This window comes from Spermophilus citellus, assembly GCF_964194105.1.
Source record: "Spermophilus citellus genome assembly, chromosome: 1".
Classification (NCBI taxonomy): Eukaryota; Metazoa; Chordata; class Mammalia; order Rodentia; family Sciuridae; genus Spermophilus; species Spermophilus citellus.
This window is the reverse complement of record NC_138182.1, coordinates 182,531,051-182,819,408: the sequence shown is the minus strand read 5'-3', so window position 1 is coordinate 182,819,408 and position 288,358 is coordinate 182,531,051. Positions and strand designations below refer to the sequence as shown.

The following is a 288,358-nucleotide window of genomic DNA, read 5'->3' as shown; positions in this document are numbered from 1 at the left end:
AATATTTAATTTAAAAAAACTCAAACTTATGTACAGAGTGCCGAGTATTTTTGTGATTTTTCTTGTTTATTATTATTATTTTTTTTTTTTTGTATATGTGCTTTAGGGGTGAATGTTCCTGAAATTCCTTGTATCCCAATGTTAAGGCATCTTTATATGAAGTGGGTAAGACTCACTAAACCACAGCCATTTAAAGACTTTCTTTGCATCAGCTTAAGAACTTTTGTCATGAGGAACTGTGCAGGTAATGATACACAGTTATGGTAGAAGTAAACATATGCTATTCTAAAAACATTCTATAGCAATTCATAGCTACATTTGTTATAAAATTATATGATGCTGTTACTGTTTGTTTTATTATTCATCTTCTGGAGATAAATGTATTTCTTATTTTAACTACATTAGAGACAAGATTTGTGTTTGATTTTAGCAAAAACCAAGAGAGAAAACAGCAGCAAAAAAGGCAGACTATCTCTGTGTATACCTTATAAGCACTTTTTACATTTGCTGTTTTATTTTAATAATTTCAATCTGCTCGCTTCGTCTCTCTCTTTCTCTGGTTCCCAATCATCTGCATGTACTTTAAGCCTTGTTTTTATATTACCTGAAGAGAATCCTGTAGTGTCCCTAGTGCCCTAGAATATCAAGTGGTAATTACTGTGCTTCAAAGTTCATAAAAATCAGGGCCCCTTTTGATATCTTTATTTCTAACTGCTTTTACATAACTTCCTTTCTGGTCATATCTGCCTATTCACTGTCCAACACAACTGTACAGCTTTCAATGCCTGTTCGTTATCTGACCCAACTGTATAACTTTCACCTCAGTGTCTTTCTTTATACTATATTATTATTTTTTTTAAATCCTGAAGCATATACTACTTCTTTACTCAAATATATCCTTCAGGGTTTGTCTTTTCCAGCCTAATTTTCTCCCCATTCTTTTTTTTTTTTTTTTTTTTTTTTTTTTAATGAAATGTAGCGGATCTTATTCTGGGACTTGATATTTTCTGCTTTTTGTACTTTTGTAGTTTTCATGTTCTATTTCTCTGTCAATTTCAGGCCCTTTGATGGACAGGACCATGTCTTTTGTGGTCTTCCATAGTACCTAATATAAAACTAGTCACATGAAGAAATATTTAAATGGTTGAGCTCTTTACTTGAGGGAAGGATCAAATTTTCATCTTGGTTTCTTCCTCTTTGTTATTTTGAGCTCAAAATTATTCAGAATTTGGGGTATTCACAAGAACTACTGCATATATCTCCATTGTTACTGAAAATCTCAATGCTTAATAAATATTTTTAACAGATTGACTTTGTAATAAGAACTACAGATTGCAGAACTACAGTTTGGCTTTCGTTTTAAGACATAGAATTTATAAGTTCATTTGTTTGTTTCTAGGGCCCACAAATTCCTTGAAATACGTCCCTTTAGTAACAGGCTTAGCATCTGCCCGAAACTTGGAACACTTAGAAATGGTTCGAGTTCCTTTCCTTGGAGGTCTTATCCAACATGTAGTTGAAGACAGTTGGAGATCAGGTATTCGTTTTCTTTAGTTACTCAATATTTTAAAAATGAATTTTGCTTTTTTTTTTTTTTTAAGCTTCTCTTACAAGTCTTTTGGAAAGAAAATACTTGTCACTAATTGCACTTTCTGGTGTATTTGATGGAGAATACATGTCTACGAGCATTGGCTAATGTTCATTTCTTTTTAATGCATGTTCAGCTTTCTCAAACATTAGAGTGAAAGGGCATGTTTTTTTTGACTTGTTATTACTTATTATTTAGTTAATATATCTCCAGTTATATTTTCTTAGAATATTGAAAATATGGAATATTTTCTTAGAAATGTTGACAGGGGTTCTTGTGCTCTTTGGTTATGAGAGATATTTTATGAGTTGGACACCCTAGGCCTACAAAAGTACTTGGGGATTACTGATGTTGATGTCCAATTTTTTTTTAGTACTTTATGAAATGTAAAATGCTTCCATGCCTATCATTGGATATTATCAGATCCATCCATTATATGATTTTTTTTTTATTGTTAGAAGAAACTATACAGCATTTATATGTTTATTTTTCAGTGTAGGGAAGATCGCCTCAAACAAGATGCACATTCAGAAAGCATACTACTGAGACACTTGGTTTTATGGTAAACATTGTACAGAACATTAGAACACAAATAAAAACCTGACTCTAGTATATGATGGCTTTTAAAAGAAAAAAATTCACTCTTTAGATCCCTTAACTGCAGCTAAATAATGATAAGTAACAGAAATGCTTTATGCTAATCTTATCATTGCAAGAGAAAGAGATTTTTCTGGATAGATATATAATTAGAAACTAAAACTTCAAATATCTAAAATAAAATGGTAACAAATACACATTGTAATTAATACCTCTAAAAATATAATGAAGAGTACCATATTACATGCATAGACATTCAGTCACTTAATAAAGTCCAGTATAAGTATACTTAGTTTCATTGAGTTAAAGGAATGCAATAGGTTCCCTTCAGACCAACAGCATTATTTTATTCATGGTTAAAATTATTAGCGTAAAATTCAGAAGGGAAAAGAAGTCCATAGTCCATTCACTAGAGAAAAGTCCCGGAGAGAGATGTCAAAAGCTGAGCTTATATATAAAGCTTCTGAAAGAGAAGTAGACTTCTAGTTAGTATTTGAGGATGACCCTCCCTCTTATTTGCCCAGGAATTTGGTACTTCTGTAATTCCATATGGATCATAGAACTGAATGTGAAAAGCCAAAACTTATATTTTTTAGAGTGTCATACTTAACTTCAGAAGGCAAAGATTTCTTAAACAGGATACCACAAAGCACATACCATTAAAAAAAAGTTGATCTGGACCAAATTTAGATTAAAATTTTTTTGTATCAAAGGCATGATTAAGAGTAAAAAGCTAAGCTATAGATTGGGAAAAGCTTATCACAATACAGAGCACAGATAATGGATTTGTATTGAGAATAAATAAGGAAGTCCTGAAATTAATAAGAAAAAGGTGAGTAGCTCAATAGGAAAGAAATGAGAAAAGACTTGAGTAGAAAATCCTTTACACTGAAACTATCTGTAAACATGAAAAAGTGGTAAATTACACTGAAAGTTAGAGAAATGCAAATTAAAACCACAATGTAGCTCACACTAAAAAAAAAAAAAAAGAGTAGTATTGTTACTGTAACAGGGCCTTTCATATATAGCTGATGAAAGTGTAAATTGATACAGCTACTTTATAACATATACTGTTTGGCAATTTCTAGTAACATTGATCATACACATAACAACAGTTGTATTCCTGGCTTTAAACCCAACAGCAATGTATTCACTTGTTCATCAGAAGATATTTACAAGATTGTTCTTAGAACCACTGTTCCTAACAACTCTATGGCCATAGAATACTATGCAGCGATACTAGTGAACAAACCCATAGCTACTGGCAAGAGATAACTTTCATGAACAAAATATTTAGTTAAAGAAACCAGACCAAAAAGTGTACATACTTGCTGATTTTATAAGAGTTCAAAATAGATAAATCATTGAGCTACACAATAATTTGTATTCCCCCCCCCCTTTTTTTTTGGTATGTTGATACATTTTAAAAACATGAAAAACAGTTGAAGGGGTCTTATTCCTTGATATATTAGATATTGAAAATTCAAACAGAAAATGTCAAAGTTACTTCTTACCTCATGAGCTTGTAGGTTTCTTAAAATTCTTACTCAGTTTAAATCTTTTGGAGTTTTCAGATGCCATCAGTTTTCAGATGTATCTTCTCTAAGATATGAATATGTTTTCATTTCTTTTTAGGGAACAACTAGTAGTTGTAATTGATGTTGAGATACTAATTTGAATATAAAAACAAATGATTAATTATTGTGTAATATTTGTACAAAAGCTTTACTGAAAGTACTGTGTCAAAAGAATGCTTATTTTGTTCTTTTTCTCCTTTAACTAGGTGGTTTTAGAAATTTGCACACTATTGTTTTGGGAGCTTGCAAAAATGCTCTTGAAGTCGATCTCGGTTACCTCATTATCACTGCTGCCCGTAGGTGTGTTTCCTCTTTCCTTTGTGTTTTTTGTCTTAGAATTATGTTTTTTTCTGTTTTTGGTGGTAGTGGGATATGAATGTATGCGTTGTGTATGAAGTGTAATAATGCCTTGTCTAGATTTAAAATATAAGAAGTTATTAATATAACAGATGATTATCCCTTAATTTTAGCTTAAATTATCCCTTAGTTTAGCCTTAATTTTAGAACTGTTGACTGGTTAATCCAGACCCAGCCAGCTCTGGGAGGGTGTGGTGTAATGGTCTCATATCGGAGTAGAGCAGTTAACTTATCTTGAAGTACCTGAGTCCAACAGAAGTTGGCACTGAAACTCTGGTGTCTGAAGCCCTCTCAGAACCATCAACTCAATCTGAGGATGGTTTTCTGAATTATTTATTTGGTAATAATATCTGCTATTCAGAAATCAATGTTGAAATTGGCTTTTGAAATAAAATCTTCATGTTTTAAGCCACATCTTATATCACTTTATACCACATTTACTGTTTTCTATTTTTCAGGTATCTACTTTGCTTTTAATTTTATATTTCCTTTAACTTGAATTAACTACTACTCATTTTATAACATGTTCACTTTTTATCAATAGAATATTGATTAAAATATTAGTATAATGTTTCTAAATTTAAGTAGGTATTGTTGTCTGCTAGAGTACTATATATTAATGAAACAGTAACAGCTAGCAGCATAAGGAAAAAAAAAACTGTTAAAGAAATACCAGCACTATGTGCAAACTGTTACTTTAATTAGGCTTAAGAAATCACATAGAAAGTATATAGTTCATTGTTGTGTAATGTATAGTGTAATATACTGCCTCAGATGCCCTTAAACTTTGCAAATACTCTTATAATAGAAAATCTCTTGATCTTTTCTTTCTAGGTTACATGAAGTTCGGATCCAGCCCTCTCTAACCAAAGATGGTGTCTTTTCTGCCTTAAAGATGGCAGAATTGGAATTTCCCCAGTTTGAAACCCTTCATCTTGGATATGTAGATGAGTTTTTGCTGCAGAGTAAGACTTCTCTCACTTTATCCCTAGGATTCCTGTAGGAAACTTACTGGAAAATCTGAATAGGGATGTGCCAAGTTTTTTTGATATAACTTAAAATCTTAGGCACTTTAATTCTTAGAAAAGAAACTTTTAACTCAAAATATCAGTGATTTTTCTTCCATATTGTCTCAGATGTTAGCATATTATTGAAAATGTGGTGATTAACAGTACACCAAAATGATCTTTATCTAGATTATATATTGTCTCCACTTTACTGCCCAAGTTTCTTTTCCATTCTGCTTCATTTTTTTCACAGAATGTCATCCTTGGTTCCATTTGTTGAATTCGATCTGCCACGACTCTTAAAGCTTTTGATGGTCCTCTCAGACGAGGTCCCATTCCCTGCCCATACTCTTCATTTCCATAATAAGCCTTCTGTGGTTCTGGATTTTCCAGATAGTGTGAACACATAATGGTCAGTATTCATTTAATGATAATTGCTGTTTGCTTGTTCACAGCATTTTTTAGTATGCTACAGTTGGGAAATCATTCCTTTGAGTTCAAATGTGTGTCAGTCAATCCATTATTCAAACTTTTTTCCATATGATATTAATAAGACATGTAAAAAAATTTCCACCACCCAACATGTTTTTAGTTTTACAGGATTAGTTTCTTCTCCATGTAATTAGCAACAATTCTTGGACTCTCAGTCATACCAGATGGTATTTTTTTTCTTTTAATCTAATTGCATTATAGAAGAACATAAGAAGGCTTAATTTCTCTGATCAGGACAGTGCAGATCAAAAACATGACTTCTCATTTTTTACTTGTAATATATATCAAAGTAGTAGTTCGAGGATTTTTTTCCTTTCTTTTTCTGTTTTGGTTTGGCTTTTTTATCATTTGGTTGTTTCAGTGTGGCAGTTCTCATTAGTTTATTTGCAGATTATTTAAAAACATCTTGTTATCCTTTTGTAGCCAATGTAATACAGGAATCACATTAAATCTGTATAGCTTTGAAAGTAGTCAGCCTTTTTCAAAACAGCTTTAAAATGCTAAGAGCGGTTTCATAAAAAATTTATGTATTTGATATGAAGTATTTTTGTTTATGAACAATGAAGGTAGTATTCCCTATATTTTCACAGTATCTGTGAAGTAACTTACAAATTAACTTAGGCATTAATAATTCTGTAAAATTTGTTTTCTGTTTTTTCAAAAGCTCAAAACTTGAAAAATTTTGTACCCTCAGGGTGGCCACCTGTAGGTCTCCTGAAGGGTTATCTTTGAGTGGTATGTGTGTGGGCTTCAGGAGATAGGTACATATTTAATATCCAGATAATCAGTTGTTTCCCTGTAGTGTTTCTTTCCCCCAATCACAAATTTTTAATAGCATGAAAACACTTTGCCTGCTTGTCGTCTACCATTATCTAATGTTTTTCAATATGACTTATTTCATAATCTCTTTCATATTTAACAGTCTCTTAGTGTTAACCTTTTTATAAGCCATTTTCTTCTTCCTCACTACAGTTCAGCTCTTTCTTCCATGTACCTGCTGACTTCTGTTCTACCAAAGAATGCCTAGGGTTCTCTGTTTCAGTTAGTAACTGGAGAAGAGGTCAGAGCTCACCCATTCTCATTTACTTCATCTTCCCCTTCTCAATAATTTTTTGAAACATCTCTTCAAGGGGTGCAGGGCATTGTAGCCTCTGTAAACCCTGAACCACTGTCTCTGACAAAAATCTAAAAATCTCACCTTTCTCTCCTAACATGTATGAATGACAAGAAAAGGGAATGCTGTGTATCAGTAATAAAGAGAAATGGCTGGGATAGGTGACTTGCTGACATGGGTTGAGATCCTGATGATAGTGTGGGAGAAAAATCATTGACCCAAAGATGAATAGTAGAGAAGGTTCTTTGTTTACATGGGTTTATTAACTCAGAGCTCCATATGAAGATGTTAAGGATGTAAAACTCAGTAAATACTTAAGAAGGAACATTTTCTTGAGTCCTAGGGCTAGAAGACAGATGGAATTAGGACCTTCCAGTTATTAATCATGGGACCTCATCAAGTTACTTAAATCCATGTTTTTTTTTTTTTTCATTTTTAAAATGGGAGATAAGAGTAGCTCTGAGAAATTAATGAAAAAAAATGGTATATACGTTTACAACAATCTGCCCCCTAGGCCATATTTAGTAAGTGTAGCTTTTACTTTTAGCTGTCCTTTTGAGCTGGAGAGAGAGAGAGGAAAAAACATAAATGAATTGCAGATGGTATTATTAGGGTTTGGAGGAATTGTGGTAAGCAGGAAACCTCATGAGTAGGAGAGGGTGGTAATGGTAAAGGACTGAAGGCGTGACATGGATTTGTCTTGTTAGGCTGTAGCATTTATGTACATACTACTTGGGAACAGTGTCTGTTTAAGATTTATGCCATCTTAAGGAAAAAGGTAAATTTTATTTCAAGTCTAAAGGGCAGGAGTAAGATCCTTATGAGGAGGTTAATGTTTGACTAAATTACAAAGAATGGATTAAGGTGAAATCTTTAAGAAATGCCAGCAGATACCAAAGTTGGCCACTAGTAGGAGAGAATATCAACTGTATGAAAGCAAAATAGGAAGAATTTGGAGTAAAGCATATTCCAAGCAAAAGGTATACACCGTTTTTTAATACTCGAAGTGGCTTCACCACTGCAAGAGTTTTCTTTGGACTGAGAGTCAGTTGACCATAAGGACTGGGGGAAGCATTTATTCAGCTCTTAGATCCCCAGCACAGTGTTGAACACTGAAGATATAACTGAACTAACTAAACAGTCCCATTTGTCCTTCAAGGAGCTCTCAAGTCATGTGAACCATCTTAGAGAGTGAAAGGAAGGCAGATGGAAGAAATGGTGATAAAAAGGCAAGGCATGAGGTGTGATTACAAGTGGTATGATCTAGGATGGAGAATCCTTTTTTATTTACACCCATCCCTGCTTGTTTGTGACTCAGACCATAGTAACTAGAGCCCAGCAATGTGTTCCTGAGTTAGAAGTCCACTTTAGGGAATATGTAGATATTTACTAACAGTGCTGTGGGCTCTTAAATGGAAACCAAATTCTCAAGAGTTTTTCCTTCTCAACACATGTATTCACCACACTCCACAAACATAATTCTTATAATTTGAGGGAATTTCAGTTTTAGGACTTTATTTCCCTTGTTACAATAAAACCAAAACTTCACAATGGTATGAACCAATACAGTTGTACTTTAAGAATTTTTGCTCTGTTTGTCTTCTAAACAATTTAAGATTTTTTTTAACTACCTACCCTTGAATTGTAAAATCTAAATTCTTGTTTCGTATAAGAAAGGCTACCATATGCTCAGAATAGCTAATTTAAAGTTATACCTGAATCCAAACCTGATGATGAAAGTATGAAACAGAATGATGGAGACCAGTCACACTGAAGGCTAGATACAAAACTAGCAGCAATCCATGACATTTTCAAGAATTTTAACTTTCTCTGAAATTTCTCTCTCTCTAGGCAGAATGGCTAATGCAGATTTGGTGAAATATGGTTTGGCTGATGTGGTAGAAAATCCTGGCATCATCACTGATATAGGGATGAAGGCAGTCAATGAAGTGTTTTCCTGTATCAAGTATCTGGCAATTTACAATTGCCCTCATCTACATAACCCATTCAATTGGATCTCAGGTACTGTAGGCTTAGAAATGCTATATTGATAAGTGAAATATGTGACTTTGTTCTCTTTATGATTATATTCCTAATGTAAAAAATTTATATGAATTGTATATTCAAGATCTGGGAACCTTTGATAATTGAGTTGGAAATATATTCAATGCTTCTTTAAACTTTCTAAGTTCTTTTCCTTGAAATTTGCACTGTTCAGGTTATAAATTCAAGTTACCTAATCTTTAAATGCACTTCTTTGGTTGACACACATAAAAGTAAAGTTACAAATGATAACCTAGGATGTTAAAAGTTTTTTTCTCTAAATTACTTTCAAAATGGCACATCATTTGAAAGGACAAAGTAGGTGTGGTGTGTATAGCTAAAAACTATAATTAGGTGACATCATCAACCTGAGGTCAAATTTTTTGTTGAGTAGAAATCCTATTCTTATTTCAGACCTCTGCTCCCCTGTCTGCAGAAGAGTGACTTTTCCATATATTTATTTCTGATGGCAGGAATTCATTTTCCTTTCTGAAAGTATGCTACTACTTGTTATTTTAGATGCCCTTCTTAAATACCTAAATTCACAAACCTTTAAATAAATTTAGAGCTAGAGAAAGTTTTTCTTGTGAAATCAACTTTAAGCAAACAAAGTACCTCACTGACACTTAGAAAAAAGACTCCTCCTCTTCTGTGGAGTCAGTCACCTTGCAGGGATCTGTGTCTTCTCACAAAGCTACTGTCAAGCCTGTTTTGGGGTGGCCTCTTTGGAGAGTGTTCACTAGAACAACCTGTATGCACCTGCCAGAAGTTAAATTCTGTCAATGGCCCAGCTGGACCAAGAAGTTATTGGGAATATGAACTTTAGGATATAGCAAGTATAGATCACTTTAAAAAAATAACATTTATTGGGTTTTTGGTTTGTTTGTTTTCTTAAATACAGAAGAGTATAAAGAAGAAAACAAAACAAAAAAAAATGGCCTATAATCCCATCACTCAGAACTTCTGTTAACACTTAAAAAATAAAAGTAATATATGCACTTGATAAATTTCAAACAGTACAGAAAGGTACAAAATGAAAAGTCACCTCTTCTCAAGGTAACCATCATCAACAGTTTCTTATATATGCTTCTGGGCAAGTTAGTTTGTACATATTACAGCCTATATGTGTAAAATTTTAGAAAATGACTTATGTATACAAAAGGATCTTACTATGTATACATTGTCCTCTACCTTATTTTTTGCATTAAGTATAATTCAGAGAGCTATCCATATGAACAAGCATATTCAGCTCTTTTTCAGTCTTTAGAAATAGCTGCATGATATTCTGTTAAACAAATGTGCCATGATTTCCTTATTTAGTGTCCTTTAGTGTCCTATCGTTGAAATGCATGTAGATTGTTAAGTGGGTCACAATTAAATTGCGATTGACTTGGCTTCAAGTTAATACTTACCAGGCCATCAAGTTCTCAAAACAGAATTAGGTGCAGGAACATCGTGATAATAGAGTTCTCGTATTTTAGGGATCATGAAATAAGGGAAAAGTTGGAAAAGAATTTGAAAGTCTTTGTGACCTCTCACAAAATTCATCAATAATGGGAAAAGTTACTTAAATTCTCTCTTGTCCTGTCATTTCTTCAACAGACCACTCAAGATGGACTCGACTGGTTGATATCAACCTTGTCCGGTGCCATGCTTTGAAGCTGGACTCTTTTGGCCAATTTATTGAATTGTTGCCTAGCCTGGAATTTATTTCACTAGACCAAATGTTTCGTGAACCACCCAAAGTAAGCACCTTTTTTAAAATTTTTTTTCTTTTGATTGTTAATCGAGCCCTGTGCCTCACACATACTAGGCAAGTGCTCTACCACTGAGCCATAACCTCAGCCCCCAAATAAGCATCTTTTAAATTAAGGGTTTTTATGTATTTATTTTTAATAGAATAACTTGTGAATTTTTCTTTTAAACCTTTTTAATAAAATGCCCTTCTGTTGTTACTTTTCACTGTCAGCCTCAAAGAAGGCATAAAATTTATAATAATGTATGGCCTATTACTGTTCTTCTCATTGAATATTAAGTGTGTCTGGAGAAAGGAAAGAAAAAAATCAGTGTAAGCTATTTCTATCAGTTGTATGAACTAAAGGTAAAGAGAGGCTAGAAATTTAGGCTAAGATAGGTTTTACTACTTAGAGGTATTTGTTGGGAGATTAAATCAAGAATGCAAAGTCTAAAGGATTAAGAACTTATTTTGGAAATGTTTTACTTTGCTGCTATCTCTTCTATTAAGTTTCATATCCTGGGAAATCTGAAGTTGCTCAGTTGTTATTTTAAAACTGCTTAACAGAACTCTATACTTTTCACAGTAATACAAACATAATCCTCCAACAAATTCTGTTCTCCCCTGTCAGTTACTAATGGTTACAGTTCTGCTATTGAAACAGTGCAGTACAGTGGGGGAAACTCAAGATTTGAAGTCAGAATGCTCTACCACTTAACTGCTCCGCTCCTAGGCTATAGTACAAATGTCCCATTGTGTACCTTGTCCTTTCATTCAGTCTAGGAATGCTTTATCTTGTTTGAAGTGTTGTGAGCCTTAAATGCATATGTGAAAGCATTTCATAAATGAATGCTACCTAAATGCTAGTACTTACATAAAGATGAAATGAAGGCATATTAGAAGTGAAGTGTTGTATATTAGCCCAAATTGATAAACATGTGGTTTGGTTTTGCCTTAGGGCTGTGCTCGAGTTGGTCTGAGTGCAGGCACAGGAATTGGGGTTTCCTCAGCCCTTGTTAGCAACCAGAACTCCAATAATGACAATGATAATAATGCCCAAAACAACAATGCCAACATCCATGACAATAATCACCATCACCCAGATGACTCCGATGAGGAGAATGATTTTCGGCAAGACCTGCAGCCGGGGGAGCAGCAGTTTGCAGCCGACGGTAACCCAGATCTTTTGTGAGCTTCAGATAGAAATGATTTTTCCTTTGACTCCATCCCTTTCCCTTTTATCCCCTGTTTCAATTTGTCACTTTCCACATTGAGGGGAGCTAGCTAATAAGGAAGATGGGTGGTGGAAGTTGAATTTTTTCTATTTATCTGTTTTCAAATCTGGCCCTATCTGCAGAATCTAAGAGAATACTAACAGAATGGGAATGACTGGTTGGTGCCATAGGGGTTAGGGTATACTGATAGCATTTTATGCTTGGTTTAACTAAGATAAAACTTTCAATATTTAGGCAAAGGAACCTCTCTTTAATATCTCCCTGACCAATGGATAAGTACATTTAGCATAAATGTAGAAGATATTTTTGGATATTCTGAGAACTCAAAAAAATAAATAACTATGTGTGCTAGATAAATTGGCATCTTTCACATACCTTTAATCAATAAGTAGTCACTACCACCTAGCAAATTAAGTACTTTAGCTAATAAAGACTTATTGGGTTTCAATTATGTAATACTCTGTCCACTTTTTAAATATTTACTGAACATCTGTTGCATTCCAACCCATGTGTTAACAGGGTCCATCTTGCCCCTCTATTGGTGAGTGAGCATGGAGTGAGATTATTTCCTTAACAGCTATTTCTGTTTCCCAGTTGACCCATAAGAATTCAAAAAGGAATTTTTTCTAGACATCTTTTTTGTTGTTACTCCTTTGTAAACTGTGGTAGACCCAATAATTAATGAGATACAGGATTCCCTAATGTTAGGTAAGTGCTTATGTAATGAAGGCAAACTGTGAATATACTGGTCCTGACCAAAGACTCACCGATAGGCATTGTCTTAAACCATTTATTTCTCTTTACATTTTCTCTATAGAACTGTTTTGGCTCTTATCAGAGTCACCACTACTGTTTTATCAAATCTGGTGGTCATTTCTCTACTTTTATTTTGTTTGGCATCTGAGCAGTATTGCACATTGTTGCCTACTTCTACCTTGAGATGCTTTTGTCTCTTGGCAGCTTTGGAACTGTTTTTATGATTTTACCCTACTTGATTTGACATGTCTTTCCTTTGTTTGCAGCACCTTCTCTATTACACTCTTGACCTTGATCTTTTTTTTTTAATATTTATTTTTCAGTTTTAGGTGGACACAATGTATTTAGTTTATTTTTATGTGGTGCTGAGCATCTAACCCAGTGCCTCATGCATGCTAGGTGAGCACTCTACTACTGAGCCACATCCCCAGCCCTTTGATCTCTTTTTTTTTTCCTTTACATGTTTTCTCTTAGATTCATGGCATTTGTGCCAACTTTTTGCTGTTACATTTTACATGTTCATTTCCAGGCTTGACCTTTCTATATTAACTAAATGCAGCTGTGTCTACTTTCATATCTTCTTTTTTTCCACATGAGTTCTCTTAGACATTTCAAACTTGGGGTTAAATCTCTCCCCTGGCACTCACCCCAAAAGATAACAAAAGTGCAGAGCCAGCAGGTACTAGTGATGAGAGAAGAGGATGTGAAGTCAGATATTGTCTTTTTGTTCCAAATGTCATTAGACAAGGTACACATAAACATCTGAACTTTTGACAGCATAGCCCATTCTTGGAAGCTATTACATCAGATAAAATGCAGAACTACCCAATCCTGTAAACCCAGTTGTGTTTAGAGGGTATGTATTGGGCATTTACACTGGGAAGTTACAAGGCCATAGGTTGTTTTTTTTTTTTTTTTTTTTTTTTTTTTTTTCAGTACAGAGTTCAGGGTACCTTTTATTTTGAAATCACATATTAAATATGAAGGATTAGCACTGGTATTATCCTGACTCAAATTGAGATCAGTCAGGTGCTTGGGAAGAAGGGACTAGATAGAGTGTCTGGAATATTGACTGAAATGGTTAGGATTTAATTTTGTAAAAAGCTGATGAGGCCAAGTGTCATTTTATTTACTGTCCTTTGGAAAGTGATCATTTTTACCTTAAGAAGGTATAATAAATGATGTCTGAAATTTTCATGAAATTTACACTGTAGAATAAGGAGAATAAAATCACATGTTCTTATTTGTTGATTGCCAGTGAGAATAATATTGAAGACTTTGAAGCACATCAACCATTTAAATGATGTTAAAATGTTTAAAAAGGTACTTAGTATATTAATAATCCTCATTACATATTAGTCAATAAATGATAACTTAACCTCTAAAAAGAAGGAAGAGAAAGGCACAATTTGAGCTTTCCTGCACAGTATATCCTGATATAGCTGGCAGATACCATGAGACTCGTTGCTTATAAGGTGATCATAGGTCTTCTAATAGCTGGCTGGCTTCCACCATCTTCAAGCAAATGGCTTAGAAGGGACAGATCAAACAGCTATACTTGGTAACATCTTCTGGGAGCAACATTGGTACTTTCTTTTTAACTGTGCCACTTTCTCTCTACTTTCAATTTCCAGTGGTGTACTTCCTTCACCAAGTGATCTTTTCTCGTCTATGATTTCCTCTTCTATAAGTTATCGGAACTTTTTGTTAATATGTCTATATTAAAGCATAGTTATAGGCTCTTTTTCTAGAGTGGACTAATGATCAATGACGCTGTTGAGTCCTCACAGCTGCCACAGTTTTGCCTACCATTGTGCTTTTTTTATGTTCCTTTTGGCATTTATTTTGACTCTCTTTATTTTTATTTAAGCATTGAATGAGATGGAAGACATGGTGCAAGAAGATGGAGAGGTGGTGGCTGAGAGTGGAAATGATACACCTGCTCACAATCAGGCAGTCATCCCTGTAGATGTTGATGAGGAGCAAGCAGGTAATCAATCATATGACTCTTCACCTGTCATCCTGAAACCTGGAGCCTAGATTGTAATGAAGAACAAGAAACTCCAAGAATGGTTGTTTTCTGCCCTTACAGCTTCTAGTGTATTGTTGTTTTGTGATGGAGGCCTATAACTTTGGCATCCTCCTCACTGCATGTATGTATCTCTTACCAAATATTTTTTTTTATTATCTTTAATTACAGCAACAAATATGTGTAGTTGCACTCATTATGTGTGTACATGTGTATTAAAAAAGAAATCACTTGGATAGTTAATGGGAAAACAAACAACCTGGTTAAATTTTTTGCTTATACTCTCCTCATTTCAGTGGGGAGGAAGAGCAGACGTGAGTTTGACCTGGCTTAGTAAATAGATCAAAATCTTCTCTCTGTTAGTGGGTGACTGATGGCAGCCTTAGATTCATAGCCCTTTAAAGATTACCTAATACCAACCTTCATATTATAATTGGAGAATCTGATGGTGTTTCAAAAGTTTGAGTGATATGCTCAACACTACTGAGTCAGTGTGACAAATGAGATTAGAACTCATGTTCTTACTACTAATCTATTGGAAAGTTACTTTGTCTTTGAATTGGAAATACTTTTACCCTTGTTTTAAGTGTCTTACAGATGCAGTCATTTATTCAACAAATACTCATTGAGTGCTGATTTTGTGCCAGGCATTGTACATTATAACAGGAAGAAGATAAAATTTCTTGAAGCTTACTTAATAATATTAATCACTTGTCAGAGAAAATTGGGTCAGAAGAGCTAAAGATTTAATGGCTGTACTATCAAACAAGGCATTTTTTACATGAATACACGGACTCATAACCAAAATGTAATATTCATCTAGCCTTTAAGACAGACCTGTAGTCAATTAAAGAATGCAGAGAATTGCTCACTGGTCCCATATATGTTTGAGATTTATCTTTACTTGCTTTGCCTTGACTTATACATTTACAAACCTGGGAAAATATGTAGCCTATTTTTTAAATGATTATGACTTGTTTTGATTATTTTTATGATAATTTATTCTACTTTTTGGAATAGTTAGGATCCTAGGATAAGGGCCATATTATCTTCTATTTTAATTTTCCATTAGGAATGTGTAAGGTTTATTGACATACTAGTCGTATTTAATACATACATAGTGCTTTAGAGTTAAAACACTCCTCATGGTACCTCATCTAGGGGTATAGGTAAGGTCCACTAAAGTGAGTGACAAGTGAGGCTCCACAGAGCAAAAATGACATCTGTGACAATGATCCCTAGAAACAATACTTTGTGTGAATTCTTTTTTTAGGCAAAGAGTAACTGTTAGTCCTGTGATTTTTGTTTTAGGACCCAGTGGTCTTCAGCGTGTAGTTAAACCAACCCCAATTACTGTTCATGATTCAGAGAGTGATGATGAGGAGGACAGTCTGGAACTCCAAGAAGTTTGGATTCCTAAGAGCGGACCTCGTCGTTACTCTGATCGCGAAGAAAAAACTGGAGAGCAGTTGCAGTCCAGGGAATTGTCAGGTGAGAGGTGATGTCTTACTCTGACCTGTCAGTGAGAGTCATCATCATAACTGACCAATTGGTCTTTGAATTTGTCCGTACCACAGCTTGTGGTGTATTTAACATAGTTTTTATGAATTGTGGTAGGAAGCAAGAAAGGCAGTAGGCCAACTAAGAGGTGAATCTGGGCAGTGCTATTGTGAGCAAGTGCAGCACAGCAGAAATTGATGATGAGGGCTCAAGGAAGAGAAGAAGTAAGAATCCTGTGGAGGTTTTAGGTAGTTTATGGCATCAAAGTTATCAGGAATTGCCAGGAGGCCTGTGTCCCATTTAAGGGTTAGCTCCTGAATCATCCAAAGCTCCCCAGCTAATACTCTATCCACTTGTACTTGGTGAATGTTGGTGGCTAGTTTGGTGCTTCAAGGAGCTCTAAAGTTTGTTTTAATAATCCCTTGCCTCCCTTTAAATAACTTTTAGTTTTATTATTTCTTTGTCTTGCCTTCCTTTTCATTTCTCAGAACTATATGCTCACCACTTTTAGCAGAGGGTGGTTTGTTTTTTATTTTTAATACTGAGAATTGAATCCAGGAGCACTCAGTCACTGAGCCACATCCCCAGCCCTTTTCATTTTTAATTTTGAGACAGGGTCTCATTAAATTTCTTAGAGTTTTGCTAAGTAGTTGAGGCTCGTCTCAAACTTGCAATCCTCCTATCTCAGCCTTCCACGTTGCTGGGATTATAGGCATATGCCACATGCCCGTCACAAAGGGTATTTATTATTATTGTTGTTGTTCTAATTGTCCACTTTTCATAAGGTGCCCTCCTCACTCCTTAATATGTTTAAATGTTATACATTTAACTCTGCACCTAAAATATGTGTACACATCTGTGTATGGAAAGCTTAGTTATTTTGGATTTTAAATAATTTACTAACTATTCACTGACTGTTCAATTTTTAGTTTATGCCTTTTATAAAGAAATTCAGGTAACAATATTGTGGTTGAAAAGAGCCTTTATGGAAATTAAAATTTAGGCAAAATAATGTGACCAGCTTACTAACCTAATGTTTCCTAGAGTTTGTTTTCTAAAAGTAGCAACTATAGTTTCCATTGATCAAACAAAACCTTATTTGTTAATTCCTTTCTGTATTTATTGAGCCTTACTATACCCCAGCTATAGCATTAGGCACCATTCGGGGTACAGAGATGAATAACTCATGGTCTCTTTGTCTTTATGGAACCTCTAATCTAGTCAAAGATCAGGTCAAAAACATAGATAACAGTATTGCCAGGCATATGCTACAGTAGCTTTGTGGGGAGCAGATGCAGAAGAGATTGTATAGAGGTACCAGTCGGATGAATTGGGAAAAAGAAAAGCCCTGAGGTATACTAAGTGAAGCAGAGGTATACTGAGAGAAAAGGTTGGGGCTGGAGTGTAAAATACAGATAGAGGAGACTAAATGAAAAAACAATTTGGAATCATATCATGGCAAGTCTTGAAGGCTGAGCTAAAGAATATACAAGGTAGGCATGAGGAAGTCATAGAGATTTTATAGTAGTTCAATGATGTGATCACAGTTATACTTTAGGAAAACTAGTGTACATTGTTTCCTGTTCCAAATGTACTCTTGCCTTTTGTCCAGAATTTGTACTGAAATCTTTTCTTTTCCTCGGGCCATTCTTCTTTTTCTGTAAGCAGTAAGTGGAAAAGGCAAGACTCCACTTCGAAAGAGGTACAACTCCCATCAGATGGGCCAGTCGAAGCAGTTTCCCCTCGAGGAAAGCAGCTGTGAGAAAGGCTGTCAGGTCACCAGTGAGCAGATCAAAGCCGATATGAAAGCAGCTAGGGATATTCCTGAAAAGAAAAAAAACAAGGATGTTTATCCCAGCTGCAGCAGCACCACCGCCAGCACAGTGGGAAACTCCAGCTCTCACAACACTGCTTCTCAAAGCCCCGACTTTGTAAGGACGGTGAACAGCGGCGGCTCTTCCGAGCCTAGCCCTACAGAAGTGGATGTGTCCAGGCAGTGTGTCTGCTCCCCCGGTGGGTCAGAGGACTCTGAGGCCATGGAGGAGGGAGATGCAGAGAGTTCTGTCTGCCCCAGATGCTGCTGTCACAGGCCCCAGGAATCCCAAAGGAGAACTAGCAGGTGTTCTGATGAGGAACGTCCTTCAACCAGCCGAGCCTGTGTTGTGAATGGCCCGGATGGTACGAGATCCGCCTTTTCCTTTAGGACTCTGCCACAAGGGGGGTCTTCAGGCCCAGCACATGATGAGAGGACTAATGTGAGTGGCTCTGGGGCTACAGGTGAGGACAGGAGGGGGAGCTCCCAGCCTGAGAGCTGTGACGTGCAGTCTAATGAAGACTACCCTCGGAGGCCCCTAACCAGGGCCAGGAGCAGACTGTCCCATGTACCGCTGGTATCTGAGTCAGGTATGACAATGCTCCCAGGATTAGCAACTGCAGGGTAGGGCTGGAGAAAGGCATACTCTTGTTCATAAGTATCCTTACAAAAAGCCAATTTGGCAAATTAAATTCTGTTTGAGGGTTCTGTTAATCATACAGATTTTAAACTAATTTTCAGTAATGTTTTAGAGGGTGGGGGTATAAAACATTTTGTAAAATATTCAGCCCAGAAATCTCAAAATAGTTTAGCTTTAAAAAATATATGTAACTTTGTATTTGCCCTAAATCCAATATTGCTTCTGATGTCTAAGCCCGAGTAGATAAAACTCTGCTCCCACACTTAGGGAGGTCTTAGAAATATACCTTGGCCAAAAGTTGCCAGGGTTGTGGAAATACTGATCTCAGGGCAGCTTCCTGGGTAGACCCCTTAAAAGGACCTACCTCTGCAGTATTTGGTCTTTTTTTTCTGAAATCTAGTTTTGTTTCCAGTTATATTTGCCAGGAGTTAAGCAGGTAAGTAAGTAGTTTTGCTGGAAATTACTTGGGTGAAGGTATACTCAAAGCACGTATATGTTTAATTTCATTAATAGTTATATTATATATACCAAGACATTGGATTGAGCAAAAGTAAGCATGTTTCTTAATCACAATTCTGTTTTACTAAGTATCCTCCTTTACTATGTTATTAATACCTATCAGAATTATTTTATCCAAGTGTCCCTCTGTTTTAAAATCAGCCCTCCAGCATAGGCAGGGTCAGTGCTTTTTACAAACTAATTGTGTGGAGTTAAACTAAGAAAAATAAGCTTTCAGTAAGATAGATATGAGACCTTAATTATTTGTAAATCATCCTAGATTGTAACATAAACTTATATTAAAATACATGAGTTCTGAGTTCTCATTATGCTTTGCAAACACTAGCTCTGTCATGTGGTGAAAATAATTCTCCCTGCTTGAATTTTAAATGTCTTATGATACCTTTGTTTAAATTGTGGTAAAGTATACATAACAAAAATAATTTACCATTTTGAAGTGTGCAGTTCAATAGCATTAATGTTGTACAGCTGTCACCACCATCCAGCTGAACTTTTGCATCATCCCAAACTGATATTCTTAAACAAGTAACTCTTCATTATGAGACCTTTTGTTACTTTTGTTTTTCATATTTGAAAGTCAAATCTACCTGTTTTCCTTTTTTTTACCTTTATGCCATAAAAGAGCTTCCATACTTTTTTCAGACAAATGTTCACATCTTCTCATTCTTTTATTCATTTATTTTATTTTACTTCTTTAGTTTAGTCAGTTCAGAATTGCATTAAATTGACAACTGAAAAGAAAATTTATCATTTTTATAGCACTGAATCCTCCCTTTTAGGAAATAATGCTAAAGTTCTATAGGGTTTTTTGTTGTTGTTTTTATTTATTTATTGTAGTTGTAGATGGATAGCATATCTTTATTTTATTTGTTTCTTTTAATGCTGTGCTAAGGATTGAACCCAATGCCTCACATGTGCTAGGCAAGTGCTCTGCCACAGAGCCACCACTCCAGCCCTCTACAGACGGCTTTTTTGATGGTTATTTTATTAACTATTGGGATTTTCATGTTTTAACTTTTTGCTTTGTGTTTTGCTTATACCCTTTACCATTTTGTTCTGACTTGTTTCATGACTAAAGTTTTTTTTGTTTTGTTTTGTTTTGTTTTGTTTTTTTTAGGTTAAATAACTGCCTGGATTAAGAAAGAAAATTTCATTTGTGTTATGCTTTTTACTGTTGACATTCTTTGCTTTGTTTTTGTTTTGTTTTTCAATTTGAGTAGACTCTTTATGTCTATGTGTTTTACTAGGTAAATTATTTCTTAATAATTTTTATTTATTTTTTATTTATTTTTTCTTTTTTTTTTAATTGTTGGTTGTTCAAAACATTACATAGTTCTTGATATATCATATTTCACATTCTGATTCAAGTGGGTTATGAACTCCCATTTTTACCCCGTATACAGATTGCAGAATCACATCAGTTACACTTCCATTGATTTACATATTGCCATACTAGTGTCTGTTGTATTCTGCTGCCTTTCCTATCCTCTACTATCCCCCCTCCCCTCCCCTCCCCTCCCCTCCCCTCTTCTCTCTCTACCCCCTCTACTGTAATTCATTTCTCCCCCTTGTATTATTTTTCCCTTTCCCCTCACTTCCTCTTGTATGTAATTTTGTATAACCCTGAGGGTCTCCTTCCATTTCCATGCAATTTCCCTTCTCTCTCCCTTTCCCTCCCACCTCTCATCCTTGTTTAATGTTAATCTTCTTCTCATGCTCTTCGTCCCTACTCTGTCCTTAGTTACTCTCCTTATATCAAAGAAGACATTTGGCATTTGTTTTTTAGGGATTAGGTAGCTTCACTTAGCATAATCTGCTCTAATGCCATCCATTTCCCTCCAAATTCTATGATTTTGTCATTTCTTATTGCAGAGTAATACTCCATTGTGTATAAATGCCACATTTTTTTTATCCATTCGTCTATTGAAGGGCATCTAGGTTGGTTCCACAGTCTTGCTATTGTGAATTGTGCTGCTATGAACATCAATGTAGCAGTGTCCCTGTAGTATGCTCTTTTTAGGTCTTTAGGGAATAGACCGAGAAGGGCAATAGCTGGGTCAAATGGTGGTTCCATTCCCACCTTTCCAAGAAATCTCCATACTGCTTTCCAAATTGGCTGCACCAATTTGCGGTCCCACCAACAATGTAAAAGTGTACCCTTTTCCCCACATCCTCGCCAGCACTTGTTGTTGTTTGACTTCCTAATGGCTGCCAATCTTACTGGAGTGAGATGGTATCTTAGGGTGGTTTTGATTTGCATTTCTCTGACTGCTAGAGATGGAGAGCATTTTTTCATGTACTTGTTGATTGATTGTATGTCCTCCTCTGAGAAGTGTCTGTTCAGGTCCTTGGCCCATTTGTTGATTGGGTTATTTGTTATCTTATTGTCTAATTTTTTGAGTTCTTCGTATACTCTGGATATTAGGGCTCTATCTGAAGTGTGAGGAGTAAAGATTTGTTCCCAGGATGTAGGCTCCCTATTTACCTCTCTTATTGTTTCTTTTGCTGAGAAAAAACTTTTTAGTTTGAGTAAGTCCCATTCGTTGATTCTAGTTATTAACTCTTGTGCTATGGGTGTCCTATTGAGGAATTTGGAGCCCGACCCCACGGTATGTAGCTCGTAGCCAACTTTTTCTTCTATCAGATGCTGTGTCTCTGATTTGATATCAAGCTCCTTGATCCATTTTGAGTTAACTTTTGTGCATGGCGAGAGAACAGGATTCAGTTTCATTTTGTTGCATATGGATTTCCAGTTTTCCCAGCACCATTTGTTGAAGATGCTATCCTTCCTCCATTGCATGCTTTTAGCCCCTTTATCAAATATAAGATAGTTGTAGTTTTGTGGATTGGTTTCTGTATCCTCTATTCTGTACCATTGGTCCACCCGCCTGTTTTGGTACCAGTACCATGCTGTTTTTGTTACTATTGCTCTGCAGTATAGTTTGAAGTCTGGTATCGCTATACCGCCTGATTCACACTTCCTGCTTAACATTGTTTTTGCTATTCTGGGTCTTTTATTTTTCCATATGAATTTCATGATTGCTTTCTCTATTTCTACAAGAAATGCCATTGGGATTTTGATTGGCATTGCATTAAACCTATAGAGAACTTTTGGTAATATCGCCATTTTGATGATGTTAGTTCTGCCTATCCATGAACAGGGTATATTTTTCCATCTTCTAAGATCTTCTTCTATATCTCTCTTTAGGGTTCTGTAGTTTTCATTGTATAAGTCTTTCACCTCTTTTGTTAGGTTGATTCCCAAGTATTTTATTTTTTTTGAGGATATTGTGAATGGAGTGGTTGTCCTCATTTCCATTTCAGAGGATTTGTCGCTGATATACAGGAATGCCTTTGATTTATGCGTGTTGATTTTATATCCTGCCACTTTGCTGAATTCATTTATTAGCTCTAATAGTTTCTTTGTAGACCCTTTTGGGTCTGCTAGGTATAGAATCATGTCATCTCAAATAGTGATAATTTAAGTTCTTCTTTTCCTATTTTTATGCCTTTAATTTCTTTCGTCTAATTGCTCTGGCCAGTGTTTCGAGAACTATGTTGAACAGAAGTGGTGAGAGAGGGCATCCCTGTCTTGTTCCAGATTTTAGAGGGAATGCCTTCAATTTTTCTCCATTCAGAATGATGCTAGCCTGAGGCTTAGCATAGATTGCTTTTACAATGTTGAGGTATGTTCCTGTTATCCCTAGTTTTTCTAGAGTTTTGAACATAAAGGGATGCTCTACTTTGTCGAATGCTTTTTCTGCATCTATCGAGATGATCATATGATTCTTATTTTTAAGTCTATTGATGTGGTGAATAACATTTATTGATTTCCGTATATTGAACCATCCTTGCATCCCAGGGATGAATCCTACTTGATCATGGTGCACAATTTTTTTGATGTTTTTGAATCCGATTCGCCAGAATTTTATTGAGGATTTTTGCATCTAGGTTCATTAGAGATATTGGTCTGTAGTTTTCTTTCTTTGAAGTGTCTTTGTCTGGTTTAGGAGTCAGGGTGATGTTGGCCTCGTAGAATGAATTTGGAAGTTCTCCCTCTTTTTCTATTTCCTGAAATGGCTTGAAAAGTATTGGTATTAGTTCCTCTTTAAAGGTTTTGTAAAACTCCGCTGTATACCCATCCGGTCCTGGGCTTTTCTTAGTTGGTAGTCTTTTGATGGTTTCTTCTATTTCCTCAATTGATATTGGTCTGTTTAGGTTGTCTATTTCCTCCTGACTCAATCTGGGCAGATCATATGACTTAAGAAATTTATCGATGCCTTCACTATGTTCTATTTTATTGGAGTATAAGGATTCAAAATAATTTCTGATTATCTTCTGTATTTCTGAAGTGTCTGTTGTGATATTGCCTTTTTCATCCCGTATGCTAGTAATTTGGGTTCTCTCTTCTTCTCTTCGTTAGCATGGCTAAGGGTCTGTCGATTTTATTTATTTTTTCAAAGAACCAACTTTTAGTTTTGTCAATTTTTTCAATTGTTTCTTTTGTTTCGATTTCATTAATTTCAGCTCTAATTTTAATTATTTCTTGCCTTGTACTTCTTTTGATGTTGTTTTGCTCTTGTTTTTCTAGGATTTTGAGATGAAGTATGAGATCATTTATTTGTTGGTTTTTTCTTTTTTTAAGGAATGAACTCCAAGCAATGAATTTTCCTCTTAGAACTGCTTTCAGTGTGTCCCATAGATTCCGATATGTTGTGTCTGTGTTTTCATTTATCTCTAAGAATTTTTTAATTTCCTCCTTGGTGTCTTCTATAACCCATTGATCATTCAGTAACCTATTGTTCATTCTCCAAGTGATGCATGATTTTTCCTTCCTTCTTTTATCGTTGATTTTCAGTTTCATTCCATTATGATCAGATAAGATGCATGGTATTATGTCTACTCCTTTGTATCGTCTAAGAGTTGCCTTGTGACATAATATATGATCTATTTTTTTAAATACCATACACATGTATGTTTACTTTCAATAATACATTTTCTGGAGAAATGTCAAAGCACTGATATTAATATTATTACTCAGGTTTCTTTTGGAAGGAGCAAGTTTCCTGAATGGTTTATAAATTATTTTTAATCTAGTATATTTTTGATATCTATTAAAGCCATTCTTCTTTAACAGTTTTAAGGATAGAACTCTAATACAGGAAGATATTTGATTCTTGGGAATTGTTTAATCAGTTCAAAAATAACATTTGAGTTCTTTGATTTTTGATTTGTGACCTTGTAGAGTGTTGAAGTCATGTTAGAAGCGTGATTTCCAATTTGTGTGATTTCTAATTTGGGGAATAGAGACTTGTGTGAAGTTCAGTGGCATTCATGTTGTACAGCTGTCACCACCATCCAGCTGAACTTTTTCATCATCCCAAACTGATATTCTTAAACAAGTCTTTTTATCTGCATATAATAATTTATAAAATAAGTATCACCAAAATATTTAGTTTGGTATTCAGAGAATAGCACTTAGGATTAATATAGTTCTCATAAATACTAAACTCTTTCCTGACACCCCAAGATCAGTTTCTGTAGCATCTTTGACACTAATATGAACCACACTATATTTAATTCTGTGTTTTATTACCTGTCTTTGCAGTTGCCTGACCTTTTGAGTGCAGGGACAGTGTCTACTTGTCTACTATATTCCTAGCTTCTAGCACCACGTGTTTCACATGATATGGGGCTCAGTGAATAGTTGTGAACTTAATAAGGGTAGAAATCATATTTTTTCAGTGTCCTTGAGAAAAGTGTGATTGGTAGAACTCCTTTTTGCCTTCAACCAAAGCAGCTCCTGCCAATTGTTTTTGCATAGAAGAATTTTACAAAAACTCCAGAAGATGTAGAAAAGGGTTCTAGTTTGTAAAATACCACCTGGACTAGATCTAGATTTTTGTCTAATCCCAAACCTTTGGGAATTGTCAGTATTTGCCTCTCACTTTCCTATCTTTCTTTGTAATCTTTGGTTTGAGTTTACAGGGGAGTGTTCATCACCTAACCATTGTATCTAAGTGGGATGTATGATGGGGGTTTGCTTATAAAAGTCAACCATATTTCATTCAGTATACACTTTGCAACAGTATGATTTAAAAATGAATACAATCATATCTTTTCCTTAAATAGAATATAAGTGGTTTTAAGTTTGAGAACAAATTTTAATAAGACTGGAATATTTTCATTTATAATTGTAATGTTTTAGTACATACTGGAAAATGAAAAAAGATTGCAAGTTTTCTAGCATGGCGACTGATGGCAGATTGCCCAAGTTTGCCTCCTGGTTCTCACTTCGTATATTGACAAGCCATTTTACCTTTCCATGTCTAGCTTCCTCATATATTAAATGAGGAGAATAATAAATCTAATTCAGGGGACTGCTTTAAGGATTAAATGAGTTAATACAAGTAAAACTTTTAGAACAGTGCCTGACACATAGTAAGTGGTTAGTAAATATTTACTGTTATGTACTTGTGATGTGTTCATTCATTCAAGTGCCATGTCATTCAGGAAATGTTCACGTTAGCTAATTGCTGGTGGCTGACATTAAAGCAAAGATGAAATAAGTTAGTGCTTCAAGGATCTTTTACTTGAAATTTGGAAACAAAACAAGTATGTGGGGAACTACAGAATAGTATACCATGTTTGGGGGTCCAGGATAATTTTTAGCAAGTGGCAGTTGAGCTGAACCTTTCAGAGATGGGTAGTATTTCAAAAGGTAAATTCAGAAAAGATGTTCTGGGCAAAGGGAGCTAGAGTGATTAATGGCTTCAGAGACATTGGCAATGACAGAGAACAAGGATATGGAGATAACTAGCATATCCCCACCCCCACAACCTGCCAATGTCAGGCATTAAAACATATTCACTAAACAGCAGTCAGTAACTTGAAGTTTTTTTTCAAATGTTATTTTATTTTTGATACTGGGGATTGAACCCAGGGGCACTTTCCACTGAGCTATATCACCAGCTCTTTTTATTTTTTATTTTAAGAAAGAGTCTCTCTAAGTTGCTTAGGCCTCACTAAATTGCTGAGGCTGTCCTCAAAACTTGTGATCCTCCTACCTCAGCCTCCCAAGTCACTGGGTTACAGGTATGTGCCACCATTACTGAGCAGTAATTTGAATTTCTTTAGAAGGAAAGTCATAAGTTGTAAGTTAATCCATCGAAGTACTTAGGATGGGGTGAGTCAGAGAGACCATAGATTGGGGATGTTGATTATATTGTTGGAGTGGCCCAAGTATGGAAAACTCTTTTTAAGTTTGATGTAGATATGTTTGAGATACTGGAGGGTGCTACTAATATACAGCAGTCCCTTAGACATACTAATCTAATTGTATTCCATTGGGAAACAAATTGAGATTTGGGAGTTGCCTTGATGGAGTTTGTACATATGCATTTGAATGTTCTCTGTTGAAGGAAAAAAAAAGCAAAGTTAATATTTGGGTGTTTTTTTTTTTTTTTTTTGCCTTTTCTAGAGGTTTCCAAAACAAAGCCACGTCAGGCCATGAAACGGAAGCGGACAGCAGATAAGTCCACCAGTACCAGTGATCCTGTGATTGAGGATGACCATGTGCAGGTAAACAAAAAGCCTTCACTTACCTTTCATAATCCAGCCCAGTTCTTGAGTAGTGCAAAGAAACTGAAATCCTTAGTTTCTTTACCTCAAAGAAAAAAATTAGTAACAGCTACTTCTCGGTTATACCCATGAAACATTTAAGCTCTAAAAATAAAAAGAACAGAAAAATCCACTTAAATGTAACTTATGTTTTTTTTATCATTGTAGGTTCTTGTTTTGAAATCCAAAAATCTTGTTGGAGTCACTATGACCAATTGTGGAATCACAGATCTAGTACTGAAAGACTGTCCCAAGATGATGTTCATCCATGGTATGTATTTGATTATATAGTATAAGACCATCATGAATGACTTTAAAGAATTAAGAATTCATAAATACTACAATAACATTAGTACATTATTTGTTCTTTTAATGTCGGATTACCTTTAATTTTGTCCTTTTTTTTTTCCTTTGGTTCTCAAATAATTTGTTCATAATAAGGATCCATGTGCCAAAACTTGGTTCATTTGGTAAATAGCATCTCCTCTGAAAGATAATTGCTTCCTGATCTCAAAGAGTGGATTGAAAGCATGGGTGGGTGCTAGAGTCAGATCCACGTTAGTTTGAATCCTAACTCAGCCATCTGTTTGCTGTGTTCTTTTATATGTCTTATGTGTAAATGTTTTTGAAGAGAGCTTACCAGTTCTGCATTGACTGAGATCATCAGTCTTGTCCTCAGTCATAATTCATGACACAGTGTATTTAATCCAAGCCACTTTTCCTATCAGCCACATTTGTGTCTTGTTGCAATTACCTCTATTCCGTCCTCTATGCTCAGGTATTTTATGTGTTCTTCCTGTATACTTTTCATGTCTTTACTTATTTATAATGTCTGTCTCAAATATAAGATGTTGCTTTTTTGTGAGCTTTTAAAATTTTAGGTACATAGTCTGTTTATTTTTTCCTTTTCACTCAAAATTATATTTTTGATATCCATACATGTAAAATTAAGCATATCTGACTTGTTCCTCACCTTGCCTTGGGCGAGTTATATATTCTGTGTCCATTTTGCTTAGTCTATAAAATGTGCACAGTTATGCTTAACTCGTGAAGCATTCATGAAAGTTAAATGTAGTAACTGATGTATCCGGCATATGTGTGTGTGTGCGGTTACGTATCTATACATATCATGGTACGGGATCTGACCCCTAGTAAATGCCGCAGTCTGGCTGGGCACAATTCAGGAGCCACTTGTCAAAAGAAACTAACTTTATTTTTAGAACTACAAACGCCAAACAAAACAGCTCCTCAGGAAAAAACCCTCAGAGCCCAACTGCCACCACCCGCTTCCCCAAGCCTCTCACCCCCACACAAACCTCACCACCTCCCACAATCCTCCTGCTCTTGAGGCTGATTGGCTGGGTCATGTGGGCGGAGCCAAAGAAGTCCCCTAATGAGCAGCTCCGTGGAGGAGCCAATCAGCTAGATGTTGCTGGGGCCGCTGTGAGCCAATCATCAGCTGGCAGTCTGAAGGGCAGGGAAACAGCCCAATGAACATCACCGCAGAGGAGCCAATCAGCTAGATGTTGCTGGGGCCGCTGTGAACCAATCATCAGCTGGCAGTCTGAAGGGCGGGGAAACAGCCCAATGAACATCACCGCAGAGGAGCCAATCAGCTAGATGTTGCTGGGGCCGCTGTGAGCCAATCATCAGCCGGCAGCTGGAAGTTTGCTGGGGCCCCTTTGGCTGTGGCTCTCAACAGTAAACACATAGTAAATATTAATCTCTATTAATCTCTGTTATATAAGTATTACAAAACACATTGGCTTTTCTCTGTATGTCTCTGACAATATTGATAGTAAACAAATTCCATGAAAAGATGCTTAGTAAACATTTTGTCAGAAATGAGGTGAATCCCAGAAAGGAGATTCATACACTACCTCTCCCTTGCATTCTATAAGACTCCAGACCCTGGGGACCCTAGGCTCTGTGTTCACTCTGAAGAGGTAGTACTTTTCTCTAACCCAACCAAAGAGTTTGTTGGTCCTAAAACATCTAATAAATCACTATCTCCTATTGGAATTTCTTATTAAAATAGAAAACGTGAGCTCTTCAAAAATCTCAGCTATCATACAATAAGATTCTTTTGAGCCATTCTGTCAGCATTTCACCCTCCAACTCTGAGCTTATCTAAGCATTCCTCTAAAAGGAATAAGAAGGTTTCTGAGAATCTGGTTGATTTCTACTTCTGCACTTGACTCTTGAGTCTTCTCTAACCTGTTAATGAGTCACATGGCCTCATCCCCAGCCTTTTGCCCCTTTAAGCAAGTTGTTTAGTTCACCTTATCATGGGACAGAAGATGTTAGATAAATAGCTCAGTCTTTAGTTACTTGCTAAATTAGTGACAGGTGAGATTAACCTTAACCATGTTTGGTTTTATTACAGAACCATTTGATCTTTATCACCATCTAGTCCTCTTTCTCTCTCCTCCCAGTCTTCAACACCAGTTTCCATTCTTTGCACCACATCACAGAGGAGAAAATGAACCTAAAAGGCAGGGCACTGGCTCCGTGTTTAAATAGCAAAGTTAGTTACAGGGAAGACTTACAGGGGAATATGGTATTTGTGTCAGGTATCTTACACCTGTATTTATGGAATGTTAAAAACATCAGGCAAATCAATCTTCTGGTTTCATAATCTGTTTCATTTAATACTGTCTCTTGAGTTGGATTAGGCTGAAATTTGTGATTTAATAAAGGATATATGACTGGGGATATATCTACAAGGGTAGAGTGCTTGCTTAGCATGTGCAAGCCCAGGAGTTTGATTCCTGCACCATACACACACACAAACACAAAAAAGAAAGATGATACTTTCTTAAGTTGATGTACTAGTATAGTTGAGTGCATTTATTATCTCACAGTTATTTTTTTCTATTACCTCATGTTCCATATTACAAACAGGAACACTGCTTAATCATGTTTTAGACCAGCATTTTCAATAGTACTTTTTGTAATGTGTATATGTTCTGTGTCCAAACTGTTTAATGTGATAAACACTAGCACATGTGGCTGTTGAACACTTAAGCTCATGCTTGAAGAATTGTAGTTTAATTTTCTCATATTTTAGCTTATTTAAATTTAAATAGTTCCTGATAGCTGATGGTTACCGTATTGTACTATACAGCCGTAGACTAAACTACTCAGGTATTTCTGGGCCTTTTCTTCCCTTGACCCAAGGTTCTGTTTCTGTACTTGTGATGGAATTAAAACCAATTTTGCTCTTACCTGTGAGTGAATGTAAGATAAGATGTGCTAATTTCAGATTTATTTGACCATTTACCACAAGATTGTATAAATTAATAGTTATAATTCATTCTATTCAATAAATATTTTCTTAACAATTCCTGTGTGGGCAAGTCATTTTTTAGTACTTGGTTTATTTGACAGTAAATTCGTAGAAGAAAAAGGCACTTTAACATTGCCTCTAGTAGCATGAGGGCAACCAGCTTCTTTTGAACTGAACACAGTGAACTTTCAAATCCTTTTGTTAACTGTTATTTGTACTCTATCATAATACTTGACTCATGTTAAAGATGTTTAGAACTGCAGCATCATCTGCTAATAATATCTAGGCCAGTCCTCCAAAGATGCTATATGTTTGTACAAATTACTTATAGAACTTGCCATTGTTTTCATTTTGTAGCTACCAGGTGCAGGGTACTGAAACATTTAAAAGTTGAAAATGCACCAATTGTAAACCGGTTTGACTATGCACAATGCAAGAAACTGAATATGGATCAGGTATTAGACCAGATACTAAGGATGCCTCCTGAGAGAAACCGTATCATATACCTCCGCCCAATGCAGCAGGTAACAAGCTATGCTCCTTTCTAATGATACATGCATTGGGGTTGACATTTATTTATTTTATCTTAAACCTTTTGGACTCAGCATTTATTCATTTGCTCAACCCACAGTAATGGTTCTTGAGATTCTGCAGAGTTCTTTTAACCAATCTAGACTGTCTTTGCTAATCCTTTATTAATGCTTCTCTACTAGATTTTTATAAAGTTTTTAGCAAGTTATATAGGGACATTGTCATTCAACAAGTTTGTATACTTATTAATAGTTACCCACGACTAAGAGCATAGACTCAGAGTTCAAACTGCCCGATTTATATTCTGGCTTTCTGACCTATAGCAGATTTCTTAACTTCTGTGTCTTAATTTCTTAATTTGTAAAATTAAAATACAAGAATATACCTAGAGTTATTGTTATATTTCAGCTAATATATGTGATATATTGTAACAGTTGCTTGTATATGGTAAGCAATAATGTGATAGCTACATTTATTATTTTTATTGTTATTAAAAGCAAATTTTTGTATGAGATTGTGCTTGATGCCAAAAGAGAGTTTAAAAAAAAAAACAGTTGAGAACCCTTGGGATCAGTGTGAGAGCTAGAGCCCAGAACAATCAATTCAACAAATAAATTTTTGAGTGACTCAGTATTAAAAATTTGTTGTATGCTGTAAAATCCAGAGAACACTTCCTTCCCAAAAAGGAAATAAACCTGTGTACCACTGAGATGGCCAGATGGGATTTCATATTAGAGATTGGTAAGAGGGTGTTCCATGAGAAGTAAACAATGTAAACAGAGGCTACAAGGTGGAGAAGTGTGTTCTATCCTTAAGAAGACTCGTGATTTAGGTCAAATGGGTGTGTGGTTCTATGCATTCAGATATAGTCAGTACTAAAACCTGTAAAAGCCTTTCTCAGTAGTGACTTCTGGGTTGATTGAGATCAGTTACCCAAATCAGGATTCTCTGGCTTTCCGGGTACTTACATAACAGTGAGAGATAAATCCATGAGTCTGCTGATCAGAGACTTGCCCCCCATTGTAGCAGGCTGTGTTCAGATTCACATATGACTATTTGATTTTCAAATCAGCCAAAGATTTTGATACTGAGAAGGACCCAAGGAAACTCATTCAAGCACTGGGACATAGATCCCTAAGACCTTCTTTCTTGGTCCAAGACTTCTTTATGATATCTCCCACAGGTGGACACACTAACTTTGGAGCAGAAGCTGTTTAGTGGTCCCTATCCCTATCACATTTGTATTATTCATGAATTCAGTAACCCTCCCAATGTACGGAACAAAGTGCGCATTCGCAGCTGGATGGACACTATAGCAAACATCAATCAGTAAGTAACTCTGACTCTGAAAAGCCTTTTCAGTCATTTCTCATAGTGGAGGGTCCCTGAAGCAAATCTCAATTATTCCTCCTTTTAAATCATTCCATCTGAGCTTTATAGGCAAGCATGTCATGAAATTAACATTTGTGAAAAACTGAGGGAAATGAGAACTTAAAACTAAAGAGCGTGCATGTATATATGTAGCTTTTTATTTTCAAACTTAAAGTTATACAAGAACAGACTAATTGTATGTTTGACTATTTCATTGGTTATGGGACATGCAAAAGAGATCAAGTTGAAGAAAATAATAAGACTGCTATTTTACATTATCAGAAAATTAGACTTTCTATGTATTTGCTATATAAATGTATTAAGCATTCTCTATACTCAAAATATTTGCTTAGAGAATGGTTTTCTTTCCCCAGTAAGGCTTTGAAAATAGTAAAAAAGTAACTTTGACCTGATTAGACTTAACATTCTCTAGTTTGAGTGCTATTAGCATCAATATTTTGTCTGAGATGTTTGTAGAATCTGGCCTAGAACATTTTGATGGCTCCTTTCTACTCAACACCCTAACATTTTCAGTTTTCCAATTTTTGTTTAATTTTACCTGTTTCCTCTAGGGAGCTCATTAAGTATGAATTCTTCCCTGAAGCCACTCGAAGTGAAGAAGACTTAAAGAAATACCCCAAATACCCTTGGGGGAGAGAAATCTATACTTTAGAGGGTAATGTATTTACCAATGATTAGAAAGCTAAATAACTGTGAGCTGGATGGAAGGACATGACTTAGGGAAAATATGAATGGGAATCTCTGAATACCTGCAAGAAGCAGGAACCAAATAAATATTGCTCTGCCTGTATAAGTCTTTGCTATCTAGAACAAACAGAGTAATGATGAAAGACAGAAAGTGGTGAAAATTTAATGTGATTTGAGAGTTAGAAGTGACTTGAAGACACCTGGCTCAATCTCTGTTTTGCATTAATATGCTACTTAAGGAAAGTACAGAGTTTAACCTTATCAGCACTTCCATACCAATAACACTTTTGCCTCTGTCTTCTAATTTTAGGTGTTGTGGACGGAGCTCCATATTCCATGATTTCTGACTTCCCTTGGCTAAGATCACTGAGGGCAGCAGAGCCCAACAGCTTTGCCCGATATGATTTTGAAGATGATGAAGAAAGTAATTATGACCTGACTTGATTTGCATTGTGTAGTTTGGGTATATCCTACTAAATAGTTAATATTTTGTTTGAAAAAGAACAGGGAAACTTTTAAATGGTTTTCCATATAAATATTTTATCCCTCATCTCCAAAAAATAACTCTGAATTTGTACATTGTAGATGCTCAACAGACTCACTATGTATATGTGACAGGGAAGATTCCTTCAGATAGATTTTCCTATTAGATTTCTTTGTATTATATAAATTTTTAATTTTGTTGTTGTTCTGGTTGAACCCAGGACCTTGTACATACATATGGTGCATACACTATAGCACTGAGCTCCATCCCCAGCAAATTACCTAAATATTTATAATCTTGTTACTCTTTATTGAAGTATTTATCAACAATACTGTTACAGAATTGTTCTCCTACAACTTATGAGCTCCTTGTTGCATGGCACATGGGAACTATGATAATTTAGGTACAGAAATTTAGGGAGAAGCTTTTAATAGAGTCCCCAGGTATTAAGGCACTTGTATATTCATTTGTAGCTACATTTTTTTAAAGAACTATTTTATAGGGGAATTAAGTTTTATGAACTACACATACATGTATATGACCTACCTGTCCGGTGTGTCATTAGTTGACCAGGGGGTTTCAAGCATATCTTCTCAGGCATCAAACATGGTATAAAACTAAAGCGATAAGGACTCATTCCATGAACTCTTCATACATCATTATGTTATATTGTCATGTCTAGGAATATTTTCTGGACCAGCATATCAAATTGACTTTCTAAATGATTCTGATTCTGTTTATTGTATGTGTCTTCCCTTCTCTCTCTCTCTCTTTCTCTCATTTCCAGGTACTATCTATGCTCCTCGACGGAAAGGACAGCTATCTGCAGACATCTGTATGGAAACAATAGGGGAAGAAATCTCAGAGATGCGGCAGATGAAGAAGGGTGTGTTTCAGCGAGTAGTGGCAATTTTTATCCACTATTGTGATGTTAATGGAGAACCAGTTGAAGATGACTACATTTGATTGGTTCTTCCTCCTTTCCAACTATTCTGACAGAAAGCAGCTAGGGTCATCCAGTTGCCAGAATGCTTCACGGGGCCATGGGGCATGGAGATCGGAGGCCCTGGCTCAGTTTGGTTTATAGGAAATGTATAACGAACATTGAAATTGTATACAAAGATTTGTAAATAGCAGAAATATACAGACACTTCCTGAAGTACCAACTTTATATCATATGTTTATACAATTTAATTTAAAAATTTACTTTAATGAAGGCAGATAATTTGAGAGTTCATTTTGTTCTTTTGTTTCCTGACTTAGTTCATTAAAGTGTCATTTTTTGACTGAGCCCCCATTTACTATATTCTTAATAATCACCGTCATCCCCTTAAATCTGTGCCTTTTTCTTCTCGAGCAAAGCTGTTTGAGTAAATCTGTTGAAGAGTGTGTCTTGTGTGCTTTTTTTGTTATTAAAATACAACTAAACTGTATAGTCAAAAAGGCTATATGTTTCTGTACAAAAATGTGGTTTCTTTTTTTTCCTTGATATTATAGTTGCCATGTTTCTTTAAATAAAGACTCATGTGCTTAAAAAAAAATGAATTTGAGGGAGAAATGGAAAAGTTTCCAAAGCATTTCTAGTTATTTATTTCCACATTCAATTGTGTATATGCTTTATCTTGAATATAAAATAAAAGTTTATTAAAAACTTTTTTTTTTTTTTTTTTTGCCTTGGACCTGAGTCCCTTTTTTTAAGGAAGAGTAGCAAATACTGCACAAAATAGTGATATATAGAGTTTCCACAGTTTTCCAGTTTGAATAGTGTTTGTGCCACCATGCCTGGCTGCAGTTCTTAATTCGTTTAAAGTTTCATGACTGCAAGAGCTTCAACTCAGAACTCTGTATGATACAATCTTGGCATCAGCAAAATTTCCCAGAATTCCTGGTCATCAGAAGATGGCCTTTGTCCTTTCCAAAGAACAGAAATTATCCTGATATGGCATGATGTATACTGTAATATAGTGTCAGGAGTCAGAGCAAGAACTTTAGAGCAACACCTACCTGTCTTCTAGGCATGGCTTTGCCACTTGGGAGCTGAGTAAAGTTAGCAAGGTACATCAACTGAAGTTTTTCAGAAAAAATTTCAAAACCCTCCCCTGATGGAATCACAGTGAAACAAATTGTTTGCCATGAGTGACTGTCTTGTGGGAAGTAGCATACTGAAAAAAGGGTTATATTAGATCAAAGGAAGTTATGATTAAAAACATAATAACATGCTGCACATAGCAAAAACTTAGATCTGAGTTCTGCAAACAGAATATTCCAGAAAATTAGAACATACCGTGGGGGAGAAGTTATTAGTTACAGAATAAAAACTGTACTGATAAAATAGAATTCCTGCTTACTGGCATGTTAAGCTACTTGCTGATGAAAAAAGTATGAGGAGCCAAACTCAAGCAGCTCAGCTTGAGTATCTGTTTCAGATACTGACAGTTGAGAAACAAACAGGAGCACACAGTGTCTCAGGATGTCTGTAGGACAGGTTACATTAAAACATTTGTATGGAATCAATGCCTATTAAATATCCAACCAATCCAAAATGGAGACATCAACTCTTACTCTCCTGTCTCCTGATAAACCACTTCCTTAAGCTTCTGAGTATGAGGAACCTAGATTGAATGAGGACATCCCCCTAACACCTTTGGGAGATTTCCCACTACCACCACCCTTTTTCTAATAACTTCTAAAAAGAGTGATTTTAAGTGGGAACCTGCACTACAATGTTGTATAGAGGAGGCCAAACAATCGGGTGAAATGCTGAAAGTTTTTCCAGTGCTAAGACAAAATAACCATAATCTACCACATGATGGCTTACCTTTTGCAGCTTTTAAGGAGATGCAAAAGTCTGTAATGGAAAATGGGGTACAGTGCCATTTCTATCAGAGGCTTAACTGAAGGCATTGCCAAAGCATATGAAATGATTACACGGGATTGGAGACGCTAATGAGAACAATACTTACAACTGCCCGATAGAACCTCTGGTTCCAAGAATGGCGAGACGACCTTAATATTTTTGCAGTTAATAATCTCAATAATGGGGTCCCCATAATTTTTGGTCAACTTACAGGCCAAAGGAACTCTAGTATTGTAGGCCAACCAGTAATGACTTGGGCGCAGTCTTCTCGGGCTGCAGTTAGAACCTGGCATAGATGCCTGATATGAAAACTCCCACTGGCTCTTTTTCACAAATCTTCCAGGGAGCCACAGAGCCATATGTGGGTTTTGTCAACAAGATGCAAAATGGAGATTAAACAATGGAGAATGGAGGGAAGGAGATAGGAAAAGGAAAGGCAGTGGAATGAATCATATAATTTTCCCATGTATATATGTGAAAACAACAGTGAATTCCACCATCATAAATATCCATAAGAATGGGACCCTAACTAGAAAAAATATACATATTCCATACTTGCATAATTATATCAAAATGGATTCTGCTGTCATGTATAACCAAAAAGAACCAATTAAAAAAAAATTGAAAGCACTGAAGCTGCTAATGTGTTGGCCCTTACTGTGGCTTATGAGAATGCTAATCAAGATTGTAAGAAAGTTCTAGTTCCTCTTGCCTTTTGGAGAACTAGAATACATTCATGTACATTCTCTAATATCTAGGTGCATGCAACAGCTCAATCCAGAGAAATTTTGCACTGTTAGACAACACTTTCTGTCAGTATTTGCTACTATAGATGCCCTACTACTATTAGAACTAATAATGGCCCAGCCTACATTTCCACTGCTTTTCAATCCTTTTGTACTCAAGGGAACATCAATCTCAAACATGGTATTCCTTATAACCCTCAAGAACAAGCTATCATTGAAAGAACACAACAATCCTTAATAAATATGTCATTTAAGCTTAAGAAGGGGGGAATATACATCTACCATGTATACCTCAAGAGCAACTAATGCAAGCTTCATTAACTAAATTTTTTAAATCAAATGAACGGGCTAACTGCCACACAGTGACACTTCTTTTACACGTCCCCGTCTCTTGGGACAAATGCATCTTCAAGTACTATATAGGTTACCCAAACAGGGTCTGAAATAATAGGACCCTGCTTTACTAATAACCTGGGGATGAGGCTATGTGCTATTTCACTACCATCTGGTACTGTCTGGATTTCTTATCAAACCCTATTATGAGTTGACTCAATCAGAAGGATCCTTTTTCCATCTTCAAGGTCATAATCAGCCTTCCTCCGTGTATGACTCCTCCCCTGAGACCCTGTCCACTACCCTTTCCAGCCTTTTACGAATCATCCAACTTGGGGAGACTTTAAAGGCCACTAAGACACCAAAAATCTTATTTTTGATTATAATCTCTGTGATTACTATCAATTCATCTAAACAGGTAGTAATAATCAGGGAAGTTGGATACTTATAATTTTGCTCATTCTTTCCATTCCCATGGGGAAAGCCTATATATATTGGGCACGTGTTCTGAATTCACTTTATTTTACTGCTGTAGATTGGATTCATCCTGAGCTTCCCATTAACGCCAATGATTACTGTTGGGCTAAATTTAAATCCAACTCAACTCTTTCAGGAACTCTCTACATCTATGGATAATTCTTTGATTTGGCATAAAATGTCTAGAGATTGGGGTGTACGTAGTCCTAGTCTTCCCATCTACTATCAATAGTATACCATGTGCTCAAATAACAGAACAATGGTACATAAATCATACTTAACAAAATAAATCTCACATGAGTGACATGAAATATCAGAGGTTAATAAAAAAAGATAGGGTTTAGAGGGATGACCTAATTCCCAACACCATTACCACTCAAAATGCTCTATTCCTATTTGCCATGACCTAGATCTCCCAGACTTATCCAGGAGCATTTGCAGTTTCCCCCATTTTACTAAACAAAATTTGACTTCAGATTTAACTCTAGAAAACTGGAAAGCAGCAGATTTGGATTTACTGCCACTTAATGCTACCACATGGGCATTTTCATTGTCCTTTCATTATAATGGAAGTCACATTCAAGTTGTTGAGTCACATTTAAGTTGTTGTCTAGTCCATAAGTCTTCTTGATATTCCCCAAGCCATAAAACTGATGCTTTGAGAGCATATAGCCTTTGTAATATCTGTTGATCAATATGAGTCTTTTTTTTTTGTAATTGTGATGTAACGTTTGCATACAACTATTCAATTGATGAGCTGTTTGCAAGGAAGTGGCTAGCACCGTGGCTGGAACAACTAGAATCCAGGATTGGCAAGTGCCATGGGAGCATTATGTATAAATTCCACTAATTCATGTTCCCAGCCTCATACTATTATATGGTGGTTGGGACTAGCCTTTGTTCCCTGAGATCTCAGGCACAGGCATTGGGAACATTTTTCTATGCAATGGTTATGGAAATGGAATGAAATGGAAGCTTATATAATTGTGTGTACAACTAAACCTTATATTCTGGCATTAATTCAACTTAAAAACATTTGCAATACTAGTTATGAATCATAGCCCTATAAAGTAAATGAAATAAGATGTGGTTAACCCTTTGTTATTCTGCCCATAATGTCACCACTTTAAATATTACTGAAATTGTAATTTTAAAACAATGAGCTCATGGATGGATGCCAGTTAATCCTACCCAACTGTGGCATAATGGATTATCTATATAAAATTAATATTATATAGACCTAAATTTTTTTGCTACTCTCATAGTCATTATTATTGCTATTATGGTCACAGCAGCAACTGCTGCTACAGTAGCCACATGCTAGCCCCTTCCTTGCAAACAGCTCATCAATTGAATACTTATCTGCAAATTGTTACATCACAATTATAAAAAACAGACTCATATTGACTGACAGATATTACAAAGGTAGACACTCTCAAAGCATCAGTTTTATGGCTTGGGGAACATCAAGAAGACTTATGGACTAGACAATAACTTGAATGAGACTCAGGGTTTCGTCGATTTTGTGTCACATCTTTACCTTACAATGATACCTCTGGAAATTCATCAAATATTGAGCAATTGCTGTTATCTCCTTTTGCATTTCTTCTTGATAAAGATTTTAATGCACTTCAGAATGAACTAGTGGAACAATTCTCTCTTCTTACACCACAAGAACATCATAACACTATACAACGGTTAACACAATTTATCCATTCTCTTTCCCCTTCATCTTGGTTTGCAGTAATAAATCTTCAATAGTGGATTCTTCCCTTCCTAATTGGTCTGCTAGCTCTGATTCCAATTTACAACATACCCACTATATCACCATGCCATAAGAAGAACCATCCTACGACACACACCACTACCATGATTACCATAGCACCTTCAACAAAACCAGCACCAGATTAAGATTTGATGGAACTATCTTTGTTTACAAAAAGGGGACTTTCCAGATAGACTCAAGGAACTGTGGTCTGTACAAGTTATAAAGTCCTTCAGAATTAGTCCAACCCCTTCATTTATAGGGGATATTGAAGCCCAGGGGACAATGGCTCACCCATGGTCAGGGCCTGGTATGGGCTGGGTAGGACAAGCAGCCAAGTGTCTATTCCCACTACACTGCCTTCACTATGACTAACAGGAAGGCTGGTTGCCAGTAAGTTTTCCTAATACTAAAGTATTTGAGTGATTATCAGTTTCTTTTTTCAAAGGTCTCTTTTTGTTTTCTCAAGGCTTTTAAAATTCTACCTATCACCTTAGAAAGTATAAGTATTTCATTCCTTCATCTATTTATCACATTGTTTTAAACTCAGCTAGCTTTCCTTTTAATTAGAAAGGTGTAATTCAACTAGTCAAGTTATAACTAATAATCAGTAATAATCTGAATATCCCAGATATTTCAGAACAATATGGAATCCCCGGTTCCTTGGCAAAAATCCAATCTAATCCTGTTTTGTTTTGGGTAGCAGAGCTTGAACCTAGGGGCACTCAACCACTGAGCCACAACCCCAGCACATTTTATTTTTTATTTTGAGACATGGTCTTGCTATGGACCTTACTAGGTTGCTGAGGCTGGCCTTGAACTTGCTAATTTCCTGCCTCAGCCTCCTCATTTGCTGGGATTGCAGGCGTGTACCACTTCACCTGGCCTATTTTTGTTGCTGTTGTTGTTAACTGTCACAGGAACAATTAAATCCTCTAAATAATGCATACATTAGCCACAAGAGGCCGCTGCTTTTCAACTTTTCTTGGTGTATCCTTCTCATCTTTTTATCTTCTAACCCTGTTTGGTAAGGAAGTACAACAAGCACAGAAATGATTGTGAATATAACAAGACCAGACAACTGAACAACACAAACCTTGGAAGATGCCCACTTTTGTGGCATTTGGTAAATGTGTACAGACTAATTGTTTGGATAAAAATTGCCTTACAGCAGGTGTCAGCAAACTTCCTGTACAGGGCCAGAGGGTAAGTATTAGGCTCAATGGACCACATTCTCTAGGAGATCTACTAAAGTCTTGAGTATATATGAATGGACATGGCTGTTTCAATAAAACTTTATTTGGGAATACAAATTTGAATTCCACATAATTTTAAACCAAATATTATGCTTGAGTTTTTTTTTTCCTCAGGCATTTAAAAAAAAAGTAAAAGCCATCCTAAAGGCTTACCGACCAAATATGGCCTCACACCACAGTTTGCACAGACTTGCCGTCAGGAACTGAGTTATCCTATTTTTCCAGTTATGTTACCAGCTTGTATAGTATCTGGTATGCTTTTTTTTTTCAAAGGCCTTAAGAAATATTTCATGGATGATAAATGACTGAATTAGTATCAATATTGATGATCTATGACTGAATTAATGTTGATTTTGATGGTATGTAATTAAATATCAGTATCAGAAAGAGACTCTTGTATCTCATGCTGCCAGGTGTATGAGTCTAAAACTTTCTCTAAATAACAACTTGCACCACAATTCCTCATAACTGTGACTTCATATATGGAATCAGAAGAACTGGATGCAGATTCTGACTTCCTCAAACAACTGCTTGATGGCCAAGAGAATAGTCACCACCTTAGCCCTTTAGCCTCATTTGTAAAATGGTAATAAGTAATATTACTCACCTGCTGGGCAGTGGTGAGGGTCCAATGAGAACTGGAAGTGAAATGGACAACATGATGCAAATGGAGGTAGTATTGCTTCTACTTTCATAATTCCCCTTACGAAAGGTAGGGGAGATTTGGACTAATCTTTCTATAACCCATTCTTTAGACCAGACCCCGGGATGGATGGTAGGATACAAAACAACTGAGGCTGTCAAGAGGAGATAACAAAAGCATGAAATGAAAGCTCACATTTTTTAAAGTGATTACCAAGGGCTTTTTGTCTCCTTGTACTAACATTTTAGAATATGTATGATCATACTTTAGAGGAAGGTGGGGTTTAACAGGTTGAGAAAACACACATCTACGAATTGGTGGAAGTGTCATATGTCTGACTCGAAAGCCTGTACAGCTGGGGCAATTTCTCAGTCCCTCAAAGTGGGAGGAGGTTTGGTAAGGTCCATTGCAGGACCTTCCCCAACAGCAAAGCTGCCAAACCAGAGCTGCTGTTGCTGCTGCTTAAATTTGAAACCACTCCAGCTACCCTTCATATGGTTAGCACAGTCCCAGCAAAAGGAGGCTGCTGATTCTCTGATGCAGGACTTGGATCCCTGGCTCACACATAGATGTAACTAGAACTAAAAGAAACAACACTGCAAAGTATACAATGTTTGAAACAGAAAATTCATACACAACAGTAGCAATAAAAAAGAATAACTTGTGTAAAGTGAAGTTTGGGGTTAAAAATGAAAGTTGCAAATTATATACAGATTCATTAATTTACATATAAGAACAAAAAAACCTCATATTTTTATTTGTACATTATAATAACTAGAAAAAATCTTAAATTATTATTAACCAAATGATAAGAACAATTATTTCTGGGGAGGCAAGTGGGATTGAGTGGGGGTCAAAGGGTATTTTGCTGCATCCATGTAATTAGAACTTTTTATAGTGGGAATGACTTGCATAAATGCATCATTTGTGTAAACCATAATTTATATAATCTAAAATGTTTCATTTTATATTTAGAAATAAATTTAAAGAAGATGAAAAAACAAAAGCACTTTGTTAGAATGAAGGGACCTAAAGTGTTTTCCATCCTGACTTCTGCCCCGTATAATAAGCTCTGTGTCCTCAGGAAGACACTTGCACCAAGAAGGTCCTTTTCCTCTTCAATAAAATGAAATCAACCATGCCTCCCCACAAGCTCCTGTAAGAGACTCAGAGACAGGATGTCAAGTACCTGCAACGGAGAGTTGATATTTACTGGGACAAGTGTGATCATAGCCAAAGAATGTTCCAGGTTCCAACCAAGAAATGCAAAGAAGTCAAACAGCCTTCTGTAGGGGCCACTCCTGCTATGAGCAGTCCCTGTGAGAATCTGGAATATAAAGGACCCATGATTTCTTTGCCTCACAGTCTCTTGTTGGTTGTTCAATAACACCGGGCTACTATGTCTGTACTAGAAAGACTATGAAAGATCAGTGCAGAGATCCTTTCCTGCTGATTAGTCATCGACCTGAATTCCTCCACCATTCAAGTAGGTAAATTGAGGTCCAGAGAAGAGAGCAATTGAGTGGCAGAATTCAGACTGGAATAGGCACATCTGGAGATGCTCTTCAGGTCTGCAGGTGATGAAGAAGAAAAATACCCAGGCCACAGGTGAGAGCTGGTTTACAGTTCTCTCCTAGCCCAGGGTCTCACGCATGAATATGAGTTGAATTAATCCAACCAAATAAGAACAGTTGGGCATGTTTAGTACTGTGGACTTTATGATCAGACTTCCCGAATTTGCATTCAAAAATCCATACTCCCCAGGGTTATTAACAGGTGTCTCAGTTGAGGTTGCTCACCTGTAAAGTGGGGGTAATTTTGACACTTATCTAAGAATTTTATGAGGCTTAAATGACATAATTCATGTAAAGCATTTATCCACAGTGCCTAGCACCACGGAGCTCATTAATAACTTCTTTGCTTGGTACAATATCATACACCTGTAACCCCAGGGACTCCAGAGGCAGAAGGAGGAGGATGGCAAATTCAAGACTAGTAACAGGAAGTTAGTGAGACCCTGTCTCAAAATTATAAAATAAAACTGGGTACAGTGGTGCACACCAGTAATCCCAGCAACTTGGGAGGCTGAGGCAGGAGGATCAGAAGTTCAAAGCCAGCCTCAGTAACTTAGTGAGGCCCTGTCTCAAAATAAAATTAAATAAATAAATAAGAAGGGCTTTGAATGTGGTTCAGTGGTAAAGTTCCCCTAGGTTCAATACCCAGTACCAAAAATTTTTTCAAAGTAATTAATAAATAAAAAATATGAAATAAAAACAAAAAAGGCTGTGATGTAAATCAGTAGTGCAGCACATCTGGGTTCAAAATAAAAAAATAGATAAATAAAACGTTAGTTTTTCTCACTTTTGCTGTTGTTGTTATTATTATTATTTTTTTTTAAAGAGAGAGTGAGAGAGGAGAGAGAGAGAGAGAGAGAGAGAGAGAGAGAGAGAATTTTTAATATTTATTTATTTATTTATTTATTTTAGTTCTTGGCAGACACAACATCTTTGTTGGTATGTGGTGCTGAGGATCGAACCCGGGCCGCACGCATGCGAGGCGAGCGCGCTACCGCTTGAGCCACATCCCCAGCCCGTTGTTATTATTATTAAGATATTTTCTGGGGTGAGTAAAAAAAAAAGGTAAAGGGAAGGAGAAACTTAAACTGAATGAAATTGAACAGTAGTTAAAAATTTTACATAGTTTCCATTTATGTTCCCCAAAGTATGGAATGCAGCATGAACTTAAATCACACGAACTCCTAAAGTCTATAAGTTCATTCCCTTGTAAAATATCATCCTACCTTTCCAATTAGCAGGCAGAGTCCCACAGGGGAGGTGGGGTACCTCTAACAGCTCCTGGACAGGACACTGGACACTTGTCAACATAGAAGTTGAGGACAAGGTGGAAGTGCTGGCATGTGGCTCCAACCTAATAGCCTTGTGTTGTTTTCATTTGTTTATCTCTATGGCTGCTCTCTATTTATGGCAAGAAAACCTGCTTGTCTAGTTTGGATACCCATATAATGTTTCCTTCTAAAATCAATTTGTGCAAAGGAAAACTTAAACGTACTTAAATAATGATATTAAGTAACTAATAGTACAGGAAGAGCATATATTTGGTAAAATTCCTAACAGAGGCCTTCAGTGACCCGAATGAGACACCTGTGATGACCCTCCCAGCTTAGAGAATCTGAAGGCCACACCAAGGAGGCAAGTGCCCAGTAAAGACCAAAGCGGCAAGACGCACCTCAGTTGTTTAAATCCAAACCAAATACGGAGCCTGAGTTTTCAAGGCTGGGTAGAAAAGAGATTGCAAATTTGGGCCCAAGGAAGTAAATGTATTAATTTTTTTTCCTTCCTAGATCAGGTGTTTCAGGAAAGATTTTGACGCAGAGTAATAGAAAGAGCAAAGCAACTCTGATCTTTCACCAGAGAGCTCCAATACCAAGGAGATAAATGAGTAGACAACACAGCACCAAGAAGACATTATTATTTTGTTCTTACTTGAAGACAATATTAAAAGCAATTAAGTTACTCCACTCCCTTGCCCCTCCCTCCTCCACCCCATGCCCACCCCACAGGCCCCAGATAGATAGCAGTTGGCTTCCCAATGGAGCAGGTTAGCAGCATGAAGTGAAAATGGTGAGGCGAGGTGAATTTCAGAAAGAAAACGTTTTTCTACAAACACACAGTTGAAGGAGTGGGTTTTATTTCATTTGCTTCCTAGCTGCTAGTGGAGAGGGCTGGAATGAGAGTCTGAGGGTGGACAATCCTCTGGACTGGAATCAAGGGGAGAGGAAGCACACCCCTTTATCTCAGGCATGGAGATGGTCTGGCTGCAGCATCCATTGCCTTGGTGACTGTCAAGACAATATGGCAGACTCCTTGGGGCTGTATCACCCTCAGTCCCAGGAGTATCTCTTCTTGACATTGCAAGCTTCCTGGAGAAGGAGGAGGAGGAGGACCTTCCTAGAGAAGAGCACAAGTTATAGGTCCCCACGCCCCCATCCTTGGACAGCTGGAAGTCCTCTCCTTTTGAGTCTTCCATACAAGATATATTATCTGAATTCCAGGAAGCCATAGTTTTAACTAATGCCAGGCTGGCAGTTGTCCAGGCAGAACAAATTTAATCCTATCCTTTGACTGTGGGCATTTGGCTTATCAGCTTATCACCATGTCATCTCAACCCTAGTCCAAAGAGATAGCAAAGCTTACTTTTGAAGCTCTCTTCTGCAAGGGAGACCACTTTCTTGATAATGACAAGTGCTACTATTTTTGCCATTGCTGTCCTTCCCTAGTGTGGGGCTGTGTGTGACCTCCATAGACACCAATCATGAGCCAGCTCCCAGAAGCATGGCCAGAGAGAGTCAGGGAGAGGGAGAGGGCCTCCACACAGGGACATCTCATTTTCTTTCCTATGTTGTCATCTTTGGAATCTTACTGAATCCAAGTCACTACTTAATATGGAAGACCTGCCACTGAGAAATAATATTTTCCTTGAGCAGATAGATGTGCTTGCTAAGCTGCGGGGAAGAGAAGTATTTCACAGGAAAGAAATCCTACTGTGTTTAAGTATGTGTAAATGCACACCTGTATTAAAAAGTAGAGCCCATCAATGTGCAGGGCATCAAAGTTTACCAGCTCCTTGAAATTCTAAGTGTATTTCTACTCACTGGAATATGATTCTTCTCATTTCTGTTTTATTCTTTCCCTAAGGAGTGCTTTATGCTTCAAGAACGGGGCTGTGTTCAAATAGCATGTGGAGAACTCTATACCTCCAGAGTCACCATTTTCTAACTTTTGCATGAAAAAGTGAAGAAACAAAATCCACTTGAGGAGAGGGATTAGTTCTTTACACAGGGAAGATTCTATAAATGTGGTGATAGACCATTTTCAGTCTGCTCAGGACTCTGAATGTAAAACCAGATCATTGGTTGCCCTAGTTCTCCATGGGCTCTGATTGTCCCTTTTCAAGATATCTGAGGACAGAGGGAAGATGGATGGCTAAGAAGTTCTGCCCTCATGAGTTAAGGTGGTTCAGATTAAGGAGGCAATGGTGGCTTCTGAGATTCCTGATGTTACGGCTTAGACATCAGGTGTCCCCCAAAAGCTCATGTGTGAGACAATGCAAGAAGGTTTAGAGGTGAAACAATTGAGTTATGAGGGTCTTAACCTAAGCAGTGTGCTAATCCCCGACAGGAATTAACAGGTAGGTTGTGGCTGGAAGAGGTGGGTCTATGGGACATGCCCTTGGGATTTATATTTTGTTTGTGAGAGGATTCTCTCTCTCTCTCTCTCTCTCTCTCTCTCTCTCTCTCTCTCTCTCTCTCTCTCTCTCTCTCTCTCTCTCTCTCTCTCTCTCTCCTGGGTGCCATGTTCCCAGCTGCTTTCCTCTCACTGGAATATGATTCTTCTCATTTCTGTTTTATTCTTTCCCTAAGGAGTGCTTTATGCTTCAAGAACAGGGTCATGTTCAAACAGCATGTGGAGAACTTTATAACTCCAGAGTCACCTCTGCTACACACTTCCGCCTTGATGCTCTGCTTCACCTCTTGCCCCAAGGAATGGACTAAGACCTCCAAGACCATGAGCCCCAAGTAATCTTTTCCTCCTTAAAATTATTCTTATCAGACCATTTAGTCACAGCAGCAAAAAAGCTAACTAAAACACCTGAGGAAGAGAAAGGATCAACAGACCAAGTGGGAGGACAAGGAGAACTTGTGAAGTTTAAATTTCAGGCAGAAACTTACCTTGCAGTATGTGTTATGTATGTACCCCACCATCCATCTTCCCACCACCACCTACCTTCCAACCACCCACCTTCCCACCACCCCCCACCTTCCCTGTCCTCCCTGTGTCACCATAAGGACCAGCAATTAAATCTTTTCAATAGTTCCCACCCCCACCCTCCTGCAACCAAAGGAAAGGCAGCTAGAAAAAAATGGCTCAGAGAGTCTCAATGTGGGGCATATTTAACTAAGATTAAGCCAGATGGTGACGGCTTCAACACTGAATGGGAAGTAGCTTAGAAGTTTGGCGGGAACATGATGCTACTACAATGTGTAGAAAATGGAACCCTGGGAACTTGACATTTCCCCTGTGGTTTTATCTCTTCCTAAAGGAGAAAACCTTCCTGACTGGACCGGGTGCTACTCAGCACAGGGCCCTGAATGTCCCTAAAAGTTGTCCCATGGGACACATCATTTCCCCCATTCTCAATCAACATTCTTGGAAAAGGATAGTTTTCCCATGGTCATGGTCATGGAAGGGAAGGGAATGAGGATTTATTTCAAATGACCCCATCACCAGTTTTCCAGTAAGAAAATGCCAACTTCAAACACACACACACACACACACACACACACACACACACACCCCAGATCAATGGTGAAGATGCCTTTTGGTAATGGATCTAAAACCTAAGCAGCATCTCCAAAGTCTATCCCCAAAGGGTGGGAGACAAAAGAAGGAAGAAAATCTAAGTGTTCATGACTATAAACAAAAGCTCTTGATGCTTCACTGTCAGTCCTTCAGTGCTTCTGGACGACGTCCTGGCACGGATGTCATCTGAACTTCATCCAGAGAGCTGGTTCACCCACCAGAGCACACCCAAAAGAAAATGGCCAGAATGGGAAAGAAATGGGAGATGTTCAGTATAGAGGGCAGATTGAAAGAGGTGGTGGATGGCAGGCCATTGTCTTCCAGTATGGAAGGGCTTTCAGGGGTAGAGGGGACAATTGAATGGCCCCTGATGGACAGAACTTCTTTATAATTAAAACTTTCACAGCACAGAAGTGACTGTGTTGGGAGGCAGTGAGCTCCTGTCCCTGGAGACACACAAACTGAAATTGACCAACTTCCAGAGAAGCAATGAAAAGTGCTACTTCTGCTTTGGGTGGGAGGCTGGATCTGAAGATGCCTGGAATATCCCTTCACAACCCTGAGATCCTCGATGCTCTGGCCTTGGGTCCTGCCCAACACTCTCCTCTGTGAACCTTCAGAGGGCCCTCGGACCCAATGCCTTGTGCCTTACTGGTGACAATGAGGATCAGGCATGATGTCAAGGTGTCCTGTTTGTACAAACATGAATGGGAATGAATGACCAAATGGTGAGCCACATCCTCTATCAGAAGCATGATTCCAGGGACTCTGGGTCGATGTGTATGGGCAGTTTCTCGAGTTCCTGGTGGTGTCCACTATGCAGAACTGTATACCTAAGGAGAAAGGAAAGAAGGCACAAGAGTTTAACAGGCATCCTTCATAGGCACCAAAGAGAGTACCACCTCTGCTCTTGACTTCCTTTCTTTGCATGTTTCTGAGGGTGAGGTGAGATGGGAGTGGGATGGAATAGAACTTCACAGAAGGCCAAAGAACTCGGCTGGATTGCTCATGTTAAAGGTGAGGAAACTGTTCTGGAGGGGTGAGTGGGTAGCAGGCTGGTCGGGGACCCAGATTTCTTTCCTTCCTCCAAAGCCTGGGACTTCTGTGCTATTCACCAGAATGGATTTTTATCGGAGTAGGTCAAGCTTCCTCTACCAGCAACAGCTTCATATTCAGCACTGTCAAATACTGAGATGAATAAACCACTCAGGGGCCTGAAATTCAATGTATTTGTTACTTTGATTCTTTCAACTATAAATTGATTTTCAAGCAAACAGCAAGTTAACTCTAAGCATTGCAGTGAAATTTACTGCTTAACAAGTGTTTATTATTTTTCTTCAGTGTCATACAGTTGCACTCAAAATGTTAATTGCTTTTAAATCCATCTCAATGTCAGGAGTGTAGCAGTCACCCAGAATCTAGCATCTGACAGTCACTCATATGAAATCTGTGCAGTTTAGTATCATGATCACCACTCACTTCCCTGAAACCAGCATCAAGCCCAAGCAGTGAGATAAACACCTACTAGATATTCAGCATCATTTGTTGGCAAAACAATGTGGCTTCTCATGCTGTGCCTTGATGCTTTGCTTTGAATTACAATAACTTAGTACTGACTTGTATTGGTCGGTTTGTGCTAATCACTCTTTATGGATTTCTTTTTTTAATCTTTACAAAAGCCCCATGAGATAGTATTATTTTCATTTTATAATTGGACAAAATGATGCCTAGTCAGGGTTGGTTAGTGACTTGCCCAAGGTAAGATATGACATCATATGAAATCAAACCCACTCAATCCGATGACAACATAACATTTGCTTAACTGGGCCTCGCACAACCATGGACCACATACAACTCTACGTCTAGAACAGAAGTTCTCAACAAGGAGCACCTTGCCTCCAGGGCCATATGGGAAGCATTTGTGATTGTCATCAAGGGGTGATGCTACTGGCATCTAATGGGTAGACCAGGAGTGTTACTGAACATTGTACAACACACAGCATAGTTTCCCACAATGAAGAAATACTGCTCCAAATGTGGTGAGATCAAGAAGCCCTGATGTAGAATAAGCAGTCCTCTTAGTTGGCTAGAAGCAGATGTTAACTGAGGGACACAGACACAGGGAAGGGCAAGAGTTGGTGTCCACTGCAGCTGTTGCCAGGGCAGAGGTGGGCTGGGGGATGTGGCATACAGAACAAGAAGCATTTGCTGCTGCTAGTCAGCTAGATGAGTGTTAGGGAAAAGTCAAAACAGGAAAGAAGAAAGGCTCAGATCATGTATCGTTAGCTGGGGTGTTCAGGAAAGGTCCCCATGAGATACACAGACCTCAGTGAAGTTAGTGCTGCTGCTGTTGAGCCATACATTCTCCATCTCAAAACCCTCCTCTATTCCGGACACTGTCATTCTGTAAATCCAATGAATTGCTCTGTTAGCTTTTTGTCAAACTCCTCAAATAGGAGATGTTAGAGGGAGACTAGAACTGGGAGAAGGAAAAGGACTTTCTCCCCCTGTCATTCCATCTGTGGTGGCTGCTATGAGCATCAGCCCTGCCACACTTCTTCACCTGCAGTAGGAGAGCCCTCCGGGAGGGGCTGCTGAGTCTCGTAACAGATCATGAGATATTTTTTTTTTCCATTTCCTTAGATAACAACTATATGTTTAGTTAACACCTTCTTATGGTACAATGTTGTTTTAATAGCTGGTGTGGTTTGTCTCCAGTCAGAACTCTGTTACATTACTGAGAGAGGGATCATGTGCATACCCGGAAGAAAAATATTCCAGGTGGGGAACAGCAGTGCAAAAGTCCTGAGTCTAGATCTTGGTCTGGTATGTGGAAAAACAGCAGGGGTAGGAGGTACTGAGGGGGAAGGATCAACAGGAGCAATGGAAGGTAGCCAGGGCCAGGTGGTTGGGTGGGCTTGCAGATCCCTGTAAGGCTTTGGCTTTTGTACATGTGAGGAGTTTCAGTAATGGTCCCAAACACCTTCCAGTAGGTTCCCTCTAGCTGCTCTATTGAGAATACGTCATGCATTGCTTAACAATACCTTTGGTGAAATGTGCCAATAGGTGATGTCATCATTGTGTGACCATCCCAGAGTATCTCTCACAAATCCAAATGGTAGACCTACTACACACCTTGGCTCTGTGATATAGCCATTGTTCTTAGACGACAAACCTATATTGCAAGTACTGAATATGTAGACAACTGTAACACAATGGTAAGCACAATGTACTAGGTAATAGGGATTTTTCAGTTCCATTATAAGTGAATGAGACCCTATCATCATTTATATAGCCAACCATTAACTGAAATGTAGTATACATGGCACATGGCTATAGAGGGGATGGAGGTGAGACAGCAAGACCAATTGGGATTACAGCAATAATCCAAATGAGAGAAGGCAGTGCCTTGGCCCAAATGGTAGCTGCAAAGGTGGTGAGAAGTGATCAGCCTCTGGATATAAAAGTATGACACTCAGTAGAGTTGTAATTGATTTAACCAGAAGGTTAAGCCTGGCGTGTGTGTGTGTGTATGTGTGTGTGTGTGTGTGTGTCTGTGTCTGTGTGTGTTTCCCTTGCCTTATCTCATTCACTAAAGGACTCCATTATGCAGCATGGTGACCAATACCACAACGTGAATCCAATGGACCTAGCTCCCGATCCTGGCCCTACAAGTTAGCAGCTTGTGATATCTGGCAAGTTATTTCATTTCTCTTTTCCTTTCTTTCCTCCTCGGTGACTGAGGGTAATGATCCCCAGAGACAGTACTGTTGTAAGCTTCAATAGCACAATGTAGCACAGGGTCTGGCACACAGTTGAAGCTGAATACCATAAAGCTAAACTCATTCTGTCCACATCTTTTGCTCAATACCTGCTTTAGCCAAGAGTAAGCAGTAATAACGATGATGATATATGCATGGCTCTTAATTACTTAATGTGTTCTTCTTTTGTTTCCTTTGTAGGGAAAACTCAAAAGGCCTCAAGATGTAGAAGGCTCCCTGGTTTGGCCTTTCCTTCCTCCTTTATCAGAATTGCAAGCATTCTTTATCTTCATGCTAGAGCAGCAGCAACTGTTGTCTCCATCCATGGACTTCTTTCGTAGTCACATTGTCTTCAGGTTAAGCCAGGCAGGCAAAACGACCAGTCTTATAAAGAAAAAACAAGTGGCTCCAAGCAATTGCGTGATGATCCTGGGCATCATGGTGAGAGGCAGGGCCTGGCCAGGCCTCAGGTCAGACTCCCACCCTTGGCTTGTCTTGAGCAGCATTGCTTAATGACTTAAATATGGATCTTCAAAAGGGGACTCCAATCCAAAACCCCTGAAAAGTGTGGCTATACTCTGGTATCTGAGGGGGAGTGATATGCCAAAAACAGATGCCTATGCATAAAAAACCTTAATGTTCATAGTAAGAAATCATGAACAGCTCATTATATTCAGGAATTAGGATGCTTGCCAGGTAAAATTTGTAATAATTACATACATGACTTAGTTTATTTCTTTTGCTTTTTGTAACTGTAAGTGGTAGGCACCCCACTAAGATCTATTTTACAGATGAGAAAACTGAGGATCAGAGCAGTTAAGCAGTCACAGTGTGCATGATAATCATACTCTTCATCTCAAAGCATATTCCCCAACTTTGTCCTGTTCTACAGCTAAGAGATCACTTTCCATGACAGTAAATGACACCATTACTGAATATCTAGCTCAGAGGTAGAGTGATTGCCTAGAATGTGTGAGGCCCTGGATTCCACCCCTAGCACCGCTCCCACAAACAGGGTTCCCTGGTTGAGAAGGCAACCCCATAGCTGTGATCATGTACGAAGATGCACTGTCACAGAATGCAGGGAAACTTTACAGCCCTGTGTACTCCACAGCAGCCTCCCACACATCTTTCCTGAGTGTCTGCTTCCCATGTGCTAATGAGTCACTTGCCAGGAAGACTAGAAAACAGGGGTAGGACTCAGGTGGACACTCAGTGCAGGCTCCTTTATTCAGAGACCAGCTGAGAGGCAGCAGCTCTCTGCAGATGTAGGGGGAGAAGATGGATAGATTTTCCACTCACAACATCTGGGTGGACCTCTTGCCTGATTATGGTGGGTGACATGCACAGAAAGGAGGGACTAGTCTTAGCCTTTTGGCAGAACTCACCACGTCAAGGCAGCATCTCAAATGCATCCCATTCTTGAGGTACTGTCAAGGTGGGGACATTCCCAAGTCTCCATGTGGTACATATTTTTAATTTTGGTGCTTTTATTTTGATAGTATATAACATGAGCAGATTTGGAAATCATCTGGATGGCTGCCCATAAATGCATACTGTCTGAATTCAGGTAGACTGCCCCAATGTTGCAGTAACAGTGGAAAATTTCCTGCAATGTTTTTCTAAGAAGGGGACTGGAATCCCTAGTAGTCTATGGACATGTTCATGGGCTTCTACACATCCTGAATGTGGGGAATATCAAGAGAAAAGAAAGCACATAGCACAGCAGGCAAACAGAACAGAGTTCAAATCCCAAATCTCTAGTTATGTGACCTAAACATGGAAGTTAGTCCCACTCACCTAACACCTAAAATTAACATCTACAAATGCCTTAGCAGAAGAGGACCCACAGCGAGTGGAGAAATCTTCACTGGAAAGACAAACAAGGTTAAGAAAACATGATTTTCTTAGAATCAAAAAAAAGTAGGTAACTGTGAAATGTTACGAATATGAGCTCCTGAGGAGGAATGCCAAATTCAAATCCTTGCTTGGCCACTTACTAACTCTGGATTATTCTGGTTGATCTGGGCACTGATTCATTGCAAAAATCTATTCCTTAGGAATTGATCAAGTGTGTTTGCTCACTGTTAACTGGTCACATAGCTGAAAGAGACTTTTTAGATGGCTTTACAAATAATCATCCCCAAAGAGAAATCATCATCTGTCAGGGTGGCCAAACTCTCACAACTCTGTTTGATGAGTAATCTGACTGGGTGTCCGGCAGCTCCCTTGGTGGAAAGCTGCCCCCAGGTGAATCTCTGTACCTGGTGGCTTTAGGTCCTTACGAAGAAGCACTGTGGTTTCCCAAGCAACGGCAGTCCACCAAGCAGTTCCCTTCAAGATGGGTTGCTTTTTCCCTTTACAATAATTTACTCAAACATGACAGGGAGCCACATCAGGTTTGGTAATTACCTGAGTCTACCATCCATTCACTGAGCAATTAGCATCACACTTACAGCAGTCTGGACACGGTAATTAGTAACATGGTAATAGTCTGCCCAGCCTGGCGTTATCAGGAAATGATTAGACTGCATCACACATCACCACAGCCCTCCCCTGCACCACAGTGCTGGCTCACACAAGATGTTTTAGTTATTAAAATATAAGTTGCCTCAATTTAAAGAGATTCAATCCTCAGGTAGGTTCAGTCCCCAGCTGGGGCTGTAGCTCAGGGGTAAACAATTTACCTAGCCTGTGTAAGGTCCTGGGTCCATCCCTAGCATCGCCCCTAGACCATCACCTCTACGCCAAACTCCTCTCCCCTGTAAAAGCTGGAGTCTTAAAGACCTAGATATTAAGATTTTACAGTGGCTATTTTTTCAATGTTCAGGAAGGAATGAGGCTTTCAAGTCCTAGGACTTTTTTCATTCAGCCATTTAATTTTAAAATGTATTTTGAACTGGGCATAGTGTCACATGTTTATAAATCTCAGCTACTTGGGAGGCTGAGGCAGGAGGATCATTAGTCTGAGGCCAGTCTGGGCAACTTAGTGAAACTCTGCTTTAAAAATAAAAAGGGGCTGAATATCTAGCTCAGAGGTAAAGTGATTTCCTAGCATGTGTGAGGCCCTGGATTCCATCCCTAGCACTGCAAAGAAAAAAAAAAGTATTTTGTGTATCCCATTGTGATTCAGACACTACAGTGTCCTCATGGAGCTCCCAGTGTAGAGTAAGAGACCCACAGTCAGGTGTAAAATTATAGTCCTGAGAAATGTTAGGAGTGAAAGATATTTGGTGGCATTAAGAGAGTGTGTCAGGGGAATGTGGCCTTGTTAGGGTAGGGTCACCAAGGAAATGACAGGAAAAGAGAACTGAAAGATGACTTGTTAACCAGACCAAGGGGAAGAGCATGCAGGCAAAGGACCAGCAAGTGCCAAGATCCACAGTAGTGGGACAGAACAGGGTGGGCAATGGTCTGAGATGAGGTGCAGAGTTCCCAGAGGCCACCAAGCTAAGGACTGTTGTCCTCATCCTGAGAGCAGTGGGAAGCTGGCCAAGGCTGTAAGCAGAGGGAGCTCAGGAGGACTTTATGTTTTACAGAATCACTTGGCTGTGGTATGGAGACTGGACTGGAATGGGGGTGAAGTGTGAGCCCAGAGGCAAATTACAGGGAGTCTTAGTCTCGTGTTCCTGCTGTAGCAAAGTACCATAAACTTAGTGGCTTCTATGATGCAAAGTAATTATCTTATAGTTCTGGAGCTTAGGAGTCCAAAATGGGCCTTACAGGGCTAAAACCAAGGTATAGGCAGAGTTGTGCTCTTCTCGAGGTCTCTGCGGAAGAATACATTCCTTCCTTTTCCAGTTGATAGCGGACTCCCACATTCCTCGACTTCTGGTCCCACTGCTCCGACTTCTGCTTCCATCATCAGACCTCCCTCTGGGACGCTGATCCTCCTGCTTCCTGCTTCTGAGGGTACTTGTGATTACAGCGAGCACACCCAGAACATCCCAGACGATCTCCCCGTCTCCAGAGGCCTAATCATATCAACAGAGTCCCTTTTGCCACGTAAAATAACATGTTCACAGGTGCTGAAGATTAGGATGTGGACCTCTTTGGGTGGTCATTATTTTACTGACCACAGGTGATTTGTTTTTCTTTTAAATACTGAGGATTGAACTCAGGTGTACTCTATCACTGAATTACCTTCCCAGGCCTTTTGATGTTTTATTTTGTGATAGAGTCTCACTAAGTTGTCCAGGTTGGTCTTGAACTTCTGATCCTCCTATGTGAGTCTCCTAAATTGCTGGGATTATAGGTGTGTGCCACTAGGCTGGGTACCCACAGGTGATTTCTGAGGTGTCCGGAGACGTCTGTGGCTCAGAGTGGTAGTAGTGGAGGTAGTGAGATGTAGCGGGCTTCAGGATACACCTTGAAGGTACAGCTGAAAGGACCTGATGATGCACTGGAAGCAGGGCCAGTGAGGGCTTTCCCCGGCGCAGGCATGGGCTGGCAAAGGCACCAGGCAGGAAATGGTGTGGAGTGGTGAGCCGTACTTGAGCAGTGGTGAGGAGAGCTCACACAGCAGGGCAGAGAATTCCGAGAGATGAGGCCCAGAAGGAGGTGGGGCCACCACTGTTGAGGGTCTTAGCAGACAGAAGAGGCTGAAGGCTTAGGTGATGGAGAGTGAAATGAACACGGCTGCCCTGGGGAGAGTGGCCTCAAACTAATGATCCTCCTGCCTCAGCCTCCCAAGTAGGTGAGATTGATAAACCCGTGACACTATGCCCAATCTCTAGACCAATCTCTAGAAGAGGAAAGATGAGGTCCTGAGCAAGAGAAGCAGTAAAGGTGGCAGGAGAGACGAAGACCTTGCTCAGGGCGATGGGCCTGCTGCCATCACTGACTCCAGGTGGGACTGGCTGAGAAGCAGTGTCCAAAGCAAATGTGGGTTTTCAGGTGGGCCAGAAAGTGAGTACAGATGCCATTGACAACAGGATCCCCTCCCCCACTGCACTGCCCCGGTCAGGAGCTAGACCTGGAGTGAGCAGCACTCTCACAGAACAGGGTTTCTGTTCTTCCTCAGCGTGTTGGTTGCTCCACTCTCAAATCAGTTTATCTTGAAAACGGATGATCTGAGTTAGAACGTTAGACCCTGAAGAAACTCATGCTCCTTATTTTAATACCAGTGAAGGCCAGTATACTTCTTGTTCTGGCAATCCATAGACATCCCTGTATCTTTCCAGAAATGTGTCTTTGGTCTTTCGTCAGTATGTATGAATGAACTTACAACCTGTGCTTGACACTATGAGTTACACTCTTGAAAGCATGCACCCACACTTTCTTCTTTCTTCCTGGCAGAGACTACCTGTTGCAAGAGCAAAAGTGCCACATGCATGACAGTTAAGGAACTGGCTCGTGATCTATTCTCCAAACCTAAGTGTCTGCTAGGGGAGTCCTCTGGAGAATGTTTTAAATAATAGTGCAAGGATTTCATGTGACTGGGGTTATGTTAGGAGGCTACAATATCTGAAGCTGTGGCAGCCCTTTTTTGACCCTGAGGGGGTCATCCTAAGATAAAAAAGAACAGACTGAGAAGCAGGGTGGAAATATGCAAAATGAAAACTGCAAAACAAAAAAAAATGCAAAAAACCTGATAAATGACCTCATTGTTTATGTTAATTTCAAGTAGGTATTCTAATCCTTGAGGGTCAAAGTGTTCTCAATGATGTACCACCCATGATGCCTGACTTGCATGTCTATGCCATCTTCTCACATTCTACCACATCTAAAATCTACCTACACTTTTTTTTAATTGGTTGTTCACAACATTACAAAGCTCTTGACATATCATATTTCATACATTAGAATCAAGTGGGTTATGAACTCCCATTTTTACCCCAAATACAGATTGCACAATCACATCGGTTACACATCACATTTTTACATACTGCCATATTAGTGACTGTTGTATTCTGCTACCTTTCCTATCCTCTACTATCCCCCCTCCCCTCCCCTCCCATCGTCTCTCTCTACCCCATCTACTGTAATTCATTTCCCTCCATGTTTGTTATCCCATTCCCCTCATAACCTCTTATATGTAATTTTGTATAACAATGAGGGTCTCCCTCCATTTCCATGTGATTTCCCTTTTTTTCTCCCTTTCCCTCCCACCTCATGTCTCTGTTTAATGTTAATCTTTTCTTTCTGCTCTTCCTCCCTGTTCTGTTCTTAGTTGCTCTCATTATATCAAAGAAGACATTTGGTATTTGTTTTTTAGGGATTGGCTAGCTTCACTAAGCATAATCTGCTCTAGTGCCATCCATTTCCCTGCAAATTCCGTGATTTTGTCATTTTTTAGTGCTGCATAATACTCCATGGTGTATAAATGCCACATTTTTTTATCCATTCATCTATTGAAGGGCATCTGGGTTGATTCCACAGTCTAGCAATTGTGAATTGTGCTGCTATGAACATCAATGTGGCAGTATCCCTGTAGTGTGCTCTTTTAAGGTCTTCAGGAAATAGTCCGAGAAGGGCAATAGCTAGGTCAAATGGTGGTTCCATTCCCAGCTTTCCCAGGAATCTCCATACTGCTTTCCAAATTGGCCGGACCCGTTTGCAGTCCCACCAGCAGTGTACAAGAGTACCCTTTTCCCCACATCCTCGCCAGCACTCATTGTTGTTTGACTTCATAGTGGCTGCCAATCTTACTGGGGTGAGGTGGTATCTTAGGGTGGTTTTGATTTGCATTTCTCTGACTGCTAGAGATGGAGAGCATTTTTTCATGTACTTGTTGATTGATTGTATGTCCTCCTCTGTGAAGTGTTTGTTCATGTCCTTGGCCCATTTGTTGATTGGGTTATTTGTTTTCTTATTGTCTAATTTTTTGAGTTCTTTGTATACTCTGGATATTAGGGCTCTATCTGAAGTGTGAGGAGTAAAAATTTGTTCCCAGGATGTAGGCTCCCTATTTACCTCTCTTATTGTTTCTCTTGCTGAGAAAAAACTTTTCAGTTTAAGAAAGTCCCATTTGTTGATTCTTGTTATTAACTCTTGTGCTATGGGTGTCCTATTAAGGAATTTTGAGCCTGACCCCACAATATGTAGATCGGAGCCAACTTTTTCTTCTATCAGACGGAGAGTCTCTGATTTGATATCTAGCTCCTTGATCCACTTTGAGTTGACTTTTGTGCATGGCGAGAGGAGGGGATTCAGTTTCATTTTGTTGCATATGGATTTCCAGTTTTCCCAACACCATTTGTTGAAGATGCTATCCTTTCTCCATTGCATGTTTTTAGATCCTTTATCAAATATAAGATAGTTGTAGCTTTGTGGATTAGTCTCTGTGTCCTCTATTCTGTACCATTGGTCCACCCGCCTGTTCTGGTACCAGTACCATGCTGTTTTTATTACTATTGCTCTGTAATATAGTTTGAAATCTGGTATCGCTATACCACCTGATTCACACTTCCTGCTTAGAATTGTTTTTGCTATTCTGGGTCTTTTATTTTTCCATATGAATTTCACGATTGCTTTCTCTATTTCTACAAGAAATGCCATTGGGATTTTGATTGGCATTGCATTAAACCTATAGAGAACTTTTGGTAATATCGCCATTTTGATGATGTTAGTTCTGCCTGTCCATGAACAGGGTATATTTTTCCATCTTCTAAGATCCTCTTCTATTTCTCTCTTTAGGGTTCTGTAGTTTTCATTGTATAGGTCTTTCACTTCTTTTGTTAGGTTGATTCCCAAGTATTTTATTTTTTTTTGAGGATATTGTGAATGGAGTGTTTTTCCTCATTTCCGTTTCAGAAGTTTTGTCGCTGATATACAGAAATGCCTTTGATTTATGTGTGTTGATCTTATATACTGCCACTTTGCTGAATTCATTTATTAGTTCTAGTAGTTTTTTTGTAGACCCTTTTGGGTCTTCTAGGTATAGAATCATATCATCTGCAAATAGTGATAATTTTAAGTTCTTCTTTTCCTATTTTTATGCCTTTAATTTCTTTCGTCTGTCTAATTGCTCTGGCCAGTGTTTCGAGAGCTATATTGAATAGAAGTGGTGATAGGGGGCATCCCTGTCTTGTTCCAGATTTTAGAGGGAATGCCTTCAATTTTTCTCCATTCAGAATGATGCTAGCCTGAGGCTTAGCATAGATTGCTTTTACAATGTCGAGGTAAGTTCCTGTTATCCCTAGTTTTTCTAATGTTTTGAACATAAAGGGATGCTGTACTTTGTCAAATGCTTTTTTTGCGTCTATCGAGATGATCATATGGTTCTTATCTTTAAGTTTATTGATGTGGTGAATAACATTTATTGATTTCCGTATATTGAACCAGCCTTGCATCCCAGGGATGAATCCTACTTGATCATGGTGCACAACTTTTTTGATGTGCCTTTGTATCCGATTCACCAGAATTTTATTGAGGATTTTTGCATCTAGGTTCATCAGAGATATTGGTCTGTAGTTTTCTTTCTTTGAGGTGTCTTTGTCTGGTTTCGGAATCAGGGTGATGTTGGCCTCATAGAATGAATTTGGAAGAGCTCCCTCTTTTTCTATTTCCTGAAATAACTTGAAAAGTATTGGTATTAATTCTTCTTTAAAGGTTTTGTAAAACTCCGCTGTATACCCATCCGGTCCTGGGCTTTTCTTGGTTGGAAGTCTTTTCATTGCTTCTTCTATTTCATCTATTGATATTGGTCTGTTTAAGTTGTGAGTATCCTCCTGACTCAGTCTGGGCAAATCATATGACTTAAGGAATTTATCGATGTCTTCACTATCTTCTATTTTATTGGAATATAGGTTTTCAAAATAATCTCTAATTGTCTTCTGTATTTCTGAAGTGTATGTTGTAATATTGCCTTTTTCATCCCATATGTTAGTAATTTGAGTTCTCTCTCTCTTCTCTTCGTTAGTATGGCTAGGGGTCTGTCGATCTTATTTATTTTTTCAAAGAACCAACTTTTTGTTTTGTTAATTTTTGCAATAGTTTCTTTTGTTTCAATTTCATTGATTTCTGCTCTGATTTTAATGAATTCTTGCCTTCTGCTACATTTGCTGTTGTTTTGCTCTTCCTTTTCTAGGGCTTTAAGATGAAGTGTGAGCTCATTTATTTGTTGGTTTTTCCTTTTTTTGAGGAATGACCTCCAGGCGATGAATTTCCCTCTTAAAACTGCTTTCATTGTGTCCCATAGATTCCGATATGTTGTGTCTGTATTTTCATTTATCTCTAAGAATTTTTTTATTTCCTCCTTTATGTCTTCTGTAACCCATTGATCATTCAGTAACATATTGTTCATTGTCCATGTGATGTAGGATATTTCCTTCCTTCTTTTATCATTGATTTCCAGTTTCATTCCATTATGATCTGATAAAGTGCATGGTATTATCTCTACCCCTTTATATTTACTGAGGGTTGCCCTATGGCATAATATATGATCTATTTTTGAGAAGGATCCATGTGCTGCTGAGAAAAAAGTATATCCACTTGATGATGGTTGATATATTCTATATATGTCAGTTAAGTTTAGGTTATTGATTGTGATATTGAGGTCAATAGTTTCTTTATTCAACTTTTGTTTGGAGGATCTGTCCAATGGTGAGAGAGGTGTGTTGAAGTCACCCATGATTATTGTGTTGTGGTCTATTTGATTCTTGAACTTGAGGAGAGTTTGTTTTATGAACGTCGCAGCGCCATTATTTGGTGCATAAATATTGATAATTGTTATGTCTTATTGGTGAATGGTTCCTTTTAACAGTATATAATGTCCTTCCTTATCCCTTTTGATTAACTTAGTCTTGAAGTCAATTTTATTCGATATGAGAATGGCCACCCCTGCTTGCTTACGAGGACCGGGTGCGTGGTATATTTTTTCCCAACCTTTTACCTTGAGCCTGTGTATGTCTTTTCCAATCAGATGTGTCTCCTGGAGACAGCATATTGTTGGATTTGTTTTTTAATCCATGTTACCAGCCTATGTTGCTTTATTGGAGAGTTTAAGCCAATAATGTTTAGAGTTACTATTGATATATGGTTTGTACTTCCTGCCATGTTTGATTATTTATCTCTTTTTTTTTTTCTAATTTAGTTTGTTTTTCCATGTCCTTTCCCCCTGTCCTCTGTCTTTACCGAGGCACTTCCCGCTGATGGTTTTGGTTATTGTTTTTCATTTCTTCCTCGTGTAGAGTTTTGCTCAAGATGCTTTGCAGTGCTGGTTTTCTGGCTACAAATTCTTTTAGCTTTTGTTTATCATGAAAGATTTTTATTTCGTTGTCGTATCTGAAGGTTAATTTTGCTGGATACAGAATTCTTGGTTGGCATCCATTGTCTTTCAGTGTTTGAAATACGTTGTTCCAGGATCTTCTCGCTTTCAGCGTCTGTGATGAAAAATCCGTTGTTAACCTTATTGGTTTACCCCTAAATGTAATCTGCCTCTTTTCTCTTGTAGCTTTTAATATTTTCTCTTTGTTCTGTATATTGGATATCTTCATAACAATGTGTCTTGGCGTTGGTGTACTGTGATTTTGTGTGCTCGGTGTCCTGTATGCATCTACAATTTGTATATCTGTTTCCTTTTTTATTTCTGGAAAGTTTTCTGTAATTATTTCATTCAGCAAGTTACTCATTCCCTTGGCATGAATCTCTGTGCCTTCCTCTATCCCAATGACTCGTAAGTTTGTTTTTTTAAGTTATCCCAAATCTCTTGGATATTTTTCTCATGATTTTTTACCAGCCTATCTGAGTTGGCTAGACTCTTTTCAAGATGATATATTTTGTCTTCATTATCTGATGTTCTGGCTTCTACTTGCTCCACTCTGTTAGTGATACTCTCGATTGAGTTTTTAATTTGGTTCATCGTTTCCTTCATTTCTAGAATTATTGTTTGATTTTTTTATAATCTCTATCTCCTAATAAAGATGCTTAACTTCTTCTTTTATCTGTTTATGTAATTCATTTTCAATGTGATCTTTAAGGTTCCTTTCCATCTGTCTAAGGTGTTCCTTGAGTTCTTTATATGGCCATTTTTCTGATGTCTCCAGGTCCTCCTGAATATTTAGGCTGTCCTTCATTGTTCGTACTCCTTTTCTTCCTTGCTTTTTTATGCTCATGATACTTCTTGTTCTGTTTGACTGCTGAGTTATTGTTTACTCTTATAAATTTATTTGATGCTTGGGACGAGAGGTATTAGAAGGGAAGGGAAGAAGTCACTAAAGAGAGTGAGTGTAGGCAGGTAGAATTCAAGAAAGGGGGAATAAGAAAATTGAAAAGAAATGAAAAGACAAAAGAAAAAAAGTGAAAAGAAAGAAAGAAAAAACGAAAAAATAAAAATTTAAAACCAAAAAAAAATTATAATGATAATAAACAAATGGAAATTAAAGTTTAAAAAATAATAGTAATAATAATAGAACAAAAAGAATTAAAAAAATTGAAACCATTAATAAGAAAGTTGAAGAGCAACAACAACATCAACAACAAAAAGTGAAAATAAAATTAAAAAAAATACCAATAATAATCATTAAAAAAAATAATAAATGCAGTCATAGAGCTCAATTAACTTCTCTTCCAGTAGGTGGGAACTGGGCCAGGCTTCTCTTCTTGATGGGTGGGAACCAATCACTGTTCCTCAGCTCTTCTTCCCAGACTGTGCAGGTCTCCAATCCTGAGTGCCTAGGGCCTTCTCTTGTGGTTCCTTAAGCCAGGCCCCGCTCACCTGTGAAGCTCGCCACAATACTGGCTACACGCTGGGTCTGCTGCTCCTGGGAGCCCTGGTTCCATGGATGCCTGGGCACACCCTTTCTGTTTGCCTCCCTCAGACCCTAAGTTTTTAGGGCTTGGGGCTGAGGACCCCCAGCGAATTTGTTTGCCCTCAGGTAGCATCTCCCCTGGTAGCTGGTGCAAGGGACCTCTGTTGTCAGCACTGGAGGGAGCGATAGCTGGGAGTTCTGCGCTGCTAGTCCCATGTCACTCCTGATTCCCTGGGTCTGGCTATCGTGCTCAGTTGGCTTTTACCTCTGTGAGTTCAGGTGGGCCGACTAGTTATTTCAGCGGGATCATTAGTGCTCAGTCACGAGAAGCAGGCAAACCAGAACTAGAATGCAGCCCAATCCGGGCTCGGTGTGTTCTGAGAGGGGCAGACTGTTCGCCCGGGATCCCCTTCAGCTCAACAGTGCCTAGTGGTCCTGAGCGAACAGTATTTTGACAGTTTACTTCTCCCTATGCTCGCGCAGCTGAAGGGGTTAGAGACTTGATCTCTCCGCGTCCGCTGCCATGTTGGATCACTTAGATTTTAAATTGTCACTCATCTTATCAGCTGTTCCATTTAACTCAGCAGCTCACTCGCATGGTGAAGAGTCTGCTCTATGGTGCTCCGTGGGAAGTGGTGGCGGCGCGGTGGTGGCCCAGCTGTGGCCTTCGGGACCCCCGGGGAGGGGGTGCGGGCTGGGGAGGGGAGGCAGCACCTCGGGGCCGCGCAGGCCGGGTACTGGACACGCGGGAGAGTGGGCGGGGTGAGGGAAAGAAATTGAGATCTAGATTTAGGGACTGAGCGTGGGAGGAGAGACGGTGGGGGAGAAGCAAAGCGGAAAGGTGGAGAGGAGAAGGAGAAGGGGCCGAGGGAGCCAGGCAGCTTGGGGGCTGGGGCAGCTGGGGGGTGCAGCCTTACTGCTTGCGCTGAAGTCGTTATGGACTCACTCCACCTTGGCTGGAGTCATGGCGGATTCACTCCACCTAGGCCCCTTTCTTGACACGGTGCTGAGTCTTTGTCGACAGATCTACTTTAATGATCTTTACTTCATCTTTAAGACGCGGCAACATACGCTGCAGGTGCGGCGGTGCGGAGCATGGAGCGGCTTACTCACTTCCCGCCGCCATCTTCTCCCTATTATGACCTCTCTACCTACACTTTTTGACCCAGATCAACATCCCTCTCCTTCTAGAAGCCACCTACACATCTATCAGAATTTATTTTCTGTAGGAACACAAATTTTATCTGCTAATGTCAGGGGTCAGATAAGGCACATGTCTGACCTTCTGATGTTTCTGAAAGTCACAGTTTACATCTTAGGAGACATCTTTTCTTAAGACAATCATTCAGCTCTATAGCTGACTCTGCACTGTGTGCTTTTAAATTTACTGTATTTAATAATTTTATTGTCTGTGCTGTCAGTACCCTTAGTTTATAAGTTTGTATCCCACAGCTGTGGAAACTGAAACTCAAGAGTTTAAGATTTGCCAGAGGCCCCTCAGGGGTGATTGGTGGAGCCAGGCCTGGAACCTCGGCAGGTTAGAATCCAGAGCCCCTTATGCTATTAGTGCTTCTCAGTCTTTTTTATTTTTAAGATTTTTAAATACAGCCCTTGATACCTCACAGAAGGTGAAGAATATCATAGAATCTATGGAAATATTTGTTGGATAGATAACAGAAGGATATGATCTTCTAACATTGCTGGGCACTTGAATTAGTTACAAAAGATGTGGGCAAATATTCTCCTGTTGATCTTCACTGAGCCCTTATGTGTTACACATGCAGAAAATCTCTGCATCTGTAATGTCTCTTTCCATTTCTCTATGTTCTATGCTGTGTCTTCTCTGTGGGTGTAGGGGGAGGTACAATCCCCTCCACACAGTCCTTTTTTCAGTCATAGCCCTGAAGTAGACTTGTTTTGGGGTTTTGGTTTCCCTCTGTGAAGGACACTAGAAAAATCTTGCTCACAAATCCTGAGTGGGGACATTACCATGGAAACCCTGTGGTTGAAAAGCCAGGGACTGTGCCATGCGTGTTTGTATGAGCCTCCTCCAGCAGCACTTCAGTGATGCAGCATCTCCACTATCTAGACACCTGCACTGGTTGCTTTTAAAAGACCCTGAGTCATAGCACTGTTGTCACAAAAGGTTTGGACATGTCTTGTTGTATTTCCCAGTTTTTCTGTCAGAAAATATTTAAGCTTAGTTTCCTGCAACACACAGAAGAATAGAGACTGGAAACTAGAAAGAGAAGGGAGATATATAATGTTAGTACTCAATGAACTGTTGGAAGGAAATGGTAGCTGACATTTAGCAAAGAGAAATGAAACCATGAAAGTCAACAAAAATCAACACAGAAAGACTATGGGGGCCATTAACTGTATTTTAGAAAAATATTTCCATATCTCCCAAGGCCATTACTTTACTGCAGGATAATTTAATGGAAATTTGAAAAGATTACCTCAACAAAGTCATTTCAAAACTGATTTGATGCTATTTGACACTGGGTAAATCCAAATAAAGTCTACAGTTCAGTTAATAGTACTGGGCCAACTCTCGTTTTCTATTTTTGATAAGTGTACCATGGTTATGTGAAATATTAGTATTAGGAAAAGCTGAGTGGAAAGTATACAGGGTTTCTGTACTATTTCTATTCTCTACAGAAGTAAAATTATTTCAAAATAAAATGCTTTTGTACAACTGAAATATAAAAGCATTTTCTAGGCTAAAAGTTGAACGAACTGAAAAGATCAAAGGCTCTTCTTAGACATGTTAGAGAGGTGAGGTTGCTGGGCAAACTATTGACTCCAGACAGACAGACAGATACAGAAAAGAAAATTGACTGGGGCAGAAAATTCCCTGGGAATCAGTGCCAGAGTAGAAATATCTAAACTGCAATTAGCCAATTGCTAGAGGCTCAGAGTGGGCAAGTCTGAGAGAGAAAAACTCCAGGGGACCCTGGTAATAGGGGACTCCCCCACATTTGTGTGAGTTTTGCTTCCAGGAGCTCAACGAATTTTCATAGTCAATAGAGAAAAATCCCCTTGTGCATCTGGCAGGGAGAGGGAACAGTAATTATTTCCAAATACCCTAGAGCATTCTGTTCTTTTTAACGAGGTCTGCCTAGCACCACATCTCTAAAGGCAGTCCCAGCACATCATATCCAGCTATCAAAAAAAAAAATTTTCAAGGCATACCAAGAGGTAAAAAATACAGTTTAAAGGGTGAATCAAGCATCAGAAACAGATGTGGAAGGCATATTAGAATTACTAGAGAGAGAATTTAAAACACCTATGATTACTATGCTAAGAACTCTCATGAATAGACAGCATGCAAGACAGGTAATATAACCAAAGAGATGGAAATTCTAAGAAAGAACCAAATAAAAATTCTATGGATCAAAAACCCTGTGACAAAATTGAGTACTGCCCTTGGTAGACTTTACTAGACTGGACTCAACTGAGGAAAGAGTCTCTGGACTTGAGAATATCTTAACAGAAAACACAAAAACTGAACAGCAAAGAGAAAAAAAATACTGAGAAACTAACAGAGTATCCAAGAACTATTCAATAACTACAACAGATAAAAATATGCACAATGGGAATACCAGAAGAAGAGGAAGGGAAAAAAAGAGAAATATTTGAAGCAATAATGACTGAGAATTTTCCCCAAATTAAAATTAGACACCAAACCACAGATCCAGGAACCTGAGAGAATACCAAGCAGGACAAATGCCAATAAAATTATACCTGGAATATAATATTTGACTAAAGAAAATCAAAGATAAAGAAAAATATCTCAAAGGAGCCAGAGAAAAGAAAACTTTATCTATAGAGGAACAAAGATAAGGATTACAGTCAACTTCTCAAAACCATTCAAGCAAAACAATAGTGTAACAAAATATTTAAAGTGTTGAGAGAAATAAAAAAAATCTACACTTATCTGGAATTCTGACCCTGTAAAATTGTTCTTCAAAAGTGAAGAAGAAATAAAGTCTTTCCCAGACAAAAATTAAGGGAATTTCTTTCTTGCCACTATACTTGCAATATCTTGCAAGAAATGTTAACAGAAATTTTTTAGAAAAAGTGAAAATAATAGAGACCAGAATTTAATATTTACACAAAGAAAGGAGAGCATCTAAGAAAAAGTTAAGATAAAATAAAACCTGTTGTTTTTTTCTTAATTCATCTGACAGATAAGAGTTTGTTCAAATAATTGCAACAATGTATTCCATTATGTATGTTTGTATGTGAATATGTGTCTATGTGTACCTATAGGATAAAGAAGGACATTACATAATAATGGGAAAATATTACAAGACGACATAATAATCCTTAACACGTAGGTATCTAACAACAGAATGTCTAAATTCAGGAAGCAAAACTTGGTAGACGTTCAAGAAGAAACAGATGAATCAACTATTATAACTGGAGACTTCAATACTCCTCTATAAGAAATGTACAGAGGCAGAAGCCAGAGATTTAGGACATAGTTGAATTCAACAGAACTACCAATCAATAAAATTGATATCTATATATTATTTAACTTAACAACAGAGTAGACATTCTTCTCAAGCTCATATGGAGCATCCGTCATTGTAGACCGCATGCTTTATAAAACACACCTCAACAAATTAAAAAAAATAGAAATCATATAATGTCTGCTCTAAAACCACAGTGGAATTAAAGTAGAAATCAATTAAAAAAAGATAGTTGAAAACTTCCCTTGTACCTCCCTCACCAAAAAAAAAAAAAAAAAACCCTTGGAAATTGACATATTTCTAAATAACTCATGGGTCAAAGAAGAAATCTCAAAAGAAGTTAAAAAATATTTTTCACTAAAGGAAAATTATAACATAACCTAAAATTTCTAAAGATGCAATGAAAGCAGTACTTGGGGGGAGGGAATTTAAGACACTGAGCACATATTTAGAAGAGAGAAAAGATCTAAAATCAAATCTAACTTTCTATTTTAGAAAACTAGTGGGTAAAAGAAAACTAAATACAAACTAAGTACAACAAAAGATATATTAGAGCAGAATTCAATGTAATTAAAAGTAGATCAATAAAAAGATCAATGAAACTATAATGGGGGTCGAGGGAGCATGGGAGGAAGAGATGAACTTTAGACAGGGCAAAGGGGAGGGAGGGGAAGGGGAGCGATGAGGGTAGGAAGGATGGTGGAATGAGATGGACATCATTACCCTAAGTGCATATATGAAGCTATAAATGGTGTGACTCTACTTTTTTAAAAAAATATTTATTTTTTAGGTATAGATGGACACAACACAATGCCTTTATTTTTATGTGGTGCTGAGGATCTAACCTGGGTCCCGCCCATGCTAGGCGAGTGCTGTACTGCTGAGCCACAATCCCAGCCCAAGTGTGACTCTACTTTGTGTACAACCAGAGACATGAAAAATTGTGTTCTATATGTGGAATATGAATTGAATCACATTCTGCTGTCATGTATAACAAATTAGAATAAATAAAATTAAAAAAGAAAGATAAATGAAACCAAAATCTAGTTCTTTGAAAAGGTCAATAAAATTGATAAGCTTACAGTCAACCTAGCTGAGAAAAATGACAGGAATTACTATTATCCAAAATTAAAGCAGGGACATCATTACAAATCCCTTGAGCATTAAAAAGGGTAATTCAAGGAGACAACTCTATACTAACAAATTTGATAACCTAAATTTAAGTGGACCAATTCTTTGAAAGATATAACCTATCAAAATTCATTAAGAAGAAATAGAATTGGCTTATATCTGCTTAACTTAATAGAATAGGGATATGTTCATTAAATCAATGGAATCCCTAATTAATAGCCTACTGAAACACAACAAAGCAGCTCAGATGTGTTCAATGGTGAATTTTACCAAACTTTTAAGGAAGAAGTTATACAAATTTTCTACAATATCTTTCAGAAGATAGGAGCAAAAGGAATATTTTCAAACTCATTGGTCAGTGTTACCCTAATACTAAAACCAGACAAAGACCTTACAAAAAGAAAATGATTGATCAATATTCTTGTTAGTCCATTTTGTGTTGCCATAACAAAATACTCGAGGCTGGGTAACTTGTAAAAAAAAGGGGGGTGTTTATTTGGCTCATGATTCTTGTGGCTGGAAAGTCCAACAACATTGCACTGGCATCTGGTGAGAGCCTTTTGGCTGCATTACAACATGGTAAGTGGCACATGTGGAAGAGCTACCATGGTGAAAGAAGAACCAAGAGGTTGAGCCAGGAGAGTGGAAATTGAACAATTTAATCTCACAGGGATGAAACTGGTCCCATGAGACCTGACCTACTAATTTCTGAAGGTACCCTCACCTAATGGCTTTCCACTAGCACCACCTCTGTTCATCATCTCACAATATCATTATAATGGGAATTAACCTTCCAACACACGAATCTTTAGGCAACCATATCCAAGCCATAGCAATCACTCATAAACAAAGAACCCATAAAACTCAACAACATATTAGTAAAATAAATCTTACAGTGTAACAAAGGGTTGTACAACACCAGATACGGTTTATCCCAGGGATGCATGGCAAATTTAACATTAGAAAACCAATTAATATAATCTATTCATCACATCAACAGACTAAAAAATAAAAAACACATGATCATATATATAGATCTGACAAAACCTAAAACCCATTAGTGAGTAAAAACTCTGAGCAACATGTATTGCTGGTGGGGATGCAAATCTGTATAACCACTTTGAAAAGCAGTATGGAGATTCTTCAGAAAACTAGGAATGGAACCACCATATTACCCAGCTATCTCACTCCTTAGTATTTATCCAAAATAATTAAAATCAGCATGCTATAATGATACAACACTGAAATGTTTACAACAGCACAACTCAAAATAGGCAAATTATGGAATCAATGCAGATGCCTATCTATAGATGAATGGATTAAGAAAATGTGTCATGTATACACAATGGAGTTTTACTTTTACTCAGCCACAAAAAAGAATGAAATAATGACATTTGTCAGTAAACAGATGGAAATGGAGAAAGATACGCCACATGAAATAAACCAGATTCAGAAAATCAGCCAAATGCTTTCTCCTAGGTGTTTTCTCTCATAGAGCAAAATAAGGGAAAAAAGGTAGGGAGGGGATTGGTTATCATAAAGATAAAGGGAAGATCGGTGGAGTAAAATGAAAGGGAGGGAGGGAGGAAGGGAAAGAAGAAGAAATATGGGGTAAATTAAACAAAATCACATTACATACCCACACAAAAGCACCAAAGGGATTTTTATCATTATGTATATGTAGAAAGTATCCATCAAAAACAAATAAATGAAGGAGTGAAAGAAGTTCAGTGTAGAGGAAGAATGGGGGAGAGAGGAGGGGAGGAAAAGTGGAAAGGAATAGATATTGAGAAAAAATAAATCTTCTGTGTTTCGTCCACTATTGCTGTGTGGAGAGAAAAAAAAATATTCCTTCTTTAAAAAACTCTAAGTAAGAAGGAAGATGGCGGGCTGCAGAGAGGCAGCATTCTGTGTTGCTCTGTGATCCAGATCTCACCTAATCAGAATACTGCATCTCTGAGAGTGTTAGAAGACCCCTATATAGCTGCTCTCTGCAGAAATCACCAGCGCTGTGACCCCGCGCAGGGCTCCAGGCCTTAGCATTCAAGCACGATGCCCAGCATTTGAGTAGGACTCCTGGCTCCCAACATGCAAAGTCCGAAGTTCTAGCCAATGCAGGGCTTGTGAGTGCCTTAGAAGAATCACCTTTCAACACATCTGCAGATCTCTAAGACTTTACTCCACTCCCATGCAGGTCACTCAGCTGCTACCTACCCACAATACAAGCCATCACTCGGCTCCCCCCTACCCCACCAGACACCCTGGTGCTGAAAGCAGACTGCCTCCATCTTGGTCCAACATTTTCGCCATATTAGGTAGGGGCAGCTCCCAGATCAGATCTTCAGTGGCCAGGAGAGGTCTTGGAACCCTACAAGAGCACTACAAACCTATAGGGTAAAAAAAATAACACCCCAGACCCATGGAGCTGGAAAGGAAGACACAAGTAACATGAAAAAGACAAGGGAAGACAGTGCCTCAAACAAATCAAGACACCACATCATTAGAATCATTGGCAGCCACAGCAGAAGAAATTATAGAGAAGGAGTTCAGGATATACATGGTTAAAATGTTCTGTGAATTCAAGGAAGATGTAACAGAACAAACACAGGCAGTGAAAGATCACTTCGACAAGAAGTTACATAAAAAAATACAGGAAGCAAAAGATCACCTCAACAGGGAGATAAAGGTTAAAAAAACCACAGAAATCCTTGAAATTAAAGAAACAATAAACCAAATTAAAAGCTCAAATGAAAGCATCACCAACAGAGTAGACGAGTAGTCCACTTGGAAGATGGGACATCATAAAATAAAAACAGAATATATAATCTTGAAAAGAACATAGACCATACAGTGATAATGGTAAGAAACCATGAGCAGAACATTAAGAAATATAGGATAGCAAAAAATGATCAAATTTAAGTGTTATTGGGATAGAGGAAAGCTTAAAGGTCCAAACCAAAGGAATGAACAATCTATTCAATGAAATAATATCAGAAAACTTTACAAACATGAAGAATGAAGTGGAAATCCAAATTCCAGAAGCCTACAGATGCCAAATATACAAAATTACAACAGATCCACACCAAGGCACATTATAATAAAAATGCCCAACATACAAAATAAGGAGAGAATTTTAAAAGTCTCAAGAGAAAGGAATCTGATTACATATAAAGAAAAACCAATTAGGATAACAGCAGATTTTTCAACACAGACCCTAGAAGCTGGAAGATTTTGGAACAACATATATCAAGCACTGAAAGAAAATGGATGCCATCCAAGAATCTTGTATCCAGCAAAATTAAGCTTTATATTTGAAGATGAAATAAAAATCTTCCATGATAAACAAAAGTTGAAAGAATTTATAGCTAGAAAACCGACACTAAAAACATCCTTGGAAAAATATTCCATGAAGAGGAAATGAAAACCAACAATAAAAATCAGCAGAGGGAGGTAGTATCCTAAAGGAAAAACTAATCAAAGAAGAAAATTAAGTCAAGTTAAATAATAAAACTGAACAAATATGGCTGGGAATATAAACCATGTCTCAATAATAACCCTGAATGTTAATGGCTTAAACTCACCAATCAAAAAAACATAAGCTAGCAGATTGGATTTAAAAAATACCCAACAATATGCTGCATAAAAGAGAAGGAGACTCATTTGATAGGAAAAGACATATACAGATCTGAAGGTGAAAGGTTGGGAAAAATCATACCACTCACATGGACTGTGGAAGAAAGCAGGGTTTCCATCCTCATATCAAATAAAGTAGACTTGAAGCCAAAGTTAATCAAAAGGGATAAAGATGGACATTACATACTGCACAAGGGAACTACACACCAACAAAACATAACAATCATAAATATATATGCCCCCAAATAATGTTGCAGCTATGTTCATCAAACAAATTCTTCTCAAGATCAAGAGTCAAATTGACCACAACACAATAATCTTGGGTGATTTTAACACACCTCTCTCACCACTGGATTGTTCTTCCAAACAAAAGTTGAATAAAGAAACTATATAGAATTCAATAATACAATCAATAACTTAGACTTAACTGATATACATAGAATATTTCAACCTGCATCAAGTGAATAGGATATACTTTCTTCTCAGCAGCACATGGATCCTTGTCTAAAATAGATCATATTCTATGCCACAAAGCAACTCTTAGCAAATACAAAAAAGTACAGATATTACCATGCATTTTATCAGATCATAATGAAATGAAATTGGAAATCAATGACAAAATAAAAAATAAAAATTACTCCAACACCTGGAGACTAAATAATATGCTACTGAATGAACAATGGGTTGCAGAAGACATCAAGGAGGAGATTAAAAAATTCTTAGAGGTAAATGAGAACATAGACACAACATATCAAAATCTCTGGGACACTATGAAAGCAGTACTAAGAGGAAAGTTCATTATATGGAGTTAATTCCTTAAAAGAAGAAAAAGTCAACAAATAAATGAACTCACATTACATCTCAAAGCCCTAGAAAAAGAAGAACAAATTAGCAGCAAAAGCAATAGAAGGCAAGAAATAATTAAAAATAGAGCTGAAATCAATGAAATCAAATGTGGGGAGCCATTCTGACACGTGATTGGGTGACTCCCGTTAAGGGCCTGAGGCACTCTGGCTGTGTCGGAGTTATCCCGACCCTTTCCTGATGAGAGAGCCCATCCGTGTGGGGGTGTGCGTAACCACTGACCCTGGAGACCCAATCACTGACCCTGACCTTGGAGTACAGCCCCCCCCTCAACCTTCATTGGATGGAATTCTCCCCTGAATCTCTTGTCCCCCCAAATAAAAGGCTGATCCCCGGCGTGTTCGCTCTCTCTCTCTCCTGCTAGCCCAGAGTAATCCTCGCTGCCCTGCTGAGCGGCTTGAGGAGGGAAACAAAGAGGCGAGCCGTCTTGGACCTAGCATTAAAATAAGGTACTGTCTGTGTGTTTTATTTTGATCTCTTCTAACTAACTGAATGCCAGAACCTCATTAATGAAACCACTGCGCAGGTCGCGTGGTAGAATTGGCGCCCAAGAGGGGGGCATTCTGAATTAGTTAGATTGAGTGGGAGCGCGCGCTAAAAAGATTAAGGGAAAGAGAAAATAAAGGAAAGTAAGGAATAAAGAATAAAGAAAAGGAAGAGGTGACATTTGGGTCACAAAAGTAATAAAGAGGATAAGGAAAATAAGAAATAAGATAAGAGAAAGGAAGAAGTGACATTTGGGTCACAAAAGTACCGGGAGATATTGAAGGAAAGAGACGTTAATTTACTTAAAATGGGAAATTCTACTTCTTCGGATAAGGAAATGTATCTAACTATTTTAGACAGTATAATTAATCAGAAAGAAAAACAGATAAAGAAAACTCAGTTATTGCAATTCTTAAAGATTGTAGGTGAATATTGTCCTTGGTTTTGTGACCAAGAGTCTCCAAATTTACTTACTTGGGAGAAATTAGGAAGAAAGTTACAGAGAGTTTGTCTTTCTACTGAAATACCTGGAGGTATAGAAAATATACAGAAAACTTGGACGGCCCTAGAAGTTTGTCTCTTTGAATACATGGACCAGAGTCCATGGCCACCAGAAGACCTTCTGAGAGGTATTCAAAGAGCCATTAGGTCTATTCAAATGGAAAATCAGCCTGAAGCTAAATTAATTTCCTTTCCTTTGAGCCATTTTAAAACAAAAGCGCTAGGAGCTAAAACAAAGGTTAGAATTGTGCAAGCTAGCCCGCAGACAGATTGTACAGAACAGCATGATAAAGAAGAAGCATCTCTAATCTTGGAGAGCCCTCCAGAAGTGGTAAACAATCTTCCTGGAGAGGAAAATACAAAGGAAACTCCTAGTGGGGCTCAGGTTTCTTCTCAACCACGTGAGTTAGAAACCCAAATTCCAAATGGCGATAGTACAGAGTCTGATAGCAGCTCACAGTCTGAGGAAGAAGAATTAGACATAGAAACTCAGGACTTAGAGAGAAATTTTAATAGACTGCATTTAGCACCACCTGCCCAAGCTTTTAAAATTCGGCCGGTACCTGCTAGAAGGACCAAATTTAACAGGTGTGCTGAATTAAAGATGACTTTTCTTACCCCAGTTCAGCAAGGTATTAGGAAGGCTCAAGAAATGGGAGAGGATACTACTGGTTTTCACCTCTTTCCAGTTTTTGAGCAAACTAATGAACAAGATCAGAGAGTTAGAGTTCATGCTGTAATCCCTTTTAAAACTATCAAGGAATTGAAAAATGCATGTGAAACGTACGGCCCAAATTCGCCTTTTGTTCAGAGTCTGATATAAAATATTTGCTCACAACCCCTTCCTCCTAGTGATTGGATTTTTTTAGCCAGATCTTGTCTGAGCGGGGGAGATTACTTGCTCTGGAAAACTTACTGGACTGATTTTTGTAATGAACAAGCAGAAAGGAACAGGAGACAGGGCATAGAAACGCCAGTAACGATGTTTTTAGGGACTGAAGATTTCGCTGATTTAGAAAGACAGCTAAATTATGATTTTGTAGTGTACAATCAAATAACTGATTGTGCAAAACGTGCCTGGAGACAAATTGTCCCCAAGGACCAGTCCAATTTAGTTCTTACCAAGATCAGACAAGGTGCCAATGAGACTTATTCAGATTTCGTAGCCCGACTATATCAGGCTGCGAACAGGTCCATCGGGGACCCAGGAGCTAGCGAATTTATCGTTAGGCAATTGGCTTTTGAGAACGCAAATAAAATCTGTCAAGATGTTCTCCAACCCATTGCGGAGAGTTCAGATGGCGCGGATCAGCCCGCTTTCTCACCGCCGCCGGCATTTCCTTCTGGCGGGAGCCCGGGAATTCCAAGAACGGTCGCACAGTGTGACGTCATCGCGCCGGCCATGGGGGCCGCCATCTTTAATTTTACCGGAGCGGAACCACAGTTTCCGTACAAACCCCTAATGATTTTCAAGGCTTTTAAGAGAGATAATTCAGCCTATGGGATCATTACAGCCAGGACTTCCCTCCCCCACAGCCATTCCTTTAGATTATAGCTTGATGGTAATAGATTTAAAAGACTGTTTTTTTCTCTATAAGGTTACATCCTGAAGATTGTGAAAAATTTGCTTTCACTGTCCCAGCAGTTAATTTTAAGGAACCTGTTAAAAGATACTGCTGGAAAGTTCTTCCTCAGGGAATGCGTAATAGCCCTACACTGTGTCAAAAATATGTTGATCAGGCAATAGATCCCATTAGAAATAGCTTCCCTGATGCATACATTATTCATTTTATGGATGATATATTATTGGCCCATGCTAATCCAGAAATACTTTCAGAAATTTTTACTCAGTTAGAGGCTTCCCTTACAGCAATGGGTTTATGTCTAGCTCCTCAAAAAATTCAAAATGTATCTCCTTTTCAATATCTAGGTCAGATAATTCAAGGGAGTACAATCCGTCCTCAAAATCTTCAGATAAGAGTTAAGGAGTTACATACCCTTAATGATTTTCAAAAACTATTAGGAGATATTAACTGGCTAAGACCATCCTTAAAGTTAACTACTTCTGAGTTAAGTCCTTTATTTCAGATATTACAAGGAAATCCTTCTCCAACCTCTCCACGTCAACTAACTTTGGAGGCCAAAGCAGCCTTAAGGAAAGTGGAAATTGCAATTAAAAATGCACAGCTTACTAGAATAGATCCTAAAGAAATACTGTATTTATTAATATTTCCAACTGAGCATACCCCAACAGGAGCCATATGGCAAAGATTAGGAGTTATTGAATGGATTTACTTATCTCATTCCCCTCAAAAAACATTAATTCCTTTTCATGATTCTATAGCTCAATTAGTAATTAAGGGTAGGACTAGGATTTTACAATTAATTGGATCTGAGCCTGATATCATAATTATTCCATTTTCTGTTCAACAGACTAATTGGCTTTTTCAAACTTCTACCTCATGGCAGATAGCTTTTGCAGATTTTCCTGGGCAGATAGATAGCCATTATCCTCGTGATAAGATTGTACAATTTGCATCATTAACATCACTTATTTTTCCAAAGATTGTACTTTCCCATCCAATAGAGGGAGCTTTATCGGTGTTCACAGATGGTTCCAGCTCTGGTAAGGCAGGTTTCTTCAGCCGTGTTCACACAGAGGTAATACAAACTTCTTATACTTCAGCTCAAAGGGCAGAACTTCAAGCCCTGATTTTGGCCTTAGATTATTTTTCAAATGAGCCTATTAATATCTATTCTGACAGCTTATATGCAGTCAGAGTTACCAAAAATATTGAAACCTCAGTTATTGGGTTTACTTCATCACAGGAGTTATTTGAATTATTTCATAATTTACAAAAGACAGTGCTAATGAGGAAGTACCCATGTTTTATTACACACATCCGTGCACATGCTGACCTCCCTGGACCTTTGGTTGCAGGTAATGATAATATTGATAAATTAGTAGCTTTTTGTCAACAGATGTCTTCATATGACTGTGCCCTAGCTTCCCATTCCTTGCATCATCAAAATGCTTCTAGCTTACGTAAAAAATTCAGTATTACCAGAGAACAGGCTCGTCAGATTGTAAGCCAATGCCCTAAGTGTGTTATTTACAATCCATCTCTGCCATCAGGGGTAAATCCCCGTGGATTAAAACCAAATCAGATATGGCAAATGGATGTAACTCATATTCCTCAATTTGGTAAGCAATGTTATGTGCATGTCATAGTGGACACTTATTCTAGATTTATTTTTGCCACAGCACGTACTAAGGAAAATACTCAACATGTAATTTCTCATTGCTTAGCAGCTTTTTCCGTTTTAGGGTGTCCTATGCAGATTAAAACAGATAATGCTCCAGCTTATGTAAGCTCTGCTTTTCAACAATTTTGCCAAGAGTTTCAAATTAATCATAAAACAGGAATTCCTTATAACCCCCAAGGTCAAGCCATTGTAGAACGAGCTCATTTATCTATTAAACTTCAATTACAAAAATTAAAAAGGGGGAATAAGATAGTGACTCCCCAAAATAGTCTTAATCATGCCTTATTTGTTTTAAATTTTTTAAACTGTGACACAGAAGGTCACACTGCTGCTGAAAGGCAAATGTCTCCCTCAGTGACAGGCCCTTTAGGCAGAGTTCTGTGGAAAGATTTACAGACTGGTCAGTGGAAGGGCCCAGATCCGGTAATATCATGGGGCCGAGGGCATGCTTGTATTTTTCCAGAAGGTGCTTTCCGTCCTATTTGGGTGCCTGAACGTGCCATCAGACATGGAGGAGATAGAACCCAGACTCAAGCGACTGAGGATTGACCCGGAGGAGCCACAACCCAGAAGGAGGAGATATCGGAAAAAGATGAAGAAAGACCAGATTGAACCAGCCGAGAAGCTGATTTCATGGAAAGATGTGAAGAAACTGACAACCCAGGCTTCCCAAATACTTCGACGCCTAGGAAAGAACAGGACCCCAGTCTTGATGGTAGCGACAGTAATTGCCCTACTGGGCTGTCAGGTAAAAGGGAATCAAGTAGACACTTATTGGACATATTTCCCAGATCCACCCCTGGTACACCCAGCTGTGTGGACTGGAGAATCTATTCCAGTATTTACTAATGACTCATTCATGATGGGAGGATTTACAGATACTCATATTACTCCCAGTCATGTGACTAGATTTAATTATTCTGGCTACAGTGCCCAATTGCCTTTATGTTGGTCACATGATAAACATGCTGGCTGTCTAAAAGTATCATTTGAAGAAAAGACAGCGATTGGTAAACCTAGACTGACAAATAATTCTATTTATGGAGACTTAAAACCTAATACTAGATCAGTAATTAAGATGGGACTTTCCCATAACAAGCCAGTCATTTCTGAAAAACCTCCACCGGTACCCCACTGTCCAAATAGTTCTATAATTGAAATTGGCACCTTTCCTAAATGGATGGATTGTGTAAATACCTTTCCTGTACAACATAAGGTGTCTAAAGCTAGTGGGTATATTTTAGACTGGTCTCCAAAAATTGATAAGAGACAATTACGAAGAAATTCTGCTATGACACCTGCAGGATTTGTTAGTAATATTTTGACTTATAGTGAAGGAGGCATTCAAAGAGATATTTGGCGTTTAATTGCTGCCTCAGAATATTTACATTTTACAGATAAACCTTTACCAAAATTTGTCGGCAAGAACTGTAAAGAGGGATCTTGCTATGGCCTAAGAGCCTGTGTCCAATCTCCTTATGTTTTAATTATTGGAAATGTAAAAGTTAGATGGATAGATGATAGATATTTTGTTACTTGTAATAAGTGCAACCTAACCAATTGTATTTCTAGGTATAATGGAGGAAAAGGAGTGCTGATACTTCATCAGCCCTCTTTTGTTTTATTACCTGCTAATATTTCAGAGCCATGGTATGCTGATGCTGGTTTACAAGTCCTGCAGCAAATTCATGCCCAGCTAACAAGACCTAAACGTGCTATTGGAGTCATAATTGTTGGTGTCTTAGCACTGGTCTCATTTATTGCCTCAACCGTCTCTGCATCTCTGACATTGTCTCAGAATATTCAGCATGCAAAATTTCTTAATAATTTAGCTCAAAATACTTCCAAGGCTCTGCGTAATCAAGTAAATATTGATGAAAGGATTGAAACTAAATTAAACGCCTTAGAGGCGACTGTTATTAACATTGGTAATGAACTTTCAGCCTTAAAATTTAAAGAAAGGCTTAAATGCCATGCTAATTATAAGTATGTATGTGTTACAGCTGCCAAGTACAATGCTTCTCTCTGGGATTGGGAGAAAGTTAAAAACCATTTATTAGGTATTTGGCAAAATAGTAATAATAGCTTGGATATTCTGGAACTTCATCACCATATCCAAGACATTCAGAATAATAGAGCTGATTTTTCAGATCCTTCTTCTTTGGCTAACCAAATATTGAAGGAGTTAAATGGATTCAACCCTGGAAATATTCTTAAACACTCCGCTTGGTACATTATTGGATTATTCTCTTTGCTGTTAATTCTCTTTTGTATTGTAACTATAGGATGGCGAGTCCTCCAATCAAGAATCCGGGGACTCCAGAGAGTGAACCGCCGCCTCATTGTTAAGAATAGAAAGGGGGAATATGTGGGGAGCCATTCTGACACGTGATTGGGTGACTCCCGTTAAGGGCCTGAGGCACTCTGGCTGTGTCGGAGTTATCCCGACCCTTTCCTGATGAGAGAGCCCATCCGTGTGGGGGTGTGCGTAACCACTGACCCTGGAGACCCAATCACTGACCCTGACCTTGGAGTACAGCCCCCCCCTCAACCTTCATTGGATGGAATTCTCCCCTGAATCTCTTGTCCCCCCAAATAAAAGGCTGATCCCCGGCGTGTTCGCTCTCTCTCTCTCCTGCTAGCCCAGAGTAATCCTCGCTGCCCTGCTGAGCGGCTTGAGGAGGGAAACAAAGAGGCGAGCCGTCTTGGACCTAGCATTAAAATAAGGTACTGTCTGTGTGTTTTATTTTGATCTCTTCTAACTAACTGAATGCCAGAACCTCATTAATGAAACCACTGCGCAGGTCGCGTGGTAGAATCAAAACACAAGAAACAATTTAAAAAATTGACAAAACAACAAGTTGGTTCTTTGAAAAAATAAATAAAATTGACAGACCCTTAGCTACACTAATGAAGAGAAGGAGAAAGAAAACTTAAATTACCAGCATACGTGATGAAAAGGTAATATAACAACACACACAACAGAAATACAGAGGATAATTAGAAATTATTTTGAAAACTTATACTCCAATAAATAGTAGATATTGAAGGCATCAACAGATTTCTTAAGTTATATGATTTTCTCAGATTGAATCAGGAAGATACACACAATTTCAACAGACCAATATCAAGTGATAAAATAGAAGATGCCATCAGAAGCCTATCAACCAAGAAAAGTCCAGGACCGTATGGATACACAGCTGAGTTCTACAAGACCTTTAAAGAGGAACTATTACCAATATTCTTCAATTTATTTCAGGAAATAGAAAAAGAGGCAGCACTTCCAAACTCATTCTATGAGGCCAATATTACCCTGATTCCAAAACCAGGCAAAGACACATCAAAGAAAACTTTAGACCACTATCTCTAATGAACATAGATGCAAAAATTCTCAATAAAATTCTGGCAAATTGAATAAAAAACATACCAAAAAGATTGTGCACCATTATCAAGTGGGATTCATCACAGGGATGCAAGTTTGGTTCAACATAAGGAAATCAATAAATGTAATTCATCGTATCAACAGACTCAAAGATAAGAATCATATGATCATCTCAATAGATATAGAAAACGTATTTGACAAAATACAGAACCCCTTCATGTTTAAAACACTAGAAAAACTAGGAATAACAGGAACATATCTCAACATCATAAAAGCTATCTACATTAAGACATAGGCTAGCAGATTGAATTAAAAACAAGAGACCCAGGCCAACATCATTCTAAATGGAAAAAAATTGAAGGTATTCCCTCTAAAAACTGGAACAAGATAGGGATGCCCTCTTTCACCACTTCTATTTAACATAGTTCTTGAAACACTGGCCAGAGCAATTAAACAGATGAAAGAAATTAAATTATATGTATATTATTATATATATATATAAAACTTAAATTAGCACTATTTGCTAACAACATGATTCTATACCTAGAATACCCAAAAAGCTCCATCAGAAAACTTCTAGAACTAGTAAATGAATTCAGCAAATAGTAGGATATAAAATCAACACCCATAAATCAAAGGCATTTCCGTATATCAGGTACAAATCTTTGTAGAGGGAAATGAGAAGAACTACCCCATTTAAAATAGCCTCAAAAAATACTTGGGAATCATCTTGAGGGGAGGGGAGGGGAGGGGGGATAGTAGGGGATAGGAAAGGTAGCAGAATACAACAGTCACTAATATGGCATTATGTAAAAATGTGAATATGTAACAGATGTGATTCTGCAATCTGTATTTGGGGTGAAAATGGGAGTTCAAAACACAATTTGAGTCAAATGTATGAAAGATGATATATCATGAACTATGTAATGCTTTAAATAATCAATAAAAAAATAAAAAAATATCTATACAATGAAAACTACAGAACCCTAAAAAAAGAAATCAAAGAAGACCTTAGAAGACGGAAAGATCTACCTTGCTCTTGGATGGGCAGAATTAATATTATCAAAATGACCATGCTACCAAAAAGCACTATACAGTTTTAATGCAATTCTGATCAAAATCCCAATGGCATTCCTCATAGAAATAGAAAAAACAATCAGGAAATTCATCTGGAAAAATAAGAGATCCAGAATAGCTAAAGCAATCCTTAGCAGGAAGAGTGAAGCAGGTGGCATCACTATACCAGACCTTAAACTATACTACAGAGCCATAGTAACAAAAACAACATGCAACATGGTATTGGCACCAAAACAGACTGGTAGACCAATGGTACAGAATAGAGGACACAGAGATTAACCCACATAATTACAGTTATCTTATGCTAGACAAAGGTATATGGATTGGAGAAAAGATAGCCTTTTCAACAAATGGTGCTGGGAAAACTGGAAATCCATATGCAACAAAATGAAATTAAACCTCTGTCTCTCACCATTCACAAAACTCAAGTCAAAGGGGATCAAGGACATAGGAATTAAACCAGAGACTCTGCATCGAAAAAAGAAAAAGTAGGCTCTATTCTTCATCATGTTGGATTGGGCCTCAACTTCCTTAATAAGACTCCTATAGTGCAAGAATTAAAACCAAGAATCAAAAATGGGATGGACTCAAGCTAAAAAGTTTCTTCTCAGAAAAAGAAACAATCTGTGAGGTGAACAGACAGCCTACATCTTGGGAGCAAGTTTTTACCCCTCACACATAAGTTTTTATCTCTAGGGTATATAAAGAACTCAAAAAGCTAAACACCAAAAAACCAAATAACCCAATCAATAAATGGACCGAGGACCTGAACAGATACTTCTCAGAAGAGGATATATACAATCACTCAACAAATACATGACAAAATGTTCATCATCTCTAGCAATTAGAGAAATGCAAATCAAAACTACTCTAAGATTTCATCTCTCTCCAGTCAGAATGGCAGCTATTATGCATAAAAACAGCAATAAGTGTTGGCAAGGATGTGGGGGGAAAAGTACACTCATACATTGCTGGTGGGACTGCAAATTGGTGCAACCAATATGGAAAGCAGTATGGAGATTTCTTGAAAAATTGGAAATGGAACCACCATTTGACCCAGCTGTCCCTCTCCTCGGTCTATACTCAAAGGACTTAAAATCAGCATACTACAGGGACACAGCCACATCAATGTTTATAGCAGCACAATTCACAATAGCTAAACTGTGGAACCAACCTAGATGCCCTTCAGTGGATGAATGGATTAAAAAAATGTGGCACAATGGAATATTACTCAGTGATAAAAGAGAATAAAATCATGGCATTTGCAGGTAAATGGATGGAGTTGGAGAAGATAATGCTAAGTGAAGTTAGTCAATCCCAAAAATCCAAATGCCAAATGTTTTCTCTGATATAAGATAACTGACTCATAGTGGGATAGGGAGGGGGTGCATGGGAGGAACAGATGAACTCTAGATAGAGCAGAGGGGTGGGAGGGGGAGGGAGGGGGCATGGGGTAAGAAATAATGGTTGAATGTGATTGGACATCATTATCCAAAGTACATTTATGAAGACATGAATTGGTGTGAATATACTTTATATACAAACAGAGATATGAAAAATTGTGCTCTATATGTGTAATAAGTATTATAATGCATTCTGCTGTCATGTATTTAAAAATAAAATCAATTAGGAAGTAAATAAAAAATAAATTATTCTGGCTAGGCCCTCCAAAAAAAAAATTTTAAGTAAACTAAGAATAGATAGGAACTTTTTCAATTTGATAAAGAACATCTATTAAAAATCTTCAACTAACATCATATTGACTGGTGAGAAATGAAAGCTTTCCCACTGAGATCAGGAACAATGAAAATTAAAGCAACAATGAGGTAATACAGTGGGAAAGTGATAGTTACCACTTCTTTTCAACATCATATTGGAAGTCATAGTGATTGCAATAACACAAGAGGAAACATAAATTATATAGATTAAGAAAGAATAAATAAAACTTTCTTTACAGATGATATAATAATTATTTATATCAAAAATGAAAAATGAATCTACAAAAAAACTGCTAAGCTAGTAAGCAATTATATCAAGTCAGCAGAATATGAGGTTAATATATAAAAGTTAGGGATTTTTCTATGTGCTAGCAATTAACAAGTAGAATTTGAAACTACAAATATATTGCTACTTACATTATAAGTAAGCACCCTTCAAAAAATGTGGCACAATGGGATATTATATACCAAAATGCAGTGCTTTGGTATAAACCTAACAAAACTTGTAAGATCTATATGAGGAAACTATAAAACTATGAGGAAATACATTAAGGAAGAACTATATAAATGGAGGTATATTCCATACCAATAGGTCCAATATTGCCAAGATATCAGCATGTCCCAACTTTATGTACAGATTGATCAAAATCACAATTAAAATCTCAGCAAGTTATTCTGTTGGTAGGTAGAAACTGATTCTAAAAATTATAGGGAGAGGCAAAAACCCAGAGTAGCCAACTCAGTATTGAAGAAGAACAAAAAGAGAGAACTAACACCACCTAAACCCTACTAGCAACCCACAGTAAACAAGACAGTGTGTGGTAATGGACAAAAACAGCCCACAGACCAATGGAATAGAATATGGAGCCCAGGAAACAGACCCACATAAATGCAGTCAGCTGCTTTTTGCCAAAAGAAGAAAGGCAATACAGTGGGAATGTGATAGTCCTGTCCACAAAGAATGTTCAAACAACTAGACATTCCCATGCAGAAGGATCTAGAAACACATTACATCCTTATCAAAAATTAACTCAAAGTAGATCACAGGCCTAAATGTAAAATTCAAAACTGAAAAGCATTAGGAGATATTATAGGAGAAAATATAGATTTTGGAGTTGACTTTTTAGATACCAAAGGCACAGTCTATGAAAAAAATAATTGATAAGCTGGATCTACTAAATGTAAACATTCATGCTTTGCAAATGATACTGCCAAGAGAATGAAAATATAAGACAGAGACTAGGAGAAAACATTTGCAAAAGACATATCTAATAAAGGCTGTTGTCCCAAGAATACAAAAAGCTCTTAAAGCTCAATAATCAGAAATTTAAAAATCAACGTGATTTTAAAATAGACCAAAGGTCTTAACAGATACTTCATTAAATAAGATATACAGAAGACAAATAAGCATTTGAAAAGATGTTCCACATGTCATTAAGGAAATGCAAATTAAAGCAACAATGAGATAATACCATTATACACTTATTAGAATGGCCAAAATTCATAATACTGACATCATCAATTGCTGACGAGGATGGAAAGCATCAGCAAGTCAGGCATTGCTGGTTGGGGTGCAAAATGGAACAGTCACTTTGGAACACAGTGTAGAAGTTTCTTATAAAAGTAAACATACCCTTACCATATAGCACAGCAATTGAACTCCTTGATATTTATCCAAAGGATTGAAAACTCAATGTCAACACAAAAATCTCCACATGGATATTTATAGCAGATTTATTCATAATTGCCCAAGCTTGGAAGCAACCAAGATGTCCTTCAGCAGGAGAATGGATAAATAAACTGTAGTGCACCTCACCACACAATATTATTGAGTGCCCAAAAGAAGTGTGCTATTGATTCATGAAAAAATACGGAGAAAATTATGCAAAGTACGTGTATGAAGACTTGAATTGGGTGTCAACATAACCTTATATACAAACAGAGATATGAAAAATTGTGGTTTATATGTGATTAAGAATTGTAATGCAAAAAAGTACATGTATAAAGGCATAAATTGGCGTGAACATACTTTATATACAGATACAAAAAATTGTGCTCTATATGGGTAATAAGAATTGTAATGCATTCCACTGCTGTTGTATATTTTAAAAAGTAATAAAATCAATAAGAGATTAAAAATGGGTAATGCAATGCAGACACACTAAAAAAACATAAATGCATATTGCTAAGTGAAAGTAGCCAATTTGTAAAATAAAAAGCTATATATTGTATTATTCCAACTATAAGAAATTCTGGATAAAGAAAAACTACAGGGACAATAAAAATATCAGTAGTTGAAAGGAGTTAGGGGGGAAAGAAGAAGCAAATATATTGGCAGAGCACAGAAGATTTTTAGGGCAATGTAATTATTCTATAAAATACTAAAATGATAGAAAATATTCTGTTTGAGACTATAATGGTAGACATATGTCACTATGAATTTGTCAAGTGCATAGAATGTCCAACACCAAAAGCCCCTAATGAGCACTATGGATTTTGGGTGATACTGAGGTGTCCATATGAGTTCATCAGTTATAATAAATTTACACTCTGGTGGGGGATATTAATAATGAGGGAGGCTACGCATGTTGCAGGCAGGGAGTATACGGGAAATCTCTGTACCTTCCTCTGCATTTTTCTTGGACTCTAAAACTGCTTTAAAAACCAAAGTCTAATCCAATGAAGGGAGCAGGGATGGGAATAGGAAAGAAAGTAGAATGAATTAGATATAACTTTCCCATGTTCATATATGAATACATGACCAGTGTAACTTTACATCATGTACAACCACAAGAATGGGAAATTATACTCCATGTATGTATGATATGTCAAAATATAATCTATTGACAAGTATATCGGAAAATAACAAATAAAAAAATAAAATAAAAATTTCAGTCATCCTAGTTGAAGTGAGCTATATTCCATTATGGTTTTTACAAAATACAAACTAAAGTCTATTTTTCAAAAACATGTTTTAAAGTACTTTGGTTTAGTTACAATCATTTGCTTAGGAAATGGGAAGGGAATAAAAGGCAAATTGGGACATGAATGATAGTCTAGATAAGGGACCACGATTACACTGGATAAATTAAGTGCATCCCAGTGCTCATCTTCCATCACACTCAAGAAGGCTCTGCTCCCAGATAAGGGGAGAAGCCAAAAACATCATTATGAAATTGAGAGATAAAGCAAATCTCCCAGACCATATGAATCTTTGGCTGTCAAGTCAACAGCAATTAAGGTCCAGAAAAAACATGGTCTCTGCCAATGACCATGAGGCTTCTGTTTCCAGGTGCACACTCAGCCTCACCCAGTGAAGACAGGAGAATGAACATGAAGGATGGTTATTTTGCATGAAGAAATGAATGGATAGAGATGGACAGACTCACAGTACAGACAGGGACAGACTTACAGAGCACGTTCAGAGTTAAACAGGAACTGGTCTATTGCAGAAGAGCAGGAAGAAGCTGGAGACAGAGGAACAGCCACTTTGACTTGAAACAGAAAACAGCCACAGATGAGGGAGAGCCAAGCAGGATTTGAGAAAAAAAAAAGAGAAAAAGAAAAAAAAAAGACAGAAACAAGGAGGTTAGTAGACATGTGACCTCAGTTTAAGTGAGCATTCCAATATTCTTAAAGTACTTTTAAGGGGTAGGAAAGGGTCGTAAGTATGGCATAATAGTTATGCCACACTGTATGTATAAAAAGAAATTTTTCAGACAATATCTCATATTAGTCTTGTAACAACTTGGGGCATTCATAGGTTACTACCTTAGTTGACCAAATATAGAATCTTAGCCTCCTGTTTTCATCCTCTTTACCCAATCTTCTGTGATATGTCTATGCTGAAAAATCTTTGAAAATACAGTTGAAACCTGCATGTAGTCATAAATTTATTTAAAATTTTTTTTATTTGTAAATGGATACAATAGTTTTATTAATTTATATGTGGTGCTAAGGATAGAACTCAGTGCCCTACACACACAAGGCAAGTGCTCTATCACCGAGCGACAACCCCAGGCCCATGTGTGGTCATTTCTGATCGTCTAATATGATATTCCCTTTTCCTCTCTTGAATAAACATAATATTTTCTGCTTTTGTGATTCATTTGACAATATAAACTGCCTTGTAACAGCCCTTGCTGTAGCTTGTTAAATGCCACTGTACATTCATTTAAATAGTGTGTTTCCAGATAAATTACACACCTCTAGGAGAAAGAAGCCATGACTTATTCATCCAGCACAGTGAAGGATTTCACTGACCATTAGCTGAGGAATGGTGTTTTAGAGTCAAATGTCCAGAATTCTAATCTCAGTTCCATTCCTTAGTACCTATGCCTTAGATCATGCCTTAGACCTCCCATGGCTCAATTTCCACATCCACCACCCAGAGGTGATAATGGGACTTCCCTCAGGGAGTTACGGTGACTAGTAGGTAAAGCAAGATGTGTTCATCGTGGACATGCTGTGTTGTGCCAAGAGTGCTCATAAAAATCAGCTCATGTTATTTCAGTCAGACTTTAAGTGAATTTCATGCCTGATGAATTGGTGGTTTGAACTCCGCTTGTTTTCTTCCTTTGACTGGTTCTCTCTGGTCTTTAAATAGGCTGTCTTTAGCTTAGCTTTGGTAGCCTTAACTAACAAAGATGCCTAAGGGTGCCATCTGAACACTCTTTTATGGATTTTTTCAATTTAATAATTATATGTAATCATTAGAAAATTGGAGAAATTCAGAAACTTCCAATGACTATAAATAATCAGCTAAGGATTTTACCTTCTGAGTGACTGTTTGTTCAACATGCTTTTCTGAAAATCAACTTCTAGGCAATAAGAACCCAGTCACTTACATATCAGGAGCCTTGAGTTTTGGGGCACAATGCTGAAACCCTGCTCTGGACTTCCTACAACTGGGGATTGGAGTATTCATATGGGGCTCAGGTTACACATGGGATGATATTACTAGAAACCATTATAAATCACTAATATTTGGCATATGTTATATTTTATATGTTATTGTTTTATTAGAGCTTAATAATAATTTAAAAATTCAGCAAATTTTATAATTTAATTCATTCCTATATTTTCTTTTCAATTTAAGTAACAATATTATTTTTCTCGGATATAACCTTAAAAGCCAAATGACTAAACTTTCCAGAGTAATATATATGAAAGTCTTGAGCAAATTCCGGCAAAAAAGAAAATTTTCTTATGAAACCACAGAAGGGGATATGATGCTGATAAATGCTTGTTTGTTTTTTACATAAAGATGAAATTTAAATATTACTATAATATAAAATTTTTGATTTGGGGAAGCAGTACAATTTTTGTAACACCCCTTACAGTCTACGACAATCTTCCTGAATTTGCAGAGTTTTACTGCAGTCTCTGGCTGCTTACATTTTCACTGGCTCGAGTGAGTATGTAAAAGTGCTAAAAAAGAGATTGTCACTTAACATCTGTGTGAAAAATGTGATCTTACAAAAGCCTTTATCATCATTAATTTATTCTCTCCTCAACACAATACCATGAGGTTGATATTTTCAAAGTTTGAACACAAATGAAGTTTCAGCCTCCCCTCTTCCTACCCACACAATCAAAAATACTTCAAATGACCGTGCTAGCCTGTGTGAGCTAGCTAATCTTACCTTTCTTTTTTTTCCCCCCTGGGGATTGAACCCAGGGGCCCTTTACCACTGAGCCACATCCCATTTTGTTTTTAAATTGTAGATTGATACAATATTTTTATTTTATTTATTTTTATATGATGCTGATTATTGTGGGATGGCCAGCACCCTTCCAAAGTAGTTCCCTGCTCAGAAGGTTGTGAGCCACCCGAGAAAACGAAATTCTGAAATATTTAGTAAATAAATAAGAGACAGGGCCAGAAATTAGGTTTAAAGGAAGTGGAGCACCTGATAGATCCAGTCCACATAGGAGCTGATACTGAATGACTAGAAAATGGCTGCAGTCCTTTATTTAAGGGAGAGTACATCAAAGGCAGGGATGAGATTTCAGCAAATAGATGCTTGGTCTTGCAGTCAACAGGTTGATTGGCATCTTGGCAAGCCACACCCATCTCTGAGAGGCTGTGTGGCTATGTGGCTCTGGCAGATCACCCTAACTCTAGTGCAGTGCTGAACCTGGCAGAGTTAGGTAGAATATCACATTTTATGGGCATCTCAAACCAGCAGGAGTACCTTGGAGTGCCCAGATACCAGACTTTCCTACCCAATGGCTTCCATGTTGATTTGGTTCATGCACAGTTCATGGATGACTTCTGGCAGCTGAGGATCGAATCCAGTGCCTCACTAGGTAGGCAAGTACTTCACCACTGAGCTACAACCCCAGCCCTTTCTTGAGGCTTGTTTGGTATAGGCGGAGTCTTAGCCTGTCAGCCTGGCACAGAGCTGAGATAGGAAGAAGCAGGAAGAAGCATCAGAAGCAGCAGCTTGGCTGCCATTTGGCTGGTGATGTGATATGGCCAGGGATTGGTTGGTGCTTAGCCAACTGCCTGGTGGTGGGTGCTAAAAAACTCAAAGCCAAGGCTTACATGGCAGACAGAGGGAAGGGCCATGCAGAGAGCGAGAGCCCTGAAGTAATAGCTCAGGGTGCTCCAGTTGCTCCACTCCTGGACCTGCTTTGACATTCTAAGGACCCCGACCTTCCCTCTTTACTCCATGCCCTTTACCCTTGAGGATAGCTTTGCTACTTAAAAGTATCTTATCCACAATTGTGAAGCTGATTTCCCATCACCTGAGAAGAAAGGACTATATCTGGCTACCATAGGGACCTGTAGGTGTGTCTCCCTGGGCAAGGAGGTCATCTCATCTTCTTCTTCAGACTGAGAGCTCTATCTCCTGGACAACAGTTGGAGAGTAAGTCCCAGAGCTATTTCTGATCAAAACTTATTGCACCATCACAGGCAGATGTTATTTGCTTACCTGAGCATGATGAGTCCCTATCTCCAGAATGTGTTTCATTTAGTCCACTCAATGTGTCAGAAACAATAATAAAGCTTCTTAAGGGTAATTTTTATTATTTTTGCAGCACCTTTACCATAAAACACAAATTTACATACTGCTTAGAAATGGAGCATATTCGAGTCCACTGCCTTAAAGAAAACCAAAAAAAAAAAAAAAACAAAACAAAACAAAAAAAAAACAGATGAGCTAAAGCTGGCGAAAGTACTACGTGAAATGACAGGGTGACACATAGGTATAATGACACCTTTTATGAGCTAACTTTGAAATGTTACCTACTGTTATAGTCATCAGCTCACTCTGATGCTTAACCACTGTGCTGTTAACACTCTCTACAAATACCACTCTGAGGGCACCCTGCTTAAATGAGCCTTGCCATTGTCTTTGGCCCAAACCAAATAAAAATTAGTTCTGATCTAATCACATCCGTTCTGTTGTCCGAAATGTCCTGGCTCTTCAACCAAACACTCCTTAACTCCAGGTGCCTCTGTTTGTCCCCAGTGGCAGATGGAGATTTGGCACATTCGGATGTCAGCTCTGCCCTGGACAGGGTCCATTGGAAAGCACTGGCTGCCTTTGGTTAATCCCTCATTGCAGCATAAACAGAGAGTTCCTCCTGGGGGGTTGTGTTTGTTTGGTCAGGGCTTTTTCCATTAAGTTTGGTCATCAGCAGTTGGCTGGTTACAAATGCAATCCTGAGACCAAATGGCTGGAATTCAATTATCCCAGCTTCCTGTCTGCCAAGCACAACTAGGGAGGAATGAACGTGGTCATGTTTGCCTCCTCCTCAGGCTCCCATGACTCAAAGCGTATCATTTGGAGAAAACTAACAAACAACAGATCCTCAGATATTTTGGTGGAAACTCAGGGTGGTGGGGGAAGAGAACTCACTGGTCTGGGATGCAAAATCTCTGGTGTAGGTCCACATGCGCTCTTTGTGTTGCCACGTCTATCTCTATTTCTCCAAGCTTCACAGTTTTTCATTTATTAGAGAGAGATCATAACACCAACCACTAGGCTGTTGGGAGCTTCTAGCAAGATGATGTATATGAAGAGCTTTGAAAACTAGGATGAAGATGATGGTGATGGTGATGACAATACTGACAGCTGACAATTATTGAATGCCTGTGATCATACAGGTGTTCCATGTGTACTGTCTCACTACTCAATGAACTTTTGAGGATTTGATGATGATGTAGAGATGATATTAATCAGAACAGCCAACGTTTCTTACATGTTTGCCCATATACTAGCTTCCAGTCTATGCATTAAAGCTTATCAACATTTGCAACCTTACATCATGTGAAATGAGTACCATTATCATTTCCAAATTACAGATGGGGAAAAGTAGATATGGAAGTTAAATAATTTGTCCACAATCAGGCTGCTGAAAGGCCACATGCAGGACTCACACACAGGCATTCTGAATCTAGAACAGGATTTGCCCAACTTTTGCTATGGGGAAATAGATATCGGGCCACAAACACTCCTGAACTCCCTTTTTTTTTTTTTTTTTCCTGTTGTCTGTTTTGTTGTTGTCATCATTGTTGTTACTTGTTTTTACACTTCTTTACAAATGTAAAAGCCATTTTTAGCTTGGAGTTCACCCCCAATGATGGCTGATGGCTGACTTGGCCCACAGTTCTGCAGTTTACCAATGGTTGCTCTAGAAATAATTTCAGTTTTACAGACGAAGAAACTAAAGATCAAGAGCTTCAGTAACTTGCCTTAGCTTATTCAGGAAGTGCTGAGATCAAGATTCTAATTCCAGTGTGTGTGCTCTCAGGAATTGTGTCAGTGCACACTACACTGTCTCCAGGTATGCTGTTAACATATAAGATATGATCACGCGGTTAGGGACTACTCACCTCAGACAATTTACAAACAGAATATGCTTTTCCCTCTTGGAATAGACCTTAGGACAAAACAACAGGCTGAAATTCAGCAATCCCAAATCCTAGCATAGTGCTTGACAGGAAGCAGGCATACAATAGATACATCCCTATTGAGTGAAATAATTCTGATTTCTGATTGGACTAAGTCATTCTTCAAGATCTCAATCATTTACTCAGCACTTCTGGACTTAGTGTTTGAGGATATAAATGAAGATAATGATTCATTCCTTAATCTAGTTTAAAGGGAACCTTTTTTTAAAAAGCAACTTATGAGGTAGTTTGTGTAGAAGTATTGGAAAAATATTAATGTGAAGAAATATCATCTTTATAAATAATAATTCAGTTAATGAAAGTGGCACTAAAGACTCTACTTATGACTTTGAAATAGATATATCACTAACCAGAGGCAGAACAATAGAAAGAACTTTGTGATTTCATCATAAATTAACATTGTTGTACTCACCAATAAAGTCTCACATTTTTATATAACCTTGAGATAAGTGAAAACTTGGAAATGTGTTTAAACTTTTTTTATGCACATGTGAAGAATTTTAGAGAAATGCCAATCATTTCATAAGCATTCCAAAGGTTTTATGAAGGCCTTAGATATTATTATTGCTATAGCAATCTTGTTTCTATGTAGTTTACACCTGACAAGAAAAGGGGAAAGATGTAAGTTGTTGGTGTATAGTGATTGGCACTAGGTTTTCTATATGTTTCTGTCAGTGTGGAGCTCTGTTTTATCCTCAGGATATCTGCCTGGTGTCCCACAGTAGCTCAACAGTTCTACTCCTGGCATGGCTTTCTGGGTCTGATATCCATCTAGCTAATTACATCAGATTAGGCTGGATGTGGCAACCCACACTCAGGAAACCCAGTCATAAAGGCAACCAAAGAAAACAGAAGTGGAAAATTTCTTACATCTTATCTTTAGCTCCAAAATCAGTCCCACAGCAACAGCCATAATAAGCAATGCCTACTGAACAGTAGGCATTTAACAAAAATTTATTTAAATGAAGATAAACATAACAATGAAATTGGTAACAATTATTCCTTACATTCCCACCTGAAATATTAGAAAAACAAGAATAAAAAATAGTCATATTTTAGATTTGTTGTCCAGTCTCATACCTGTTAGAATATAATGTCTCAACCTCACTGGACTCAATACTTCTTGCTTGGCTTTTGGTTTTTGTGACTATAGCTCTTCTCTCACTCCCATTAACTTGGAAGTCATCAAAGGTCATTGGACAAAACTGATTTATGTATCTCTCCTTTAACAGCACAAAACATTCATCAGGGGAACAAATAAAATTTGGTGAAATAAATGAATACAATTTGGTAATCTAGGGCACTTATTTCACGAGAAGTTCAAGATCAGAAAGATAAGTGGCTTGCCAGCATCCACCCAACTGGTGAGTGCAAAATGCAAGGTGGAATCAGAATCCATATTTTTTTTCCATTAGTCAGGCAACCACAGTAAAACAATCAGCTGAAACAGGAAGATGAGAATAGCAATGAAATGCCAGGAAATTAGTGCATAAACAGACTGCTTTCTATTGAGAGGGCTACTATTAGATGAGGCAGAATTCTAGAATGATTTTGCCCTTTTAGCTTTACAAGCTCAGTGTTTCCAGAGGCTTTGTGTTCAGGAAAGGAGAGGTAGTAATCAGGGTGTCCTTGATAAGACTGCTCATTCCTGGTCCCTTCCGCTGACTCATACCCCCCCAAACTGCCCATGCTCTATCTGGCTGTGACAAGGGGTCCCACTAGCTCGGCCGTCTATAAGCTTTCCACTCAAAATTATGAAACCCTGATTGAGCTCCCTTTTATAAAACTTACTGATGACTCACAGTGTACCCTGTGGTAAGTTCCTGAAGATGATTAAGAGAGACTGCTGTAAGGCTCTGGAGAAAGAATGTGGTGTGGAGGATGGGTGTGTGTTCTGGCTAAGAATTCCATTATTAAGCAATGGCACATGGGCCCTGATTGGACACTGTTGACAAGGAGATCATATACTGATGACTATCATGCTAATTCAGGGGACCAAGGCTAAATGATATAAGTGACATAAGTGACACTTGTACTAAGAAAGATTCAATTAGAATGAAATTATCCAATCTCAACAGAGTTTCTAAACAATATAGACAATTCTTTCCTTTCATTCAAGGCTCTGGATCAATTTAAATGGCTATTCGTCTAAGAAGCTGCTAAACAGTTATTCATATTACAAAATGGTAAGCTTGGGAAAGGTAATATGTCTTTAAGGTTGATTCTATTGCTTCTGTCTCTCACCTTCTAGACATATGGGAAAATAAGTGTGGATTCTAAGGACAGGCAAAACTAGGTTTGTGTCCTGGCTCTGCTTATTATTATTTGTATGATCTCTGGTCAGAAACTTTGTCTCATTAAACCTCATTTAACTTTTCCATAAATGGGAGTTATGTAAAATTACTAATAAAAAGCATAATAGAAACTATCGATTTTTGACTGGCAACATTCTTGCGATTATATATATATATATATATATATATATATATACACACACACACACACACACATACATACATACATATGGGTATATATATATATACACACACATATAATACACACACATACACATATATGTAAATTTATTTTACAACCTCATGAGTTAGGTACTATTAACTATCTCTGTTTTTATCAATTTTTACGAAGGAACTAAAGCTCAGAGAAATTAATTAAGTTGCCCAAAGAAATACAACTAACAAGTTGGAAAGCTGGAATTCAATCCAGTTGATACTTTTTTGAAAAATTAAATATTATTATATTTGTAAAGTGTCTATGCAGTACTGACATTTCTGTGATGCTCAATAAAGTCTCATTCTTTTACCTTCCTAGAACATGAGGCATGACTGTTACCTATAAGAAAAAGGCATGTGAATTGGAGAAGATCATGAGACATTTTCTTAGACTCCCTGTAACAAGGCACTGAATGACAGCTAGACTTCATTTTCCATCCAGGGTATCCTTCTGTGTATCCTTCTCAGACTCCATAACTGCATCCCTTAATATCTCCGTCTTCTTTATTGTCTTCTCGGCCTGTACTCTGTCAGCTTAGATACCTGGCATAGAAACAGTCACTGTCTGCAATTTCTACCACTTCCCTGCTCCTGGTTTCTCAATACCCTCACCATATGACTCGACATGCTGTTTATGAATTTTGAATGTCACAGAATCCAGAGTAACAATAGCAACCGCTACACTTCAGTGAAAGCTTACTGTGTGCCAGAGACTGTGTGCCCTTCTTTATCTGCTTTAAACCACTGTGTTTCTTCTGAAAAAAAAAGAAAGAAAGAAAAAGAAAAAAAGAAATTGAAGTTCAAAGATTTATGAAAATTGGCTGCAGTCACACAACCAGTAACTAGTAAAGCCTGGATGTCAATCTATGTCTAGCTAATGCTAAAAGTTGCCAAAGTCCAAGTTCTTAACTAGAGAAAATATCTCAATTTATAGATGGCAAAACTGAAGTTAGAATGGGCAAGGTTGTGCCCTGACATAAGGAAATTTAGTAAGGATGCTGGGGGGAGGTAGACATTTCTGACATCTTTTGAAGATTCTCTAGTATATCCTAGCCTGAGTAACCCACCCATGGATGGCCACATTCATGACCTAATTCACCTTTTGTTCACTCTATGTCATTTAACAAATGCCATCGGTGGTAAAATGGTGGCCAGTGTCCTCTAGGATTATATAATGTCAAGTAACCTACACAATTTCAGTCTGATTCATCACTGCATTCTAAAAATACAAACCTCTAAGCTTAAGTTCGTTTTCAATAGACAGACATGGACCAGAAAAGAAACTTGCAATAAAGCAGGGAAGTAATGGTATTTTAAAACTCTAATCCTTTTTCTACTTGCAAGAACTATGATAAACATCTTGATTTTATTCAAAATTTGTCACAGAAAGATTTTCCTCTTATCAGAAGACTGCAGCTTTTGCAGTGGGTGGAGTATTAAATAGCAGGCCGAAGTGAAGTTTGGGGCTGAGAGAATAAAGTGGGATGATGCAGGGAAGATGTCGTTAACAATTTAAAGCTTTGAATTCTTCTAGACAAATAAATTCAGTGAATTTACTGGGTAGCTTCAGTGTATAAAATTCTAGTGTTGGGCAATAAGGAGGAAAAAAAAATAAAGGTAAGCAATAAGAAGTGGCCATTCCTCAAGGATCTCAAAATTTGGTAGGGGAGCTCAGAAAAGGCATCATGAAGAAGAGGCACTGAAAAGCATACCAAAATGTCAGAGAAGAATAAAGCATTTGGGGATTAGAATAGGTCAAAACCTTCCTGCTGTCCTGGAGCCTAGAAAAGGCTTCAAGGATAAATGGCATTTGAGACGCACCATGTAAGAGATGCCAAGGGACATGTGCCCAGTGGAAAGAACAGCTGGACCCGCAGCCTGAATGTAAAAATAAAGGCCAGAGAAAGCTTGTGGAACATGGAGCAGACTGCTTGCTTTGCGGAGGTGAGGAGAAATAAGTGGAGGCAAAACTGTCATCACTAAACTTAGAAAAATGGAGAGCTTAGAATCTGGTAGGTGATGAGGAGTCCGTGAGGGGTTTTGATGGGGTCATGGAACACTCTAAAAAGTTTTATTTTAGAGCCTAAAGCCCAAGTTAAGATAAAAGATCATGTCAATCATGAAAGGATGATGTCAGTAAGAATGGAGATAAGGACCCGCTAGAGAAGACCTGATTATATAACCAAGCTGAATTTCCCTTGTTTCTGATAAGATCAATAGTTTTAATAGGAAACCACTTTCTGGCTGGCTGAGAGTTTGTTTTTTTTTTTTTTTCCTTTCAATCAGATACTATTTGGAATTAGTTAACTGAAAACCAATGAAGAACCTATTTATAAATGAAGAACTTCTTTATAAATTTATCTGTATTTGTTGACAGACAGCCAACACTCCATGGAGAGGGAAAGGGAGGCAAGGGGGAAGTGCACAAGGAGAGAGTCCATACATTTTCAACGTAGTTCATGCTGCTGAGAGAACAGGTGGACCATGACGTTTCAGTAAGCGATGGAGGGGATGAAGGCTTGACCTGGCAGGATCTGCTTTCCATTTCCAGCTCCAGGGAGTGTCTGCATCCTTGGGCAAATGCCCGTTAACATCTTTGTTCAGCTTGGTTTCTTTATCCATGTGATAGGAAAAGGATACTTACCTTTTAGGGCTAAACCATGTAATGTGTAACCATTTCCCTCCTGGACAAGCTGGACACACATAAATAACTGGTGAACTAGGATCAGGCTTTGCTTACTTCTCTCATCCTACCTCTTGCCATTTTCCTGCTTTCACTGAGCACCAAACACCCCTCAAGCTCATTCCTGCCCCCAGAGCATTTGCATTTGCTGTCTCTCTGCCCAGTATGATATTCCTCCAGATCAAATATATAACAGATGCCTTCTTGTCCCCAGTCACTGGGCTTACTTCTTCCTTCAGTTCTTCCCTAATTATTCCACATGAAAGTACATCACTATTCCCTTGCTGATCCCTACTTTTTATTTATGTTCTTTTTTTTTAAAGAGAGAGAATTTTTTAATATTAATTTTTAGTTTTTGGCAGACACAACATCTTCATTTGTATGTGGTGCTGAGGATCGAACCCAGCGCACGCATGCCAGGCGAGCGCACTACTGCTTGAGCCACATCCCCAGCCCTTTATTTTTGTTCTTTAAAGCATATGTCAGTATCTAAACTTGCTTTATTCAGATGTACGTGTTTCCTTGTTTATTTTCTAGCTTTCAGAGGAGACTTTGTCAGACTTCTGGCAATAGACCCTGGCAACTCTGTTCAAAAAAAAAAAAAAAAAAAACTGTTGAATGAAAACCATAGCGCAAATAGAAATGTCAATGCTAGTTTCTCTCCCTTGGATGTCTCTTCCAAAGTGAAGACAATGTGAGAGAAAAGTGAGAAAGACAGTTGTTGTGAGAAAGTGAGAAAGACAGTCTCTCAAGGTAGGTTGGTCTGGAGACAGCTTGTGCAGGACATTTTAGGGTCTTGTAATCTGCTTGGATGCAGCAGGTGCTTTTTGTCCATGGTGAAGGCTCCGGTTTCATTCTAGGGAGGAAGGTTCAGGAGGTAGGGTGATCTCTATGTAGAGAAAAAGGTTTCTTAACTAAGTGAGAAGAATGATTCTGAAGTAAAGGTTGTCATCTGGTAAAAATAGTTCACAGCAATGTTATGAACACTGTTTCAGAAAAACTAAGAATGGGTGGGGGAGGGGACATGTGCTCTCACAGACTTTTAGAGGAAATTTCCTGGTCTAGCTGTTCCAGGCTTTAGGATCCCAAGAAGGCTCCTTCAAGGGCATGGTTTGAACCAGCAGAGATGAAGATCCAGACCTAAGTCTTCTCCATCCTGCTTGAACTGCTTATGCAATGGGATTTAAGAAAGGATTCTGACTTGAAAACTTAATTGTTGCTTATTTCCTGCATTTTAAGTGGAAGACGACAGAGGCCCCCAAAGCTCTCTGCTCCCTACTATTGGTGGGATCTCTCTATAGCCCCACAATCGGAAGAGATGGGATCTGGATTTCATTGACACATAATCTGATCATATGAGAGCTGGACTCTAGGCTCCTGGGGAGTTCATAACATGAAATTAAAGGGGGGGGGCACTTTCAGTACAGAGGCAAATGTTTAATAAACCTCTCATGCCAAGACCTCTAGGTATACAACTGTTTCACTGCAGTGAAGGGCTCCTTGTGATTTGTGTCCTGAGTGACTGGGTGAAATCGCTATCATCTGCTCATGGGGTGACCTTGTCAGAGAGGTCAGATGAAGTGCTTGCAGACTTGATGAAAGTGACACAGAGTTAGCTGCGCAGGTAGGATCATATCAAATGGAGGCCCCGAGGTTCTGGCTTTGTTTTGAAGGGAACTGATGTTGGAGACAAAATACTTCTGCTTCAAATGAAGCTTTTGGGCAATGCACTGAGCTCCTAGGACAACAGAGAAGCTCCAGAGTTCTGAGACATGGGAATCGACTTTGGAATTTTATTGCATTTTCAAAATTCAGTTATTAGCTTTAGGACTTATACTTTCCTTTAATATATAAGTTATAGAAACATGTACAGAATGCATTCAAATAAATACATGTCATTTATCAACTTAATAAATAGAATTTATCTATTTAAAAAAAACTGTGTAGGTTCCTGTTTTTCCAAGAACACATTCATGGGAACTGCATCAAAAAATAGGCAATCATAAAGCCAAGGGAGCTTTCCATGGGAATGAAATTAGAATTGATCCCGGTATCTTCAAAGCATTTGCTACAAATAATCACAGACAGAAGTAGCAATCTCATAAAACCAAAGATACAACCATTATCAAAGTTTGTAATCCTTTGAAATTGTAAAATGAAGTTCCATGTTCTGCATCATGGCCCACATGTATTTTGTATAGTGATTATACAAGGGGACTCAGTGCATTATAAACTGTACAAAGTTGTCCCATTTGTTACTCTGCTTTATTAAAAATGTAAACAAAATTAAGGTGTTTGCTAAAATAGCATTAAACCATAATTAGCACTCATTTACACAGACAGGAACAATGTCAAAAGTTATCTGATTCAGTATCTTAGTAGACATTTATGCAACCTTCTTTTCAGCTGGTCATTTATAGTGTAGTCCATGTTTGCTTTTTCTTTTTTAATAAAATCCATATATATATGTATATATATATTCAATTTACAAAGTGAAATGATTTCAATGGCCCAGGTAGTTTTTCCTTGAAATACATATATTTTTTCATGACAAGCAGGCATGTGAAATAAGTTGATATGACTTTGAAATGACATGAAAAATTAGGCTCATTCTTACCCAAATTAGCCTATAATCTTCCATTTTCTCCATCTACCCCTTTACTTTGGAGAACCACAAAATCCCTTTAAATGAATGTGGTTGTGGTTTAAGAATTTGTTTCTTGGGAAACCTGGAGTGACCAAATGAGGAGGGGCAGACTTGGAAGAATTGGTACTTAAAAAGCATCCTCCTACCCCCCATATCATTTTTGACATAAAAAGTTCATTCTCTAAACTAAATAAACTCAGCCCTTGAGAGCTCAGGCACAATCACAGTAACTCAAAACATCCAGAACACAGTGGGTTGCCATTTTATGATTCATAGAATGCATTCACAAAGATTTTTTTTTGAATCTCCACATCAACTTTATGAAATACGCAGAAGACATTCCCCCTGAAGCCAGAGGTGTTCAGCAATTAGTTTGATTCACTCAGTTATTCGTTGATTCAGTGCACCTGCCACTTCTATGCTACAGCCCTCCTCAGCAGCGTGCTCACGGAGACAGCAGATAGGTAGGGTGCATGGGCAGCCATGGCAGATTGTTTGAGTCTCTTCATTGGGCCCGGAGCTGCGATCTCAAAAACTTGATGCTCCCTTCTTTGTATTACAGAAGAACTCTCCTCAAAATGGTGGTTGCTTCTGAGTGAGCGGGGATTGCTGAGCCTGGTGATGACCCCAGAGCAGGGACTTGGAAAATCAAAGGGGACTGGTCCCACCACAGTGTCAGGGTGCAAGTTAGAACTTCAGTAAGCTGTCTTCACATTTGACAAGAATAGATCCCCTGCTACGCTGATGACGGAGAGTCCCAGGCTCCACAAGGAGTGGCTCGGCAGGGAGCACAGTTTCCCAGCAGCAGTCGGGGGCTGTCAATGAGGGTGCATGCTCCCAGGCGGCTTCCCTTCCTAAGGCGTGGCTTTCTCCCCAACAAAACTAAGCCTTCACAAGACACAGAATCTTCTCTTCTTCATTCCAAGTCTCTTTCCTGTCAAGTTCAATTCTAGAACTTGAGTAAACGTCAACGGAAATGATAAGTGATGCTTCATGAGCAGCATGAGAGAAGACAGTATGAAAGAGTATGATAAATAATCCTGAGATGCTATCAGACCATGGGCACAATGAATGTTCAAGCTCTACAGCAGCTCTGGGAAGTGGCCCTCCCTCCTTGGGACCTTTGCTCTAGGCCAGTGGCAAGAGCCACGGACTCATCAATGCATGAACAACAACCAGGTTGATTGGACAAGGTCAGGGGTTGAGGAGGCCCAAATGGATAGTAGTTCCTTTGGAACAAAGCCAAAAGGCAGGCAGGCCATGGCTTTTCGAGGTAGCAGATGGCTGTAACAGTTTCCTGTTATCCTAGAAATGGAAGGAAATCTTACTACCCTAGTCCAAGCTTCGGGGTGCAGCTGTGGAAAGTGAGGTTCAGAGATGGAAGGACATTATTTAAGATCTCACAGCCTATCAGGAGCAGAGCCAGAGCTGGCATCAGATCCTCTGGCTTCAAGTCAAACATTGTTTTTGTGTGTGTGTGTGTTCCCAGCATTGCTGAGCTCTGTGCCCCCCCACCTGAGGAACTATGAGGGTGACCAGGTCACATAGTGAGAACTTCCGAAAGTTTCCTCCTGTGGGAGGAATAAGCCCAGTTCAAGGGTTGTCAGTTGGTACTGTGGCCTTCACCACAAGCTCACAGAAAAGATCTCAAAGTCTCTTAGTAAACATGTACAATGTTGACACCCTGCCCTAGCCTCGCTAAGAGATGTCCGGTTCTAACCCAACAGAAGGATAAGCATCTCAGAGCAAATGGGCCCATGGCCCCCGCACTAGGACAAACCGTCTGTCTTCAGCTCACTCCAGGCTTGCTGCAGAGACCACGTTCCACTGACAGTCTCTACTCCTGTGTCTTCTGTGGTAAATAAATGGAGCATGTCCTGAAGAGACAGACTGACAGTGGACAAAGGAAAGAGCAGGCAGAAGTCTGTGACCAAGACAGGGGCTGGCCAAGAGGATGCTTGTTTGTACCCAGACACAGGGAGGAAAGAGTGTGAACATCTGGGACAGAACAGGATGAAGAAGGAACTGTAGGTAGTTTGGACATGACTCTGACGGATGTGACCAAGCCAGAAATGTGAGCACTTGGAACACAACTATGGCCAAGACAGGCACAGGGAAGATGTGTTTTCCGTGAGCAGACACAGCAAAGAAGGCATATTTGGAAACATCTATGATTGAGATAGGACACAGTGAGCAAGAGTGCTTGGAACAAGACTGAGACACAGTCACAGCGAGAGGAACATATCAGGAATACTAGAGACTGTCAAGCAAGAGTGGAGACTCCAGGAAGATGGAATGTTGGAGAATGAAAAGTGCACCAAGGCCTTTCTGGCCCCTGACTCCCTCAAATCGCCAACTGCTAGAATCTCGGAGGAAAAGCCTGGTGTGCGAGGGGCGCCTGCACCAGCCAAGGAGGAAGGCCTCTGGTGACGTGAATGCCAGGTGCAGTCAGGCACACGCAGCAGCTTAGGACCTGGCCCTCTCTTGGAGCCACAGCTGTCTTCTGGGTCACTGTCCCCGGGGTCTAAGTGTCACTGGGCTGAACAGCCATCAGAGGAGAAGTTGCTGGGGGGTGGCACTGACCACCACACTGGCCACCACACTCCACTGCATCCCTGGAGAGGAGAAGATTAGAGAACCTCAGTGTTGGATTGGATGTCAAGGAACAGGTTGTGAAAGAGCCCACCCATTGCAGGAAGCTTTTGTGCCATGCTCAGCTTCCACCTAGTACTCTCCAATGGCAGAGCAGCCTGCAGTTAGTTTTGAACGACCTTAGCTGCTACAAATAGTCTACTGAGGTTTCAAGATCTGCCTTCGCTACCCAGTGAAACTACCATGCCCATCAGACTCACTCAAAATTCTGCCCTCTGCCGATTATATCCTCCAATTTTTCTCTTCTCCAGCCTACATATACACTTCCAATTTATTTAATAATCCATTATATATTACAGGTTTCCAGATTATATCCCATAATGAACGCCGTCTTCTGATCACAGTTCATATTATGATGATTTTTCTTAACATACAATAACAGAAGAAACACAAATTTTCACAGTGAGCCTGGCATATCATGTACATTTCATTATGAGTTTAGTTCACTTAAATGAATGCATCAATTTCAGTTCATTTATAACAAGGGTGATATACAATTGGCTGATCCTGAGTTTGCTGCCAACTTTTATCTTTTGGACACAACAGTTGTCAATTCCTTTTCTATGGTTCTTTCCTCTGTCATTATAGTGGGCTTTATTTATTTATTTGAGCCAAAATAAAGGATATCACATTTGTCTCAGTTAAACTTCATTTTACAGGCTTGGTCAATTGAGAGTGTTCTAAATTTTAGAAGTTTCAACTTTTAAGATGATTATTATTTTGCACCTACTAAATCTAGACTTCAAGGATTCTGCCAAGCACATAGGAAGATCAAAAAGTCTATTGTGCTACCTAGGTCTTAGAGTGTATTGTCATCTGCCTTTTAGGTTTTCAGTTAAGGTGAAATATTGAGCAGGACAGGGATAAAATAGAGAATCATGGTACACCACCACAGACTTTCTTCCCGCCCCTGAACATAATCCCCGACATGCCTGAAAATGGACCAACCTATGGCAGATGTTGCCCAGTGCCTTGTTGAAATATTTTGCTAAACATCAAGTCTGTCCTAATTGATGGGAAACTTATTTGGAATGAACTTTTTAAATGAAATAACACTGATTCTTCTTCATGAATCATTTGTGCAATAGATTTCTTAGAATTTTAGTAAAAACTTATTTGAGTCTAGTTTCTGGAATCTAGTTTTCATCTTTCTTGAGAAGGCTGGGGCAATATTTACTGGTCTCTGGGCTTCAACTATTTCCCCAGTCCTAGCACAGTACCATTCAGAGGTGTTATCTACTAGCCTTTAAGATCCTGAATTACATGATATGTCTTGGCTCAGAGATAGTTAAATGCTTTCCACCAATTCTGGACAGCAACTTTCTTCCTATAAGGCTCTTATTTACAGTTGGAAGTCTATTCTTATTGCAGCAGAATATGCAATATTTCTTCCCTAAGTAATGAGATCTAACTATTTCTGGGTTTGCTACTTGCTCTGAACATAGCTTTTGATTCATTCTTGAATCAAAATAGTCCACATATTCCATGTGCCATTTGAAAATGGAAGTTATCTGGATGACTCAAGATGTGCCCTCATGTCTTTATGTGTCCCTTATATTTTTATCTTTTTCATTTGTTGAACATGATTATTAATAGTAAAAAATGAATGGAAGAGAGGAAGGAAGGAAAAGAAGAAAGAGAGGATTGCTCATCTCTTTTCCAAATTCTATTTGTAACATATTTGTTATTGTTATCACAATTAGCAATAATAAAGAAAGCCACCCCTTAGAGCAGCACCCTTGGTCAGGCACTAAACCAGGTGTATTATATGCATTGATTCATGTATTTTGTGCCCATTTACCAGATTGAGTTTTCAGAGAGTTTAAATAATTTGTTCAAATGTGGACAGTTAATAAATGACAAGGTCAGAACTTACGTTTGGGCCTATTTTGACTAGACTTTAAGGATTTTGCAAGCACATGGGAAGATCATAATTTCTAGGTAGCAGTAATTATAGGTAGCATAATTTCTAGGTACCTAGAAATTATGGTGCATTATTGTGTTTTTAGTTGTTCTGCTATATTGTTATTATCTTGAGAACTATCCCATTAAATCCAGTGTTCAGTTCTGCTGTCTCTTGAATTTCCTTGTCCCCCTACAAGCAAACTCCAGGGTAAGATGAATATGTAGGGGGTGATGTTATATCTGTCCCACTTGTGGGAAGCCTGTAGCGTGACATGCCTTCCCCTTTCATTGCAACACAGTATGCCTGAGAGGTTAAGATGGGACTCTTCCTCATAACCTCTCTTGCACGACAGAGAGCCACTGCCAATGGGGCTCATGTTTTTTCTGTGACATACAACTGAAGACACCACGTGGAAAAGGAAAATCAAAACAAAAACCCTGCAAAGATGGGAAGAAATTAGGGGGCACATACTCAAACAGAGGTGCAGGGTGAGTAAACATGGTAAAGAAGATCCTTGAGAAGAAAGGATGGAAGACTAGGCACAAAGACAGAGGCCCAGGAAAGGCACAGCTGGGGGCGTGGAATGGGTGTGTGGAGCCTGGAAAGAGGGCAACAGGGTCTTGGAGAAGTATCCCCAAAGCTTATATTGGCTCTCTTGAAAAATTCTTCTAGGGAGTCAAATAAAGATTGAAAAGAATCTCTGTTATTGTTTGAATATGAGATGTTCCTGCAAAAGCTCATGTGTGCAGAAAATACAAGAAGGTTTAGAAGTGAAATGATTGGGTTAAAAAAGCCTTAACCTAATCAGTGTGCTAATCGCCTGACAAGGATTACCTGGGTGGTAACTGTAGGCAGGTAGGGTGTGGCTAGAGGATGGGGGTGGAGGGGGCTTGCCTGGTCCCTGGTGAGGAACTCTCTTTGCTTCCTGGTGCCAGGTCCTGAGCCACTTTTCTCCACCACACTCTACAGCCATGATGTTCTGCCAAATCTTGGGCCCACAGCAATGAAGCCAGCTGTCCACAGACTGAGACCTCTGAAACTTGGAGCTCCAGATAAATGTTTCCTCCTCTAAAATTGTTCTTGTCAAGTCGTTTGGTCACAGCAAGGAAAAACCTGTATAAAACATTCTACAGTTGCTATTTGATGGCTGGTGCCACTCCTTTGTATTCAGAATACAGTGATATAGCCAAATAGAGGCACCGTGGAAAGGACAGCAGCCCAGCCTCTAACTCCATGGAAGACTCACAGCATCTCTCTGTCAGTGGGGCAACAGGGACTTGGGAAGAGAGAAAAAGTGACTTATTGTCCTCGTTGACCCATAACAGTCAATGTTCACCTTATGATACTGATGTAATTATTAACAATTAACAGTTTAGTGTCATCTACCTCTTAGGGCTTCATACAAGATTAAAAAATTCAGGATGTGTTGTACCACACCAGTAGAGATTGCCTTCCAGTGCAGCAGATCACACTCCATGCTCAGGGCTTTAACACCCAGGGGGCACCTTTCACTCTCAGCTCAAGGTCACTCAACTAAACCAGCACATGAAGGGGCAGAGTACAGCACAATGAGCAGTAAAGCAATACATCAGAAGACAGGGACAAGGCTTCTAAAGCCTTTTAGCCTCCACCTGAGTGACTCTGATGACACAGTCCCTTTCCTGTGCCTCACTTTCCCCATTTGTTAAGTGAGGGGGAGGAGAATCTCCAAGATCCTTTTCAGCTCTGACATTCTGATTCTGTGAGTAGCAGGGATGGTGGGTGACAGACACAGGCCTTCTGATTGGGTGGCAGCTGTGTGTGGGACTGTTCTCCAAAGCTGTGGATAATTGCTTCAAATTTGGCTTTTAATATTCTATTGTTAGTATCTGATACTTTATATTCCATGTGGAGGGAAGAGGGTTTGCTGGAAACCCAGAGAGGGTAATTTTTTTTTTTTTTTGCATTTGTATTAAAGAAGATGAAAGACCTCAATTTTTGAATCTGTAAAATTACATTGCAATGCTGTTAAACATATCTGAGTAGAATAGGACATGGTAGGGCTGAGATGCCACAATTTAAAATGCAGTGAGATCACAACTGTCTCTCCTCAAACATATGCTTGATCAAAAACATTGGCAGAGCTACTCAAAGTCCCTGATGCAAAACATCATTTAAAAAGACTCCTTCTCCAATATTCTAACAGATGAGCTTTTTAAATGCAGTTTCTTGTTTTATTAGTTTTGATGAAATCCTTTGCAATTTATAACACATTTTCATACATTTTTCTACATTAAATCTTTAACACAAGTCTGTAAGGGAGGAACATACAGAGTATTATTTCCATTTCGGAGCAGGAGCAAAGTGCAATGTAGAGGCATGGAATAACTTATAGCTAGCTAATGGTGGATCTTATGCTGTAAATTGGGACTTTTGCTCAATTCTGTCCCCCAAATTGGGGTTCTCTATCCATTGGGAAAAACAGTAATCATTTGTGAGGTGGGAAGAGTTTTGTAATGAGGTTTAATTAATTGTCAATTAAACAGGCACAATTACCTTGTTGCATAAGAAGAAGGAGAAAGAGGAGGAAGAGGAGAAAGAGGAGGAGGAGGAGGAGGAGGAGGAGGAGGAGGAGGAGGAGGAGAGAAGGAGGAGGGGGAGAAGGATCCCTAGCTGAGTCATTTTTTTTCCAAAGATCCAAAAACTATCTACATAAGGATCGTATCAGTTACCTTCAATAAATACAGATTCCCAGGTTCACAGCAGCCCTGGGAAGATAGGGAGAGAAGTCTGCATTTTAGAAAATTTCTCTCAACTGACTCTGATACATACAGGAGTAGGAATTTCCTAAGCATGTGGATAGACAGTCATTCTACTCATACCTGAGGGAGAGCTGAGGTAGGGGGAGGGGGGAAGAAGAGAGAAAGAACAGATTAATCCAAAGGGCCAGAGACAGAAGTACAAGTGATTCAGTGGTTCTTCAGAACAGACTGGAATGGAAGCAATGAAACAAACTATAAAGTGTTGAGGGCCACAGACAAGTCAAGATGGCGCCTGGCACTTTACCAGGAGGAGTGGTTTGAGAAGTAATGCCAGCGAGCCATTAAGATGATGGAGATTCCTTAATGACTGACTGCTGTATCTAGATGATGTTAATTAAGTTAAGCTGTGTGTAATTATTAAGATGATGAGGATTCCTTAATGACTAATTGATGTATCTAGATGGTGTTAATTGAAACAATGAGTTAGGTATAAATACCTCTGCTGTCCTACAATAAAGGGGCTCTGGCTGTTTCAACCTTCACAAGTTGCTTGTTACCCCCTGGTTATTTTGCCCAGCCAGACTGCAGCAATAAAGCATCCATGTCAGCAAAGTGGACAAGGGGTTATCTATTGGTTTTTATGACACTGAAGATGAAAAGGTAAGAAGGCACTTGTAACAAATCATAATAATGAGAAAGCAAAATATGTAACGAGACATATGCAAAACAATATTTTCTAGGTGCTTTTTGTGTGATGATAAATACAATACTTAGGTACCATGAGCTGATTAAAAGCTGAGTTGTACAAAAATAGTGAGTACACTGATTATTTAACAAACTTCTTGGAAGTCTGCATATTCAAAAGCAATGCCTCAGGTCAATTTTTGCATTTAACTTAGATTTACCATTAATCAGAACAGAATATTGCTGCTGGAAGACAAGGTTTTCCAACATGGTTGTGCTCCATGGGGGTGCCTGAGAATGGGACAGTATTAAACAGCTTGAATCACCACAAGGGAATTCAAATTATTTCTTGCACTCCTCTGCCTACTTTAAAGAGAAAAACTCCTGGTCCCACTCTACCTTTAACAAGTCTCAAATTCCTAACAAGTGGAGAGTAGCTCTCAGGCTCAGAGTCCTTGGCAAGCAAAAGGATCATGTTAAGTTTTGATAACTATCTTTTGTTTTCATTGCATCTATTTTTAATATCATCTTGTGTATATGTTTTTGTATTTAAGGTTATGATGCAGTTTCCTTTTTAAATACACTTATTTAGATTTAAAATGCATTTAAAGAAAAATAACAAATAAATATTATCATGGGTAGAAGGTCAGTATGTTTTAAAAAATTGTGAAAGTAGTATGAAAACAATAAGAGCCCCTATCAGACAGATGAGAGAACCAAATTGCAGAGGGCAATTCATTCCAGAAAGCAACACATCTTTAAGGCAGACACCAGGGCTTATTAGGTCACTGTTCTTTCTACTATTTTGCGTGACTTGCAGAAGGGATTCCAGATAGCTTAGTTTGCACAGTTTGGGATACCAATCCTTGTGGCCTCTGGAGAAAACTATATTTCTAGGTTCTCTTTTAATCACTAGCCTCAGATATGTCTTTGTCCCAACATGCCAAAGTGCAAGACCAAGGGTGACCTATTCTAATCTCAATATATCTTGTCCCTATTTCCCAATGTGCATATATAACTGAATAGTCAAGGCAATCTCCTTGTGAGTTTTTTCACCATTGTCTATCACAGTTCCTAACAAATAAAGAGATTAGAACTTTGTCTTTGTGTGGGTCAAACTGTGTGTGTCTCTTTTTTTTCCTGAATCATTTCAACATGAGAGATTATAAAAATATTCGAAAGAAAATGTCTTTAAGCCATAGATTTACAGTAAAACAGCCAACATTTACTGAGTGATGCAGACTACTGTATAAGATCTATAGATTCCCTCATAAAATCGTTATGACATTCCTGTCACGTAAGTTTTATTATTTGCAGCTCTTGTTGAGTAGATTGAGGCCCAGGTAGAACTCTAGGGGGCAGTGGAGCTGGGATCTGAATTCAGCATCACTGAACCAGCACCACAGGCACCCTCAACCACCCGACGCTGGTCGAGAGCTGCTTTCCAGGTAAATGAGGTGCATAAAAATATTTAAAGTCTCATGGGATGAACTCAGCTTTTTAAAGAAGAAGAAGCAAATTGCAAAAGTCCAGAGGAAGAAGTGATAAATTCTTGCTCAGAGATGGAGGGTCTGGGATGAGGAAAGTTCAGAGAGATCATACTGGAACTGTGCCCGGAAGAAATATTAGTTGGGCTTGTGCAAAGCAGGAAAGGGAGACAGCATTTGAGGCAGCCAAATGGTCAGCAGCAGGAGAACTCACTATTTATCTGGGGGAAAGCTGAACAATCTTGTATGTTTATTGCATAAAGAGTTAGGTGAAGGCAGCAGGGCTACAGGGGGAGGTGGGGAGAACAGAGAACAGAAGGAAATGAGCTGGAAACAGAGATTGGGTAAGGCCAAAAGGGTTTCATATGCCTTTCATTACTAGCTCACTGTAAGCCACACTATCACAGCTCAAGGTTACTCTAATACAACCCAATCCAGCTGGCATTTGCCATCTAAATCCCACATGTGTAAATGGCCTTTCCATCTTCTTGAGTGGTAGCATGCAAAACAGCTTCTCTCTCCATGTTCATATCAGACACAGTCCCCAAAGGAAAACAGATTCAGAAAAAAATAAAATAAGTTATAATCTGCAACCCTGTCAAGGAAAGAGCTCCCCAAATTCCCAAAATACTTGGATGGGCTTGTGCTCAATGTAGCATACACTTTCCAATAGTCATAGAAGAACTGAATTGAATAAGGAAGTTGCCCAGAATGGTCTGACTAATGTGCATGTGGTGTGTGTATGTGTGTGTCTGTTCTAAGGGGAAGGCTTGGACCATAAAAAAAGTGGGAAAGTAAAAGCTTGGCCATGCTTCTTAACTGCAGGGATAGTGCCTACATACATCTCTACTATATTCCAACCACCTAGATCAATGTCTCTGAACCCTATTTAGGCATGTAATAATAAGGCAATGTATGAATTGATGAATGAATGAGTAGGTGAGAAGTTGGACAAGGAGTTGGACAAAGGAGTTCTTCTGCTATATCATCTTAAGCAAACTTACATCCTCTGAACCTCAAGTTTTTTTTCTATAAAATATTGGGTTCAGCAATTTATTTCAGGTTTTTTTTTTTAATTTTTACAAGACTTAGTCAAATAAGCTCCTGAAATTTCCATTGTAGACACTGCATGGATTGGGACCTCGTCATAATTATGTGTATACACAACTTCATACCAATACCGTTTTGATTAAAACAGTTCCTTTTTATTGTTCATACTTACCAATAAGATTCCATTTAAAAAGAAGGTTACTACACCTGAAAGAAAAGTTTAAAAACCACTGCATTACTTGAACTCTGTTATCACTTCTACCAATAAGATTTTAATCATTCATGATACTAAGATACAGGAAAGTAAGATTTGACCAAATTTTGCAACAACTATAACTGGTGGAACAATAGAATTCCTTGGATAATAACAAACTATCCCTTATTGGGAGTAGAAATACACAATTACCTAGCAAAAGAGTTGTAGAAGAGATCACTTTATTGGTTGGTGCTAGAGTTTGGGCATTGAATGTTCCCCCAAAGTTCACGTGTTAAAGGCTTCTCCCCCAGATTGGCGCTATTAAAAGGTGGTGGAATGTTTAGGAAGCAGGGCCTCCTAGGAGAGTCTTAGGTTATTGGGGGAGTGTCCTCGAAGGGGACTGTGGGACCTTGCTCTGTTTCTCTTTCCCTCTTATTTCCTGGCTAATGAAGTCATCAGTTTTGCTCTGCTACTTGCTCTGACCGTAATGTACTACCTTGCCACAGACCCAAAGGGATGGGAATACTCAATCATAGACTGGAAAGTCCAAAACTATACCGAAACAAAACTTTTCTCTTTGTAAATTAATGAAGTCGGTATTCATGATGAGGAGCTGACTAACACAGCTGGGTTATTTGGCCAGATCACTTCTGATGCTGTTTCCATAACCGAGAATCAACAGCTCTGCCTTCTTGCAAGAGTTTTGAGTTAACTATCAAGGAACATAATGACTATTAATAAGGACTTTGAAATCAGAAGGACATGTGTTAGAATCCTACTCCTACCACTCACCAATTATGAGACCTTGGCCAAGTTATTTCATCTCTCTGAATCTCAGTTTCCCCATAAGTGAAATGGGGATAATAGTACCTAAGTAACTACTTATTACACATGACAATCCATATATATATATGTGCGTATATGAGTGTGTAGGTATGTGTTCATGTGTGCTTACACATACATGTCTGTGTGTGTATGTATTTATACATACACACACAAAGACCCACATACTTCTTTCCTCAAATTCAGATATTCAAAGATAAGGGCTGGGAATGTGAATCAGCAGAAGAGTGCTTGTGAGGCCCTGGATTCGATTCTCAGCACCTCATAAAAATAAATATATAAAATAAAGGTATTGTGTCCAATTACAACTAAAGCATAAATATTTAAAAAATAAAAAAGAAACTCAAAGATAGACATGCCATTTTACAAACAGAGGGAAAAATAAAATTGTACCAGCCAGCAAAGAAGAGGAGAGTCTGCTCATAAAAGAACATGAGCAGACACCAAATATATTTGTCAGGTTTATCAAAATAAGGATTCACTCATTTCTTAGAGAATAAAAAAACTCTCCAAGAGCAATTCTAACTGTGAAATGTTTCTAAGAATCTTGTTAAAAATAACCTGAAATAGGCATGGAAAAGAGAAACAGCAATTCAGAAGTAATTTTGTGAAAAGTCGATTCCTGGCACTTTGGTTGAATATAACGCAGAGTGTGCTCAGTCTGTTTCTATAAGGAGAGGCCATCTGATGAGGCTCCCTGCTCCAGGATTAAAGACTTTGCAGCATTCCCAGAAGGACAGAAGTATGAACTTTCTGCATGCCCCCTTACCGCTCAATTTGCCTCCTTGCAATTGAAGCATGCTTCCCCCTCTTCACCAGCCCACTACCTAGGAATTACCCTGTTCTTTTTCAGGAAGACTTAATGGTTATTTTTGACAACACGCCATTTCTTTCATACCCTATTCTGAGAGTGAACCAGTGTTTTAGAAATAGAAGGCTTGTTCCTTCCTGCCTTTTTGTCTTATAAGAGGATGATGATTACGATTAAGAGAATACAACTTATCAATAATTTGATGTGCCCCAGGCTCTGTGTGCACAGTATCCATACAAGCCTCACAACTGTCTTATTAGGTCAGAACCAGCTTTGCCCTTATTTTGCTCAGAAAGATATTAGTTAGCATACCCAGAATCACTTAGCTTCAAGGAAGAAGGACCAGAAGCAAATGGATTTATCAAATACTAACTCCTGTGCTTTTATCCCTAACACTAAACTTCTTCAATGGTAAACAGGTTCCTCCCAGGCTAGGATGCTGCCTGTGCTTTTCAGAGGCTGAAGACCTTGTCCTAACTGTCTCTATATGAAGAAAAGAAGGAGAGGTCTTCTTAATACCAACTCCATTTCGTTGCAAATCTTTAAGCAGTAATTCCATTAATATTCAAGGTCCAAACAACAAAAAATTATCTTGACCTATGGGTAGGACTAATATCTTCCCCAAGTGCAATTTCAGGTATTAAATCACTTCTATACTACTGAGCATCTATAGAACTTTGGATGACTGTCTCCTTTAGAAGTGTCTAAATTTCCCACCTGCCACAGATTGCTAGAAGAATCATCAAAAGAAGACAGAATGTCCCCTGAAATGTCCATTATCACTTACAACATCTCTACTCACAGGTCTTCTTTCCAGATGTTCTCCAGCTTCAACCAAATGAGAAGACTGAAGTAGATTTTGTTCTTTCCTGTATTTTAGCTGAATTGTGAGAAGATGCCTGTGATTCTGGAACTCATAGAATTTTAAGGCAGATCTAAGAACATCTCATTCAATATCTTACCCCTTCCTCAGAAATTCTGACTGGTGGCTGACAGGCAGTCAGCACTTTTAACTGGTCATCTGTCATCCAATTTTCTCTTTCCACTCTAGTAAGGCCATCTATTCTACTTTGGACTAAAATGTGAATTCTTATAACCTTAATTCTTTGTATCCTATTTCTATCATTTCACTCCATGAAGAACAAATCAGATGTCATTTTCCCACAGCAGTCCTTTAAATATATAAAAAAAAAACAATGCTTATGATCTGAGTTTTCTTTTCTCTAAGCCCAGCATCCCTTGTTTCTTCCACTGTTCTTCATATATCATGAACCCTGCAGGAAAAAAGTCATGGTATTTACCTTCTTCCAAGAATACTCCCATTTGTCATTTCCTTTTAAGATAGGCTCCTACCACTTCATAGGCCTGGGACCTACATCATTTCACTATGGAGCAAACACGCATTTCCATGGGGTATGGTTTTCCAGTGGGTCTCTTAGTGTGCTTTGGAGGCGAGGCGATTCCTTCCTGAACAGCTGCTCTGACTAAATTGGGAGGGCTGTGTCCTTGCCAAGTACATGCTGTAAGAGAACAAGAGCATAGAGCCTGCCTTGTGGAAAGGCTTATCTGCAAGGTTACTGCCAACACTCCAGCCATGGAAGTTCAGTACCCTTTCTCCCAGGGAGAGCTCTGATCATCTTCTATGGGGCTCATCTTGTCTTGAGAATGGTAAGGGTTTAAAAAGACCCAAATGGTACAGAGGCTGTGCCTCCTAGCATTGTTGAAGACTCTCCTACTGTCCCCTGGCAATGACAGGAAATTCTCTGTTGTAAAACCCAGGTGACTAGTTTAAATTAGGGTTTTTATTTTAACCTTGGCAGAGTCTTGAAAATTGGAGTCAGGAAATTACTTATTGTGGAGAGCTGTCCCGTGTACTATCAGATTTTTACCAACAACCCTGGCCTCCTACCACTGAATGCCAGTGACTTGCCAGTTGTGACAACCAAAAATGCCTCCAGATATTGCCAAATGTTCCTTGATAAACAAAATCACATCAGTTGAGAACTATGGCTTTAAACTCACATGATCTCCGTAGTCTAAGATATGAATCTAGGCCTACTGAGAGCATCATCTAATTCAATTTCCTCATTTTATTACTGCTAAGGATGAGGTCTGATTAGTGATCAATAAGGGATTAGAAGACAGGAATCCTGCTCTTTCCAGTATACTGGTGATTCTCAACCCTGCTGTTCAACAGAGCTTTTAAAATATATGGATTTCTGGTCTCCAACCAGATCAAATAAAATAGCATCTCTGCACATGGAGCCCAGGTATTATTTAAGAGCTCCCAAGTAGCTCTAACATGCAGGCAGGATGGAGGACCAGTACCTCCTACCATACTGCCTCCATTCTTGACCTCAGATATACCACTCTGAGCATTTCAAGATTTTAACATTATTTGGGGCTTGGCCTGCATAAGACAAGCATGCATAATCCTTCTTCACTGTGGGTGCCAACCTCAGAGGGCTGATACATAGAACTCTAGCACCCTGAGCGGAGGTACACCTACAGAGCAAAAGAGGGAAAACAAATACACACACAGTGTACTCAGCTTGTGTGGTATGGTTAGCATCTTTTATGTTGGTCAAAGAAATGCCTACAGGTAATCTGAAAGCCAGAAGCCTTATTCAAAATAACAGTCCAACTGTTCAGCACAGGGCACGATGTACCCAGGAAACAAGTCTTGCCTCATGTTGCTTAAATAATTATTTATAAACAGTGTGATTAATTTAACTAATTTCTGGCTTTTCTTTTAGCAGAGGGAGCTCTGCATTCCTTATTTAAAGAGCAGCATTTAGAAATAGGGATTTTTTACTGACTCATTTCTTAGGAGATACTTAAAAAGAAGTTGAGAAAACAACTGTAAAACTGGAGAAGGCTGTTTTTATTCAGATGTGAAGGATGTCATATATATACAATGACAATATTTATAACGTTTTTGATTCATTGAGTGCTTTCTATGTAACAGAGGCCAGGCTTAGCCCTGCCCATATGTCATCCTAACTAACCTTAACAAAAGCCCTGTAAGATGAGTTCTAATACTATCTCCATTTTCACATGAGGAAACAAACCCATAATATTTGGTCACATGCTCGAAGTCATATTGATACTAATCTGTAGATAACAGGCAGGACTGACCCCAGGTCTGCCAAATGCCAGCATCTGCAGCCACTGTATCAAAGACAGGAACTTATCCTCCACCAATATCTCAATGGGAGAGAAATGTTTCAGCCTAAAACCATTTATCCTGGAGGTGACTTTAGGCCATCTGATTAACAGGTACATTCCAAAAACAGTACTAACTTTTCTAATCCTGAGTATTCAGTGAGGCAAGTGGAGCTCGTTGGAAGTTGTCATTCTCCCTGTTTTCCTTGTGGGATTTCAAGATTATGTTTTCTGAGAAGTTATTTCATGTTAGAATTGGAGCAGGTTTGGGAATAGGGCCAATTTGTGGGTGCAGTCAGGTAGGGATCCAGGGCTGGCTTTAATGCTATGCTGTTATCATCTTGAAATTCTCAATAACTTTTATATTTGAACTTGTGAAAATCAATGGAATATGTATATATGAAGAAGTGAAATAAAAACAGTTGAGTTAGCTTTGTACTCTGTTCTGGTAAAACACACACACACACACACACAAAATACATCAGAAAATATGACTTGTGTAATTTTGATAATTCTATGTATACATTAAATGATTCTATATTTCCATTTAAAACTAGTATTGTATGATATAGAGAAGAATTGTAATTGTTATGGGAATAACTATTTTTTTTTCTTCTAAACAAGGGTAAATAGATATAAAAACCAACAAAGAGATAGAGAGGCACAGTGGATAAATGGACGTTTTATACTTTTAGTACTTCAGGGCAATTTTCTCTGGTATTTTGAACTAGCAGTACATGTTTTCATTTTTTTTGGGGCCTGAAAATCATGTAGCTGATCCAAGGGGGTTAAGGGAGGTAAGACAATGTCATCTTTTTTTTTTTTTAATTAATTTATTTATTCTAATTTGTTATACATGACAGAAGAATGCATTTCGATTTAGAGTACACAAATGAAGCACAATATTTCATGTCTCTGGTTGTACACAAAGTAGAGTCACACCGTTTGTGTCTTCATACATGTACCTAGGGTAATAATGTCCATCTCATTCCACCATCTCTCCTATCCTCAGACGACAATGTCATCTTCATCTATCTTTGATTCACCTGGATTAAGTCTGCTTTGACTCAAAACAATGAGGTAAATGTTGAATCCAATTGTAACCTCCAAAGTTCAAGTTAAAGGGCATAAGAAATGTCTTTTAAATGTCAAGAACCTTTCCAACATTAGTAGAAACCTCTAAGGCTCAAAAGTGAATCAAACGTAAATTATTTCTTTATCTAGGGGTAAAAATCTTCCAATTCAGTGTGAAAAACCTTTATTTAAAAAAAAAATCTGGTGTGATGATTTGAAAAGTTGACAAGTATTTTCACCATGGAAAACTACCATTTTAGCCACTAAATTGATAGATATTTATTTAGGCACAGTGGCACATCCCTGTAATCCCAGTGACTCTGGGGGCTTAGGCAGGAGGATCACAAATTTATGGTCAGTCTCAGCAACTTAGCAAAATCCTGTTTCAAAACAAAGAGTGGGTAGCTGGAGATGTAGCTCTGTGGTAAAATGACCCTGGGTTCCACCTGCAATACTGAAATAATAGTAATAATAATAATGAAAACAATAATACTTTTTTGTGGTGCCGGGGATGGCTTTGCACATGCTAAGCAAGTGATCTACCACTGAGCTACATTGTGATCCGAATAATGGATATTTTAAGTGATTAAAACTTATTCCAGCATACAGTTCAGATAAACAATAGGCTATTCATCCATCCATTCAACAAATTTATTAATTAAGCAATGTCTGCACCCTGGTAAACTAGGGAGTGAAAGAGACATGTTACTGCCCTCATGTACAGACGTCTGGAGAGACAGACAATCATTTAATAAAAATGCAATTATAAATGCTGATAATTGTTACTTACAAAGGAAACAATAAAGGGCAATAACCTAGAAAAATATTTTTTATTTATTTGGGGGAGGAGCTCATTTTCTTTGACTCTTCTCATTTTTACTTTTTATCTATCTGATAATTTCCTTTTCTGTTGACTCTATATAAATCTATATAAATCTGAATGTACTGACCTTCTGCATGGAAATGTCAAAGATCTATATAGTACATCCACTAGAATTGATTTATTTATTATTGGGCTTTGATTGATAAGAAGAGTTAGAAAATCTGAAGAAAAGTCACATTGCTTCCTTCCAGAGAAAATGTTCATAAAGTTCTAGAGCTCTTTTTGTACTCTTAGAACTTTTTGTAATCTTAGAAATGTTCTACATTTCCACTGTCTAATCCAGAAGCCAACTTACTACTTACAGGTAGAGGCTAATTAGCACTTGGAATGTGACTGGGATGACCCAGTAGTTTAACTTGTAGTTTTATTTCTTTTTACTTATGATAAAATGCAAACAGGCACATGTGGCTAGTGGTTACCCTAGCCTACACAGCTGTTTTAAAAAGTTTTGTTTGGTTTTGATATTCATTGCTGCAACCAAAACACTTGACAAGAACGATTAAAGGAGGAAAAGTTTATTTTTTTTTATTATTTTTTTTTTCTCTTTAGCCCTTGGGTATGGTAAGATCTTTTTTTTTATTATTTTATTGTTGGTTGTTCAAAACATTACATAGTTCTTAATATACCATATTTCACAGATTGATTCAGAGGAAAAGTTTATTTGGGGGCTTGTGGTTTCAGCATTCGCAGCCCATAGATGGCCAACTCCATTCCTCAGGGCCTGAGGTGAGACAGGACATCATAGCAGAAGGGTTTGGTGGAGGAAAATGGCTCAGGACATGGAGCCCAGGAAGGAGAGAGAGAGAGCTCTACTCAAAAAGAACAAAATATATAACCCAAAGGCACACCCCCAGGAACCCACTTCCTCCAGCAACACTCTACCAGCCCATAAGTACCATCCAGTTAATCCATATCAGGGGTTAAATTGCTGATTAGGTTAAGGTTCTTATAACAATCATTTCTCTTCTAATCCTCCTTGCACTGTCTCACATATGAGCTTTTGGGGGACACCTCACATCCAAACCATAACAGCTCTAAAGATCTTTAAGTCAATGGAAAACTTGCCTATCTTGGGGCTTATGGGAGGATAAAGAAGGATGATCACCAAGAAATAAAGTAGGTGAACAATGAGTTCTCTGGAAAGTACTTCCAGAGGTTCTCACCTTCTTAAAAATTGGCCACGTCTTAAGTTTGAGTAAGATTTGAACTTGGGAAATAGAAAAGATATCTAAGTCCTATAGGAGAGAAGAAAAACCCATCTCCATAGCCCAACTCTGTATGCAATCTCTGTGTTGCCTAATTTATCAGAAGTCTGTTCTTATAATTATCTTTCCCATATGGACAGAACTATGTAGTTAGCAAAATGATTTCACATCCACTATTTTGTTTGATTTTCACAATGAGATAGTGAGATAGGAAGTCAGGGATTATTTATCCACAAAACCAAAACTGAAATCTTTAGCAGATTTCACAGAGAGAATCTCTTTCTAAAGTAACAGCACCTTGAGTCCCTGCTCTGCCTTGCATTATCTGAGCTAAGCATCATAGAGATGGTTAAACAGAGAAGCAAGGCCAGGAAAGAAGCCTTCCTTCAACTCCTTGCCAAGTACTGCAGTGTTGCAGGCACATTTAACTAGGCCCTCAGGAAAGAGCAGTGAACAAGAATAGCAAGGTCCTCAGCATTAATTCAGTATTAAAAGAACTCCAAAATCAAATCCCCAAAGAATCCCAAATCAAATTAGAATAACCTGTTCATACCACCTGTCACCTAGTCGTGGCCACAAGGCATGTCTATGTAGTCATACTGTCTCCCAATTAAGGAGAACCATTTGTCTTAAACTGGGCATGGCTGAATTGAGGCAAGCTTTCAAAAGGAACTTTCTATTGCACTTTTCTAGTTAACCTCAGATCAAACTATTACCCTTTAAGAGATAAGAACCCAACAAGCTACAATATGTGCCATAACCTGAATACCTAACTCATCATTCTGATCCATGAAAATCTGGGACTGTTGTTTTTATAAGTACCACACACTAACCGATTATGCCACTGGAGCTCCAGGAGACTGTCATTCTTGAAGCTTAATATTCATAAGCTTAATATTCATCTTCATTAAAATTATTTTACTAGCCTGACCATGATTGAGTGAACGGGTTCCAGGAATCTGTTCTTTTTCCAAGCTACTAGGTGACATTAGCACAATTAGCCTCCTGATCACACTTTGGTTATTTTTTCTTTTTAAATATTTCAGTCATCCTTCTAAAGAAATGACTTAGAAATGTAAGTAACATGGTAGAAGCTGAATCTACTTGGATAGGGAAGACTCAGGAATCTTGTGGCTAGATGAAGGAGGAATATAGAACCAAGAGTTCTGTTTGGTTGTGTTATAGTTGAGATTCCTAACAGACATCTACATAGTGCATATGTTCAGGAAGCAAATTGGATCTTCTGATCTGGAGCCCAGAGGAGAACTGCAAACTTGAGATTATAATCAAAGGGAAAGCTGAGAGCATGAAGATGGCACTGCACTGGGTGGTGCAGTCAGTCATACAGAGGAAGAGCATGGTGGAGAAGAGTAGCAAGAACCAGGCACTGAACAGTTCCAACAGTGAGAGGCCAGACAGAGAAGGAAGAGCTCCTCAGAGGGATGGAGAAAGGGTTGCTAGGACTTAGGAGGAAAACCAGAGAACTGCAAGGTTTAGGAAATATGATGTAGGAGGAGTTTTAAGAAACAAGCTGGGGGCTGGGGATGTGCCTCAAGCGGTAGCACGCTCGCCTAGCGTGCGTGCGGCCCGGGTTCGATCCTCAGCATCACATACCAACAAAGATGTTGTGTCCGCTGAGAACTAAGAAAAAATAAATAAATGTTAAAATTCTCTGTCCCCCTCTCTCTCACTCTCTCTTAAAAAAAAAAAAAAAAAAGAAGCTGGGCTGACTACGGGAGGTCAAAGAAAAAGACTGTTTTCAAAATTGGAAATATCTAGAAGATAAAAGTTATCTAAAGTTAAAAACCAAGCAGAAGAAGAGGAGATGTATTGCAAATCAGATACTAAGGGATTAATATCCAGAGTATTATATTGAACACCAGAAATTAATAAGAAAAATACAACAAAATTGTCACCAAAAGGATAAAGCATAGAAAGATATAGTTCATGAAGGTCAAATATGAAGAGTTAAGAATTAATTTAAAATAGTTTCAACCTGACAAGAAATCTGAGAATTGTGAATTAAATGAGAGTGTCTTTTTAGTTAACAAAATGAGAAAAGATGGATAATAATCAATATTGGTGAGGGAAAAGACTAAAGAACACTCTCATATCCTGTTAATGAGAACATAAAATTGCCGCAGTGTTCTTGGAGGTCAATCCTAAATGTGGTCACATGCTAATTAACAATTTCTCCTTTTGTAGCTCTCAGAAAGAAATACTGGCACATGCACAAAAAAAAATGTGTTCAGAGCTCTATATAGTACAGTTAGTAATAGCAAAAAAATGGAAATACCTACGTGCCCACTAATGGAAAATAATTACATAATTAAAAATACATTTAATATGTATTTTTAGTAAAGAAGAGTATGGAACGGTTAAAAAAGAATAAGTTATATCTGTACGCTCTCCAATAGAATTATCTTTAAACTGTGCTGTTAAAGAATAAAAGGCAAGATATAGAGAAGTACATATCCAGCGGTACCATTTATATAAAATAATGGGAGAAAAAGCTATGATTTTATGCTTTTATGAATGTTTGTAAATACATTGAAAAGATCTCTAGATTAATGTTAATTGTTGTCTCTGGGGATAGGCATTAGCAGGATAAAAACTGATTTTACTTTTTTTTTTTTTTGGCTTTATATTTCTTGAATTCACCTGAATTTGTTGATGATGTACTTGTGGAATTTTTAAGAAAACTGCAAAATCATCTTAAGATGCATTATGTTAGAACAATTGGTTTGGAGAGCTCATTTGTGATTTATTCATCAAGAGTTTAAGTTCCTATATGTATATCAGGTAACATGTTGACAATTTTGTTTATTTCTGTGAATCAAATAGGCACAACTCCTGTCCCTGTAAGAGTTACCCTGTAGTGGATTCAGGTTGGAAATAGTTTTTTCTTCTCTAAATAGGCTACATTCCCTTTACTAAGACTCCTCACCCCCACAGAAAAATACCTCCATCCGGTTTCCTGTACTTTCATGATCTCATGAAGAGGTGTAAGAAATAAATACGGAGGACACATCTGTAAGCTATCGCTAAACCTCCATCTCTTTGCTTGATGACATACTACACATTACGAAAAAATCAGAGGAAAAAAATTGTACCATGTTAGTAAAACAGGCTTTCTTGAGCTGCGAGCTGCCCTAGAAACTTCCAAGTTCTTTCTGTGTTGCTGTCTGTGGGAAAAAGCCACTAACTTGTAAAAAAACATCTTAGGACATGTATTGCTGAAACATATGATGTTTGTAACTCACTGACAGCCTGTACTTAGGTAACTGCGAGCTTAAATAGCTAAAAAACTCTCCAGCACCCACACAGAAATTCTTACACGCACTTTGTGGTTGGATTCCTTCTCTGACACTCAGTAAGGCATAATAATTAGGAGAGACTATCAAACTCTTAGAGGATCCTTTGGGCCCCTTCCACCAGCTGGGACCTCCACACCACACTAAGGCTTTAGCTCCAAGACTGCCCACACTGGTAGCTAAAAATTGGATTCATGCTTCTGAGGAGTCTCTGTGACACTGTGTTTATATTTCACAGTAGTTCTGTTTTCTCTTCTTCTTTTCTAACACAAGTAAATGAAAATTTCCTAATTTTCAGCTGCCAGCACAGCTGAATACTGACATCATCAGAATAACTAAATGCTGGTGTCAAAAAGGAGCTGCTCTTTAGGAATTCCCATGTCTCTCAGGGCAAAAAAGAAAACATCACTGATAACTCACTTTGCTACAGAACGAACATCCGTATTACACATGAGTTTTAGTAGTCGAGAAAAATTCTATCACAGGGTGACCACAAAGTTCTCAGGGACTAGCTACTGAACATTCAACTCCAATGTCACTTCAACCTCCACCAACCTGTGTGACCTTGGGTAGGTCACTTGACCTCTCCATGCTTTCATATTCTATTTCCTTCTTCCTGTTCTTCTGTCTGCTTCCTGATATGCTCTCCATGTCTCAAATTCTTATAAAAATGCCTTTCTGTGAAGACGTTTTTGAATTCCTTCAGCCAAAATCAGCTTTCTTCCTACTCATACCCTTCTTTGAGGTAGTACAGTCCTCTATTACATCATTTATCATATGGCATTACTATTGTATATTATTCTATTTATTTTTGTTGTTTATATTACTTTAGGGCTATCTTAGACTATCAGGCACCATGAGATTACTAACAGTTCTATTTATATTAATCAGATTATTAGTAATAGTATGAGTACTTATTCTGTGTCAGGCCCTATAAATATATTATTTCTAATTGCCATGAAAATCCAGTGAGAATGACACTATCCTTATTGTTGTTTCTATATTTAAGGAAAGCAAATGCAAGAATGATTATACAGAAGGTGAGTAGGGGCACTGAGAATCAGGATAAGGACCAGTCTGCTTTAAGACCATGCTTTTGACTACTCCTCTGAGATACTACCTTTAGAGAGTAGCAGATCCCCTTTCCTTAGTGCTTACCAGGTGTCAGGATCTATGCTATGTGCACCACATGGTAGCTAATTTGATCCTCACAAAAATCCTGTGATGTAGATAAAGCAATTATAATCTGAAAAAAAAATCAGGCTCAGAATTGTTAAATGACCTCCCTAAGGTCAGAGAACTAGGAGACTGGGTCAGAATGTGGGTTAGTTCTTCCTCCACAGCCAGAGTCCTATCCCACTACTTTATTTCATGATCAAATGGTACAATCTTCCAGAAGCTCTGCAAACCCTATGCAGGTTTTCAGAAATAAACCTCCTGGAAACAGAAGGCTGGAGCATTACCCCTTATAAATAAAGCAAATGAACCAAATGGGCCCTAAACACTCACCTCAGTACATGCGTGGATCCGTTAATGGTTGTGGTTGAACAGGGGACAGTCTGGCCTAGAATGGAAGGTCTTCTGTAACGTTCATCGTCACAACAGAGGATGATGAGGAAGGCACGTCTGAAAGACTTGTTCAAGAAGGCGTAGAGGAAGGGGTTCAGCCCAGAATTGATATAGCCGAGCCAGAGGAAAGCAGTCCACACCTGCCCGGGCACAGTGTAGTCTATGAAAGGATCCACAATATTGGTGACAAAGAATGGAGCCCAGCAGAGGCAGAAGCAACCCATTATGATGCACAGGGTCTTGGCCGCTTTGGTCTCTGTCCTCATGCGATGAGTGCTGTGCTGGTCAGCTGGCTGGGGCCTGCCCTCTGAGGGGGCTCCTGCCCGCTGCAACATCTGGATCTGGTGGGCATGCTCCTTGGCGGTGACGTAGATGCGATAATAGGCCAGCACCATGAGGAGAAATGGGATGTAGAAGGCCACCACGGAGCAGGTGATGGCGTAGGGCTTGTTGACCATGAAGATGCAATAGGTCGAGTTTGAGTTCTGGTTGAATTTCCTTTTTTCTATCTGAGAGTTGGAGGGAGACAGGAAATGAGGAAGGGAGGGAGAAAGGGAAGGAAAAGTGAAGAAAAGGGAGGACAAAATGAGGAAAATATAAGAAAAGAGAGAAAAGAAGAAGAGAAAGAGGGGAGTAGGAAAACAGAAAGAAAGGAAGGGGATTGGGAAAAGAAGAATTAGAGAAAAAGAGAAAGGGAAAGAAAGAAGATATATGAGCCACTTTGTTTTTCTTCTAAAGACAAGGATAAGATGCTTTATTTAAAATGATTGGGATGAATACCTGCATTTAGTGGGTTCAGGGGAGAATGGGAAACAGTGAGTATTACCTAGGTCTCAACATTGGTTGAGTTCCCAGTTCCCTTTGGTCTTGCCCCGCTCAATCTATGTAGAGAAGTCTCCTGTTATCCACAGGGGATACATTCTGACCTCCCTGGTGGATGTCTGAAACCACAGATAATCTCTTCTTTTTCATGGCATTTGAGAAGTGAACCTCAATCATCATCTATTTCACTACTGACAGACATTTAGACAGTTTTCAGGTTTGAGCTACTTTGAATAAGATTGTTATGAATATTCTTGTACAAGTTTGTATATGTAAGCCTTCATTTCTCTTAGGTATATACCTAGGGCTGATGTCACTGCGTCATAGGTAAATGTATGTTCACCTTTGTATGTACAGCCAAAAGGCTCCCAAAGGGACTGTCAGTTGACATTCCTCCCACCAGGCTAGGAGAGCCCCACTTACAGTGCCTCCTCACCGACACTTGGTATCGTCAGTGTGGGGTCTTATCTCATTGTGGGTTTGCTTGATCCATTAATGGTTGTAAAGTGGATTTGATGACACTAGTAAAACACTCCACATGTCTGTGACTCTGCTGATATGTTTAGATTAGGATTTGTCTTATTTTTATAACTTTGGTACCAAAATCATCCCAGGCATCCCTGCCCGTGTGATTACAGTGCACCGACATCGCTTTCTTTAGAAACTATGTAAGACTAAATTTCTGCTTCTGTTTCATGATCATCACTGATTCCCTCATGGGACCAGAGTATTGTCTTTATAAGATGAAACACTGCCTAGCTCTTGTAGGCACATTCTTCTTGGGGTCCTATCCTCAGTCTCAGTCCAAGTAAGTCATCTCAAGTTCCATGTGCTCTGCTCTCTGTACCTCTGTTCCTTGTTTGCCATCCCCCACCAGCCTGATTAAAATTTGGATCAAATAAAGTAATCTGAATCCAATCTAAACTCATCAGGACCCTTCAGAATCTTATTGTGATTTTTCTATGTATTTTCCAATGATTAGTGATATCAATTACCATTTTGCCATTTAGATATCCTCTCTTATGAGGTGATTATTCAGGTATTTTCCCATTTAAAAAACTGGGTTGTCCTTCTTTTTCTTATTTATTCTTTATAGTTCACCTATATTCTGGATATGACTTATCAAATTTATGTGTTAAAGTCTAAACAGTTTTCTCTCTTTAGAATCTGGTGATAGAAGTTCTTAAAAGAACCTATACTTTTAGTTACACTCATTGTGGCCTGTTTTAGAAATCTTTGTTTACTCCTCAGTATAAAGATATTCTCATATCTGTTTAAAGACGTTCTCCTATATTATATCTTAGCATATTATTGTGCTAGTTTTTGCATTAACTTCTTTAGCCCACCTGGGATTAGTTTTTCAATATGGTATGATATAGGAGATAAGATTTAAATTTTACTTTATGGATAGCTAATTAACACAGTATCATGGATTAGAAGACCACCCTTCCCCAGCTACCACAGTATGTCTTTGGTCATAAATCAGGGAATCAAACATCCATGGCTCTATGCTTGAATCTTCTATTTTGTTCTCTTGATTTGTCTCTTTGTGCACTATACCATTTTAATTTGTAACTTTATTAATTTTGGATACCCCATATTAAAATCTTTGAACCGTGGGTCATCATCTTAAAGACTGCGTTGGTTATTTTTATATCTCAGTATTTTCATATAAAATCTAGTCATAGTTTATCAATTTCCATGTAAATCTTCGAAGATTTTGGTTTCTGGAATTATAATAACATGATTCAGAACATCTTTGCAATAATCCCTCCCTTTATGTAAGTCTTTTAAAATCTATTTCAGTAATATTTTATATTTTCTGTATAAACATCTTGTACATTTTTATTCATTTGCTCTTAAGCGTTTTAAGTTTTTATTCAATTATAAATGATACCATATTAAAATTCTTATCCTAAGTTGCTGCTTGTATATGGAATTCTGTGAAGATCTTCTGGTGTATTGATTATGCATTCAGCAACTTGATTAAATGAGTTATTAACTAATAATTCATCTCTAGATTCTTGTCAATTTTCTCCATGAATATGCACATGAGTATTAATTTTTCATTTCATTTTTCATGCCTTATTGAACTTCAAAATATCTCTATTATAATTTTGAAAAAAAGTTGTAATTGTAGACATTCTTGTTTTATTTCCAGGTTTAGGGAGCAAACCTTCAGTATTTTACTACTGGGTATGACATTTTCTATATGAATTTTGTCAGTTTAATTGAAGAAGTTCCCTTGTATTATTTTGTTTAACGAGGTTTTAATTTTTTTTTAATCCTGGATGAATATTGTATTTTATCAATTCAATGTTAGCAGTAGTGAGATGTGTCATGGGGATTTTCCTCCACTTCCTTTTAGTAGTCTAGTAAATTACATTAATTATTGTAATTGCATTACATTCCTTTATACTTGTCCTGGACCCTGTAAGACACTAGATTTCTAAGACTGCAACTGTGAACACAGATTGCTGACAGCTCTACCTCAGTCACCTTCTCTACTAATAGACCTTTACTAAAAGGAGCCTCTTTCAGTGTCCCTTCCCCTGCTTGGGGTCAGCCCACACCATTGTGATTATATACATGATAAAGACATGGAAAAAAAGCATGTGTACATACATCTAATATGTGTATATATAAAACACATATGCATATATATGTATACATGATACACAAATACAAAATTTTATTAGTTTTGTACATATTTAGTACCTTGTTTTATAATGTATTATGTGATAGTATGTCTGCCTATTCGATGGATGACTTTAACATTAGGTAATATCTCTATCTCAAGTAATGCTACTTACTTTAAATTTTATCACAAACAGTAGGGCTATACCACATCTTTCATTAGTATTTGTATGGCATGCATCTTCCCAATATTTTATTTCAACCTTTCTGTCACTTTACATGTAATGGACATCTCTTCATGTAGCATATATATGTATTCTGCTTTGATTCAGTCTAAAAATTTTTATCTTTTAGCAGCTTTTCTTTGAAGAGTCTTTTCATTAATATTTACTGTAACCACAGATTGACTTAGATCAAGTGTACTCTCTTACTGTTTTGTATTTATCTCTTGTGTTATTTTTGGAATAATCAATTTTTAAGATATCACCATGATATTCCTCCCTCTATTAGGTTATGGTTATATATTCTTTCACTGTCTTTGTTTTAGATGTTACAATTTAATTCATTCTACATAATACACTTACCATGTCCTTGCCCATGCAAAGATTGTAAGCTCCTTACTTCCACTTTTCTACCCAGATCCTGCCTTTTATAGTATTGTTTTCATGTATTTTAATTCTATGTATGCTTTTAAAAGTCACAAAACATTAATATTAGTGTTGCCTGAACTTTCAATATTCTTTTATTCTACCTACTTCTGCATTTTTCCTGTTATGTGACATATTTGTCTAGGGTTCTTTTATTGTTGTTTTATTTTTTGACTAAAAAATATTTTGCTGCTGAAAATTTCCCTGTTTTTTCTTGCTTGCAAATGTCTTTAGTTCATCTTAAGTTTTGAAGAGTACTCTCATTGGATATAGAATTCTATATTGCAGATTTTTTTCATCATTTTTAGATGTCATTCCATTGCCATCAATTCATTGCAGGGTCAGTTGTAAGTTTTCACTTCCCTTTAAAATTAATTTGTAGTTTTTATTTAATTGCTTTGAGGTTCATTCTTTCATCTTCAATTTTCAGAATTTGAAAATATGTATCTTCTAGATAGTTTTCTCCTTTTTAACTTAACCTACTGAGGTTCATGAAAATTCTTGAATCTGTGACTGATGCTTTTTGTCTGTTTTGAAAAAGTCTTAACCACTATTTTTTGAATATTATTTCTGTTCTCTGTTCTTCTGGAGAATCTCTCTCTCTCTCTCTCTCTCTCTCTCTCTCTGTGTGTGTGTGTGTGTGTGTGTGTGTGTGTGTGTGACATAATTGTTCCTAAATCTGGAGGTTTCTACACACCTACACTCCAGTTTAGATTAGGTACATTCATCTGTGTTTTATCTACTATTAAATTCATCACTCTTGGTGGATGGCTACCTTCTGATGGATTTGGGTTTGTAGCTGAGCAAATAGTGAGAATGTACAATAATTAAATGAGAATTAAAATATTCTTTGTCATATCAAAGACATAATTTGGGGGCCAAACATAATAACAAGTAACCTCTTGGACCTTGAAGCACATATTTTCCTTCATGTATGCATTTTCTCACAAACTTTTGTAGTGTGATGCTTATGTGAAACAAACTGAGATAAACATGGAGAGGTTTATTTAATGGTACAGTGTACTAGAAGTTTTAAAGACTTGCAGCAGGCTTAGATTCCACTATTGTTAAAATTTTATGAAAGACTCTGAAATTCTCAAAATTCTTGAGAATCCCCAGGTGCTGTGGCATACACCTGAAATACCAATGGCTCAAGATTCTGAGGCAGGGCTGGGGATGTGGCTCAAGCACTAGCGCGCTCGCCTGGCATGCGTGCGGTCCAGGTTCGATCCTCAGCACCACATACCAACAAAGATGTTGTGTCCACCGAGAACTAAAAAATAAATATTAAAAAAATTTTCTCTCTCTCTCTCTCTCTCTCACTCTGTCTCCTCTCTCTCTCTCTCTTAAAAAAAAAGATTCTGAGGCAGGAGGATTGTGATTTTTTTCACTTTTTTTAAAGAGAGAAAGAATTTTTTAATATTTATTTGTTTTTTGGTTTTCAGTGGACACAACATCTTTATTTTATTTTTAATGTGGTGCGGAGGATTAAACCCAGCACCCCATGCATGCCAGGTGAGTGCGCTACTATTTGAGTCACATCCCCAGCCCATCTTTTCATTTTTCTTAAAAATTTATATATATATATATATATATATATATATATAATTTTTTTTTCTAAGAATCAAACCCAGTGCCTCACACATGCTAGGCACATTGTCAACCACTGAACCACAACCTTAGCCCAAGGGTTGTGATTTGTAAGGTGGCCTCCCTGGATAACAAGGAGTAAAGAACTCAGTGATATTGTCTCTAAGAAGTAACTCAAATAGTAAATAAAAAAAGAAGGCTGGGAGGTGGCTGAGTGGTTGAGTGCCACTGAGTTCAATTCCCAGTACCCCCAAGAAAAATGCATTAGGAACCAAGTTTTAATAAACCGTATGATGGGTGGAAAAAAAAATTCATCACTCTTCATTCACTGTATTTCTTAGTTCCAAAATTAATTTATATTTTCCTTTCTTCCTTCCTTCTGTCCTTTATTTTTGCCTCTTTCTGTCTTTATTGTAAATTCTAGTCTTCCAGTAAAGTTCTCCATATTTCTCCTTTTCTGTTTTTTTAACTGCAGTTACTGAAAGTTCTTATGTAATAACTCCATTATCCAGATTGCCTATGAAAATGTAATGTTGCTTTTTTCTGCTCTTTGTTTTTGGTTCTTACTTTAGTAGTATCAGATGATTCAAGAAAAAAATGTGTATTAAAATTTCACATTTGTATCTCTGAAGTTTTCACCTCTCTAGAACTTCAATCACTCAAATCTCAGGTAAATTGGCACCTTTAATCTCCAAAATATTCTCCCAGTTTAGAGAGAGAACTATAAGCCCAAGTCTCTTGCTTTCCATTCAGCTTCTATCCCTCTATCTCTCTATTCATGAATCAATAAAGACTTTTTTGATAAAATTTTCTTTTTCTATTTGGAATAATAGCTACTCAAGTCTTATTTGCCTTGGTTACTTTCCAATGCCTTCAAACAGTGTTTCATTTTATTGTCATATTTTAAAATTTGTTTTAATTAGTTACACATGACTGTAGAATACATTTAGGCATTTTGAAATATCATACATAGATGGGGTATAATTTCCCATTTTTCTGACAGTACATGTTGTAGAATCACATTGGTATGAAGTCATATATGTACATAAGGTAGTAATGTCTGTTTCATTCTAGTATCCTTCTTATTTCCATATCCTCCCCTCCCTTCAACTCTCCTGTACTTAATCTAAGGTAATAATGTAGTGTCTTTTATTCAGTTTTCTAGTTATGATAGTTTCCATTGTATGCAGGAACCTAATTCTCCTTTCTTAATTTTAATGTGTTATTAATTTGGCTTCCAAGAAATTTGTCTCTGTTTTCTTCCTTACTGTTTGTTCCTTTGAGTACTCTTGTAAGGGTCTTTGTTTCTTTTTTTTTCTTTTTTTTTTGAAGGAGGAAGAAGCTTTATTTGCTTTTCCTCGAGGTGACAAATGAACACAAAATGCAATTTATAGATTTCAAATACGTCACTCCTCTCTTTCTTGGTAGTATTCCTTCTGACAGCTCAGTGTCGTCAAAAATTAAATGTGTCCTCACTCTCCAATTTGCTCTAGATTCAACATATGGCTGCATGATGTAATTCTACAAAGTGTTGGCAAGCAACTTTCTGATCCTTCCAGGTGCCTACTGTGGAACTTCTTCCCAGAGGGAATCATTTAGCTTTCCAGATTCCTTTTCTAGGAGTGGCATTCCCAGAATGCCACCATTTACCTGTTTAGATAAGGTGGAGTTAATATGGATCACTTCATCACCTCTGTGCCTATAAGCTTTCCACCATTTGTTTGGTCCTAATACAAACAGTATTTATTTTTTGCATTGTTCTTTTTTTTTATTGGTTGTTCACAACATTACAAAGCTCTTGACATATCATATTTCATACATTAGATTGAAGTGGGTTATGAACTCCCAGTTTTACCCCAAATGCAGATTGCATAATCACGTCGGTTACACATCCACAATTTTACATAATGCCCTATTAGTAATTGTTGTATTCTGCTACCTTTCCTATCCCCTACTATCCCCCCTCCCCTCCCCTCCCATCTTCTCTCTCTATCCCATCTACTGTAATTCATTTATCTCCTTGTTTATTTTCCCATTCCCCTCACAACCTCTTATATGTAATTTTGTATAGCAATGAGGGTCTCCCTTCATTTCCATGCAATTTCCCTTTTCTCTCCCTTTCCCTCCCATCTCATGTCTCTGTTTAATGTTAATCTTTTCTTCCTGCTCTTCCTCCCTGCTCTGTTCATAGATGCTCTCATTATATCAAAGAAGACATTTGGTATTTGTTTTTTAGGGATTGGCTAGCTTCACTAAGCATAATCTGCTCTAGTGCCATCCATTTCCCTGCAAATTCTATGATTTTGTCATTTTTTATTGCTGCATAGTACTCCATTGTGTATAGATGCCACATTTTTTTATCCATTCATCTATTGAAGGGCATCTGGGTTGGTTCCACAGTCTAGCTATTGTGAATTGTGCTGCTATGAACATCGATGTGGCAGTATCCCTGTAGCATGCTCTTTGAAGGTCTTCAGGGAATAGTCCGAGAAGGGCAATAGCAGGGTCAAATGGTGGTTCCATTCCCAGCTTTCCCAGGAATCTCCAAACTGCTTTCCAAATTGGCCGCACCAATTTGCAGTCCCACCAGCAATGTACAAGTGTACCCTTTTCTCCACATCCTCGCCGCCAGCACTTGTTGTTGTTTGACTTCATAGTGGCTGCCAATCTTACTGGAGTGAGATGGTATCTTAGGGTGGTTTTGATATGCATTTCTCTGACTGCTAGAGATGGTGAGCATTTTTTCATGTACTTGTTGATTGATTGTATATCCTCCTCTGAGAAGTGTCTGTTCAGGTCCTTGGCCCATTTGTTGATTGGGTTATTTGTTATCTTATTGTCTAATTTTTTGAGTTCTTTGCATACTCTGGATATTAGGGCTCTATCTGAAGTGTGAGGAGTAAAAATTTGTTCCCAGGATATAGGCTCCCTATTTACCCCTCTTATTGTTTCTCTTGCTGAGAAAAAACTTTTTAGTTTAAGTAAGTCCCATTTGTTGATTCTTGTTATTAACTCTTGTGCTATGGGTGTCCTATTAAGGAATTTGGAGCCCGACCCCACAATATGTAGATCGGAGCCAACTTTTTCTTCTATCAAACGCAGAGTCTCTGATTTGATATCAAGCTCCTTGATCCATTTTGAGTTAACTTTTGTGCATGGTGAGAGAAAGGAATTCAGTTTCATTTTGTTGCATATGGATTTCCAGTTTTCCCAACACCATTTGTTGAAGATGCTATCCTTCCTCCATTGCATGCTTTTAGCCCCTTTATCAAATATAAGATAGTTGTAACTTTGTGGATTAGTCTCTGTGTCCTCTATTCTGTGCCATTGGTCCACCTGCCTGTTTTGGTACCAGTACCATGCTGTTTTTGTCACTATTGTTCTGTAATATAGTTTGAAATCTGGTATCACTATACCGCCTGATTCACACTTCCTGCTTAGAATTGCTTTTGCTATTCTGGGTCTTTTATTTTTCCATATGAATTTCATGATTGCTTTATCTATTTCTACAAGAAATGCCGTTGGGATTTTGATTGGCATTGCATTAAACCTATAGAGAACTTTTGGTAATATCGCCATTTTGATGATGTTAGTTCTGCCTATCCATGAACAGAGTATATTTTTCCATCTTCTAAGATCTTCTTCTACTTCTCTCTTTAGGGTTCTGTAGTTTTCATTGTATAAATCTTTCACCTCTTTTGTTAGGTTGATTCCCAAGTATTTTATTTTTTTTGAGGATATTGTGAATGGAGTGTTTTTCCTCATTTCCATTTCAGAAGTTTTGTTGCTGATATACAGAAATGCCTTTGATTTATGCGTGTTGATTTTATATCTTGCCACTTTGCTGAATTCATTTATTAGTTCTAGTAGTTTCTTTGTAGACCCTTTTGGGTCTTCTAGGTATAGAATCATGTCATCTCAAATAGTGATAATTTAAGTTCTTCTTTTCCTATTTTTATGCCTTTAATTTCTTTCGTCTGTCTAATTGCTCTGGCCAGTGTTTCGAGAACTATATTGAATAGAAGTGGTGATAGAGGGCATCCCTGTCTTGTTCCAGACTTTAGAGGGAATGCCTTTAACTTTTATCCATTCAGAATGATGCTAGCCTGAGGCTTAGAATAGATAGCTTTTACAATGTCAAGGTAAGTTCCTGTTATCCCTAGTTTTTCTAATGTTTTGAACATAAAGGGATGCTGTACTTTGTCGAATGCTTTCTCTGTGTCTATCGAGATTATCATATGGTTCTTATCTTTAAGTTTATTGATGTGGTGAATAACATTTATTGATTTCCGTATATTGAACCATCCTTGCATCCCAGGGATGAATCCTACTTGATCATGGTGCACAATTTTTTTGATGTGTTTTTGTATTCGATTCGCCAGAATTTTATTGAGGATTTTTGCATCTAGGTTCATTAGAGATATTGGTCTGTAGTTTTCTTTCTTTGAGGTGTCTTTGTCTGGTTTCGGAATCAGGGTGATGTTGGCCTCATAGAATGAATTTGGAAGAGCTCCCTCTTTTTCTATTTCCTGAAATAACTTGAAAAGTATTAGTATTAATTCTTCTTTAAAGGTTTTGTAAAACTCCGCTGTATACCCATCTGGTCCTGGGCAAGGGTCTTTGTTTCTTAGAGGTCAATCTCACGTGCAAAATAATAGCATCTTCCTATCACTCATCATTTTTTACTTAATTTTGTTTTAAATAAAATTTAACCCCTGATATAGATATTAGTTTCTCCTCACTAGATGTTAAGTGCCATAAGAGTTTAAATGTTTTTCACCACTGACTTTGCAGTTTTCTATAGAATATAGTCAGCATTCAATTACTATTGCCTGAATAGAAAAATGAGCAAATAGGGTATATATTGTGAACTTGGGTTTCAAAGTCATGAGGTTTCCTTTTAAAAATGAATATTAACATGTGTTGATTAGATAAAATTAACGTAAAAAAATTAGTATATTGCCTAAAATACTTAATAAATGTTAGTGATGAAAAATCAAATAATATTACTAAGTAGGGTCTAGGTTTAGGAGCATAATGGAGAAACAGCCTAAGTTATTAATATGTGAATTTTTAGGGACTTTAAATTTAATTTAGGGAGCTTCTTTTACATTACGTAAATAACTGCATTGAGTTGGTGTGGTTGCTGACTTGTACAATTTGGGGATAAAGTAGAGATTTTATGACAAGTCTACCTTTAAAAGAACAGGTGAGTCAACTGAGCAAAGTAAGTCTTTGGAGTACGTTCCTGCCCTGGGCATTCTCTCTATGTATGTGTGTGTAGATTTAAACATGTGAGTATACTTGTTCATTATTTTTTTTTGATTTTTAATTTTACAAGTTTAATAAACTATGGGTTTAATACATTCACTTTACACTATCAGGGAATGCAGAGTGACTTTTTGTTATGTATTTTGTCAAAAGTACAATCACAGGCAGCAAGGGAATTCATAACATTTTTAATTAAAAAGAGATTTTCATGCTTATAAAGATTAAGCATAATTACTCTGTGGTCATCTTCTGAGTGTGAATACCAGAGATAGCAATAGTTTTACTAAAAATTTCATTAAAAGTCATCAGTACGATTGTCTCAGTATGAGTTGGGAAATTTATCTTCCCTTAAAATACTTAATTGAAGAGTATAAAATGAAAAATAAGTTTACCAATCTAAGAGGTACTTACTTCTGTTTGCATTGAGAAGTCAAAGATAAATAAAACATGTCAGTTTCCCAAGATAACTATAAGCTAATTAATAAATGATACATATGTATATATTATTAAGATTTTTATAAGAAGTGTGATAGAAAGGGAAGAAAAAGGAGCTAGGGAACTTCAAGAAGATGATGGGACTTAAGTTGAACATTGAAGGGTAGAGCTTATGCAGGTAACAAGCAGGATTGAAAATCTTCTATTGGGAGAACAAGGTAAGCAAACCTACAGAGAAGGTATCCAGAGAACATTGTATGTGGAATAGATAATAGAGTTGATGTCAGATGGTGGACTATCCTTGCTAGTTTCTAAAGATTGTCCCCCCAATCAGTCCCAGCAGCCAGTACCCATGCCCTTATATAGTACCTCCCTTTGAGTCTTGACTATCACTGTGACTCACTTTGCTACTTGAGCAATGGCTTGTCTCTCCCACTTGTTCATTATTAATGGATTACATATTTGTAAATTTACCTGCTCACTAAAATTTATTTGTAGTCTCCAAAGATCAATTCTTATGGTGTTTAATTTTCAGACACACTTGTGCAGAGAACAGTGTAGAATCTGAGTGCCTGATAGCCATGTTCCCAGTTGAAGTCAAACAGCAATGTTCTATCTTCTCATTCCACTTCTCAAGTGTTCTTTTTGCTCTTTACTGCCACATATTTTGCATTTTCATATGGGGTATTTTTGGTGATTTCTGTATTTATAATGGCCCTAAAGCTAAATTGCTGTCTAGTGTTCCCAAGTACATGAACACTGTGATGCGAATTATCGAAAAACATGCATGTATTAGGTCAACTTCATTCAGGCATGAATTATAGTGCCTTAGCCATCAGTTCAATGTTAATAAATCAACTATATGAATTAAATTGGTGTCTTTAAATAAATATAAAGGGAAGATAAGGCTGAGTATTGATTGGATGATGAAAATGTGACTTGCTGAAATCTAACCCTCTATTTCCTCTGGGAACAAAGATTTAGTACTTCCTAATTCAGTGTATGTAGTGACTTTATAAAATGTAATTACTATAAATAACAATGAGTTGTATATGTATTGGGATCTTTCAGCAGGTTCAATGTGCAAATGAGTGGAGAGATAAATATTAAGCATATTAATAGAAAATAGATGCCCCCTTAACTGTTTATTAGGTAAAGTAAATAGGGGGTGCCTCTATCTCACTCCCAAGAATGAAAAAACACTTCCCAAATTATTTCCCTCGGAACTTCCTCATCAGATAGTAAAAATGCTGATCCCTCACAAAAATTCCCCATGAACAAAAAGCATATGCTCCAAAGGTCTTCTCCACTAGGGAATAAATGTTGCAGAAAAATTAATAGCATAGACTCTGGAATGCAGTAAGCCTGGGCTCAGATATAGTCACCAGCAATTCTTACCAGTGACTTTGGTTAATAACTTAACCTCACTGAGCCTCAATTTCCTGATCTATAAAACGAGGACAGTAATACTGTCTTCTTCATAGTGTTGTTGTGAGGCACAAGTGAGATTCCCAAGAATGGTGATTAACATGGGCTTTGATACACAGCACATATTCAGCTTTTGTTGGCTGCTATTGTTTTTATTATTGGAATAACAATATTTTTTGGAAAGTTGGATTTCATTTCTCCAAGAATGATAAAACTCACAGTTTGACAGAACTGGATTGGGATAATAGAAAATACTCTTATGCTCTTCCTGTTTGAATCCTCTTTCTACTTCTCCCCTTTCCTGCCTCTAGTATTTCTTTCAGAAGCCCAAGCACTTTGATTCTGACACACCACATGAAAATCCTGGTCCAGGCCTTGATATGGGTGTATTTTCATGGACAAAGAAAAAGGCAGGACTAGGAGCTAAGAATGGGGTAGAGGGAGGAAGGGGCAGTTCCCTCTCCCACGGGTCCTGTGGAGCTGGAGCTCACCCTCAATCTGTCCTCTCTATTCCCCATCCTTCATTAAAAGGAATCCCCAAACTGATTTTAAATTGATTGCCTGAAAACTTCCTGAAGAAATAGATATCCCTGCTGATGAATACTATGGATTTTGATTTTCTTTTTTTTTTATTGTTGGTCATTCAAAACATTACATAGTTCTTAATATATCATATTTCACAGTTTGATTCAAGTGGGTTATGAACTCCCATTTTTACCCCGTATACCGATTGCTGTATCACATCAGTTACACTTCCACTGATTTACATATTGCCATTCTAGTGACTGATTTTCATTAGGATTTTGGTGCATCAGAGACGCTGGTCTCTTAAAGAGCATCTAGGCACAGTGAGATGATTCATTTTGTGTGTCAACTTGACTGGTCACAGAGTACCTAGACATTTGGTAAAATATTATTCTGGCTATGAGGATATTTTTGGCTTCAGATTTCCATTGGAAACGGTTGACTGAATAAAGCAGATAGTCCTCCCCAACGTGAAGCCTCATACAATCCGATGCAATTTGTTGAAGGCCTGAATACAACAGAAAGGCCGAATAAGAGGAACCTCCTGCTATCTTATTGCTTTCACGCTGGGACATAATTTTTTTTCCTGTCTTAGATCTTGAACTGAAGCATTGGCTTTCCTGGATCACCAACTTGCTAATTATGGATCTTGAGACTTGTCAACCTCCATAACCACATGAGCAAATTCTTTATCATAAATCTCTTTCTGTATTTCTCTCTACTGTTTCTATCTATTTACACACACACACACACACACACACACACACACACACACACAATTGATTCTGTTTCTATGGGAAATCCATAAACAAGGGCTGGGAAATGCGTGGCACACAGGTCGCATTGTCCTCCTATACCTGGCAAACACTATTTCCCACTGAGAACAGTGACGGAGCTGGGCTCAGGGTTTAGTGCTCTCAACTTCTGCCCCAAGGCTCTTTTCATTTCCTGGAAGCCTCCATCCAGATGAAATATCCTCTTCAGGTCAGTGGAGGCCATATAGACTCTCAATGTGAAGTGGGACAAAGACTTTTCTGAACATATGACAAACCCAGGGATCTGACTGCTAAGCCTTGAATTTCTGTTCCACTAGTTGCAATTTGTGCAGCATCGAGAGGGCTACTTAACCTTGTAAGCCTAGGTTTTGTTATCTGTAAGAGGAGGAAAAAATTATACTATTTCCAAAACAATGTTGTTAGGATTATATGTAAAGTAGTGTGCTGTTTAGCATATAGTAAGGTTAAAAGATTATTCATGATATTGTTACAGTGCTAAGGCATTTGGCATGGTGGCACATGCCTATAATCCCAGCTACTTGGGAGGCTGAGGCAGGAGGATTGCACATCTGATGGCAGCCTTGACAATTTAGTGAGATTTTGTCTCAAAAATTGGGACAAGAATGGGATTCTAATTAGAATAAGTTACACTCCATGTATGTATAATATGTCAAAATACACCCTATTGTAATGTATTTCTAAAAAGAACAAATTAAAAAAAAAGGCAGGGAGGATGTAGCTTAATGGTAGAGTACTTGGGAGTCAATCCTCAGTACCAAAAATAAATAAATAAATAAATCGCCTGAATGAAGTTTACCTAACACTCGCATATTTTCCTATAATTCACATCACAGTGCTCATGCACTTGGGAACACTAGACAGCACTTTAACACTATGATTTAGGGCTGTTATAAATACAGGTATCACCAAAAATATCCCCTATGAAAGTGCAACAGTAACCACCATGATCAAGTTGTGCGGTAGAAGAGAGAGATTGGGCTCCACCAACATATCAAGGAAAAGTTGGATTTCATAGCCAAGAAGCATGGTGGGTGAGAATCATTGGATGGAAAAATCTCTAAGAGGAAATATCAGTGGTAGAGGAGATCCTAACTAAACCAACATGACAGGATTCTTCCTGAAGCCAGGCCAGGCTGATCACATGTCACTTATGGATGATGGAGGATGAAGGACCTGACCAGTATTGAGGGCAGAGGATTCTGGCTAAATCAACTTAACAAGATTCTTGCTAAAACAGCAATGTGAAGATGGATATGAAGACTAAAATTGGAGGACTAGTTGTGAAGAAAATTCAGAAGACCATGACTAAAGTTGAGTCGAGGAGACTCTGTCAGTAAGCATTCAAAAATGTTAGCTTTTAAACAAACTGTCCCTGAGGCTACTGTCAGATTCACCCAGCTTAGTATTATTTATTGAAAATTCCAAGCAAACTTGATCAGATGGTAAACCTGTGGGGTTTGTGTGGATACTCACCAAATCAACTATGCCAATGTTATTCCAGCCTTGCATTATAGGGAGGAAAGAGATAAACATGGGGATGACCCAGCAGCCTCCCAGCATTAATGCGATGCGCAGAGGGGTCATCTTGTTCCTGTAAACCAAAGGCTGGCAGCAGATGGCATAATACCTGGGGAGACAATGGAGGGGATGGGGCCATGGGCAAGGGAAGGAGTAGGGAGAAGAATAGATGAGAGAAGAGGGGACAGAGGGAGGGGAAGAGAGGGGTGTAGAGAAGGGGAAATAGTAGATGAGAAGAATTGGAGACAGAAGCAAAGAATAAAAATAAGAAAGAAAGAAAGAAAGAAGAATAATGGGAGATAAAGGAAAGAGCAGACAATACAGGAAGGGGAAAAGGGAGGAGAAAAGAACAGAGAAAATAAAATAAGCAATTATGTGATAATATATGTTAACATATGGCCAGTGTTCATAAAAGTATACTTTAGATCTCATCTGAAAACGGTCACCTGGAGTGGCTCCACATCCCTCTTGATAACCCATTATCTGGAGATGTCTGACACATCTGAGGGTCTTCTCAGTTTCAGGCACAGTTTCAAAGATACCTTCATGCCTGGGCATTTAGGAGCTTCTGCCCAGCCATCTGGGCTGCAAGTCCAGGCATCGTAGCTTCTCTGGTTACAATTTGAGGGACCCACCCAGGCTTTGTCCTATGTCAAATTTGTTCCCTTCCTTGTTTTTTTAAATTTTTTTTTTGTATTCTAATTAGTTGTACATGACAGCATAATGCATTTCTAGTCTTTGTACACAAATGGAGCACAACTTTTCATTTCTCTGGTTGTGCATGACGTAGAGTCGCACCATATGTGCAGTCATACATGTACCTAGGATAATGATGTTCACTCATTCCACCATCTTTCCCGTACCCATGCCCTTCCCCTCCTCTCCCTTTCCTTTGCCCATTTTATCCACACACCCTCCCCTATTATGGATCAGCATCCACTTATCAGAGAAAATATTCAACCTTTGGGTTTTTTGTTTTGTTTTGTTGAGTACTGGGAATTAAACTCAGGGGCAGTAGACCACTGAGCCACATCCCCAGCCCTATTTTGTATTTTATTTGGAGATAGTGTCTTACTGAGTTGCTTAGCATCTTGCTGTTGCTGAGGCTGGCTTTGAACTCACTATCCTCCTGCCTTGGCCTCCCAAGCCACTGGGATTACAGGCATGTGTTACCATGCCTGACATGGCCTTTGTGGTTTTAGGGATTGGCTTACTTTGCTTAGCATGATATTCTCCAACTCCATCCATTTACCTGCCATAATTTTATTCTCTTTTTAAAATTTTTTTTAGTTGTACACAAACCTTTATTTTGTTTATTTATTTTTATGTGGTGTTTAGGATCAAACCCAGGGCCTAGTGCATGCCAGGCGAGTGCTCTACCACTGAATAATATTCCATTGTGTATATATACCATGGTTTCTTTATCCATTCATCTATTGAAGGGCATCTAGGTTGCTTCCACAGTTTAGTTATTGTTGCCTTCTTCTTATCACCTGCCTGCACTGAGGAGGTATTCTATGTCTGCATTCTTTAAACTGTGGTCCAGGGATTCCTCTCTATTCTCCCTTCCTCAACCTGCATCAGAATTCACCTGAGGAGGCCTTTTTTAAATGCAGAGCTCAAGAGTCTTCTGAATCAGAGCCTGTTGGAGCCACCTGGAGTCTGCATTTGACCACAGGAGTCATTGCTGTTGTTTGCTAAGTATGTTCTATGTCTTTCCTAGGGGCACATGCACTTCCTGGCCTTAAGTTGGGGGAACCAAGTGACTGGTTTGGGCCCATGAGTCATGAACAGAATTCACATGCATTACTTCTGGGACAGCCAATTTAATTGTTTCTCTGATGCCAAGAATGTAAAATTCCAAATATTTTCTCCTCCATCATTTTCTACATATTGATTGAGAACCCCTATCCTCCTGGGACTCACTGCTCACCCTTTATTGAATCCACGTCGTCTCTACAGCACTTTCTTCCTATTTCCAGGTACAGGTATAATCTGCTTCACGAAGAGCCCTCATCTTTATCTCCCAGATATTATGCCCCTACATGATATTTCACCCTGAGAGACCACCCCTTCTATGCCCAGGCATGGCAAGGAATTTGCCAACATGCACAAGACTATGGGAGATCAACTACTTCTCTTTGGAAGAGTCATAAAATAAGTACAAAAAGACAGGCTAGAGACGAAGTCTTTTCTGTAAGATTTTTGTACTATTTAATAATAAGCCACCCCTACATGCCCCTAATCTTATGCAGTTCACTTTGTTAATTTTTCCCACCTCTTCTTTTTTTTTAATTCAAAGCATAACTAATATAACAATGGCTATATTCTTTGAAGAGGTGGTGGTAGGATGGGTGGGGAGAGAGGGTGGATTAGAAAGAGCCCAGAGTTTGAGCAGGAGAATTGGGTCTTTCTGGAGCTGGGAGGGACAAAGTCTATCCTTCCCTCTAAGGTCTCAAGGAACTGCTGACTAAAGGAACTGCTGACTACATCCTGCAGGAAGTGTTGCCTGGCCAGCAAGTCATGTGGGGTGTGCTGATTGAGACCAGAGAACCTGAACAACGGAGAAAAGAATGGGAGAGGGGCTTGTTCAGGAGCTCAGGTTTTCCATTGCAAAACTGACATGGTCACAAAATAGAATTAAAGACCATTCGGTAATGGAAAGAATCATGATGAGCTAGAATTCCCTTTATATTCTTATTATAAGAAAGGCAAATGTAGCTGGATAGCTGACTTTTCTAGATGGTGACATTAACAGTCATTAGAGGTTTATTATTAACATAGAATTAATGACAGATTTAGAATAGATAAAAAAAGATGCCTTTTTTTTTTCTTTGTAAATTTGTCCCTTGCCTCATTTCCTGCTTGGGGTGTGGGGGGTGGTCTACTTAATATTCTTTCTCTTTGCTCTTGGTAATAGTATCTCAAATCCTTTAGGAATTAACTCTTTTTCCTTTGCAGTATTACTGGGAATAGTAATGGGATTCTGACTTTTCTACCTAAGGAGCAACCCAATCAGACCATCTTCTAGGACTCAGTGTCACGGAGATGACAAAGATGGGAAGCCAGTGGTGTGGCCACATTCCACAGTAGCCTCTGGGCAGGGCTGGGGATTAGCTCCTGCCCATTGGATCTTTGGGCAGCTATGGTCCTGCATCTTCTCAGCTCTCATTCTTTTCTCCTTTCATCGATTAAATAAACAATTTCATATCTTATCCATAAATTCCATTTTGCTTAAACTGGTGTTATGGATTGAATTGTGTTCTCCCTGCCTCAAAAAAAACATGTTGAAGTCCCAACCCTCAGTACCTTGCAATGTGACCTTATTTGGAGATAGAATCCCTACAGAGGATGTCAAAAGATGGTTCATTCGGGTAAGCCCTGATCAAATTCCACTGACACTGTCCTTGAAAGAAAAATTTGGACATGAACACTGTTATACACAGAAGGAAGATAGCCCTGTGAAGGAAGAAGACCAGAGTGATGCAGAATGATACATCAACAACCCACGAGACACCAAATGTGGATGCTAGAAGTTAGGGAGAAATAAGGAAGAGTCCTCCCCTAAAGTTTTCAGAGGGAACATGGCCTTGGTACAACTTCACTGCAGACTTCAAGGCCCTAGAACTGTGAGAGATAATGGATTTCTGTTATTTTAAACCATCTGTTTTGTGGACCTGTGTTATGACAACTTTCACAAGCACCATTGTTGAAAGACAGTCTGTTGCTTACAACCCCAGGCCCTGCCTCATACAGAGGAGTGCGGATGGCTTTGGATGCCAGATATGTCCTTCATATCTTCAAACAAGTTCTTGTTTCATTCAAGACACTTCCAGATGATAGCTTAGGTTATCCTTCAACCACCACCCCAAAGAAGCAACAGAGGAATAAATGAAGAACAGGTGCCTTTTTTGTTGTTGTGTTATTTATGACCTTTGAGGTTTGAAACCAGGTACCAAGATACTGAGAAAAGAGCAGACTTGAGAAATCATGGATGGACCTCCAATGTCACAAAGACCCAAAACTTCAAGAAAAAGACTAAATTAAATATCTTGCAAGAAAGTAAGTGGGTTTGGGGAAGATATCTTACTTGAGGAGATTATTTTGATTTCAAAGGATGTTCACATTTACATGGAATTTACAGAAGAGAACTTTAGAAGATATGATTATTCTGGTGGTCATAACATTTTTATGAAACCCTTTTCTTTTTAAAAAAGAAAATTTTATAGTTGTAGATGGACAGCATGCCTTTGTTTTGTGTGTTTATTTTTATGTGGTGCTGAGGACCGAACCCAGTGCCTTACATGTGCAAAGCAAGCACTCCGTCACTGAGCTACAGCCTCAGCCCATGAAAGACATTTCTTTTTTTTTTAATTTTATTTTTTTATTGGTTGTTCACAACATTACAAAGCTCTTGACATATCATATTTCATACATTAGATTGAAGTGGGTTATGAACTCCCAATTTTACCCCAAATGCAGATTGCAGAATCACGTCGGTTACATATCCACAATTTTACATAATGCCCTATTAGTAATTGTTGTATTCTGCTACCTTTCCTATCCCCTACTATCCCCCCTCCCCTCCCCTCCCATCTTCTGTCTCTACCCCATCTACTGTAATTCATTTCTCTCCTTGTTTATTTTCCCATTCCCCTCACAACCTCTTATATGTAATTTTGTATAGCAATGAGGGTCTCCCTTCATTTCCATGCAATTTCCCTTTTCTCTCCCTTTCCCTCCCATCTCATGTCTCTGTTTAATGTTAATCTTTTCTTTCTGCTCTTCCTCCCTGCTCTGTTCATAGTTGCTCTCATTATATCAAAGAAGACATTTGGTATTTGTTTTTTTAGGGATTGGCTAGCTTCACTAAGCATAATCTGCTCTAGTTCCATCCATTTCCCTGCAAATTCTATGATTTTGTCATTTTTTATTGCTGCATAGTACTCCATTGTGTATAGATGCCACATTTTTTTAATCCATTCATCTATTGAAGGGCATCTGGGTTGGTTCCACAGTCTAGCTATTGTGAATTGTGCTGCTATGAACATCGATGTGGCAGTATCCCTGTAGCATGCTCTTTGAAGGTCTTCAGGGAATAGTCCGAGAAGGGCAATAGCAGGGTCAAATGGTGGTTCCATTCCCAGCTTTCCCAGGAATCTCCAAACTGCTTTCCAAAGCAGCCAATTTGGAAAGACGTTTCTAAGTCTAGCTTGGCCAAGGTTATTGCCGATTCCTGTGGCATGATAAACATTCCATGAACAATGAGATCTCTCAGTATTCTGCTAAGTTGTTCTGTTTCAATTTGCATTATCTACATTACTAGGAGCTCTTGCTACAGAGAAATAAGAAGTGGTGATGTTTTCTTTTCAATTCAACTTTGAAGGGCATGCTATGGATATAGAGTTCAGTTTACCAATCCCCTATACATTTATACATGCAATCAGTTCTCTGGACAATGAATGCCTGCAATAAAGTTGCCTAGAGAGTTCCCTTCATAGGGAACTCAGGTGAGATACAGAACAGAAGTGTCCATTCACCCAGACAGTTTAGAAAATTATTCTTGCATGATCTGGGGTAGGTTGACAAAAAAAGGGGGAGAAATCCTTTATCTCTGTCTTTAAAAATCAGCAATGATTAAAAGGGAGACAAGAATCTTATTTAAATTTAAATTAGGTTGGCCAAATTATGATTGCTATAAAAGGATATACACAGAGAAAAATATGCAATCATGTCTAGATACATTTTACTTGAATTTTTCTCTACATCTTCACCCTATTTCTCTTACAATAAATATGATTTTTAGGGCATGGAATATAAAATATTAGGCTTTTATCTGAAGCTCAAATTATACATCCACTTAAGTGTTCAAGATTTTTACTAAAGCTTTGACACCTTTGAGACAGCAATGTTAAATAAGCCCCTTCATATCCTCTCAATATTTTTCCTCATATCTTTCCTATCTTTGCTCTAAAGCAAAGGATCTAGAAAAGGTTCACTTGAGAACTGGAATTAAGTATGCAAACACGAACACCACTGGATAAAATAATTTATAAAAACCGAGTCTTAGTATTAGCTGACTAAGGGAGCTTCCTTAAAGTACTAATATTTACTGACAGAACAAGGTCTAGATAGAAATTGAATAATATTTTTTATTCATTGTGTTTGCTTTTTAATTTCTATATTTGGCTTGCATTGACCTTGTTATTAACAATACAAACAAAAATGTCCCATCATGAACTTCCCCTGAAACACCCACACCACAACTAGACAGAAGTTGCTAGTCAAATTTGCAAGGTTTGGGAGGCCAGCCAAAGCACACTGGCTGAGTTAATAAATCATAGCTACTACTGATTTCTTTACCAAAGGCTCTCCTGTTGTCTTATTCAATCCTCATAATTCCTTTTGAGGGAGGTACTGTAATTGCATCCATTTCACAGATGAGGAAATGGAAATAGAAGGGTCAGGAAAGTTTCCAAGATCTCAGAAGTAAAAAGAGTCAATCTGGCTCTGGGCCCAGGCAGTCCGTCTCAAGGACCAGAACAAAACCTCTGTCACTTCATTCCTCTGTCTCTCCCAAATCCTCAAGAGATTTAATTATTGAAAAAGTTACTCTAAAAATAACACAAACAAAAAAATCAGGACTTAAAGGATGCTCAGAATTATGAAATACCAAATTCTACAAATATGAAGGGTATATCCAAGCTTGCGTAAATTTGCTAGAGACTGGGAATTCACCAAGTCCTATCGCGGTATACTCTAAACTTTAGGTGTCCTGAAGTTAAGAAAATTACCTCTAATATTGACTTTATGTAACTTCCAATTTACCCTCTGGTTTAATTTAAAATGTATCTAATTGTTTTTCTACATGTTTGTCTTAAAGCCATCTGAAGAGAACACTTACATTCCTCTAAAGTCTTCCTCTCTGCTGGTAAAAATATTCCTAGTTGCTTTCAACTAAAGTATTTTGCTTATCAGGAGATATTTGGCAATCTATGGAAACAGTTTTCTGTTATCCCAACTGGGAAGTAGATACCACTGGTACCCAGTGGGTAGAGCTCAGGGATATATTACTAAATAGTCCATACTGCACAAGGAAGTTCCCCATCACAAAGAATTATCGGGTCAATAGGGCTGGGACTGAGAATTGAGAATCACGGTTTAGATGAGGTGATTTTCACATTAGTAAACATTCCATATCCTTTCTGTTCTATAAAATATCATCTCTTAAGAGTGGGGGACACAGCCACATCATGTTTATAGCAGCACAATTCACAACAGCTAAATTGTGGAGCCAACCTAGATGCCCTTCAGTGGATGAATGAATAAAAAATGTGGCATATATACACAATGGAATTTTACTCAGCATTAAAAAAGAACAAAATCATGGCATTTGCAGGTAAATGTTTTTTTTGTTTGTTTTTTTTTTTTTTTTTTTTTTTTTTTGCAGGTGTTGGAGAAGATAATGCTAAGTGAAGTTAGCCAATCCAAAAAAAAAAAAAAAAAAAAAAACCAAACCAAATGCCAAATGTTTTCTCTGATATAAGGAGGCTGACTCATAGTAGGGTAGGGAGGGGGAGCATGGGAGGAATAGATGAACTCTAGATAGGGAAGAGGGGTGGGAGGGAAAGGGAGGGGCAGGGGATTAGCAAGGATGATGGAATGTGATGGACATCATTATCCAAAGTACATGTATGAAGACTTGAATTGGGTGTCATATAAACAGAGATATGAAAAATTGTGGTTGTAAGTTTTCTGTCGAAGGAACCGCTGAGCTAGAGCCAGCCCAAATTGGGAGTTCATAACCCACTTCAATCTAATGTATGAAATATGATATGTCAAGAGCTTTGTAATGTTGTGAACAACCAATAAAAAAAAATAAAATTTAAAAAAAAAGAAAAAAATTGTGGGGATGTGGCTCAAGCAGTAGCGCGCTCGCCTGGCATGCGTGCGGCCCGGGTTCAATCCTCAGCACCACATACCAACAAAGATGTTGTGTCCGCCGAGAACTGAAAAATAAATATTAAAAATTTTCTCTCTCTCTCTCTCTCTCTCTCTCTTTAAAAAAAATTATAATGCAAAAAAACCCAAAATACATGTATAAAGGCATGAATTGGCATGAACATACTTTATATATAGATATGAAAAATTGTGCTCTATATGTGTAATAAGAATTGTAATGCATTCCACTGTTGTGTATTTAAAAAAATAAAATCAATAAAAGATTTTTAAAAATTAAAAAAATAAAGGAAGAACAACAACAAAAAAGAGTGGGGTGCCATAAGAGGAGCACAATACTCTGGGGAATCCTACAGGGAAGATTACAAGATCGCCTTCCACCATACACCATACCATCACAACTTTTTTTTGGGGGGGGCGGTCTGGGTACTGGGGATTGAACTGAGAGGCACTTAACCACTGAGCCATATCCCCAGCCTTTATTTTTTTTTCTTTTTGAGACAGGGTCTCACTAAGTTGCTGAAGTTGTCTTCAAACTCATGATCTAGAGATAGAACAGGTCAAGTCTACATAGCTACCTGTCTTTTAAATTGCATTTTTAGAGACTTGAAAACAATGGTAGAGGAGAAAGTGAAATCCAGGTGCTATAGGCAGCAGAAAGGCCTGGATAATGAAATTATATGTATGATATAATTTACATATGATATATATATGATGTAATATGCACATAAAAATATAACAAATATAAGCTGTGTGTGTATCTATATAGTGTATATATCTATATATGTATGTATCTCTCTCTCTCTCTCTATATATATATATATATACACATACACACACATACTCATATGTCCACATACTATATAAACAGAGTATAAGTGAGCTGGATCATAGGGGTTTTAAGGCATTAAACATAAACAGGCTGGGCAGGTCTTGGAGCAGAGGCTCTCAAAGCTTCTTGTGTATTAGAATCATCTGGAGGGTTTGTTGAAATACACATTGCTCATAAGTCTGCAGCAAGGTTCAAGAATTTGCACTTCTGATATGCTCCCAGGTAAGGCTTCTGCTGGTGGATTGGGGACAATACTCCAAAGCCCACTATCTTAGTAGTTTTGAATGCTAGGTTAGAAGGAGTTAAAAATATTATTTGAACTAGACAATGTCCATCTCAATCAACACTACTGTCTGTCAAAATTAGCTGAATTACGACAAATTCTCAAGAAAATATTGATTTGCAGGCTAGATGGACAGTGTTGAGCAGGTAAAGCAATTGTCTCATCTCAGAACATATTAATCCATAAGGTCTATTCACCATGGGACATTTTCCATTCTTCTTTAGCTAAAAAACTTTTATAAAGTAGTAAAATGAATATTCAAATGACAGGTAAGTTTCCAGATGGCCAGGATTTACTAAACTGTAGCAAGGTTATTTGCAAAGTAATTTCTTATGCAAAACATTTCAAAGTATTGCTTGTAAAACTTCATTAAAGCTATTCCCCTTCTCGGTCTATTCCCTAAAGACCTAACAAGAGCATGCTACAGGGACACTGCTATATTGATGTTCATAGCAGCACAATTCACGATAGCAAGATTGTGGAACCAACCTAGAAGCCCTTCAATAGATGAATGGATTAAAAAAATGTGGCATTTATACACAATGGAGTATTAATCTGCAATAAGAAATGACAAAATCATAGAATTTGGAGGGAAATGGATGGCATTAGAGCAGATTATGCTAAGTGAAGCTAGCCAATCCTTAAAAAACAAATGTCAAATGTCTTCTTTGATATAAGGGGAATAACCAAGGACAGGGTAGAGACGAAGAGCTGGAGAAGAAGATTAACATTAAACAGGGATGATAGGCGGGAGGGAAAGTGAGAGTTAAGGGAAATTGCATGGAATTGGAAGGTGAGCCTCAGGGTTATACACAATTACATATAAGAGGAAAGGAGGAGTAGGAGAAAAATTATATAAGTGGAAGAAACGATTTATAGTAGAGGGGATGGAGAGAGAGAAGGGGAGGGGAGGGGAGGGGAGGGGGGACAGTGGAGAATGGGATAGACAGCAGAATACATCAGTCACTAGAAAGGCAATTTGTAAATCAATGGAAATGTAACTGATGTGACACAGCAATCTGTATACGGGGTAAAAATGGGAGTTCATAACCCACTTGAATCAATCTGTGAAATATGGTATATTAAGAACTATGTAATGTTTTGAACAACCAACAATAAAATAATTAAAAAATCCCTGTTGTACATCAGCTACCAGCTTCCCCAACTATAGCCATGTGCAAATGTGTGATCAAATTGCTTTTAAATGTCTCTGGGGACACAATTTACTTTGACAACTCTTAGAAGACAGCTGAGTATTTTAAGCTCTATACTAATCCATTCCCTGCTACTCCTGCAATTAAAGAAAATTCTACCTCCTCACTTCCTGCCCTCCCAACTACAGGAAAAGACAGAAGAAGCAAGGAGAACAACTTGGAATCCTATACTTTCAGAACTGTCAGCGATCTCAGCAGTCAACTTTGTGTCTTTGCAATTGGGAACTAACTATATCTTTACTTAACTACTTATTAACTCTGTGGTCAGACACTTAACCTCTCGAAGATACATTATCTATAAGTGGGGAGAACGATTCCTACCTTGTTGATTCACTTAGCGAGCGAATTGATCAAATTATAGTTGAAAACACAGGAAGCGCTTAGCACATAGGGCTTGCTCACTCTCCCTCCACACATATATTTGCACATACACATTCAACAAATACATATTTATTTTATAAATATTATAAATTGTATTTTATAATTATATTCCAAAATACATTTTGGAACTAGGGTCTCCACACTAACAAATACAATTGATGTTACTTGGTTTAACACCTCTCCCAATAGTGGATTCTAAGGAAGAAAAGGTGAAATGAGTTGAAGGTGAAGTGGTATGAGCAGAGGAGTTGCTTGTGTAGGATATGAAAGGCATACACGGTTGTTAAGTCTCTAAGTTTGGAGGTTGATGTTACATAATGAGGGATCACCCAGCAGGGGTTGGCAGGTCAGATATCACCTGGGTAATGGTGGGATTCACTGGCTGGACATCAGTTCTCCCTCCAGGCAATAGCCCAGCATATTTTATGGCAGATCTGACTCCGGATGAAGAAACTGGCCTTTCTGCTCTTGGTATTTGCTTTTAGTATATTTTCGTTTTTTTCATTTCCCGCTGAGGAGGTAGAAAATAGAGAAAAGCAGCAGTAGGTTTAAGAGAGAACTAAAGGCCTCTTCCTATGGTCCCCAGGCTTGGCAAGCTGTCAGCAGGGGCACTCACCAGGAGCCAGGGACAGGAAGGGGGCTGAGAATGTATCCAAGGGCAGAGGCAGAACCTTGGGTTCTAGGATGGAAAAAACATAGGGTTGGGGAGACAGGAGGAGAGTCACTTTGTTAGAGATCTAGAGGATATGGAGATGGGGTATTTGCAGGAATCTCAATCCCCTGTGCAATCTGCAGATTTAATGTTGACTGTGTCCTGTTAAATATTCTTCTGGACATTCATGATAAGAGAACTTGCAAGAGGATTATCAGCTGCTACGAAAGGTGTCTTCTTGAACTACTAAAGGAAAAGGGATAATCTGCCACAAATATCTGAAAACACCTTGGCAGGGGTTTACCTGGGTTAATGAGGTATATTTTGTAGCCTATGAACTGATTATCTGCCAGCAAATACGGACTGATTATCCCAATAATTCTCCCAGACTGAGTTCAGTGGTATCATGCCCTGGAAAACCCTTTCTGGCCCTGAAAGCAGTGACTGGTTCCCAATCTCTGCCCTGTTTAAGTGGAGGACCTTGTCTGTGACACTGCATTTCTTTAATTGTATTGCGATTGCTCATTTTATTCTCTGTTGCTACAACTACTACTACTACTCCTGCACACATACCACCAACTTATTGAGGGCACACTATGAGGCAGGAAATGTCTTCTACCACATAGTGTGCCCTACAATTTCACAGATTAGGAAATTCCTGCAATGACTCTGCAACGAAGTTCTCAACACGCTCATTTCAAACATGTGGAAACAGAGGATCAGAGAGTTTCATACATTTGTTCAAGTTCATACAACCAGGATATGGTAGAAATGGGCCTTAAAACACAACTTCCAAAGTCCCTGTACTTCTAATACTGAGAAGTGGGACAAGGCCAGAGGATAACAATTCCATCTAGGAATAGGAGAGATGTTATGCAATGCTTAAGGATTTTTTTTTTTTTCTGAAGACACAGGAAAAAGGCGTATTTAAGAATAAACCTGGCAGATCAGATAATATTCAGAAATAATAATGAAAAAGCTTTTTGCAGTAATTCAGAAATAGGGAAAAGGAATAAAAAGAAGGAAGATGTATCTAAAAGTTATTTATGGAAATATAGCAGCTATTTAGCATCGGTGTGATCATGGTGGACAAGTAAAAGATGACCTCAAAGAATTGCATTTAAATGACAAAACAATGACTAATAGATGCAATTTGATGCACAAAGTGGAAGAGGATATTAATTTACAGTGGAAATTTTCACTTTGAGCATTGGATTTGAGAGAACAGGAAGATGCTTAAGGCAAGATGTTTAACAGGCAGGTAGAGATAAGACCTTGGAGACCAATGTAAGGCAAAATTGAAGGAGAGAACAAGAGCAAAGTACAGTTGAAAAATAAGATGGGTGAGCTCTCTAACGGAAAGAGAGGAGATTCCCAGGGCTGGAAGACTTAACACTCAGCTGTGAGGCAAGAGCCATCATAGCAGTCTCTAAGAATCTGCATTTGGAAAGGAAAGCAATAATGTAGCAATATTTGTGGCTAATGTTAGTTGAAGGGCTACTAGATGCTATGCACTGGTCTATTTGCTCTTCATACCCTCATTTATTTATTCCTCACAAAGGTGTGTGTTGGTGGGATACTACAAATGAATACAATTTTACAGATTAAGTGGAACCCTGAAAATTTAAGTACATTCCCAAGATTATACCTCTGGTCAAACTAGGATGGAATCTAGGCAGTCTAGCACCCCAAGCTTTCTCATCAACCACTTTCCTTATTAAAAATATAGAAAAACTAACATTAAAGTCATATCAAACAAGTACAAGACATACCTCAGAGCCTTCTACACACTCAGACAAACATTCTGGGAACATCCACTGTGTGCCTGTAATAGAACACAGCAGTGGATGAGATGGGCCAACTCCCAAGGAGCTCATACTCTGGGGTGAGACAGGCAAAGGAACCAATAACAAAACTGAGATGCTCTGCTTATATTCAATGCTCCGAGGGTGCTCAGTAGGAGAAAAGAGAGTGAAGGTCCTTGAGAGTGAAGCCGTTCAGTCATTGCAGAAGGTGACACATCTTATCTGAGTAACTGATTTAGGGTGATGTTCACCGGGAAAAGAAAAGGGACTCAAGGCACAGAGTTATGAAGAGACACAACTTAGGGGAAGATAATAGCTCATTCATGGGTGGGAGGTGAGGTAGGAAAAGCAAACTGAGAACATATTGGGAAAAACACTGAAAACCAAGCTAAGAATTTAGCCTTTAGTTCATAAGGTATCACTGAAAAACCTTCTGGATCTTTTCACATGCTGCTTCCTCTAACAATCCCTCTCCTGCCCCTTCCCTTACAGGTACCTACATCATCCACAGATCTCGGCTTCAGTATCACGTCCTCAGAAGCCTTCCCTGCTGTGGAGACAGCATACTCCAGCTTTTTTGACTTATTCTATTTCAATGATCAGTAATTTTACTGTAATTACCTATTTCCTATTTTTGCATTCTTCACTAGACTAAAAGCTCTGCAGCTCAGAGCTTTTTTTTTAATCATTCACCACTATATTTGCAGTGCCCAGAAGTGCTCCTAGCAATTAGTAAGCATTCCATAAATATTTGATGAAATGAATATAAAAATACCAGTTCAGATCCTCTGGCCCGAAATTCAATCCAATAAATACTACTATTACATACAAAGCATGAACCTGCCTGCAAAGAATGTGTGAGAAAAAGAAAACTTTAATATGCTTTCCTTGCAGAAATATACTCAATTATATTGGGAAAACAAATGTCATTGTGTGATATGAGTTCACCATGACTGACACTTTTCATTTATACATTACAAAATTGAGCTATACTCCAGGGAGAACATTAAGAAATGTAGACACACTTACATCTAGCACAGGATAAAATATGCAACCTTGGAGTCAGAATCAGACATTTTATAAGTAAAGCTGTTTTTAAAGAAAATCTGTGACTGAAGAACCTGGTGGAGGATTTTGCAGATAAAGCACATCAAGTTTCTGGACTGCCCAGAGAGTGATGATTCAGTTGAACAAATCACAAAGAAAATCTTGCAATGCTTACACAGAACAGCATCCTCAATGAAGAAAAGTATTTTTTAAAGGCAATTTCATTTGATTCTAAATATAGAACAAAGTGCAGCATGTTCAAAGAGAGGGAATCAGAATGGTTAAGTCTGAAAAACATAGCACATGAGGCCAGCGGAAAGATCGAGGGCTATTTGGTCTAATGTAGAGCAAACCTGGGGATGGCACATCTCTGTCTTGTTGTGGAGACTCCAGAAAAATATCTCTTGAACTTCACTCACCTAACAGAAGCTGGCATCTGCTCTTCCTGTCTGCCCAACAGCCCTCTTTCTGGTGGGAACTGTCAATCTTCTAAGTCATGTGCTTCTGTACAGCTGAAAGTCATGGTGCCTCACCTCTGCCCAGTAATCAGAATGTGTCATCCCAACACCATGGTGACTGGCTAAAAATGGCAGGTGTGACTCAAGCAAAGCCAACCAAAGTTCTTCCCTAAGAAACAGCACTTAGGTTTCTTGTCCTACACATTTATGTGTCGAGAGTGGTTTTGCATATGTTCCCTATGCTATTTGCTTTCCTGATGGAAGAATCCAGCTTGAAAATGAATCCAACAGAAATCAGAGCTGAGAAACAGAATGGGGACAAAGAGGACAGATAAAAAGAAGATACAGATATAAGGAAGTAGAGAGGAAGACAGAGAAGGCAAGATGGAGACACAGAGTAGGAGGAGACAGAGTGAAATCTGTTGACATTGCTTCCTTCTTTGTAGACAGCCATGTCTGCCAGATTTTTCAGTTGAGTGAACCAAACAATTTAGTTCCGGTCACTTGTTGCTGAAAGAGGCCTTACTGATAGGCCATCCGATAAGCACGTTGGTAAGGACACTCTCTTCACTCAATTCATTGGCACATATCCAAGAGAAAGTCCTTTTTAAAATCTGCATTTGGGGTAAAATTGGGAGTTCATAACCCACTTCAATCTAATGTATGAAATATGATATGTCAAGAGCTTTGTAATGTTGTGAACAACCAATAAAAAAAATACTGATAAAAAAAAACTTACTTAAAACACAAACTTGAAATATACTCACATAACAAGTCCAATTACTGCACATGAAGTGCTACAATTTACAGTGGTCACCTCAGGGCATGCAGCTGCGAAGGTGAGGGGGGAGAACTGGGGACATTTTATGTTGTTCTTGTAAACCTAAGATATCTTTACACATGTTATGCTCAGGTGTAATTTTGAGTTAAGATTTTTTTTAAAAAAAATTTGTGACTATTAGAAAAGAGATGAAATAGATCAAATGTGAGTTGTGGGATGGGTGAACAAAAATGAATGTGAAGGAAATCTGTCCAGAGGAGATAATAAGGGTTCCCTCAGAGGGAGTATTTTGGGGGTATTTTGTGAGAAAACATTAGCCAGGAAGATCCTGTGCTCTTTGCCTTGCTCTGACTTCACAGGGGACTCCCAGCACTGAAGTCAGAATGTTCTCAAAGAATTGAGGAATGTGACGCCCCAGGAACATTTGTAGCTAAAGTCCAGTCTGGGTGCACTTTTATGTGAGAAGGTTAAGGTCAACCAAAGGGAAAATTGAAGTTTAAAGGTGTATTTCAAAAATTAGTAAAAATAATGAGTCAGCCCTAATGCCATTGACCATCCAATGTAGCCAACACCATGCCCTCCTCTCACCCCCTCATAACTTTATCTTTTAATGCTCTGGTGGAAATTCATTCCCCTTCCTCTCCCCACCCCCTCAATCTCTCTTTCTCTCCCCTCCCTCACTCCCTTTCCCCACCACTACTCCTAAATGTTCATCTATATATTTATTTTATAAAAGTGGAATTATGTTAAACATTTAGATCTGAAAGTTGCTTTTTCTCACGTGACACACTTATTATCTCTTTCCATACACACTATTTCTCATGATTTTTAATGTCTTCACTATATTCCACTTTTATTTTTTATTTTTTTTAAAATAAGCTCCTGTTTTTTAAAAATGTTTTATTTATTTTTTAGTTGTAATTGGATACAATATCTTTAATTTATTTATTTACTTTATATGGTGCTGAGGATCAAACCCAGGGTCTTGCTTGTGCTAGGCAAGCACTCTACTGCTGAGCCACAACCCCAGCCCCAGTATTCCACTTTTAAAACAATGTTCTAGTACAGCTACTTGGCTGTTTTTCATTAACCACAGAACTTCAGATTTCAAAACGTCAGCTACACTATAAAGTTTTTAATGTCATTTTTGACCTCTCATGATCCATACTGTTGAAGCATTTATTTTAGTTTTGGTTTGAAAATAATTTTTAAGAAGGTGATAAGCTTTAATTAACAGGATTCAATTCTCTGGTGCCAAGGAAGAACAATGGACTGAGAACAGTAGTTGGAGAAAGGCATTGTGTCATATTGAAAGAGTTCTGCATTCTGCTTTGATCCAGGAGACTCATTTGGAGGGAATTAGGAACCCAGAGTGAGTGTTCCTTCCAAAGGTACTAGCCTGCATCAGTCACCCTAGAAGACAGGACGTCTTGCCAAGAATCTCATGGCTAGCGAGGACATCGCACCTCAATGAGACACTTGCTTTGTGTGCTTTGCCACAGCCAGGCCCTGCCCAGTTGCCAGACAAGGAGGCACACAGCAAGAACTGGATGATAAAACCATATTCTTCCAAGTTAAAACACTGCCTTGCAATATTTAGGATAAACCCTCCAGCCCGATGAGAGTATCACTCTTGGGACAGGGAGCACTGGAAACAAATGACAAGTTTCCCAGGCTCCCAAAGAAAAGCAAAACAAAACAGAGCTATCTGACCCCATCTCACTTATGGTACTGGAGTGTTCAATGTCCACTATGAGAGAAAGAAATGGAATTTTTGGCAGTAGTGCTCACAAAGAGAATGTGCCGATCACTTTGTTCAATTGCATTTGTCAAATATCTAAGTAAACATTTACATAATTACGGTCTATTTGCCAATATCTCCATTCAAATGCAAGTTCTGTGAGGGGAGGCATCATCATAATATCCTACTGGAGTGAACACTCTGCTCCAGGTGGTCCCATACTTCCCCCATTTCTTCCTCCATGGCTTATTGTCTTACCCTTGATTTTGCCCAATCCTCAAGGTGACCACTAGCCATCCTGTACCCCCAGCCTTGTCTCTCTATGTTCCTCTAATACTTTCAGTCTCACTGTTCATTTCAGCATCAATCATACATGCAGGTTTCAAGATATCCATGTATTTTTTATTTCTCACGTTTACTTCCTGTATTATAAATTTTCATGTGGTATATGCCAAAGACTTTTAAAAAGTCTTTCACTGTCTAAAGTTGAACTGTTGTAAAATTAAATAAACACACTGTCACACTATGACAGGTGAGGGATCTGGCAGTTTGATTTTACCATTGTTCTTTATCTCTAGCCATACAGTGTAGTTTCATTATGCAAGCATATAACTTAGGCACCTTCAACTATATGTTCTTAGCAGAAGAAAAGAGTGAGCAATTTAAACAGAGCAGGCCAGTATGCTTCCCATTCCAATCAATGAGCAGATGTCCTGAGACCAGATGAATCTGCTGTTCTCTATACTGATTTCAGTCCCTAGCAACACCCCCTCTCCCAGTATAATTCTCTGGGAAGGTTATGATTTTACTGTTTTAAGGTAAATATTTTAGGTATTCCACAATCCATAATTTTGGCCAACAAATTTTCCTAGTCTTCAAATAAAGAAACAGTGATCTATCCCAAGATGGGGAATGCATGGAATCTGCACCCCACACTTTCTTTTGGAAACTAAATCCTTAGCTATGACTAGAAACATATGTTCCTGGAATCATCTGACTTTTAAATTGCATTCTGCCTTTATTATTCAATAGAAATAAGTAGGAATTGGAAAACAAAAAGTGCTGATACAAGTGATAAATACACAAAATCTCCAACAAATAAGGCAGAGATGCAAATAATTACACCTCCTGAAGTCAAATATGAAGAAAAAGAACAAAATTATGCAATATAAATTAAATTCTAGACCTGGATACCCCAAACAGGTAATTATTGGAAATTTTATTATTATCTTTAGTTTTCTGGTAATGAAACTCCAAAATCACATGCACATGCCTAGATATTACTACATAGATGTAGTTTAGGGAATGATCAAGTTCAAATATAAGGCACTATCATTTGGAACTGGTTCAGCTGCCCATCAGGCAGATGTATTAATTATTTTTTTCTTTTTTCATTTTATTTTGATTATGCATTACATAATACACTGCATGCTAATAATATACTGCATAACCTCCCAACAGGAGTAGATGACTCTGAGTTATTGCTTTTCATCTATCAGGAAAATGCTTCCTTGAATCAATGTCCTCCAAACCATTTGGCATGCAATAATAATTACTCCATCAATCTCCACTGATAGGGACAATGGGAAATCTTTTTTTTTTTCCCTTGAACTTACTGTTGTGTGCAGTGGCCACTCTGGGGAGGATAAGCAAGCACATGTTCATGATGCTGAGTCCAGGAAAAATGCCCAACCACATCTTGACATACATACCTAAGGCAAAACCCTACCCCTGACTCCTTAAAGGTGATCTTGATTAAGATGCCTTAATTCTTGTCAATTGGTTCCCTTAGAATTTTGTTCATGCCATAAGTACAGAATTTAGAGCTATAGGGTAAACATGACTGCTAGTGTCTTTTGCTATCTAGATATCTGGTAAGTTCCCTGCAGCAGATTCTAGGTCTTTCTAATATCTAGATCTGCAGAACCTTAGAAACCACCTGTCTAAAATGGAGTCCTCTGTAAATTGAATGAATAATTGAATAACCAAATTTGCCTTTCTGAGATTCATTTCTTGCAATAAGTTAGAGAAGAAGAAAAGACATTGTCCAGTATACACAAGGTCACTTCTGACATCCCCAAGATCCATGAGACACCCTGCTCTCCCCTTACCTATCCAGGGAAATGCAACACAGGTGAAAGATTGATGCCGTTGTGAGTAGGACATCTAGGGATGTCCGCACAAGACAAAACATCTCTCCATAAATCCAGATGTCTTGAACCAGCTCAATGGCACCGAAGGGCATCACCAGCACCGAAACCAGCAGATCCGCAAAGGCCAGAGATACAATGAAATAATTGGTTTTTATTTTCCTGTGAGTGAAAAAGTATAAGGAAGATGAGGGGGGGGGGAGAGAGAGAGAGAGAGAGAGAGAGAGAGAGAGAAGGGAGGGAGGAAAAGGAAAGAAGTCACACATTTAACATATTCTGAGATTCTGTATGCTCATCTGCTCTTCTGTAACACGCTGAGAAGTTCCTGAGTGGTCTGGCCTCTCTGACTTCTTCAGACCCATCTCAGGTCCAAAGCCCTCTTTTTCCTTCTTCCTTCTGGTCACTCTTTGCATCCTCCCTTCCAAGGGTCTTCGCATGGGTTCCCTCTCTCCAATTACTGGCCCAGTTATATCTCATCCTCACTTTATCCCCGAGCAGGGCATTCTCAGGGACCCTCACAGCAAGGTGTTCCCTTTACAAACAACAAATTCGACCATTTTCCACCCTGAGACTGACTCTTGTGTGTCTCACATTTGTACCACCAGTCAGGATTGTGTTTTTACACCTCATTCACATCATTATTGATCAGTGCTGGCCTTGCTCAGAAAGGAACTGTGTCGTGTGTCCCCTCTGGTGACTCAGTGGCTCTGACTTCAAATCGCACACAAGAACTACACACCGAATTTCAATACATCTTGTTGCTCCTGGTTACATCCCAGATCCATTAGTTCATAAACCTTGGTTGCTTATTATCTCCCTCCCCACAAATATTTTCAGATAAAAACCCTAGTTCAATGTGGATCTTAATAATATTTTTATAAGTATGTCCAAAATATTTCATGGGACATAATTACACCACATAGTAACATTTTTTTTTTAAAAAAAAGCATTTTAGGTGATTCTAATTGTAGGCAGGGGTGGGAATAATGAAGTAAAAACATAAGAAGATCCATGTTTAAATCTATAACCATCATTAGTCAACTGCCTCTTCCCAGAACCATTGGTAAAGTCAGGGGCTTAGATTCAATGTGCTCTCCACAATTGTGTATACAGTGATCACAACTACTAAAAGCCATGACAGGGAAACAGATGGTACACCACAGTGCTTATACTGGAGATGTTAGAGTTGTAGGATTGTGTGTCATCCCTCTTCCCTTCTCTGTTTTTTAAAAACTATTCATGTGAACTTTTTCCTTCATAATTACAATGAAAATGTTGAGACCCAGCTCTCCAGAGAGATTCCAGAACTCCACTCCTGTTTCCCCAGGAGGTCCCCTGGAGTGCCTTACCGGAGCTGCCTGTCCCTGCACACAGCCACCATCACCAGCAGGTTGCCCAGAATGGCCATCAGGATGACTGCCGAGAGAAACGTGAGCAGCAAGACCTTCTCCAATGAACCAAAGCCCTCCTTGGAACTGGAAGACACAAAAACACAAAGAATTGCTGGGGACTGAGACATGGGAAAGAAAACTTGTCTTTTCCTCATTGACCTTCAGGAAGCAGCTGCAGCAGACATTTATTATGCACTGAATACATGCCAGGGTCTGAACCCATCAGTGGACAGGCCATCCTGGCTAACTTCTATATAATGAGGAGATGAGGCCAAAGAGGTGAACACACTAGCCAATGGTTGCACAGCTATTCTCCATCAGATAATAATTCATGGTTTCCCTTCAGAGACTACACCTCAGCAGGTATTCAGAAATGTATTTGGAAGATTACTGTTTCGCATGTCTAATCCAACTATATCATAAGCTGCACAAGTCATGGACCTCAGCTGTTGTATTCACTGCTGTATGGTTAATGTGTCATTCACTTTTGTCAGATGAAGGAAGGATGGCGCTGCATGAATGAATGACAGTACCTGGAACCAGGGTCTGCAGGCATACAAGGGTCACTCTGTTTTCAGTACCCAAGTCCAGCCCACACAGAAGCCACTGTTCACAGGTGGGCTGCCCCAAGGAGAGGAGATCAGATTTTTTGAGGTGCAGAGGACAGACAGTAGCCAACCAATGAGCTGAGGGGCTTCTGCAGCTGCCCTCAACTCCACTTCTCTTGGTACCTAGCAGATGTCACTTTTTTACAGTTCAAATTTATTTTCTCATCAATTTCAGCATCTGATTTAATCTACAAATTCTTCCTTCCTGGTCTAAGTCAAAAACTTGCTTTATTAACTTGAAGTGAGTGACCTCTATTAATGAAAGTATAATATCTGCAGGTTATTCCAACGTTACAGGAAAACGTTTTATTTTAATTGTGTTAATAAAGTGTTTGTTTTAATGAAGCTCCAAAGGATCTTAAAACTCCTGAATCCAAACCCCACATTTGGGAAATGTGGGGGAAATTGGGGATCTGAGCGCTGTCAGAACACATTAGAGGCTGCTCATCCTGGAAGCCCACCACTGAGAACACAAGGTCCAGAAATGAAGGATTATCTGTTCTTACTGAACTCCTTTGACTGATAAATCAAGGTAGGCACCGACCCTCAATGGCAGCAGTCTGTCAAGTCTGGCTTTGTTCCAACTTCTTCCTTTAGGCAGGCACAGGAGACAAAGTGCCAAATGGGATGAGAAACCAGCCTTACTGTGGTTGGAGAATGAGAAAGTTCCTCCACTATGTTGAGAAGGGTTTCTACAGATTGATTGATTTAAATATCCAGGGCTGGGATACAGATAAAAAGAAAAGGTATGTTCTCCTAAATCACCCTTCCACATTTAAGTGCCAACTATCAACAGTACAAATATTGGACAGGGAAGATTTAATAAAATGTGGAAAAAGACATCAAAAGGGTAATGTGGCCATGGAAAACTTATTTGATTTTAGGCCATATCAAGTAAGGTGAAGTATCCAACAAAGGAGGTGATGGTGGTTCTTTTCCTTGTGCTGCTTACAGGCTCTGACTCAGAGTCCCTCTAACCACCGCCCCCCCCCCAATTAGGACCCTGTATTTGATGTATTTCTTTTCTCAAGTGCTTCTTAATTGACTGAATACTCCTTGTCATTCAGATCTCATATCAAATTCAACTCACATTTAATGTGCTACTGCCAACAAACATTTTTCATTTCTTTATACCATTTGTTGTTATTGAAATGACTTTTTATTGATTATTTCTGTTTATCACCCTCACATATTGACTTTAGTTACTTTTATTAACTAAAGGTGCTGGGGATTGAACCCAGGGATCTTGTGTGTTCTAGGGAAGGGCTCTACCACTGAGGTACACCCCAACCCAGACTTTGGTTATCTTTTTCACTCTTCCAGTGCCTGGCACAATATCTAGTCTATGGTGTGAGTAGCATATAGGTATATGTAGTACACAATAAATATTCTATTGTTTGCTGATTGAGTGAAAGACAGACTATGCTCATAATGGTGAGGTTAGTTTTTTCAACACTTTTGAAAATTGGTTGAAAGTATATGGGAGATTTTACCTAGTAAACAGAAGTCACAGGGATAAGACAAAGCTGTTTTTTTAAAACTACCTGAAGGACTGTCATTTGAAAAAAAAATTAGGTTTACAGACTCACTCATTCAACATTATTTTTTGAGCACCTGCTCCATGGTGGGCATCATATGACCCAGGGAAACAGCAAGAAGCAACTCAGAAGGCAGATGATAAACAGATACACATGAAAATATGAGAAATAGCAACTGGTACATGCACTCTAGGGAGAAAATCTGGAAGGGTGAGGAGGTCGGGACTGTCCGTGAGGGCTGGCTATTGCATAGGGGTTGTCAGAGAGGGATCAGTGGTAGATGTCACAGCTTATGATGCCTGGGTTGTGTGGTTAGGAGGGATCAGTGAGTGGGCTTTAAGCAGAGGTTTCCAACCTTAGCTGCAAAGTCTCCAAGGAGATTTTTTAAATGCTGATTCTGGGGCCTCACTCTCAAAGACACTGATTTAACTGATGTGGCTTGCAGCCTGAATATTGAAAATTTTTTTTAAGCTCTCAGTGATTCTGATATGCAACCAAGGCTGAGTGCTCTCAGTAGATGGCAGACAGATTTAGTGGTGGATGAAAAGAATCACCTAGCAACTAAAAATAATCTGCGATAGCTTCCTGGTGTTATATTAAGCTCCCCAGTACAGAAAGAATTGAAGAATACCTGGGCCCACTGAGATACAACTTCATGTGCAAGAGGACAACCATTAAATAAAAAAAATAAATAGAAAGATACATAAATAAATAAAAATATAACAAAGTTGGCATGAATGTAGGAAAATTGGAACCCATGTACAATGCTGGTGGGAATGTAAAAGGGTACAGCCACTCTGTTTTGTGGTTTCTCAAAAGGTAAAAAGTATATCTCAAATACTTGAAAACAGAGATACAAATGGACACTTGCATACCAATGTTCACAGTGGGATCAGTCATAAGAGCTCAAAGGTGGAAATTACCCAAGTGTCCATGAACATATAAATAAACAGAATGTTGTATATACATACTATGGAATATTATTTTGCCATAAAAAGGAATGAAGGTCTGACACATGTTGCAGGATGGTGTACCCTGAAAATGTTTTGCTAAATGAAATACACTAGACACAAAAAGATAAATGTATGATTCCAATTATATGGAAATCCAGAATAGGCAAATTCTTAAAGGGAAAGAGGTAGAACCTCATAACTCAGAGTTGAGGGGAATAGAGAAGTATTATTTAATACGTATAGAGTTTCTGTTTGGGATGATGGAAGAATGCAGGAAATAGGCAGTTGTATCAACAGTTTCACACTTTTACAGATGTACTTAACATCACTGAAGTATGCACTTAAAATGCTTGTTTTACATATTAATGAAAAATTTCATGTTATTTATACTTTATTACAATAAAAAAAGAATACATGGATGACCAGATGCCCAGACACTATATGGGGCTCCTGTATTAGGGGCAGGCTGGGCTGGGTTGTTTTAGGTCCCTTTCTTGTCTACAACCCATGATTTAAATACATCCTCTAGAGGGAGGAAAGATTCAGAATGCTTGGGATGAACACATCTGGCTCCAGAGAATATATATTTCAAATCAAGCAGATGTCAGGATCAGAGGGCACCAAGTTCAAGATAGGGTTCATTTGTGACAGGCCGATTAAGAGCCAGAAATAGCTAAACTGTAACCTGTGAGTGACAAGCAAAATTCAACCATAGAAAGAGATCTTTTAATTAGGAAGAACTGTCCATTGAACTAAATGTAAGTCCAATAACAATAATTAAAATAAATTAGGAATCATTTTTGTAAATTCATCTTTGACTCCTGGGTTGCCTCTGATGCCTTCAGAATACTGTCAACTACTTACTACCAGCTGATTCTCATCTGGCCAAAGAGTTGTCCCCTACACTGAATTGATTCCCCGACAGCTAATCTTATGAAAACTTTTACTCTCTCTTCTTTGTTTTAGCTTTTTCAGTGATCTTTCAATCCATTAATAAAGAAATTCCACAATTTGTTGTCTATGCTTGCCATTTTCTCTGTTTTTAATGAAAGAACACATAAAGACATTAATTCTGGGCAAGATTCCACATAGGTTAGTGTATGGGAGACTAGATTGAAAATGTCAGAGTATAATACGAAGAACTAATTGTCATCAATACCAGAAGCCTATACAGGCCCCATAGCAGAGGAAGTTATAGGTTATGCTGTGTTACACACACATACACACACACACACACACACACACACACACACACACACACTTTTTTTCACAGGCAGGAAGATACTTTTTGATTGGTTTTGCACTGGATTTGTTAACAAGAACCTGTGTGACTTCCAAATACTTCTTTGAGCCTGTTTCTTCATGGATTAATTGAGAAAATTAGATTGAATCTTTCATTCATCAAATATGTATTGAGCGCCAACCACCTGCCAAGTAGTGTGCTGGAAATGAACAGAGTCCCTGCCTCACAGAACTCGTACAATGTACAGGGCAGTTAAGGCAGTCAATGCAGCCGGATCAGTGCTTCCAACTTTCATGTTTATATAAACCTACCAGGGATCTTATCAAAATGGAGATTCTGGCTTTGTAGGTCTGGGGTGAGGTCTGGGATTCTGTATTTCTGTCCAGCCTGAGGTAGTCATGCTGGTGCTGCTGGTTCCTGCATCACACTTGGAGTAGCAAGATTATAACAGGCCTAAACATGGCAGTGTGATAGAGATGAGTAGGATAGAGGGCAATGACTGGTAGCCAGAGAACACTGCAGATGATGTTTGGCCGAACTTTGATCTTTGCAGAGGATTCAGAAGTGAGAAATCAGAGGATTCGGGAGGAAGAGAGAAGAGCAGATGCAAAGGCCCTGAGACAGGCAAGACCTTGTGTTCACTATCACAGGGGAACAGTAGGGGCTGACGTATTGAGATAAGCTCAGAAAAGGAATCAGGAGCTACATATACTCTGAGCGTTTGTCATGTTCTGGTGATCAGTGGATGTTCTATTGGAAGGTAAATGAGAAGATACAGAACTGTTGTAAGCAGAGCAATGACAGCGTGGGGAGTGAATATGTGAGAACAGAGAAGTAAAACTGCCAGGGGTCCTTGTGAGAGTCCAAAAGGAAGTGGCCTACATCAGAGGGGCTGAGGTGGAGAGAAGTGGGTGGGGTAAAGGTATATCTGAGGGGTAAAGGATAGATAAGACTAATAGATTGCATGGGTAAGTGCAGAAAAGTAAAAATGCAAAACACTTCTAATTTGCATACCTAGATAAATGTTGGTACAGTTTAATGAGAAGGGAAAATGTAAAGTGTGAAATAACTAAGATATTCAAGTGGGGGCGTGAAACAGGAGACTGGATATGTATCTGGAATTCAGAGGGAATGACTAGGCAGGGAGTGCACACAGGACGACCAGCATTTCTCTGGGACTGAGAGTTCTGGAGAGGGATGTGATCACCCAAGAAGTAGGTCAGGGTCTTTAAGAACTCCACTACCAAGTAATGCTATAGCGAAGGAGGAGCTGGCAGAGGACATTGAAAATGTCCAGAATGTCCAAGGAATGCCAGAAGAATGCATGGTATTGCAAGACCAAGAAAAGAAAGTTTGAAGTGACAAGGAAAAAAAAAAAGAACAAGTGTTCTTGATAGTCCTCCAGAACTACTGGAGGACCACTTCTGGTCATAAAGGAAGCAAAGTAGACAGGACACCAGAGCAATTATTTTGCATTTCACATATTTAGCTTTGCAATAAAATAGTGCCAGCTCAGCCCAGGATCACAACATTCACGTGGTACATGGAAGGATATGGAGACTAGTGTGTTAAAGGAAATAAGCCAATACTACAAAACCAAAGGTCAAATGTTTTCTCTGATATGTGGATGCTAACATACAATAAGGGGTGGGGACAGAAGTTTAGTGGAGTAGACAAAGGGGAATGAAGGGAAGGGAGGGAGGACGATAACAGGAAGGACTGAAGTGAATCAGACATAATTTTCGCATGTTCATATGTGAATACACCACAGTGAATCTCACCATCACATACATCCACAAGACTGGGATCTTAGAATAAGATATATTCCATGTTTGTATAAATAGATCAAAGTAGGTTCTATTGTCATGTGTAACTAAAAGAAGCAAATAAAAAACAATCTAAATAAAAATTATTCTTGATCACACACACACACACACACACACACACACACACACACACACAAGGAGCGCCTCCTCTCCCATCTGTTGAGTGCCTTCTGTACAGGAAACATCCTTGAAAATACACACAGCATGTCCCAAAAGATCCCAAGCAGTACAAATGCTCCTGTGGAAAGTTTTTCCTCCATCCCTCCTGACCAGCCTGCTTTCTCTTACCAATAAACAGCCAGAACAAAGATTGCAGACATTCTGACTTAAGAGAGATAATATGTCTAAAATTACTTTTGTTCTAGTGGGAATTTTATTAATCTTAAATGTAAGGTCCTGGGTTTTTGTATAGTGATGAGATTGGTATTGACCAAGATGGTCCCAACATTCCATTCAGCTGGATTAAACTTTAGAAAGGCTTCTTCCTGACTCTGGAGGCTCTGAGATCCCTTTCTTTGAGCACTTTAGACAACTGTAATTGGAATTCTTTCTTTGACCTTTCGAGATGAACAGCTTTTTAAAAGTCTCTTGACGGTTTTCACAAGCAATTTTTGATTTGATAGTACTCACCATTTTTACAACTAATTATGTCATGCATGTTCTTTCTTCATTACTTGTCATGAACATAACCCATGACTATTGGAGTGCTTGCAGGAGAGTTCAACTCATGATATTTGCATTGGTAATATCTTACAAAAAATATTATTAGCAGTAGTAGTAGTAATGCTTTTTGGTGTTGCTGTGGATTGAACCCAGGGCATCACAAACACTAGGCAAGTGCTCTACCACTGAGCTACATCCCCAGTGCTTATGTTTATCTGAATTAATTTTTAAAATATATTTTTATAAATAGCCCAATGAATAAATGGGCAAATGAACCAAACAGACACTTCTCAAAATAGAAATTAAAAATGGCCAACAAATATGTGAAAAAGAGTTCAACATCTTTAGCTATCAAGGAAATACAAATCAAAACTCTACTGAGATTTCATCTTACTTCAGTTAGAATCAAAAACACCAATAGTAATGCTCAAGAAGATGTGGAGAAAAAGAAACATGCAGTGTTGATGGGATTGTAAATTAGCACAACTACTATAAAGATATGTATAGAACTTCCTCAAAAAAAGTAGAAATGGAACCACCTTATGACCCAGCTATTCCACTTCTCAGAGTTTATCCAAAAGATTTAAAGTCAGCATACTATAGTGATACTCCCATACCCATGTTTACACAAGCACAATTCACAATAAACAAGTTATGGAACAATAGATAAATGGATAAAGAAAATGTGGTATATATATGTCATGGAGTTTTGCTCAGACATAAAAGAAGAAAATAATGTCATTTGCAGGAAAATGGATGGAAACAGAGAGCATCATGCTAACTGAAATAAGCCAGATTCAGAAAGTCAAAGGTCATAGGTTTTCTCTCATATATGGAAGATATAGATGAAAAAGGAATGAAAAAGGGATTCTAAAGAAAATACAAAAAATAATAATTGAAAAGAGGTAGGGAAGAAGAGAGGAAAAGGGGGAGTGGTACTGGCAAATAAAATGGACCAAATTATGCTATGTGAATGTTTAAATTTATGACAATGAATCTCATCATATGCATAATTATAATGCACCAATAAAAATAAAAAGACATTTTTCATTAAAGTAGAAATAGTACAATGAATTTGCTAATCATTTCTCCCCCTATAACCAACTCAAGCAGCAATGAAATTGTAGCCTCTTAAAGTCATTTTCTACATATATATATATGCACTCTGTCCTCCATCCCAGGTTTTTTTAAAGACTGGAACATACAAATGGACAACAGCCAGACGATAGATAACAAACACACTCTGACAATCTCTGCTGCAAATGGTCCATAATGGTTATGACTTGATCTATGACTACAGACTTACCTATTTTTGTCGTCCCACTTATGTTCAAATCAAGAACCACCAGAGAGAGACAAGTAGGCTCCAAAACCAATTACACAAGATGCCCCACTTCTTGTTACTGTACCACTCTCACCCACCAGCAACCTCCAATCAGGGAGCACCGGAAGGTTTTTTTCTCTAAACTGCTTTTCTGCTTCCCTACTCATCTTTCAGGCTTTGGCAAGAGTTGGTAGCTGACCCTCTTGCTGTAGCATACTCTGAATAAAACCTTCTGTTTGTTTTCATTTATGTTGTCTTCATTTATCACTGCATTCAAGATACATTCTAGATGTTATACTTAAACTAGTCATACATTTTAAAATTAAATATAAGCCTTTCTGGAGAATAGAATCTTCTTATCATTCATTTCACATTACTTTGAGTTCTTCCTGGAAATTTCAAGTTCTCTAGTTATTTTTTTAACAATATGCTCCCCTCCCCATTTTTTTTTTTTTTTAGAGAGAGAGGAGAGAGGGAGAGAGGGAGAGAGAGAATATTTTTTAATATTTATTTTTTTCAGTTTTCGGTGGACACAACATCTTTATTTTATTTTATGTGGTGCTGAGGATCGAACCCAGTGCCAGGCAAGCATGTTACCGCTTGAGCCATATCCCCAGCCCCCATTTTTTTTTTACAGAAGGACTGAATAAGACCACTTGTAAAGAATTGTTCCATAATAAGTAGCATCATAGCAATATTATTTCAGACTGGCCAACAGCATTAGAAATCATCTGGAGGGCTTAGTGAAAGCAGGGATTGCTGGAACCACCAAGTTTCTAATGCAGTACATCAGGGACAGAGCCACAATTTTTACATTTCTAATAAATTGGCATGTGATGTTGATACTACCAGTCTAGGGTCCCAATTTAGAGAGCCATTGACCTAGAACTTTGTAAAGGATGCCCTTAATCTTAATTTTCATTCCCACATTGTAAATTATGTCCTTATGTTACTAGGTTCAGAGCCCCTGTTTGGAATTGGGTAGATTTTGACACTGATTTATTATTGATCACCTATTGTATGACAAATAAGGCACTAAGGAGACTTTTTTAATGTTGGCTCATTTCATCTTCACAATTATCATGTGATCTGACATCTTGATGCTCCTTTTTCAGAAGAGTCTGGCATGCATGGTTTAGAGACAATATCATACAACTATCAAGTAATGGAGCTCAGGTTTAAACCCTTACATTTTGATTGCAAGTCCAGTGCTATTTCCATTAAGTGTCAAGCATGCTAATTTGTAACTGAATAAATTTAGCATAAAAAGACATGCTACAAAGTTTGACTTTTTGTCTAGAAAATTAAGATACCAAATGTTGATAATGATACCTTCATATGCCTTGTAAAAAAAAAAAAAAACATGCTGTCTATGGAAAATAGGAGAACAATAAGGAATAAATCCCCTGTGATGGAAATCATGCATAATGAAATTTCAATGTAATTTTAAAAGGACTCTTTCCTTGTTTTTGAAGACCTTAAAGATAAAGAGGAAAAGAAGAGGGGTGGTTGGTGCACAGCTGGTGAAGTTACGAGATTTTGAACTGTGAACATCTGGAATAAAATTCTTATGGCAAGCTCTTAATAGAGTTTTGGAGGACCCAAAGATCACACATGCTGCAATCAGAAAAACTTCAAAGTCTGTATAGTGCGTAATGGAGTTAAAAGCTACCCAAACTACAAAGGATAGCAAGATCAAAGACAGTGTTCTCTAAGGCCACAACCAAATGTAAACCCAAGTCATAACAGATGCCACAAGGTGACATCTATATTTGTGAAAGTCCACACTGCTGCACAGTGTGTTAACTACCAGGGATTTCCTTCTTGGAAACACAATGCTGAATGATAGTGCCCATGCATTAAAGGGGTAGCACTCACTTTGAGACAAGTCATTCTTTCAAGATTGTAACTGAGCAAACAGTTCCAGAGATAATTTATTTTTCTTTATATTTCGATTCTATATAGGGTTTCTGGTTTGTTTTGCAAATGTCTCTTTACCCACAATTATTCAGGAACATGCCCCAAAAGCACAGAAATGTCCTCTTTTGCAGTAAAACACATAGCATGTTTTCAGTTTTTGACTGATTATTTCCTTGAAATTACTTCTGTGATGGTGAGAAATCCAGCACAGGAAAAAAGCTTGGACCACATGCAGCCTTTCCACTGTGGTTGATCATTTACCCCAAGGGTAAGTGCTCAAGGAAAGCAGAATTCCCTTCTCTAACAATGACCTGCACCCTAAGTTTTTGCTGCAGCTCGTCTGTCTCAGGTCTCAATTGCCAAAGCATTCAAGACTGCATATTTAGCCAGGATCCTGGCTTGCAAACTGTTGCAAAGTATTATGGTTTCCCTTCCTTCCCTTGCCTCTGATTACATAAAAATCTAATGTCCCAAAGAAGGGAGAAACTGCTTAATGTTATTCCATGTAGTGTAGCCAAACAATGGCCAGAGAGGCTTTACCGTCACCTCCATTGTCTGTGTATCTGGGTTGTTTTTTTTTTGTTTTTTTTTTTGTACCAGGGATTGAACCCAGAGGCACTTAACCCTTGAGCCACATCCCCCACATCCCCAGTCCTTTTTATGTTTTATTTAGAGACAGGGTCTCCCTAAGTTGCTTAGGGCCCCACTAAGTTGCTGAGGCTGGCTTTGAACTCATGATCCTCCTGCCTCAGTCTCTGGAGTCTCTGGGATTATAGGCATGAACCACTGCACCTAGATGTCTGTTTTTGTTGTTGTTGTTGTTGTTGTTGTTTTTTTATGGCTGTGTTCACACTACCCAGGCAAAACTGAGTAATTAAGACAGAAACTGTGTGGTCAGCTAAGCTGAATCTATTCTCTGGAGCTTTATGGAAAAAGTTCCATTACTCTGCTCTTTTGGATCCAGTGGGATTTGGTCTAAAGAATATAGTATAGGGCCACTAAGTTTCTAGACTAGTTTCATAGGTAATAACAAAAAACCCTCCAAAGGGAGCCAATTTATCTGGGATTCACTCTATCTTCTCTCACTAAGTGGAAAGCAACACCATTCCAGCTGACCATGCCAGAAAAGAAGCATCTTAAACAAATTTTTTCTTCTCCTTCACCAAAGTCATTAACTACTTTGAGTATCCTTTAGATCTCCTTACTTCTCTTCAAACTGCTGTCTCTAACCTAACAGAGGTCTTTCTTCTGTCTTTGCCTCGCTAGACTACCCCAACCACTGATATCCCACTACTCACTCTGTCTTTAGCCATTAGTTTATTACACGGCAGAAATTTAACGTATCTTTTTTTTTTCTCTCTCTTTAAAATGTTTATTGTTGGTTTATCACAGAGAAATACCAGTTTTCATTCATGTGGCACCTGAACTTTCTTTATTAGTTTCTCACATACTGTGTCATAATTTACACAATATGCAACCCAGAAAGAGAATGGTGGTTTTGTTCCTCAGTTTAATGACCTGTGTACCATTTACGTTAACTGATATTAACTTTCTTTCTTTCTTTTTTTTTTTTTTTAACGTATCTTAAATTGGCTTCCCATCCTGTCTCAACAAGTTGCAGATCTGTTTTTTCCAATCGCTCAGGCTAAAATCTGGAGATCTGTCTGTCTCCCCCCCCCCTTTTTTTTTTTTTTTTTTGCAGTGCTGGGGACTGAACTGGGGGCCTGGCAATGCTAGTCAAGGACTCTACCATGGAGCTACAGTCCCAACCCTGGGGTCAATACTGACAAGCCTCTTTTCTAATACTGCATATATTTTAGCAAATAATTCAGATCTATCATCAAAATATATCCAGATTCTGACCCTTTACCAGCTGCTCTGCTATGGTCTTTCTAGTTTCAAGTGCATCATGTTCCTTCCCCTGGTTGACTGCAAAGGGTGTTGCTGCTCCTATTGTTTCCCACACCCAGTCCACTCCTCACCCACTAGACACAATGAACTTTTTCCTAGACTATTTTCTAGTCATCTCCTGGGTACTGCCCTTGTGTGGCTTGTCATCCTACTGAGCACAGAACCCTTGCCACAGCCTAAATGATCTTACAAAACTGGCTCTTGGCTGCTTCTTTGACTTCTGCTCTTACCATTCTCTTCCGTTCCCACGCTGCTCCATCTGTGAAGGCTCCGGCTTCCTTGTTGTTCCCAGAATGAGCCAGTCATGCTCTCACTTGAGGTCTCTCACCTGATACTGCCCTCACCTGAGTCCCTCCATCCTCCTGGCTCTCTGTCCCGAGGAATCCAAACCTCTCCCCCCCCCCGACCCCCGCTCACTTCATTCAGGTCTCTGTTCAGATTCACCCATGCAGAAAGACATTCCTGGCCACACACATTTAAAATAGACCCTCCCCTTCCCTCATTCCCTTGTCTTGTATTATTTATCTCACAGCTGTTACCTGGCGTGCGCCACTCCACACACAGCCTAGAATGACTTCAGTGTCAGATCACTGAAAGCAGGAACTTGGTCTGTCACGTTTAATGATGTATAAAAGAGTGACCAGCACATGCCAGCACTGAAAAGGTATCTGTAGAATAAATGAATGAATGAATAAATGAGCAAATGAGCTACCTTTTAATTGGTAGTTCAGCCTGTTCCTAACAATTCTCAGCACTGATGTCAAAATGTGGATTTTTCTTTTTTCAGGAAAAAAATTTGCTAATCTCTCCCCCTGGTCCCAAATCCCATGATGTCTCTCCATTACAGTTTCAGTAAAATAACAAATCTTCAGGTAGATGTCATGCCTGTGTTGACCTCTTCCTATTCTTCCTCTTCTTTACCTGGTAAGCCCTTTCATGTCCTTTGGTACTTGGTTAAAATATCTTATTCTATGAGAGGCCATCCTCCACCCCAATATGTCTCTAAACACTTCTATGCCACCCTATAATTACATATCATACCTTATTACAGTATTTTTAAATATTCATTTAAAGATGCTCCCCCCCCACACACACTGTCTTACTCATTTGGTGTTGGCATAGCCTAGCACAGCAAACATATTTAACAAATAAAAACACAAACAAGGTAGCCCTCACCCAAAAGAAGCTTAAATTCTAATAATTAACATAGTTGTTTTTCTCCCTTTTTCTACAACTCAATAGTCCTATTTAATCCTGTGTCTAAACTACTCCCTGAGTCAGGTGTATCATGCCTACCAAACACCCATTTGGGTTACAGCTTATTGACTTCATATACCAACATCTATAAAGTTAATAAGTTTCTCCAGAGCGTATCAGAGGCCTGTCACAGGTCATACACTAAAGGCTAACAGTTCTTCCTAGACTATTTTCTAGTCATCTCTTGGGCACTGAAGTTGTTGTGAGAATTAAGGAAATACACATAAAACATTTAGAATATTGTCTGACATGTAGTAAATACTCTATAAATATTATCTGTTTTTTTTCATCTTTTCTTTTCATTTCACATATATACTAGCTAGAGCTGGTCCTTCTAGTTCACAGTACAGGAAAATACGCAGCCTGGTCTATGACTGATCATTATAACAGAATGTTGTAATTTGGCAGGGGCCTGTTGAAATGACAAGTATAAATTACATCCAGAGAATGGAGATGGTGAATAAGGATGTATTGAAGATTTTCCAGACAGAACTTGTAGAAAAGCAAATGTGGCAGAGCAGATAAGAAAAAAAAAATGTGCTGAAAGTTCATAGAAAGAAGGTGAAGTTAAGGGAGATGGTCAACATTATACAAAATACATGTATGAAGATATGAAAAAAAAGAAAGAAGGTGAAGTTGAAAATTCATACAAATGAAAGGTGTAGGAATCTGGTGCATGTGGAGCTACTGTTAGCATAATAGAAGTAGGGAGTATCCAATATCTTGATGGAACAGCAGAATTTTTTAAACCTCTGCTTTGTAGCTCACCATCAATGAGCTTGCACCCCCCTACCTGTGCCATTACTCACACAATGCAGGAGAGAAGGCTGTGGAGGACAGGGGATGGAGGAAGGCAGGTAGAGAATAATGGTAGATTACCCGAGGTTAGACATGGACGTTCAGTACCTGGGTTAAACCTACTCACTTCTTCTCCTCCTGCACATGCTATTAGGCCTCTCTAAAGCCAAAGAGAGTCCTCCACAGTAGGTGCATCTAAAATGCCTACTGTGGGGCTATGGGTAGAGCTCAGCATTAGAGCACTTGCCTGGCACATGTGAGTCCCTGGGTTCGATCCTCAGCACCACATAAAAATAAAGGTATTGTGTCCATCTACAACTAAAATTTTTTAAAAATATAATGCCTTTTGTGACCTTCCAGCCTGACAAACCTGTGAACTGTATTACCTACAGCATGTCCCCAAGTTGGTTGTAACAAAAGTTGAAAGAGCCTTGAATCAGCAGCCACCATCTTGGAGAGCTGAAGTATCCACCGCCACTCTCCGACAGATTGCAACAACAAAACAGGTGTGTGTCACTCAGCTCAGCCCCCATACATAGGGGGATTTCGCATAAAATCTCTCCTAGGCGTTCCGGGGGAGGGAGTATCAGAGTGAGCCTGCATAAAGACTAAGGGAAAACTAGAGGCACCTGACCTTCAACCCCCCCTTCCCATCAGCAGCCAAAACAAAACCTGTCTAGCCAGCGCTGGGGGAGGGGCAAGCAGAAAAAATCAAAACCATAGAGTGCCAGGGATCCCAAAAGCCAACTGTGTGACCCCGGAGATCCAGGCTGTCTGATTCGCGTGGCCTGCCCCGCAGCTACAGAAGGCGTGGTGCTGCAGAGAAGGGATTAACTAGCAAGCAGGGAGATAAGTGGCTGCGACATGGTGGAATCCCACCAGCCAAGCCCGCACTGACCCCTGGGCTGAGTACGGGATTTCAGACGGGGAAGGAAGTGGTACAGTTCTATCCCCCACAAGGGAAACAAAACAATAGAGTGCCGGGGTTCCCAATAGCCACCCTCCACACCCAACAAACGGCAGGCCCAGAGTACAGTTTGAATTGCCAAGAACCATCACTCAGGGGAAATCTGGTCTAGCAGGAGAAACCAAGACTAGCAGGAGAAACTAGGGGACTAGAGGCAAGGCCCTCGCGACTGGGCGGCTGTAAACTGCAGGCCCGCCGGCGACAGTTCACCCACTGCCCACGTAACTGGGCGGTAGGAGAACGCCCGCCCACTGGCGACTGATCACCTGCCCGCGGCTTGTGATACTGGGCGGCTGGAGACCGCCTGCCTGCCGCGACCGGGAGCTGAAACCAAACAGAGACAGTCCAGTCACACCCCCCCCCATTAGGACACCCCGGCAAGGAGACTGGGGCCCGTCATAGCAGAGTAGTGTGGTCACTGGAGCTTGGACGTCGGAATTCCTTCCCAGCGGAATCCACATTAGCAGGCATAGTTTAACAACACAAAGGAGAGACACCAGAGTAATACAGAAACAAAACAAATCTATAGAAGAGAGCAGAAACACGACAATCAAATAGAGCTGGAAAGTAACGTGGACAACACGAGAAAACAAGGGAAAAAAGGATTACAAACAATGCAAGACAACTCAATTCTACAGGAGGACATAGAAACATCAGAAACAGGGATAGGGAAAGAACTCAAGGCATACCTAACTCGAATGGAAAGGAATATTAGAGAAGACATGAGACAGCAAGTCCAAGAAATAAAAGTATATTTTGAAAATGAATTAAACAAACAAATTCAAATGGCAAAGAACGAGCTCTACCAGGAGATAGAGATCTTAAAAAAAAAATCAAACAATAATCCTAGAATTGCAGGAAACTATAAACCAAATTAAAAACTCAAACGAGAATATTACAAATAGACTTGATCAAGTAGAAGTCAGAACATCAGATAATGAAGACAAGGTTTATCAACTTGAAAAGAATATAGTCAGCACAGAAAAGATGCTTAAATCCCACAAGCAATCTATTCAAGAGATATGGGATGTCATAAAAAAACCAAATTTGAGAGTCATAGGGATAGAAGAAGGCACAGAGTTTCAAACCAAAGGAATGGACAGCATATTAAATGAAATAATTCTAGAAAACTTCCCAGAGATGAAAGATGGAATGGATTGCCAAATCCTGGAAGCCTACAGGACCCCAAAAATTCAAAACCATAATAGACCAACTCCAAGATATATAATTATGAAGATAGCCAACGTACAGAACAAGGAGAGAATATTAAAAGCTACGAGAGAAAAGAGACAGATTACATTCAGGGGTAAACCAATTAGGTTAACGACCGATTTCTCATCACAGACTTTGAAAGCAAGAAGATCCTGGAACAATGTATTTCAAACGCTGAAAAATAATGGATTCCAACCAAGAATACTGTATCCAGCAAAATTGAGCTTCAAATTTGACAATGAAATTAAAATCTTTCACGATAAACAAAAGCTAAAAGAATTCGCAGCAAGAAAACCAGCTCTGCAAAGCATTTTGAGCAAAACACTACAAGAAGAGGAATTGAAAAATAGTGCAGAAAACTAACAGCAGGAGGTATCTCAGTAAAGGGGGAGGAAAGCAACCAAAAAGTAAAACTAGCCAAACTAAAATAAATAAATAAAGAAGCGTGACTGGAAGTACAAATCATATCTCAATTGTAACCTTAAATGTTAATGGCCTAAACTCACCAATCAAGAGACATAGGCTAGTAACCTGGATCAAAAAAACAAATCCAACAATATGCTGCCTTCAGGAGACTCATATGATAGGAAAAGACATACACAGGCTGAAGGTAAAAGGTTGGGAAAAATCATACCACTCACATGGCCCTCGGAAGCAAGCAGGAGTGGCCATACTCATATCGAATAAAATCAACTTCAAACCTAAGTTAATCAAGAAGGATAAAGAAGGACACTATATACTGTTAAAAGGAACCATCCACCAACGAGACATAACAATCATCAATTTGTATGCACCAAACAATGGAGCTGCAACGTTCATAAAACAAACTCTCCTCAAGTTCAAGAGTCAAATAGACCACAACACAATAATTATGGGTGACTTCAACACACCGCTCTCGCCATTAGACAGATCCTCTAGACAAAAGCTGAATAAAGAAACTATAGAACTCAACAGCACAATCAATAACCTAGACTTAACCGACATATATAGAATATATCAACCATCATCAAGTGGATACACGTTCTTCTCAGCAGCACATGGATCCTACTCAAAGATAGACCATATATTATGCCATAAGGCAACTCTTAGTAAATATAAAGGCATGGAGATAATACCATGCACCATATCTGATCATAATGGAATGAAATTGGAAATCAATGATAAAAGAAGGAAGGAAAAATCCTACATCACATGGAAAATGAACAATATGTTATTGAATAATCAATGGGTTATAGAAGACATAAAGGAGGAGATGAAAAAATTCTTAGAGTCAAATGATAATACAGACACAACATACCAGAATCTATGGGACACAATGAAAGCAGTTTTAAGAGGGAAATTCATTTCTTGGAGTTCTTACCTCAAAAAAAGAAAAAAAACAACAAATAAATGAACTCACACAACACCTCAAAACCCTAGAAAAGGAAGAGCAAAACAACAGCAAATGTAGTAGAAGACAAGAAATAATTAAAATTAGAGCAGAAATCAACGAAATTGAAACAAAAGAAACCATTGAAAAAATTGATAAAACTAAAAGTTGGTTCTTTGAAAAAATAAATAAGATAGACAAGCCCTTAGCCATGCTAATGAAAAGAAGAGAGAGAACTCAAATTACTAACATATGGGATGAAAAAGGCAATATCACAACAGACACTACAGAAATAAAGAAGATAATTAGAAAGTATTTTGAAACCCTATATTCCAATAAAATAGAAGATAGTGAAGATATCGATAAATTTCTTAAGGCATATGATTTGCCCAGATTGAAACAGGAAGACACACACAATTTAAACAGACCAATAACAAAGGAAGAAATAGAAGAAGCCATCAAAAGACTACTAACCAAGAAAAGCCCTGGACTGGATGGGTATACAGCGGAGTTCTACAAAACCTTCAAAGAAGAATTAATACAAATACTTTTCAAGCTATTTCAAGAAATAGAAAAAAGAAGGAGCTCTTCCAAATTCATTCTATGAGGCCAACATCACTTTGATCCCAAAACCAGACAAAGATACTTCAAAGAAAGAAAACTACAGACCAATATCTCTAATGAACTTGGATGCAAAAATTCTCAATAAAATTCTGGCGAATCGAATACAAAAACATATCAGAAAACTTGTGCACCATGATCAAGTAGGATTCATTCCTGGGATGCAAGGCTGGTTCAATATACGGAAATCAATAAATGCTATTCACCACATCAATAGACTTAAAGACAAGAACTATATGATCATCTCGATGGATGCAGAAAAAGGATTTGACAAAGTACAGCATCCCTTTATGTTTAAAACACTAGAAAAACTAGGGATAACAGGAACTTACCTCAACATTGTAAAAGCTATATATGCTAAACCTCAGGCTAGCATCATCCTAAACGGAGAAAAACTGAAGGTATTTCCTCTAAAATCTGGAACAAGACAGGGATGCCCTCTATCACCACTTCTATTCAATTTAGTTCTCGAAGTACTAGCCAGAGCAATTAGACAGACAAAAGAAATTAAAGGCATAAAAATAGGAAAAGAAGAAATTAAATTATCGCTATTTGCGGATGACATGATAATGTACTTAACAGACCCAAAAGAGTCTACAAAGAAGCTGCTAGAGTTAATAAATGGATTCAGCAAAGTGGCAGGTTATAAAATCAACACACATAAATCAAAGGCATTCCTGTATATCAGCAACAAAACCTCTGAAATGGAAATAAGGAAAACCACTCCATTCACAATATCCTCAAAGAAAATAAGATACTTGGGAATCAACCTAACAAAAGAGGTGAAAGATTTATACAATGAAAACTACAGAACCCTAAAGAGAGAGATAGAAGAAGATCTCAGAAGATGGAAAAATGTACCCTGTTCATGGACAGGCAGAACTAACATCATCAAAATGGCAATATTACCAAAAGTTCTCTACAGGTTTAATGCGATGCCAATCAAAATCCCAACGGCATTTCTTATAGAAATAGACAAAGCAATCATGAAATTCATATGGAAAAACAAAAGACCCAGAATAGCAAAAGCAATTCTAAGCAGGAAGTGTGAATCTGGAGGTATAGCGATACCAGAGGTCAAACTGTACTACAAAGCAATAGTAACAAAAACAGCATGGTACTGGTACCAAAACAGGCAGGTGGACCAATGGTACAGAATAGAGGACACAGAGACTAATCCACAAAGTTACAACTATCTTATATTTGATAAAGGGGCTAAAAGCATGCAATGGAGGAAGGATAGCATCTTCAACAAATGGTGCTGGGAAAATTGGAAATCCATATGCAACAAAATGAAATTGAATCCCTTTCTCTCGCTATCCACAAAAATTAACTCAAAATGGATCAGGGAGCTAGATATCAAATCAGAGACACTGCGTCTGATAGAAGAAAAAGTTGGCTACGATCTACATATTGTGGGGTCGGGCTCCAAATTCCTTAATAGGACACCCATAGCCCAAGAGTTAATAACAAGAATAAACAAATGGGACTTACTTAAATTAAAAAGTTTTTTCTCAGCAAGAGAAACAATAAAAGAGGTAAATAGAGAGCCTACATCCTGGGAACAAATTTTTACCCCCCACACCTCAGATAGAGCCCTAATATCCAGAATGTACAAAGAACTTAAAAAATTAAACAATAAGATAACAAATAACCCAATCAACAAATGGGCCAAGGACCTGAACAGACACTTCTCAGAGGAGGACATACAACCAATCAACAAGTACATGAAAAAATGCTCATCATCTCTAGCAATCAGAGAAATGCAAATCAAAACCACCCTAAGATACCATCTCACTCCAGTAAGATTGGCAGCCATTATGAAGTCAAACAACAATAAGTGTTGGCGGGGATGTGGGGAAAAGGGTACACTTGTACACTGCTGGTGGGGCTGCAAAATGGTGAGGCCAATTTGGAAAGCAATATGGAGATTCCTGGGAAAGCTGGGAATGGATCCACCATTTGACCCAGCTATCGCACTTCTCGGACTATTCCCTGAGGACCTTAAAAGAGCGCACTATAGGGATACGGCTGCATCAATGATTATAGCGGCACAATTCACAATAGCTAGACTGTGGAACCAACCTAGATGCCCCTCAATAGATGAATGGATAAAAAAAATGTGGCATCTATACACAATGGAGTATTATGCAGCACTAAGAAATGACAAAATCATAGAATTTGCAGGGAAATGGATGGCATTAGAGCAGATTATGCTAAGAGAAGCTAGCCAAGCCCTAAAAAACAAATGCCAAATGTCTGCTTTGATATAAAGAGAGCAACTAAGAACAGAACAGGAAGGAAGAGCATGAGGAAAAGACTACAGTAAACAAAGACGAATGGGGGAAGAGACACGGAGAGAGAAGGGAAAGCATATGGAAATGGTAGGAGACCTTCAATGATACATAAAATTATAAGAGGTCATGAGGGACAAGGGGGAGGGAAAAAAAAGGGAGAGAATTGAACAACAGCAGGGGAGGTAGAGAGGGAAGATGGGAGGGGAGGGGAGGGGAGGGGGGATAGTAGGGGATAGGAAAGGTAGCAGAATACAACAGTCACTAATATGCCATTATGTAAAAATGTGAATATGTAACAGATGTGATTCTGCAATCTGTATTTGGGGTGAAAATGGGAGTTCAAAACACAATTTGAGTCAAATGTATGAAAGATGATATATCATGAGCTCTGTAATGCTTTAAATAATCAATAAAAAAAGTTGAAAGAGCCTTAAGAGCATTCATGTTCCAAACCTCCACCTCTAGCATGCATTCTTTTTTTTTTTTAAAGAGAGAGTGAGAGAGGAGAGAGAGAGAGAGAGAGAGAGAGAATTTTTAATATTTATTTTTTAGTTCTTGGCGTACACAACATCTTTTGTTGGTATGTGGTGCTGAGGATCGAACCCGGGCCGCACGCATGCCAGGCGAGCGCCCTACCGCTTGAGCCACATCCCCAGCCCTAGCATGCATTCTTAAAAAAAAAAAAAAAAACACCAAATTATTAGAGCAGTACATAAAGATTTATTTTCATTATTATTCTCAACAATGTTGTTCGTTATTGGGAAAAGTGGAAACAATCTATATGTCTCAATTTGAGTATCATTTACATAGACAATTTAAACAGCCATTGAAATCCAGGTTTGAAAAGAATATTTAATGATTAGGGAAAGTTTTTCATAAATACTCTACAATGCTAAAAATAGGTGTAAAACAATTTAAAAAGCTCTGTTTTCTGTAGGAAAAAATTGTATATTTATAATGAATCCAGAAAGAAAAAAAAAACTACTGAGAGATTAAGATTGTGAACTTTTTCTTAAAACCACAAAATGTTTAGAAGGAATGAGAGGTTATCCTCCTTCTCTTTCCCAAGAACAACACTAAGATTTGTGTTTGGGTTCTCAGCAACTTTAGCTGGGTTTTTCAAGATGAAGGGCTGAAAATAAAATTTTCTGGCAGGAGCAAAATCACCTGATCTAGACTCAGAAGTAGCCAGCTGGGAAAGCACGAAGTTCAAGAGCTGTGACTTGCAGAAGGCAGGGTTTCAGATTTCAAAAAGAGAAGGAACCTCAGTCTCTCCCTCAGTGCCCAGAGGCAGACCACTCAGATGAAAGGCCCCAGTATTCAGCTTTGCATGGAAGTAGCAGAGTCTACCACCGTGGGGGGACCAGGTAGAGGTGTTGGTGGCCACTGCAGACTGAAAAGTTAACGCTCCAGCTTGACCCCAAAAGAAGAAGAGGTCCACAAAGTGACTAAGATTAAATTTCCACTTCAGACCTTCCTCGAAAGGTACATAGAAAAGTTAATTCGAGGTTGAAAGAAATGTTTGATTCCTTATACCTGATTATCATGGAGCAAAATTTAAATGCATGCTTGGTACATATATGAGATATACATAGGTACATACCTATTCACATATGTATGTATGTATGTACATACACAGGTAAATGATACTAACACACGCAACAACACATTCACATTAAACCCATATATTATAATTACATACATTCAATATAGATATGTCTAGGTGATGTTTTTAGAAGAAATTGAATTTCTTCTTTATACCTTTCCACAATTTTTCAAATGAAACGTATATTCCTAATGCACAAGTTATTTTTGCAAAATGCATTGTCTATATATCTAGCTTTGTTCATAAAATTGTCTAGATAAGTATATTGAATCTGCAAGTACTGTGTCTCCAACCAGTTATTATCTTACTAATTGGAGCTCCTGATGCAAAAAAAAAAAAAAAAATTCTATTGTAAATGTAGCTTTAAGCTGTCAAGCTTAAAGGAACAGATTCTCAGTTTTTGTCCATCTACCTGAGGTTGCTATAAAGAAGTAATAATTTTAATATATTTTACAAATTCTTTTCCTTTCTAGGGATACTTTAGAGTTTACAATTTCATCCTAAGTCTTGCCACTTTTTATCATTTGCACAATTAATACTAGTCCAAGCCACCACACCTCAAACCTATTTTGTACAAGTTTATTTCTTACAGTAAGTTTTTGTCTTTCGACTCCCAGCCCTTATGGCCTATTTTCCACACAAAAGAGTTATGTCTCCAACACCTGAGTCAGAAAATGTGTGTTCCCTTCTCAGAATTCTTCAATGGCTTTCTATCTCAATCCAAATTCCTACCACGGTCTTTAAGAGTACATGGAATTTGGCACCTTTTGAGCTATCCTTTCTCCCAACTGCTCCATCCACAAAAGCCTCCTCACTATTTCTCCAATATATCAAGTGCACTCTGACCTTTGCATGTGAAGCATTTCCTTCCCAAAATACTCACCTCCTAAATGTCCACTGGGTTCCCTCCTTGCCTTCAGTTAGGTCTATGTTAATAGTGGCCTCATCAAAGAGGACTCTCCTGACCACCATGACTAATGCAGGCTACTTTGTCACTCTTAGATTCTCCACGCTGCTCTAGTTTCTTCATGGCCTTTATCTAACATATTGTATATTTTAGTGTTCATAATCAATGCAGAGGCTTTGTGAGTTTTCTTGGCACATACTAGGCATCCAACAAATATTTGAATAAATTATGTAATGAAGGATGCTGTTATGGACTCTCTTGGAAATATGGTTACATCACTTGCTACAGTAATGTGTATTTATCCATTTTGATCAAAGTGCTGCTTTCAGATACTTCAATCATCTACTTGCAAATCAAAAGGGCTATTTTTTGCACAAGACTTGAGAGTATTACATCCAACAGAGGCCATAGAAGTCTGTCCTCATCAATTCCATTGTCTTTTTCAAAACTCAATTCAAGCATTATCTTCCCACCCACAAAGTTTAGGGCTCTTAACCACCCTCAGCCTCACTATTTATTCCATAACATTGTGTTCCATAAGCATTATAGGACTCATTTTCCACCAATTATTTCTAGTTCATATTCTCTTATATCTTTAGAGAATGTTTAAGTATAGATGAGGTTCTGGTCCATTAGTTAACATACAAATCAATATTTGATGCATATTTACGACGCCTGGACTACAGTGCAGAATGAGACAGACGTGGCCCCTGTTGTCATAGGGCATGTCATGTTTTATACACACACACACACACACACACACACGTATATCTTTTTTATTTTCTCTTCATTTTTATTATTTTTATTAAACATCATCTGTGAACTTACCCAAAGATGCATGCATTTGCAAGTTGTTGGGGTAACATAAAACAATAAGAATTAATTTTCGCTCATCAGATTGGAAAAATACTACACAGGTAATCTTTTACTCTGCTGTGGATGTGTGAAAGGGCACTCTCAGGACTTGCTGTGGGAGGATACTTTGGCAAGATTTTTTGGATGCTAATTTGGCAGGAGCTTAGCAATTTTTGAATGCACATTTTCATCTATTTTGTGGAAACACTCCAACACTTGCTCAGGAGTCCAAAGGTGCAAGTAGAAGTACAAGTGTTGCTATCTTGTTTGTAAAAATGAGCACTTGGAAACAGTATAACTATCCACAAATCCACGAGTAAATCATTAAAAAGTCACACTTTGATACCCTTAATTACCATGTCGATGCCAAAAAGAATAAGAAGGGATTCTTATGTGTGTAAATAAAAAAACACATAAAAGTTGCAGGCAGGCAAATGAGTTGATAATAAAACCAAAGAAGTTGTGGAATGGGGACAGAGAAAAAAGATGTAGCTGTTTGATTCATCAGAAGGTTTCAGCTGTATTTGTAATATTATATATACCTAGCTCATGGAAACACAAGTGTTCTTTCACTTTTTTCATGACTTTTTGTTATACCTGAAATATTTACTTCCTGCAATAAAAAGATGCAACTCATATACAATAAAACACAAATAGACTTTAAGTAGATACATAGATTTTTAAAATTATAGCTAAATATACATGATATGATATCATAGGACTCCAAAAGAAGACAAAGTTGAGAGAGAAAGACAGATGCACATATGCATGCATGCATGTGTATCTGTAGATACACACACACATATAAACACACACACACACACATATAAATATACACACACATATGTATATGTACCCAGAGGCCATGGTCATAAAAATGGCCATCCAACTGTTAATTACAGCTATTTGGGGCAGAGAAATGGAAGGTGAAAGGAGGCATTTTCTTTCAGGGTATTATTGGATCTTTAATCTGTAAGAATTTGTATGTTTATGCACTGCTTGTTCAACTGAAGAATAAGACTTCCTAACCAGCGAATTCCATCTTCTCTTGCATTTTTAGTACTCACAAGTCCCACTTCACTCTAGAAGGTTAATACATTACTCTTGCCAAATAGGTCATGCATGAGAGTATTAAGTTCTCCAAGCAACAGGATATAAACTTGGCTCAAAGCAAAAAACAAACAAACAAACAAAAAACCCATTCCTTTGTCTACCTAATCATTTGGACATGCGCCCAGCAGAATATTTGATAATGCACTATTTTAGACATTACGAAGAGAAAATAAGCTAGTTCCTTTCCTCAGGAAGCTCAGAGGTTACTGGGAAGAGAGAGATGAATACAGTAAGCAAATATATGGAAAATCAGAGCCTCAGTGGATGCTATAGGTGGATGTACACATGGCAGCCTTGAGTTGATGGGAGATTAGAAAAACGCTTTTAACAAGGAAGTGGTCAATGAGCTAAGATTTAAAGGAGAACAGGAGTTACTGAGAAAAAAGGCTGTATGGTTGTATGGTTGTAAGTGTAGCAGTGAGAACTATGTGAGTTAGTCTAGCAGATTAAGAAAGAGTACAATGACAGGCACCAGGCCAGATGAAGTCAGCAAGGGTCAGATCAGGAGGAGGTCGGAGATATGCATTTTGACCTGTCTGATATATAAAGATGAGGGGGCAATGGATGGATTTATTTATCTGTAAGGATGGGTTGCAGGAACTTAAAACATTTTCCTTGGATGTATGCCAGTCAATTTATCTAGAACATGGTTCTCAGCAGAAATGATATCATCCTCAGGGCCTGGAGGAATATTTTGTGGGACACTGGGTCATGGTCATAGTGAGTGGGGAGCATTGCAGTCCTTTAGGGGAAGGACAGGTGACATGTAACAATAAGATGGAGAATCACTCCCACATTCTCCATGATTTTAGCATGTCCTGCAAGCCATTTAAGTATTTGGAAAGCTTGTTCATAATCACCTAATCTAGAATTCAACTCCTTTTACATAAAAATACAAAAATTATTTTTGCATGGTGATTTCTACACACTAAATGAAGAGAAGATGGCATTTTGTTCAGAGCAAGTACTTGCTACATACCACCTACAGTGGTTCATGATATCAGAGCTGCCAACAAAACATACTTGTTTTAGACTTTGTTGGTAGTTGTCACATGCTGATTCAATGTACGAGGACACAGGTCTGACTGCTTTATTATGACTTCTAATGCAGATGAGCCTGAGCATTTACAGACTCAAATATGTAATATGTTATTACAAATCACTTCCCTTTTTATTGTTTCTTTGTGTTCCAGTTAAGGCATTATGTTGATAATTTTTACTTATGTATATATAAGGTTATAGTACCCACGGATCTCACTTCAGTATAATAAATGGGCGTTAATTTTATTTTATTTTTTTAAGAAAGAGGAGGGTCAGGGTTGATATGAGGCAATTGAGAACCACTGGAACAGAAAAGTATAATGACTTTCAAGAGCATGGCAGGTTATATTTATTTATTCATTTATTTTTAAGTTCTATAGATTGAACCCAGGGGCACTGTACCACTGAACCATATCCCCAGCCCTTTTTCATATTTTATTTAGAGACAGGGCTTCACTATTGCTGAGGCTGGCTTTGAATTTGCCATCCTCCTTCCTCAGCCTCCCAAGCCATTGCTGTGAATTTTTTCAACTTATTTCTTGAACTCAGGTGTTTTATCTCATGAATGCACTGGAGTACTCCTGATTTATCAGTCCTGGGCATCTGCAGTTACAGAGACTCAGTGAATGGCAAGGCTTGGAAAGGACAGAGCAGAGGCAGAGGACACACACCACTTCCCTATCAAGAAAATTAGAAAGATCTGCTCTAGTTTTGAGATTTTTCCTCACAGCCCTGAAGGATTTTTAACAGCTGCAATACACAACTTCCATAAAAAGCCATATTTCATCATGTTATGAATATCTATCTAATTTGTCAATATTTGCAAATTGAGTTTGTGGCATTCTGGTGTGTCTGTATGTGTGTTATTCTTTTTTTTTTCTCAGAATAATTTATGGGGTAGAAATGCTGTGCTAGAAACTGCTGAAAGAGAAAAATTAATCTTGTAGTTAGCTTGAAAATAAATGCTATGCAGTAATATGCAATGTGATGCGCTATAATGTAATAAGGGCATCGCCTTAGGGTTGACTGGCTGCCTTCCAATCCTCCCACCCTCTTTGGCTTCTGCACTTTTAGGAAAATGGAAGACAGAAGAGGTATTCTCATTGTCTAAGTGCTACTGTGTGCCAGGAAGGTGCTGCTTTTCATGCATTACCTCATGCACTTTATTTTTTCCACAATAAGCTTATGGAAAAAGGTTTTATTACTATATCCAATTTAATGGTGAAGAAACAGTCTCAGTGACTTGAATGACATAAGCCACCTAGGTAATGAACAGTAAATTTTAGAATGTGAACACAGGTCTTTCTAACTCAGGAAGCTGTTCTCCTAATTTCCATGATGTACTAATTTAATACAAATACGTTGATCAGTAACATAATTTATTAAGATGATCTAAAAGTTAAAATTAAAAGATCTGGAATACAGATAAGCATAAATGCTGGCCTCTTAAAATTCTTTTCTGGTAACTCCTTTGAGCACCACACATTTCTAGACCTGTATTCCTCATGTGAGTTTATGCTCCTTACTTCCTCAGTTACTTCACTCCCATGTTCAATTCTTGAACTTGCCATCACCAGTAGTTACATGTCTTAAGTTATTTCAGTTTAAAATAGGCCACTCTCCAGCCCTCACTCCTCTCTCAGGAACTCTTGCATTCCGACTCTGGCAAGCCACTGACTTTCTCAGCATATTCAATCCCTTGATCCTAAGGCTTTCCCACTGCCCCTTGCCCCCTCACCTCAGAACATAGGGCACCCTCGGCAAGAGCCTTCTTAATCTTAAAGAAAATGAATGCTGTAGTGCTAGAACACCAAGAACTTTCACAGATGAGACTGATCCAGAGTTACTCAGACAGAATTAACCAGTGAGTAGGGTTTGGAGTGATTCCCTGCTCACAGGAAATACAGATCTCAGCCTTGAGGCCAAAGGACTCAGAGGTGCTGAAGTGGTCAACCCCAATCTCTAAACTGTCTCCTAGGAGTATGACTCTGAAATGCTATAATGATCAGATTTCTGATAATGGGTTCTCAGCCATCATTTTGACATTTGGAATGGGCTGGATGATACTCCAGCAAGAACCCCCAATCCTCCATACTCAGAAACAAAGGCTTAGTTTTCACTCACTGCACCTGCCCATTCAGGATTGTTAGGGAGACTCTACTCATCACACTTACTTAGGGTCCCAGACAGATGGAGTAGCCACCAGGTGCCATGCTAATAAAAAAACAGAACTCTGGGGCGGGGTTGGGGGGTGGCAAAGTAGCGGGTTAAGCAAGTGTGTGAGTTACAAACTAAAGAAAATGCTCCAGCCAGAAAGTGACTTACATCGCTTCCACTCAGCTACCCATTGGCTAGAGCGAGTCAGAGCCCTGTCCAACCATAAAGGAACTGGGATGTTCAACCCTACAAACTGTCCAGAGTTTGAGACAAGTGTCAGTGTGAGCAGTGGTGGACCTCTGGAGGACAGGGAAGGCATTCTGGAGTTTACCCCTCATCCCTGCCCTAATCACCAGGAGCATCCTGCAGAATCTGAGTGTAGTGATCCGTCCCAATACCAGAGGGTGCAAGCCAAGGTTAGAGGACTGCAGGTGAATGACAACGTAGAGGCTATCCCTATATCTAGTACATTAAAGGAAACAAGAAGGAGGCCCACAGCTCTAAGTTTCTACATGTGTCCCTTGCCATATGAAATAAGAAGAATTAGACATTATTTAAACCAGTTAAATAGCCAAGCACTGGGGTGAATTTTACTTATCTAAAACAGAACAAACATGGGCTGACCATTATGCTTCCCCACAGGAGATCACAATAGCTGTCCCCCCAACAAGAGAAGATGATTGGAAAAATCACACATAAAGTAAGGCAAAGGATTTCCACTGGAAAAATAGCCTCTGTGCACAAATTTGTGATGCTAAATATTTTCTCACATAAATCTGAACCTATCTGCCTCCCAGACAACGACAGATAGCACAGGAAATCGTGGGCCAAGGAAACGCAATGCTATTCACCCGGGACCATTAGCAGCCAGGTGCAGTAATCAACAATGGCTAAACATGTGGAAACATCTGAGGAGAGTGCACATATGCAATAAAGTCTGACACACCCTCAGCGATAGATTTGTAAAAATTACTTCTGGATTCATCTTTCAGGTGGCAAAAGCTCTCCCAACTATTCCTATTTGAACCACATAATTCAGAGAGGTTGTGATTATTACCACAGGTGGTAATATTATTTTCAGATAAGGAACTTAGATTCTAAAATATCCATTCCAGGGCTGGGATTATGGCTCAGCAGTAGAGCGCTTGCCTAGCACAGGCAGGACCCGGGTTTGATCCTCAGCACCACATAAAATTAAAGGCATTGTGTTGTGTCCATCTACACCTAAAAAATCAATAAATAAAGATTTAAAAAAAATAAAATAAAAATCCATTCCTTCCACTCCTTATCTAAGTGGGTTTGTATTCGTGCTGCACAGGAAGGCTCCTTGGGTGGGTATGAACCAACACTGACTTCTTGCTCTGTCAAAGTTGACATCGTCACACCACCATCACTTCCCCTGCAGGGCTGGTGATGGAAAGTAGGCCTTGAGGGACCATTATTATATAACACAAGGTACCTCTGTGTTCTCAGGGAAATCATTTATCTTTGACATTCTACATTAAGGCAGATTTCCACCCACCACAGATTTCATTTTATTTTTTCTATTGTCAAGAGCCATAAAATATTTTTTTCTGGTTTCTGTTGTTACAATGTCCTTATAATAGAGCTTATCCGAATATCCCAAGGAGAAACAAGCATTTTAGAGTAACTGCTGTCTCTTCTCCCCAACCTGGAGCCACTACAGGCTCCTGTCAATCTCTAATTCCAAGGGTAGCATTGTTCTTAGTAGAAGAATAGGAAAGCAGACCCTGGTCAACTACAAGGAGGTCTACACCTCAATTTAGACTTCCTGAAATTTCAGTTTTGGCTCATCCAGAATATTGAAGTTGCAGACTAGCTGAGCAACTAGGATTTTTTGTTTTCCTGCACTTGATTTCTTTCTCTTTCCCTCCTGTTTCCTCCTCTCCCCTCTCATTCCCTCCCGCCTTTCTTTCTTTTTAATTACGTGGGCAAAACACGAACACACGCTTATTGTTAACAAAATTGCATTAGTAATAATTAATGTCTGGTGTGGCCATATGGTGGCAGGATCTGGAACAATGGAGCCTCTTACGCACTGCTGGTAGGAGCATAACCACATCAGCGTGTTGCGTCACTACCTACTAGAGACGTACGTACCCCACACCCACAGTAACTAAGGAAATTCACACATGTACCCAAGATGGCATGGTTACTTATGGAACAATTCTCTATAATTGCAACACAGTGGAAATTGTCCACATGTTTATCACCGGAAGAATCAAAAAAATATAATCACTGCACCAAACTGAAAAGCTTTAAACTAGATACACATATCAATCTCCATCAATTACAACATAAATACCAAGGTTAAAAAGAGCAATAGAATAATAGTAGAATATTATTCTAGGACAATATATTGTGTTTTATTTATCTGAAGCTAAAACATAAAAAATACTAATGTCACTTTGGAATATATGCTTAATGTACTAAAAATTATTTCAAATGCACAGGAATGATTGACTCCAAATTTTGGGGAAAAAAGCAAAAAGGGGTAAAACTGTATTGGTCACATTTTTCTTTTCCAAGCTGAAAATTTGTTCCATGATGGAGATTTGTTCAATTGTACTATGTACTATCTTGTTAGCTGACTTATTTCATAATAAACTGTAAGTACTCCAGCAAAATAATCCAAGCATTTTAAATAAACCTAAACCTTACCTTGAGTACCATCTAACACCTAACCCAGTAACCTCGGGCATTCTCCCGAGGTAGCTACTGCTATTAGTCCTTTTCTCCCCCAACCCCTATTCACATATATATCTTGCAGTATTTGGGCAAGGGTATCTCTTTCTTTGCTATATTGTAACACACATACTTTCATTTAACATGATGTTTGGGCCAGGTAAATTTATCTTCCTCTTTAACAGTAATATATTTCCTGGAATTTGGGCATTTTTCCCTCCACAGAAAGGTCTAGTGACTAACAAGCACAGTGACAAACTTCCTGGCTTCCAATCCCAGAGACAATGCTTAATATTTATATGGAGTAAGTTGTAGAAGCTTTCTGGGCTTCTCTTCTATAACACAACAATATCACAGAGTCTACCTCTTAGGCCTGTTTAAGAACTAGATGGGGAAATTCATGTAAAGCCTCCAGGTGGCTGGTTACATAGGTCTTGATCAACACTATTATTATTTGTAGCTATAGTCTATGCCTTACAGGGAAGGGTCCCTTGTAGTGGGCATCCTTACATCCAATACAACTCATAGCCAGTCCACAGAGAATCAAGCTGTTCTTTCCCCCACATCTGCTGCTGTAGGCTTTGAAAACCAATTGTCCTGCAAAACACTGCAGAGATGTGGCAATGTCCACTTGTCCAGTTCCTGCACACCACGTCCATGTTCCAGGCATTCTTTTCTTACAGGAAACTTTTTCCAACTCATTCATAGCTGTCAATTCCTGCCAAGTTAACTTGGCAAGTAGAGAAATACACTTAGATGTTTATATGTCACATTCTTTTTTAAAAAATTAAGCAGGGGGGCATGGCTAACCTTCTTTCTTTTCCACATACATTATAATAACATGTTATGTTGAATTTCACATAAAAAATGTAACTTTTAGGCAATTTATTGTTCGCCTATTTCTCTGGATTTATTCCAAATTCATCACATCAACTACATGCATTTTAGACTTGTACTTAGCAACTTATAATACAATTTTGGTTTTTTTTTCCTTAATAGAAAATTTGGGATTTTTAGTATATAAGAAATATTCAGAACAAAAACTTCAGAGTTGGTCAGGCCTGAATTCAAATCCTGGTTCTGCCACTAGCTGGGCATGTATCCCTAGGTAAATATAACTGATTACTACAATTAGATAACAATTTACTTCATATTTAGTGGTTTAACAAAATACCCATTTGTTAGCTCATGGTTCTATAAGTCAGCAGTCTAAACATGATGATGGGGTCTCTGCTCAGGGCTAAAAACAAGATGTATCAGAGCTCACTGCAGACTCCACTGGGAGCCTGGCTGTTGAATTTTTAGCTCACATGGTTGTTGGAAGAATTTATTTTTTTGAATTTGTAAGAATAAGGTCCCTAGTTTTGTGCTGCTGTCAGCTGGCCCACTCTCAGATTTTAGAGGCTGCCCACATTCCTTACTGCATGGTCCCCTCCATCTTCAAAGTCGTATCATATCAAATTCTGCTTGTGCTTCAAATTTCTGACTCCCTGTCTCTTACTTCTAGACCCAGATAAAAGGGCTCATAAAACTAGAATCAAGCCAATCTGGAGAATCTCCCTATTTTAGGATCAGCTGACTTAGGATCTAAATTATATCTGCAAAATCTCTTCATGCAGCATCCAACTTCATGATTGATGAAGTAAGTATGAGAAGGAGCATGTGCTCAGAGGAGCAGGAAACCTTGAGGGACATCTAAGAAGGCTGCCATTCATAGCCACTTGCTTTGGCTTCATGAGCCTCAGCTGTAAGAGAGGGACAATGGAGGTCACTATAGAGGAAAAGTCATTTGGAGAGAGTGAACATTAAGAGCTCCCAAATACTAACTATGCTCAGATTAATCTCTGTTTTCATTAATTAATTTCATGCTTCCCCTTCCCCTTACTGATTTTATTGAGGTACAACTGGTCTACAAAAACTTCACATAATTAAAGTATGCAATTTGGTGAGTCTGGATATATGTTTACCAACCACCACAGTCCAGGCAGTCAACTAATCTACTGGCTCTGAAAGTTCCTTTGTTTTCTAACAAGACCTATTAACAAATGTGTGAGTACATTCTACTTTATTGTTAACCATAGTCATCATTTGTACTGCAAATATTTGGAACATGTCACCTGTGGAACTAACTTTATATCCATTGAACAACAACTTCCCAGACTCCTGCCCTAACCCCTAGAAACCACAATTCTATCATCTACTTCTATAGCTTTGACTATGTTAGCTGCCTCATATAAAAGAAATCATGCAGGGTTTGTCCTCTTATGAATGACTTATTTCATTTACCATAATTTTTCCACATTCATCCACATTGTCACAAATGGTAGAATTTATGTTTTGTTTTGTTTTTTAATTTTGTTGTTGTTGCTGTTGTTTTGTTTTTTGGCAAGACAGAACAATTCTACATTGCATACATACACTGCATTTCCTTTGCCCATTCATCAGCGGATGGACATCTGGCTTGTTTTCAGATTTGGGCTATTATGAATAATGTCCAATGAACCTAAAAGTGCAGACAGTTCCTTCAGGATCTGGATTTCAATTATTTGAGATATTTACCTGAAAACAGTCTAGTTGAATCATATGGTAATCCTATTTTAAATTTTTCTGAGGAAGCTCCATATTGTTTTCAATAGCATTTACATTCTAACAACAGTGCACAAGAAAGAATTTTTACTTCTCTGCAACCTCACCAACACTGGTTTTCTTTTGTTGTTTTGGGGTGTTTTTTATTTGATAATAGCCATCCTAACAGGTATGAGGTGATGACTTATTGTCGTTTTGGTTTGCATTTCCCTACTGATAAATGATGTTGAGCATCCTTTCATATAGGGGCATTTCTGGAGATGTGCTTTTTCATGGGAAGCTTCTAGGTCATTTTTCAGCTGTTATTTTAATACCCCAGGAAGGAGTGTTGAAGCTCTAGTTCTGGAACTGACAATGTCAGAATATAGAAGCTTCCTGTCTCTTCAAACCAACTTGATAGTGGGATTTTCACTGCCTAATGCAAGATGAAACCCTTTTAACATCTATATTTGTTCTTTGTTATCGGGTTATTCCACTTCCTTTATCTAATTTTATCTGTTATTTGTTTTAGGGCTTTACACTCTGTCTTACACAACTTTTGGTGAAGACGAGTAGTATTCAAAAGCACTATCACATCTTGTAACAGTCTATTAAGCATTTCATGGTATTAAACTATCTCCCTTCATTCTTTTCAAATTTCAATCCATAATTGACATCACAGGGTCAGTGAAGAGTGGTACTCAAAGAAGCTTTAGACTTCTTCTGGTACAAACACCTCATTTTACTGATGAAAAACTGAGGCTTACAACAAATAAAAAAATTTGCTTAAAGTCATGAGGCAGTGGCAGAGCCAGGACTAGACGGACTTCAGGAGTCCATTCACACAGTGCCATGACCTTTCCAATTACACGACACCAAGAGGCATCTGGTTTTTATTCCCTATAGCTCTGCTTAGTAACTAACTTCTCTTAATTTCTATGTGTTTGTGTTTACAAATAAAGTCCCAAACAAGTAATTATAAAGTGAAAATAGCTCATCATAGTTTAAAGGGACTTCTGAGCAATCAGAAATTCTGGGAAGATTTGGTGGCCATGCTGTTCTGAACAGACAATTATATTCCCATTAGCCATTTTCTCTTTTTTCCTAGACAACAGAACCCCAGTAGGGAGGCACCAATATGCTCAGCTCCATCTCTTTCCAACATGTCCTACCAGAGGTGACAAAGTACAGGTTTGGCTGGTGAGTTATACAAGTTTGGGCCGGTGACTTACATGGGTATAGGGAACTCTTTTGCTCTCCTGAGTAAAAGAATAGATATTACTGGCATCATCTTTTCTCCTTTCTTCTCCTTGAACTTGAACTGGATATTTAGAGTAATAGCAACCATGGTGAAGTCATACACAAAAGACCACAAAATGGAAAGATAGAAGCATGGATCCATGATATCTCTAAGCTTCTACCCAGCCCTGAACTATTTGTATGTCTTATTCAGGATAAAAACAATAATTTAGAAAACAATAGATATAGTACCTAAACCCGCTGCTTGAGAGAGACCTGAATTTGAGTCCTGGCTAGGTGCTTGACATTGAGAAAGTCACCTAACTTTTCAGAGTATCAATTTTCTCAACCCACGGGATTTATTTAAAAATTAAATAAAATAATACATATAAAGTGCTTATAGAGGTGCCAGGTACATTACAAAACTTTAGTATATTGTAACCTGGTTAAATTCAGGAATATGTCTCTGAAATCATTTTATTATTATCTAATGTGTATCCAGGGATGTATGCAGAATCTATAATTGGTCAGGAAATGACATACAATTTTATATCTAGACTAGTCTGGGAAGACACAAATTACCAAAACAAGGCTAATGAATATTCATTACATTGCCTTAGAAACATAGATTACTGGGGCTAAAAAGACTGCTTAATGTTGGTCCAACAAATATTTACTGTGTACCAATTATATGTTCAAAACCATGCTGGTCATCGCAGATGCCTGAGTATATAAGTGAAATAAGATCCCTGTGCTTATAATGTTTATCTCCTAGTGGGAGCATTCCCTAAAGTGCAACTAATATGATCATCTCATTTTACAGTTGAGAAATCTGAAGCCCAGGGAGATTAAAAGATTTGCAGACACACTTACATGGCAGTTAGTAGCAGATGTTGGAGTTCAAATTCAGGCCTCCTGACATCTACTGTGCCAGTCTTTTGTCTCTATCCTGATATTCTTGATTTAAACTGCCATGTACAAACAAGGTATTCCTTACTGTCTTCCTTGGTAGCTGAGAAACTAAATGTGATCCCTGTATTTTCTTCATTTCCTGACACCCTCCTCCCTCTCACTATGCTCCACAAAGTGTGGACATGGATTCATTTCTTCAAACTGGCCAAACTTGTTCTTGGCTCAGGATTCTACACTAGCTAGCCCGTCTGTCTTGCTGCTACTCCTTCTTAACTTCATTTAGATGACAGTCTTTCATTATTTAGGTCTCACTTTGAATGTTACTTTCACTGTCCTTAAAAGATCACAATCCCTACCCTACCATTTCCTTTTTAGCACATTTAACTGCCTAATACTCTTGTATTTTTTTTTATTCTGACAGGTTTGTTGCTGCTCTACATGAGGGTAAAAACTTATCTGCATTGCTCACTTCTGCTTTCCTGAGGCCAGAGCAATGTTTGGAACCAGAATTGTAACCTAATAAATATTTATCAAATAAATGTTGAGGGATGCTGTTAGCTCTAGACGAGGCGATCTTTAATGAATATTTGTGAACTATGCCTATAATTCATATTGAATGAATAAGCAAATGAATGAATACAGGAATGAATCCTGAAACCATTTTATATTTAGTTTCATAGGATGCAAGATGCAGAAGGTATCTTGGAACAAAGCTACCAAAACCCTTTGATAGAAAACGAGAGGAAAATAAAGACCTAGACGTGCATGGAGATCCAGTTGCCTGAATTGAATGGTTATGTATGAGATGTGAGGTTGGGGTGAAATCTATCACAGGCTACCTCTCTAAAAAAACAGAGATGGAGCTGGAGTTGTAGTTCAGTGGAAGAGCACTTGCCCAGCATGTGTGAGGCACTGGGTTCGATCTTCAGCACCACATAAAAATAAATAAAGGTCCAACAACAACTAAAAAATAAATAAATAAATAAAAGAGCAGATGACTCATGGGTGAGACACAAAATTAGTTGACTATAATACTCTCCTACCTCTCCCACTGCTCACTTCCTGCTGTCTCCCTTCTTCCTAAACCTACTACTATGGATTTCTGAAATTCCATCACAGATTCTCCTTTTCTTTCATCAGGAATTGCACATTGGTGGTCTTTGGCAGCCTAGAGATTCTAAAAGATTCCCTGGATCTGTGCCTTGGGCAAGGCAGGCACTCTCCAGCTACCCTGTACCCCCATTGCTCCCTATTGTATTACACCTGGCTACTTCAGAAAGTTTTGTTACCTCACTGGTTCCTGGATGCTGTCTTTGTGATAGGGTTAAAATGTAATATGTCCAGCTGTTACGAGCAGACCACACTTGACTACAAGTGGATAATCCAGAGCTAATTTCATAACATTAGAGGAAATTTTGAAGATACGTACAGTTGCATACAATATCAGAGGTAGAAGGAATTAAAAATAGTCTATTTTCACTACTTTCATTTGAAAAGGAGGAAACTGAGGCTTAGAAATGGTAGGTAACATGCTTAAGGTCACAGCAAGTTAGTGGCAGATCTGAGGACTGGAACTCAGACTTGGTTGTGTAACACCAAAGTGGTTTGGTGCACGCAGGGCAGGGATGCATTGAGATAGTGAGGGTGGAAGGAAGCTGAGAAGGTGGGTGGCAGGATCTCAGAACATCACAAAGATTCTGCCTGAGCTGAGCCCACTTTTCTCCAGCGTTTCCTTCCCCAGAACTCTGAAAGGTGGGAAGCTTGCTCCTCCTGCATAATGATACATTTGTGTCCTCATACTCCTTCACTAATTTGTATCTGTATCTTTTCTGTCACTTTACATAAGTAATTACTGTTTATTCTTCCCCAGCAGGTTGTGTGGGGATCCAGACTGTGGGAGAGAATGATGTTCCCTTAATGAAGCCTCTAAGGGAACCAGACAGTCCAGAACAAAGGCAAACTTGGGCTACAGAACTGTCTTCTCTTTTCTTGTTAGGGCCCTGCATCCTCCCACCTGGGCTCCAGCAAAAGTCCCGTCCAGATGTGAGAGTCAGAAACTTGAGTTCAACACCTCTCGGCAGCTGTCAGAGCTGAATCCTGCCCACCTCCCGCGCCCCCATGCTCCTCTCGTGGCTGTGCTTGCCTCACCAAGGGGGTGACCACTCTCGCATTTTCCTCTTCCCAATATTTCTAACTGGATTTAGGGACCTTTGACATATTTCAACCCTTTAGGAAGGGGGAAGAAGCAAAAAACCCCAAACTCTAAAGGTTTGAATCCAGTCCTGCTTCTGCCACCAACCAGGTGAACCTCCCTCCCAAACATCAGTCAGACCTACTGACGTTTTAAAGCATTCGTCCAACATAAACTCTGCAACATGTGGCATTGTTGTTAAAGCTCTTCTTTAGAATAATTTCTAATTAGGACATTTACAAAAGTACAGAAAAGAATATATTATGTTGAACAAACAAGGATGAAATAACCATACAGACATCTCTGAGCAGTTTGCTAAGAAAAAGCTCAGGTAGCTGACAGCTGAACTCTGCAAGAGGCTCAGGATTTGGGGGTAAGCAAATAATAGTTCTGCCTAATGCTTCCTCTCCATGTGTTGTGGTAGGTGCCTGGCATGCAAGAGGCTTTAGGTTTAGTCCCAGCACCACTGGGAATTTAAAAAATCCTCAATTCCTCCCTCTCCCTCTCCCAAGACTTATCATTGCACTAAAAGTCAGTATATATCATTCACAGGTTTGTTTTCGTCCTTGCATTACATATGCATGTAGATATGAACAAAATATACTATTTTCATTTTATTGCATATTTTATGTATTATTGTGTTTATGTGAATAATGGCATAATGCTGATTAGTATCCTTTTGAAAGTTGCCTTTTTATTCAGTGTCATTTTGGGGGGGATTATCTGTAGCATGCACATAGACTGAATTAATCAATCTGCTGTCTTCTATATGAATAAATCATATTTTGTTTATCCTTTCACTTGGGAGCAAACCACTTTGCTGTTATAAGCAAGCTACCATAAACATCCTCAACACAAGTTCAAGAATTTTTCTAGGGCAGAAATCTAGGAGGAGGGTTTCTAAGTTATTGGGTATATGTTCCTTCATTTTACTCTTCTACAAAACAGTTTGTAAAAAAAACTTAGTGAAATATTTGCCAATATGCACTTTAAAATAATTAACTCACTTAACTTCCTCACAAAGAACAGTTCCTGTTTCCTCACACCCTGCCATCCATTTGTGCACTTCAATTTATTAGTTTTCTCAATAGCATTTCATAGGAGATAGTTGATATTACCCTGTTTTCTTGTAACAGCCTGAAGCTTTTTCATTTACTTATTGGTCATTAAGATATCTTTCTCTAAGAATTGTCTTGTTTCTCATTTTCTGGTTGGGTTGCTTATTTATTTATTTATTGTCTTATTGTTTTCTAGGGGATCTTTTATGTCCTATACCTTAATACTTTGTCAGTTACATGGTTTACAAACAATTTATCCAATTTGGTTTTGTTTTGCATTTTGCTTTTAGTGCATTTTTTTCATACAGAAGTTTTAATTCATTTTTTATTTCCCCAGCTTTCTGGAGGCATAATTTACAATTAAAATTATATATATATATATATATATATATATATATATATATATACACACACACACATTATACATGTACATAATATATATATATATGTATATGTGGTATATAATACGATGTTTTGATATAAACATGCTATATACTGGGAAACAAATGAATCTAGTTTAACATATCATTTATCTCACATACTTATTTTTTGTGGTGAGAACATTTAAAATCTACTCTTAATACTAACTATAGTCACCAGGCCATACAACAGATCTCCACTACAACTTACTCATCCTGCCAACTGACACTTCATAACCTTTGACCAGGATCTTCCCAGTCCCTGATACTCCCCAGCTCCTGGAAACCATTTTGCTGTCTGCTTCCTTGAGTTTAACTTCCATAAAGTTTAACTTGAATGTCATCAAATATCAATCCAATGATTGGATTATGATTTTTGCATTCCATTAAAGATGTTTTATAACACCCCTCTAAACAACAATATTATGTGTGAGACCCTGGGTTCAATCCCTAGCACCACAAAAATAAATAAACAAATAAAAATAAATAAATAAAATAAAATACTGCTTCCCTCCACCCCCAGGGATTTTAGCATTATCTTGTTTTTATTCTCTCCATTTTTTAATTTTTAGTTTCATTCTTCCAAAAGTTTTAAATCTTACTTTATTTGTCTATTTTTTAAATATTTATTTCTTAGTTGTAGTTGGACACAATACCTTTATTTCACTTATTTATTTTTATGTGGTGCTGAGGATGGAACCCAGGGTCTCACTCGTGTGATGTGAGCACCCTACCGCTGAGCCACAACCCCAGCCCCTTACTTTATTTTATTTCTATAGAACAGAGAACAAACACATAGTTAGCATTATTCTCATGTTCATCAAGTTCTTTGCCTATTGTTGCCTTTTGCATTGTGTGTCTACTATCTAGTTCAATTTCCTTCTTCCTAAATTCCACCTTCAATAAGTAACTGAGAGGTTACTATGCAAATGCTCAGTCTTATCTGAAAATTTTTTGTTTCAACACTGATATTAAAATATTTCTGATGCCTAAGTTAGCAATCAGAGCCTCTCAGTTTGGGGGAGATAATGGGTCTGCATCTTCTAGACTCTGTTGTTGCAAGTTCGTGTTGCTCTGCTGATTTTTCCTTCAGATGACATTTTATCCTCTGTGTCTTTGACATGGTACAGCTTCGGTGATGTGTCTTATATAGATTTGCTTTTATGTATTCTACTTAGGAAACATTATGATTCCTACACATCTGTTTTTATCTCCATCAATTCCAGAAAAACTTTCAGGCATCCCTTTTTTGAATATTGCTTCTCCCTCATTCATTGTGTGTGTGTGTGTGTGTGTGTGTGTGTGTGTGTGTGTGTGTGTTTCTTTTTCCCCCAATGGTTTTCAAACTTTCAGATATTCTCTCTCTCTCTGTGCTAGGACTGCTAATTTCATCCCTTTGTTCTCTCTGTGCATCAATTCTCTCTTCCACTGCAGTTCAGCTCCTGTTTAATCTTTCTTTGAGGATTTTAATTTCAGTTAATGTATTTTCTTCTTAAAAGGCTTATGAAGCTGTGCGGGTTATTCTTCATCACACTGTCAATATCACATGACTGTCTTAGGCTTTCAATTCTCTTTTAACTCTATGCTAATTTTAAACATTTTGTAGTCTCTATCAACTTGGTCTGGTATCTGAAGTTCTTGTTATAATCCTGCTGATTTGGGGGTCTGCAGACTCCCACTGAAAGCAGATTTTCCCTCATATATCTTGAAAATTTTTTTGTTGTAAATTCATCTTCAGTGGAACTTTGTGAAAATTCTGGACAACTTGGGTTCACCATGCATCCCTGCACGGGCGTTCTGAACATTCTTCAAGCAGGTCCTAATCATGTATTTTCTTGGCTTGTGCATTCCCAGACCACGAGAGTAGCATAAATTTGAATCCTGTATCTACATTACCAAACAGGAATTCTCATCATACATTCTCTTTTTTTATTTCACTCTCGTCAGTTGATCTAGAAAGGAACACAGTGTCATCCATAGCATCACACATTTCCTTACTCCCTGGTGAAAAAAAAAGTCCTGTGGCCTGCATCCCTCTATTTTATTTTTTCTGAATTTCACCTGTTTCTCTAAATTTTTCAATGCTACTAACATAGCTCTTCTCTGTTAAAACTGAGCTAAATCTTCCAGTTACTGCCTCTGCCACCAGCCCTGCCCTCCTCTAATGCATTAACTACACTGTAGCCAGACATATTTTTCTAAAATTCAAATCTAATTAGCCAGTCTACTGCTTAAAAACCTGCACTGCCCCTCCACTGACTTCAAAACAGAGCTCACAATTCTAAGATAAACCTTAGTGTCATTGATAATCTGATCTGGTTTTTGTTTTTATCTCAGTGCCTCCAAATAACCAATACCTCAACCATACTAAATTTTCAATATGCTTGAATTCCACAGAGTTCTTTTAACATGCTAGAAAAATCAATGAGCTGATCCATAAAATCTAGGGCAGGCTTCTCAGCATGAATTACTATTACACCTTTCCTGGTGGTTAAATTGTTATTCTTCATTAAGTTTAGTGATGAAGACATATTAAATTGTAGTCAACAGCAATGTTCTATTTTTTTAAATGGTAGTGGAATTAGTTTTATATTTCAGTCACAGTATAAAATATATTCCTAAGAATAATATTATATTAGATGTCTTTTAAATACACTGTCAATGACAAATGTAACAATAGAATTCTCACAGACAGATAAATGCTTGTCTTAAGACAACTGAGCTCTTAAGGGAGAACTAGGTTCTTAGATATTATATGAATAAAAGGATGGAATCAAAAACTCTTTTCCAGTTTAGGATTCTGGAATTCTGTGTTCTGGGCATGCATGTGAGTGTGTGTGTGTGTGTATGTGTGGGGGGGTGATGTATGTGAAGCTACTTACCAAGTAAATCAGCAAGCATATTTCACGGGGAAAGTAATGCAATCATAAAAAATTAGGGACCAAAGAGACCTTTTAATATGGCTGGATTGTTTCTGAAATCTGATATTAGCCAAGAAACTAATTTTCACATTTTTTCTTCTTATATTGGTCATTGAACCCAGAGGTGCTTTATCACTGAGCTATTCCCCCAGCCTATTTTACTTTTATTTATTTTAATTTTAGTTGGGGGTCTCACTGAGTTTCCCAGCCCTTAACTGGAACTTGTGATTCTCCTGCCTCAGCCTCCTGACCAACTGGGATTGAAGGTGCGTAGCACTGTGCCCTGCTCAAAGAAAAAAATTGAAATCCAATGTGTGAGAAAGATAAGTGTAAATTTTCTTAGCTTCATTTAAGGTATATATCACTGCAGCCCAAGACACATGCAATCCACACACCCTCACCACCAGAGGCAATGTGGAGGTTACACAGAGCCAACTCAAAAAAATCTCTCGTCTACTCAACTCAGTCACTGTGAAAATGAAAGACTAGAAGTCCAGAGAGGTAATGATGTATTTAATGTCATGCAGTTGGTCAAGGACAAAGCTGACCCCAAACCTGAGCTTGTAAGTTTCCATGATATACTATGGATATGACATTTTTAAAAAAATACAATAATTTTAATCCAATCTCAAAAATCCAACACAGTTTTTCATTTTTCATATTCAATAAATGGATTGGTATCATAAAACAATGAGTTTTCTCATGTGTTTATGTCCTTGATGCATATAAGAAATATTTGCTGGCTTGGTGTTGTTGCTCAGTGGTAGAGTCCTTGCCTAGCATGTATGAAGCACTGGGTTCAATTCTCAACATGCCATATGAATAAATAAAATAAAGGTCCATCAACAACTAAAAACATATTTTTAAAAAAATTTACTGCTTATAGAAAATTCTGAAAATAAAGACAAGCAAACACTAAAAGAAATCCTGCCTGACATAAATATCCAGGGTTAGATTTTTCTTCCATGCAAAAATCATTTCTTTTAACCAAATGTGATCATTCAGGGGGTATCAGTCAGCATTTCTAGTTACAAATAGCAAAATGGCTAATTTAGGTAGTGAACACATTCAAAAGGACATTTAGCAGTTCTGAAGTTCTAGGAAGGCCAGAGTCAGAGTTGTAATCAACCCAACCAGAAGAACACTCCAGTCACATTATAGGACTGCTCCAGGAAATATCCTGTGCCACCCCCACTGGGGACAGATGCTACAGCTCATATTCTAGACTTTAGGGTAGGTAGGCACCAGAGCCAAAGACACCTCTGCTACCCTTAAAGTCAGATTCCTCACTGTCTCCCAAATCCAGAAAAAGTATTTCCCAAGGGATCTAAGTCATCAATTCCCATCTTCCAAACATAAGCCTCCTAAGTTGAGCCCAACTGATTGTGTTTCTGGGTCATGCTCTAATCAGGAGAGCAAAAAATACCCTAAGCCTGGGACACGATGTTCACAGATCTCACAGTGCAAGGACATAACATTTATAACAGAGGAGCTCTTCATGTATTGTTGTTTTATGTATACTAACATAATATATTGACCTGATAATATTGACACACATGAACCATCTTGATAAAAGCAATTTATATTAATCCCAAATATAAAGAATAACTTAATTTGTCCTGATCTATTTCTTAATATGAGATGTGAGAGGTAATTTTTAGGTTTTCAATTACTTTTTCTCATTCCACACCCAAGCATTCTCAAAAAGAAAAAATTATGTTGAAAATCTTCTCCAAATTAGATGATTAATTTTTTAAATGATGCAACTCATTTATAGGATGGCAAGCCATAAAACTGTGGGCTGCATGAGAAGTTAGAGTAGTCACACACTTATTTACTCCCATGACTAATAATCATTGCCACATCATGTTTTTATCTCTCCAAATTAGTTAAAAATATAATACAGAATATCAGTTGCTTCAGACACCAATCAGCAGCCCACAGACTTCCGATCAAAGTCTGTGGCTGCAAATCAATCTCAGCATATGGCATTTTTTTTTGCTTCTATTACAGACCAGAGCAACAGTTGAGGACATAGTAATTAAGCAAGTCCTGATGAGCTTTCTAACATTCCAAGGATATATGGATTATGAAAAAGCATAACCTGTGTAAAAGTGTGCTTGTTGAAGCCTTAGGATGTGGTAATGATGACTTCCTACTAGTCTCTGAATGTGTCCTGGGAATCAACCTCTCACTATATCTTTTAATTGAAATAGTATAATTATCACTAACTCACTAACAAGTAATCTTTTTTTAAGAGAGAGAGAATTTTTAAAAATATTTATTTATTTTTTTTTAGTTTTCGACAGACACAACATTTTTGTTTGTATATGGTGCTGAGGATCGAACCCAGGCCTCACGCATGCCAGGTGAGCGCGCTACCGCTTGAGCCACATCCCCAGCCCACTAACAAGTAATATTGACTCATCTTAAAACAAACTGAACATGAAAAAATGCTCACCATCTCTAGCAGTCAGAGAAATGCAAATCAAAACCACCCTAAGATACCATCTCACTCCAGTAAGATTGGCAGCCATTATGAAGTCAAACAACAACAAGTGCTGGCGAGGATGTGGAGAAAAGGGTACACTTGTACATTGCTGGTGGGACTGCAAATTGGTGCGGCCAATTTGGAAAGCAGTTTGGAGATTCCTGGGAAAGCTGGGAATGGAACCACCATTTGACCCTGCTATTGCCCTTCTTAGACTATTCCCTGAAGACCTTAAAAGAGCATGCTACAGGGATACTGCCACATTGATGTTCATAGCAGCACAATTCACAATAGCTAGACTGTGGAACCAACCCAGATGCCCTTCAATAGATGAATGGATTAAAAAATGTGGCATTTATACACCATGGAATATTACGCAGCACTAAAAAATGACAAAATCATGGAATTTGCAGGGAAATGGATGGCACTAGAGCAGATTATGCTTAGTGAAGCTAGCCAATCCCTAAAAAACAAATACCAAATGTCTTCTTTGATATAATGAGAGAAACTATGAACAGAGTAGGGAGGAAGAGCAGAAAGAAAAGATTAACATTAAACAGAGACATGAGATGGGAGGGAAAGAGAGAGAAAAGGGAAATTGCATGGAAATGAAGGGAGACCCTCATTGCTATACAAAATTACATATAAGAGGTTGTGAGGGGAATGGGAAAATAAACAAGGAGAGAAATGAATTACAGTAGATGGGGTAGAGAGAGAAGATGTGAGGGAAGGGGAGGTTGGATAGTAGGGGATAGGAAAGGTAGCAGAATACAACAATTACTAATAGGGCATTATGTAAAATTGTGGATGTGTAACCGACGTGATTCTGCAATTTGCATTTGGGGTAAAATTGGGAGTTCATAACCCACTTCAATCTAATGTATGAAATATGATATGTCAAGAGCTTTGTAATGTTGTGAACAACCAATAAATAAAAAAAAAAAAAACAGAAAAAGAACTGAAAAAAAAAACCTGAAATTTGGTCACTCTGAATTTCAACTTTCAATCAGTTTCTCTTGTATACAGTTCTTACCTGGGCATTCAAAGCCCTATATTAACCAATAATAAGCCATTTTTCTATTTATTACCCCCCCTCCATTCCTCTTGTTTCTAACCTAAGCTTTCTCAACTTTGGCATTATTGAAATCTGGGGCAGAATTTATTGTTTTTATTATTATCATTGTCATTATTATTATTGACCGACCTGTGCATTGTAAGTTATTTAACAACATCTCAAGCCTCTAACCATTAAATGCCAGTAGCATCACCATTCCCCATCAATGTCACAACCCAAAATGTCTCTAGACATTTCCAAGTATTCCCTGGTGGAAGTGGTACAGTAATGGGTTTCCCCAGTGGAGAACCACTGCTCTATCCAAACTGAATTACCCCTCTTCCCTAAGTAAATTTGGAGTTTTCCATAATCTCTTGATGTACCAAATATTTGTTGAGCATTCACTCTGTGAAAGTCACTCTGTCAGGGGCTAGAATATCAACAGTGTAAGAAATGGACATGACCTCTGACTTTCTGGAACTAATGGTCTTGTGGAGTAAGCCAAATCAAGTATAATAAGCCAAGACTATAAAGAGATGAGTAAGCAGGCCATGAAGAGGTTGAGTTGAGATGCTCTGAGGGCAAAAGCTCTACCCGCCTGACTACGATGTCCTTTCCAGAATGCAATATATGTCAATTGAACCCATTCTATCATGCCCAGTTCAGATTCTGCTCAGTCTTCTCCAATAGGAAGATGAGGAGGCAATCACCTATCCTCTGAATCCTACAACACCAAACATCCACAGCAGACGTCCCCTGTGGTACTTGGTAGCCCTCTTTATATTGTTTATTATTTACTGTTATGTTTTCACTGATTATATGAACTTCTTCCATAAAAAATCCATGTCAGATTCATTTCTGATTCATCCACAAGTGTGATGTTGGGCCCCAAAAGAAGAGTAAAATGTACGTCCAACCTAAGCCCCAACCAAACTCTTCCCCAAAGAATCATTGAAGGTAATTCAAATGCAACATCTATTATGTCATACACCACCTAAAAACCTAGCTTAAAACATCCTTCCATCATTCTTACAATTAAGATCAAAGCCCTAATTGTAGTACCAAAAGTTTCTAATGTCCATGTCATACTTCTTTAACAGTATCCTTTGTAGAACATCTTCCAACTATCCCTTTCCAAGGTAGACTTACCTGACTCTCCAGATCATTTGTGGTTCTTCTGGAACCTATTATAATATTCTCTCTTCCTCATTCAATCTAACTTGTTTTCTTATTCCTATGATTGATTGTGGCTTATCTCCTCTACTACATCATAAGCTCAATGAGAACAAGGACATCCTGTACCTGTGACAGTGTCTGATATTTATAAGGAGTTATACAAGGAATTTTAACAAGTTGGTGAACAAATAGATTGTTAAAAGGAGTTAAAATTAGGATGAAGATGTCTATAATTAAACATTCAACATTCTGAACACATTTATATAAAAAGAGACAAAGTATCTTCATTCCACAATGTTGGAGGCATAGGAGGATTAATATAAGTATTTAATAGCAGATAGGATATGGATAAAGAAAGTAGTAAAAAAACAGGAAGATAAATAAGTAGGAAAAATACTGATTGGAATCATAGTGATAGCAGATACATGGGACCCACTGAAAAAGTCTAACATGTATTCAATTAATATTCCAGAAAGGTGGGATGAAGAAAGAATCAAATGAAGTTTTTGAAAAACAAATTTCTGAAATTGCTGAAATATATCACAGATTCAATAAATACTATGAATTCAACCAAGAGCAATATGAAGTATAAGTACACCTAGACACAAAATAAAAATTAAAAACTTCCTACAAATCATATAAAAGTAGGAAATTTTAAAAGCAATCCTAGGGGCTGGGGATGTGGCTCAAGCGGTAGCGTGCTCGCCTGGCATGCATGCAGCCCGGGTTTGATCCTCAGCACCACATACCAACAAAGATGTTGTGTCCGCCAAAAACTAAAAAAAAAAAAATATTAAAAAATTCTCTCTCTCTCTCTCTCTCTCTCTCTCTCTCTCTCTCTTTAAAAAATAAAAAATAAAAGCAATCCTGGGGAAGAAGTAGGAACACAGAAACACTCCTTCAAAGGAGCAATAGGACTTAAATCTGACTTCTCAACAGTAAGTTTGGAATTCAAAACACAGTGGAATGATCTTTACAGGGATGAAAAAAAATAACTGTGAACCTAGAAATTTTATATTTATTGAAAATATCCTTCAAAACTGAAAGAGAAATGCAGGCATTTCAATGCAGATAAAAACAGAATTTGCCATCAACAGGCCTGCACTACACATGATGTTAAAGTGAGTGCTCAGAGAAAATGAATTCAAAGAAAAATACAGAGATGCAGACAATAATGAAGGACATGGATTATAGACAGAGCCTCTAATAATCAATAAGGGAAAGACAGTCAATTCTATAGCAAGATAGACAAAAGATTTGGACATAAGCTTCATTTAAAAAAGAATATCAATACCAGCACTGTCAAAGATGCAGAGAAATTAGAGTTCTTAGATATTGCTAATGGGAAGCTGACTGAATATTCTGAAGCTGAATATACATGTGGTCTGTAACCTAAGCAATCCCACTATTAACCTGTTACACACTAGAAATGGTACATATATGCACCCAAACAAAAACTTTGCTTAGCACTAATTTTAATAGTGTAAAAACTGAAACAACTCAAAGATATACTATAAAATAAACTTTAAAATTATGATATATTTGGGCCGGGCATGTGGCTCAGTGGTAGAGCGCTTGTCTAGCATGTGTAAGATCCTGGGTTTGAGTCCCAGCACCACAAAAAATAAATAAATAAATAAAATGAAATAAGATAAAGGTATTGTGTCCATCTACAACTAAAAATATATTTTAAAAAATTATGGTATATTTATACATGGAATAGTTAGCCATGATAATGGGACATACCAACTTCCACCAAGAAGTATGCAAAACCTTGGATGCCAATGAGTCAACATAACTCAATTCTGCACATCCTATGATATGTTGGGACCTGAACTATGCTTAGTGAAAGAAGAGGAGTTAATAAATAAGGCACAGTGATTGCTCTCTTTGTCTCATAATCTGGTAGGAGAGAAAGGTCCAACAGGTTGTTTGAACATAAGGGAGATTTTTCAAAGGTTATTGATCATACAAACTGAAAGGGAAGAATGTATTAATTTGGAATTGAAGAGAAAGGGAAATGAAGACTAGGTACTTTGCAAATAGGTTTCAAATGTAACGTCTTTGAAAAGCAGTAAAAAGAGCTATCCCATCCCTTAGTTTATACCGAAAGGCTGCATACTACAGTGATGCAGCCATATCAATATTTATAGCAGCTCAATTCACAATAGCCAAACTACAGAACTAATCTAGATGTCCTTCAACAGATGAACAGATAAAGAAAATGTGGCATTAACACACAATGGAATATTGCTTGGCCTTAAAGAAGAATGAAATTATGGCATTTTGCAGGTAAACGGATAGAGATGGAGAATATCATGCTAAGTGAAATGAACCAAAACCAAAAATTCAAAGGTTGAATGTGTTTTCTGATATGAGGATGCTAATTCATGATGGGGAGGGTGTGTAGAGAAAAATAGTTACTTTGGATTAGACAGAGGGGACTGAAAGGAGAAGAGAGAGCATTAGGTGGAAAGGACAGTGGAATGAATTAGACATTATTACCCTATGTACATATATGATTACACGTCCAGAGTGACTCTACACCATGTACAGTTGGAAGAATGAGAAGTCATACTCCATTTTATGTATGATGCGTCAAAATGCATTCTACTGTCATGTATAACTAATTAGGACAATTTAAAAAAAAAAAACAAGAGAAAGATAAAAGGAGAATGTTATATGGAAGCTGGAGATAAAAAAGAAAAAGAAAGTTGTGTGTGAGGGGGTGTCTCATGAAAATCTAAGGGAGATCAATAGAGTAAAGGATAGGGACCATGGAATGTAAGAGGGAAGGAAGAGAGAAATGCTGGGGAATGATATTGGCCAACTTATTTTGTCTTCTCATATGTGAATACGTAACAATGAGTCCCACCATTATGTATAATTGTAATGTGCCAATAAAAATATGGGGGGGGAGAGTTAAGTACATTTGTGTTCTTTTTGTGTGGGGGTGGGGGTGGTAACCAGGGACTGAACTCAGGGGCACTCAACCATTGAGCCACATTCCCAGCCTTATTTTGCATCTTATTTAGAGACAGGGTCTCACTAAGTTGTTTAGTGCCTCATATTTGCTGAGGTTGGCTTTGAACTTGTGATCCTCCTGCCTCAGCCTCCTGAGCCACTGTATTATAAGTGTGCACCACTGAACATGGTTAACTTTTATGTTCTTCATACTGTGCCTAGCCATGTGAAAATTACTTCTTTTCCATATTTTCAGAATAAACACAAACACTGTTCAGGGAAAACACAGTAGGCACAGGCTAAGCCAGAGAACCTGAGATGATTTCAAGCTTCATGTTGACCTGGCCTGTGTGTCCACTGATACAGGCAGCAATAATGATGCTCTATAGGGGCCATGGATGGATTAAAGATTGTTGAAGAAATAAAATTAGTCTATTTTGGTGGTCTTGGTTCCCCAAAATGCCCCTCCCCTAGCATCACTTCTCTGTTCTCCAACATGGCGCTAAGTCATCTCTGATGAACCCCTTCACTCCCTCTTACAATCCAGGAGCCCTGGGTGTCACACCATTTGCCTCCAGGGATAAAGCATGTGACACAGGCCAGGCCAATCAGAGAACTAAATTTCTCTGGCCCAACAATTGGGTTCATCGCTGTGCACATGACCCAAGTTGGTCCAGTGATAAGAGTAAAGAGCTCTTTGTAGGAATGACCAAAAGAGATTCTTTATCTTTCCTCCTGGATCTGAATAGTTAGAAACTGACATATAATTAAAGTCCTATGGACTAAGTTCCATCTTACTGTCTAGAGTTTTTAGGTGAGTCAATGTGGAAATAAATGCAAAAACCGTGGAAGTTATGTATTTTCACTTTCAAAGTTAACCTGGCAAAATAAAATCCTGTTACATTCCCCAAAGGATCACAATCAGAATACTGGAGGGGGAAGCTAAGATGAGGAAGGTTCCAGAAGCACTGACTCTTACTTGGAATAACTGCAATTGGAAACTTATACAGTGTGGACCATACCAAAGATCTATAGTCCACCCAAAAATATGTCTTGTCTGGATAAAAAGAGGGAACTAAGGAGCCAGGTGTGGTACGCATGCCTATAATCCTGAAAGCTTGGGAGGCTGAGGCAGAAGGATTTGAGGTCAGCCTCAGCCCAGCAACCTAAGAAACTTAGTGAGACCTGTCTCAAAATAAAAAATAAAAGGGGTTGGGGATGTAGCTCAGTGGTAAAGTGCTCCTGGGTTGAATCTCCAATAGCAAAAAAAGAAAGAAAAAGAAAATAAGAGTCTTTAGGAGGCAAAAAAGAAATCCTGGCTTACATTCACACTCATTCATTGAATATATAAATAAAATATATGCACATATAGACATATATATGGATCATATACTTATCAAAGAAATTGGGTAAGATAAGACAGTGCCTGTCTTCATATATCTTTTTTTAAATAATAAACATTATGGTCAGGCTGTTTATTAGGGATGCAACCACACATACAAGCTTAGCTACAGAAATGTTTGCAAATCAAAGTTCATGTGCTCTAAAAAGACCATGTGTAACATCAAAAATGGACACCTGTACAGTCAATAGAAAATCAATTTAAACATACATAGTCTAGATCATCCTAGGATCATACAAACATCTGGGGCCACAATTATGAATGGTCTCCTGTTTTACTAAATGTGATTTCCAGGGTATGAAAACTGAAAAAAGTCAACTCTTCAGAGAGCACTTTGCATTATACTAACAAATGATCCAGCAAATGCTCGAGTTAAGAATATTTATATTTTTTTCCAATTCTTTACACTTTTATTAATATACTTACAAAAAATAGCATTCAAACACTGAGAAAATTAAATAACTTTGGAAGCAGAGTTCATAGTTTTCTGTTTATATTTAAATGACAATTCTGGGCTGTTGTCACAAAATAATCAACACTCATAAAACCCTTACAAGTATATATCAAACATAAGTTAAAATCATAGGCACTAGTTTATCAAATCCACATTTCTTCAGTAAGAGTAACTACAGTAAATCCTTAGATTTTTCCCAAACAGAAAAACTGGCAATACACAAAGCCTTTCTAGTAAAAAGGCAATTTTCATTCTCTGTAGGAAACTAAAAACCAATATTCTATAGTAGTACAACAGTAGGTAAAGTAATACTTCACCAAACTCAGACCCAAAATGTTTTTAATAAGTGATAAAATAGTTTAATTTAAAAAAGACATTTTTCCCAGATGCAGCCATTTAAAAACAAAGTTAAATAACCTGAACATTTCTTTCAAAACTGATTACTAACTAAAAAGGTAATGGATGTTTCATAACGGAGTTGAAATTCCTTTTAATTATTAGATTTTTTTTTGAAGTGTTGCACTGAAAATGGAGACCTGTTTTGTTTTTTATTGGATGTTATTTTAAAATGAGACAGTGGCTAATTCTTTATTTACTTAGATTTACATGCAATAACCCCCCCACTCACCAAAGCAGATACTTTATTTTCCTCTGAAAAAGCAATACTTTTCAGTTTATTCTCATGCCGAATTCTGATGTCATTCTTTCCAGATCCACCCCATCACCTTAAAATTTAAGGATACAATTTCTTCCTTGCAATGTATACCAAAATACACTGTACTGGCAGTTTAAATCTGCAGCTGCTTGTGCTAACCCAATGCCTCCCTAATGGACAAGCCAATAAAGATGACCCCAGGTGTCAGTCACAGCAAAATGGGAGTCTTAGTTTTAAGTTTTGTCATTCTTTTAACCTATAAATCTCAATGCTGTTCTGAATATCAGCTTCCATTTCTCTCTCAATTTCTTTTGTCAACTTACAAATGTCTTTGATTAACAGGAAATGAATTTTTTTAAATCTCTAAAATCTTTTAGGTGACCCAATTGCCAATATTTTAGAGCTGTTTGCAAGGCAAACATGTAAATGGCAATTATTGTATAATTATCATAAGTTCCGAAATAAGAAGGTATGTAAAATAGTATGAGTACACGTCAGAGGGGCAGTTAATCAAGCTTGGGTAGTCCACAGAAACTTCCTGAAGAAAGCGACCTCTAAGCTGTGACCTGGAGAATGTGACATAACTAGCCAGGCCAAGAGACAGGGGAGGAATACTCTCAATAGCAATTTATAAATAAATGGAAGTAATATGGTAGGACTGGAATGTACACAGAAAAAGTAGAAAGAGGTATGATTCTGTGAAGACTTACCAGAAGCCAAATAACAAAAGTCCTGAATAGCCATGTTAAGAAATTAAGATTTTAATCTGAAACCAATGGGGAACTACTGAAGGATTTTATTCAGTGACATGGTAGATCAAGACTCACATTTTAGAAGCATTAGTCCAGACACAGGATCAACTGGAGGCAGATAAGAGAGAAGATTATTTCCATCAGTCCCTCGACACAACCAAGAAGGAGAGAGATGATTGTGTTCGGAGTCAAGATGTTGTCAGAGACATGTAAAAAGATTTCAGAGAGACTAAAGAGGTAGCACTTAATATTTTATTAGTTCTTGAACTTGCCTGATTTTTAGCCACTCATTTCTAGACAGTTAATCAATATTTTATGTATATTTGAATATATATAATATATACTGCAGAATATATATATATATATATATATATATATATATATATATATATATATTCTTAGGTCATATAGGAGACTCATTCATATGGCTTACTATTCAAATCTTCAGTACTTTGCATCTATGCTGAAGATATGGAATAAGAATAAATAATTATTTACTTGCTGATTTCTTGAATAATAAAATCAGGGACCCTTTTCTTGTCTGAAAATCGGGAAGATCTTAGAAATAATAAGAAAGCACTACTTCTAGTGGTGTTGCATATCTTCATCTCAGAGAGCCACCAATTGAAAGCTGCAGGCAATTCTGCTCTCTATTCCAGAAGATGATCACATGTCCCCAAATAAGCATGGCATGGGAGCTGAGCATCTGCTGCTCACTCAGCCAGCTCAGTTCCCACCAACCTCACGAGGTAGAAAACTTGGTACTCTGCTTGTAATTCTGGTGATCAAAGATGTGCATTTTTAAAGTTTCAAACATCATGCCTCCCCCCAACTACTTCACACCATTCTCAGGAGAGAAAACATGGATCTCTTCTGACATTAGAAATATGAGGATGTGCATTTACTGAAAGAGACACTATTTTCTAATTGTGTATATCATACACATACAGTTTAGGGAATTTTCAAGGGTCATTTTGATTACCTGGAAATTCACTATAGTTGTTGATATTAGAAACCCTTCAGTGGGATTTAAGATCAAGGAAAAGTAATGAAATTCAATATCCTGGAAGCTACAGAACTGGAAAATACAAATTTTATAAATTCCAGGAGGAGTTTTAGGGAAGCCATAGGGATTTAAGAACAACCTTAACATGATGTTATCCTTCCAATAAAACAATGCTCAAAGCATTCTGAGAGGAAGAAGGATTTTCTTCAGCCCTCATGAACTAGCAGATAAAAAGTTCCTATGAAATGGTTAAATTCCTGGAGACTCCATTCTTGCAAGCTGCTCAGGTCAAATGCTAACTCAGAACTTTTGCTTGTCAATCAGTTCCTCAAGTGGGATCAAGTGATTTCCTGATTTAAATTTATTCAAATGCTGTGATTTAATTTGCAACTGGAAGATATAATTTGGGATATTTTTCCTTTGTTTTGCATAGTCTCTCCTCCTTTTTCTATTCTTTTTTTTTACTATAAAATAAAGAACAAGACTTTACAGTGATTAAGAAGCACACATAGCAATTCCATTCATGTTGCTAGGCAACAAGAGCCATGTAGGAGCTCAGTGAATGGATTCTGGACATCTGCACAAAGGAGAGGTAGAAAGTGCTAGCTTGTGAGCTGTCTTGATAACCTCAGGGGTTAGCACTTTTGGTCACAGTCTCCTGGATTTGCCTGAGAAAGTGAAAAGTCTCATTTATTTAAAATTGTTTTGATAGTTAATTTTTCCAAAAATGTTTTTAGAAATCTTTCCCATGAGAAGTTTACACAGTATGCTATAAACAATCATTTCAAGAGGGAAAAACAGGTGCGAATGGGCTCTATTTCCCTAGCTCAGGGCTGCACTATCTGCAGCCTGAGTTATTTCAATATCAGCTTGCCTGATTCCACTAGGCATGCTTTCTCTCCCTCCCCCACCAGCCCATCCCCTCGGCAGATTAATTACAAGGGTATTTTCTGTCTGCTTGTCAGCAAATCTTATCCCCTGTGATCAGCATTTACCCTCTTCAGTTGCTGTGAAAAATATAACATTATTGACTGTAATAAGTCTGTTTTATTTTGCTCCTATTAAAAATCAATGCATGGGCTGGGGATGTGGCTCAAGCGGTAGCGCGCTTGCCTGGCATGCGTGCGGCCCAGGTTCAATCCTCAGCACCACATACCAACAAAAATATTGTGTCCGCCGAGAACTAAAAAATAAATATTAAAAATTCTCTCTCTCTCTCTCTCTCTCTCTCTCTCTCTCTCTCTCTCTCTCTCCTCTCTCACTCTCTCTTTAAAAAAAAAATCAATGCATGATTGTTAATAAGGCAAGATAAATAATATAGACAGATGAATAAATTTAACAACCATTATCTTATTCACCAAAGACAAAGCAATGTAAATACCTTCATGAATATCATTCTAGATTATTTTCTGTAAATACATGGATTTTTTTCCTTAATATTACCTGGATATATAAAGTTATAACTTTAACTTATAAACTCAACAATAGCCAACATAATTTTTAATGACTTCTGCACTATACAAAAATCATTTAAGTATTTCCATAAAACCTGAAAGAACAAGTAACAGAATAAGTCACCAACTGCAAAGTGATTTTGCTAATATTATTACAGTTTCCTATTCATCCTCTGAACCTAACCAGAGATAGATAGATTTGTTCAATCCTTGTTCTTAATAATCATTTCCTAGGACTGGGGTAGTGGCTCAGTGGTAGAATGCTTGCCTTGCACAGGTGAGGCCCTGGGTTTGATCCTCAGTACCACGTTCATAAATAAATAAATACATTAAAAAATAATCACTTCCTTTCCATTTCTTCTAATATTTCTCTAGGTCAAGTCTCTTACTGGCCTCTTCTTGAATGAATTAAGTAGGACTCTATGGTTTGAAGTGTCACAACCTTAAACTCAAAAATATTTTATGCAAAAGTAAATGCACATTACAGTTCCAGGTTCCAGTTCAAAGGACTACCAAAATGCATAGTGGGGGGCCATGGACTCCAGTCTGGTCAGCAGGACTTGGCTCCACTCCCTCCACCTCTCAGCAATTTGTTTTTCTCTGATGACTTCATTCTTGGGTAGACTGTCTCCTAAATGTGATGACATGGCCATCAGCATCTCTAAACCTTTATGTTCTCAGGAACTTGAAGGGAGAAAGCATTCCTCTGATCCAGTCCTGGGGGTGTCACTCTGAACCCACCTGAATGAATCCTTGGGGCTAGGACCAGATGTTCCAACTGGGGTCAGACCTAGAGAACATGCCTACTCTGGAGCCTGGGGAACAGTTCACCCCTCCTAAAATACAAGACCCCAGGAATCAAGGAGGAGTCATTCCCTAAAGTAAAAGCAGGGTGCTACCATCAGGGAAAGGAGAAATAGATACTGGGAAGACAAAAGTGACACTAACCACTTACCTCATTCCACTACCATTAGCCTGGGTGCTCCATCTGTTCCTCCTATCACCTTACTCCCTTCTCTACCCACACTCAATATGTGGACCATATCCACCGGTTTCCTCTCCCTTTGGCCATTATTTGGGTTTAGTTGACAGGAGGCATTAGTAGAAGTGTGGTCAGAGTATTTCTCCATCTCTCTCCTTGTTGGAACAGAGGTTGACAGTAACTAGGCTCCTGTCCTTAAACCCACTGCTTCTGCTGAATTAACTTCTACACTCAGGAGCACTCTCCCCCTAGGCCCTTCACAGGGGAAGAGACTTGACCTGGAAGCATCAGAGGGGCAGCAGCTCAATGCTGTTGTAGTTCCCACCATTCTTTGTGCTCTTAACCTTGAACACACATTTACCCCTTCCATGTGAGCCTTCTCTTTCCTAGGGGACCTTCACAGATACAGTCTCCTAACAAGTTATCAGCAATCCTTCATACCAACTACAATTCTGGGCAACCCTTAAAGTCCTCATTTAAGAAATGAATGTGAATATTGAAAGTTCAAGGCTAAGGGGGCCTCTTAATTTAATACAAATTCCTAGTCCCTATCACTTAGACTTTGGTGATCAAAAAGTACAGATGATGATAACATACGCTAGCTAGTCCTGCTTTCATCTGGTTGATTTAGTAGCATCTGGTACATGCCCCAGGAAGATTAACACTTTTATGCAATTGATCCAGATTCCCTAGCAGGATTTAAAAGAAAATTAAAGAAGGAAGAGAGAAAGGGAGGGAGGATGAAGAAAGAAAGAAGGAAGAGGAAAAGGGAAAGAAAAGAAACAGTGATAAGTTTTGACCTTGGAGTCATGAAATTTGGGCCACCAGGCCAAGGTGTTCTTGGGTCATTTCCCTTCTCTCTGGACCTGATCTGTAAAACTCTGTGTCTAGACTACATTATGATTAAGTCTCTTTCACCTTCAATAATCTGTTAAATTCTAATTAACTAAAATTAACAATGCTTGCCCTCCCCCCCCCCAAAAAAAAATGCACCTAAAAACACTACCAATTTTAAGAAAATAGGTATTTTACTAAATTTGGTAGCAATGTCTTCTGACTAAGGATGCAAATTCTTTTTGAGAATCAGAATTAGACAATCATCTAAGCAAACAGTAGAAGGGAAACCTGAGGCCCTGACTTCAATTCAAGACAAAATTGTTTTTGTTCATTGCTACAGACTAAGTTTCATGCACAGACAACTGGGGCTATCAACAGGGGTCTGCAGTGAAGCCCAAGAGAAGCACTTAAGAAACGAGCAGGCGGCCACACAGCCTGGTGACTGGAGCAACACAGGACTGGAAATAGGACTGAGCATCCATAGAGGAAGGAGTCCCCACACTTCTTTGTGTGGTGCTTCTCCTCTAGCCAAGATCGTGGAGGCTGTAGGAGGATGATTTAAAAAAAAAAAAAAAAGACAGTCCGAGGCAAGAAATGAGCTATAACTTAACAGAGTCACAAAAGAAACCAGAAAAGCATGAAACATCAGGTCCAGAGAAGGAGCTTGGAAAATGTAATCTGTTTATTCTGAAATGAGGCACCCGATAAGATTAAAAAGAAGCTCAGCATGGTGGTGCATGCCTGAAATCCCAGCAACTCAGGAGCCTGAGGTGGGAGATAATAAGTTCAAGGCAGCCTCAGCAATTCAGCAAGGTTCTAAGTAACATAACGAGACCCTGTTTTAAAATAAAATATAAAAAAGGGCTGGGGATGTGGCTCAGTGGTTAAGGGTCCTAGGTTCAATCCTTGGGATAAAAGCTCTAAGTATTTAATGTTAAAAATATCCATTTTTATATCCAAGTAGACAAGTAGCCAGAGTAGAAAACTAGAAAATAGGCAATTGACAAATTGAATTTGGGAAACTAAATGCATTAGTTTATTGAGGGAGAAAAGAGGTGAAGTGAGGGACGGGCTGTTCCTGAAGGGCCCACATTTACCTGGGGCAAGATAAGGCCAGGGCAGAACACCTGTGGCAGAGCCCAGGGACAGCCCCACTACCTCAAAAAAGATGGAGGAACATGGAGGAAAAGTCAGAGATGGAAAAGTCTGCACTATTTTTTACCCCATTAATAATTTTCATATTCATTATATGCATAAATAATATTTTGGATATGTTCAGTTAAACTGTGTAAATTCTTAAAATTAATTTTTCCTCTCTTGTTTTACTGACTTTTAATATTATAACTAGAAAATTTTAAATCATGCCTGTGCTTCACACTGGTTTGGATTCTATTTCTATTGGACAGAGCTGCTAGATTCCAAGTCCCCTCCTTCCCCTCTAGTCTATTGGGATGGTTCCCCATCAGGTAAGACTTGACCTATGCTCACTGTCTTTTCCATCTTAAGCAGAGCCTGGTTTCAGACTAATTGGAAGGAAATCACGCTGAGACTCAACAGCTGCCATCTCCACAAAACAACTCACACCCACTTGGGAATATACACTTGGAAGAACAGTCACCACCACCTCCTTAGGTGTACACCCACTTACCATAAATGCACACAACCATATTTGTATGTGTCAGAATAATATCCATAAATAGGGAAAAAATATTAGCAGAACCATTTGCTACAGTGAAATTTTACATTTCTCCCATCAACTGTAATCATTTGTTTGAACTAAGGAGTGTCATTAGTGCCTGCTAATAAAAAGATATTCTTTGACATTCAAAGGAATATTTGAACTTCATAGCTTCCATTTCCAAAAAGGAACCAGTGAACTGAGAGGTAATTCCAGCATAAGGCTTCTACCTGTAATCAAGATTCCAGAGCAACTACGTGTAACAGAGAGTAATAAGTAAACTTGTACCTTGGGCTGAAACCCTCTAGTGTGATCTGCTAAGCAGCACAACTGGATCCCACTCTCTTAGCTATCTTCTCAGGACTTCTCTTTACAGCCATGCCAGTTCCACCAGAACCTGCCACCTAGCACACCTGTCTCTTGGCACCTGCTAGCAGCTTCACATGACTGGTGCCGACTGTTTGGTCAGTCCCTGTGACACGATCATTTTCCATAATGATACAACACAAATCTCACTCACTATAACAAAGCATTTCCTCTACCAATGAACTTCTGAGTACCCTGTCTTTTAAAGTTAGTCTCCTCCAGTTAAGAATTTGGCCCCTGGGTTGGAATCTGCACTTTAGGCTGTTGAGCATCCATCCCCTCAATATGGTCCAATGGCCTTAATTCTGGGACTTTGTTGGAACTCTGGCAAGACCTGTGCTTTACCTGTATTAGAAGCTGATATTTATAAACTTGGAACTTCAAAACATTATTATATGGAAAGGCCTTGCCTAAGAGGAAGGCAGAGTAAAAAAAAACAAAAACGATTCTAATTACTTGAGACCCTGGATCAGCAAGTTGTACTCCTGAACTTTTCAACCAGCTGAGCTAATAAATTCTCATTGTTGCTTAAGGTAATTAGAATTAATTTTCTCTTTATTTAAATTGGAAGGATGCTGAACTCTTCAAATCTTTACCACTTCATGAATAGTAACCTATGTTTTCCCCACACCGCAAGGTTCTCATGAAATTTCTCCTGATGATGTAAATTCACCCAAAAATTTCCTTTCTCTTCGTTCTTTTCAAAATATGGTCTGCAGGTCATGATTATCACTATGAGAACTCACCTTGGAGATCTGGTCCACCCATAATAAGGGAATTCAAAGGTCAATTCAATCTTTCATGGTGAGTTACTCACAACACTCAACAGCAAGTCGTCCATGCTACTCATTTGGATTATATCCCAGCTAAGGGCTCTTGGCTTCTGCTTGGATCCTAAGACCCAGATGCCAATTTGCATTCCAGCTTTGACTGGTATCCAAATACATGCCTACATGCCTTGAAATAATTGCTCCAAACTCTAGTGGCTTTAGGATCAGGAGTATACCTGATTTTTCCTCCCAATCTAGGAACTATAAATATCTACTACATTTTGAGAAACTCCTCAAAAGAAACTAATAAACTTTTCTGTGGTTTAAAATTTTCAATTACCAGATTACCCACTGCTGTTGTGAATATTACCACTGGCCAAGTTTGCCTAATTCAAACTGCTTGTTGTAATTTCACTGTATGGTGTTAAATTTTCCTATAACCAACTCTACCCTGATGGATAAATTTGTCTTCAGATTCCAGTTACTTCTCACCAAACTTCAGTTAACTGTTTTATATATCCCAACCTAGAACGAGTACCATAAAACCAGTGTGTCTCTCTACCTGTGGTTTACCATCTCATAGCATCACTGTTACCCAGGTGACATCCTCCTGATGCTCCTGTATTCACCTACTAACACATGTGGAATGAGGGAACACCAGACTAAGAATTAAAACATCTGGATTCTAATCTTGGTTGTTATTGACTAGTAATGTGGCTTTAAATGCAAACTTACAACATGTCAAATTTGTCTTTTCTTTATCTATAAGTTGAATTAGTAAAATTTTCACCAAGACTGGGAGTGTAGTTCCGTGGTAGAGCCCTGTTTAGCATGCATGAGTCCCTGGTTTGATTCCTAGCACACCACAAAAAAATTAAATAATAAATACTTCCCCTATTTTGCTTAATGTTGTGAGAAGTAGAGAAATCACATTATAGATTTTGAAATTCCATGTATATAAATTATTAATATGAGGCTTTATCACCATACTTTTGAACCACAAACAGCCGTACATATTATAGATAATTGGTGAATACTTGTCGATTCATAAATGCATTTGCAAATACTTCTAAAAATTTATGTGTAAAGCAAAAGGGAAAAGTTCACCAATAAACCAAATGATGGGCTAGGAGAATAAAGATGTTGAAGGAAAAGAAGAGGCAGAAAAATGTGGATTGTGAATGGGAATGAGAGTAGGAGTGTTGGGCAGAGAGGAAAGACAAGAGAGAAAGCAAACCAGGGAGATCAGGCTTCTAGTTCCTCAATGAATTTCAATCAGGTAGAAAAGAAATGGTCACTTGAACTTGTCCTAAGGAAAGGCCAGCTAGCACTGGAAGTCAGTGGCCAACCCTGTCTACAGAAGCTGCAATGCCTGTTCTTTGCAAAAAGATACAGAACAAACAAACAACAGTATGTTTAACAAGAGCACAGAAAATGAGAGAAAGGATAAAGCATCAGAGGATGAACTTGCTCTGGAAAATAAAATCTGGGGCCAGACATGATTAGACACAATCTCACCATTGTTGTTATGTGGTTTTTGTTTGTTTGTTTGTTTTGTTTTTACTGAGAAATTAAATAACCCATGTTTATTTGATTATGAAGTCCATTTCAGTCAGTTACCTGAACATACTTAAAAAGAAAATTGGAATTCTCAACCTGAAGCAGCGTGGCTCCTTTCTAGGACACTGCAGTCGAAATTCCAGGACATTGGAGGGGCTTCAGCCTCTTAGGATGTTCCTCTATGTACATTCCAGGCACCCAGCTAATCACAGAGCCCTCTGAGGATGATAAAGTATGGCAGAGGCAGCAGCAGCTGAAGGGTTTCTGATTAGAGAAGAGGGAGGATTCCTGGAAAAGGAGCCAAAGATAAACAGGCTACTGGAAGGGACTAATGGCTTCTGAGGAGGTCCTAAGTCACGGAGCACATGGTATCACCTATCTTGGATGTCTCAGGCATTCTTTATCAGAGTGGATCATCTGTATTGTTGACTAAGTGACACAAAGTATTGTCTGTAAAGTTCTTAGCACAGCACCTAGAGCAAAGAAGCCTTAGAACTCAGAGTGATGGTGGCAAGGAGAGTAGACATAATTAATATTATAGCAGAAGCAGTAGAAGTTATGGAAGTATAATGAATAAAGGTGGTCTCAGGATTTGGCAAGATAATGCTAGTATCCACAAATTCAATAGTGGTGTGGCCATAGTGGAGAAATATGGGTTCCAAACACTGAGCTTAGACCTGCTAGATTTGGGTCCTCAGCTCTACCACTCATTACTATTGAGCCTGGGCAAGTTCATCAACTTTTCCATGCCTCAATGTAAAGTGTCAATAAGCACACTCCCTTTATAAAATTGCCATGTGGGGTTAATGAGAAAAAAATTTGTAAAGAGTTTAGCATAGCATCTACATGATCTGTTAGCTAGGGAGAGCAGGACTCAGGTGGGCATGGCAGCACTTGGAAAAGAATCAATGCCACAAGGGGATACAACATAAAGAACACTCAAGGTCTCATGCCACGAGATCTGCAAACAGCCCCACAACATTCTTTCATTCTTACAACTCTTCAGCCTCAGAATCCATGGCTGGAAATGAAATTCAGTGTGTGTGTGTGCATGTGTATGTGTGTGTGTATGTGCATATGCACATGCACACGCACACGCACACGCACATGTAGGTGGTGGTTGCTAATATGGGCCCAAACCTTTTCACAAAGGCCTTTGATGATGCAGTATTGCCTAAATAGTTGAAGAGTGAAATACATTTTAGTTAAATTCCTCCAACACTATAAAATGCCAGTGTGCTAAATACTGGGCACATAGAGTACGGCAGAGGAAGGACATATAATCAATAAATAATTATAAAAAAACTGTGACTGTTACAAGTGGTAATGGAAATTTGTACATTGAGCTCTCAGAGCCTGCCGGGAAGCAAGGAGGCTCGGCGGTCTGTAGGAGACAAATGAGCTCCTACTTGAAGTCTGAGTAGGAGGCCCACAAAGGAAAGGGAAAAGCGTGATCGGACTTAGGGTCTAAAAAGATGGCCAGTCATCCACCCGCTAAATGAACCGGAGGTGGAAAGGGGTGTGGGCAAGAGAGGAGTTTGGAGGTAATTTTGATCACTCTGGAAAGAGATAGTGAAGCCTAAAGTCAGCAGAGACAAGAAGGGTAGAGAGAGGGTGGCAAAGTCAAGTTACGTAATTCTAGATAAATGCTGCTAAAATTAAGCTGGTGTAAAAAGGTTACTAGTTATTTTTTTCCCACAGAGTAAAACCTCATCAGTTCAACATAATTGGATAGAAGCATGTCAAAATTAATCAAATATGAGTTACAGAATTTTTTTAAAAGTGTGACTAAGTGCTTAGGATTTTTTTGACTAGATGAGATATTTTAAATACCTTTCGACTTCCCTGTTCTTAATTAGAAGCATCAATGCTTCTGCAAACAGTGAGATTCTTAGAAGTGAAGTTTTTTTTTTTTTCTCTTCCTGAAGGAGACCGAACTTTCTCTTTTCTGATTTTGTTCACACAGACACACTTCCTAGATTTCCAGGGTGGTCTCTACCCACAACCAATTCCACTTTTGCTAGTGTAGGAAGTCATAACCTTGGCCTCAGGTGGACTGCTTGCCCAGATAATTGGTCTGAGAAGCTTATAAAATCTTTCAGTCATGGAAGACTGGCTGGCTGACATCTCTCCCTCTCAAATAGGTGCACCACACTGGATGATGCCAGGCCAGCAGTGGCACTACCACAAAAAATAACATGTGTGAAAGTACAAGCAGAATAGAGTACAATGTTCCTTCCTGAATCTCAAGCTTCCCTGGGTGACTCAACTTGTTTTGCAAAACAGTGCCATGAAAAAATTCAGTTCAATTCCAGGACAAACCATGAAAACATTCCCTTGTTGGGAGGGGATTTTTATCTTGCCCTTTACTAAAGTACTAAATTAGTTGAAACACTTAATTATCATAGCTTGTCAAAAACTCACACGAACTCAATGCACTATTTACTCTCCAAATTCTTGCACATCTCTTACATCATAACCCTCATGAGTCACAAATAATTTATTTACTATGAAAAGTAGTAGACTCAATTCTCATAATCACATTAGCTAGAAATGAAAGTGCAAAGGAAATAATTCAGTAATTCCAAGATTACCTATGGATGTACCACAGGTTTGTTCCCATAAGCTTTTAACTTCAAGTAGTGAACTACTTCTTGTTCTCTATGTGAAGAGCTTAAGTGTTTAGATCAGAAGAGTCATACTCTGACTTTTTCACCCATCTTAATTGTGCAAAACATTCTTCATCCTTGGAAGTTAGAGAATAAAATGATCCCTGAAATCTCAAGAAGGAAAAGGCTTCACAGGAGGGCAGTCTCCCTGCTATCAACATTTGGAGAGCTCCATTTGTCTTGAACTGGTATGAAATATCATTCGCCCTTTTGGGAATCAGTTTCTATTCCATTCAATTCATCACACAGCTGATGTGATCAGAATCTTCCCCTGAACATTTTCCCACTGGGATCCACACCAACATCACCAACTTTCTGTCAAACAATTTTTTAAAACCCAAATGCATCCTAGGTTTCTTCATCTCAGTAAGCTCTAAACACTTCTTCTTCATGGTCACCTTCTAAATGTTTTCTTCTTCCTTCTGATGCAACTGGTCACCTTCTATCAGGAATCCTACTTCGTAAATTACCCTAAAATCTATACCCTTTCCTTTATACACATGTTCTCAATCCTCCTTCCTATTCTCAATCTACCTCTCCCAGACTAGAGCTGCATTCTCCCGTCACCCACTGCAGCCTGGGCTTAGTCAGGGAAATCCTTCTAAAATACCTGACATGACAGGTGATTGATCAGAGCAGACTGATCACATTTCTGGACCTTACAGACTACTTTTCCACAGTGTTTCTATATTTACTATCACCAATATTTTTTGAATGACAAAAAGTTAAAAAGTTTGGAGTTTCTTTAACATTAAAAAAAAAAAACAACAGGTGCAGTGGCACACACTTATAATCCCATCACCTCAAGAGGCTGAAGCAAGAGAACTGCAAGTTTGAAGCCAGCCTCTGCAACTTAGGGAGGCCCTATGCAATTTGACGAGATCTTGTCCCCCCAAAAATAAAATAAAATAAAGGCCTGAGGATGTGGCTTAGTGGTTGAGAGCCCCTGGGTTAAATCCCCATTACTAATAAATAAATAAATAATTTAAAATTTATGAAAAATGATTCTATAGTTGTATACACACACACACACACACACACTTTTTCTAGAATTCAACTGTTGAGAGTTTGAACTACAATAATTATGTACAATGAACAATGGTGGCATTTGAGATAAGGTGAAGCTAGAAATGTCAGTTACTATTGATAGAGCTTATAATAAATATGTATTTCTATCTGATATGCACAAAGGCATGATATTACTGAACAATCAAAGATGAGTACTTTGTATGAAACCTTTCATAAGCACTGAAATTAATAAAGCCATTATAAGTTTAGGAGCAAGTGAGTGGGCAGAGGAGAAGGGGGGGAAAGATTATTCTTACAGTTCTTTAGAAATGCAAATAAGAACATTGCCTGAACATCATTACCTGACTAATAAAAATGAGAATTGCTTAACAGGTATTTATTTAGAAACTTGTTCCAATTTTTTAATTGAAAAGAGGTCTTAATTCAATACAAACCTATTTGCTAAGTGGTAATAAAACAAATTTCCAGGAAGAAAACAGCAGGCATTAAATGTCATAATATAGCTCTGTAAGTTTGAAGATAATTCATACTACTGTTTTTCAAACTTAAGTGATAAAATAAAATGCCCCAGGGGCCGGGCAGGCAGATTGCCTGTCCCAACTAACTGCATGCTACAGCCACAGAGGTATCAGAATAGTTCAGAATGGCTTCTTTCCAGACAACAGGGAATCACAGTTACTCTGGTCAACAGGAGATCATCCTCCCTAAAAGGATTTAATCAACTTTTATAACCTCAGGCAGGCCAAACAAATGTATCTTCCAAGCCTTCATTTTGGGAATCCAAGTCTAAAATGTCAAATGATAGACTCTCCACAACAGAAATCTTTAGAAAAGCAAACTGGGAGGCTCAGAGGATAGACTTGGTCATAAGCAAAGTTGGCTGAAAATAATGGCTTTGCCTCTTCCTAGAAATGTAACTTTGGGCAAAATCCTGATTTATCTGTGCTTCCATGACTTAGAAGATAATGTGTCCACTCACAGTAAGGAACTCTCAGGGTGTCAGAGTTAAATGACTTTATGTAGGTTACCTGTTTGGAAAAGTGTCTCAATCATATCAAACAGTTCTCGTCAAATGAGTAAGACAACAAAAAAACAAGTGACTCAATATTTTCTTACAATCATACAAAACAATTTTTTTCATATTTAGTTAATGGTTAAGTGACATTTTTGGGGTAGAGGGATACCTGGGATTGAACTCAGGGCACTCAACCACTGAGCCACATCCCCAGCCTTATTTTGCATCTTACTCAGAGACAGGGTCTCACTGAGTTGCTTAGTGCCTCACTGTTGCTGAGCCTGTCTTTGAACTCATGATCCTCCTGCGTCAGCCTCCCGAGGTGCTGGGATTGCATGTGTGCACCTGTAATCCACACCTGCAATCCTGTAATGCCTGTCTTAAGTAACATTTAACATAAATTTATATACACACCCTATATACACATCCTAAGCATATATTATTATGTGATAAATAAATCATCCAACCATGTGATAAATAAAGACATCCAACCATGGAAAACAAATAAGAGAATCTATCCAGTGCAGGGAGAAAGCCACTAGTTTACTAAAGTAAATTCCAAAGTAAAATTTAAAAAAATAAATTAATCAGTACTTTACTTAAATTGGTAGATATACAGAATTTACAAAAGAGAGTTGCTCCTATGCAAGGAAAAAGCTGTATAAACTAAAAATAAATGATACTTTTTCCTCATCCCATATGAGGACTGTTTTCCATAGGTGAAAAACTAATCTAAATCACATCCTATATACACTTTAAGTGGTAGTTTATTTTTGATGGAAGACAATTTGAAATAAGCAGTAATTCTGGAAGCAGAAACTTGGATTTTATTCTCAGATCAGTCACTTATTGATAGTGTGGGTTTAGGAAAAGTCACTTAACTCTCTGGAACCCTTTTGACATCTTCTATGCACTGTCCTTTGTGGGCATGCAAAAGGTTACAAGCCATAGGTGAGGCCACACACCACAGAAAGGAGCTTGGAAGGAATTTCAAACTACAGTCATCTACTTCTTTTTAAAAATGCATATTTTATTTTTTAATTATTATTTTAATTGCACAAACTTATGGGATGTTTCAATACATGTACACTGTGTGATAATTCTATACATGTATACAGATCATAAGCCCTGATCAAACCAGGGTAGTTAACATTTCCATTTCCTTATACTTTCAAAATGTTCAATTAGCATATAATGATTGTATAGATTTTATGGGATACAGAGTGATATTGCAGATCACATGCTTCTTGAAAGTCCTAAGAGCTCATTCTTATAAAGAAGAACAAAAAGATCAAGCCTGTCTGTGGTCCAGGTGACCTTACAGTACAGACCATGCTCTAATCCTACTAGCAACAGAGAATATTCTCACTGGGCAGGAGCTGAAAGTCCTATAAGAAAGTGTACAATATTTGATAAAATTAGGCATTGCTTCCATCCTCGGCAACCTTTTTTACATCCACTGATTAATACAGATCCCGAGCAACAATCTAGAAAAATCCCACTGGAATTTGAGATTTCAATAAAGGTGAGTGACGGCTGGAGGGCTCCACAGGAACCAAACAGCAGGGAAGCCTGACAAGGCATCTTAAGAACAGGACCAGATACACCAGGGGTGACCTAAGTCTGAGAACTGGAAATGTTGCAATGTTGGTTTCTGAAATACTTTTATCACCAACAATCTTAGCATGGGGCCCACTTTGATCAAGCACTGCACAGAAGGCATGCCCTTCTCACTTCACCTGAGAAACAATGAGGATTTTCATGATCAAGAAGCCTCTAATTCACTAGAGTCAAAGTGCCACCTTCCAGGCCTATGGTCTGGCCACTCAGCAGCTATAAGTCAAAGAGTAGCTTAGTGGGACCCACAGAGCTGGCGGCTATAGAAATCCAGCTGGACAAGCAGAACAAATTCAGAGGCATCTGTGAGCACCCATTACAGTAATCATCAGATTCCCAAAAACATGACAGCAAGGTGAACTGGGCAAAAGACTGAGCTTCCTGCAGTCAAGGAGATGGATATCCAGATGCTCATATTAATGTGATCCCATAAGCCCTCAGGTCTCACAGCTACACATCCCAGGAGGAGCCAAGGTCATACAGGGAGGAAACTGTACCTGTTATTTGCAACTCTTCACACACTCAGAGAAGTTGGAAGCTTGAAAACTATGTTTTCTGTACTGCCTCAAACCTTCTGGCTTCTGGTTATGCTTTCTAAATAAGAGGCTCAGAATGGGAAACAGGGCAGGGAGAGAGGAAAACAGAACTCTCCTTCTCCTTTAGCGGAGGTGTTTTCAGTAGTGAGAGTAGCAACAATTGGTTCCAATGATATGAAGGTGAAATGATCCACCTCCTGATTCATGGCAGGGTAGGGTTCATGAGGTTTCTTGACCTTCCTGCTTTCAGGACACTTCATGAATTAAATGCCTTTTTGCTTGCAATATATACAACAGCTTTTATTTTCTTGACTGGACATTAATAGATAATGAAGCAGAATCAACCAAGTCAGAGGTATTTTCCTCTAAGCAGAATCATCAGTTGAGGGATAATTTCCTATAAAGGAGAACTTGCTGTATTTAACAGGGCACAAGACTGAAAAGGGAAAAAGACACAGAATGTAACATTAGATCCTCTAATTGCCAAACAAGAATGTGCTCAACTTTAAGGAAACTGTAGAGTAAAGATAAAATGTTGCTGAATAGGGTATAGAGGACAAGTGCTCTCATTCCAACTGAGCTGCCGATTAGCTCCGATATTGAGAGTCTACTGTCATCTTTGGGAGCCTCATTTTCCTCCCAAGGGAATGGGCACACTTAGGGACAAATGTTCAAAAAACTTAAAAGTTGATTAATAAGGTCAGCCAGTTAAGTAGTAAATTTAAGCAATAAAGGAACTTAAAGAGCATAGCAACTAAATATCAGCCTTAAGGTCAATAAGTGCCTACATCTTATGAGTTTTTTGATGACTCAAGAAAGCATTTACCATTTTTTTCTATGCATGCAATGTTCAAGATGCTAAAGATTTTACCTACTTTACTTATAATCCTCACAAAAATCTCATTGTCAGATGCTAAAAACTGAAATTTCAAGATTAAATAAATTCATCAAGGTCATATGGCCAGTAAGTAGAAAAGCAAGACTTGGACTCATCTTATGATTCATTAACTACCCTCTCTCAGCACCCATGGTGATGTGGGCTGAAGTTGTGATAACAGCATTTAGGAAGGTGGATAGTGTCTCATGTGTGTAGAAGACTGCTAGTTTAATTTTGCCACCAACACATTTTACACATGGCTGTAGAAATACAAATGTGTCATCATCCCTCTGGCAATCTATGACATCTCTAGCCTGAAGTCCCTGGGATCCCATAAAACATAGAGGTTTTCAGCTCAGGGTGAATCTCAGCTCATAGTCATTATGCTCCTGATCTAATCAAAGAACTTAACTGCATAATCATCATTTTGTCATTCAAGCAATAAAGTTGTGTATTATTCTCATTTACATTTCTAAAGCAACATAAAAATAACCCCTTTTAAGTGACACCCACTCACTTTCTCCTTATATGCTAATACATGTCATCATTTCAAAGCCTGAAGAGAGACTTCCTGCAAAACATACCACTGCCTTTAAGTTGCACCTGTTCACAATTCCAATTGCCAGGTTATAAACATGAATTAATTCTGGTGCCAATTCAGTTCCATATTAATCAATCTTTAGGGCAGACAACTTGCACACACCAATTTCAAGTTCTATGAATAATTTCAGGGCTTTGGAATGCTAAGCATTACAAATTCCAACTTCATCCTCAGACTTTTGTGAAGCATACTATGTATTGTCAACAATATTCATAATCAAATCAAAACCCAACTCCCTTATTTAAAAAACTACTCTTTTTCTCTTTTCTAAAATTGGACATGTCAATGGATTCTTGTAGTCATAATGATGCCTAGTTAATGTAATTTCTTAACTTGAAATAATGAATTGCAACTTAGTGCCATGAGAGAATTAAGGCAATTGAGTAATTAATCAGAAGTCAGTCACACACCTTTGTTATGATTTTACTAATGTTATCACAAAAAATACTTTTTTATTCAAGTTATATATTTTATGTTTTAAGTATTGGACATTTGGAATTTATTCATATTTTCTGTGTTGTATATGAAAGCTTGCCATTCTGATATTCTCATCAAGAAAATTTAGTGACCTCCTAGTACCTGGCATCAAACCTCACCAAAAGAAGAATAAAGAAATATTCACTCCCTGGAAAAAAAAATGGTTCCTTCTTGGGTTCCTTTGTTCCTCCTTCCTGCCCCCCACCCATTTTTCCTTCCTTCTTTCTTTCCTTCCTTATTTACAGTAGTTTGCAAAGATGAACAATATAAGATATTATCAAGAAATCAAAAGAAGCAAGACAAAGAGACAAAAAGAGTTGATTCAATAAAATAGAGGCATGTAAGAGCCACAGTACCCACCCAGAGGTCATCTACCTTCACTAGTGTGACTATAACTTTAGCTCTCAGTTTCCTAGAACCCTAGCTAAGGGAGGAAAGCACTATCATTTATATGATTCATAGTTCATATAATATGCTTTTTTTGGGTTTTGAATGAGAAACATTAATAAAACATACAGAATTTTTTGTAGAAAAGAAACAAAATATAAATAATAAGGGTATTCTAACTAAAGAAGGAAGAAGCCCCAGAGACCCCAGGGAAGCAAAGTAGGAACGTCCAGAGAGACCAGAGGGCAAGCAGCAAGTCAAGGGTAGGAGGAAGTTCCAATCAAAAAGAATCAAGACGTGGAATGGAAGATATTAAGTATTGAACCAGCTATCCCACTCCTCAGTTTATATCCAGGACTTAAAGGACTTGAAATCAGCATACTACAGAGACTCAGCCACATCAATGTTTATAGCAGCTCAATTCACAATAGATAAACTATGGAACCAACCTAGATGCCCCTCAATAGATGAATGGATAAAGAAACTATGGAATAGAAACACAATGAAATATTACTTAATTTTAGAGAAAAATGAAATCATGGCATTTACAGGTAAAAGGATGGAGCTGAAGAATATCACCCTAAGCAAAATAAGCCAATCCCCCCAAAAACAAAGATTGAATGTTTTCTCTGATAAGTGGATGCTGACCCATATTAGGGTGGGGGTGGGTAGGGAAAAATAAAGAAACTTTAGATTGAGCAGAGGGGAGTAAGGAGAGGGGAGAGGGTGTGGGGGTGAGAAGGACAGTGGAATGAGACAGCATTATTACCCTATATACACTATCTACTAGTATGACTCTGCACCATGTACAGCCAAGGAATGAGAAGTTGTGCTCCATTTGTGTACAATGTGTCAAAATGCATTCTACTGTTATATATGCCTAATTAGAAGAAATTTAAAAATAAAAAAATAATAAAGATAAAAAATAAAACTTTCTTCACTCAAAGTCTGGGGGAATTATCTTGAGAACCTTCAAAGTGTCAAGTCCTTGGCATGGACTATGATCCCACTGTTCACATCTTGCCTGAATCCTGTACTTTATAGAACTAGAAACTGATGGGGGAAAACAAATCTTAGAAAATAGTTGTAATAAATGGTAAGGAGAAAAGGACAGAACCTGGAATGCTTTTGGGATCACATGTCAGTGGAAGAGTCTGGTAACTAAACAAACAGAGAGTGTGAACTATCTCTGAGGTTAGGAAAGATTTTAGAGCTACGATACAAAGTGCTTCACAGGCTTAGGGATAGCATAGTGGGGGGGAGAGGCACCAGCAAGCTTATTCCCCAAGTTCAAGCCAATAAAGAGTTCTACAAAAAGTAGTAACTGCAGAAATCACCAAAGCCATGGTTTCCCTTTTCCTTTCTTCAACCTTTCAAAAAGAATGCAGCTGTCTCCTCTAAAGCCCCAGCAAGGAGCAAACAGACTGATAAAATGATCGGGTGGGTGTCAGATTGTGGAAGAGTTGCTTACTAACTGCTAAGATTGTGAGACACTATTTATCAAAGGATGGGACTGGTCAGGAACTTGCCTCTCCAGCTAGGGCCTGACTCACGTTCATCCTGAGTCAGGCCACCAGATATCCAGGCTCTCCTACAATGGAGGCCCTCAGGAGGAAAATACTTACATTGTCTTTTATTTCTAAAACCAACTATTTCTTTTTGTTACTCTTAGTTCTCAAAAATCACAGCTCATTGCACATCTCACTAGGGAGGCGCTTCCATCATTGAATTAGATCTCTACTTGGGTGATGGTCTTCTAGCTAGATGTGAGAATCTGAAGAGCAGAAACTTATCTGACTAGTCTTGGCACATAGTTCAGTATTTAATGAGTACATTTTAAATAAATGATAAAAGTGTACTGACTGCTTCTTCCTGAACTTGGCCACTGATCTGCTTCATAGGTCTCCAGGAACTCCCAAAGTCCTTGTTTCTTTCTTTTTAAATTAACTAATTTATTCATTTTATAGTAGAATGCATTTTGGCATATAGTACACAGATGCAGCACAACTTCTCAGTCCTCTGGCTGTACATGGTTCAGAGTTACTCCAGGAGTGTAATCATGTACACAGGATGATAATATCTGTCTCTTTCTACCGTCCTTCCCATCCCCATAACCCCACCCCTCCCCTCACTCCCCTCTACACAAACCAAAGTTCCTTCATTCTTTCCTATCCCCCCCACCCCACAATGGATCAACATCCGCTCATCAGAGAAAACATTCAGTCCTTGTTTATTTTTAAACATGGTCCTCCAACATTTTTCACCTTAATCATCTGAGCCGGTACATGGTGGCTCCCCTTCTCATACTTTCCTTTGATTATGTTAGGGTCAGTTTCTGATGCTTCTGTCATGAAGCTGACAGAGACATAATAGCAAGGATCTAGCTGAATAAGCAAACTCAATTAAATTAAGCCACAAAAACAAAACAAAACAAACAAACAAACAAACAACAACAACAACAACAACAAAACGGACTGGTCAGTATGGCCTGACACAATTCATAAAAGAAAGACATTTTATTTAGATCTAAATGTCCACTGGGACTTCTTGACCCCTTGATACCTGAGAAAAATTGGAGTGTCCCTGTTTTAGAGCCTGTCTGGGTTGCCACACACTGTGGCAATATAATAATGGCATGTGCTTCACAAGAGTGTTTTAAAAATCAAATGGGATAATATAAGTCAACTTTATAGCTCACAATGCCCTTGAACATTCAGCATGGTAAACATGTAACACCCAATTCACCGTCAGGATGGAAAATTTTGCTGAAGGACTAGGTTCTGGGAGAGGTGTGTACACATTTATATAAATATATATATATATATATATAATATATATTATATAAATATTATATATATATTTATATATATATAAATTCCTAACTACTCTCAAAGTCCCTTATATTCACTATGCCATTGGTTGTTTTGCCCCTTGCCAAGCACAGCCCAGACTCTCCTCTGAATTCTCCTTCTTCTCCAAACTTCTCCCTCCTTTGTTCATTTAGTTTCCTCTGTCTTCAGAGCAAGTAATAGGACTCCTTTCCTGTGCTGGGGAACTGGGCCTTTCAACTCTCACTTTATTGCATGGGCATTTTTCCTGCTCTCGAAATGATAAAATTTGCTCTATCTAGTTTAGCCTACAACATCAGCTTCTAGGTAAGTCATTTGCCTATAGCCATTATGATTTTTTCCACATTCATTTATTAACAAATATTTTTAAATCACATTTTTAAAATAAACTGACTTAAAATTTTAAATAAATGTACATTAAAAGAGAATTTTATTTTACTCCTATACATCATAAAATAGAATTTTTCTCCATGATAAAAAAAAGTTTAATTTTGAAAAAAAAAAAGTTATGGGTGTACCACTGAATCTCACTGTGTGTTTCTAATGATACGTGCACCACAATCTGGTAAATGTGAGCCACCACATCCTTCTCCATGGACACTCAGGGTTTGTTCTGAAGAGGACATGAGTGGAGTGCCTGTGACATTTGCCTGTTAGTAATATTGTGGGTAGAGAGGAGGAGTGGTTGAAGATAACATATTTTGACAGGATCCAGTCAAAAAAACTGACAGAGAGGATGGTCCAGAGACAAGATTCTGGGGTGTGATATCATCATGTATCCCACGCTATTATTGCAGTATCCCAAGAGAAAGACTCATTTAATCAAATTGTAGTCTACCATTAGAATCTAGTGTTATAATAAATAAATGTTTAGAAGCTAGCAATGTAAGGGATTGTAATATCTGAATTATTCCCCTCAAAAGTACTTTTTAATTAACTAATCCAGTTTGATACAGTGTCTGGAACTTAAAATAATTTAATAACATATTACCATTGATACTGTTCATCATGGCCTTTGAATTAACAAAAGTAAAATTGAGATTCTCTGGATTCCACCATGCTTTCTCTGTGCAAATCATTTCACAAATTTTGAGAGAAAAAATAAACACATGCTACTTGCTTAAAAGTCTATTTTAAGGTTCTAAAACTCTGCACCAAGTTAGCATATTGGGTAAATAAAGAAATCCACAATGCTTTCTCTTGAAGAATTTAAAATGTTGTAATGCTAAATGTACAGTTTTTTTAAAAAAAAATATGTGGGTGTGCTACAACACAACCCTATTTGAAATGTATAGTAGTACATCAGTGATGAGCTGATCAACATCTCTTTATGAAATACACACCATGTGCCAGGGAACAGCATCGTGAGATACATCCCACCCTCAGGTAATTCCCTAGTAGGGTGGTAGTACATCTTTCCAACACAAGTCATATTACACTAGCGTTTTTATCAAGATATTTGACAGCTCCCTTTTGTCACAGCTTTCTACTACATTACACCAGAGGCACAGGGCTCCTGGTTTATACCTGAAACATACTTTCCCAAAAGTCTCAAGTGAAATATAATGGCTTCTGTGAATTTCACAAGATATCTGTTTTTTAGGATGTCTTCCAGCTACTGATTTCTAGGGATAATCTTCAGCCTCAAGTCCTATAAAAGACATGCCATTTAAGCCTTACTGAAAACAATTTTCTTTGCACTATTTGGTTATGCCAAATAAAATGGAGCAAATATTTAAGAGATACTTCCTTAAGAATCACCCTATTATTTCATCTCCAAGGTTTGACGGAAATCACAGGAAAAAATGAAACAAAACAAAATTCATTTAGTTTTATGTAACTATACCGTGAAACCAACTGATGTCACATAACCATATCACCTAAACTCATGCTTCGCTTGAAAAAAGAAGTGGAAACACTAGAACCTATAGTGTATATCTAAAATTTAGATGCACAGATAGATATTCTTTCCCCCAATTAAATACATTGTTCTTCCTCTTACAGAAATGAATATCTATTTTCAGATGGCACCTCTATATGCAGACTTTTAGTACAGGCAGTTAAAAAAATTTACAGTCATGTTACACTTATCATTTATGCAGTAAAACACTAACAATCAATCAGCACCACACTTATGGTTATGTATAAAGCATCAAAGAAAATCTACTTCCATTAGCTTTTAACTCTAGTGAAATAGATTTTTTTCAGAGACTTTCTTGAACAAAAGTCCACAATTTACAGCACAATATATATAGAAATGTAACATACCTCACATTAGCATCAAGTTTGTCCATTACAGGAAATAAGCATGAGTGAGCTGGATTTCAGTGCCCACAGGGTCCTGAAATGGGGAATAAAAAGACATTAAACAAGAAAGCAACAGAGGAAAATGAAAGTCTTTGATAAAGGAAAAATGCAAAAAAAAAATCATTGCTTCCTATTTATTAAGAATTTTGCTTCATAGATACATTTAATAAATAGTACTATAACAAAGAACTGTTGGCATCTTGAGGTATAGTACAGCTGAGTGTTGCAAACAGTTTATTCATATTGTGCTGATCTCCTGCTGATTAAAACTTAAGGGCATTTATTTTTACCTTGGGTTATTGTATTTGTTATTTTTTGTTCTTTCTAGAACCATAGCTTATTTCCATGATCTGCATAAGGACACTGGCTAGTGAAAGTAGGTAACTACATTATCATGATTAAAATAGTACATTGCCTAAAATGTACTACAGTTAGTTTGTTTCCTGTGAGGATTTTCAGGTTTGTTTTTTAAAATAGCTCTTTTTCTGAGGGTAGGTCATTACAGATTTATTTGATAATTTAATAAACTACTGAGAACTCTGCCCAGAAAAAACAACATGCATGCATGCACATACATACACACTGAAGAGGGAGCCCATGTTCCCTGAACCCAGGAATCCGGGAAACACAGACCAAGAAATCCCAGTTAGAGGAAAATTAACTTTCAAATTACTGAAACTTCTTGTGGCATAGACCTTCAGGAAATCTTACACCCCTTGCTATGTGAGCACTCACTAATCTCAACAAAATGAATGCTCTTAACAAACTATGCGGGGGGGGGGGGGGGGTTGTTTTGTATTGGTTTTGTTTCCAAAAGAATTGTTACATCTTCTATTGCATTTGTTCTATGACATTCTATGAATGTAGAGAATGCAGAGGCAGAGCCCAGCTATGTGTTCCAGGGTCACCCTGAACAGGTCCTTTTTTCCTTCTGAGCATCATCTTGCACCTCCCAGTAAATGGAAGAGATTGAAAGAGATAATCTCTGGGTTTACTTGCAGCTCTGATATGCTATAATTCTATCAACTTGTTTGCTAATTGAGTATTACCAAGAAGAAACTCAATATCTGTTTATCTACCACACAAAAGAACCATGAACCTCAGCCTGAGCCATTAGATCCCTTGGCCAGGGAGGACCAAACCCTTGATGTCAGCAGCCAGGAAGAAAAAAGCCAAGTAATAGAGCTGGAAAGGACACAGGGGATGCTCCATGTTTTTTAGTGTTTGTTTTTAAGAGTCTCTAAGACTAAAATGAGCTCCTTTGGGCATTTCTGCAGTTGTGGCAGGTGAGTTAAAGGCTCAGCCTACAGGACTCTGGGCACCCCACTAAGACAAAGTACTGATGTCCACTTCTGCTATGGTTTACATGTGAGGTGTCCCCCGAAACTCATGTGTGAGAAAATGCAAGGATTAGAGGTGAAGTGATTTCATTATGAGAGCTTTAATCTAATCAGTGAATTAATCCCCTGATAGGGAATTAGCTGAGTGGTAACTCTAGGGTGTGTCTGGAGGAGGTGGGTCAGGGCACACCCTTGGATTTGTATTTTTTTCTGTGAGGGGAGCTCTCTTGTGCTCCCTCCACCCCACCCCTAGCCCACCTCCACCCCCACCCCTATTTCCTGGTGTGAGGTCTTGAGCTGCTTTCCTTCATAAACTCTTCCACCATGATGTCCTGCCTCACCTAGGGTCCTGAAGAATGGAGCCCACCATCTATAGATTGAGACCTCTGAAACTGAACACCAAAATAAACTTTTCCTCCTCTAATGGTTCTTTGCCATATCTTTTAGTCATGGTAGCAAAAATTCTGACTAAATAACTTCTATCTTGTGTTCTGAATTAAGAATAACACTTTATTTGAAATACACAAGTACAAAGGTCTGACTTGAAGTGATAAGGGTTCTTTCCTTCTCTCTCTAAAATCATTCCTGAGGTGATGATACTCGTGGTTTGGAATACGGTCTATTTACTGAAGACTCAATGGCTCCCATTGATTACATTTATCTAGTTACTCGGATGAAAATACCTCTTTTCCTCAAGCCCTTCAACCAAACCATCAGCATGCACATTCTCTCTCACTTGAAAATGATTCCTTAATTCCACCTTTCTCATATCTCCAGAACCACACACCTTGGTCCATGCCACCATCTTTTGTACCTGGGATATTGCCACATCTCTTCACAGGTCTCCTGCTTGCCTACTATCATACCTTCACCCCTCAGTAGCCAGACTGGTATTTTAAAAAGATGTCAGACCATTTCTTCTCAGCATAAGGTTCCGGTGGCCTTCTGCATACTCCAAACTTCTCATCCCAATATCTGGGCCAGCTCCTCTGCAAACTCAGCCTCGGTCATGTTCCTCTCCTCACTACCCACCAGCTCACTGGTGTTGCTACTTACTTGACCACCAAGCTGACTCTTATCTCAGGGCCTTTTCACCTGTCTCCTCTTCCTGGAATGCTACTCAAAGATCCCTCTCTCACTTCTTTATGGATGCTGTTCAGCTATCACTTCCTGAGAAAGACATTCTCTTCACCACCAAATGAAATCTTAGACCCCCGTTTCTAAATCTTTCTATTCTCTTCATTTGTCTAATATTTCATCCTAGAACACACATTGTGTCTAATCAACTGCTTTGTTATTTTTGACCTGTCTCCCTCACTAACACACGTGCTTCAAGAAAGTGCAGAACATTGTCTTGATCACTGTTATGTCCTTAGTGCCTAGAAAAACGACAGGCATACTGTATTCTTGTCATAAATCTCTGTTGAGTCAACTGAGGAGTTAGTTTTTCCCATGAGGAAACAGAGGCTTGGGAGTTTATGACTTTCCCACTGGGAGGCAATATGTAACAACTCAGAGTACAATATTATAATTAAAAAATAACCAAGACTATTCCATTTTAACTAGTTGCTCTTTGTTAAGTGGTAGTATTTGCCAGACATTGTCAGTTTCCTCCTCTTCCAACCTCTGAGTTTTTATTTCCAGTTTATAGATGAGGAAAATAGGGTCAGAGAGGTTAACTGACTTGTTAAAGTCACACAGCTAGTCCATTGATAGGATCTAGGGCTGTGAATTCCAAAGCTCACACTTTATCTTGAGTAATTCTTGTCACCATACCACACTTCCTCCTACAGGCACAAGGGAGCTCTGGAGGAAAGTGGACATTTGCTACAATGTTCTGCTGAGTATCTATTCTATCTTTCTCTTGAAATTATGTATTAATTTTCCTTGTTGGTAACTCCTAACCACCATCTAACCCCAGCTGATGAACACATCAGCCTGGCCAATCAGAACAGTCCATTCCTGGTTACAGCCGTTATTAGCTTCCTTGGCTAAAGCAATGAAAGTCAATCCTGGAATTTTGCTAGAAAGAGTCTCTTGTTCCCCTGATGTTGTGAAACAGTTTGAAGCTCTGGTTCCCATCACTGATGGCACAGCTTGTCTGAGAATGCCACTTTGCCCAAAGGAAAACCAAGCTGCCACCTGAAGAATGTCAATGCCTTGATTATACCATGTGAGGCTTAAGTTCCAGTTCTACACTTGAGCTTCCCGGTTATATGAGCCAACATATTTCTCTAGACCTCAAGTCACACTAAGTTGGTTTCCAGCCATTATTGCAGCTAAAAGAATGCAGAGTAATATACAAGAAAATCAACATTGAGTCGGTATACAGAAGGAAGAAAATCTAGAAGTAAGAAAACCTGTTAAAATTTGGATAAAGTTCATTTGATTGAAACTGCATTGGAAAAATGTAGCAGTATAACAAACCTCATATATTCACTGCAATGTACACTGCTATGTTTTACTCATTGAAATGTAAAATTATTATTTAACAAGCCAGTGAGACAGCATGTACCTTGTCAGAGGAAAAGGAGTGGTATTAAAATAGGAATTGGTGATTAGTACCTATCCTGATTTGATTAATCAATTATAGTCCACTATTTTCTGCGGCATTTGCTGGGGATAACTAATCAAATCTGTGATTACAGCAACATCTCTTGTGGGGAAGCGTGCAAGGGGTGACGGGTGTGGAAGAAACCGGTGCTTTAACTTGCACCCTTATATTTCTGGCTTCTTAACAACTTAACAAACTTTAATTAACTATCAAAGTAAAGAAAATCACAAACAACCAAGAACATCTCCTATGCTCAGGGATAAGTTGTGTCATTTGAAATTCAGTAAGATCTGCTGTGGTATGTTTGTGTTAATGACAGTCATGTTGTGTCTTATCCCCTGACCTAAGAGATCAAGAACCAATACCTTCTATACCAGTCTCCTTCAGAGAAACAGTAGTATGTCATCATAACCAGAAAGAGCTGGAAAAGAGATGGATGAGGATGCCAAACAGCCCCTTCTATCATGTAAGAATGAATGAACGACTCAGGACCAAGACAGGCTTGAGCCACTAGAACTACCCTGAACATCATATCTGTCATAAAAGTAAATCTATGGTAGTTCAGAAATCTTCAAATTCCTTTGAGCTTCTTTTCCCTCATGAATAGATTCAGAGTCAGATCTTTCCTTAAAGAAATCATGAGAAGGAAGAAGAAACCATCTTGTGAAGGCCACTCAGTGCTGATTCCAACCCCCAGGTTTCTGTCTTACATGTTTTGAACAACTAAAGAGCAAATCCAAAAGGTAAGTGCACCAAATCATTGCCCTTGTTTTTTGATTCAGAATAATCTGAAATATTGCTGCGAACAGTGGTTAATGGTTAACAGAAGGTGTGGAGTTGCATCTCTATTATAAGAGCACAGTGCTCACCTGTAAATAGTCCTTGCCTATTGGAAAGAGAGATCAATGTAGTTTGGTACAGTGCCAACACCTGCCAACCCGGAGCTCTATCATAACCTCAGCTGGCTTTGCTGTGCTTTATTTTGTTTGGTTTTGGTTGCATGAACAGATATCATGCATAACTCTGCTTGAATTGACCACGTTTCTTTATCGAACATGCTTACATGGGTTAAATTTCTACATCAAAGGGCACAGCCCAACACCTTTACTTTGGATAAGTGTCATGAATAAGTAAAACATTATTTATCTTAACTGCCAAATCAAGGGTGGGAGACTGACATAATGGAAGGAGAATTGGACAGAGGAATCACTGGACCTGGGTTCTCAGCCTGACTGTGCTACTTAACTTCAAGCAAATATACTCACTAATCTCAGTTTCAATTTCCCCAGATGTAGGATGGAAAGGGACAGAGGGGAACTGGCGCTGGGAGAAACTTAAAGTTAACTGGTGTTTCCCAAAAGTTAAAAGAAATTCCTATGCCATCTCAAATAGATTCATCTACCTGGTAGTTAGAACAAAAATAAGAGCAAATATTTGGTAAGATTTAACTGTTTAGATGCTTGTTGTTGGCTACATCACCTCACCACCAGCTATGTGAACCAAAACACAGTCCCAGCAGGATCACACAAATGAACAACCTAAGCAACAGTCTCATCAATCCCACGTTTATTGGATTTCCTAGTCACCCAAACTCTCTTTACCTACACCATGGAAAAAAAAAATCAAGTCATCTGAAAAATTGCAACTATGCAAATTCTCACTAAATGGAAGAAAAATTCCTCTTCTTGGCTATTCACCTGAACTTTGTTTTCTAGAAAACATTAGAGTTGGGCTGGGGATGTGGCTCAAGCGGTAGCGCGCTCGCCTGGCATGCGTGTGGCCCGGGTTCTATCCTCAGCACCACATGCCAACAAAAGATGTGTCCGCCGAGAACTAAAAAATAAATATTAAAAATTCTCTCTCTCTCTCTCTCTCTCTCTCTCTCTCTTTCCCCTCTCTCACTCTCTCTTAAAAAAAAAAACATTAGAGTTTGTAGGATGCTGTCTTAGTAATTACTTTTGAACCTCTCGATAAGTTGATTGATGCATTTTGAAAGGATTTCCCTGTGGTAAATTGGTGTTCCAAACCATATATATTATAAATATCATATATTTTATATTATATTATATTATATTATATATATGTATATGGTTCAGATATAGGTAGACAGACATCTAAGTTACTGTGAGCAGGTTAAAATGGGTACAACCCCTTTAACAACAACAAAAAAGAGCCTGTGTTCCACAAGCTGAATCTTTTTAGGGCTAGTAGCCAAATGCCACTTGGAGTAAGTGAACCAGGTAATCCTAAAGCTTCTAGTCATTCTATTACCATAATTAAATCCTTACAGAAGCCAATTCCATTCCATTTGAGGCACTACTATGCACATATCCACAACCAGGATGCAAAATGCATTTTAATGTTTCTCAAAATAACTAAGGAAAATATTCTTCTAGGTAAATAAACGTTTCTCAGTTGGGAAGTTTAGTGCCTTTGTCAAAAACAAAAACAAAAACCCTGGTGCTTAAAAGAACCTGTGCCCAGTGGAAGAATATTTAAGAGATATAACCACACTTTTGTGGGAAAGAATGGACTACAGAAAAAATAAAAAAGAACATAAACTTTCATTTTTATGTATCTATATACATACAGTGTTTCTAGAAATCAGTTTTTTTTAAGGTAGAGGGTTTTTCAATCAAAGAATGCAACAAGGATAGTGAAATTAGAAGAAACTAGTTATAAGCATGAATTCAAGAATTTCATGAAGAAAGAACAAAGACACACACATTTAGTTATGAACTTTGGTGAGACGCTTGTCCAGTGTGTCACCCTTTTGACCACAGATACAATGAAGAAATAGACAACGGACTGTGTTCCTTTTTTTTCACAGAATAATCATGCACTAGATCAGCAAGCATTTGTTAAATGGATGTCCTGACATGGTATGAAAGCTTTACTTCATAATTAAAGACAAGATTAATCCTGATTTAATCTAAAGGACAGATTAGAGGAAGCTTTGAGAGGAGTTTGAGACTCACCATGAGTAGACCATTCTAATCATCAGAGCTTTCCAATTATTGTCCTGTGTGACTCTACAAGGATCCACCTCAGAGGAGGCTCCAACAGAAGCTAGAAAACCATCAGTCAGCCATGTTTGAGGGGAGGGAGCAGGTCTTGAGTGATTTTGAATTCTTAAGAAATCCAAGAATGCAATGAGAGCAGAACTAAATAAAGAGGCTGTGGTTCTCAAGCTTAAGCATGCATAAGAATCACCTGGAGACTCATTAAAGCAAAAATTCTGGGACCATCAACCAAGTTTCTAATTTATTAGGTTTGAAGTAGAGAATCTGTGTTGCTACTGAGTCTACAGATGTCACTGCTGCTGCTGGAACAGGGACCACTCTTTGAGAACCAACATGGTAACACATCAATTCCCCAAGCATGGTTCTCTTAACCACTAAAGAATATGACATTAGGTAATAGGTGGCCAGAACATTAAGTAATATCAGATTATAAAGCAAAATGATGTTCTCTTTCATTTTCTATTTTAATCATCATTATTGATATTGATAAAAAGGACTTAAATAGGTGTGAGCTTGTTTCTGAAAATCTTCCTGTTATTTGCTAATCTCTTTTTTAAAAGAAAAAAGAACAGGTTTCAGGTTCACAATCTTTGGTAAGAAACACTGTTGTCTTAGCTAGGCTCCCCCAAAAAAGGCAAATCTTGAGGCAAGGACTAAAAGCACATGCTGAATTTGGCAGGTGCATGTGCAAAAGTAGGGAAATGGTATAAGAAAAAAAATGAGAGGCAACCACTGAGAAATGGTTCAGCCAGGGAAGCTCAATCTACAGAGACATTCTTAGAAATGGGGTAAAGCATATGTCTCAGAATTTTACCAAACACCAGGGGAAGGCACTGGGGTAGAGATACTTCCACACCCTTAGTTTACTGGTTATGGATTCAGAGGGAGACATGGATTCCAAGGCACCTCCAACCCATTGTGTCTGTGCACAAAGAGAATTCCAGAAGACTGAGTGTAGCCCTCCAAGATGAATGCAGTCTTGCCCCTGGAAATCAGGACCAGGTGCACACCTTTTCCACTTATTCACCTGGAGTCTAATACATGGTTTTGTGTGTGCTGCATTTGTTTTTACAGTCGTCTTCTATTTTTTGCAATTGGACTGGTTTCCACTTATACTTTTGATTCTTTACAAAATAAATTTATTTAAAGAAAATTAATTAATCTAAAGAAAAATGCTATGCAGATAATTCTCCATATGGTATGAGAAGGTGGTGAGAATCCCAAAGGGGTAATACTCAAAGGACTGAAATTTGGGGGACACTTTGAGCACACAGTATGTTTTACAGCAGAGGTCAGCACATTTAGTTTTTCTGTAAATGGTTGTTTATCAGATATTTGAGGCTTTTTGGAGCATTGGGTCACTGTCCCAATCATTCATCTCTGCTGTCGTAGTATGAAAACAGCCAGAGACAATATGTAAATGAGGGGGCATGGCTGCATTCCAATAAATCTTTATTTATGGACATTGAAATTTGAATTTCATATAAATTTCCATTTGTCATGAAATAGTCTCGTTTTGATATTTTTCCAACAATTGAAAAATGTGAAAATGATTCTTAGCTTTTAGTCTACAGAAAAGGAGAGTTTGCCAATCCCTGCTTCTAAGCACAACCACAGACCCTGCCCTCTTTCTCTCCATCACCAGTGTGGGCATATTACTTAAGTTTTCTTAGACTCAGGGGGCCTCATCTATATAATATGAATACATATAATATCAACCTCATGAGACTAATGGAAAAAAAATCCTGAAAATGAATGCTTTAAAACAGGTGCCAGTGAGTTCACAGCATGATGTTAGTCTGCTGTTATCATGGGTGGTCAGTTTCTAGTTTGACAGTTGCTGGAGGATGAGTATTTCCTACTCTGCTTCTCCACAAAGGCAACCATGCACCTGGAGATCCAGCTCCCCTACTGTGGGATGTCCTTACAGGAATCAGTCTTTTTCTCTGCAGGATAGGCCCCAAAGCCTGAGCCCAAGCAAGCATAAAGGGTCATATACACCTGACTTCAGAAGGCAGGAATTGAGAGCAGTTCAAATCAAAATTTGCATTCTACCTAAATTAAGTCCTTAAAATTATTGTTTCAACCTTGCAGAAATCATGCTGCTCACAGCAGAGGTTCTCAAACATTTATCTACCTAAAAATCACTCGCAAAACTGCAGACTCGAATACAGGAATCTGCATTTTAGCAAACATCCCAGTGATTCTGTTCTAGAGGATTCCTGGGTGCGGGGGTCAGTCTGGGAGAGGCTGCAAGGACAGAGTGTGATCCACCCAGGTGAGCATACCCTTCTGAAATCCTCTTTGTTTTTTTCATATCTGTTTAAATGACCCATTGTCCAAAGGGCCTAGATTTCAGTATTTGCTGTGCATGCCGAGAGAAAGGTCTCTGCAGCATGTTTACTTCTCTGTCCTCACCCTTCTACTTCTCCAGAACCTCCTAGATTAAAAAATAGTTTATACAGAATTCTCTGCATTAGCTCTCACATGCAGATTATTATAACCAATGAAACATACCAGTGCAATATCAAAGGACATGGACTATTTACAGCTTCTTAGATGGAAATTCTTGAGCAAAATCCACATCTTTCCTAGACTAATAAAATGTCACCTCATAAAAGCTGTGGTTCACAATCTCCTCCCAATAGGTTCTGGGTGGGGGGGAATCCAGGGCAAAAAGATGAAATCATGTCCATAGATTTTAGGGGGGACCCATTTAACACAGAAAAGAGAGCTCTTGAGAAAGAAGCAGGAAAGGTGTAATGATGCGTTTTATAACTGACATTAAGCACCAAACAGAACTTTTACATGCATTACTTCATTTTATCTTCACATCACACTATGAGGGAGTATAGTAATTATCCCCATTTCACAGATGGAGAAACTGAGACATGGAAGAGAGAAGCTGACCAAGGACACACAAGACAGTGGCTCTAGAACCCAGACCTTTAAGCTATCCACCAAGGATGAAGGTATCAAGGATCCCCCACCTCAATTCCTCCAGCTTTTATTAACTTGTATTTATGCCGTTCCTTAAAACCTCCAGGCCCTTGAAAGAGGATACATTTTAACCAAGGCCCAACCTTGATCTTCGCATCACATAACTTTGAGTTTCCTCCTTTGTGTCTAAAAACCTCAGGTTTCCAGATGTTCAATGTGGTTAAGATATCCAGCCCACCTGTCTTGCAAATCTGCTGCTATTCATGAAGTTCAGATAAGATAACATATGTGAAAAGTCCTTTGAACATTGTAAAAAAAGTTATCTAAAATGGTAATTTCCCAGTCTGCCATTTTCATAAATTATCTTAAAATGCTGAGAAGAAAAAAAAAGCATATTAACTTTACGAAATCATCTGTGTCAAAAATCAGATTTTCTGGAGATCTGGGGTATGCTGTCAAGTTCTGAACCTTTGAGAAGTGAGGAAAGACGACTTCGACTTGGATAATGGACTATTTACTGTGGCTCAACGTAATGGAAATTTCAGGAGCTTGAGGGCCAGTGACCTGGGTCTCAGTCATTATCCTGCACTACCTAGCCTTGAGTTCATCTTTCCCTCTTCTCTTCCAGGGCTGAGAGAGCTGCTTAGTGGTTAAGAAGGTGGTTTGAGGAATCAGACTGTAAGAGTTCAATCCCAATTCCAACTCCTCCTCATGAATGACCTTGGGCAAGTCATGTCACCTGTCTCATTCAGTTTCCCCAGAGAATAAGAAACAGCGACATACTTTGAAATCATCCTCCCTCTCCCAAACAGGTTCATGGATGAATGAATAAATAGAACTATGATAAAGCAACTTTCACAAAATATTGATTATAAAAACTACCTGGAGAGTACAGGGGTGTTCACTGTATAATTCTCTGAATTTTTCACTTAGATGTGTATTTTCATAACAAAATATTGGAAAATAAATCCAAAATAGGCAACAACAGAGTTATTAGAAAAGTTAGATGAGCTCCATTGAGCTCAGCAGTGTTTATGGCAAGTGCTTTGGATGTGTTAGTAATGAATATCGCACAGGGAAAAGGTGGGACAAATGATGGGTCCCTCCAGTCTCTAAACCTGTGAGTCACAGTAGTGTTAGGTGAACCGGAGATATGACTTGCATGGGCAGAATGAGAGGTCAGGCCACACCACACAGGGTAGAGAGCAGCCAGATGCGTCAGAACCCAGAAGCCATGTACAACTACCCAGGGTATGCCTGACATAGAGGCTGGAAACTTGAAAATAAAGGTAGGTTGTCTTTATTCAATGCCATATTAATGTGTTTTCCTCATCAAACATACCTTTAGGAGGAAAAATCACTTTCCTTGCAGTCAAAACCAAATTCAGATTCTGTCTTTGCCAAACTGGTGTGACATAGGGGACATTCATTCAAGCATCCACTAGACTACTACATTGGGAAAATCCACCACAATTCAAGGTTGAGCCCATGACAACTGTGTTTTTGCTATGACCTCATGGTCATAAAAGATTGGGCCAATAAGATTCTCTGTCTTGAACTGATTGCCGCAGAATCTTGGGCGTGAGTCACATTAAGGACAGCACTGGGGAAAGTCATGTACTCCTGGAGCTGAGTTCTCTGGCTATGACCTTCCCAGCTGTACTGGGGCCTGGTTGCTTAAATTCATAAGAAAATCCCCACTATCCTTCCAACAAAGTCCAACTTTTGCTTAAATAAGTCAGAGTTGGTTTTCATCATGTATAGCCAAAACCTGTATTGACTAATAAGCCTTCTAACTAATACAAGAGCATCCTTAAAGTTTATGGGCCTCAGTTCCTTATTTGTAAACAAGAAAAACAATACGCAGGTTAGACAGAAAAAAAAAAAATCCCCAAAGACTAGTATATAAAACTCCAAAGTATATGATAAACATTCGATAAACAATTTAAATTGAATGGAAGCTTCACAACCCTTAAATCTGTCTGAGTTAGCCTGTTTGGGTGGAGGAGGTGGGGGTCTTGCAAAAACAGAAACAAAAACACAAAGATATGCTGATAATTCAGAAAGAGAAAGGAGTTGATATAAGCTTATTTTTTTTGTTTTTAACTTTCTGATTGGGATTTTAAAACTTTCATCAGTTACACACAAATATGCAAATTCAAATTTATGTTGGGTGTCTCTATCATGCTAATGTGGATTTGAAAGGGGAAGTACAAAGCAACTGTACAAAAAAAATAATAAGCTAGCTAGCTAGAAAATATACCTTTCTTATCCTTACAGAGACTCATCAGAATTTTTATGACACTAGACACCAAGATATTAAAGGAATTTTGATTTGGATTATTTCATGAATAATGGGAGATTTTGTCATCTGAATTAGGTGGCAGTAGGGGTGGGAGACAGAGAATTAACTCAACCTAAAAGTTCAATTGCTGAGAAAAATCAAAGATCTGTTTGAAATGTGAGGCAAAACTTAGCGGCTTAGTGAGAGGTCTAAGTTCATACCTAGTAGTCATTGTGCTTTCAATCTTGCTCCATTTGTGGATTGTAATTAGCCAAAATTTCTAATTATCTTAAAAATAAAATATCTTTTCATTTAAAACCTAAGATGGCTAGATATGGGCTTTATGTTAGTTATCCAGTAGTTCTCAAATAGTGGTGAGACCAGACCCCCACCAGCAGTATCAGTATCACCAAGGAACCTATTAGAAATGCAAATTATAAATGGATCAAAGACCTAGGAATTAGACCAGAAACTAGGCATCTCCTAGAAGAAAACATAAGGTCAACACTCCAACATATAGGCACAGGCAACAACTTTCTCAATAGGACCCATGCAGCTCAGGAAATAATGGCAAAAAATTAAAAAACTTCTGCAGGGGGCTGGAGGGGGGTTGTGGCTCAGTGGTAGAGCACACACCTAGCACATGGGAAGCCCTGGGTTCGATCCTCAGCACCACATATAAATAAATAAAGGTATTGTATCCAAATACAACTAAAAAATAAATATTAAAAAAGCTTCTGCAAATGAAAACAATTAGGAATGTGAAGAGAGAACCTACAGAATGGGAGAAAAGTCTTTGCTAGCTTCTCTTCTGACAGAGGATTAATATATAGAGAATATATAAATCACTCAAAAAACTTTTTGCTGAAAAATCAAACAAACCAATCTGAATTAAACAGACATTTCTCAAAAAAGAAATACAAATGACCAACAAATATATGAAAAATTAATATTCAATATCACTAGCAACAAGGGATATGCAAATCAAAACCACACTGAGATTTCATCTCACACCAGTCCAAATAACAGTCATCATGAACACAACTAATAACAAATCCGGGAGAGGATGTAGAGGAAAAGGAACACTTTTACACAGCTGGTCAGTGTTGTAAATTAGTACAACCATTATGGAAATCAGTATGGAGGTTCCTCAAAAGACCAGGCATGGAACCACCATGTGACCCAGCTATACCATATATTTATCCTAAAGTATTAAAGTCATTATACTACAGTGATACATGCATACCCACGTTTATAGCAGTACAATTCACAATAGCCAAACCATGGAACCAGCCTAGATGTCCATCAATGATGAATGGATAAAGAAAATATAGTATATTATATACACAATGGAGCTTTATTCAGCCATAAAGAAAAATGAAATTATATCATTTTCAGGAAAATAGATGGAACTAGAGACCATTATGTTAAGGGAAATAAGTCAAACTCAGAAAATCAAGGGTCATATGTTTTTCCTCACATGTTGAAGATAAAGAGTAAACACTAAAAGAAAGGTGGAACAGATCTCATGAAAATAAAGGGAGATCATTAGAGAAAAAGGATAAGGAGTGGAAGGTAGGAAAGAAGAGGGGACGTGCTGGGGAATGATATGGCCACTATATCTTGTTAGATTTTGTGCATGTACAAATATGTGACAACAAATCCCATCATCATATCTAACTACAATGCACCAATAAAAAATGCAGGGAAAAACAGGAATAAATGTGAATTATCAGACCCGAAACCATATGCAGGAAATCAGAAACTCTGGAGTAAAGCCCAGCAATCTATGCTCTAATAGGCTCTACAAATTATTCTGTTGCTTATCAAAGTTTGGGAGCCACTGTCCTAAGCAAACCATGAGAAATAGATAGTCGAACTCTACAATTTCTCCACTGGCAGTTACCAAACCTACAGATTTCATGACACAAGGTGGCAAAGAAAATAGTCAACCTTATGCTTACCTTGGAATTCCAAACTTGTTAGTAATTTTTAAGGTAGCCAACCTACTCTGACTATATTTAAGGTGAGCCCTCTCAATTAGCCTACTTGATAGCTATTTACATTTTACTTATATTTCTGTGTCCAAATTTGGCCATTTTTCTACTGCTCCAATAGGAAAAAGTCAACATCTTTCAGAATGGAAGAATCAAAGGCCAGGTTAAGAACAATAAGGAGAGAGTTGATAAAAACATAGTGGAGCGCTTGCCTAGCATGCATGAGACACTGGGTTCGAGTCTCAGCACTGCATAAAAATAAGTAAATAAAGGGAGTGTCCATCTAGAACAAAAATTATATTTTTTAAAAAAACAGTGAGATAGAGTGAATGGAAAAAGAAATGTCTTATGTTCTGTGTGCTCTTCACATCTTTTCTTTCCCCCACGCAATCCCCTTTCCAGGTTCCCAACCCCACTACCACTCATCTTGTTCTACACGTGCCTCCAAACTATTTCTAGGTAAGAAAGAGAAGAACATTTTTTTAAAGGGAGAAATCACATAATTTCAACTGAATACAACTCGCAACCCCCTGCCTCCGTCCAAAAGGCAAGACTTGGTTTTACAATTGGGTTAGGGGATACTGAAGATCTTTCCCACCCTGTAACACCAAAATCCCCTTCATACAAGGTGGGCCAATGTGGAGATTCAGAGCAGGGACTCTGGAGTAAGACAATATACAACACAACACCAGGTCTTTACTCAATATCCGAGAGAACTTGGGCACATTATTTTACCTGTGTTTGAGTAGCCATGTTTGTAAAATGAGACTAACAGAAGTAACTCCCTTACAGAATTCATAATGAAGATTAAATGAGATCATCCATGTAGAGCATTTAGAACTATGCCTGGTGTGCATCAAGGGCTGGATTAATGTGAGTTATTAAGATTATTATTATATTGCCTCTGAAATGCCTCTCAGCCTTCAGCAGCATCTTGAGCATTTCCAGGCATAGCAACAAAGCACTAAAAATCTAGAAGAGATGGAGGTAACCGTGTGAGGGTGGCTAGGTTGGAAGCGTGGAAAGGCAGTGAACAACACAGCAGTTCTTTTGTTGTATGATCCTTCTGCAGGAGGCTATGAGACTTTGCTTGATTTATCACAGTGATTTTCATCTGGAAAGGGGGCTCTGTCCCTCCGTGTGGGCATGTAGCAAATGCCTGGAAATGTTTTGTTGTCAAAATGAAGGGTTGTAACTGGTATCTAATAGGTACCAGGATGTTGCTGAACATCCTATAATGCATAGGACAGTCCCTCACATCAAAGAATTACCTAGCCCCAAATGTCAAGGGCACCAAGGCTTTACAATCCTCTATTACAACATAATGTGAAGTTATCTTCATGAGGAAGACTCTGACATTTCCTGGGAGGTGAGAATAGGTGGTCTCTAAAATTCCTCTAACTCCATCTGGATGTTTTTGGTTAACCCTCACCTCAAACTTCAGTCAATGGTGCATTTCATTCTTTTCTCCTTTATCTGCATAGTTTCCCTAAAGACAAACTGATTTCTTTTGGGCCAGTGTGGCCTTAGGTGAAAATTTCTTGCTAATGCAAAAATATCAATGACAATCAGAGAATTTTAGAGTTAACAGGATCTTAAGAAATGATCTAGTAGCCAGGCATGGTGGCTCATGCCTATAATCCCAGCCACTCAGGAGTCTGAGGCATGAAGATCAAGAGTTTAAAGCCAGCCTCAGCAATTTAGCAAGGCCCTATGCAACTTATTGAGACCCTGTCTCAAAATAAAACATAAAAAAAAAGACTGGGGATGTGGCTCAGTGGTAAAGTGCCCCGGTGTTAAATTTCCAGTACCAAAAAAACAACAACCAACCAAACAAACAAACAAAAGCTCTAGTGACTAGGTTCTAGGTGAAATCTTTCATCACTTTTCACAGTTGAAGAAACCAGGCCTTAGAAAGGCAAGAAGACTTGATCTAGGTCACATTATGCTACAATCATTAAAAGGTCCAGATTCTTCCAAAAAACAGATTTAACTTTTAGTCCTAGATAATCTCAAGAATCTCTTCACTCATTTCTTTGCCTGGAATTCTTTTCCCCATACCTTAATTATAGTCTGTATCTCTGGACATCCCTAAACATAGGTCTCCCCTAATAAGGAAGTGGCAGTGAGACCAAAGAGGGGGATTTTAAATTAAAGAGGTATTGAGGGAGCACAGACAAACTTGCCTATGGATTAAGCTGTGGCAGCTACTGATGAACAAGAAGGAGATATTAAAGGTTGCTCTGGTTTCCAGCCTGGGTGACTCGGAGGGGGTGTATTCAACAACAGATGGGAAAATCAGGAGGCAATGTGGTGTAGCAGGCTGCTGCTGCTGATGTTCAGGTGTTGTCCTTTAGTCTCTGAAGCTGGGGAGGGAAAGGAGGGATTGAAGGGAACTAGGGAGGTCTAGGCATGTGAGAGTTGAAGAAAACCCATTCAATTAGTTGGCCACAAGGCTGCTGCAGCTGCTAGAAGGAACAGCATCTGGAAGGAAACTCAGATAACTGGGACACTATTGTCCTCGGGTACCTGGGACCCCCATCTGCTCAAGGTAGGCTGGATGAACACTCCTTGAAGCTCCTGCTAGCTTCAGTGTGTTGCATGTAGTTCTAGAGTTTAAATGATGCTTGTCACTCTACCATATAGTTATAATTAAGATACTTCCCAAAGATAAGGAAGCATTTAGGGTTAGAATGTGTGAAGAAAATAAAAGATTAAAGAATGACTTGAGGATACTGCAATGCCTCTTTGGTTTTTACTATTATTTTTCTGCACTCTTATATTCCCTAAATGTGAACTGCTCCTCAGAACTCTAGGGTTCTTGTCCCCTATCTGACATTTTCCTTGTTTCTAGGGCACCACATTCATCACTGGTGTCCTATTCTGTCACCAGCTGTGCTCACCAGCAGCACACAGCAACTTCTCCCTCTGTCACTTAAGCTGAAGTTTCACTGGGGGATCAGGCAAACATCACTACTACAGGCCAGGGTCACCTGCAGTTTTATGACCCAGAGACTCCATCCCAGTAGTATGAAGACAGAGAGGGCAAACATCAGTGTCCTTCCATCAAAAGCCACCCTTGATCCATGCCAAACCTGCACCCTAAGGAACATCTGCATTCATTTTCATGGACCAAGTGGGAAACGAAGACAAGATTTCTCTCTTAACATTGAACTCTAAGCTCATGCCATGACTTCACCTCTGCCAGACAGCACTTCCCTGTATCAACAGCCACTTCCTCCAAAGGCCACTAACATCATAGTGCCACACACAGGGTAGCAAGCTGAGAGGAAATTGGTTTGGGGATTCTGTAAATGACAGCTGCAGGATGGTCGCTAGTACTGGAAGTGACCGTGAAAAGCTTCATGCAGCAAAGCGTGCAGCGTGCCCACACGCTCCGTGCCACTTACACACACATGCTCAAGACACACGTATTTTGTTTCTCTTTCACACACATACACACAGCACACTCGTGGTTACACGTTCAGGACCATCCATAGAGTACACACAAGCATCTAGTTACAAACAGCTATGGATGCACAGCCCAGCCTGTCTGTCGTTCTCTCTCTCTCTCCCCTTTACACACACAACCTCCTAGTCAGTGAACACACATTCAGTTTTACAAGTACTTACCTACAGGAGTGCAGAGCAACAGCCACAAACCTACAGTGCTCCCGCTCTGGGGAGGCGTCCTACACAACCAGCAGCCCACCTACACCGTGAGCCGCCACGCAGCCCATCTCTGCGGCAAAGCCAGGGCTCGGAGTCCAGAGCCCTGAAGCCCCTAGCCCGCGGTGCCGCCCCGCCCACTCCGCGTCCCCATCAGCACACGTGGGCTCTCGGGGTCTTGATCCCGGGCGCACCTAGCACTTACCCGCTGCCTGAGGCGAAGGAGTGAGGCGCCCTGGCAGATCCGAGCGGCCACCCCGAGCGAGCGCGGAGCCGAGCTGCTGCCGCCTCTGCCGCCGCTGCCGCTGCCGTCGCCACTGCGCTCCTAGCCGCTGCCTGCGCCCTCCCCGCCGCCCCCTCGGGTGCCAGCTCCGGCCCCCGCGTTGGGGGCCGGCGGGCGCCAGGCGCGGACGCGAGCTGCGGGCTCAGGACCCCAGCCCTGGCTCACCTGGGCGCGCAGAGCATCCTCGTCGTCCTGGCTGGGCTGGGCTCGGCTGACCCAACAGCCCCCTGTCGGGCGATCTCCTCTGCCCTGCCTGCTGCCGCCTCCACCGGGAACTCGCGGCAAGCCTGGCAGGCAGCCAGGCGCACAGGCAGTGGGCACAGAGGCGGGCTGGGGAGATCTCACCTACTCTGTGATGGCCCAAATGTGCTCTCCCTAACCAAAGTATTGCCCATTCTATGGAGGCATGGTGCAAGTCCTGGCCTCATTGCGGGTTCCTGGGTGATCTTGGGCAAGTTGGTGAACCTCTCTGAGTGCCTGCTTCCTCTATTCAAAGATAATAAACATGAAAGCTTTTGTGGTGTTCCGGCCAGGGGAAACCCTACCCCTGTATAGCTTACTTCCTTCTCATTCCTTCTCTGGAATAACCCTTCTCAGGGCAGGGTTAGTTTGGGGATCAGGGTTCAGAGTAAGCTTGGGAGCACCTTGGGAGCACCAAGTTCTCCAGACGTAATGTGTTCATTTGCCTGCAGCCTTACTAAGTGACTCTGCCCTTGTTAGTCCACTCTTTGCTTCTCTGGTCCCAAGTTAGCCTGTTCTCCTTGTTTTGACCACCTGTGACCTTGAGCATAGGACTAGAATGAAGCTAAGTCTCAAAGCACTTATCTGTTAGAGGGACATGTAAACCCTCCTCTGTATTGAGGCTTACCAAAGCTCCTGCCTGCCTGCTGCTTGGCAGGTACAGTAGCTGCAACAGAGTGAAATCATTTTTCCTCAGCACATCCTACAAAGGCTCCAAATTCCATGGATAAAACAGTCTGTGTTAAAGGAGTCACACTGGGAGAAGCTGAACCTCCTTCACTCAGGTGAGGGGCCTGGGGAACTGCTGGGTGAATATTTCACCCCCTCAAAGGACCACTGAGGGTGCCTGCAAGCCTGGCACAAGGGAGAGCTGTGGACAGTGATTAACCTCAGAAAGCAAATAAATCTTCCAAGACGATCTTAAAAATGATTAACTTAAAATTGTGAGCACAACTCAGGTGAACCAGAAATTTAAATTGACCCACCTGTTTCATGCCAGAAATCTCTAGACTGGTCTTTTTCTAGGTTTCTCTCTCTGCTATAGTTCTGGCTCTCACTCCCCTTCCTCGAAGCCTATATCTCTTTCTGACTTTACTCTTCCACTTTTTCTCTTTCCCTCCACTCTCTTCATGTCTCATTCTATGTACCTCTTCTTTACCTTCATTGTGCCCTTCTTTCTTGACACCTCTAAGCTCTCAGTCATTCCCAAATATTATTTCTCTCCCTGGTATTTTTAGGGCCTGGATCTCTATTCCTGTCATGTGTGCTATTCAAAACTTAAAAGTTTATCTAATGATAATAAGATCCAAACTAAATTTGCCACTACTCCACTTGTCTAAACCAAATTCAACTGACACTTTTGGCCTCATACACATAGATGCTCAGGGACTGAATGACAGCTCCATTTCTGTGCCCCTTCTCCTCACTCTCCACTAGACACTTGCCAGTCCCCCAGGAGATGATCTCCACTCTGCCATTTGCATTTGCCTCTTCCTTCTTATTCTCACTGAGCCTAATCCTGGTTTTTCTGGAATCACCAAAAGTCTTCTAACTGTTCTTTCCCTCTCAGTAATATCACTATAGTCTTCCTCGGGCAGAACCCCAATATTGTCACTCTCTTGCTCTGCAACCTCAATGCCCATGGAAGGTAGAATGACTCCCCAAAGTAATCCATGTGCTAATCTTGAGAGCGCATGGGCATGTTATCTTGCATGGCAAAAGGGACTTTGCAGGTATGAATAAGACACAAGCCAACATGGGGAGAGTGGGATGGACTATATGAGTGGGCCCTTAAAAAGTCCTTAGAAGTAGAAATGGAAGGCAGAAAAGGAGGTCGGAATGATAGGACATGAGAGGAACTTGACCAGCTGTTGCTGGCTTTGACAACAGAAAAAGGGGCCATGAGCCAAAGAACACAGATAGTTTCTGGAAGCTCGAAAGGCAAGGAAACAGATTTTCCCCTAAAGCCTCCAGAAAGGAATGCAGCCTGCAGACACGTTGATTCTGACATAATTAAGTCCATGTCAGAGTTCTAATCTAGAGGATTGTGAGATAATAAGTTTGTAGTTTTTTTAAGCCACCAAGTAATTTGTGGTAGCAGCCATAACTCATACTTCACTTCTCTTTAACTAATGGAGTTAAACACTAATGCCTTATCTTGTTATTGACAGTGATTCAGTAGCCCAGATTTGCCAGTGTGTTATGCCCAAACTTTGTGTTTCAAGGGATCTGTTCACCTCTTTTCTCCTCTGTGCCAATGCTCATGATGCCCTGCAAAGCTCCCCTGTAGTAATGCTAACCCCATCGCTTATCAATTCCCATAAACTCTCTGGAAGTTTTCCCAATCTCTTCTTTCTGCAGTTCTCTGGAAGCCTTTGTTTGTGTATCTTGAGGTAAATCTCATATTCTCACTTTAGACTTTAACTGTGCTGGTCAAAGGTGCTCCTGGCTCTCTGTCCTCAAAATGCTGTTAATATCTCTACTGTGGCAGTGACTACCACATTGCAACATTTTCAAGTCTGTGGCCCACTGGATTGTGTCCCACCAGGTCTTACCTCCTTTTATAACCACAGTGCCTAGAACTATGCCAGGCACATAGTTGGGTTTCCGTGGAATTTTTTAAAAAATTGTTCTAATTAGTTATACATGACAGTAGAATGCATTTTGACATATCATAAATAGATAGAGTATAACTTCTCATTCTTCTGGTTGTAGATGATAGTTTATCTAATCATATAGTCATATAGTCATATATGTCCACAGGGATTCAGATTCACTCTACTATCCTTCCTACCCATAAGTGTTTTTTTGAAAAACAGAATGAAGAAAGCAGATGTGGTGTCTGGTTGAATAGACAGGACTACTAATAAATTTTTCTTAAACTGTTTTTTTTTTTTAGTTGAAACTGGTCAACTGAAGCACCTCAGTTAATGCAATGTGGTTTTATACTTGGCTGCTTCAATGCATACCTTGAAACACAGACTTCTGTTTGTTTTGTTTTCTTTGAAGAAGAGACTCACGATAAAAAGACTATTCATATTTTATATATGCTTTATAAGAGGGCCATTCTTGTGAGTAAAAATATTGTAAATTTGCTGACTCCCCAGCCCAACAATTCTACTTCTCAAAATGTATCAGAGGGTAATAAGCATGTATATTAAAGGATTAAACTAAAACTGTTCATGCAGGGCCTTTTATAAGGGTGAATAACTGGAAAGAGCCTAAATGCCTAACAATAAGGGATTAGCTAGGTAAACCACACTACCCCTCCCAGAAGATGCCGCTCAGATATCGTATATGATATTTTTGATTGATATATATTATACAGAATGATGCTTGTGAATGTTTAAATTTCCTTTTATGCTTATTGGAATTTTAACTACATAAAATAAGCATATATTTAAAATTGTTTATAATTTTTTTTTAAACAACAGCTTTGCCTCCAGAAAGAGAAATAAAAATTTACTATTTATCCTAGTTCCAAGAAAACCCATCTACAGATGAGATTCCACTCTCTAATGAAGACTAAAGAAAGGGAAAGTCACAAAAGAAATAGAATCTGTGCCTATCTTCATTCCATTACCTCATTCACGTTATGATCATTTATTATCTCAATGAAGACCTTTGATAGAAAACAATAAAAATGAACTCTAACTAACTTAAGGGAAAATAAATCATTGAACTGATACTAGAGGCTCACAGAACCACTGAAATGCCAGAACAGAGACTTAGAGAAGGAGGTGTCAGGAGCTCCAGAGAATCAAGAGAGAAGACAGTTCAGCAACTGAACACAGGCTCAATGGAAACACCTCACCTCATCACTCCCAGAACTGGGGGATGGCCTCACCAGTCCTCTGTGCTTGGATGGGTCACTCACCCAAGTTCAAGGTCCCTGGAGAACACACCAGATGGCCAGAGCTAGTATGTGTCTTCCCTTCCCTCATTCTGAGCTAGAGGTTGAAGAGGGAGGGGACCTGCTCTGACCACCAAGAATACACACAATGGAGGACATTATACTTCCCCAGTCAATTTGAGGTGCTGTTAGGAAGGTAGGATGGAAATTGTCAACCTCAAAAGAATGAAGGCCCAGTAGCCACCCCTGTGATGTGCCAGGTACTGTGCTGCCAGACTTTCAGACCACTGAATGGCCAGGTCAGAAACAGCACTCAGGGAGATGGAATTCCTTGGTTTTATTATTTTGTTTATAAACTTAAACATGTTAAGTCTTCCTATTAATAATTTCTTCTAGTCTGCAGAAACAAATACTGATTTTCTGTTTTGGTTGTCCGCATGCTTAGCTGGTACAGATATACTGCCATGTACTCACTGAATACCAGCCTGCCAAACACACCAAATCATGTTATCTGCACACACCATGGGCTATCTTAAAGTCACAGACTTTATATTAAGCTAATTTTATTTAGGATGCCTTAATTAGAGAATAGAGTTCTCTCTCTCTTTGTGTGTGTGTGTGTGTGCGTGCGCACGTGCGTGTGTGTGTGTGTGTGTGTGTGTGTGTGTGTGTGGAAGGAGGGAGGCAAAGAACAAAGACAAAGGAACAAAGAAGATGGAAATTAAATTCCAAATCTAAATTACTGAAATAAATTAATGCTTCCTTGAACTCACAAGCTTGAAGCCTGCATACCTTCCATCCACTTAAGAGCTGCTAAAAATTTAAACAGTTGGACAGAGTTTTAATGCAGCTGCAAGGGAACAGAAACCAAACTGCTAATATATTTCCTATAATAAAGTCAGGATGGATGGCTTATTTTTTCATAGAATAAATAAGATCCTGAAACAAGACATTGTGTCATATATGGGTACACGATTATTTGCAGGCATCTCAGCCTACCTTATAGATAATCATTCTATGTCAGGAAATAACTTCTAGCAAAATATCCTCCAAATAAAGTAGTAAATGGAAAAAATCTTTACAAATTTTTTTAAGCCAAACCTACTACACTGGGCTGTTTATTTTGTAACATGTCCTGGAATGATTAACTCTCTCTCCCCAAAACCCAAATCAGATCTAATGAGCCAGTCCTGTGGCTCACCGTTCTCACCCTGTCCTCCAGAGATCTCATGTCCTCAACCCTGCTTCCCCTCCTTCACCAGCTCACAACACTCTACTATCCTGCTGAGCCTAAGCAAGGCTGAGATTCAGGTTACACAGCTCTTTCTGGCCTCAGGATCCTAGATGCAAAACGCTTGCTTTTTTGATTCAGCAAAGAAGCTGGATATCTCTTATTACAGAGGAATTTTCACCTGGCACTTACCCTCTGCTGCATTATTTTCTGTCTGTGTATTCTACTAATATCACTCCCAGCCCTTATCTCACCCTGTCATGAATTCATTGATGTATTTTCACTTCCTTACTCTCTGCATCTCTAAAATAGAAGTTGTCAGAGGTAAGCAATTGTGCGCTCCAAGAGGAATGTGGCTTAGGGTGGACACTCAGCAAAATCTAAACAGATAGAAATATGAACACAAGGACAACTGCATTTGCCTTCAGAGTATCTGTTCCTTACTGGGAGGTCAGAGTTACTCAGGAACCAAGGGTCCTCAGAGAAAACCACATCCACGTGGGTGAAAGGCTTTCTACAAAAGGATGTGGCTTGGGAAGAAATAGACTTATGGGCAGGAGGGGTTGTAAAACAGAACAGGTGGTTCAGATGCCGTGACATCATATGTCTGCAAGTGAGAGGTGGATGAGCAGCCAGAGAAGGAGGAGAGAAGCAGCAGGCTGCCTCCAACTAGGCGACAGTTGCCCAGTGTCGGTCCATTCCAACAGAAGCAAACAGAATTGAGCAAGAGAGCATGAGACCACATCAATCCAGGACAGAGTGTTTCTGATCACCCGCTGTCTGGCAACCTCTGTGTTAACCCGCTGTTTGAGCACTGGAAAGCCACTGTCAGAAGCAACAGAGAATCAAGGCAGATAAGAGCAGCAAGGCAGTGTTATCTCAGTGCAGATAAGGCCTCTCAGCCCCTTTCTTGCTAGTTGGTCTTTGTACTCTAGTCTTCCTGATATTGTTTGGTTTAATCTATTTACGTTTCAAAGGCAGTTAGCTAATTTACGTTTTATTATCAATGACAAGCCAATAAATGAATATTTAGTTTATTGGGAAGGAAACCAAACTAAGAAACAAAGTCTTCCAAGTCAGCTCTTGCAAGCGAGTGCAGCCAAATCAAGGCAGACATGGGACTGACCTGCTGGACAAAATCCTGACACTGCAGGAACTTGACAATTTACTTTTAAATGTATCTATAGTGAAATTCACTGTTTTCAGTGTCCAGGTTTGTAAGTTCTGGTAACTCTAGAGAACTGTGTAACCACCGTCACATTCAGGATACAGCAAAGCTGAATGGCCAAGTATATTTGGGGTGCATTTTGAGTAATATGTTTCATGGGGCATTTTAACGAGCTTTGGTTAATGTGAACAAGTCCCTTCTCCATATATACTACTCAACGTCCCTTCCCTCACAACACTTGTCCCCCTTCAAAAACTTGAAAGATTTTATCCTCTGACAAGGAAATGAAGTCCTGAGAAAGGAAGGGCTATGGCGGGAAGGAAATAAAAGTGGAATGACAGGGAATGACCTCTGGCACCAGAGGATCCCCTGAACTGGTATAGGATACAGGGAGAAAGGGAAGCAAAAGTCAATAGGAGTATTCAAGAAGGACTCCAGGCACAAGCAAAGGCTCAGAGTCTGGGGCCCAAATAATGAAGCAGCGAAGCAGGGCTCAGACTCAGGGAGGAGGCCCTGTCCTTGGGCCTGGAGAGGCAGGTCTTAGGGTCTTGCCCACCAGACTCCTCCACCCCAACACTGGTGACTTCATGGCAGGAGCAGCAGCAGAGATCATCTCAAGGCAGAGATGGTCAGAGCAGAAAGAGACAAGGTGAGTGTGACTGACATATCAGGATATGTACACGTGGTCCCCTCTGGGATCTCCTGTGGGTAATAACGGGAGCTTATAATAGAATGGTTAATGGATGTTTAAGCATTTATTCATTTCATGTTTAAAGAAAGGCAAACTGGGTAGCTGGGCGCTTGTCAAGTACTCATTCTACAAACATTTCACTATTTTCTGTGTAATAAACCCTGTGCTTAATCCTAGGGGATGTGACCATAAGAAGATGGGATCTTTCTTTTCAGAGCATTCAGAGCCAACTAGAGGGGAGAGGGTTGGACACCCACAATTTCAACACATTGTGAAGGTTAATAAGAAAGCATAGGTGGCAAAGGGAGCTCATTATTATTATTGACATTGTTTTATTATTACACAGCAAACATTTATTGAGTTAATACTATTTGCTAGTCAATGTGCTAACACTCTATATATGTTATCTCGGGTAAGCCTCATAGCAACTCTGTGAAGGAGATATTATTATCATGTTACAAAGTTAAAAGGGACAAACAGGATTAATGAACTTGATATTGAGATGGAATGATTAGAAGAAAATGGAGCCAAGATTAGAATTCAGGCTGCCTCGCTGTGAGCAAACACGAAATAAAACGTAACAATAACAACAATATAAAACAACATTAATGGTTGATTACATTGAATGTATTGGGCACTTAACTGTCTCAGACTATTTGGAGAGCTTTTAGGAGAGGGAAACAATACAAACAGGCTGTATTTCTGCTGCCTGAGAAGGTGGAACAGTGGCCAGGATATTAGAGAGAAACAGAATTCAGCTAGCTTGGTGTAAGACTGTCTTAACATTTGGAGCTGTCTAGCACTATAGGTACCAAAGCACAGTCTGGGCCCCATATGTCAGAAATACTGAAACAAGAACCTTGATCCAAGTGTGAGATTCAACACCACCTCTGCTCTCCCAACTCCTTAATCCCCTGATGCTAAGATTTGAAGAGCTCAGTCTCATTTGCCAACTCCTCTGACACCGAAATGTCAAAGGCCTCCCTCCCTCTTCTCTTTTCCCTCTGTAGAGTGCCCCTTTCTGTGCCATTCTGGATGCTTGCTTTACTGGTCATTTGTATGCTAATAGGTCCCACATTTTGCACTGTAGCCCAGAATTCTTTTCTGAGCCCCATATTTACCTCTTGGATGCAAGATATCCACGCTGTTGATCTCAGGAGTGCCTGATCTAATTCAGCCTGGATGACCATGGAAACAAGGTCTCTAAAGGGCAGGAGAAAGGTGGGGGGTGGGGAGAAAGAGAGAGAGAGAGAGAGATTAGTTTATCTAAGGTCTTAGAAAATTTACAAAACAGTAAAGGTATTTAGTGGTGGTTGAAAACAGAAGCCATTGGAACTTGAGTGACAATGGCTTGTGTCTTTTATAAGGAAGGGGGAAGGGTAACCATCTGGGACTTCAGAGAACAGTATTTATAATGTCAAAAGGATTTAGATGTCATTTTCCTATTTTAAGCTTTTAGAATCATTTTATAGATATTTAAAAAGACTTTACCCATGTAGCAGAACAGAATATATAATTCTCAATCTCAATGTTATAAAAATAATGGTATAACTGGAAAGTAATTGTGAAGTACAGGGAGGTTGATGAGATGAATGGATAAAAGAACTGTGATGTTTTCCTCATACAAAAATAGAAGTCAAGATATGTCCATCCCGTTTGATAATGGTATAGGCAATAAAATGAAAATTTACTGGAGCTGGGTAAAGTCCCAGATGTGACTCAGAGAAGGAAATAAGATGACATTGGATGATCATTAAGCAATTGGAGAAATAGCTACATATACATCATATACACATATTACATAGAAAGAGGTCATTCCTTCAAGAGCTGTTGTGAACACTGGTTTCCCTAGGCAAAGGCACTAATTTTTATGTGCAGTAATAACATCTCCCATATCCAGTCTATCCGTGATTTAGGGAAGCTAAACCCACTTCTAAGCAGGGACAGCCTTGGTTGGGATACACCAACCATTATATTCCACCTAGCTAGTTCCTATGACTAGTTTGGGCATAAACAAGTAGTCTAGTTTGAGCCAATGTGACACAAAGAACCTCTGCTCAGGCTTCTGAGAAGAAAATATTCTTGCTCTCCTGTGAATGCTAACATCCATCTCTTCCATCCTAGAGAGAACCAGTCTGAGAGTAAAACAGCCCAGGAAGAGAATGAGCCATAGAATCTCTGAAAAAATGAAACCTAAGTCATAACAATGTGGTCATAAGCAGGACCAAAATGCACCTTGAAGTGATAGACAGTCCTTGAAAAGCAATATATTTTCTGATCATCTCCCCAATATTTTTCACCTTCTTCCATGGGAAGTTGAACCCTAATTTTATTCAGTGATAAATTACTACCTTCTCAGACTCTCAGCACTTGGGTGAGTTCTGACACACGAAATTTAAGCAGTGTGCTACGTAGAACTTCTAGAAAGACTCTTTTTAAGGTTCCTGATGTGGCTAGAGCATGCTGTATTTATTTTGCTCCCTTCTCCTTCCTGCTTGTGGACTGAGGAGCACCAGCAGCAACCATTTAAAACCTTGAAAATGGAAGTCATGAGGGAGAAGGCAAATCTCAGATCCAAGGACTCTGATAGATGTTATATATACCAAAGATTGAACACATTTTCAGGTTTTTTTTTTCACCTGATAAAATAAATGACAAAAAGTTCATAAAAGTTTTTAAAAATAATAAACTATTTAAGCTACTATTAATTTGCATTTTTCATTCTATGCTGTAAACATAACCAACACAACTTGTTTTCTGTAATTTTCAAAATCAAATAATTCTGATAGTTATACTTAAGCAAAGAATCCTCTTTTCTGTAGGAAACAAATTCTTATGTGGTAAATAGATGATTTTTTTTTAATATTTCTCATAAGCACTGCATTATTACTTTTTGAAACTTTGATGTAAAGAATAAAATATGGAGGAAATATAAACAGGTCTGAAGAATTCCTAAACTAAGGAGAAGACATCAAAATACATGACTTATGGAAGCAGGAAAATAATGTTGTGCAGGAATCCGAGATAGTTCTCTATAAGCAATTTTAAATTATGGAAGAAAACACAAGAAAGCATTGCATATACATGCACAAACATATCCAAATGTGGTCTTTTACACTATTTTAATGATTTTGGAAAATATTCACAAAATATTATTAAGAAGAAAAAAGTGGAATGCATAATAACACATTTGATAGCATCCCAATTGTAAGAATATCTGTAATACTGAATTAATAATTTATGAGTAATTTTTCAAAATATTGGCAATGGTATGACATGGCTGGGGACTGAACTCGGGGGACAGGGGGAGGGAGGGCTCTGACACTGAACTACACTCTCAGCTCCTTTCATTTTATTTTGAGACAAGATCTCAGTAAATCGCCCAGGCTGGCCTTGAACTTATACTCCTGACAGCCTCCCGAGTTGCTGGGATTACAGGCCTGTGCCATCATGCCGGACCTTGCTTTGTTATTTATTCTTTTCAGTGTTTGTCAAATTCTCCACTTAAGGGTATGTCTTAATTCATGATCAGGAAAAAAGCAATATAGTTTCTCTAAAATGTTTGTAAAATATTTTAATTCAAAAAAGAATGCTGAGCATTGATAGGATAGCTATTTGGGAACACCACGCAGTTAATTCTTTTCCAATACTCTCAGTGTTGAGGGACATTAGAGTAGGGGATGTGATCACAGTGACTCTGAGCAATGGGAACTGGATCAGCTTGGCTCCAAGGGCAAATTGGGCTGGGCCCTAGACCTTCTAAGGGCCACACTCTTAGGGCTCAATGAAGCAGGTGTGACCTGGGAGAAAAGCTTGCTAACGCATAGTAACAGATACGCCCGCAGAACACAGCAACTCACCTCCATGTTTGGCAGCTGAGCCCCCAGCATTCACATTTTGCTCTGGTTTCTTCCATCCTCTATCTGGGAATGGGCCCAGGAAAGTCGAGTGGAGAAAACCCAGGAGCATGTGATAGAGGCACGAGATGCCATACTCAGGGCAATTGCCCTTCTGCATGCTCAGGTGATAACAAAGGCCGGCTTTGTGTGAGTTTTACAACTTCCAGTATCTTTCTGATCAAGTAGGGTGCCCAGGTCATAAAGTACCTCAAGGAGAGAACACTGAAAAGGTACAAAGTTAATATACAGAGAGTCTCTTATGTTGGCACCATTAGATAAAATAAATTGCAGATTAGGAATAAAAAGTCAAAAAATGCCTTTGAAATCAGTTATCCAATAAACTTTTAAGGTAAAAAAAATTGTGATCTTCAGGGAGAAAAAAAAGCAAAAGCAAACTAAAGGTAAGCATTTATCATTTATGTGCAAATGAACTGGAAACTAATGACCCTTCTCTGAGCTCAGTATGTAGTCTTAAAAAATTAGATAGTTTGACTTTGAAAAGAAAAACACTGAAATTACCCAAAGAGCCAGATTTCAGAATAAGATTTATACTATTTCATTAACAGATTTGATCTCTTCATTTGTTCTGTGCAGTTTCAGAGATGTTATAAAAGACAAAAGCAACAATTTGCCATTTCAGTCTCTAAGTCTTTCCCACTCAAGTCTTCATGACATCTGTGTCATGTGTTTTCTGAGCTGAAAATTATTTCCACTCTGCCACATTGACTACTGCAGTAGGACCCATCAGATCAAGAAGTTCTGCAATCATTTCCCAAACTTCTTTTTCTTCCTAGCCTTTTTCTCATTCTTTTTCTAATAAGAGTAAAGAGAAGGAGGAGAAAGAGGAGAAAAGGGGGAGAGAAAAAGGAGAAGAAAGAGGAGGAGGAGGAGGAGGAGGAGGAGGAGGAGGAGGAGGAGATAAGGAAGAAGAAAAAGAAGGAGAAGAAAAAATGTAAACTATTCATCTATTTCTTTGAGGACAATGCCTATGATGTTCCTGGAAGAGGTATTCTCTTAACTCATGTCTTGATTCCTCAGCACCTGGGACAGCGCCTGACACATACTGGATACTCAATTATTGTCCTTAAAATAAGTGAATGAACACATGAATTCTTCAAACCCATTAAAGACAAATGCTTTACACCATATTATCACGAACTTCTCTTCCTGGAGAATCTCATACAAAGATAAATAAAGAATTAATATTATTTACCAGAAGGACTGGTAGGTTGAGAAGTAATATTCATTTTTATTTAATTCAATGACTCATTTCTATCAAATTATATATAGATATTTTAGCTAAAAATATAATTATTTAAGTTAGCTAACTTAAATAATAGGAACAATTTTTTTTCTATTGCACTCACTATGTGCCCTAGAGTTATTTAGCATATGAGAGGGATGGATTTCATTTCCCTTGTTTGCTCCAGTTTTCAGGTAGCTGTCCTGAACTGAGCATCTCACTGTGCAGTGTGTAATTCCAGTGTCTTGGGTAACACACCTTTCATAGAACATGTCCTATAGATACAAACAAGTGATATCATTGACATTAAACTAAAGGAACAATAGTCCATTTCTAAACTAGAAATCAGCTAAGTTGGGTTTGTCTGAACTGGCATAATAGTTTGCAATGTCATCCTTTATAATGAACTTTGTTGACACTATAATTTTTATCCATAAGTATTTCTACTCTTCACCTAATTTTGAGATCAAGGTTAAGATGCAACTGCACTATATGTATCTGCAGTCTGGAAAGAGTGATTTGCTCAGTGTGTGTGTGTGTGTGTGTGTGTGTGTGTGTGTGTGTGTGTTTTGACATGACAGAAGCATAGCTTTAGGCAGAATGGAAATTCACCTTCTATCACAGAACTTCACATTTTGTCACTTTCCTCTGCCTTTGTAGTTTTAATAAAATAGATGTTGCTGTAATTTTTAGAGGAATATTCCATATTCCAGGAAAATGACTTTTCTTTTAAATTGTGCATAATTTTATTTCAAAGAGAAAATGAGATCTGAGCTAGAGATGAGGATATCTGAGGAGTAAGTCCATGGTACTATGGCTACTACAGAAAGGTACATTCTGTGAGAGAGAACCAGGAAACCATACACACTGTATCTGTATCTTGGGAAGTAATTGTGTATGACATAATCCACAGGAATTGAGGCTGCCAGAACATCAAAGCTACTAGCCATGCAAAACTGGACAAATACTTTATTTCTAGACTCCATCTCTAAAATGGGAAGAACAAGGATAGCTATTTCAACACAATTGCAGTAAAGATTAAAAAGGATGTCATGTATAAAGTACCAGGGTACATTATCATCAGTGCACTCTCTCTCTTTTTTTTTAACTAAATCTTTGGAGTAGAGCATCTGTTATGTCTATATAACACATCACAATTTGCACTACTGTGTTTCTTGTGTCCATAAGCTACAGTAGCTCTTAGCTACCATATTAAACAGCATAGTACTGTTTAGTTTTGAATATACAATTGCTTTAACAGAAGGACATCCAAAATGTAATGCCTCAAAGGCACTTGCAAGTTAAACATTAAGATAAAACACTAAGTTAATCTTTTAACATGAGTAAAAGATTTTACAGTGGGTAAAAGATGTGGGCTGAAAATGAGTAGAAAGGAGCTATTTGTATTGCTGATGCCATGAGCATGGGTAACCACCACCAAGACAGCAATCTTCCCTAGGGAGCCATCACTGGGTTGAGGCATTGTACCCACAAAAGAGTTACAGGAAAATAAATTACCTTGAATGAATGGTTCTTAATGACAATTTTTGCTTCTCCATGGGACCTATGTGAGAGCCAGAAAAATTACATTACACAAGTGTTCCTGATTAAAGACCACAGTATTATCCTATGACAAGAATGCTACAAGGTTTAAATGAGCTGATACATAAAAACTGCAAGGCTCAGTTCCGGGCACCTTGCTGTTATTGTGATTATTTGTTCTAAACTCTGTCCATGAAGATTAAGCTTTGAAAAACACAAGTATCTAACTTGGAAGATCATAACCAAGAATAAGGATTTGGATGATTCCATATGTTTTGTTTCATATTATACTTTTAATTTTTGGTAGTTGGGGAAAGAATAAAAAAACGCTACCAAGAAAGACAATTTTAAAAGATGTTAACATATTTCAAACATAAAAATAGAAGGGAAAAATTCTATTCTGACATAATGAGGAGAATCTTGAAGATAGCCGCGTGATTCCAGTGCAATACAATAGAAGTCTTCTGGGAGAGGAATTCAACAGAAGGAAATTAAGTGCTGAGCCTCATTCAAGGGAGTTTAACTATTAAAATAGGAACACATCGCCTTGCTTACCAGGTGGTTCCAGACATTGAGAAGCTCCTCATGCCTTTCTTCTCAGGACCACTGAACTATTACCCGATTCCTTTCTGCTTCTCCCATTCTAGGATTCTATGTAGCAGAGCTGGGTCCTCATGATTCTATTAACAGGTATATAACAAAATTAAAGCAATTAAATTTGAGAATCCTCCATCAATGCAGAAGGAGGGTCCTCCCTATACTTCTTGGGACTCTGGGATATTCGATTAAGAGGACATGATGCAGGTGAGAGTGATAAAAAGAACATGAAGATTCAGGGAGACAGTTACAGGGCAGAGACTGAAGGGAGCACCTGCAGATTGAGAGGCAGGTGACTAAAAGCACCAAAGAGATAGTTTGAATGTTCCTGGGGACTGCGCTTCCCTGTCTTGTTGTTGAGATGGATTTAGAATGGATTTGGGTTATTTTGAAATAGCTGTCGATTGCTGGGGTGTGTGCTCTTGATGAAAACACTATTCCTGGACTAGACAGGTGGACTCTGGCATCTTCAGTATTCCTATTGGTTGTGGATGCCAGTCAGCCACGTGGTCAGGCTTTCTCCCCTTCATATTTGGCTTGCCTCTTCCACATCCACCTCTGAACCCCATGCACACACATCCCAAGGAGATGTGTTTGTTGCATGAGACTACTGAACACATCCTGAATGAGGCCACATGACCCCTTTCTCTTGGGAAAAGCCAAGGTGACAAAGGCATAGAATTTCCTTTTCTTCTGTAGCTCACAGAACTATAGTCTTTAGCTAGACTCACATCTGTTCTTCACACATGGACATAAGCAATGGAAAGACTCTTTTTTTACTTTTCTGAGGTTTAATTCATCTCTCACATTTTTCCTTTTGTGTTTCTGCACTTCTTTACATTTTTTTTTAATTGAAACAGGAAGATAACCACCCAGGTATTTTCTCCCACTCTTCCCACCCTCTCTCATCTGGCTAACTCTAGGGCAATTTCCAAACACAATCAAGCCATCGCCTTTCCACAAAGCTTTCTTGACTTCTCTCCTTCACCCCCTGACTCTTCGTCACAAAGCCCCTCATGTCACACCTCACTCTGTCTTGAACCAATTCATCGAGGCCACCTCTCCTCCACGGTAACCTATGCCTCCTGTCCATTTCCCTCTCTGCGGAGCAAGTCCCTGCAAGCCCTGCTAGGCCCACCACCTGATGAATAGCACATCCCCAAACAGCTCTCAAAAACTGCTCTATGGTCCATTTTCCTTTGCTGAAGCCCAGAGGGGTGGGGAAAACAGGGAACATCCTTCTCTAGGTTCCCATGGGAACTGAAATAAATGTGGCAACAATTAGAGGAAAAATGAATACACTAAAAATATCACTTTACAAAGTAAAAGAATGTCACTATTTCAAGTATGCATATTATACCTGCTGCCCTTTGTTTCCTTATGGAGAATGTTTAAAAAAGCTTGTAAAATTATGATTCCTTGTTAATTACAAAGCTTACTCATAAACCCTAATAATACAACATATTATATTACACACCACACACACACACACACACACACACACGCATACATATATATATTCACTCCAGGATCTAGATGGATCCATGATTCTCTGTCTGTCTGCCTGTCTGTCTCTCTCTCTCTCTGATTTATTCCCTCAGTCAGTGTTCACTGAATGCCAAAAGCAATATTCTAGGTACCACACTAGGCTCTGGAATTATGACTATGAGAGCCAGGATAAACTTTGCATCGTGGTGTACACAATCTAGAAGGAAAATCAGAAGACTTAAAAAGCAAGCAAAAATAAATGCAGTCTTACAGATCGTGCGAGTAACTTGCAGGAACTCACAAGGCGTTAGGATGGAGACTCTTGGAGGGAGAGCTGGAAAGAGCATCCCAGGAAGAGGCACCTAAGATGAGCCCTAGAAGATGAGAAGGGACTGCTTCTGCTCTGAGAAGAGCTTCGGGAGCACTGATCCAGGCAAAAGGAATCACAAGTACAAATAGCCTAAGGCAGAGAGCATTGGGTGTTTGAGGGATGGAAAGGGGGCTCATGAGGCTGTGGCAGAGCTGAACAGGAGGGGATTACATTCGATGGAGAGGAATTTAGGTTTTGCTTGAGGTGCAATCAGAAGTCACTGAAGCATTTTAAGCAGGAATGTGCTATAATCCAAAACATATTTCATTTTTTTTGTTTTTTTATATTTTTTTATTGGTTGTTCAAAACATTACAAAGCTTATGATATATCTTCTTTCATACATTTGACTCAATTGGGTTATGAACTCCCATTTTTACCCCAAATACAAATTGCAGAATCACATCGGTTACACACTCACATTTTTACATAATGGCATATTAGTGACTGTTGTATTCTGCTACCTTTCCTATCCCCGACTATCCCCCCTCCCCTCCCCTCCCATCATCCCTCTCTACCTCATCTGCTGTTGTTCAATTCTCTCCCTTGTTCCCCCCACCCTTTCCCCTCACATCCTCTTCTATGTAATTTTGTGTAACATTGAGGGTCTCCTACCATTTCCATATGCTTTCCCTTCTCTCTCCCTTTCTCTCCCCCAACTCGTCTTTGTTTAATGTTAATCTTTTCCTCATGTTCTTCCTCCCTGTTCTCTTCTTAGTTGCTCTCTTTATATCAAAGAAGACATTTGGCTTTTGTTTTTTAAGGATTGGCTAGCTTCACTTAGCATAATCTGCTCTAATGCCATCCATTTCCCTGCAAATTCTATGATTTTGTCATTTTTTTATTGCTGTGTAGTACTCCATTGTGTATAGATGCCACATTTTTTTAAATCCATTCATCTATTGAAGGGCATCTAGGTTGGTTCCACAGTCTAGCTATTGTGAATTGTGCCAATATGATCATTGATGTGGCAGTATCCCTATAGTATGCTCTTTTAAGATCCTCAGGGAATAGTCCGAGGAGGGCGATAGCTGGGTCTGTGCTTGCTACAAGAGAACAGTTTTGAGAGGGTAAATGAAAAAATGTGACAGCCAAATATGAGATTCTCAAGAGGCTAAGCAAGCAATGATGGTGGTTTAGACAAGGATGATGATAGCAGAAATCAGGAGACAGGGATGTGCTTGAGAAATGCTTCAAAAGTAGACATGCCGGGACTTCTTGGGTCATTTCCTGCTCAGACTCCTTTGATGGTCCCTCTTATCATTTAGGTTTCTGGCAAAGACCCTGCAGAATCTGCAGCTCCCTGACCACTCTGCTCCCATCTTCTTCTGCACTCTCCCCCATCACTGTGTTTCAGTCATGCTGACCTCGTTTCTCTCCTTAAATGCGCAGGGAAAGCACTGGACTTTCTGTTCCCTCTGTCTGAAATAGTATACCAGGATTTCGGTTATCCTCATGTTTATTTCCTCAACTTTTAAAATTTTCTCAGGTGTCTTTCACATTTACCTGACACCCCTGTGGCCCTTCCTGTCTTATGTTCTTCTTAACACTACAGCCTTCAAATACATCATATTAGCTTTTTATTTTGTTCATTGTCTGACTTTCTACACCAGAATGGGCAGGCTCCCATCAGGTCCTCAGAATGTAGAACAAAATCTGGGCCGGCCATGGCCAATGGCTGCCAGGTTTCAGATACAAAAGTGGTGATGTTTCTTGGGGCCGAGGGTGTTGCTCATTGTCAGAGAGCTCTTCCTTAGTGTGAAAGAGGCCCTGGGTTCTATTCCCAGTACCAGAGGAAAAAAATAAGAAAAACAAAAAGGGAGAGGCAATATTTTTTAATGAAATGGGAAAACTTGGAGGAGAAAGACTTTATCACAGACTAAAACCAAGTTCAAGCTCATTTTATTTTATAATCAAGATGTTTAGAATCAAACAGGGATGAACTTGTTTTTTCAAGAAGGTGAGAAGTACTGACATTGAGGAGACCAGGGGAGCTTAGTAGAAGAGGAAAAGAGAGATACATGCTGCCGGTTTCTCTTCCTCTCCTCCCTCCCCCTCTGCGCCTACCTGTGCTCATCCCCACCTTCCTGGTGCTGAAGCAGCCTCTGCCTCACTCCCTGGTGAGCACCACATCCTTTCTCTCCTCCATTGCCTGTCAATACTTCCTGCCTTTGCTTATAGCTGTCACTATAACGTCATTTCTGAGTCATCTGCAAACACAAAGGTGAGCTTATCATAGAATAAAACCTGCCACTAATTTTCCCCCACATGCCCTTTCCAAATTCTTCTTGCATCTATAACTATAAGAACTATCACCTGAACCAAACAGACTCTGCCCTTGGCAGAGTCGTTCGGGCCTTCCCTGCTTAGTAGTCCACACGCTCCCCCCATTATCTATTGCAATTAAGCATGGGATTTAAACCGCAGTGACATGGGAAATCGCGTGGCTTTCCTTTGGGCCAAAAGGGCTGATAGAAAGTCTTCGGCGAACAAAATAAATGCCAGCATTTCATCAGAGAGCCAGGAGCCATTAAAAATGCATCCTTAATTGCTCCCTTCACTTTCATCCCTACGTCCACCATCCTACTCTGTGCTGGCCCCTTAGAAGATGCTTTTAATTTTCTGTTTGAATAAGATACCATTGTAGGGAGGATTAACTAGGGCAATATATGCAAAGCAATTAGAACAGGGCTTAGCATCCAGCAGGTGCTCAATAGACGGTGACTGTCTTGAACCATGGAAGCCTTCTTCCTATGAGCTGACTGGGGCTCACTCAAAAACAACCCCCCCAAAATGATCCTCAAAATCAGGGTGAGACTTCTCCTTTGAAAGAATTTCATTGACATTTTACCAATTTTATAGCATGTTACTCCTTCACTGTTTTCAGTAAAAAAAATTCTTTAAAAGGATTGAACTTTTATTATATTGTTTATTATTTTATTTATTTATTTATTTATTTTTGGAACATAAAGAAGTCATGGAATGGGAAATCATGGGTTTCAGTGTCTACAGGTGCACATTAATAAGAATGTGAGGGTGGGAGCCCTGAGAGACCCTCCAGAACCTTAATCTGACCTTTCATTTTCTTTTACTTAAGGGAAATTAAGATCAGGCGGGAGGGAAGGAACTGGCCTAGGGCGGTGTAGGAATCTTTGGTCTGAGTAAGCGTAGCACCAGGGTCTCCAGCCCAGGCCTGTGCCCTGAACACTGGACTCCCTTCCTCACCAACGTGAAGGCAAAGCTTCCTGTTGGGACCTCATTCATATAGGGGTAGAGAAGGGGCTCCTCTGGCTGTAAAGAAACCAAGACAAAGACATTCCCCCTCACTCCTGCTCACTTCTCAGGACACCGCAAGAGGGCCAGAGAGCCCCAATAAGGGTGCAGACCTCTTTATTGGTCATTGGCTGCTTGGATTAGTCCAGACTTGACCCAAACCAAAGGCCAGTTTGCAATGGAGAACAAGCCAAGGGCGGGGAAGGGGTGGGCAAGGGAAGAGGTAAGCACACTCTACATCGTGCTTCTTCTAGGCTACGACTGTATTTTTTCAATAAATATCAGTTGAACAAATGAATACATTCTCAGTCTTTCAATGCTATTATCCTTAAGTTATGTGTTAACATCCAGAGTTTCTAAATTTCTGCCAAAGCATCAGACACACTTAAATTAATCTGAAAAATACAAGAAGTAGACAAAATTAAGGGCTAAAAAATAATCTTGAATAAAAGCTTCTCCAAATAAATGTGCCTAATGAACCCATTTTCCAGCTCATTTATCTTACCTAGTACAAATTCCTAATTCTATTTCTTTCTTAAAAATCTTGTTTTGAAAGTTTTTAGACAAAATGTAAAGCCCTTCCAATCATGGAGGTTAAGACCAACAGTAATCAATTGATTATATAAATACTTGTATGATTACAACCACGGTGAGTTGCATGGAGCAACTGAACTGTGAGCCACCGTGATGTAATTAATAGAGGGATAACTTTCAGAATATGGAGGTGATGGTCTGTCACAACTCATGCTCTTCCCTATGCTTCAGTTCTGAGTTCAATTCTAGCTCCTCCCAATTTAAGATCTTACCAAGAATTTCTACTGCTTCCACAATAAATGTGACTTTTTAACAGCTACTTTCTTAGGAGCTTTGCTTCTCTTCAACATGGGAGAAAAACAAACAAAAGAAAGCTAGAATTCTTTTTGTCTACGAAAGATTTGTGAAATTCCTGCTGTGTCAGGCACTTGGCTAGAGCTGAGGAGAGTGAATAATGAAATGGTCCTGCCTTTCTATGGTTTACTATCTTGTGGGAGAAGTGAACAGTAATCTCATGAGCACACAAAGATATAAATACAAATGTTAAGTTCCAAAAAAAGCACAGGAAACTCTGAAAGAATATAACTTAATTCTAATCAAATTTCTTAAAAGGTTTTTCTAAGGATTGAAATGCCCATTGACAGTTAAAGCATATGCAATTTAACAAAGCAAAAGCAATGATACCCTACGACAGCACTACCATCAGGCCAGTCTGTCCCTGAAAAATGCTGTGACCTGTTGATTTAAACCATGAAACACAGGAATTGATGATTTTAGAGTAATGACTTAAACTGCTAAGGTCAACAAGCTAAATCTAGCCCTGCTGCCTACTTTTGTACGACTCATGACAGAAGATTGGTTTTTACTTTTTAAATGGCTGAAAAAAAAATAAGAAATGACATCTTAGGACATATAAAAATTATATGAAATATAGGCAGGCATAGACAAAATGTCATTGCAAACATGGATGTAGCTACTCGTCTTAATAATGTCTGTGGCTGGCTGGTTCCCTTCGAGTTCCTGTCACTTAGGGCCACAAAGCTGGAAAAAAAAATAGCAATCTGGCCCTTTACAGAAGAAGCTTTCCAACCTTTGGATTACAGGAAAGTGCTTCTTTTGAGAAGATAAAATTGTCATTGTTCAGGTTGCTGCTCTAGGGAATGGCTTAAATGTTTAGAGTAGTAGCGGGATTATAGCAGTTCCAGAAACCATGCCTTCCAAATTTGCAAAAGTGATTGGCCTGCTCTCGGGCTCCAGGTGTCCTTAAGAGATAACTGGGGCTTCTGCGGAAGGCTTTACTTCCATATAATGCAGCCATTTTGCACCTTCTAAGATAGAACAGGCACCGGCAAGGGTGGGGGCATTTGCTCTTTGGTTACAGAGGTCCATCTATTTAAAAGACAAAACCCAACAGAGGATGGGGTCTGTCCTCTCCCTGTCTGTAGCAGACACACAGCATCTGATGACTGCAAGCCGGCCAGGGTCTGTGGTCCTCATTTCTCTCCTCCTTCTGCACAGACAGAAATAATTAAAGCAAGGTTGTACTATTTTACAATTCTCCCTAACCCTCTCTTCGGACCAGAGGCTCAGAGATGCAGAGTGCAAGCAAGAAAAAGTATCCATGCTTGGTTGCTCTTCCTTCATGAGAATCTGACAGCGTGCAGAAAGAGAGCATGTTCAAACAGAAAGTGCTCCTGCTTCCGTCTTCTCTTGGGGAGGAGCAATGTCAAGAGGGTAAGAGGAAGCTGCGTGCCTGAAGCCCCCTGAGTAAGAAAGACATGTTCAAGAGCAGGAAAAGTCTGATATGGCTGAAATGCAAATAACAAAGGAAAGGAGAGAGGTGAGAGAGAGAGAGAGAGAAAGAGAGAGAGAGAGAGAGAGAGAGAGAGAGAGAGAGAGAGAGAGAGAGAGAGAGACTGGAGTCAGATTGTCCTGGATCATGTTAGGATATGACTTTTTAACATATGTGCCATTAGAAAATGCAGAAGGATTTTTTTTGTTTATCTGCTGTGGTACTAGAGATGGAACCCAGGGGCTCTCTAGCACTGAACTAAATCCCTAGCTCTTTTTATTTTTCATTTGGAGACATGGTCTTAATAAATTGCCCAGTCTGACCTTGATCCTCCTGACTTAGCATCCCAAGTCACTGGGATTATGCCTGGCTGCAAAAGAGTTTTAAGCTCTGGGAGTTGGTGATGGTGTCAGGAGGTAAGGCCCATCATGCTTTTCAAATATGACTACACCAAGCATGCCATGCCACGTGTTCTTCTTCCAACATTGAAGTGGATTTTTCTCTACTTTGAGGTGGGGGCTGTGTTTTCTTCTCTTGAATTAGGGGATGACTCTGATTAGAAGTGAAACCAGAAGACTTCCTAGGCAGATTGCAGAAAGAGCAGCTCGGCCTGGTTCTCTTGGGATTCTTGTGCTTGGAATCACTATGCTGTGGGGAAGCAGAGATGCCACATGGAGAGGCCATGTGAGATGCTCCTGCCAGCTGAGGCCCCAGAGGGCATCAGGTGCTAACCTCCAACCTCAAGAGTGGGCAAGCCTTGAGGTGACCCCAGCTCCCAGGCATTGACTTGCCTCAAGACTTGCTAAAGTCCAAGACACTGGGAGTAGAGGCAAGCTCCCCTTGACTCCTTAATCTACAGAATCCATGAGCATAATAAAATGGCCAGTGGTATTCTATGCCACTAGTTGGCAGGAGGCAGGAAATTGGGGTACACAGCAACAGATAGCCAGAACACAAGCCAGAACACAAGCAGCTAAACACCCAAATTCTAAGTTTCGAAAAACTCATTCTTGTCAATCTTGTTCTTATTTTTTTATTTTTTTTTTAGAAACTTACTACTACTTCTACTTTGATATTAACAACATAGGAGTCTCCCCTGGTCTCATTTAACACCCCCTAACAAACACCAATTCTATTGTAATGGCCTCAACTTACTAGTTCAATTCTTTAATGGAACCCATAAACTCAAAGTATAAACTCCATATATGTAGCCTAACCAAGACATTTTAACTTAATCTTTGCAATTTTATCTTACTTCTCTTCAGAGGTTTCTTTAAGGAGGGGTGAAAAAAAAACCTGGCAAGTCAAGTCATTTTTAGTTACAGAAGATTAACAAAGAAATATGAATATTATATAAAAACCTAGTTTTACCCAACTGCAAAAACAGAAAGAAAAAAAAAAATCTTGGTAGAAATGAACGCCTGTTCATAAATTGTTACCATTCTCACAAACCTCGGCATGATTCACAATTCGATCTGCATGTAAATTCGATCAGAACACTGCCTTCTTGATCATCATAACCTGTTTTCTTGGAAACAGATTCCTGCTGGGATCGCAGGAAGCTTGACGTCAATTTTAAGGTTTTCCCAGACTCTGGCAGGCAATGACTCGGTGGGTGTCTTCTGCAGCCACAGATTCCTGTGTCCACCACCTGTCTGGTCCAGCCTTCCCACCAGCCTGAGACACAAGGAGGAGGCTAAGACAGGAAGAGGAAGGAAACTAATTGTCTCTCTGTTGTGCTTCTGAGCCTCAAACTTTGCAGACTTTTCATTCACAGAGGAAGTGGAGACGTGAGCCCTGAGGACTGCATTTTCCCACCAGAGGGAGCGATCGCCCTCAAAGGACAGAGCAGTTTGTTCTGCTTTAGGCAGGATTCTCTGCTGCACCCCCCTTTTAGCTAATATGTAAAAATATAAACATTGCATGTATTAGTTGGGTTCTGCTGCTCTTTCAAGCACTGTTTGATTTAAATATAACAGTCTTCCAAATCTAATACTTTTTCATTTCTAAGAGTGCATCTATTCCAATTAACTTCAGGAATTCTGTTTTCATGAAATAATCTATTTGTCATCTTGTGGGATTTTTCTTTGCATAGGAGATCTCACTGAGCTCTTATAGCTTGATGTGGGATATATGTGGAAGGCTTTTTTTTAATGTATAAAGAACTACCTTAAGAAAAATAAACCTTGAGGATCTCAAACATTTTTAAGCCCTTGGTGCCAGGTCTCTATGCTGAACATCAAGTACAAGGATTTTGCTTAATTGTCCAAACAATCTTACAAAGTTCAAAGTAAAATTGTCACTGTTTTACAAATGAGGAAACTGAGGCTTGGAGACCTTAAAAAACCCTTAACATGGACACACAGCTGGGTAGTGGCAAATCTGGGATCCAACCCAACCCAAGCAGCTCCAGAGCCAACACTTACCAGAATCCACACTTGACTCTGAAGTGAAGCCAAGTTTGAGAAGCCATGGGGAAAGCCTTCCAGGTTTCATTCAGTTCTAATCAGGCAGCAGATCAGTCACACACAACATAGTTTTGTAGGATGTCTGATCTCAGTTGATGAATGATAATCATTGCCCACAATGTTTGCAATTTTTCTTCTTGACTGTCTGTATATTGTTATTTTTTAAAAAGTCTTTGAAAAGGGTTTGGCACCTAAAAATACCCCAGTGAACTATGCGATGTAATTCCAAATACAAACTTGCCTAAAATGGAATGCTCAGTGATCATGGTATCAAAAGTAGAGGCTGCCTAGGATTGGATTTAGAAGATCAGGGTGTGAGTCATACTCTTCCAGATTTGTTGGGCAGCTTTGGGCAAATTGTCTTGCTCTTCTGGACCTACTTTTCTCATGTGTGAAATGAAGTTATGGTAGTATGATACTGGTTTTAAACTTTACACCTTAGAGATACTTATGGTCCCTCCAGTTTAGATGAAAGACAGAGGAAGAGTGAGTGAAATTCAAGTTTCCCTGTCTCCACAGAAAACAGGACACCTCCACAGCTATTGTTTTGTATATTTGGGCTCCAGTTACATTATCATTTGAGGAAATAGCCAAATGCTGCTTGTACCCAGCCACCATCAATCCCTTATCTTCTGCATATTCTCCTTTTGCCTCAGAATGTTCCTTAATTTTTCTTTAAAAAACTATCTCCATTTTCACTTTTCCTGGTCTCCATGGAGGATTCAGCCAAACATTCTGAACATAGAAGTGGCTCCATGACCCAGGTCAGGGAAAACCTCTGGGAATATGAATTTAAAACATGGAAGTCAACAAGAGGACAAAACTGGAATAGATCATCCCCCAAGAATACACTTGAAAAGTGGATTTATGGACTGGATTGTGTCTCTCCCCAAATCATATGTTGAAGTCCTAATTCCCCACATGACTATCCAGATGCTCTTCCAGTTTTGATGAGGTTATAACCCCATCATAAGTTAAAAATATCATAAACCAAAAAAATTTATTGAATGCACTTAACTTACTGAACACTGTCCTCTGTAGAGAATCGGTAGTTAGCTCTCTTGATCGCGTGGCCAACTGGCAGCTAGAATTCCCCTGCTGCCCAGCATCTTGAGTGAGTATCTTGCACTGCATTTCTGGCCCAAGAAAAGATCAAAGTTCAAATTCAAAGTATGGTTTCTACAGAATTAATATTACTTTAATATCATCGTAAAGTCAAACCATATGTTGAGAGCAACTGTGTCTGGAGATGGGGCCTTTAAGAAGGTAACTAAGGTTTAGTGTTGTCATAAGGGTGAGGTCCCAGACCAACTGGAGTCCTTGTAAAAGGAGGAAGGGACATCAGGAGTCTGGGCTCAAAGAGGAAAAGCCATGTTAGGTCAAAGAAAAAGGTAGCTGTCTTCAGAGTAAAAAAAAAGAGACCTCACCAGAAACCAACCCTGCCAGCACCTTGATCTTGGACTTCCAGCTTCCAGAACTGTGAGCAAATAAATGCCTGTTGCTCAAGACACCAAGTCTGTGGTGTTCTACCTTGGCAGCCCAGGCAGATGATACATTTGGGCTGTTTCCTAGATGCCCAGAACTGCCCTTTCTAAGACCTGGTATTAAATTTCTTTGAGATCTGTGAGTTGTCCCATGATCTTCCCAACAAATTCCCCACTGGCACACATTATGAAACATAGGTTTTTGTTGCTTAAAACCAAATAATCTAGCACAGTGCTTCTCACAAGTAAAAAACACAAATAGGTGGTCCCTAAAATCTCCACCAATTCTAGCCCTTCATGGTTCTTGTTACTTTCATGCTAGGATCTAAACTGGTTTCCATGCCATAGCAAACCTTCAGATTCAGCTGAATAGGAAGAAAAAGAACTTGGCATTTATCCTGGAAGTTTCCAAATAGTTAAATAATGGAAAATCTGGGAGAGTTTGACTAAAATTTCCAGTTTTTACAGTTACTATAAGAATGTGATGGTAGCTAAGTCTGAGCTTTTGGGCCAAAGAGCTCAGAGGATAAACTTATCACAGCCACTTACAAGTGCTTTACCTCGTGCAACCTGTATAATCTCTCTGAACCTGAGTCTTCTTATCTGTAAAATTAGTGTTGCAAAATCATCCCTTTAGGTATTAAACTGGTTTATTTTACTCTATTTTATATTCCATAAGCCCTCCGTGCACATGTGCATGTGTGTAAATGCATGTGCATAATAAACTTTTGTGCATATGCACATGTAAAGATTTCTAAAACATAGCCAGGACCTTGATACTTCTTTGACTTAGGGCTCAAGGGAGATTCTCTTAAGATAAAACCTCCTTTAGGACTTGTTTTCCCACACTCTAAGCTCCTGGAATAATTTGTGCTGCAAGAGGGAAAATTGGAAGGAGAGTTCTCAATATGTTCAATAAACAGAACGTAGGTCAGTGGGCTCTACAAATAGTAGGAACCTGAGTCCCGATTTCCAGAGCCATCTCCAAGGAAGGGCCAGGACTTCAAAGGCTCTCTCAGAGGGAAATCTAGCTTCAGCAAAGATTCTGCCACTAAACTTTGCATGTAAGGCATTTTTTTTTCCCAGCTAAGAAACCATACAAATGTGGACAGAGTGTGTATGTGGTCCTCATGGAAGAATGGGGCCAGAGAGTGTATGATATGATTCTAGGAAAAGCAGAAAACTCCCCCAAATGATGGGAATTGGATTTTTCTGAATTCCTATCAAGAAGAGGACTCAAAGGCAGATTTCAATTGATTTGAAGAAAACAATTTTAACCTTCTTGTACACTTCAAGTAGGTTGAGTGAGATTCCAATGGCAAGATACATGAGGTAGATAATTCATGCTTCAAACTTGGCAAGCATCACATGAAACATTTGAGGTTAAAAGCATATTAATTTCTGTGTATGTGTAAGTGTTAATAACTGGGAAAGTGTAGGTTAGTATCACTGGATCTCTCAAAGTGGGCCCTTGGCCACCATGTTCCTGGAGAATGGATGGGAGGAGAAGCACCAGGACAGTCTGAGGCTTTGCCTTCAGGGTGCCCTTTGCCTCCTCCCTGTAGTCCTGCCTGTGTCAAGTGCTCCACATGCTAGGGCCACTTGGTCATCACCATCATCAAGTCATTATCTTCATCATTTTATGGTTGTCATCATGACAGCAGCTATTTACTTTGTTGTAGACACTATTTTAAACATTTAAGTTTATTATCTTATTGATTCCACACAAAAACTCTTTGAATAAACTTAATAATCCTCATTTCACAGTGCAAAAGCCAAAATTTAGTGAGATTAAATAACTGACAACATTAAGTGGCAGCAAATTCCACTAATGTAGGGGATCACTGAATTTCATAAAGGTAGTATGGTCACATATTTACATATCCTTATTAAAAATGTGCTTAATTCAGAACAGATTGGAACACAGAAATTTATATTAGTAATAAGTCCTTAGAGCAAATGTGAAAAACAAACAACTAAATTCTAAGTAGTAGGATTATTGCCCATATGCTGCTAACCAGTGATTGCCTTCTCCTTAGAGTCAACATAGGCTATCACCAAGTTTCTTGTGAATCCCAATTTTTTATGTCAACTTATAGAGCTAAATCGTTCCATGGCACTTTTCTATGTTCCTTTTAACATTACTTCTTTTTGATTTCTTGTAATATAATGTATCAGATGGGTTTTAAGGGTTTTTTTGGCAAATTGATCAGAAATATACTTTATTATTAATTTTGACTATACAGGTAATGTTATGTCATTATTTAAAATGAAAACATAATAGGTTTACATTCCCCAGAAAATTAATGTCTCCAAAATCTCTCATATCGTGTTATGATGTGGATCTTGAATATCCACTGAAAATCTCATGTGTTAATGCAGAAATGTTCAGCAGTACAATGATTAGATTATGAGTTGCAACCTCATAAGTGGATTAATCCATTTGATGGATTAATAGTTTGAATGGGCTACAGGGTGTTAACTGTAGGCAGATGTAACATGGCTGGAGGAAGTAGGTCACTGGGGGCATGCCCTTGGACTATATCTTCTCCCTGGATTCTTGTGCATTGTCTGTCTCTGTCTCTGTCTCTCTCTGTCTCTCTCTCCATCTCTCTCACCATAAGCTAAGCAGCTTTCCTTCATTACATTCTTCCACCATTGTATTTTGCCTCATCTCAGGCCTAGAGCAATGGAGTCTTCAGACTAGGGACTGAACCTCTGAAACCATGAACCCAAATCAACTTTTCCTCATTTAAGTCATTTTGGTTACAGTGACAAGATTCTGACTAACACACATCAGAAAGATAAACATCACCAACAACTTAGTGCAACTACTCCTTCAATAGATTTTCTTTTCCATTATATACTCATATATTAACAAATTTACTTATTTTTGGAGATGGGATCTCACTATGTTACCCAAGCTGATCTCAAACTCCTGGGCTCAAGTGATCATCTTGCCTCTGACTCTTGAGTAACTAGGACTGTAGTATAGGCTTGGGTCAATATGTCCAGGTGCATACTAACAAATTTTAATGCAAAATGCAAGTACACACATATGCATGCATGCGTGTGTGTATTTACAAAAATTTGGAATTGTGAAATAGATAATATTTACCACTTTCTAAAAAATTAATAACATAGTTCGGATCCTTTCCCTGGCAATACATATAAAGCTGTATTTATTACTTTTGAATAGAAGGACTACATCCTCATGGTTAAATAAATTCCATTTGTAGGAGGTAAAAAATAAGTATACAAATGTATCACCCTGTTGCAGAAGTAACTTCCCAGAAGTACCATTTTGTATACATATCCTATGGAATATTTTAAATATATGAGAACTATCTTATTTGTGCTATTAGTTAATCTTAGCCAAGATCAATCATTAGTTCCTATTTCTTCTTTGTTCCTTCTCTGAGTGGTTACCTGGATTGCCTATCTACCAGTAGACCTTATAGTCTTGTTTCTAAACCATTCCCTAGGTAGGAGTTTTTAGAAAGAGATTCTAGCAAAAGGTTTCTATTTCTTGAAGAATCAGACCTTTTGTCTTCCAACTTCCCAATCTTTTTTTGAAGCCATAAAAAGCAGACAGTGGTTCAAACAAGAATATACAAGCTCTTAAACAAAACATATATAAATTTGAGTGTGATCTAGTTTTAAAAATAGACCATAAACAGCTTTCTCCAACAAATCCCACCTACTTATTCTCAGGGTGGTGATCCCAAGTTCAAGCTTCATGCAATGGAACAGACTTTCTAGCCTGTTTACTTAACACATCCTTCATTTATCACATGGCTTCTCTGCTAGTCCCAGTTATTCAAGCCAAAAGTAATTCAGAAACCTAAATAGCTGTTAATGACCAATGGTAAAAAAAATAATGTTGAAACAATTTTGATTACATATTTAGTCTTCTCTATATTCCCTCAACCATTCATTGTCTGAGGGGGGTATACTGAGCAGGCCAAGGGCTTAGCTTAAGACCACAATGCATGAAACCCTACTTGACACAACAGTTATGGTTATTCATACAATTCCCAATATTTTCCCTAAAAGGAACCCACTTAATGCTATAGAGCAGTGCTTGCGCTTTAGTGGAGAACAGATTATCAGAAGCTTTCAAGCAAGGAATGGCAGATATGGGGCTGCTTTTTATAAAGGATGTTTAGCAGTTTCTGGAAGAGGTATTCATGTGGCCAAAACGTAAAGGTGATGCCCAAATCTGTTTTTAGGCAAGATGCGACGAAGGACCCACCCCAGAAAGACCCAGTGAACTGAAGTGGGCTAGGCATGTCCAGGCAGATGAACTCGGTAAGTTTTATTGAGATGTTGCTAGAAAGAATAAGAGAGGTTGAAAACACCTTTGAAGTTTGGAGGTTTTTTTTTTTTGTGATAACATAGAGATAATATGAACAGAGATGCCTTGTGACAGAGCTCTATGGGGAAGGAATATTCTTGGGAGTGAGAATAGGCCACAAGGAGCTCCATCAAGGAAAACCAAGTTTATTGGGTATTCTCTCTTCTAAGTGTAAAGAGAGCCGAAAGAATAATCCATCACAGAAACCAAAACCAAAGGGTTCATAACAAGGAGGAGATTACGTGAGAGGTGTTTTGAAGCATAAAGGAACACAGAAGACTCTCTACAATTTTAGTTCCCAGTCATGAGACTCATTTTTATACCAACTTATTTGTTACACTCAGCAAAGTAGCTGTCAGTAGATCACCGAGCCCAGAGGGACGCCCAGGACTTAGGCTACTAAACATTCATCTCCTTACAAACATCCAAATGATGCCAGGGACAAAGGCTTCCCCTCCTGAAAGGAAACCTGAGAGCCAGACTTCTCCTTCTGCCTTCCAGATGGCAATGCACAGCCGAAGAGAAATGCTCGGGAAGTGCTGTCTTCTGCAACCAAGGGAAAGGCTTTCCTTCTCTGAAGGCTGCTCCTACCTTCTCTCCCTCCTTAAATGGAATCTGCTAGGTTTTTCCCAAGTTATCCGTGACTAGTCCCTGGCCTTGTTTGTGCTCTTGGTAGCTACTCTGCAGCAGGCAGATAAGGAAGGGACTCAGTGACGTTTGCTTCTCGGCTGGTTTCCTTAGCAATGCCCCAGCAGGCTTCCAGCCTCCCCACAAACCTGCTTCTGAGTCAGCCTGCTTTCTGCTAGAGTCCAGGCTCTGCCAGAATCCCACTGCTGAAGCAATAATTTCTTTTCTTTCGTGGCACTTTACACTTTATTTCGTTTTATTTCCACAACATAATCTCACAGAAAATATATTATCAATATCACCATTTCATAAGTAAAGAAATTAAGTTTCACAAAAATTTCATGATTTGCTTAGGTCACATAGCCGGAAGTCGACAAAGAGAATTGAAGTTAAGAGTTGGAGGCCGGTGGAACGTGCTCACTCAGGGGCAATTGTGGCCCCTGAGTTACATACAGCCAGACTCTGTCCTATGGTCCAAAGACTTCATATCAGGATTATTCCAATCAAGGATGAAATGGGGGCAAGGTTTCCCTACACATTAAGATAAGGTTCACGATTTACTAACACAGTCTTGTTCATGACAGGGATGGATGATAAAATACTTCTTTGTTCAGGTACCAGCTTGTCTCGGGTAGCTTTAGTGTTGAAATATAGCAGTTTTTATAGTGCCCATCATCCAGCAGCTCTATGGTGGACTCACCACAAGGGGACCCCGACCATTGGTCATATATAAATTTAATTTACATGTTGTCATGACATACTACACATTGTCATGACAAAGTTTGTCAGATATACCACTGTGTTGAGGGGTCCTGGTGCCAAGTTGGTAGATCTTGTCTTGAATAATAGGTCGAGACTGATATCAAGCCAGCATCTCAGAATGAGTGCCTGTTCACTGGTACAAGGCTGGGTGCACATATGTTCAGGAGGGACTGGAAGGGTTCTCCTCAAGGGGCCCCACATCACTCACGGTGACAAAGTGTTGTGGTGTGCAATGGCAGATGCATCTGTAGAACTTCCAAGGCATGAGTATGTGGGGTTAGTATCTGCACTGCAATTATTTTTCATTGTTCTTTTGTATCTTTTGATCTCTTGAAGGGATTCGAAATTTCTAATATCTAAAGGTAAGACACACATTCAAACATTTGGGGAACTGCCATCCTAACTTCTATTTCTGACAAAATCAAAATTAATATTTAAAATTATGAATCTGAAACATCCATAAAAGACCTTTAGGAAAAGTTTAAGGGCCATTGAGTTAAACTGTCCATTCAAATTTATACCCTATCTTCAAGGAGGCATTTCTCCTGCTCTGCCTGACCCATTGACAGCAATCTCACTGTGTCACAGGGAGTTTGACTTTTCTTCCATATGCTACCCTATTTCTGACAAATATTCTGGTGTTTTATTTGTGATAAACAGCAGTAACTTGTGGTTATGATTCTTTATGTGGACAGAGGATTACAAACCTCTACTTAAATACTTCCAACAACAAAAAGGTCCATACCTCCTAAGGCGCCACATTCTTAATAAAGTCACATGCTACATAATGATGTTTTGGTCAGAGATGGGCCACATATGTTATGGTGGCTCAATAAGATTAAAATGGAGCTGAGGAATTCCTGCACCTGGTGGTGCATCCCCCCTGAGGTTGTAGTGCAATGTGCTGCTCACCTGTTCGTGGAGATGCTACTGAAAGCACATTTGCTGAACTGCCAGTCATGTTAAAGTACAGCAATACAATTGCCCACAGTGCATAATACTTAATAATCGGTGATAATGAACAACTATGTTACTGGTTTGTGAATTTACTGTAGTATAGTTTTTACCATTATTTTAGAGTGTACTACTTATTTTTTTTTTTAAAAAAAGTTTGCTGTAAAACAGTATGTCCTGTTATGCTGGCAGAATACATCTGTGTTTATTGCATGAGGGATAAGCAATTGACCTTTATCTTCTAGATTTGTGTTAGTACCCTCTACAATGTTTGCTCAATGACAAAAATCACTTAAGACACATTACTCAGAATTTATTCCCTTGGTTAAGCAATGCATAACTTTATTTTCCTTTATAATGACTTATATTCTGCCTTATTATAGCTTCTAGGAGAGACAATTAGGTAAAAAACAATTGTCTTGGGTTTTGAAGTCACATAACCTGCCTTTAAGTGCTGGTTGTTCCATTTCCTGCTTTTGCTGGGATGAATTATTTAACATTTTGGAGTGGCAGAATACCAATCTATAACCAAGGGAGAATAAAAATAATACCTCTCATGACTATGATAAAAATTTATTGAAATAATATATACAATGTTCTTATAGCACAGTGCTCTCATGTGATAGTTATTTAATTCACCATAGCTATCATTAATGTGTATTCTACATCATCATGAGAGACTGGAAGGGCTTGCTCTTAGGGAGTTGTACAAAATAGGCCAAAAAGATCACATGTGAACATTCTCAAGCTTTTGGAAACTGTTTCTATTGGCACACTGTCTTCTTTTAGGGAAACTGATTTTAAGTACCATTTCAAAACAAGAATTGACTAATTCTGTTCCCACACATTTAATTAAAAGGTAACAGTGCTCACCATTGGTATTCCAGATAATAAGATTTGGCTTCTAAGTACGTCTCTCAGAGTTGTGGAAGAGGTGACATAGCACAGGTTGAAGAACATGCCAGACTAGGATGCCTGAAACACTGGTTGTACTTACTCTATGCTCTTGGGAAAGTCATCTAACTTCTCCAGCATCTCCAACTGCAAGAGGAAATGAAACAAATGCCGTACCTCTGTTGTGAGGATTTTGGAGGGACACATGCAATGCTATTGTAAGGAGGACGTGCTCAGTGTATGTAGGCATCTGATTGGTTAATTTTATCTCTAGGCCTCAGAAATTCTGACATTTGATCAGTAGTCTCCATCTAGATACTCGGCCATAGCCTTTTGAGCAATGATTATGCTGGTCTCTTTAACTAGTCTCCCTGTTTCCAGTCTCTGAAAACCTGGTTATAATTATGTGCTCAGAATCTAATAGCAGACTATTAACAGAATAATAATTACATATCAAAATCTGTCGGAAATGGTCAAA

General features: G+C 38.5%; 2 protein-coding genes across 10 annotated transcripts in view; one reads left to right on the top strand and one right to left on the bottom strand.

Annotated features, from left to right (window-relative positions):
• FBXO38 (F-box protein 38) overlaps positions 1 to 34,658 on the top strand; it is a 276,681-nt gene extending 242,023 nt beyond the window's left edge. For 3 of the 5 annotated variants that reach the window (XM_081301726.1, XM_081301724.1, XM_081301725.1), the window contains 17 exons: positions 107 to 244; positions 1,400 to 1,537; positions 3,969 to 4,062; positions 4,954 to 5,084; positions 8,584 to 8,754; positions 10,378 to 10,520; positions 11,469 to 11,682; positions 14,372 to 14,491; positions 15,842 to 16,021; positions 17,699 to 18,433; positions 26,483 to 26,583; positions 26,791 to 26,893; positions 30,269 to 30,435; positions 31,626 to 31,771; positions 32,386 to 32,489; positions 32,832 to 32,945; positions 33,793 to 34,658. In XM_081301726.1, the coding sequence (XP_081157852.1) occupies positions 107 to 244; positions 1,400 to 1,537; positions 3,969 to 4,062; positions 4,954 to 5,084; positions 8,584 to 8,754; positions 10,378 to 10,520; positions 11,469 to 11,682; positions 14,372 to 14,491; positions 15,842 to 16,021; positions 17,699 to 18,433; positions 26,483 to 26,583; positions 26,791 to 26,893; positions 30,269 to 30,435; positions 31,626 to 31,771; positions 32,386 to 32,489; positions 32,832 to 32,945; positions 33,793 to 33,971 (2,978 nt within the window). In that variant the 3' untranslated portion in view covers positions 33,972 to 34,658. The remainder of the gene's footprint in view (positions 1 to 106; positions 245 to 1,399; positions 1,538 to 3,968; positions 4,063 to 4,953; positions 5,085 to 8,583; positions 8,755 to 10,377; positions 10,521 to 11,468; positions 11,683 to 14,371; positions 14,492 to 15,841; positions 16,022 to 17,698; positions 18,434 to 26,482; positions 26,584 to 26,790; positions 26,894 to 30,268; positions 30,436 to 31,625; positions 31,772 to 32,385; positions 32,490 to 32,831; positions 32,946 to 33,792) is intronic. The other 2 variants (XM_081301727.1, XR_014023003.1) reach the window with 2 other exon arrangements.
• Positions 34,659 to 48,207: 13,549 nt separating this feature from the next.
• Positions 48,208 to 236,312, bottom strand: HTR4 (5-hydroxytryptamine receptor 4; the record flags this gene model as incomplete). 5 transcript variants are annotated; one of them, XM_081308136.1, is made up of 6 exons in its annotated part: positions 48,208 to 48,295; positions 123,740 to 124,308; positions 139,425 to 139,578; positions 158,734 to 158,934; positions 160,122 to 160,247; positions 236,287 to 236,312. In XM_081308136.1, the coding sequence occupies 6 exons, from the start codon at positions 236,310 to 236,312 to the stop codon at positions 48,208 to 48,210; spliced, it is 1,164 nt and encodes a 387-aa protein (XP_081164262.1). The 5 variants fall into 5 exon arrangements, 4 of the variants coding, with proteins under 4 accessions (XP_081164262.1, XP_081164264.1, XP_081164265.1 ...); XM_081308138.1 differs by lacking the exon at positions 48,208 to 48,295 and adding an exon at positions 86,881 to 86,941; XM_081308139.1 differs by lacking the exon at positions 48,208 to 48,295 and adding an exon at positions 86,881 to 86,920.
• Between the last annotated feature and the right edge of the window lie 52,046 nt (positions 236,313 to 288,358).